Source organism: Dendrobates tinctorius, unplaced genomic scaffold (assembly GCF_039654945.1).
Source record: "Dendrobates tinctorius isolate UK_male_01 unplaced genomic scaffold, ASM3965494v1 ptg000035l, whole genome shotgun sequence".
Lineage (NCBI taxonomy): Eukaryota > Metazoa > Chordata > Amphibia > Anura > Dendrobatidae > Dendrobates > Dendrobates tinctorius.
In genome coordinates this window covers 42,602,659-42,891,016 of record NW_027361703.1, presented here as the reverse complement: position 1 = coordinate 42,891,016, position 288,358 = coordinate 42,602,659, and the positions used below count along the sequence as shown (strand labels likewise).

Sequence of the window (288,358 nt, the reverse complement as noted above, 5' to 3'; positions counted from 1 at the left end):
CATATTACATAATTCAGAAATTATAGTGTGACCCCCCCACACACACACACACGGGACCAAACTCAGAAATTATAGTGTGACACCCCACACACACACAGGACCAAATTCAGAAATTATAGTGTGACCCCCCCACACACACACACACACACGGGACCAAACTCAGAAATTATAGTGTGACCCCCCACACACACACACACAGGACTAAACTCAGAAATTATAGTGTGACCCCCCCCACACACGGGACCAAACTCAGAAATTATAGTGTGACCCCCCCACACACACACACGGGACCAAACTCAGAAATTATAGTGTGACACCCCACACACACACAGGACCAAATTCAGAAATTATAGTGTGACCCCCCCACACACACACACACACGGGACCAAACTCAGAAATTATAGTGTGACCCCCCCACACACACACACACAGGACTAAACTCAGAAATTATAGTGTGACCCCCCACACACATGGGACCAAACTCAGAAATTATAGTGTGACCCCCCCACACACACACACGGGACCAAACTCAGAAATTATAGTGTGACCCCCCACACACACACGGGACCAAACTCAGAAGTTATAGTGTGACCCCCCACACACGGGACCGAATTCAGAAATTATACTGTGACCCCCACACACACACATGGGACCAAACTCAGAAATTATAGTGTGACCTCCCCACACACACATATTACATAATTCAGAAATTATAGTGTGACCCCCACACACACACACAGGACCGAATTCAGAAATTATAGTGTGACCCCCCAACACACATATTACATAATTCAGAAATTATAGTGTGACCCCCCACACACACACACACACATGGGACCGAATTCAGAAATTATAGTGTGACCCCCCCACACACGGGACCAAACTCAGAAATTATAGTGTGACCCCCCACACACACACACATGGGACCGAAATCAGAAATTATAGTGTGACCCCCCCACACACACACACATGGGACCGAAATCAGAAAGTATAGTGTGACCCCCCCCACACATATTACATAATTCAGAAATTATAGTGTGACCCCCCCACACACACACACATGGGACCGAATTCAGAAATTATAGTGTGACTCCCCACACACACACACAGTCGGGACCGAATTCAAAAATTATAGTGTGACCCCCCCCCACACACACACATGGGACCAAACTCAGAAATTATAGTGTGACCCCCCCACACACACACATGGGACCAAACTCAGAAATTATAGTGTGACCCCCACACACACACACACATGGGACCGAAATCAGAAATTATAGTGTGACCCCCCACACACACACACATGGGACCGAAATCAGAAATTATAGTGTGACCCCCCCACACACACACATGGGACCGAAATCAGAAATTATAGTGTGACCCCCCCACACATATTACATAATTCAGAAATTATAGTGTGACCCCCCCACACACACACACACACATGGGACCGAATTCAGAAATTATAGTGTGACTCCCCACACACACACACACATGGGACCAAATTCAGAAATTATAGTGTGACTCCCCACACACACACACAGTCGGGACCGAATTTAGAAATTATAGTGTGACCCCCCACACACATATTACATAATTCAGAAATTATAGTGTGACCCCCCCCACACACACACACACGGGACCAAACTCAGAAATTATAGTGTGACACCCCACACACACACAGGACCAAATTCAGAAATTATAGTGTGACCCCCCCACACACACACACACGGGACCACACTCAGAAATTATAGTGTGACCCCCCCCACACACACACACAGGACTAAACTCAGAAATTATAGTGTGACCCCCCACACACACGGGACCAAACTCAGAAATTATAGTGTGACCCCCCCACACACACACACGGGACCAAACTCAGAAATTATAGTGTGACCCCCCACACACACACGGGACCAAACTCAGAAATTATAGTGTGACCCCCCACACACGGGACCGAATTCAGAAATTATACTGTGACCCCCACACACACACATGGGACCAAACTCAGAAATTATTGTGTTATCCCCCCACACACACACACACGGGACCAAACTCAGAAATTATAGTGTGACCCCCCCCACACACATATTACATAATTCAGAAATTATAGTGTGACCCCCCCACACACACACAGGACCGAATTCAGAAATTATAGTGTGACCCCCCAACACACATATTACATAATTCAGAAATTATAGTGTGACCCCCCACACACACACATGGGACCGAATTCAGAAATTATAGTGTGACCCCACCACACACGGGACCAAACTCAGAAATTATAGTGTGACCACCCACACACACACACAGGACCGAATTCAGAAATTATAGTGTGACCCCCCCCACACACACACACACGGGACCAAACTCAGAAATTATAGTGTGACCCCCCCACACACACACATGGGACCAAACTCAGAAATTATAGTGTGACTCCCCACACACACACACAGTCGGGACCGAATTCAAAAATTATAGTGTGACCCCCCCCCACACACACACATGGGACCAAACTCAGAAATTATAGTGTGACCCCCCCACACACACACATGGGACCAAACTCAGAAATTATAGTGTGACCCCCACACACACACACACATGGGACCGAAATCAGAAATTATAGTGTGACCCCCCCCACACACACACATGGGACCAAACTCAGAAATTATAGTGTGACTCCCCACACACACACACAGTCGGGACCGAATTCAAAAATTATAGTGTGACCCCCCCCCACACACACATGGGACCAAACTCAGAAATTATAGTGTGACCCCCCCACACACACACATGGGACCAAACTCAGAAATTATAGTGTGACCCCCACACACACACACACATGGGACCGAAATCAGAAATTATAGTGTGACCCCCCACACGCACACACATGGGACCGAAATCAGAAATTATAGTGTGACCCCCCCCACACACACACATGGGACCGAAATCAGAAATTATAGTGTGACCCCCCCACACATATTACATAATTCAGAAATTATAGTGTGACCCCCCCACACACACACACACACATGGGACCGAATTCAGAAATTATAGTGTAACTCCCCACACACACACACACATGGGACCAAATTCAGAAATTATAGTGTGACTCCCCACACACACACACAGTCGGGACCGAATTTAGAAATTATAGTGTGACCCCCCACACACATATTACATAATTCAGAAATTATAGTGTGACCCCCCACACACACACACACACGGGACCAAACTCAGAAATTATAGTGTGACACCCCACACACACACAGGACCAAATTCAGAAATTATAGTGTGACCCCCCCACACACACACACGGGACCAAACTCAGAAATTATAGTGTGACCCCCCCCACACACACACACAGGACTAAACTCAGAAATTATAGTGTGACCCCCCACACACACGGGACCAAACTCAGAAATTATAGTGTGACCCCCCCACACACACACACGGGACCAAACTCAGAAATTATAGTGTGACCCCCCACACACACCACACACGGGACCAAACTCAGAAATTATAGTGTGACCCCCAACACACGGGACCGAATTCAGAAATTATACTGTGACCCCCACACACACACATGGGACCAAACTCAGAAATTATTGTGTTATCCCCCCACACACACACACACACGGGACCAAACTCAGAAATTATAGTGTGACCCCCCCCCACACACACATATTACATAATTCAGAAATTATAGTGTGACCCCCCCACACACACACAGGACCGAATTCAGATTTTATAGTGTGACCCCCCAACACACATATTACATAATTCAGAAATTATAGTGTGACCCCCCACACACACACATGGGACCAAATTCAGAAATTATAGTGTGACCCCACCACACACGGGACCAAACTCAGAAATTATAGTGTGACCACCCACACACACACACAGGACCGAATTCAGAAATTATAGTGTGACCCCCCACACACACACACACACGGGACCAAACTCAGAAATTATAGTTTGACCCCCCCACACACACACACGGGACCAAACTCAGAAATTATAGTGTGACCCCCCACACACACACACACGGGACCAAATTCAGAAATTATAGTGTGACCCCCCATACACACACACGGGACCGAAATCAGAAATTATAGTGTGACCCCCACACACACACACGGGACCGAAATCAGAAATTATAGTGTGACCCCCACACACACACACAGGACCGAAATCAGAAATTATAGTGTGACCCCCCACACACACACACACACACGGGACCGAAATCAGAAATTATAGTGTGACCCCCCCGCACACACAGGACCAAATTCAGAAATTATAGTGTGACCCCCCCACACACACACACAGGACCAAACTCAGAAATTATATTGTGACCCCCCACACACACGGGACCGAATTCAGAAATTATACTATGACCCCCACACACACACACATGGGACCAAAATCAGAAATTATAGTATGACCCCACACACGGGACCAAACTCAGAAATTATAGTGTGACCCCCCCACACACATGGGACCAAACTCAGAAATTATAGTGTGACCCCCCCACACACACACACGGGACCAAACTCAGAAATTATAGTGTGACCCCCCACACACACCACACACGGGACCAAACTCAGAAATTATAGTGTGACCCCCAACACACGGGACCGAATTCAGAAATTATACTGTGACCCCCACACACACACATGGGACCAAACTCAGAAATTATTGTGTTATCCCCCCACACACACACACACACGGGACCAAACTCAGAAATTATAGTGTGACCCCCCCCCACACACACATATTACATAATTCAGAAATTATAGTGTGACCCCCCCACACACACACAGGACCGAATTCAGATTTTATAGTGTGACCCCCCAACACACATATTACATAATTCAGAAATTATAGTGTGACCCCCCACACACACACATGGGACCAAATTCAGAAATTATAGTGTGACCCCACCACACACGGGACCAAACTCAGAAATTATAGTGTGACCACCCACACACACACACAGGACCGAATTCAGAAATTATAGTGTGACCCCCCACACACACACACACACGGGACCAAACTCAGAAATTATAGTTTGACCCCCCCACACACACACACGGGACCAAACTCAGAAATTATAGTGTGACCCCCCACACACACACACACGGGACCAAATTCAGAAATTATAGTGTGACCCCCCATACACACACACGGGACCGAAATCAGAAATTATAGTGTGACCCCCACACACACACACGGGACCGAAATCAGAAATTATAGTGTGACCCCCACACACACACACAGGACCGAAATCAGAAATTATAGTGTGACCCCCCCACACACACACACGGGACCAAACTCAGAAATTATAGTGTGACCCCCCACACACACACAGGACCAAACTCAGAAGTTATAGTGTGACCCCCCACACACGGGACCGAATTCAGAAATTATACTGTGACCCCCACACACACATGGGACCAAACTCAGAAATTATAGTGTGACCCCCCCCACACACACATATTACATAATTCAGAAATTATAGTGTGACCCCCACACACACACACAGGACCGAATTCAGAAATTATAGTGTGACCCCCCAACACACATATTACATAATTCAGAAATTATAGTGTGACCCCCCACACACACACACACACATGGGACCGAATTCAGAAATTATAGTGTGACCCCCCCACACACGGGACCAAACTCAGAAATTATAGTGTGACCCCCCACACACACACACACACATGGGACCGAATTCAGAAATTATAGTGTGACCCCCCCACACACGGGACCAAACTCAGAAATTATAGTGTGACCCCCCACACACACACACATGGGACCGAAATCAGAAATTATAGTGTGACCCCCCCACACACACACACATGGGACCGAAATCAGAAAGTATAGTGTGACCCCCCCCCACACATATTACATAATTCAGAAATTATAGTGTGACCCCCCCCACACACACACACATGGGACCGAATTCAGAAATTATAGTGTGACTCCCCACACACACACACAGTCGGGACCGAATTCAAAAATTATAGTGTGACCCCCCCCCACACACACACATGGGACCAAACTCAGAAATTATAGTGTGACCCCCCCACACACACACATGGGACCAAACTCAGAAATTATAGTGTGACCCCCACACACACACACACATGGGACCGAAATCAGAAATTATAGTGTGACCCCCCACACACACACACATGGGACCGAAATCAGAAATTATAGTGTGACCCCCCCACACACACACATGGGACCGAAATCAGAAATTATAGTGTGACCCCCCCACACATATTACATAATTCAGAAATTATAGTGTGACCCCCCCACACACACACACACACATGGGACCGAATTCAGAAATTATAGTGTGACTCCCCACACACACACACACATGGGACCAAATTCAGAAATTATAGTGTGACTCCCCACACACACACACAGTCGGGACCGAATTTAGAAATTATAGTGTGACCCCCCACACACATATTACATAATTCAGAAATTATAGTGTGACCCCCCACACACACACACACACGGGACCAAACTCAGAAATTATAGTGTGACACCCCACACACACACAGGACCAAATTCAGAAATTATAGTGTGACCCCCCCACACACACACACAAGGGACCATGCTCAGAAATTATAGTATGACCCCCCCCACACACACACACAGGACTAAACTCAGAAATTATAGTGTGACCCCCCACACACACGGGACCAAACTCAGAAATTATAGTGTGACCCCCCCACACACACACACGGGACCAAACTCAGAAATTATAGTGTGACCCCCCACACACACACGGGACCAAACTCAGAAATTATAGTGTGACCCCCCACACACGGGACCGAATTCAGAAATTATACTGTGACCCCCACACACACACATGGGACCAAACTCAGAAATTATTGTGTTATCCCCCCACACACACACACACGGGACCAAACTCAGAAATTATAGTGTGACCCCCCCCACACACATATTACATAATTCAGAAATTATAGTGTGACCCCCCCACACACACACAGGACCGAATTCAGAAATTATAGTGTGACCCCCCAACACACATATTACATAATTCAGAAATTATAGTGTGACCCCCCACACACACACATGGGACCGAATTCAGAAATTATAGTGTGACCCCACCACACACGGGACCAAACTCAGAAATTATAGTGTGACCACCCACACACACACACAGGACCGAATTCAGAAATTATAGTGTGACCCCCCACACACACACACACACGGGACCAAACTCAGAAATTATAGTGTGACCCCCCCACACACACACATGGGACCAAACTCAGAAATTATAGTGTGACTCCCCACACACACACACAGTCGGGACCGAATTCAAAAATTATAGTGTGACCCCCCCCCACACACACACATGGGACCAAACTCAGAAATTATAGTGTGACCCCCCCACACACACACATGGGACCAAACTCAGAAATTATAGTGTGACCCCCACACACACACACACATGGGACCGAAATCAGAAATTATAGTGTGACCCCCCCCACACACACACATGGGACCAAACTCAGAAATTATAGTGTGACTCCCCACACACACACACAGTCGGGACCGAATTCAAAAATTATAGTGTGACCCCCCCCCCACACACACATGGGACCAAACTCAGAAATTATAGTGTGACCCCCCCACACACACACATGGGACCAAACTCAGAAATTATAGTGTGACCCCCACACACACACATGGGACCGAAATCAGAAATTATAGTGTGACCCCCCACACGCACACACATGGGACCGAAATCAGAAATTATAGTGTGACCCCCCCCCACACACACACATGGGACCGAAATCAGAAATTATAGTGTGACCCCCCCACAAATATTACATAATTCAGAAATTATAGTGTGACCCCCCCACACACACACACACACATGGGACCGAATTCAGAAATTATAGTGTGACTCCCCACACACACACACACATGGGACCAAATTCAGAAATTATAGTGTGACTCCCCACACACACACACAGTCGGGACCGAATTTAGAAATTATAGTGTGACCCCCCACACACATATTACATAATTCAGAAATTATAGTGTGACCCCCCACACACACACACACACGGGACCAAACTCAGAAATTATAGTGTGACACCCCACACACACACAGGACCAAATTCAGAAATTATAGTGTGACCCCCCCACACACACACACGGGACCAAACTCAGAAATTATAGTGTGACCCCCCCCACACACACACACAGGACTAAACTCAGAAATTATAGTGTGACCCCCCACACACACGGGACCAAACTCAGAAATTATAGTGTGACCCCCCCACACACACACACGGGACCAAACTCAGAAATTATAGTGTGACCCCCCACACACACCACACACGGGACCAAACTCAGAAATTATAGTGTGACCCCCAACACACGGGACCGAATTCAGAAATTATACTGTGACCCCCACACACACACATGGGACCAAACTCAGAAATTATTGTGTTATCCCCCCACACACACACACACACGGGACCAAACTCAGAAATTATAGTGTGACCCCCCCCCACACACACATATTACATAATTCAGAAATTATAGTGTGACCCCCCCACACACACACAGGACCGAATTCAGATTTTATAGTGTGACCCCCCAACACACATATTACATAATTCAGAAATTATAGTGTGACCCCCCACACACACACATGGGACCAAATTCAGAAATTATAGTGTGACCCCACCACACACGGGACCAAACTCAGAAATTATAGTGTGACCACACACACACACACACAGGACCGAATTCAGAAATTATAGTGTGACCCCCCACACACACACACACACGGGACCAAACTCAGAAATTATAGTTTGACCCCCCCACACACACACACGGGACCAAACTCAGAAATTATAGTGTGACCCCCCACACACACACACACGGGACCAAATTCAGAAATTATAGTGTGACCCCCCATACACACACACGGGACCGAAATCAGAAATTATAGTGTGACCCCCACACACACACACGGGACCGAAATCAGAAATTATAGTGTGACCCCCACACACACACACAGGACCGAAATCAGAAATTATAGTGTGACCCCCCACACACACACACACACACGGGACCGAAATCAGAAATTATAGTGTGACCCCCCCGCACACACAGGACCAAATTCAGAAATTATAGTGTGACCCCCCCACACACACACACAGGACCAAACTCAGAAATTATATTGTGACCCCCCACACACACGGGACCGAATTCAGAAATTATACTATGACCCCCACACACACACACATGGGACCAAAATCAGAAATTATAGTATGACCCCACACACGGGACCAAACTCAGAAATTATAGTGTGACCCCCCCACACACATGGGACCAAACTCAGAAATTATAGTGTGACCCCCCCACACACACACACGGGACCAAACTCAGAAATTATAGTGTGACCCCCCACACACACCACACACGGGACCAAACTCAGAAATTATAGTGTGACCCCCAACACACGGGACCGAATTCAGAAATTATACTGTGACCCCCACACACACACATGGGACCAAACTCAGAAATTATTGTGTTATCCCCCCACACACACACACACACGGGACCAAACTCAGAAATTATAGTGTGACCCCCCCCCACACACACATATTACATAATTCAGAAATTATAGTGTGACCCCCCCACACACACACAGGACCGAATTCAGATTTTATAGTGTGACCCCCCAACACACATATTACATAATTCAGAAATTATAGTGTGACCCCCCACACACACACATGGGACCAAATTCAGAAATTATAGTGTGACCCCACCACACACGGGACCAAACTCAGAAATTATAGTGTGACCACCCACACACACACACAGGACCGAATTCAGAAATTATAGTGTGACCCCCCACACACACACACACACGGGACCAAACTCAGAAATTATAGTTTGACCCCCCCACACACACACACGGGACCAAACTCAGAAATTATAGTGTGACCCCCCACACACACACACACGGGACCAAATTCAGAAATTATAGTGTGACCCCCCATACACACACACGGGACCGAAATCAGAAATTATAGTGTGACCCCCACACACACACACGGGACCGAAATCAGAAATTATAGTGTGACCCCCACACACACACACAGGACCGAAATCAGAAATTATAGTGTGACCCCCCACACACACACACACACACGGGACCGAAATCAGAAATTATAGTGTGACCCCCCCGCACACACAGGACCAAATTCAGAAATTATAGTGTGACCCCCCCACACACACACACAGGACCAAACTCAGAAATTATATTGTGACCCCCCACACACACGGGACCGAATTCAGAAATTATACTATGACCCCCACACACACACACATGGGACCAAAATCAGAAATTATAGTATGACCCCACACACGGGACCAAACTCAGAAATTATAGTGTGACCCCCCCACACACATGGGACCAAACTCAGAAATTATAGTGTGACCCCCCACACACACACACACAGGACCAAACTCAGAAATTATAGTGTGACCCCCCACACACACACATGGGACCAAACTCAGAAATTATAGTGTGACCCCCCACACACACACGGGACCGAATTCAGGGGAACAAAGAGGGAAAGAAAGGAAAAAAGGGAAAGGGAGATAAGGAGCGAATAAAAAGATCATCTGACACACACGAGTAACCACGGAGGGTCTACACTTGTGTCCTGCACCTTAACTCCTGGTTGGAGACATCCTAACGTAAATGGTGCGAGATGACCAGCTTAGAAAATAATGATCCCACTCTCTGGGCTGCTATATGCACTATATGAAATTCACAAAATTAGAAAAAGTGGACACTGTTTTCTGTGATTAAAAAAGCAACACTTCTCTGAAGATTTACCAACACGTCATTATTTTGGATCAGTATTTCCATGCCAAAACCAGTAGTGTCTCCAAAACACAGAAGTATTGTGACTCTTTCAATCATAGTTTTTCTCTGGTTGTTTTTCACATACAAACACTGATGCAATTTTCTGCTGTGTGAATGAGGTCTAAAGCACCTTTCAGAGTTAGGCTACTTTCACACTAGCGTGTGACGTAGGTTGCAATGCGTCGTTTTGGAGAAAAAACGCATCCTGCAAAGTTGCCTGCAGGATGCGTTTTTTCTCCATAGACTTGCATTAGCGACGCATTGCGACGTATGGCCACACGTCGCATCCGTCGTGTGACGGATGCGTCGTGTTTTGGCGGCCGCGACGCACAAAAAAATGTTACATGTAAAGTTTTTTGGTGCGTCGTGTCTGCCATTTTCGACTGCGCATGCCCGGCCGAAACTCCGCCCCCTCCTCCCCGGACATTACAATGGGGCAGCGGATGCGTTGAAAAACTGCATCCGCCACCCCCGTTGTGCAAATCTTTCACAATGTGTGTCGGTACGTCGGACTGACGCATAGCGACGGGCCCGTACCGATGCTAGTGTGGAAGTAGCCTTAGGCACCCAGGTTACAGGCGACTAGACACTAGCAGTTGCCCACCACACCCTCGCCTTTCATACACACACTCTGAATGTGTTTTCAATAGGTAGAAAACCTTTCCCCTAAGTCCTGCGTCACACTAGCGATGAATACGGATGCGTTCTATGCCATAAAACATTGCATAGCACTCGGACCAGTATTCATCTATGGGGCAGCTCCCATCAGTGTTTTTTTTCTCGGCCGTATTCTACATGCGAGAGAAATGGCAGCATGCTGAGATTGTCACTGACACTCGACCGAGTCTCGGCTCACTTGCACCCATGCGAGTGAGCCAAGCACAGCACTCGACTGTGCGAGATGCTCAGAGCACAGTCGCATGACACTCGGCTCCCGCTCACAGCAGAGCAGGAGCCGAGGGTCATTAGCATATTGCATCGGATGCCATACGCTAGTGTGACCCCGGTCTGGTATCAGCATATCTTCCCTGTAAACAAAAGGATCATATGCTTCCATCCAAACTGCCAGATCCATCTCTCCCCCGACAGCATTTCATGGGGAGACTGAAAGACCCCAATAAGCTGCTGGCATGTCCCATGGACAGTGCTCTAATGTACAGTGTACAAGAAACCATTATGGCCTATCCTTAGAATAAGCCATAAATTACAGATAGATGCAGGTGACTGTCCCATCATTGGGACCAGCACTTCTATCCAAAACCAGGCCCCTTCAATCCTGCTGGCATTTTACCAGCAGCAAGAGTGGAGAGGTGGTTGCAAGGGCATCATCTCTATTCATTGCTATGGGTATTCCGAATACAGCCAAGCATAATTCTTTTGAGACAATCCCTTTAAGCCCATGTTTACAGCTATTGGGATTTTTTTTGCAGTACATTTTTAACAATGATTGAAAAAACAATGACACATTAGCATTAGCCTATATGTTGCATTAAATGCTATTTTCCCATGCGGAGAGAAATTATTGAATGAAAGGGGAACCTGTCACCATGAAAATGTAGTCCAATCTGAAGGCACCTTGTTATAGAGCAGAGGGAGCTGTGCAGATTGGTGTGTGTCTTGTGAGAAGATTCAGTATAACCTGTGCTTTAATCATTTAATCCTCTGCATTTTCTGGGATTATTGGTCCTGTGGGCGGTCCTATAAGTGACTGACAGCTTTCTTTGCATATGAGTGCATACAGAGATGACTGTCAGTCACTGATTTGACCGCCCACAGGACCAATAATCTCAGAAAGAGCAGGGTCTTAAATGAATAAAACACAAATTATACTGAGTTTTTTTTATCCCGAAACTATATATCCATGTACTCATCACCCCCTGCTCTATAACATGGTGCCTGCAGATTGGACTGTATTTTCATGTTGACAGGTTCCCTTTTATTACTCAAAAAGTTGAAGTTGCTTCCTTTACAAGAACTATAATTCGCATGATTAAGCAATAAAGAATCTCATGACTAAGCAAGAAAAAAGTTCCAATAGCTTCCTTGTCATCAACAGTAACTAGTAATCCACAGGTTATATCGCTATTTGACATGACAGCATGTGCATAACTATAATAGGTGCAGGCAGGGCCAGTTTTAGGCAAAGTGGGTCCCTGGGCAAAAGTTTAAAATGGGGCCCCAAATACTCATATATTGCATATCACACAGAAGCATTTCGGTTGTATTTACATGCGCTGAGTTCAGGCCGCTAAACGCGCGTGATCGGCAATATTGCGGTAATTAGACGCTTGTTTCCTGGCATCTTTACTCCGGCTGAGTAATAATGATGGGGACAGAACAATCACTAATAGATCAGTCTGTCCCCACACAGTATCATCATGTTATCAGCAGCATTTCTGCAGTTTTCACTGGGCGATGTGCTGCTGAGAACAATGATTTTTATTCTGGCATAAACAAGCCAGTGACTCGATGAATAAGCAAGCATTTTGCTTGGTTAGTATACTACACTCTATAGTCCTCCATATAGTGTAATGCACCCCACAGTCCTCCATATAGCATAATGCACACGCCATAGTCCTCCATATAATATAATGTGCCCCTTAGTCCTCCATATAATACTCTCCCCATAGTACCCCATATAGTATAATACACTCCTCATAGTCATCCATATATTAAAATACACTCCTCAGTCCTCCATATAGTATAATATATTCCTTATAGTCCTCCATATATTAAATACACTCCTCAGTCCTCCATATAGTTTAATACACTCCTCACGGCCCTCCATATAGTATAATACACTCCTAATAGTTCATCATATAGTATAATGCACCCCCATAGTCCTTCATGTAGTATAGTTCACTTCCCATAGTATAATGCACTCCATAGTTCTTCATATAGTATAATGTATATTCCATAGTTCTCGATACAGTATAATGCAGGTCCCATACAGTACATATAGTATAATGCACTGCCCATAGTCCAATAGTACAATGCAGATCCCCATAGAATATAATGTTGCCCCCTCATAGAGTATAATGCAGACCCCCTAAGAATATTATGTAGCCACCCATAGAATATAATGTAGCCCTCTCATACAGTATAATGCAGCCCCCCATACAATATAATGTAGCCCACTGGGAGTATAAGGCAGCCCGATAATAAAATATAATGTAGGTAACAAGTGTACACTGGCGCTTCCTGGTCTATACGCTATGGATAATATGGGGTTAACTGCTGCTGGTATATACTGGGTCTGTGCTTACCCAGAAATGTAATAAAACGAATAAATGAAAGAAATACCTGCGCAAGTGGGGTTATCCAGAGTATGAATCAGACCACAATCCTGCCTTGCTGGTAGCGAGATAGCGAGCACACCGGGATAAACTGTATGCGGTGGTGGACGTGCCACAGCGGTGTGAATCGGAGATGTGACGCTGAAGAAAAGTCGCCCCAATAGGCGATGTGGTCGGGTGATCTCCAACGCTGACAGCCGCTGAAGATGGAGAAAAGTGGCGGGGCGCTCCAGCCGAGAGGCGCCGCCAGTATACAGCAGCTGTGGCGTGGAGGGGAGGGGGGGAGGCGAGGCTGGGTGACGTCACCGGGGAAGGAAGGGAGCGTGTGCAAGCCAAACTAGAAGCCAACGCGTTTCTAAGGTCTACGGACCTTCTTCGTCAGGGCTGTCAAACTCTGCTGCATCTATCCCTATATATGGCCCAAAAGCCACCCCCCCTCTCCCCACCCACCACCTGAAAGGGAAGAGGATTTCAATGTATGCTACACCTGCTACCAACCAAAATAAGTGGCAAATACATCAAGAGCCCATATATTAAAAGAGTGTAATATTAATTAAAAACAACTTTTATTGAAATAAAAATGAAAACTATTATAAAACCATACATATAAATTAAGGAATTGATAAATGTGTAAAAAAGTGTACTATCTATTAGCACAACCGATTCTAAGGGTATATACAAATCTATAAAAGATTATTAAAAGGCAAAGTATTTGTTGAACTACAAAAACAAATGGATTAAAATAAATTTGTGGCTAGATGGTAATTTAGGACTTATCATGAGAAAGCATGTAGTTCAACCTCATGGTTGAGGCCCCTAGGGGCCAAACAGTCCAGAGTGAAAATCCACTTTGTTTCAACCCGGGACATTTGCCCCAAGTAGTCACCACCTCTAACGTTTCTACGTACCACTTGGATACCACAAAAAAATGCTCCCTTAGTAGATCTATTGTGGCATTCCTTAAAGTGTCTAGAGAGGGGGTGACCAAAGAAACCTTTCTCAATATTGTTAAAGTGTTCTTTAATCCGGTCCATGAGTCTTCGTTTGGTGCGACCAATATAGATTTTATCACACGGGCACCTAATTAGATAAATGACTCCAGTGGTAAAACAATTGATGGTGTCATTAATCCTGAACACTGACTTATTACGAGGATTGGTGAAGGTAGTCTGTATTGTTTTCCTAAAATTGGTACGAATGCAGCAGGAGCACGTACCACAGGGTGTAAAGCCCTTGGTATGCTCCCCTGATGATTTATATACGGATGATTTGATGGTGGGAGCTACTAAATTGCCCACCGTTTGAGCTTTCCTAAACACAAATCTCGGGTGTTTAGGCAAAAAATCACCTATTATTTTATCACCTTGAAGAATAAACCAATATTTACGAATAATTCTCGTGAATTCTTTATGTCCGTGATGATATTGGGTGATAATAGGTAGCTGGTTTATTTGATCGGTTATATTGAGTGGATTAACACCGGTAAGGTCTGTTTTATGGATTAGAGCATGCCTAGATAATACTTCGACCTCTTTTCTCGCTGCATGAAGTTTATCTGCAGGATAACCTTTAGCAAGAAATTGTTCAGTTAAATTCATGGCTTCAGTAGTGTATTCTTGCACCTTGGAGCAGTTACGTCTTAATCGCATAAATTGCCCCTTTGGAATATTTAGGAGCCATGTTGATAAGTGACAACTGTTGATGTCAATAAAACTATTCGCATCAACTTCTTTGTGGTAGCACTTGGTGTGTAAACTGTGCCCCTCCACATAAATTTCGAGATCTAGAAAGTGAATGTTGGATGTACTGGTGGTAGCGGTAAACTCCAATCCAAACACATTACGGTTTAAATTTAAAATAAAGGCCTCTAGGTCCCCAGGAGGCCCCCTCCAAATAAATAAAACGTCATCAATAAAACGACGCCACATGAGTAAGTCAGATCGAAGTTGTCCCGATTGGAAAATAAAAGTCTCCTCCCACTTGGCTACATACAAATTTGCGTAGCTGGGCGCAAAACGTGTGCCCATAGCGGTACCCCACGTTTGTAGGTAAAATTGATCCTCATACAAAAAATAATTATGAGTGAGAATGAAAAATATACTCTCTACAAGAAAGTTGACCTGAATATCCGTATATTGGGCTGATTTCTTTAAGAAGTGTCTAGCTGCTCCGCAACCTTTTTGATGGTCAATCACTGTATATAAGGATTTAATGTCAAGAGTCCCAAGAATGTATCCATTTTGCCACTGAATGTTTTCCAAAGTTTGAATTGTGTGGCTGGTATCTTTGAGATAGGCTGGCACCAAGGGCATGCATTTCTGTAGATGCGTATCCACATAATGAGATAAATTGGAAGTTAGACAATTGATCCCGGAAATTATGGGTCTTCCTGGGGGATGTGATTTATCTTTGTGGAGTTTTGGAATATGGTAAAATAAGGATATACTGGGGGATCTGTTAGTAATATATTGAAATTCCTTTTTATTTAGTAGACCCTGGGCTTTGCCCCGTTCAGTTAGTATGCTTAAATTCTTGACATACCGGGCCATAGGATCACCATTCAATTTCCTATAGGTGACCGTTTCCCCCAGTAATCTTAAAGATTCTTGGTGATATGTGCTATAGTCGAATATTACAATGCCCCCCCCCTTGTCGGCAGGTCGTATTATGATATTATTGTTTCTTTGGAGATCCGTTATGGATTTACGTTCCTGTGCGTTCAAATTATGGGGTAAGAATTTGTCGTTCTTTTTCTTAATATGTCTAATGTCCGTGGTAACCATAGTTTCAAAGGTGCAAAATGCACTGGAATATTCCTGGATAGGATTAAATTTTGTGGGGTTGGCTAAATTGGTGTGAACAAACTGGGATACATCGGATTGATTTGCATAAGTGGCAGTTGGCCCTTTCTTCAAGAAATACTTTTTAATGGCCAAATTATGCAAAAATTTTTTAAGGCTAATGTAGAGATTAAAGGGGTTGGCCGTAGCCGTAGGGGCAAATTTTAAGCCTTTTCTCAGTAGGGATTCTTCATGAGAAGTTAGGATGTGGGAACTCAAATTAAATATTGTTTGAGAGTCTGAAATTGTAGGTTTTATTTTCTTTTTGGCGAGTTTCCCACCCCTCTTACCCCTTTTGGTCCTGTGGTTTTTGCCCGGAAAAAATCCCGGTTTAATAAATGGGTAGGTCCTTTACTCTTTTTAGATATTTGGATTGAGGGTCCCTTTCTGAGAATATGGCTAGTAGTCTGATTCTTATCGGGACGTGCATACTTGGGTATAGTAGCTTGTATCGATCGCTTGGATAAGTTGTTGTTTGAATTCGTTTTTAATTGTCTGGTTTCTGTTCTGGGATTGGAGATAAGGGTTTCTTCCGTAGCCATACATGTGTCAGTATAAGTGCTGGGGGATATCCCATCGGCCCATATATTAGGAGTTTCCCCATCACCTTCCGTATCTGTTAGAGGGTGAAATCTATTAGGGATTGAAAGAGGGGTTTCCTCGTGAACAGACCTAGAATGTAACGGACCTGGTTCGATATAGGGAGTTGTGTAGGTCTCAACTGGCACTGCAGATGGAATGCTGTTCAATGGTGAGGTTACACTTTGATTCATTGAACAATCCCGTTTCCTATGATGTATTGAAACCGGAGTATATTGTGTAGAACTGGTATTAGTGTATACTGAAAAAACGAGTGAATTATCTGGGGTGGTGCATGATGGGGTAATATTATATTCATCAAGCACCAAAAATTGCCCCGATTGGCGTTGAGTACCTATATGATGTAGTGGGGTAGTGGTGGGGCGAAAAAAAGAATCAGAATAGCTTTCGCTAGGTACGTTATCTCTTCGAAAATTTTTTATTTTTTTAGAGATAATTTCTCTTTCCCTGTTCTTTAATCTAGAAACAATGTTTGTAACTAGGGTTTCAAGATCCGAGAGGTGGTTATATTTATCAAGTTGTTCTAATAATTTCTCCACCTGGCGGCTTGTTTTCTCTAGATTTGTGGTCCGTTTATTGATCACAAATTCAAGGGTTTTAAGGGAGAAATTAGACAACATGGTATCCCATTCCTGTTGGATATGTGGATCCCCAAAATCACCCGCTAAAGACTTGTAGATAATTAACCCCTTAGGGACGATTTTAGCTTGTGCATATTTTTCCAATGTAACCACCTCCCAAAGGTCTCTCATTTCCACAAACAAAAGTTTCTCTAAAGATTTGAGTAAGGTACGTGCTTGGTGATCCATAGTAGTGATATCCGGATCCTCCAATAATTGTTCTTTGACACGAGAAAAGCGATGATTTCTATCTAGTTTTAAAGCGTTAATGGCCATGGGAGCTGCCTAAGTGTATGAGCACAGAACTGAAATTAAAATGAGGTAACAAGTGTACACTGGCGCTTCCTGGTCTATACGCTATGGATAATATGGGGTTAACTGCTGCTGGTATATACTGGGTCTGTGCTTACCCAGAAATGTAATAAAACGAATAAATGAAAGAAATACCTGCGCAAGCGGGGTTATCCAGAGTATGAATCAGACCACAATCCTGCCTTGCTGGTAGCGAGATAGCGAGCACACCGGGATAAACTGTATGCGGTGGTGGACGTGCCACAGCGGTGTGAATCGGAGATGTGACGCTGAAGAAAAGTCGCCCCAATAGGCGATGTGGTCGGGTGATCTCCAACGCTGACAGCCGCTGAAGATGGAGAAAAGTGGTGGCGTTGCGGCCGAGAGGCGCCGCCAGTATACAGCAGCTGTGGCGTGGAGGGGAGGGGGGAGGCGAGGCTGGGTGACGTCACCGGGGAAGGAAGGGAGCGTGTGCAGGCCAAACTAGAAGCCAACGCGTTTCTAAGGTCTACGGACCTTCTTCGTCAGGGCTGTCAAACTCTGCTGCATCTATCCCTATATATGGCCCAAAAGCCACCCCCCCCTCTCCCCACCCACCACCTGAAAGGGAAGAGGATTTCAATGTATGCTACACCTGCTACCAACCAAAACAAGTTGCAAATACATCAAGAGCCCATATATTAAAAGAGTGTAATATTAATTAAAAACAACTTTTATTGAAATAAAAATGAAAACTATTATAAAACCATACATATAAATTAAGGAATTGATAAATGTGTAAAAAAGTGTACTATCTATTAGCACAACCGATTCTAAGGGTATATACAAATCTATAAAAGATTATTAAAAGGCAAAGTATTTGTTGAACTACAAAAACAAATGGATTAAAATAAATTTGTGGCTAGATGGTAATTTAGGACTTATCATGAGAAAGCATGTATTTCAACCTCATGGTTGAGGCCCCTAGGGGCCAAACAGTCCAGAGTGAAAATCCACTTTGTTTCAACCCGGGACATTTGCCCCAAGTAGTCACCACCTCTAACGTTTCTACGTGTGATAAAATCTATATTGGTCGCACCAAACGAAGACTCATGGACCGGATTAAAGAACACTTTAACAATATTGAGAAAGGTTTCTTTGGTCACCCCCTCTCTAGACACTTTAAGGAATACCACAATAGATCTACCAAGGGAGCATTTTTTTGTGGTATCCAAGTGGTACGTAGAAACGTTAGAGGTGGTGACTACTTGGGGCAAATGTCCCGGGTTGAAACAAAGTGGATTTTCACTCTGGACTGTTTGGCCCCTAGGGGCCTCAACCATGAGGTTGAACTACATGCTTTCTCATGATAAGTCCTAAATTACCATCTAGCCACAAATTTATTTTAATCCATTTGTTTTTGTAGTTCAACAAATACTTTGCCTTTTAATAATCTTTTATAGATTTGTATATACCCTTAGAATCGGTTGTGCTAATAGATAGTACACTTTTTTACACATTTATCAATTCCTTAATTTATATGTATGGTTTTATAATAGTTTTCATTTTTATTTCAATAAAAGTTGTTTTTAATTCATATTACACTCTTTTAATATATGGGCTCTTGATGTATTTGCCACTTATTTTGGTTGGTAGCAGGTGTAGCATACATTGAAATCCTCTTCCCTTTCAGGTGGTGGGTGGGGAGAGGGGGGGTGGCTTTTGGGCCATATATAGGGATAGATGCAGCAGAGTTTGACAGCCCTGACGAAGAAGGTCCGTAGACCTTAGAAACGCGTTGGCTTCTAGTTTGGCCTGCACACGCTCCCTTCCTTCCCTGGTGACGTCACCCAGCCTCGCCTCCCCCCCTCCCCTCCACGCCACAGCTGCTGTATACTGGCGGCGCCTCTCGGCCGGAGCGCGCCGCCACTTTTCTCCATCTTCAGCGGCTGTCAGCGTTGGAGATCACCCGACCACATCGCCTATTGGGGCGACTTTTCTTCAGCGTCACATCTCCGATTCACACCGCTGTGGCACGTCCACCACCGCATACAGTTTATCCCGGTGTGCTCGCTATCTCGCTACCAGCAAGGCAGGATTGTGGTCTGATTCATACTCTGGATAACCCCACTTGCGCAGGTATTTCTTTCATTTATTCAAAATATAATGTAGCCCCCTCATAAGGTATAATGCAGCTCTCCCATAGAATGTAATGCAGCACCCCTCATATAGTATAATGCAGATCTCCCCATAGAATATAATGCAGCACCCGAATATAGTATAATGCAGCCCCTCTTAGAATATAATGTAGCCCCCTCATATAGTATAATGCAGCCCTCCATAGAATATAATGTAGCCCCCTCATATAGTATAATGCAGCCCCCTTAGAATCTAATTTAGCCCCTTCATATAGTATAATGCAGCCCCTCCATAAAATATAATGTAGACCCCTCATATAGTATAATGCAGATCCCGAGAGAATATAATGCAGCCCCCTATTAGGGCTGGCGGAATGCACCAAATTATAAAATAGTAGTAGGTGCGTTCGCAGCCCGGGGTCCACCATGCAGAGGTGGTACACTGCTGCTAGATAATGGCGGAACAATTAAGCGGTGTGAAAACAGTCACACGTGGGTTACGTCACCCAATGTGAACAAGAGCGAACTCTGTTAATTCACAGAGCCGCACGACCGCTGAATGTAGATACCGGAGCCTGTTTAGCTCACAGAGCCTGGCCAAAAGAGCGCACAGTGTACGGCCACAGAACTCTACCCCAAGGACACGGGGTTAGAGTCTCTCTAGGCCCACTGAGTGCACGGCGTTGCTGCTGCGAACGCCGCTATAGACGCTGGCTAAGGAGTGTGGAGCACGTGCACTGAGGCGTGCCGAGTCACTGGTGAGGACTAATGCCTGACTCAAACACTGACCTACCTACGCCTAAGCCTGGGAGCTAGCAGGTTGCACAACACATGCGTACCAAGGGTAGGGGTTTCTTAATGAGTCATTCACCAGAGACATTCATACGTGCATACATCACTCACTCCTCATAGTCTGAAAATACAGTCTATCCTAGCGCATGGCCGAGCGGCCATGCGAGCCTTTTATAGCCGCGAGCGTCCGGGACCTTCCTGGCTTCTCGGATGGGCCAATCCGAACATGAGCAGGACCTGAGCACGTGACCTTCGATCTCCAATGGGAGATCACTCCACGGGCATGCTCAGTGGCCCGACAGGAGTCCCTGGAGAATCTCGCTGCTGAGCAGCATGCATTGCCATAGCTGTGCCAGAGGTGGCAGCAGCAAGCAAACCCACGGAGCTGGTCTGTGCAGAGCGCCGGGACCGACGAATTTGCTGAGCAACCTCCTCTGTGGCTGGAGAGGAATGGGAGACCGCCAGAAGCAAGGCTCGGGATTCCCGCTGTGCAGCGACAGGAACCCGATGCCTAACACCCCCTCATATAGTATAATGCAGTCCCCATAGAATATAATGCAGCCCCCATAGAATATATTGTAGCCCCCTCATATAGTATAATGCAGCCCCCCATAGAATATAATGTAGCCCTCTCATATAGTATAATGCAGATCCCCCATAGAATATAATGCCGCACCCTCACAGTGTAATGCAGTCTCCCCCCATAGAATATAATGTAGCCCCCTCACAGAGTATAATGCAGCCTCCATAGAATATAATGGAGCCCCCTAATATAGTATGATGCAGCCCCCCTAATAGAATATAATACAGCCCCAGAGTCTAGTACTCACTCACTGATATATTAAAAAAAAAACACAATCCTCACCTCCTACTTGTTCCCTGCCCTGCTCCAGCCTCAGCAGTTGCACTGCTTGGTACACAGCGGGTACGAGATGAAGTGACGTGCAGGGGTTGCAATCGCACCTGGACCCTGGAGACGAGGGGTGTTGTGAATTCTCTCTCTGGCTTCCCTCTGGTGATAACTGAAGATAATGGAGCTGGTCAGATTGAGAGTTCTCTTTCTGGGCTCCCTCTGGTGGTTACTGGAGGTAGTGGAGCTGATCTGATTGACAGAGGCTTGCCACCTGATAATGAGGAAGACGATTGGAGATCTGGGGTTTCTGATTGGGATTTAAGACAGCTGACTCCCTCTATTCCTGCTGGAGATTTTCTTCCTGTGCCTCCTGAGGTCTGAGGTCTCCTGCTCTTTCCCTGCATGTTCAGCTAAGTGGTTCATTTGATATTCTGTTTGCATTTGATCTGGTTTTGTTTATCTTTGCTTTGTGTGGGTCAGCTAGCTCCGGCTGGGGCTGTGTTGAATCACCGCCCATATGTTACTGCATATGCCAGTTTGTTTTGTCCCCTTTTATATTGGTTTCTTTTTGCTTTGCTTTCAGAATATACCAGAGTGATGATATAGTGGGGGCGAAGTCGTGTGACTTCAGTGTTTTTGTGCATCAGACGTGTTGGACTTTTTGCAGGGTTTTTTGCGTGATTGCAGACAGTGTCTTTCCTTTCTTGTCCTGTGTAGTCATTGTGGGCCCCATCGTTTGCTCAGTCTATTCTTCTGACTGCGTTTGTGTTTTCATCTTGTCTCACCGACAATATATGTTTGGGGGCTATCTATTCCTTTGGGGTCTGCTCTGGGGCAGTTTAGATTTCCCCTTTCTTGCTTTAGGCTTAGTTAGCTCTCCGGCTGTGCCGAGGCGTCTAGGATCATCGTAGGTACGCTCCACGGCTACTGCTGGTTGTGTGGACAGGATCAGGGGTCTGCATCCGCTTAGTTACCAACATCTCTGGTTTTCTGTGGCTTAGCCTGGGCCTCCTATCCTCCTCGGTGACCCATTCATAACATGGGCTCAAAAGGTCACTTTGTACCATGTGAAAACAATATTACCCTTACAGACTATATATTTGTCAGACTAAGTGCAACACATAGGGATGAGGGGGAAGGAAGTCTAGACGCTAGGGACAGGGTGAGTGGAGACCCCTAGGCAGTTCTAAAAACACCCTACCTGCCCTACCGTCCCTAAATTGGTTCCTCACCAATCGCCGAGCAGGAAACCTAAGCCTTGTAACTCCCTTGAACTAGGCCCTGATAGGGAGGGGGAGGGGATGAGCACTGGTCAATCCCCACTTTAAACTAAAGACAAAAAGTTAGGCAGACAAAGGGAATGAACTTAGCTTGAGCAGACTCAGAGAGGTAACACTAAATGTCCTCAAACAGCTCCAGAGAGGAAGTTAGCCGACTGCTGTAGCTCCAAACCTTCACAAGGCAAAATGTGAATATCACCAGCCTCTCTCTACAGCAGACTGGGGATTTATAAACACCCAGGTGCAAGTGTGTCAACTAGAGCCGGAGGGAGGTTGCCGCTGGGTCCAAGAGTCAGAAGGATTAAGACCTTCTGCAGCCAGATGCAGAGCTACTGTCTGTTGCATCTGACACAATGGTAAAATATTACTCTTAAAGATTCTTAGTTCATGGCCCTGTGCACTGGATCCCATAAGCTTCAAGTTACAAGACTGCATGACAGTGAAACAAAAAACTGACTATCACTACCTAGGGCAACACGGTGGCTCAGTGGTTAGCAATGTTACTTTGCAGCACTGGGGTCCTGGTTCAAATCCCACCACGGACAACATATCCAAGGAGTTTGTATGTTCTCCCCCCATGTTTGCGTGGGTTTCCTCCCACACTCCAAAGACACACTGATAGGGAATTTAGATTGTAGCCCAGTGGGGTCAACGATGATAATGAATGTAAAGCGCTGTGGAATATGATGGTGCTATATAAGCAGGGTCGGACTGGCCTGGAGGGGTACAGGTGAAATGTCTAAGTGGGCCTGAGAGAGGTGAAGAAGGAAATAAATTGTTTTTAGGGACACAGTCCATTTGAAACTTCAGGCAGGGGCGGCCGTATGCACGCAGACCTGACCCGCCGTGATGACCAGGGACAATGTCACCACCCAGCATTCTGGGGCTCCGGATGAATTTGGGAGGAGCCCACTCGCCGTCCGGGACACCAGCACACTACACTATGGTGCCCATAAGTCAGGGAGCCCAGTTCCAGCGCTGTCACTGCCCCATCCCCCTTCTGATATACTCACCTCTCCTCATTCCCAGCAGCTGCAATGTCTTCTGACTGACATCTCAGGGCAGAGCACGATGACGTCACTACAGTGCATCCTCTGTGCTGAGCACTGCAGAGAGTCAGAAGTCGCTGAAGAGACTGGACCTGCAGGGAATGGGAGAAGTGAATATTTTTTTTTATGTATGGAGAATTATATGGGGCTCATTATACTCTATGGAACCTTATATGAGGCCTATTATGGAACAACATATGGGGCAAATTATACTGTATAGAGCACTATATGGGGTCATTATATACTGTGTGGAGCAATATATGGGGACATTACACTGTATGGAGCATTATATGGGGCCATTATACTGTATGAAGCATTATATGGACCCATTATACTTTATGGAGCATTATATAGGGCCCATTTTACTATATGGAGCATTATATAGGGCCCATTATACTGTATTGAGCATTATATGGGAGCCATTATACTGTATACTGTATGGAGCACTATGTGTAGCCCATTATACTGTATGGAGCATTATATGGATCCATTATACTCTATGGCAAAATATATGGGGCCCATTATACTGTATGGATGACTAAATTGTGGCCATTATATTGCATGGAGCATAATATGAGTCCCATAATGCTTTCTGAAACATTATATGGGTGCCATTATATACTTTATGGGGCACTATGTGGGGACCATCATACAGTATGAAGCATTATATAGGCTCATTATACTATATGGAGTAATATATGTTGCCCATTATACTGTATGGAGCAAAATGGGAGCCATTATTCTGTATAGAGCAATATGTTGGGCCCATATTTCTGTATTGAGCAATATATGCGGCCCATTATACTGTATGACTGTATAGAGCAATATATGGGGCCCAATATAATGTATGGGGCACATTATACTGTATGGAGCATTTTATGGGCCCATTATACTGTATGGAGGACTGTGTGGTGCCTATAATACTGTATGGAGAACTATGTGGTGCCCATAATTCTGTATGGAGGACTATGTGGTGCCCATAATTATGTATGTATAACTACAGTCATATGTAAAAGTTTGGGCACCCCTATTAATGTTAACCTTTTTTCTTTATAACAATTTTGGTTTTTGCAACAGCTATTTCAGTTTCATATATCTAATAACTGATGGACTCAGTTATGTTTCTGGATTCAAATGAGGTTTATTGTACTAACAGAAAATGTGCAATCTGCATTAAAACAAAATTTGACCGGTGCAAAAGTATGGGCACCCTTATCATTTTCTTGATTTGAACACTCTTAACTATTTTTTACTGACTTTCTGAAGCACTAAATTGGTTTTGTAACCTCATTGAGCTTTGAACTTCATAGCCAAGTGTATCAAATCATGAGAAAAGGTATTTAAGGTGGCCACTTGCAAGTAGTTCTCCTATTTGATTCTCCTATGAAGAGTGGCATCATGGGCTCCTCGAAACAACTCTCAAATGATCTGAAAACAAAGATTAGTCAACATAGCTTTTCAGGGGAAGGATACAAAAAGTTGTCTCAGAGATTTAACCTGTCAGTTTCCACTGTGAGGAACATAGTAAGGAAATGGAAGAAAACAGGTACAGTTCTTGTTAAGCCCAGAAGTGGCAGGCCAAGAAAAATATCAGAAAGGCAGAGAAGAAGAATGGTGGGAACAGTTAAGGACAATCCACAGACCACCTCCAAAGACCTGCAGCATCATCTTGCTGCAGATGGGTCACTGTGCATCGGTCAACAATACAGCGCACTTTGCACAAGGAGAAGCTGTATGGGAGAGTGATGTGAAAGAAGCCGTTTCTGCAAGCACGCCACAAACAGAGTCGCCTGAGGTATGCAAAAGCACATTTGGACAAGCCAGTTACATTTTGGAAGAAGGTCCTGTGGACTGATGAAACAAAGATTGAGTTGTTTGGTCATACAAAAAGGCGCTATGCATGGAGGCTAAAAAACACAGCATTCCAAGAAAAACACTTGCTACCCACAGTAAAATTTGGTGGAGGTTCCATCATGCTTTGGGGCTGTGTGGCCAATGCCGGCACCGGGAATCTTGCTAAAGTTGAGGGTCGCATGGATTCAACTCAGTATCAGCAGATTCTTGACAATAATGTGCAAGAATCAGTGACGAAGTTGAAGTTACGCAGGGGATGGATATTTCAGCAAGACAATGATCCAAAACGCCGCTCTAAATCTTCTCAGGCATTAATGCAGAGGAACAATTACAATGTTCTGGAATGGCCATCCCAGTCCCCAGACCTGAATATCATTGAACATCTGTGGGATGATTTTAAGCGGGCTGTCCATGCTCGGCGACCATCAAACTTAACAGAACAGGAACTGTTTTGTAAACAGGAATGGTCACAAATACCTTCATCCAGGATCAAGGAACTCATTAATAGCTACAGGAAGCGACTAGAGGCTGTTATTTTTGCAAAAGGAGGATCTACGAAATATTAATGTCACTTTTATGTTGAGGTGCCCATACTTTTGCACCGGTCAAATTTTGTTTAAATGCAGATTGCACCTTTTCTGTTAGTACAATAAACCTCATTTGAATCCAGAAATATAACTGAGTCCATCAGTTATTAGATATATGAAACTGAAATAGCAGTTGAAAAAACCAAAATTGTTATAAAGAAAAAAGGTTAACATTAATAGGGGTGCCCAAACTTTAACATATAACTGTATGTGTTTCCCATAATACTGTATGGAGGACTATGTAGTGCCCATAAAACTGTACGGAGAACTATATGATGTCCATAATTCTATATGGAGGACTATGTGGTGCCCATAATACTGTATGAAAGACTATAGTATCCAGTTTAAAATGAGAAACTTTAATATATATCACTCATGTAATATAAGAGGTAAGTTAAATCTTTGGCATTGTACTATACCTATATTTCTTATCTGTGCATCATGAATCATGATATGTGTTAAAGGGGCTCACTGAAACTCGATAGGCCCTTGGCATTTCAGTGTTATTACTATGTGATGTCAGGGTGCAGCCCATCACAGAGCAGAGTACCAGGTCACAGCTGCTGTTGGCGGCAATTTTAACGACCACGCCGAATATGAAACCGCAAGAGGATGCCGGTGAGCGAAGTTAAGTGAGAAGAATCCCCCCCCTCTGTGATTGAGCAGTGCAGTGTAGTGGCCATAGAGGCTGACATACAGTTGTGGCCAAAAGTATTGACACCCCTGCAATTCTGTCAGATAATACTCAGTTTCTTCCTGAAAATGATTGCAAACACAAATTCTTTGGTATTATTATCTTCATTTAATTTGTCTTGAATGAAAAAACACAAAAAGAATTGTCCTAAAGCCAAATTGGATATAATTCCACACCAAACATAAAAAAGAGGGTGGACAAAAGTATTGGCAATGTTCGAAAAATCATGTGATGCTTCTCTAATTTGTGTAATTAACAGCACCTGTAACTTACCTGTGGCACCTAACAGGTGTTGGCAATAACTAAATCACACTTGCAGCCAGTTGACATGGATTAAAGTTGACTCAACCTCTGTCCTCTGTCCTTCTGTGTGCACCACATTGAGCATGGAGAAAAGAAAGAAGACCAAAGAACTGTCTGAGGACTTGAGAAACCAAATTGTGAGGAAGCATGAGCAATCTCAAGGCTACAAGTCCATCTCCAAAGACCTGAATGTTCCTGTGTCTCCCGTGCGCAGTGTCATCAAGAAGTTTAAAGCCCATGGCACTGTGGCTAACCTCCCTAGATGTGGACGGAAAAGAAAAATTGACAAGAGATTTCAATGCAAGATTGTGCGGATGTTGGATAAAGAACCTCGACTAACATCCAAACAAGTTCAAGCTGCCCTGCAGTCCGAGGGTACAACAGTGTCAACCGGTACTATCGTCGGCGTCTGAATGAAAAGGGACTGTATGGTAGGAGACCCAGGAAGACCCCCACTTCTTACCCCGAGACATAAAAAAGCCAGGCTGGAGTTTGCCAAAACTTATCTGAAAAAGCCTAAAACGTTTTGGAAAATGTTCTCTGGTCAGGTGAGACAAAAGTAGAGCTTTTTGGGCAAAGGCATCATCATAGAGTTTACAAGAGAAAAAAAGAGGCATTCAAAGAAAAGAACACGTTCCCTACAGTCAAACATGGTGGAGGTTGTAAAATAATGCATATCCTGTAAAATACTCAGGACTAGTTACCAGATAAAAATATAGTGGTTTATTTGGATTCTTCCATCAAAGAAAGGTTATTACAGAAAAACAGGTGAATAAAAATAAGTGAAAGAGATATTGTCCATTAGATCATGCTCTGAGATCTCACATGGCAAATGGCGTCTGTCTCTCAGTTCGGCTTCTTCGTAATAAAGTAACATACCAGCTGTTGAGTTATGTCATCTTGCGTCTGTGTCTCATGATGGTGAGGGAAGAAGAGCGACCTCTACAGTTAGCCATGAATTATATACGTCTCCTAAAGCACGTGGTCTCTACATATATGGAGCTGTCTTTCTACCATGAGCCAAGCTTAAAAATAGCCTATGTCATGTAAGCTAAAGCATTCTACAGAACTGAGTCTTATAAGAAATTAACGGATTATTAATATTTAACAATTCCCCCTTTTGAGGGAGACAGACATTAATTGGAACCCTCAAATATAACGATCTTTTTTCTTCTTTTCTTCTTCTTTGACAAAATAATTTAATATTAATAATAATAATAATAATAATAATAATAATAATAATATTAGATTACCGTTATAAGTACTCAATGACATAATTGATGTGAATTCATGTTATGGTAAGCCGTGAACAATATTCATATAAAATATGTATAATTATACTTCCCTAAGTCTAAATTGAAGCATCTCAGGTCCAGTCATCATCATCTGGTGTCATCTGGTCTTCATTTTGATGTCTTCTGTCTTCTTCTTGGTTCTTTTAAAAATACAGTTTTCTTATAGCATATAGATGTTGTAGGAATTGTGTGGTGTATCAAATCAAAGTCCATAAATTCAAATGTTGATAAGAAACAAAGTCTATAGATGAAATGCAGCTTTAATATCTGTGCAGTGTCATCTTTAAAAACCTGGGCTTACATTGGCTCGCCTTGGATATTCTGGAATCCTCCATCGGCACTGGTCTTTGAACAGGTGTGACGTCTTTGGTCAGCAAAGCAAGGGTTAAAATGACTCTTCCTTGCTAAACATAGCACCATAACCAGTCCTTGTCCTAATGCACAGGACATATGTCAGGGTTGTAGCTTCCTGATAATTACCTTCATTGTTCACCAGCTTTCATCGAAGCTTTTCAGGTGATTGAAAACCTCTGGAATTTGATAAGAACGTGATAACACCGTTCATCTCAGCATCATAGGATCATCGTCCTCTGGTTGTCAGGTTAGACACTTTAATTGTGACTGTCGGTGGTGGATACTGCACTTGTGACTGTCAGTGGTGGATACTGCACTTGTGACTGTCAGTGGTGGATACTGCATTTGTAATTAACACAGTCTATTACTCAGTAATCATAGCTTTGTTACCTTCTGGGACTTCTGGATCGCGGCATTCTTCTTCTTGCAACTGATAAGAATCAATGAAGTTTAGAAATGTGAAAAGTCTTTATTAACATAATTTCAGTATCTTGCTTGAAGTCTTCATTCCCTAGTCTATACCAAATCTGGTAATTTCCCTATCCCATAATATCACAGCGTACCATAGCAATCAGTAATATCCATATAATTATTATCAGAATTTGTACCATATATGGATTTCAATGTTTGAAATAATAAACCAATAATAAGTGATAATACATTATTATCCATTTTTTTCATGTGATAGAACATTTTTGTCATAGGTGTAATTACCTTTTTCAACCCATAGGTGTCACTGTGTTTTATGTAACCAGTGTTATCATCTTTATTAATAAGGAATATATTTATTATACTAATAATATGTAGGAATGTATAGCCATGAACCAAAATAAGAATATATGAGTGAGCGAATGAATGAATAAAAGAATTGTTGCATATAACTCAGAAGTGAAACATTTTCCTTAGTAATAGAACCATATAATTGCTATATTTAATGAAGCAATATTCTCAGTAGATATTACTTTACTAAATATTGGTGAAAGAATTAAAAATAATGAAAAATAAGAATAAAAATAAAAATAAGAATAAGGCCTTTATGTTGATGCAGAATAGTTATGTCTTCAGTAACATATACCGTTAATATTTCCATGATCTGGATTATTTCATAATTGTCATAAACTTGTGTTATCAAAATATTCAAATTATGCAACTTTGCATGTAATTCCTCTTAGTGTAAAGAAATGACTCTTTATAATACTTGTTATTATACCCAATACTTATACCATTGTATCTTATTAATATTTTTTTCCTATTAAAATGTGTGAAGAAGAAGTATTAATCAAATGTGATGATGTAGTCAGGATCAAAAACATATTTTCCCCCTTAATACCAAAAAATATTGTTCTATGAAATAATTCATTTATCAAAACCAAAATTAAAAATAATTAATGTATAAATTATGTGAATTTATACTTGCTTATACCATTATTTGTCTGAAGATGTGTAACCATCAAAATTAATTTGAATATCATAAAATTATCCTTTGGAAAAATTAATTTGCATAAACCATTTTGATGTGCGATTGCACTTTGCACTTATCCACTATTAACTAAATCAAGAAATAATAATTACTATAGAAATATAGGAATATATGTTGTATAGATAATATTTCATTATGTATCCTAATATTCTAATAATTTATCTGATCTGCATATTTCTCCTAAAGATAAAAGCTTTGGAGTTTTTTTTTTTTTTTCTCTCTTATAGAATCCTGAGGCCTCATACAAACGTATCACATTACTCGCTCAGCAGCTGCTCATACACTCAGTCACTGTCACTCAGACTGTGTCACATATTAACTTTAAACCAAATACCTCACATATGAAGGTGTGATGAATACACGTATTTGAACCCAAATTATCCTAATTATCAATGCATTGTAAACTATTTCAATTTAGTCTCTTAATATTTCTTTGAATATTCCCCAAATACACATGACATAAATATATGTATAGCTATACTTGACATTTACGCCTGGAAAAAAAAATTCCATTGCTTTGCAAAAGTTGAGACCCCCTTTAAAATTCTTTTCCTAAGGAACAGGGACATAGTATACTGGTATACTTGTATTATTAGAACAAGGTTCAAATTCCCCTGCTGTGGTTGTCATTCAAACCATGCAGTAAAGCACACACCCAGAACATTTTAAAAAGCAATTAGTTATTTCCTTTTAAGGGTTAGATATATAAAATCATGCAATATTGCAACTTCCTGTGTAAATAAAGGCATAAATCCTTGGAAGAGAATTTTTCTCGATTAAGTCCTGCTTTGAAATGAAAATTCTAAGGAAACATAAAAAATAAGGTTAATATCATATTCATATTCTAAATATTATTACTGATGTAGATTTTAATTTTCATTAAAAAATACAGTTCTACTATTTCTACTTCTACAAACACTCTATATATACTGTATGACTATGTATATATCCACAAACCATAAAACTACAGGATTATACTCTATAACTCACTAATTGTATAACACTGTTACACAATATATATTACTTTTTTCCTAGCCAATTCCTACACCCATACTTATTTCTCTGCAAAAAATATCCTGAAAGGTTCTTGCCATTTTAAAGCTGATAGATTCTTGGAGCAGAGTATTCAGTTTACAGGCCATGATGTCACTCACCACCTGTTTCTGTCTGTTAAATTCGGCCATCTTTGTTACAGAAAGAAAATCAGAACTCATCATTTTTCTTAATTCCATTTGTGTCTTTTCGGTGTTCTTTTGCATCATTCCATATGGCTTATAACAAACATGTGATTTTCTTTTTCTTTCTTCGTAGATTTGATTTTGGGGAAAACTCATTTTAGAAGGTTTTGCTAATACCGGCTTCTGATAAGATTTTACTCTGCCTGTCTTCACAAAATTAGCACAATTTACTTTCCTTTCACGATTCTCGTGTTTTCTGGCAAAATCAAGGGATTGCGCACATTCAAACAATGAATCTTTTTGTGACGCAATAACACGAGATGCAGGATTTAAAAACCAAAATTTGCTTACAAAACTCCTTATGAGGGACGGTGTTTTGACATTCTCACTCAGCATTTTGTACAAACGTTCATATATGGACATGAACGTAAAAATACATTCCTTCCGACCAATTCTTAATTTTTGAAGAATATCAATATCTGGATGATTTTCATTTGATGAACAAAAAATGAGAATTTTTAATCTGTCTTTATCAGTTAAATTCTCATGTGTTTCACCAGATAACTTTAAAGACAATCTCCTTGCAAAATTTACAGGGATCCACATTTTGAACAACTGATTCTTCTCCTCGTTAGATAAATCAAATTTTTCAGAACAACTTTCAAAGATCTCAGAGTTTCTACAAACATCTATTTTGTTGTCATAAGCAGGAATTATTTGGCATATCTTTATCAAATCCTTCCTCACGCTACTTCGGATTTGGGCCTGTGAGTCTTCTATTTTTAGTGGTACGTCTTTCCCTTGTACGTCCTCTACGTCAGTTCTGAAGTCTCCTCCTACTTCTCCATCTTGTTCCACGTCTGCAAGGTCACCTTCAATGGCTGCTACAGACACTTGATTACAGTCAATCTCCCTAACTTTACAGCCAATCTCGAGAACATCACAACAATCATTTTTGGATTTCTCTGACACAGATCTATGAAATATATCTACCATCTGTAGAATATTTTTTAATCTCTCTCTTTCTCTATTGAAAAACTTAGAATCTAACCTCTGATTCTCGAGTTCACACTCGGCATATAAACTTAACCATAAAACTTCTGAATTAGAATTGTCTACAGACTTAAATTTCAATTTACTCTGCTTAGCAAGACAATTAATGACATCCATTTTATCTTACCTTGAAATGTCTCAGCTTGTTCCTTTGATGGACAACGCTGGGTTCCTGTCTTCACACGTCTGGCTCTTTGGCACTTGTAGTACTTCTCAATCTATCTGGCAATTCTTACTTCTAGGTTCTATGTGATTCTTGTAAGTAGTGGAATTCCCGATAACTTGCACATATGATTTGACGTTAGCAAAGTCCAATCCCCCGTGTGGGCAAGTTGAGGGAAATCCGCAAAAAAGTACAAAAATTCAGATCTGGCTGGCTCTCCAATGTAAAATAATGCATATCCTGTAAAATACTCAGGACTAGTTACCAGATAAAAATATAGTGGTTTATTTGGATTCTTCCATCAAAGAAAGGTTATTACAGAAAAACAGGTGAATAAAAATAAGTGAAAGAGATATTGTCCATTAGATCATGCTCTGAGATCTCACATGGGAAATGGCGTCTGTCTCTCAGTTCGGCTTCTTCGTAATAAAGTAACATACCAGCTGTTGAGTTATGTCATCTTGCGTCTGTGTCTCATGATGGTGAGGGAAGAAGAGCGACCTCTACAGTTAGCCATGAATTATATACGTCTCCTAAAGCACGTGGTCTCTACATATATGGAGCTGTCTTTCTACCATGAGCCAAGCTTAAAAATAGCCTATGTCATGTAAGCTAAAGCATTCTACAGAACTGAGTCTTATAAGAAATTAACGGATTATTAATATTTAACAGAGGTTCCCTGATGTTTTGGGGTTGCATTGCTGCCTCTGACACTGGACTGCTTGACCGTGTGCATGGCATTATGAAGTCAGAAGACTACCAACAAATTTTGCAGCATAATGTAGGGCCCAGTGTGAGAAAGCTGGGTCTCCCTCAGAGGTCATGGGTCTTCCAGCAGGACAATGACCCAAAACACACTTCAGAAAGCACTAGAAAATGGTTTGAGAGAAAGCACTGGAGACTTCTAAGGTGGCCAGCAATGAGTCCAGACCTGAATCCCATAGAACACCTGTGGAGAGATCTAAAAATGGCAGTTTGGAGAAGGCGCCCTTCAAATATCAGGGACCTGGAGCAGTTTGCCAAAGAAGAATGGTCTAAAATTCCAGCAGAGCATTGTAAGAATCTCATTGATGGTTACCGGAAGCGGTTGGTCGCAGTTATTTTGGCTAAAGGTTGTGCAACCAAGTATTAGGCTGAGGGTGCCAATACTTTTGTCTGGTCCATTTTTGGAGTTTTGTGTGAAATGATCAATGTTTTTCTTTTTTCTTCATTCTCTTTTGTGTTTTATTCATTTAAGACAAATTAAATGAAGATAATAATACCAAAGAGTTTGTGTTTGCAATCATTTTCAGGAAGAAACTGAGTATTCTCTGACAGAATTGCAGGGGTGTCAATACTTTTGGCCACAACTGTAGGGGCCCATGATGGGGACATTATTAAAGTGGACATAAGTGCCCAGGATGTGGGCAACACAGGGGCTCAGGACGGAGCAACATAGGGCCCAGGATGGGGAGATTATTAAATGGAACCTGTCACCTAGTTTTTCAATTATAAGCTGTGACCACTCCCTTTCAGGGCTTATCTACAGCATTCTAGAATGCTGTAGATAAGACGCCAAGCTAACCTGAAAGATAAGAAAAACAAGTTTTATTATACTCACCCGGGGACGGTCTGGTCCGATGGGCGTAGCAGGTCCAGGTCCGGCGCCTCCCATCTTCATGCTATGTTGTCATCTTCCTTGCTTAGTGTCGTGGCTCCTGAGCAGATGTACTGATCTGCCCTTTTGAGGGCAGAGCCAAGTACTACTGTGCGCAGGCGCCGGGAAAGGTCAGAGGCCAAGCACCTGCGCACTGCAGTACTAGGTTCTGCCCTCAACAGGGCAGATGAAGATGGGAGGCGCCGGACCCGGACCTGCGACGCCCATCGGACCGGACCACCCCCGGGTGAGTATAATAAAACTTGTTTTTCTTATCTTTCAGGTTAGATTGGGGGCTTATCTACAGCATTCTAGAATGCTGTAGATAAGCCCCGAAAGGCAGTGGCCGCAGCTTATAGCTGAAAAACGAGGTGACAGCTTCCCTTTACAGTGGACATAGGGGCCCAGGACGGGTGATATAGGGGCCTAGGATGGTGACATTAAATAAAGTTGTCTAAGATGGGGACATTATTAAATAAAGGGACCCATAATGGGGGCATTATTACTGGAAGGGGCTGAGGATGGGGACATTATTACAGGAAGGCTCCCAGGACATTATTAAATAAAAGGGACCAGGATGAGGACCTTATTAAAGTGGACATAGTGGTCCAGGATATGGGCAACATAAAGGGGCCAGGGATGGGGACATTAAATAAAGAGGTCCAGGATCTGGGACCTTATTAAATAAAGGAGTGACATAATTACTGTATGAGGGTCAGGATGAGGAACATACATTACTGGTTTATGTTGGAAAGTGGGAACATAATTACTGTAGGGGCCTATCAGGGAACATTATTACTGCTGTAACTTAATTTACTTTTGAGGATACTGTCTTCCATGGGGGGGGACAAAAGGGAGGTCCTGTTACTATGCAGGGCGGCACTATGTCACTTTTTTCTTCATCTGATGTAGTGTGTACAGTGGCGGATTATAATGAGGTCAATTTGGGCAGTTGCCCCGGGCCCAGTGGGGTTAAGGGGCCCACAGCCCAGGCCAGTAAATTGCCCCATTATAATCCGCCACCGCGCAGGGCCGGATTAAAGGCAGGGCAGGTGGGGCTTCAGCCCCGGGGCCCCCACCACAAGAGCTTCTAAGGGGGCCCCCACCACATTCCTGCTGGCTGCTGCAATGGCACTCCATCTTCTCCCCACCTAAAAGTGAGTGACCGTGGGGGCGGCATTATGTGCTCTGCTACCAGCAGCATCTACAAGTAGCATGAACGCTGATGCTGCTGGTAGCGTGCAAAGGCTTGTGATGAGATCACAGGAGGTAAGGTGTCAGGGCCTGCGATCATGTGACCCCTGTCTCCTCCCCTCCTGTGACCTCATCACAGGTCCTGTGCGCAGAGCACAGAGCACTGAGAGCAGCCATGTATGTGGAGTGCGGCTCTGCTGGTGGAGGTCGGTGCTGGAGGCCCCATTATTCTCTATGTGGAGTGCGGCTCTGCGGGTGGAGGTCGGTGCTGGAGGCCCCATTATTCTCTATGTGGAGTGCGGCTCTGCGGGTGGAGGTCGGTGCTGGAGGCCCCATTATCCTCTATGTGGAGTGGGGCTCTTCGGGTGGAGGTCGGTGCTGGAGGCTCCATTATTCTCTATGTGGAGTGTGGCTCTGCGGGTGGAGGTCAGTGCTGGAGGCCCCATTATTCTCTATGTGGAGTGCGGCTCTGCGGGTGGAGGTCGGTGCTGGAGGCTCCATTATTCTCTATGTGGAGTGCGGCTCTGCGGGTGGAGGTCGGTGCTGGAGGCTCCATTATTCTCTATGTGGAGTGCGGCTCTGCGGGTGGAGGTAGGTGCTGGAGGCTCCATTATTCTCTATGTGGAGTGCGGCTCTGCGGGTGGAGGTCGGTGCCGGAGGCTCCATTATTCTCTATGTGCAGTGCGGGTGGAGGTAGGTGCTGGAGGCCCCATTATTCTCTATGTGGAGTGCGGCTCTGCGGATGGAGGTCGGTGTCGGAGGCCCCATTATTCTCTATGTGGAGTGCGGCTCTGCGGGTGGAGGTAGGTGCTGGAGGCCCCATTATTCTCTATGTGGAGTGCGGCTCTGCGGATGGAGGTAGGTGCTGGAGGCCCCATTATTCTCTATGTGGAGTGTGGCTCTGCGGGTGGAGGTAGGTGCTGGAGGCCCCATTATTCTCTATGTGGAGTGCGGCTCTGCGGGTGGAGGTAGGTGCTGGAGGCCCCATTATTCTCTATGTGGAGTGCGGCTCTGCGGGTGGAGGTCGGTGCCGGAGGCTCCATTATTCTCTATGTGGAGTGCGGGTGGAGGTAGGTGCCGGAGGCTCCATTATTCTCTATGTGGAGTGCGGCTCTGCGGGTGGAGGTCGGTGCCGGAGGCTCCATTATTCTCTATGTGGAGTGCGGGTGGAGGTAGGTGCTGGAGGCCCCATTATTCTCTATGTGGAGTGCGGCTCTGCGGATGGAGGTCGGTGTCGGAGGCCCCATTATTCTCTATGTGGAGTGCGGCTCTGCGGGTGGAGGTAGGTGCTGGAGGCCCCATTATTCTCTATGTGGAGTGTGGCTCTGCGGGTGGAGGTCGGTGCTGGAGGCCCCATTATTCTCTATGTGGAGTGCGGCTCTGCGGATGGAGGTAGGTGCTGGAGGCCCCATTATTCTCTATGTGGAGTGCGGCTCTGCGGGTGGAGGTAGGTGCTGGAGGCCCCATTATTCTCTATGTGGAGTGCGGCTCTGCGGATGGAGGTAGGTGCTGGAGGCCCCATTATTCTCTATGTGGAGTGTGGCTCTGCGGGTGGAGGTAGGTGCTGGAGGCCCCATTATTCTCTATGTGGAGTGCGGCTCTGCGGGTGGAGGTAGGTGCTGGAGGCCCCATTATTCTCTATGTGGAGTGCGGCTCTGCGGGTGGAGGTCGGTGCCGGAGGCTCCATTATTCTCTATGTGGAGTGCGGGTGGAGGTAGGTGCCGGAGGCTCCATTATTCTCTATGTGGAGTGCGGCTCTGCGGGTGGAGGTCGGTGCCGGAGGCTCCATTATTCTCTATGTGGAGTGCGGGTGGAGGTAGGTGCTGGAGGCCCCATTATTCTCTATGTGGAGTGCGGCTCTGCGGGTGGAGGTCGGTGTCGGAGGCCCCATTATTCTCTATGTGGAGTGCGGCTCTGCGGGTGGAGGTCGGTGCTGGAGGCCCCATTATTCTCTATGTGGAGTGCGGCTCTGCGGGTGGAGGTCGGTGCTGGAGGCCCCATTATTCTCTATGTGGAGTGCGGCTCTGCGGGTGGAGGTCGGTGCCGGAGGCTCCATTATTCTCTATGTGGAGTGTGGCTCTGCGGGTGGAGGTAGGTGCCGGAGGCCCCATTATTCTCTATGTGGAGTGTGGCTCTGCGGGTGGAGGTAGGTGCTGGAGGCCCCATTATTCTCTATGTGGAGTGCGGCTCTGCGGGTGGAGGTAGGTGCTGGAGGCCCCATTATTCTCTATGTGGAGTGCGGCTCTGCGGGTGGAGGTCGGTGTCGGAAGCCCCATTATTCTCTATGTGGAGTGCGGCTCTGCGGGTGGAGGTCGGTGTCGGAGGCCCCATTATTCTCTATGTGGAGTGCGGCTCTGCGGGTGGAGGTCGGTGTCGGAGGCCCCATTATTCTCTATGTAGAGTGTGGCTCTACGATTCGTGACCCCCGTCACGTGACGAGGGGGGCCCACAGAGTCTGAACTGCCCCGGGCCCTGGCTACCCTTAATCCACCCCTGAGTGTGTAGCCCATTCACTATCTCTATCTATCCCCACTCACTCAAGATTGCCGGACCATCATTGAAAATAAACACCTGTACTTTGTATCACCCCCACCTCATTATAGATTGTAAGCTCTCACGAGCAGGGTCGGCTTATTTTGCTTTAATTATTGTATTGTTACTTATGAATGTTGTGTTTGAAACTGCTAAACTGTAAAGTTCTGTGGAATATGTTGGCGCTATATAAATAAAGACTATTATTATTATTATTATTATTACATGCCTGTAATTGTTTCCTCATCCTTTCCTCTTCTGTGCCCACTGGTATTTTATTAATATTTGATAGTCAATAAAATTTATATATTTTACTTAGACTAGGTGATCGTCTTGATTTTCTCCTCTTGTGAATTTGAAATTGACGACTGTTCTGTTACACATCCATTATTTGTCAGAACTATAATAGTTTATAGTAAGTTTACAATATATTGGTAAACTATGCCTAATGTTTCCATCAGGTGCTGCTATTTTTAACTTTTTGCTGTGTTATGCACTTGGAACTATGAACTATAAAGCCAAAGAAAAATCTTGGCTTGGCCAAGTGGACCAGGTCTTTGGGGAAGATGAGATTGGTCCGCAGCAGGTCAACGATCACAGATGGGAGGATATGTTCTCAGAGATCCAAAGCATGCTTATCAAACGTACTAAACTTTGGTGGAACCGGGCATTCCTTGAGAAATTTGTTACACGTAAGCTCATACCCAGGAGCTTGCATGTTCGTGTCATACCTACATTTCCTGTGGAGGATTAATTATTTAAATCCAAATGGGAGGAGTCTTGCAACAGCTGCTCTAATACCCTGATGCTGCTCATGATTGATTTAAACACCAGCTACATTGATGAGTTGTCATGATCCAGGACGGGGTTTCACTTTGGCCCATCCTGGTCAGACTGGAGATTAATTGTTCTGCCTCTCTCTGGCAGAGGGCGGCTATTTAATGCTCCCCGGACCTAGGTCCAGTGTCAGTTACACTCCTGCCCTCGGCTGAGTTAGTTGACCTCTTGTATACGTGTGCCTTGTGCCTGATTATTTGTTGCTTGTTTGGTTGTGATCCGGTTCTGTCCCTGTTACGAGTTCTGCCTGCCCCTCTTGTACCACACCGCTCTCTTGTGTATGACCTTTGGCTTTGTCTGACCTCCCGTCTGTTTATCCCTCCTATAGCTTGTTGCATGTACTGTGTATGACCTCCGTTTTACCCGACTCTGAGTTTTCAACTTTCTCTGAAAGCAGGACGCTAAGCCCCGCCCCCTTGCAGTCACATGACCGTAGGTCCCGTGCCGGCTTGCTAAACTTCAGCGTTCAGGTCCTGTGCATCTGTATTTTCTGGCTGTTCTTGTCCCCAGGGGTCCCTAAAGTACTGGTGAGTCACTGATTAGCGGAGGCTGTACGCCTGCGCTGTCAGGACCCTGATATGAGTTAGACAAACTCCTAGATGTTGCACAAGCCGAACTACGTTAAAAAAAAATCAATCCTTAGATTTTTAATTGGAAAAGACTTTAGACATAACAGTGAAAAAAATCATGAATTTCTAGCCTCAAAGCTCAGCAGAGACCTGAGAGATTTTCAGTCTAAAGCTGTCTATCAGTGGAGGAAGCCTACTATACAATCATCTCGGCTGCCACGCACTACATCCAATATTTTTCCAATGAAGGAGGTAAGGTTCCTCCATCTATTCGTCCACGCTCCAGTAAGTTCCCCCATTATCCTCATGTGCGAACATTGAATTGTTCGTCCAAGTGGTAACGGAGGAATTATATAAGATTCCAAAATTTGTGGTTAATGATAACTTGTCACAGGAGGAGAGGAATAGGTTAAGATACCTTCGGGAACGACCGGATATACTTTTCAAACCAGCAGATAAAGGGGGTAATGTCGTCCTGTGGCCCGTTAACATGTATGAGAGAGAAGCTTTCCGCCAATTAAATAATACGACATGCTATAGGAAGCTTATGTATAATCCTCTCTCTACATATTCTCTTCAATTGGATAATATTCTGAAGCGAGCCTTGCAGGACGGCATTATCTCCAAAGATCTAGCAACAGCTCTGGTAGTTCCTGAACCTACTATCTCAACTTTATACCTCCTCCCTAACATCCACAAGAATGCCTCCGTGCCACCTGGGATACTAATAATCTCGGGGAATGGGAACTTCCTGGAGCATATTAATAAGTGGATAGATTTTACCTTCAACCTCTGGTCTCGGGCCTCCCTTCCTTCCTTCAGGATATGGGTGATTTGTTGCACAGGGTCGATGGGCTGTGTCTTGAGGGTCATTCTCTGCTAGTTTCAGCAGATGTCGAGTAACTATATACGAACATCAAGCATAAGGATGGTTTATTGGCTGTACAGTACTTTCTTAGTACTTCCTCCTTATCTGCTGGCATGAGGTACTTCATGTTGGAACAACTAGAATTTGCCCTCACTCACAATTTTTTTGTGGTTCAAAGGGTCCTTTTATCTACAGCTCCAGGGGACCGCCATGGGGGCTGCCTTTTGCGCCGGCCTATGCCGGGCTCTTCCTGGGGCTGTGGGAGAGGGACCTTTTCTTGTCAGACGAATAGTGGTCGATGGACTGTGTCCCCTTTTGGACACGTTATATCGACGATATCTTCAGAAAGGAAACTGAACTGCTATTAATACCCTTTTACATGCATCCTCCGGACATCCATGCCACATGATTAAATCTGTTCCGATTGGTCAGTTCCTCCGTCTCCGACGTATTTGTTCGTCTAACAGCGTTTTTGAACACAGAGCGGAGTAGCTTAAGCAAAGGTTCTTGTCGCGTGGATTCAGCCGGAGGATGATTAAGAGGGCTTATAATAAATCCAGACATGCCTCCCGACATGAGTTGCTATATAACGCTGGGTCTAAAAACAAATCTAAGGATGACCAAGTAGTAAGATATGTTACTACATTCTGCTCATACTCTGATAGGGTTCAAGTAGTATTACAAAAGGCATGGACAATTCTCTGGGTTGACCCTATTATTGGTAAATTTATTCCAATGAATCCATCCATGTCATTTCTACGTGCTAGAAATTTGCGGGACCATCTCGTCTCCAGCCACTATATTGGACAGAGAACACCCACCTTTTTGGATGGTTGTTCTATTAGGGGTTATTGTGTGCCATGTGGTAAGTGTGTCGCCTGTCCCAACATTGATCGATGTGATACATTCTCTGGTTCGGACGGCACAAAACTATGTAAGATAAAACAACATATTACTTGCACAACTAGATATGTTGTGCATTATGCTAAGTGCCCATGCAATCTAATTTATGTTGGACTAACAACGCGCCAACTCAAGGTCCGAACCAGAGAACATGTCTTGGGGATTCAGGCGGCAGCTATCCACATGGACACCTCCACCCTTAAAACAATACCACGACATTTTAAGAGATTTCACAATTGTGATAGTACCCTTTTGAGCGTACGTGGTATTGAATCACTAAGATCAATATCAGAGGTGGTGGTCTGTCCAAAAGTTTGGTTAAATTGGAGACGAGATGGATCTGGCGACTCAATTCGGTCCAACCCTCTGGCCTGAATGAAGGTATCTCCTTTGCTCCTTTCCTCTGATCGGCCATCTGCTGGACATCAGAAAGTACAGTCCTTTCCGCATATTCATAATTTTAAATTGTTTTTAACCATTAAATCTTTCATTTTTATTCTAGTATTTGCTGCAGTCTGCTATACTTACCATGTTGCTGTATTTGTGATGAAGTTCCATGTCCGTACGAAGATCCTGGATCCGTGTTTGTTGTTATATTATTACAGTGTATATACTGTGTGTATATATATATATATATATATATATATACTCTATATGATTACATGTGTATTGAGACATTGTAAATTGTGTATGATACTGTGATATGTTTCTTATATATACATATGTAGTTAATAATTAAATCACTATTTGTGCCCTTATCTGTTTGAGGGTCACTTATTTCTTTTCATATATGTATACTCTTAAGGACTCAGGACCATTATATATGGTATAAAATTGAACTATATTCTCTATGCTGTACTTGCCCGGGTTTCTCCCTTATTATAATATATTATATATGTATGACTATTATCCTCGCCATTCCTTGATTACTTATTTCTTGAGCGCTTATTTGATGTGGGCCTTAGAGAAAATTTATATATATATATATATATATATATATATATAAAATTGCTCTTTGCTTCTCTTTAGCTGAGCGGTGCCATATATTCATGCCCTTCTGTGGGATGTAGTGTCTTTGACACGCTCCCTTTAAATCTGGAAACATATTACGGCCAGCTTCATCTTAACAGATATTTATAAGCAAGATTGATGTTCATTTGAACTTATTTTAGCATTCATTTCATATATATTCCTGTTTTCTTTATTTTATTCTGTTCCACGATTGCATTGCGTCCTTTGAGGGCTGAAATCGAGTATATGCCCATAAGTAAGATGGCCACCACAACTTCCAAGCGCATGCGCCGTCGGTAGCGTTCCCAGTCTCCTTCATCCCTGTCCACTGTCTGACATGCGGTCACATGGGGCCCCTGTGTACTGACGTCAGCTTATGTGACTGCTTTGTATGGAGGCATGGTGAATCGCACCTGTGAGCGCTCATTAGGGTTTATGGCGACTGTAAATTGTCATTCTTTTTGCAACATGGCACGCCCCCTGAGGAAGGAAAGTGCCGAAACGCACGTCGGGGTTGGCAGGAGACTGCAGGGTGTCCCCCATACTCACATCAGGTATGTTTACCAACTATTTTTTCCCACTATGGCTGTAACATTAACATCTAGTCTCATGGATGTCCGTGTAGTGCATATGTAATGGTAATATTTGATCTATTGGGCTTACTTGTGCTGATTATGCATATATGTACCCTATTGGATGTCCTGCAGCATTGTGCTATAAAGTCTTATGGGTTCACATACTTATTTATTGGGATGCTCCTGATGTCTTCTCCTGCTTAGTATATGCGGTTTTGTACCTGTTACTTTTTTAGCCTATCCTCCTTAGTGTCTTTGTCACTTATTGTATTTTTTTCATTAATAAAAATTTTCTAGAATTTATATGGACAATCTCACTGCGTTTTTTCTAAGGTTTTCTATCCAATATTCTGTTTCATCAACGAGTGACCAGTCTGATGTCTCTTCCATTGTTATGGTTACTCGATCTGGGGCTATCAGTAAAAGATCACGTGATAACAATTATCATCCATGCAGACGATATGAGAATAAGTCGCCTGAAAGGAAAAGGAAAGATAATAAGGTAATCAATGTAAGTCAACATGTTTTGTCCTCTGCTGCTCTCTCCCTACTTAGCCGTGGTTTTTCACCAGCATTGGCTTTTGATGCCTTGACGGCTATTAAAGATCTTCACCTATTTGCGAGGTCACTGTTATTCAAAGTCATTTTCACGATGGTAAGGGTATGTGCACACGGTGCGGATTCTACTGCGGTTCCGCAGCGTTTCTGCACCTGCAGGTCCGCAGCAGATTTTGCTGCGTTGTACAGTACCTTTATTTCCTATGGAAATAAAAAAACGCAGTGCACATGCTGCAGATTTTTCCGCGCTGTTTTGCTGCGGTTTACAATCTGCAGCATGTCAATTGTTTGGTGCAGAAACGCTGCAGTTTTACACCTCATCCATTATGAGGTGTAAAACCGCAGGGCAAAACCGCAGATAAACCGCAGGACTTTTATCTTGTGGATTTATCTGCGGTTTTCAATACAAAATCCGCAGAGGCAAAAAACTACGTGTGCACATAGCCTAATATATCTAAATTGTTTCATACAGAGGAACAGCAATTTGCGCTAAAGACTTTGGAAGAATTGGCAGCTGAACCCAATGTTGGGGAAGGGGGTAAGATACCTTCCTCCATTGCTCCACGCTCCAAAAAATTCCCCCCTCTCTCTATTTGTGCTAATATAGATCATATTGTGCAGGTTGTTACAGGTGATTTCTTACAGATTCCCTGTTATCTCCGTAATGACAACCTCTCCAAATCTGAAAGTGAATGATTGCATTATTTGATAAATTTGTCTGATGTGTTGAAGCCTGCAAAAAAGGGGGGTAATATTGTCATTTGGCCGAAAAATATGTATGAAAAACCAATTGAACAACAATACTTTTTATAAAAAGATGAGTTGCAACCCCTTGTCTGCTTTTTTTACACAGCTCAGATCAATCCTCAGTAGAGCTACCAGTGCTGGTAAAATTACTAAGGAATTATGTTCAGCATTAGTGGTGAATTATTATTATTATTATTATTTATTGTTATAGCGCCATTTATTCCATGGCGCTTTACATGTGAGGAGGGGTATACATAAAAACAAGTACAATAATCTTAAACAATACAAGTCATAACTGGTACAGGAGGAGAGAGGACCCTGCCCGCGAGGGCTCACAATCTTCAAGATAAACCAACTATTCCTACAATGTATCTCCTTCTGAAAATCCATAAAGATATTCATACACCACCTGGTCGCCGTATTATTTCGGGAGGGGAGAATTACTTGGAGCATGTGAATAGGTGGATTGACTCCAAATTACAACCTTTGGTGGTAAATCTTTCTTCATATATTAAAGACACGGGTGAGCTTCTACATAAGGTGGATGGTCTCTATCTTGACACTGACACAATACTAGTGACAGTGGACGTTGAGTCCCTTTACACGAATATTCAACATAGTGAATGTCTCAGAGCAACTAAAGGAATTTTGGACATGTCTAATACTACCACAACGTTGGGTCAGCTAATATTAAAACTGCTAGAATTTACCTTGACTCATAACTTTTTTGTCTTTAAGGGCTCCTTTTACCTACAGCTCCAGGGTACTGCTATGGGGGCTGCTTTCGCACCCTCGTACGCAAAATTGTTAATGGGGATGTGGGAGAGGGATCTCTTCCTGTCGGATAAACAATCATCGATGGACAACGTCCTCTTCTGGACGAGGTACATCGATGATATCCTATTGATCTGGCAGTGTGACACCTCCTCCCTTCGTGAATTTATGGCCAAGTTGAACAGCAGTGACCTTAATATATACCTTACCTATACATGTGACACAGAGCAAAATGATTACGGTAATTAATTAATTGATAAGATCAGGCCCATAGGTCAGTTCCTCCGGTTACGGAGGATTTGCTTCACGGACCAGGATTTCGAAAAACAAGCAGAAGAATTAAAAAACAGATTTTAAGAATGTGGTTATACTAATAGGGTGATCAAGAAGGCTTATAATAGAACTAAATATTCGGATTATAACAACTTACTCTATGCTAACAAAAAGGCTGACAATAATATACAAACTATGAGATTTGTAACAAATTACCACTCACAATTTGATTCAATGCGTGCTGCTTTGGAAAGATCCTGGCCCATTTTAAAAATTTACCCCATTTTATCTAAATTGCTACCAGATAAATCAACCATTATGGTTCTACGCTCAAGATATTTGCGCGATCAACTGGTACAGTCATTACATTGGCGAATCGAGAACCACATTTCTCGATGGTGTTGCAGTTAGGTATGGATGTGCACCATGTGGGCGATGTGTCGCCTGTGCTAATATTGATGCATGCGATTCATTTACAAATTTTGACTTTTCAAAAGCATATAAAATCAAGGGACACATAACATGTACAACAACAAATGTCATCTATTACGCTACATGCCCTTGTGGCCGGATTTATGTGGGTATACAGGCAGCCATCAACCACACGGATGCCTCCACCCTAAAAATAATACCACACCATTTTTGGCTCCATCATCAATGTAATAGCAATTTATTGAGGGTCAGAGGTATTGATACACTTATAACTAATATCTGGGGTGGGGGGATAATGCAACGGTTAGCCTGCCTTGAACCCAAATGGATCTGGAGATTACAGGCTGTCCAATCCCATGGCCTCAATGAGATCTTGAGCTTTGCCCCATTTTTGTGATCACTCTCCTGCTGCGTTCTGACTGATTCACCATCTCAAATAGGCATTTTGTTTATTCTTTGCTTTTAACAGCTCTTTATTCCTTTTATCTAGGTTTTATTCCCTCTGTTGATGCTCTGAATATTTTTCTGCAGACATAGACTCTCCACATTATCATTATCAACAATATACGTCTATACCCTGTATTATGCAGTGTTTTTGATTATTGTTTTCCCACTGTATTTGTACGCTGCCATGTAGGATGGTCTTAACTATATATTTACAACAAAGTGTTAATCCGCACAGCTGGGAAGCCCATTCATTGCACAAGTAATTGTGTGAGCTGGTACTGCAAACATGTGTACCACGGGAAGTGCTCTATGAACCGAGGTGCCACTCCAAAGGAATTAGCCACAATTGATACAAAAAGAAAAAACGGATGGCACTCACCGGTTAAAAACTTCTTTATTCCAATACTTTAAAACATCGGCATAGGGAGGATGGAAGCAGGAGTGTAAATTACGACAGCCGTTTCGCGCTGCAGTTGCGCTTCTACTGGTCACTGGTACTGGTTGATTATTGTTTTCCCTTTGTATTTGTACGCTGCCATGTAGGATGGTCTTAACTATATATTTAGTAATATCTATTATACATTTATGCATGATATTTGTGGGATATATGCGCATTTGTTGTGAGTTCATTTTCCCCTTCATTACTGAGGCCCGAGGAACTCCCTCTTCTGGTAAAGAAAGGTAGTGAGCCTGATTATCAAACACCTGAGGCTGATGATGATGACTGGCTGAGTGGAGTTACTGACTGGATATAAGGCTGCCGACGCCCTTCTGCCCTGCGGGTGATTTTTCTGTGGGATCCTTGGAGACCAGTCTGAATTCCTGCTCCTCTAAAGCTAAGTTTGCTGCTCGGCCTTTTGCTTTGGTGCTTTGACTTTGTTTTGCTTTGTTTTTCTGGATTTCTGCCATTCCCTGCTGGGGTGTGCTGAATTCCTTTAGCTCTGTCTTCTGAAAATACCTGAGTGCTGATTTAGTTTTTGAAGCCTAGCTGCTTCAGGGCCTTTTTCATATCAGCTTGTTGGCTTATGTCTTTGATAGGGTTTTGGCAGATTGCAGACAGCAGCCTTCCTGTCCTTTCCTATCTAGGTAGTTTTGGGCCCCGTCTTTGCTCAGTCTATCTTTCTGTCTGTGTTAGTATTTTCATCTTGCTTCACCGTCATTATATGTTGGGGGCTGCCTATTGCTTTGGGGTCTGCTCTGGGGCAGTTTAGATTTCCCCTTTCTTCCTTTAGGGCTATGTAATTCTCCGGCTGTGATCGAGGGGTCTAGGGCATCGTAGGAACCCCCCACGGCTACTGCTAGTTGTGTTGATAGGTTCAGGGGTCTGCAATCTGATAGTTGCCAACTTCTCTGGTTTTCTGGACTTAGCTTGTATTTCTGCTTTTGCCTCCTACGGTGACTCATTCATAACAGAATCACCCGCCATACCGCAGATCCTAGGGTACTCAATAGCAGGAAAGAATTGTAAAAAAAAAAAAAAAAAAGTGTATATTTTTTCCTCTATTTCTCTGAGGCCGTAGGGGGCATTTTTTTTCTCTCAATGGAGATAAAGCAATTGTCTGATCGTGTGGAGCAGCTCGCTGCGGAAGTGCGGGGAATTTCCGCCTACCTTGCTCATTCACATGCTGCTGAACCAAAGATTCCTACACCTGATGTATTTTTTGGGGATCGGTCTAAGTTTTTGAATTTCAAAAATAATTGTAAATTATTTTTTGCCTTGAAGCCTAACTCGTCAGGGAGCTCCGCGCAGCAGGTTAAAATTGTCATCTCTTTGCTGCGTGGCGATCCCCAGGATTGGGCGTTTTCTTTGAAACTAGATGATCCTATTCTGACTAATGTGAACGCATTCTTTCAAGCTTTGGGGTTGTTGTATGACGAACCTAATGCCATTGATCAGGCTGAAAGGACCCTGCTGGCATTGAGCCAGGGTCGTGATTCTGCAGAATTGTACTGTCAAAAATTCCGAAAGTGGGCAGTACTTACTACCTGGAATGATAATGCCTTGGCTGCTCTCTTTCGGAAGGGGTTGTCAGAAGCCGTAAAAGATACTATGGTGGGATTTCCTGTTCCCTCTGGTCTTGACGATTCTATGTCATTAGCCATTCAGGTTGATCGGCGTTTGCGCGAACGCAAAGCTGCACGAGAGGTGTTGCCACCTGTTGAACAAATGTCTGAACCTATGCAATGTGATAGAGTTTTTTCCAGAGAGCAGCGTCAGGAGTTCAGAAGGCGTAATAAGTTGTGTTTTTTCTGTGGAGATGCCTCGCATATTATTTCTGTCTGTCCTAAACGAGAGAAACGCTTTGCACACACGTTTTCTGTTGGGGGTGTTCAACCTAAGTTTCTTCTGGCTATTACTCTGATCTGCTCCCTGTCCACATTTTCCGCCAAGGCTTTTGTGGATTCGGGAGCAGCCCTAAACCTAATGGACTTGGATTTTGCTAAACGTTGTGGATTTCCGATGACACCTCTGCAGACGCCTATCCCTTTGAGGGGGATTGATGCTACTCCTTTGGCTAAAAATAAACCCCAGTTTTGGACCCAGGTGGTAATGCGGGTCGCCCCAGACCATCAAGAAAATTGCAGATTTTTGGTGTTGCATAATCTGCATGATACTATTGTTCTGGGGTTTCCCTGGTTACAGATTCATAATCCAGTTTTGGATTGGAAATCTGTGTCTGTGGTGAGTTGGGGTTGTCGGTGTGCCTTTAGTGAGGCTCCGGTGTTTTCCACCTCTCCTCAGTCGCATGATGTTCCTGATTATTTGGCGGACTTTTATGATGTATTTAGTGAGAATGAGTCTGCGTCTCTGCCTCCTCATAGGAGTTATGACTGTGCAATTGAACTGAGCCCGGGGTGTAAATTTCCCAAGGGTCGGCTCTTCAATTTATCTGTACCCGAGCACGAGGCTAAGCGATCCTATATTAAGGAGGCGTTGGAGAAGGGTCATATTAGACCATCCTCGTCACCCTTAGGTGCCGTTTTTTTTTTTGTAGCCAAAAAGGATGGATCATTAAGACCTTGTATTGATTATCGTGCCCTCAAAAAAATTACTGTTAAATATCAGTATCCGTTACCCCTGATTTCTGATCTATTCTCCAGAGTTAAAGGTGCTTGCTGGTTTACCAAGCTTGACCTCAGGGGGGCGTATAATCTTATTCGCATTAAGCATGGGGATGAATGGAAGACGGCGTTTAATACTCCGGAGGGACATTTTGAGTACCTGGTGATGCCTTTTGGGCTCACTAATGCCCCTTCTGTCTTCCAGTGCTTCATGAACGATATTTTCCGAGATTTTGTCGATAAATTTTTGATTATCTATCTGGATGATATTTTGATCTTCTCCAAGGATTGGGATTCTCATGTGGAACATATTCGGACTGTGTTCCGGATCTTGAGGGAGAATTCCCTGTATGTCAAAGGATCTAAATGCCTTTTTGGAGTACAGAGGATTTCTTTTTTGGGATTTATTTTGTCCACGTCAACTATTGAAATGGACCCGGCCAAGGTACAGGCCATTCACGATTGGGTTCAGCCCACTTCTTTGAAGGCCCTCCAGAAGTTTTTGGGTTTTGCTAATTTTTATCGGAAATTTATAGCAAAATTTTCTAGTATTGCCAAGCCATTGACTGATTTGACTAAGAAGGGTGCTGATGTGTTAAATTGGTCTCCGGAGGCTGTTTCTTCCTTTCAGGAGCTGAAGCGAAGATTCACCTCCGCCCCGGTTTTGCGGCAACCTGATGTCTCACTTCCATTCCAGGTAGAGGTGGATGCTTCTGAGATTGGTGCAGGAGCTGTTTTGTCCCAAAAGGATCCTGTAACATCTAAAATGAATCCCTGTGCTTTCTTTTCCCGAAAGTTCTCTCCATCTGAACGTAACTATGATGTGGGGAATAGGGAACTGTTGGCCATGAAATGGGCATTTGAGGAGTGGAGACATTGGTTGGAGGGAGCTAAGCATCAAGTCGTGGTCCTCACTGACCACAAGAATTTGATTTACCTAGAGTCGGCTAAGCGCTTGAACCCTAGACAGGCTAGGTGGGCCTTGATTTTTACACGTTTTGATTTTGTGGTTTCTTTTGTTCCTGGAACAAAGAATGTCAAGGCAGACGCTCTCTCTAGGAGCTTCTTTGCTGATTCTCCTGTGGTGACCAAGCTTGCTACCATCTTAGGCGAAGGGGTAGTTCTTTCTGCCATCTTGCCCGATTTGAGACGTGCTCTGGAAGAGTTCCAGGAGGACAAACCTGAGCGTTGTCCCAGTGGAAAGTTGTATGTTCCTGACCAGTGGAAGAAGAGAGTGATGTCTGAAGTTCATTGCTCTGCTTTGGCTGGTCATCCAGGTATTTTTGGTACTAGAGATCTGGTGAGTCGGGTTTTTTGGTGGCCCTCCTTGTCTCGTGATGTCAGGAATTTTGTGCAGTCCTGTGGGACGTGCTCCCTGTCTAAATCGTGTTCTCGCTCTAGTGGGTTGTTGATGCCTTTGCCTGTCCCCAAGAGGCCATGGACCCATATTTCAATGGATTTCATCTCTGATATGCCTGTCTCTCAGAGGATGACTGTTATTTGGGTGATTTGTGATAGGTTCTCTAAGATGGTTCATCTTGTACCACTCCCTAAGTTGCCGTCTTCCTCTGAGTTGGTGCCCCTGTTTTTACAACAGGTGGTTCGTTTGCACGGGATTCCTGAGAACATTGTATCTGACAGAGGAGTCCAGTTTGTGTCTAGATTTTGGAGAACTTTCTGTTCCAGGCTGGAAATTCAGTTGTCCTTCTCCTCTGCTTTTCACCCTCAGACCAATGGGCAGACAAAGAGAACAAACCAGACCTTGGAGTCATATTTAGGGCTATGTAATTCTCCGGCTGTGATCGAGGGGTCTAGGGCATCGTAGGAACCCCCCACGGCTACTGCTAGTTGTGTTGATAGGTTCAGGGGTCTGCAATCTGATAGTTGCCAACTTCTCTGGTTTTCTGGACTCAGCTTGTATTTCTGCTTTTGCCTCCTACGGTGACTCATTCATAACACGCATTGTTATTTGGGTACCCAGGGGTGGGATTCAAATTTTTAACAACAGGTTCTGTGTCTGTGTGTAGGAAAACCACACCCATTTTAAACCACACCCATTTAAGCCACACCCATTATTAAACCACACCCATTTTAAGCCACACCCTTTATTACACCACACCCATTTACATGCACCTTTTCCTCAAACATATACAAGTAGGGGCGCAGTCAAACAGTTGAAAAAAAAAATTGGAATGAGATCAGAGCAGGTCCACAATAGACAGCACAGGTCCCCAATAGGCAGGCACAGGTCCCCAATAGGCAGGCACAGGTCCCCCAATAGGCAGACACAGGTCCCCCAATAGGCAGCATTGTTCCCTATAGGCAGTACAGGTCCCAAATAAGCAGAACAGGTCCCCAATAGGCAGCATAGGTCCCCAATAGGCAGGCACAGGTCCCCAATAGGCAGGCACAGGTCCCCAATAGGCAGGCACAGGTCCCCAATAGGCAGGCACAGGTCTCCAATAGGCAGCACAGGTCCCCAATAGGCAGCACAGGTCCCCAATAGGCAGGCACAGGTCCCCAATAGGCAGGCACAGGTCCCCAATAGGCAGGCACGGGTCCCCAATAGAAATATGTAGCACTCACCGATATAGCTGAAAAACTGTGCGTCTTTATTTCACATAAATTCCATCAATAGATGTGTGGACATGCAGGACGTTTGAGGAATGCTGGGGGAGGGAGGTGCCGGACAACGTCCGTTTCGCGATTACTCGCTTCTACGGGTCCTCGTGACCCTTAGATGCGAGTAATCGCGAAACGGCCATTGTCCGGCACCTCCCTCCCCTAGCATTCCTCCAACGTCCAACGTCCTGCATGTCCACACATCTATTGATGGAATTTATGTGAAATAAAGACGCACAGTTTTTCAGCTATATCGGTGAGTGCTGCATATTTCTTCTTTTTTCGCTCCACATTGAAATATTCATGTTTTTTCATGCTAGCACCTCCATTTTTTGACTGAATTATATGCCGCAATACTTCAGATAAATAGCGCTCCGTCTGTTAATGTGGTGATTTGTGTGCCCTAGCATGCTGTTCATCTGTTTGATCTTTGCTGGGACAGGTCCCCAATAGGCAGCACAGGTTCCCCATAGGCAGCTTTGGTCCCCAATAGGCAGCACAGACATACTGACCTGATGTTGGAGTACAGTACACAGTGACAGGCTGTGACGCGTCTGCAGTAAGTGAGTCCCGCAGTTGACCAGGCCCCGCACCGCCCGTCCTGCTCCACCGAGGTGCTGCACACACACTGGCAGCACACCAATACCACACCGGCAGGCCGCACAGCACAGCTCACACTGGCTAGGTAGCGGCGCGCGGTGACTCCTCCAGATACCCAATCGCGGCACAGCTCTGTCGCAGGTATCAGTGCACGGGGGCCACTGGGGTCCGGCAGGGTGTGTGCTCAGTCAGAGTGCACAGACGTATCAATGCGCCGCGCGCGGTATCCGGCAGGCGGGGCTAGCATCTAGGAAGTCGAAGCAGAGAGTCCTCGTACTCCTCTCCCCTTGTGCGCCAGCGCCGCTGCACAAAGTACCGGATCGCGACTCTGGATCTCCCCAGTTCGGGGAACCGGCTGCTTTTTTAACAACCGGTTCCACCGAACCGGGGAGAACCGGCTGAATCCCACCCCTGTGGGTACCCATGTCTCTATTGGTTGTTCAATTTTCCATATGACTATCATTCCCATTCACTGCTTCCTTGCCGCGATCCTGCACGCATTCGGGCCTTGACACCACTGCCCCGGCCAGCTCTCTGCATCTCTATGCAGTGGTGATGACTGGTCATGTGTTTTCTCATGTGGCTGTGATGTCATGGCTCCATGATGCGGACACCGGCCGGCGTCGTACTTCAGCAATGGCATGTGTCACTTTCGGGTCGCGGCTGGAATCAGTCCTGGTGTTCGGCATTATAAAACATAACCTCCATTGTTCATGTCACACTCCCTGATGATGGCTTCCGAAACACGCTTAGGGGTGGGCGCGTGGACACCATGGATCCAGGTCCTTCTGTGCAGTCTCAGGTATACATGCCCATAAATGATTATATGAGTCGATGTGAATTGGGACTCTATTACCCATATTATGGGTTCTTTGTATATACGCATTACTTTTTTCTGCTGCACCGTCAGTAGTTTTGTCTACCTGAGTTTTTGCACATTTTTGACTATATGTATTTGATACTATGACCCAGGTTGACATCATGTAATACCTATGATGGCAGCGTACTCCTTGTACATGTTCATTGACCTTGCCATGACATCTTACCACTGCTACTGATCAGGGCTGGACTGGGACAAAAAAGCAGCCCTACCGCAAAAACCCCACTAGCCCACAAACTATAACACTCCTCACCCCGATCAATAAATTTTGCTTTACTTTTTCATGCCCCTCACTCTCCTAAAAGGATATATTTGAAGAGCCACATGTGAATGGTTCCACAGAGCGTATGATTGACCACAGCTGCATTTACATGGTGCTCTACAGAGCTCCGATTTTCAGGATCATGGGGGTCGCAGCAGACCGATCTCCAGGAATTGGAAAGTTATCCCCTGTCCAGAGGAGAGGGGATTACTTGCGATAATCCATTTAAACCACTTTTTCAATATTTTATTTTTATTTGACCATAGTAATATTGAAAATACTAAACCAATAATGACCTTTCCAAAGTCCAATGTCGCCTCTTCGACAACAGGACAGGAGAAGTGGTACTATGTAGTGCATACAGGGCCGGCTCCAGGTTTTTGTGGGCCCCGGCTGAAAATCTCAGTGTCCCCTTTAACACGTACCACAATTCATAATGCACAGATACAGCAGAGAAATATAGGTATACAATGCCAAAGATTTCACTTCTTACATTACATGAGTGATAACTATTGTACATTCTACAATAGGTCAGAAACCAGACAGTATAGTCCTCCATACAATATTATGGGCACCACATAGGGCTTTATGCAGAAATAACATGCCCCATATATTGCTCCATACAGTATAATAAGCCCCATATATTGCTCCAAACAGTATAATGAGCCTCAAATATTGCTCCATACAGTATAATGAGCTCCACATATTGCTCCAGTTACGGTTCTGCAGCACAGGACTAGGTTAGGAGGGGGGAAAACTGACCCTGCACTGCGACTAGGCTGATACCCTACGATGGGGTGGGCGATCCATTCCTTGTGAATAGACCCACCGACGATCCTAGGTTAATCTCAAGCGAAGACCTATAGATAGAGGGAAGGGGGTCCCTGAAAGATCTAAGGACTGGGTACAAAAACTGGTCACCTCCTAATAGAAAGGCTGCAGAAACAAACTGAAAACAGAAACTAAGACTAGCAGAACCATAGGTCCCAGAACTGTACTAATTAAACACACAGAAGGCAAAGCAAGGCTCCAAGCCAGACTTCAAGCGGATTAACACTGTTGTCCAGCAAGGAATGGGAGACAGGTGCAGGTTAATAAAGGGTGATGCAATCACCTGACCCAAGACAAATCCAGCACCAGGGGAGAAAGACCAGCAGCCAGAACACTACAAGAAAATGGCAGATAGTCACAAACTGAACAGATTCTAACAGTACCTCCCCTTCAACGAGGATCCCCCGGATCCTCTAGGCCGAGCCTTATTCGGAAATCTCCTGTGAAAAGCCTTAATTAATCTTGAGGATGAGACATCCACAGCCTTTAGCCAGGAATTGTCCTTGGGACCGAAACCCTTCCAGGACATGAGATACTGTAAGCCTCCTCTGTGCCACCTGGAATCAAGAATGCATGAAATCTCAAATTCACAGTCCTCATCAATTGGAGGAGCAGACGGCATAGCCATCTTATCCGGCGTGTCAACTTTCTTCAGCAAAGTTACATGAAAAACTGAATTAATTTTCCAGGACGAAGGAATGTCCAATCTGACCGCTGCCGAATTGACAATCTGAACCACTTTGAAGGGTACTACAAACTTAGGCCCCAACTTTTTAGAAGGGATCTTTAAACGCAGATTCCTAGAGGACAACCAAACCATGTCCCCAACAACCAACCTCGCCTCCTTTCTTTTCTTGTCAAAATATTTCTTAGACCTCCTATTAGCCTGATTCAGATTATGGCGCACACTGGTCCAAACCCTTTCCAAATTTCCAGAAAAACTCTCCTCCTCAGGCACCGCTGCCCCAATCCTCGAGATAGGACTGAAAGATGGATGCATCCCAGTACATAATAAAAAGGAGAACACCCAGCCAAAGCTAAACGGTAGATATTCCGACCACATCTCCTGATTGTCTGCTACAAAACATCTCAAAAACTGCACAACGTCCTGGTTCTTCCTCTTCCTGGTTCTTCCTCTCGGTCTGTCCATTGGACTCCGGATGATAACCCGATGAAAATGACAAATGAACCTTAAGTCTGTCACAAAAGGCATGCCAAAATCGAGCCACAAACTGTGGTCCCCTATCGGAGAAAGTGTCCGTGGGGACACCATGGAGTCTGACAATCTCTTTTACCCCCCAACTGCTACACTCAGTAACCCCTCTAATCTTATTAATATTCCCTGCATGCCATCTGTCTCTCTTAATTGTGCACTTTGGAATTCTCGCTCAGTGTGTAACAAACTCTCCTTCACTCATGACTTTTTCCTTTCTAATTCTCTTAACCTCCTGGCTCTTACTGAAACCTGGATCCAGCAGTCAGACACTACCACTGCTGCTGCTCTTTCATACTGGGGACTACACTTCTCTCATACCCCAAGATCAGACAATAGAGTAGGTGGAGGCGTTGGTCTGCTCCTATCATCAAAATGTATCTTTCAGGTTATCCCTCAAGTACCCTCACTTGTCTTTCCTTCTTTTGAGGTCCATGCCGTCAGACTCTACACCCCCTTCTACATGCGAGTGGCGGTGGTATATCGTCCTCCCGTCCCCTCCCATCAGTTCCTGGATCATTTTGCCACTTGGCTTCCACATTTTCTCTCCTGTGACATCCCTACCCTCATCATGGGCGATTTCAACATCCCCATTGCTCTTCCCCTCTCCCCATCTGCTACTCACCTTTTATCTCTAACCTCCTTGTTTGGCCTTTTGCAGCTTACTAATTCTCCAACGCATGAAGACGGGAACTCCCTCGACTTGGTCTTCTCTCGGCTTTGTGCAGTGGATGATTTTGCAAACTCCCCTCTCCCGCTCTCTGACCACAACCTTCTTTCATTCTCTATCAAGAACTGCCAGGCTGCTCAGGTCACCCCCACTGTCCATATTTATAGAAACATACAGGCCATTAACACCCAGAAACTTATGAAGAACTTGCAGTCTTCATTGGCCCCTATCTCCTCCCTTTCATGTCCTGATTCTGCATTGAAGCATTACAATGTAACACTTCAAAGTGCCCTGGATGAATTTGCTCCTCCTATTCATAGAATACCACAACACAGACAGCGACAACCCTGGCACACCCTGCAAACACGTTTCCTGCAGCGGTGCTCCAGGTGCGCCGAACGTCTGTGGAGAAAATCCAACCTACTCGAAGATTTCATCCATTATAAGTTTATGCTTCGAACATACAACACTGCCCTTCACCTCTCAAAACAAACCTATTTCAACACCCTCATCACTTCACTGTCCAATAACCCTAAACGTCTCTTTGACACTTTTCATTCTCTACTCAACCCAAGAGTACAGGCCCCTACCACGGAGCTTCGAGCTGACGATCTGGCCAATTACTTCAAAGAAAAAATTGACCAGATCCGACAGGAAATTATCTCCCAGTCACCTCATACCATGCACTGTCCTCCTTCCCCCACTGCATCTAGCTCACTCTCTGATTTTGAACCAGTCACAGAAGAAGAAGTAAGCAGGCTCCTTGCGTCTTCCCGCCGGTGACCCATTTCCGTCACATCTACTCCAGACCCTTTCCTCTGCTGTCACCCCTCACCTAACTAAAATATTTAACCTCTCTCTCTCTTCTGGTATCTTTCCCTCCTCATTTAAGCATGCAATCATCCATCCACTACTTAAAAAACCATCCCTCGACCAAAACTGTGCCGCTAACTATAGACCTGTTTCTAATCTTCCCTTCATCTCTAAACTCCTGGAACGCCTGGTCCACTCCCATCTTATCCGCTATCTCTCAGAAAACTCTCTTCTCGACCCTCTCCAATCCGATTTCCGCTCTTTACATTCTACTGAAACTGCCCTCACTAAAGTCTCTAATGATCTACTAACAGCTAAATCAAATGGTCATTACTCCATGCTAATTCTCTTGGATCTCTCTGCAGCATTCGACACTGTGGATCATCAGCTCCTCCTCACTATGCTCCGTTCCATTGGCCTCAAGGACACCGTTCTCTCCTGGTTCTCCTCCTATCTCTCTGACCGCTCCTTTACTGTATCTTTTGCTGGCTCCTCCTCCTCTCATCTTCCCCTTACTGTTGGGGTTCCTCAAGGATCAGTCCTAGGCCCCCTCCTCTTCTCTTTGTATACTGTCCCTATTGGTCAAACAATCAGTAGATTTGGTTTTCAGTACCATCTCTATGCTGACGACACCCAATTATACGCTTCTTCTCCTGACATAACGCCAGCCTTTCTAGAAAACACCGGCAATTGTCTAAACGCTGTGTCTAACATCATGTCCTCACTATATCTGAAACTGAACCTGTTATAGACTGAACTCCTTGTGTTTCCTCCCGCTACTAATGTACCTATACCCGACATTGCCATTTCCGTGTGTGGTTCTACTATTACTCCCCAGCAACATGCCCGCTGTCTTGGGGTCATACTTGACTCTGAGCTTTCCTTTGTCCCCCACATCCGATCACTGGCTCGCTCCTGTTATCTGCACCTCAAAAACATTTCTAGAATTCGACCTTTTCTTACTTTTGACTCTGCAAAAACTCTGACTGTTTCTCTTATTCATTCTTGTCTCGACTATTGTAACTCCCTTATAATCGGTCTCCCTCTTACCAAACTCTCCCCCCCTCCAATCTGTCTTGAATGCAGCTGCCAGGATCATATTCCTCACCAATCGTTACACCGATGCCTCTACCTTGTGCCAGTCATTATACTAGCTACCCATCCACTCCAGAATCCAGTACAAACTTATTACCCTCACCCACAAAGCTCTTCATGGATCAGCACCACCCTACATCCCCTCCCTAGTTTCAGTATACCATCCTACCCGCGCCCTCCGTTCTGCTGATGACCTGAGGTTAGCATCCTCAATAATCAGAACCTCCCACTCCCGTCTTCAAGACTATACACGTGCTGCGCCAATTCTTTGGAATGCACTTCCCAGGTCAATACGATTAGTCCCCAATCCCCACAATTTTAAGCGTGCCTTGAAAATGCATTTATTCAGACTGGCTTACCGCCTCAACACATTAACCTAATCTATCCCTATGTGGCACAGCCAAAAGTTTTTTACCATAACCAGGTTCCCCGCATCATGTTCCCACATGCTTTATGCATCCATTAGCCCTCTGCATCCGTACTGTTACACACTTAACATTATGGCTGGTCCATACAATCAGGGCAACTGTTACCACCCACCTTTCGTGTCTCCCCTTTTTTCCTCATAGATTGTAAGCTTGCAAGCAGGGCCCTCATTCCTCTTGGTATCTGTTATGATCTATGTGATTATTGTTATGCTGTAATGTATATTGTCTGTACAAGTCCCCTCTGAAATGTAAAGCGCTGCGGAATATGTCAGCGTTATAGAAATAAAATTTATTATTATTGTTATTATTTACAAATGCCCTGGCAAGTGTCTTAGTGCAGGGTAATTTATTGAACGGGAACAGATGACACATCTTACTAAACCTGTCCACAACAACCCAGATGACAGAAAAACCTTTAGAGACCGGCAGGTGGGTGATAAAATCCATTGCAAGATGCGTCCATGGGGAACTAGAAACCTCTAATGGGCACAGCAACCCTGCCGCTGGAGCATGAGAAGCCTTAGACCTAGCGCACACGGTACACTGACGCACCCACTTGACGATTTCTCTTAGCCACCCCAGCCACCAGAAATTCCAACCGATCGACTTTCTAGTTTCGGCAATCACTGGATGACCCGCCAAAGTATGAAAATGGGGATGAGTGACCTCATGGAGATCAACATCCAACACTGCGGAGACACCATCACATGTTTCTCAACGCAGTGATTCTAGAGCAATGCCCCCATCCCTTATGGGAAATATGCAAAAACATGTAAATCAATCAGCCGCGGAGACACCATCACATGTTTCTCAACGCAAGCAATGACTAGCCAGGTCTTTCACCGGGAAGGAACAACCACGGGAAGGGCAGTCTCCAATGAAGGAAACCACCTATGCCAAAACATGGTATCCATCCACAGACAGCTGTTTCGGGGTATTGCCCCTCATCAGTGTGGAGTAGGAAACTGGCTAGTAGGAGCAATGCCTAGTAAAAGACTATGAAAATGAGGATGAGTGACCTCATGGAGATCAACATTCAACACTGCAGAGACACCATCACATGTTTCTCAACGCAGTGATTCTAGAGCAATGCCCCCATCCCTTATGGGAAATATGCAAAAACATGTAAATCAATCAGCCGCGGAGACACCATCACATGTTTCTCAACGCAAGCAATGACTAGCCAGGTCTTTCGCCGGGAAGGAACAACCACAGGAAGGGCAGTCTCCAATGAAGAAAACCACCTATGCCAAAACATGGTATCCATCCACAGACAGCTGTTTCGGGGTATTGCCCCTCATCAGTGTGTGGAGTAGGAAACTGGCTAGTAGGAGCAATGCCTAGTAAAAGACTATGAGGATGAGTGACCTCATGGAGATCAAAATCCAACACTGCGGAGACACCATCACATGTTTCTCAACGCAGTGATTCTAGAGCAACGCCCCCATCCCTTATGGGAAATATGCAAAAACATGTAAATCAGTCAGCCGCAGAGACACCATCACATGTTTCTCAACGCAAGCAATGACTAGCCAGGTCTTTCACCGGGAAGGAACAACCACGGGAAGGGCAGTCTCTAATGAAGGAAACCACCTATGCCAAAACATGGTATCCATCCACAGACAGCTGTTTCGGGGTATTGCCCCTCATCAGTGTGGAGTAGGAAACTGGCTAGTAGGAGCAATGCCTAGTAAAAGACTATGAAAATGAGGATGAGTGACCTCATGGAGATCAACATCCAACACTGCGGAGACACCATCACATGTTTCTCAACGCAGTGATTCTAGAGCAATGCCCCCATCCCTTATGGGAAATATGCAAAAACATGTAAATCAATCAGCCGCGGAGACACCATCACATGTTTCTCAACGCAAGCAATGACTAGCCAGGTCTTCCACCGGGAAGGAACAACCACGGGAAGGGCAGTCTTCAATGAAGGAAACCACCTATGCCAAAACATGGTATCCATCCACAGACAGCTGTTTCGGGGTATTGCCCCTCATCAGTGTGGAGTAGGAAACCGGCTAGTAGGAGCAATACCTAGTAAAAGACTATGAAAATGAGGATGAGTGACCTCATGGAGATCAACATCCAACACTGTGGAGACACCATCACTTGTTTCTCAACGCAGTGATTCTAGAGCAATGCCCCCATCCCTTATGGGAAATATGCAAAAACATGTAAATCAATCAGCCGCGGAGACACCATCACATGTTTCTCAACGCAAGCAATGACTAGCCAGGTCTTTCACCGGGAAGGAACAACCACGGGAAGGGCAGTCTCCAATGAAGGAAACCACCTATGCCAAAACATGGTATCCATCCACAGACAGCTGTTTCGGGGTATTGCCCCTCATCAGTGTGGAGTAGGAAACTGGCTAGTAGGAGCAATGCCTAGTAAAAGACTATGAAAATGAGGATGAGTGACCTCATGGAGATCAACATCCAACACTGCGGAGACACCATCACATGTTTCTCAACGCAGTGATTCTAGAGCAATGCCCCCATCCCTTATGGGAAATATGCAAAAACATGTAAATCAATCAGCCGCGGAGACACCATCACATGTTTCTCAACGCAAGCAATGACTAGCCAGGTCTTTCACCGGGAAGGAACAACCACGGGAAGGGCAGTCTCCAATGAAGGAAACCACCTATGCCAAAACATGGTATCCATCCACAGACAGCTGTTTCGGGGTATTGCCCCTCATCAGTGTGGAGTAGGAAACTGGCTAGTAGGAGCAATGCCTAGTAAAAGACTATGAAAATGAGGATGAGTGACCTCATGGCGATCAACATCCAACACTGCGGAGACACCATCACATGTTTCTCAACGCAGTGATTCTAGAGCAATGCCCCCATCCCTTATGGGAAATATGCAAAAACATGTAAATCAATCAGCCGCGGAGACACCATCACATGTTTCTCAACGCAAGCAATGACTAGCCAGGTCTTTCACCGGGAAGGAACAACCACGGGAAGGGCAGTCTCCAATGAAGGAAACCACCTATGCCAAAACATGGTATCCATCCACAGACAGCTGTTTCGGGGTATTGCCCCTCATCAGTGTGGAGTAGGAAACTGGCTAGTAGGAGCAATGCTTAGTAAAAGACTATGAAAATGAGGATGAGTGACCTCATGGAGATCAACATCCAACACTGCGGAGACACCATCACATGTTTCTCAACGCAGTGACTCTAGAGCAATGCCCCCATCCCTTATGGTAAATATGCAAAAACATGTAAATCAATCAGCCGCGGAGACACCATCACATGTTTCTCAACGCAAGCAATGACTAGCCAGGTCTTCCACCGGGAAGGAACAACCACGGGAAGGGCAGTCTTCAATGAAGGAAACCACCTATGCCAAAACATGGTATCCATCCACAGACAGCTGTTTCGGGGTATTGCCCCTCATCAGTGTGGAGTAGGAAACTGGCTAGTAGGAACAATGCCTAGTAAAAGACTATGAAAATGAGGATGAGTGACCTCATGGAGATCAACATCCAACACTGTGGAGACACCATCACTTGTTTCTCAACGCAGTGATTCTAGAGCAATGCCCCCATCCCTTATGGGAAATATGCAAAAACATGTAAATCAATCAGCCGCGGAGACACCATCACATGTTTCTCAACGCAAGCAATGACTAGCCAGGTCTTTCACCGGGAAGGAACAACCACAGGAAGGGCAGTCTCCAATGAAGGAAACCACCTACGCCAAAACATGGTATCCATCCACAGACAGCTGTTTCGGGGTATTGCCCCTCATCAGTGTGGAGTAGGAAACTGGCTAGTAGGAGCAATGCCTAGTAAAAGACTATGAAAATGAGGATGAGTGACCTCATGGAGATCAACATCCAACACTGCGGAGACACCATCACTTGTTTCTCAACGCAGTGATTCTAGAGCAATGCCCCCATCCCTTATGGGAAATATGCAAAAACATGTAAATCAATCAGCCGCGGAGACATCATCACATGTTTCTCAACGCAAGCAATGACTAGCCAGATCTTTCACTGGGAAGGAACAACCACGGGAAGGGCAGTCTCCAATGAAGGAAACCACCTATGCCAAAACATGGTATCCATCCACAGACAGCTGTTTCAGGGTATTGCCCCTCATTAGTGTGGAGTAGGAAACTGGCTAGTAGGAGCAATGCCTAGTAAAAGACTATGAAAATGAGGATGAGTGACCTCATGGCGATCAACATCCAACACTGCGGAGACACCATCACATGTTTCTCAACGCGGTGATTCTAGAGCAATGCCCCCATACCTTATGGGAAATATGCAAAAACATGTAAATCAATCAACCGCGGAGACACCATCACATGTTTCTCAACGCAAGCAATGACTAGCCAGGTCTTTCACCGGGAAAGAACAACCACGGGAAGGGCAGTCTCCAATAAAGGAAACCACCTATGCCAAAACATGGTATCCATCCACAGACAGCTGTTTCGGGGTATTGCCCCTCATCAGTGTGGAGTAGGAAACTGGCTAGTAGGAGCAATGCCTAGTTAAAGACTATGAAAATGAGGATGAGTGACCTCATGGAGATCAACATCCAACACTGCGGAGACACCATCACATGTTTCTCAACGCAGTGATTCTAGAGCAATGCCCCCATCCCTTATGGTAAATATGCAAAAACATGTAAATCAATCAGCCGCGGAGACACCATCACATGTTTCTCAACGCAAGCAATGACTAGCCAGGTCTTTCACAGGGAAGGAACAACCACGGGAAGGGCAGTCTCCAATGAAGGAAACCACCTATGCCAAAACATGGTATCCTTCCACAGACAGCTGTTTCGGGGTATTGCCCCTCATCAGTGTGGAGTAGGAAACTGGCTAGTAGGAGCAATGCCTAGTAAAAGACTATGAAAATGAGGATGAGTGACCTCATGGAGATCAACATCCAACACTGCGGAGACACCATCACATGTTTCTCAACGCAGTGATTCTAGAGCAATGCCCCCATCCCTTATGGTAAATATGCAAAAACATGTAAATCAATCAGCCGCGGAGACACCATCACATGTTTCTCAACGCAAGCAATGACTAGCCAGGTCTTTCACCGGGAAGGAACAACCACGGGAAGGGCATTCTCCAATGAAGGAAACCACCTATGCCAAAACATGGTATCCATCCACAGACAGCTGTTTCGGGGTATTGCCCCTCATCAGTGTGGAGTAGGAAACTGGCTAGTAGGAGCAATGCCTAGTAAAAGACTCTGAAAATGAGGATGAGTGACCTCATGGGGATCAACATCCAACACTGCGGAGACACCATCACATGTTTCTCAACGCAGTGATTCTAGAGCAATGCCCCCATCCCTTATGGGAAATATGCAAAAACATGTAAATCAATCAGCCACGGAAACACCATCACATGTTTCTCAACGCAAGCAATGACTAGCCAGGTCTTTCACCGGGAAGGAATAACCACGGGAAGGTCAGTCTCCAATGATGGAAACCACCTATGCCAAAACATGGTATCCATCCACAGACAGCTGTTTCGGGGTATTGCCCCTCATCAGTGTGGAGTAGGAAACTGGCTAGTAGGAGCAATGCCTAGTAAAAGACTATGAAAATGAGGATGAGTGACCGCATGGAGATCAACATCCAACACTGCGGAGACACCATCACATGTTTCTCAGCGCAGTGATTCTAGAGCAATGCCCCCATCCCTTATGGTAAATATGCAAAAACATGTAAATCAATCAGCCGCGGAGACGCCATCTCATGTTTCTCAACGCAAGCAATGACTAGCCAGGTCTTTCACCGGGAAGGAACAAGCACGGGAAGGGCAGTCTCCAATGAAGGAAACCACCTATGCCAAAACATGGTATCCATCCGCAGACAGCTGTTTCGGGGTATTGCCCCTCATCAGTGTGGAGTAGGAAACTGGCTATTAGGCGCAATGCCTAGTAAAAGACTATGAAAATGAGGATGAGTGACCTCATGGAGATCAACATCCAACACTGCGGAGACACCATCACATGTTTCTCAACGCAGTGATTCTAGAGCAATGCCCCCATCCCTTATGGGAAATATGCAAAAACATATAAATCAATCAGCCGCGGAGACACCATCACATGTTTCTCAACGCAAGCAATGACTAGCCAGGTCTTTCACCGGGAAGGAACAACCACGGGAAGGGCAGTCTCCAATGAAGGAAACCACCTATGCCAAAACATGGTATCCATCCACAGACAGCTGTTTCGGGGTATTGCCCCTCATCAGTGCGGAGTAGGAAACTGGCTAGTAGGAGCAATGCCTAGTAAAAGACTATGAAAATGAGGATGAGTGACCTCATGGAGATCAAAATCCAACACTGCGGAGACACCATCACATGTTTCTCAACGCAGTGATTCTAGAGCAATGCCCCCATCCCTTATGGGAAATATGCAAAAACATGTAAATCAGTCAGCCGCAGAGACACCATCACATGTTTCTCAACGCAAGCAATGACTAGCCAGGTCTTTCACCGGGAAGGAACAACCACGGGAAGGGCAGTCTCCAATGAAGGAAACCACCTATGCCAAAACATGGTATCCATCCACTGACAGCTGTTTCAGGGTATTGCCCCTCATCAGTGTGGAGTAGGAAACTGGCTAGTAGGAGCAATGCCTAGTAAAAGACTATGAAAATGAGGATGAGTGACCTCATGGAGATCAACATCCAACACTGCGGAGACACCATCACATGTTTCTCAACGCAGTGATTCTAGAGCAATGCCCCCATCCCTTATGGGAAATATGCAAAAACATGTAAATCAATCAGCCGCGGAGACACCATCACATGTTTCTCAACGCAAGCAATGACTAGCCAGGTCTTTCACCGGGAAGGAACAACCACGGGAAGGGCAGTCTCCAATAAAGGAAACCACCTATGCCAAAACATGGTATCCATCCACAGACAGCTGTTTCGGGGTATTGCCCCTCATCAGTGTGGAGTAGGAAACCGGCTAGTAGGAGCAATGCCTAGTAAAAGACTATGAAAATGAGGATGAGTGACCTCATGGAGATCAACATCCAACACTGCAGAGACACCATCACATGTTTCTCAACGCAGTGATTCTAGAGCAATGCCCCCATCCCTTATGGTAAATATGCAAAAACATGTAAATCAATCAGCCGCGGAGACACCATCACATGTTTCTCAACGCAAGCAATGACTAGCCAGGTCTTTCACCGGGAAGGAACAACCACGGGAAGGGCAGTCTCCAATGAAGGAAACCACCTATGCCAAAACATGGTATCCATCCACAGACAGCTGTTTCGGGGTATTGCCCCTCATCAGTGTAGAGTAGGAAACTGGCTAGTAGGAGCAATGCCTAGTAAAAGACTATGAAAATGAGGATGAGTGACCTCATGGAGATCAACATCCAACACTGCGGAGACACCATCACATGTTTCTCAACGCAGTGATTCTAGAGCAATGCCCCCATCCCTTATGGTAAATATGCAAAAACATGTAAATCAATCAGCCGCGGAGACACCATCACATGTTTCTCAACGCAAGCAATGACTAGCCAGGTCTTTCACCGGGAAGGAACAACCACGGGAAGGGCAGTCTCCAATGAAGGAAACCACCTATGTCAAAACATGGTATCCATCCACAGACAGCTGTTTCGGGGTATTGCCCCTCATCAGTGTGGAGTAGGAAACTGGCTAGTAGGAGCAATGCCTAGTAAAAGGCTATGAAAATGAGGATGAGTGACCTCATGGAGATCAACATCCAACACTGCGGAGACACCATCTCATGTTTCTCAACGCAGTGATTCTAGAGCAATGCCCCCATCCCTTATGGGAAATATGCAAAAACATGTAAATCAATCAGCCGCGGAGACACCATCACATGTTTCTCAACGCAAGCAATGACTAGCCAGGTCTTTCACCGGGAAGGAACAACCACGGGAAGGGCAGTCTCCAATGAAGGAAACCACCTATGCCAAAACATGGTATCCATCCACAGACAGCTGTTTCGGGGTATTGCCCCTCATCAGTGTGGAGTAGGAAACTGGCTAGTAGGCGCAATGCCTAGTAAAAGACTATGAAAATGAGGATGAGTGACCTCATGGAGCTCAACATCCAACACTGCGGAGACACCATCACATGTTTCTCAACGCAGTGATTCTAGAGCAATGCCCCCATCCCTTATGGGAAATATGCAAAAACATGTAAATCAATCAACCGCGGAGACACCATCACATGTTTCTCAACGCAAGCAATGACTAGCCAGGTCTTTCACCGGGAAAGAACAACCACGGGAAGGGCAGTCTCCAATAAAGGAAACCACCTATGCCAAAACATGGTATCCATCCACAGACAGCTGTTTCGGGGTATTGCCCCTCATCAGTGTGGAGTAGGAAACTGGCTAGTAGGAGCAATGCCTAGTTAAAGACTATGAAAATGAGGATGAGTGACCTCATGGAGATCAACATCCAACACTGCGGAGACACCATCACATGTTTCTCAACGCAGTGATTCTAGAGCAATGCCCCCATCCCTTATGGTAAATATGCAAAAACATGTAAATCAATCAGCCGCAGAGACACCATCACATGTTTCTCAACGCAAGCAATGACTAGCCAGGTCTTTCACAGGGAAGGAACAACCACGGGAAGGGCAGTCTCCAATGAAGGAAACCACCTATGCCAAAACATGGTATCCATCCACAGACAGCTGTTTCGGGGTATTGCCCCTCATCAGTGTGGAGTAGGAAACTGGCTAGTAGGAGCAATGCCTAGTAAAAGACTATGAAAATGAGGATGAGTGACCTCATGGAGATCAACATCCAACACTGCGGAGACACCATCACATGTTTCTCAACGCGGTGATTCTAGAGCAATGCCCCCATCCCTTATGGGAAATATGCAAAAACATGTAAATTAATCAGCTGCGGAGACACCATCACATGTTTCTCAACGCAAGCAATGACTAGCCAGGTCTTTCACCGGGAAGGAACAACCACGGGAAGGGCAGTCTCCAATGAAGGAAACCACCTATGCCAAAACATGGTATCCACAGACAGCTGTTTCAGGGTATTGCCCCTCATCAGTGTGGAGTAGGAAACCGGCTAGTAGGAGCAATGCCAAGTAAAAGACTATGAAAATGAGGATGAGTGACCTCATGGAGATCAACATCCAACACTGCGGAGACACCATCACATGTTTCTCAACGCGGTGATTCTAGAGCAATGCCCCCATCCCTTATGGGAAATATGCAAAAACATGTAAATCAATCAGCCGCGGAGACACCATCACATGTTTCTCAACGCAAGCAATGACTAGCCAGGTCTTTCACCGGGAAGGGCAGTCTCCAATGAAGGAAACCACCTATGCCAAAACATGGTATCCATCCACAGACAGCTGTTTCGGGGTATTGCCCCTCATCAGTGTGGAGTAGGAAACTGGCTAGTAGGAGCAATGCCTAGTAAAAGACTGTGAAAATGAGGATGAGTGACCTCATGGAGATCAACATCCAACACTGCGGAGACACCATCACATGTTTCTCAACGCAGTGATTCTAGAGCAATGCCCCCATCCCTTATGGGAAATATGCAAAAACATGTAAATCAATCAGCCGCAGAGACACCATCACATGTTTCTCAACGCAAGCAATGACTAGCCAGGTCTTTCACCGGCAAGGAACAACCACGGGAAGGGCAGTCTCCAATGAAGGAAACCACCTATGCCAAAACATGGTATCCATCCACAGACAGCTGTTTCGGGGTATTGCCCCTCATCAGTGTGGAGTAGGAAACTGGCTAGTAGGAGCAATGCCTAGTAAAAGACTATGAAAATGAGGATGAGTGACCTCATGGAGATCAACATCCAACACTGCGGAGACACCATCACATGTTTCTCAACGCAGTGATTCTAGAGCAATGCCCCCATCCCTTATGGGAAATATGCAAAAACATGTAAATCAATCAGCCGCGAAGACACCATCACATATTTCTCAACGCAAGCAATGACTAGCCAGGTCTTTCACCGGGAAGGAACAACCACGGGAAGGGTAGTCTCCAATGAAGGAAACCACCTATGCCAAAACATGGTATCCATCCATCCGCCAAAGTAGACTCATGACATTCCGTAAACAAAGCTCTCCTCAGGGCTTTAGGCTCAAATAATTTGCCATACGGAGTGTTGGTTGGTGCTTCATCCTGGGCTTTAAGAATGCTATTTTCCAACTCAGAACCTAAAACTGCCACCACCACCCCTTTCTGTAGAATAGATTCCTCCTTTTCAGTATTTACCACTGGGGAGAAACTTCAAGACATAGCATCAGCTTTAACATTCTTTGTCTCAGGGATATATGTCACAGAGAAATGGAACCGGGCAAAAAACAATGCCCACCTAGCTTGATGAGCATTCATGCATTTAGCAGCATCCAGATAGATCAGATTCTTATGATCAATAAAAACTTGTATAGGATGTCTAGCGCCCTCCAAAAAATGTCGCCAATGCTGAAACGCAAGCTTAATAGCCAGCATTTCTCGGTTCTCAACATCGTAGTTGAGCTCCGCCACCGAAAATTTCTTAGAAAAGAACGCACAGGGATGTACCCCATCCTCTCCCTCCTGTGACAGAACAGCTCCTACTCCTACTGATGAGGCATCCACCTCTACCAGAAAGGGCTTAGTCTCGTCTGTCTGGATCAACACAGGAAGAGAGCTAAACTTCTCCTTGAGATGCTCAAAGGCCTTAACCGCCTCTGGGGACCATTGAACAGTATTGGCACCCTTCTTAGTAAAATCAGTAAGGGGTCTGGCGATAACAGAAAAATTATTTATGAATTTTCTATAATAATTAGCAAACCCCAAGAATCTCTGAATTGACTTCAAGCATTCAGGTCTTGGCCACTCCAATACCGCCTGAACCTTCACTGGGTCCATCTCAAACCTATCACTGGAAACAATGTACCTCAAAAAGCTAATTTTCTGTACTGCAAACTCGCATTTCTCAAGTTTAGCAAAGAGTGTGTTTTCTCTCAGAATCTGCAGAACCTCGCGGACTATCTGCCAATGCAACTTCAGATCGGGCGAGTAGATCAAATTATCGTCCAAATAAACGATAACACTCCTACCGATCAACGGCCTCAGAATGTCGTTGATAAAATTTTGAAAGAACACCGGAGCATTTGTAAGGCCGAAAGGCATTACTAGACACTCAAAATGACCTTCTGGGGTATTAAAGGCTGCCTTCCATTCATTGCCTTCTTTAATTCGCAGCAAATTATATGCCCCACGGAGATCAATCTTAGAGAACCACTTGGCTCCAACTAATTGGTTAAACAAATCCAGAATTAGCAGCAAGGGGTAAGGATTGCGCACAGTGATCTTGTTAATCTCCCTGAAATCCAAACACGGCCTAAGACCCCCATCTTTCTTTTTGACAAAAAAGAATCCCACAGCCACAGGGACTTGGAAGGTCTTATATTACCTGCAGCAAGACTAGTTTGCAGGTATTCCTTTAAGGCCTCCCTTTCAGGGCTCGTCAGATTAAATAAACGACTCTTAAGGAGAGTAGCACCTGGGATGAACTCAATAGCGCAATCGTAATCTCTATGCGGTGGTAGCGCTTGTGACTCAACTTCAGAAAATACTTTCCAGAATTCCTGAATGGCTTCAGGTAGCTCATTTTTCACCACAGCAGCGATAACTAGTGACGTTATAGCGATATTGCTAGCGATATCGCTGTGTCTGATACTTACCTGCGACTGGCTCCCCCGCTGGTTATTGCTGATCGCGCGAGAACATTCAGGACTGTTTCTCATCGTCAGCTTCCTGCTGTGAGGACGAGCGACGCGTGGAGCCGGGCGGGAGGACGCAGGATCGCCTGGTGTGACAGGTAAGTAGCGATCTCCGTCCCCAGCGATGTCGCTAGTGAGATCTGCCTATGTGGCAGCTCACTAGCGACCACTTAGCGATGTACCAGCGATCCTGACCGCGTCATATCGCTGGTCGGGATCACTGGTACATCGCTAAGTGTGACAGTACCTTTAAGGAGAATAGCACCTGGGACGAACTCAATAGCGCAATCGTAATCTCTATGTGGTGGTAGCGCTTGTGACTCAACTTCAGAAAATACTTTCCAGAATTCCTGAATGGCTTCAGGTAGCTCATTTTTCACCACAGCAGCGATGTGTACATCACAACATTTCCCATAACACCCCTGACCCCAGGATCTTATAGTATTTGATGACCAGTCCAGTACAGGATTGTGCACTTTTAACCAGGGTAACCACAGAACGACTGGAAAAGGCAATTTGTCAAGTACAAACAAATCTAAAGATTCCTGGTGCTCCATATTCACAGTGAGTGGAAACCCGGTGACCTTTCGGAAAACTCAGCCATGCTCTAGCGGAGTGTTATCAATCGCCACTACAGGAAAAGGGGATGATAAAAGGTACAGACTCAATCTTATACTTGCCTAGAAATTGTTGATCGATCAAATTCAGTGCAGACCCACAGTCCACCATCACTTGAAAATCCATAGTATGACCATGGAAGATAGAACTACCAGAAAAAGAAACTCCTGCGGACTGTAAAAATGCAATACGAACGGGAGGGTTACTCTGACCCCTTTTTTTTTTTTATTTTCCCGATTTATCCGACCTTCACATTGCTTGATAAAATGGCCAATCTTGCCACAATAAAGGCATAGCCCCTCAGAGAACCTGCTCTCCCTTTCCTGGGAACGAGAGGACATCACCCCAAGTTGCATTGGTTCCCCATAGTCCACGGGGGTCTCTTGAGAGGATCCAGCAGAATTGAAGCCTTCTCCTCATTCTGCCTGTCTCTCAATTTTCTATCCACCCTGATGGCTAACTGCATTGCAGCCTCAAGTGTAGCAGGTGCAGGGTATGTAATGAGTAAATCTTTAACCTTGTCATTCAAACCTGCTAAAAACTGACTTTTGAGTGCTGGATTATTCCAGCTGATTTCTGCAGACCGTCGTGTGAACTGGGTACAATATCCCTCAGTGTCACCAGAACCCTGTTTCAGCCGTCTGAGTTTTGCCTCGGCTGTAGCGACCCGATCTGGATCATCATATATTAACCTCATACCCCATAGCAGAAAAAAATGCTTCTACTGACATCAAACAAGGGTCATCTGAACGCAATGAAAATGCCCAAACTTGCGGCTCCCCTCACAATAAGGACATAATAATCCCAACACGCTGTAAATCAGCTCCTGAAGACCTGGGTCTAAGTCGAAAATAAAGTAAACACGCATTTTTGAACGAAAAAAATTCCTGCCGTTTACCAGAAAAACATTCAGGCAAACTCACCTTAGGCTTTTCAGGGTGGACCCCTGGGCAGTTACTCACGTGCTGATGATAGCTGGCAACTTCCAACGTTAATCGTTGCATGCGTTGATCAAGATCCTGAACGCTGTTCATATTGCAAAAATCCGGGAGGGATTTTTTTTTTTTAACTTTCTCGGGCTGGACAAACTGTTACGGTTCTGCAGCACAGGACCAGGATAGGAGGGGGGAAAACTGACCCTGCACTGCGACTTGGCTGATACCCTACAAAGGGGTGGGCGACCCATTCCTTGTGAGTAGACCCACTGACGATCCTAGGTTAATCTCAAGCGAAGACCTATAGATAGGGAGAAGGAGGTCCCTGAAAGATCTAAGGACTGGGTACAAAAATGGGTCACCTCCTAATAGAAAACAAAGCGAAGGCTGCAGACACAAACTGAAAACAGAAACTAAGACTAGTAGGACCAGAGATCCCAGAACTGCACTAATTAAACACACAGAATGCAAAGCAAGGCTCCAAGCCAGACTTCAAGCGGATTAACACTGTTGTCCAGCAAGGAATGGGAGACAGGTGCAGGTTAATAAAGGGTGATACAATCACCTGACCTAAGACAAACCCAACACCAGGGGAGAAAGACCAGCAGCCAGAACACTACAAGAAAATGGCAGATAGTCACAAACTGAACAGATTCAAACAACTCCATACAGAATAATGAGCCCCATATATTGCTCCATACAGTATAATGAGCCTCGTATATTGCGCCATTCAGTATAATGAGCTCCACATATTGCTGCATACAGAAAAATTAGCCCCATATATTGTTCCATACAGAATGAGCTCCACATATTGCTCCATACAGAATAATCAGCCCTATATATTGCTCCATACAGTATAATAAGGCCCATTTATTGCTCCATACAGTATGAGCCCCATATATTGCTCCGTACAGTATATTGAGCCCCATATATTGCTCCATGGGGTGCATTATACTCTTTTTAGCATTATATGGGGCTTATTATTCTGTATGGCACAATATATGGGGCTCATTATATTGTATGGAGCAATACATGGGGCTCATTATACTGTATGGAGCATTATGTGGTACCCACAATACTGTGTGGAGCATTATATGGGGCTTATTATTCAGAATGAGCCCCATATAATGCTTCACACAGTATTATGGGTACCACATAATGCTCCATACAGCATAATGAGCCCCATATATTGCTCCATACAGAATGAGCCCCATATATTGCTCCAGACAGAATAATGAGCCCCATATACTGCTTCATACAGTATAATGAGCCCCATATATTGCTCGGTACAGAATAACATGCCCCATATATTGCTCCATAGAGTATAATGAGCCCCATATATTGCTCCATGCAGTATTATGGGTACCACATAGTGCTCCTTGCAGTATAATGAGCCCCATATATTGCTTCTTACAGAATAATAAGCCCCATATAATGCTCCACACAGTATTATGGGTACCACAAAGTGCTCCATACAGTATAATGAGCCCCATATATTGCTCCAAACAGTATAATGAGCCCAATGTATTGCTCCATACAGTATAATGAGCCCCTTGTATTGCTCCATACAGTATAATGAGCCCCATATAATGCTCCATACAGAATAAGCCCCATATAATGCTCCACACAGTATTATGGGTACCACATAGTGCTCCATACAGTATAATGAGCCCCATATATTGCACCATACAGAATAATAAGCCCCATATAATGCTCCACACAGTATTATGAATACCACATAGTGCTCCATACAGTATAATGAGCCCCATATAATGCTCCAAACAGTATAATGAGCCCCATATAATGCAAAAAACAGTATAATGAGCCTCATATAATGCAAAAAACAGTATAATGCACCCCATATAATACTCCATACAGTATAATGAGCCCCACACCTTGCTCTATACAGAATGGGCCCCATATAATGCTCCATACAGAATATGATGGGCCCCATATAATGCTCCAAACAGTACATGATGGGCCCTATATATTGATCTAAATTACAAACAGAATGGGCCCCATATAATGCTCCATATATAATGGGCCCCATATGAGGCTCCAAATATAATGAGCCCCATATGATGCTCCAGTATATAATGGGCCCCATATGATGCTCCAGTATATAATGGGCTCCATGTTATGCTTCAGTATAATGGGCCCCCTATGATGCTCCGTATATAATGGGCCCCATATGATACTCCAGTATATAATGGGCCCCATATTATGCTTCAGTTTAATGGGCCCCATATTATGCTCCATATGATGCTCCAGTATATAATGAGCTCCATATGATGCTCCAGTATATGATGGACCCCATATATTGCTCAAAACATTAAAACCAATAAAATCCTCCTCTCTTCTCGCTGGCTGCTGCTCTTCTTTGGACTCCTCAATGTCGGCGTCTTCCTGCTCTCTGCACTGTGACTGTTCAGGCAGAGGGAGCACAGAAGTGACATCACTGCGGAGGAGCGGGAAGAAGTAAGTATCGCAAGTGCCGGGGCCCTGAGCAAGCGGGGAGGGGTGGACTCTTTATTAGTCCATGTGGCAACATTTCAGTTCCACAGCAGAGAACGGTTATGTTATGGATGTGAAACGTTGCCACATGGGCTAATAAAGAGTCTGCCACTTTTTTCACAACTTATCTGAGTGATACATTATACACTATATTAAGACAGCATTATACTATATTATGTTGCATACATCATATAGGTGAGTGCTGTATATAGATTATATAGGTGATACTGTGACTGGGGTGTATAGTCGCAGTATCACCTATGTAACATATATACATCAGTATCACCCATATATTGTATTTATAAGGCTGGTTTCACACTTGTGTGTGTGATGTGAGAAACTCGCACTAGTCTCTTGCATCAACACCCGGCCCTGCCGCTGGCACTCGGGACTGGAGCTGCGGCTGCATAGAAATACATGCAGCCTCATGCTCTGGTCCGTGTGCTTGCGTCTGCGCCGGGTGTTGATGCGAGAGACTCGTACGAGTTCCTCACATCACACACGCTAGTGTGACCCCTGCCTAAGTCACAGTATCCCCTATATAATGTATATAGAATGCTGTATATACATTATATAGGTGATACTGTGATTACACAGATTTAGCAGCCAGTATCACCTATATATTGTATACACAGCAGTCCATATACAGTTTACAGGTGATAGTGCAAATGCTGTACATACACAAAAATTCCATATTTGGACTCACCCAGGTATGGAGTTGGGGGGAGGATGAACAGCTGAGGTGCATCCATTGTCGGGCGTGTAGAGGAGCGAGTCCCTGGCTCGGATGGTGAGTAGAGCAGGAAACAAAAAAATGGGGATATACAGCACTGAGGGGGGACAGGCATAGCCGGGGAGGCACATAGATCATGGGGTGGGGCTCATAGATCACCAGGGGGACACAGAGATCACCGTGGGGTGGCACGACAATCACAGGAGGGGAGGTACTGAGATTACAGGGGGGCACATAGCTGGGGGGCACAGAGATCACCGGGGGGTGGCACGAAGATCACAGGAGGGTACATAGCTGGAGGGCACAGATCACAGGGGGCACAGAGATCACATGGTAGCACAAATATCACAGAGGGATACATAGCAGGAGGGCACAAATTGCAGGGGGGCATATAGTTGGGGGGCACAGATCACAGAGGTGCATATAACTGGGGGGTACAGATCACATGGGGGCATATAGCTGGGGCACACAGATCACAGGGAGCATATAGCTGGGGCACAGATCACAAGGGGGCATATAGCTGGAGGGCACAGATCACAAGGGGGCATATAGCTGGAGGGCACAGATCACGGAGACATATACAGTGGGGCAAAAAAGTATTTAGTCAGTCAGCAATAGTGCAAGTTCCACCATTTAAAAAGATGAGAGGCGTCTGTAATTTACATCATAGGTAGACCTCAACTATGGGAGACAAACTGAGAAAAAAAAATCCAGAAAATCACATTGTCTGTTTTTTTTTCATTTTATTTGCATATTATGGTGGAAAATAAGTATTTGGTCAGAAACAAAATTTCATCTCAATACTTTGTGATATATCCTTTGTTGGCAATGACAGAGGTCAAACGTTTTCTGTAAGTCTTCACAAGGTTGCCACACACTGTTGTTGGTATGTTGGCCCATTCCTCCATGCAGATCTCCTCTAGAGCAGTGATGTTTTTGGCTTTTCGCTTGGCAACACGGACTTTCAACTCCCTCCAAAGGTTTTCTATAGGGTTGAGATCTGGAGACTGGCTAGGCCACTCCAGGACCTTGAAATGCTTCTTACGAAGCCACTCCTTCGTTGCCCTGGCGGTGTGCTTTGGATCATTGTCATGTTGAAAGACCCAGCCACGTTTCATCTTCAATGCCCTTGCTGATGGAAGGAGGTTTGCACTCAAAATCTCACGATACATGGCCCCATTCATTCTTTCATGTACCCGGATCAGTCGTCCTGGCCCCTTTGCAGAGAAACAGCCCCAAAGCATGATGTTTCCACCACCATGCTTTACAGTAGGTATGGTGTTTGATGGATGCAACTCAGTATTCTTTTTCCTCCAAACATGACAAGTTGTGTTTCTACCAAACAGTTCCAGTTTGGTTTCATCAGACCATAGGACATTCTCCCAAAACTCCTCTGGATCATCCAAATGCTCTCTAGCAAACTTCAGACGGGCCTGGACATGTACAGGCTTAAGCAGTGGGACACGTTTGGCACTGCAGGATTTGAGTCCATGGTGGCGTAGTGTGTTACTTATGGTAGGCCTTGTTACATTGGTCCCAGCTCTCTGCAGTTCATTCACTAGGTCCCCCCGCGTGGTTCTGGGATTTTTGCTCACCGTTCTTGTGATCATTCTGACCCCACGGGGTGGGATTTTGCGTGGAGCACCAGATCGAGGGAGATTATCAGTGGTCTTGTATGTCTTCCATTTTCTAATTATTGCTCCCACAGTTGATTTCTTCACTCCAAGCTGGTTGGCTATTGCAGATTCAGTATTCCCAGCCTGGTGCAGGGCTACAATTTTGTTTCTGGTGTCCTTTGACAGCTCTTTGGTCTTCACCATAGTGGAGTTTGGAGTCAGACTGTTTGAGGGTGTGCACAGGTGTCTTTTTATACTGATAACAAGTTTAAACAGGTGTCATTACTACAGGTAATGAGTGGAGGAAAGAGGAGACTCTTAAAGAAGAAGTTACAGGTCTGTGAGAGCCAGAAATCTTGATTGCTTGTTTCTGACCAAATACTTATTTTCCACCATAATATGCAAATAAAATGAAAAAAAAACAGACAATGTGATTTTCTGGATTTTTTTTTCTCAGTTTGTCTCCCATAGTTGAGGTCTACCTATGATGTAAATTACAGACGCCTCTCATCTTTTTAAGTGGTGGAACTTGCACTATTGCTGACTGACTAAATACTTTTTTGCCCCACTGTAGCTTGGGGGCACAGATCACAGGGGTGCATATAGCTGGGGCACAGATCAGAGGGGTGCATATATCTGTGGGGCACAGATAACAGGAGTGCATATGGCTTGGGGGCACAGATCACAGGGGTGCATAAAGCTGGGGGGCACAGATCACAGGGGGGCATATAGCTGGGGGCACAGATCACGGGTGCATATAGCTGTGGGGTACAGATCACAGGGGGGCATATATCTGTGGGGCACAGATCACAGGAGTGCATATTGCTGGGGGGCACAGATCACAGGGGTGCATATAGCTGGGAGGCACTGATCACAGGGGGCATATAGCTGGGGGGCACAGATCACAGGGGGGCATATAGTTGGGGGGCTCAGATCACAGGTGTGCATATAGTTGGGGGCCACAGATCACAGGAGGAGCATATAGCTGGGGGGCACAGATCACAGGGTGCATATAGCTGGGGGCACAGATCACAGGGGGGCATATAGCTGGGGGGCACAGATCACAGGGGGCATATAGCTGGGGGCACAGATCACAGGGGGCATATAGCTGTGGGGCACAGATCACAGGGGGACATATAGCTGGGGCAGAGATCACAGGGGGACATATAGTTGGGGGGCACAGATCACAGGGAGGCATATAGTTGGGGGCACAGAGATTATATTGGGCCACATAGCTGGGGTGCACATGGCTGGGGGCACAGAAATTACCTGCAGACAGGCACTGAGCTCCTATTCCGGGACAGGAGACCGGCAGGGCATTGGGCGCTAACCCTGCCCACCTCGGCGCTAATCACACCCACCCCGATGATATCATCATTCCTGTGCAGGCAGCGTTCTGTAATGAACACTGTGTGCACTTGGAAGTTAAATGGCCGGCAGCTGGCAGGGCTGCTGCCGGAGAATTGCTGACTGCGGGGACCTGCCTGCGGGCCACATGTGGCCAGTGGCCGGAGGTTTCCTACCCGTTTTAAAGGGCCGGTGTTGGCCCACTTAGCCGCCAGCCCACCGGGCATCTGCCCGGCTGGCCAGATTAGCAATCCAGTCCTGCTACTGATCCACTGTTTCTTGTGCTCCTTGTGTGTTACATGCCTGTAATTGTGTCCCTCTCCTATCCTCTTTTGTGCCTACTCGTATTTTATTAACTTTTGATACTCAATAAAATTTATATATTTTACTTAGACTAGGTGATCATCTTGGTTTTCTCCTCTTGTGAATTTGAAATTGTTATACGTCCATTATTTGGCAGAACTATAGCAGTTTATAGTAAGTTTACAATATATTGGTAAATTATGCCTAATGTTTCCATCAAGTGCTGCTATTATGACACTATACATTGTATAATATATACAGAGCTCCTGTGGATAATGTCACTAGGGGTCACTGTATTACCTGTACACGGACACTATATACAGCGCTCCTATGTATAATGTCACCAGTGGTCACTGTATTACATGCACACTAAGTACAGAGCTACTGAGTATGATGGCACTGGTGATCACTGTATTACCTGTATACTATAAACACAGGAGCTCTGTATATACTGTAATTTCACTAGTGATCACTGTATTACCTGTACACTGAACTATATACAGAGCTCCTGTGCATAATGTCATGAGTGATCACTGCAATAGCTGGACACTGACACTATACATTGTAAACTATATACAGAGCTTCTGTGTGTAATGTCACTTGTGATGCAGTGACCCCTGTGACAGCTAGGGGGCGCTGTATTGGCTTCCCAGGACATGCATGCAGGCATTTCCTTTATCGTGATGGGGAAATGATGAGCGGCAGGATTGTAAATGGCCGATATGTATCACAGGGTGGGTGGCTCTGTGATGGAAGCTGGAGCATATATTGATCAGCAGAGTTACTGCTGATGGTTTATGTTTTACAATAGGGAAGCTTCCAGTTGACTTGATGAGATGGGTGGGACCAGTCACCTACAAACCCACCCAGTGGCGTCTGTTTGAGCACCCAAGATAATGCCTGTATGTGTGTGGCTGCAATAGGACCTGTAGTGAGGTCATGACCATGTGATCTATACCTCAACTGTGGGCGTGGTTATGTACCATATAATGTGCCTGAGGTGGGTCACATGAGAGAGTGTGTGTATGTGAATGGTTCAGGGTGCAAGGTCCCGTGAGGCCTCTGTGTTGGGAGATCCTGAGAGTAGGATCGGATCCCTGGAGCACATGCTGAGGCCCTGAACCTGGTGAGGCCGGTGGTAGTGTCAAATCCCTGAATAAGGAGCTCCTAAGAGGTAACCCCGGACAGGGAGAAATAACTGTGAGGCTATAGAGCCTGTTTACTAGACATAGCACAGCCTGTGTGACCACAGGGCTAAGAGAGCAGAGCTCTATTATGAACATTCATCTGTCTGATATAAGACTGCTACTTTTCTTCCTGCTTCCATGGTTTATGCTGTATAAAAATAAACCGTATGGACTATTTATGTGAAAAATCCATGCCTGACCATATTAATCTGCTGCCATGTGAGTGTCCCCCAACACAAATAATAAGCCCTACCTTACACACTGTTGAGTCACTGTATTATCTGTACAATGACACTATATACTGTATACTAGCTACTTGTGATCACTGCATTACCTGTACACTAAAACTATATTCAGAGCTCCTGTGTATAATGTCACCAGTGGGAATATTCTTAATTAATTAGTATTGTAGTATTTGGTCACTACATGGTGGTAATATGTGATTTGGTCAAGGTGTGGTGGTATTTCTCTCTTGTATGTGGTATTTTTCGGTCACTATGAGGTGGTAGTATGTGGTCTGGTCATGGTGTGACTGTATTTATGGCCTGTATGTGGTATTATTCTGTTACTATGAGGTGGTAATATGTGATCTGGCCATGGTGTGGTGGCATTTATCCCCTGTATGTGGTATTATTTGGTCACTATGTGGTAGAAATATGTGATCTGATCATGGTGTGACAGTATTTGTTCCTTGTATGTGGTCTTGGTATAGCGGTATAGAGGATTGTATTGTATATGGAGGTCACTTGTTCTCTCTGATATCAATAAGGGGAAGATTCTTGATTTCCAAAAGAGATTAAATATTTGTATGCTTAACCCCTTCCTGTCCTGTGACTTTTACACAGTAGCAAATATGCACTTACAGGGGTTCTACGACGGTGAAAACAAGTAATCACCTATCCTAGGGCCATGTTCACACATTCAGTATTTGGTTAGTATTTTGCCTCAGTATTTGTAAGCCAAAACCTGGAATAGGTGAGAAATGCAGAATTGGTGTTGTGTTTCTATTATACTTTTCCTCTGATTGTTGCACTCCTGGTTTGGACTTATAAATACTGATATAAAATACTGAACGTGTGAACGTGGCCAAAGACTAAGTGATAAGCTATTGATTGGTAGGGGCCCAACTGTTGGGACCTCCATCGGTCAGCAGAATGCACAACTTTTATGCCCTTTAGAATGCAGGGTCATGTATGACTCCACCACAGACCCATTCATTCCCTAAGTGGCTGCACTTGGCTTTTTCTGGAAGCCCCCAAAGAGGATGAATGGCGCTTCGGTCAAACATCCCACCTGCTGCATTTTAAAATGGGGATAAAATGGGAATAAAACTTCCCTGCAGGGATAAAAGGTTCCTCATTCTTCCGATTGGTGCAATTTCTAATGGTTGGATTCCATTGGTCAATAAGCTATCACTTACGGTATCTAAACTGTGGATCGGTGATGACTTGTCTTCATCAAAGCACCCTTTAATGAAAAATACCGTAATTGTACATCCCAGTTATGGTGGAAAGCAGTAGATGTGCAGGAGCCGCCTGTGTTTTACAGTTGATGCTCCACTATAATGGGGATAACGGCTAACAGATATTTGAATATATCAGTAGGGTAGGCCCCTAGAGTCCAGTCCCAATGTGGACCCTAGACACTCCAGTCCGACCCTGTGTATAATCATAATAACAGTACCACTAAAGTATGTGCCATATAGGCATCACATGCAGCCATAAAGAGGTGACCCATCCCAGGAAAGCCTCTTTTTTAATTTTAATAACTTGAAAAAACCTGTTTGAGACGGCCTTCTCAACAAGCCCTGTCATGTGAGTGAAAGGGCACTCTATGGTTCACCGAACTAAATGCAGATACGCTTGTCTATAGTAGGCCCTATGAAGCAATTCATCCAGTGGCTTTTCTTCTGAATCTTATTATGGAATTCAGTTTTAAATAAAGCAAATAACTATGTAAATCTGCATTCAGTGTCTAGTATATAGTAGGGATGAAAACATATGATCCTTTAAAGCTAAATGAGTAAATGGTCCATTATGAGCAACTTTATTAATATTAATTAATCATATTCTAGTGTATGCCTCACTAAACATTATTTGCTGCTTCTCATTCCTCAAGTCCCATTAATATGAACCAATTAAAACATTAAACGACCAGTGAAAGCCTTCATATTAAAGCTAATCTGTCATCAATTTTTTTGACTATCAGCTGCGGCCACCGCCATCAGGGGCTTATCTACAGCATTCTGTAATGCTGTAGATAAGCCCCTGATGTACCCTGAAAGATACGAAAAAAGAGTTATATTATAATCACCGGGGGGCGTTCTTGTAACTCACAGCTTCCCTTTCCTTGCCCATGAAACAACTAATGTGCTATTGTATTTCCTGTGTCCTAAATATCTTTTCAGCTGCATTGTATATTATTATTGTATATTATTTTTGTATTAAGCCAGTTCTGTTCTGAGTGGTTTCTTTTCCAAATTATATTCCGTATGTTGTACAAAAGCTATACATTTTTCTAACTTGTGTATAATCCAGTCTGCTCTGTATTGTTATTATAAGCATATTATTAGGCAGGGTGATATTGATTGAGGTGACTCATGATATGTTCACATTTAATTTTTCTGCATGTTAATGGTACACCTAAAACATGCCATTGGCCTGTATTAGAGATGGGCAAATTCTAGTTGAATTTGACATACTGTAAATATTCATTCTGGGAAATACAGATTTTTTGTAATTCACTCCCCTCAAATTCAACAAAGTGGTGTCCGCCAACTTGCTGAATAGTTCAGGGCCTGCAAAACTTAAAAAAACCCACAAAATAAATAAAAAATATACCTTACCACCTACCTCTCTATTTGCCTTTTGACACCATCCATACATTAAAGAAGTTCTCTAATTGGACATTTTTTCCCATACAGTTTTAGGACACACTAAATGATTGGCTTTCACAGTTTAACATGTTATGATTTCTATGATTGGTTAATTCCACACATGTATTCCTTTAGTCAATTGGCTGCTGTTTACTTCCTTTTCCTATAAATACTCACACCTTGCTCCTTGTTCGACACGTCCCTTGATGAAGCTTGGGTGAAACGTGCGTTGGAGCTTTCTGACTACCCATCAAATAACCCTGCTTGTCACATCATCTGATGGAAGTACAGTCTGCTATTAAGTAGACATAGTCCTAGAGACATGCCTTCTACATATTTGGGATTTTTTTGTGCATTATGCACTCATCTCTTTTGTTTTTTACATGTGTGTATATATAGGTGTATGTAGTGGTCTATTAGGGTACTCCCTATTTGTTCATTAATTAAACATTTTTATCTATTATATATTTAAATAAAATTATACATTTTATGAGACCTTATAGCACTCTGTTTTTTACATATGCGTATGTTTTTTTTTTGTTTTAACAGGGCCTGCTCATGGCCAGAAGTATAAGAAGGAGTTTAAAGAAAAACAACTATAAAAGTTGCAAATTTTTCAAGACAGGGCTAACAATATAAAAACACTTTCAAGGGGTCGTCCAGGACTTTCATGCAGGTGCTTCTCATAAAATTAGAATATCATCAAAAAGTTAATTTATTTCAGTTCTTCAATACAAAAATTTAAACTCATACATTTTATAGAGTAATTACAAACAGAGTGATCTATTTCATGTGTTTATTTCTGTTAATGTTGATGATTATGTCTCACAGTCAATGAAAACCCAAAAGTCATTATCTCAGTAAATTAGAATAATTAACAAAAACACCTGCAAAGGCTTCCTAAGTGTTTAAAAAGGTCACTTACCGTATATACTCGTGTATAAGCCGAGATTTTCAGCCCATTTTTTGGGGCTGAAAGTCCCCCTCTTGGCTTATACAAGAGTCATATACAGGGGTCGGCGGGGGAGGGGGAGTGGGGGGTGTCAGAGACCATACTCCCCCCTCCTGGCACGGTCTCAGCAGCCCCCCTGCTTCCCCCCATGATCTCAGTGTCCCAGCTGTTCTTGCATTCAGGGGTCACGTGGTACCGCTCATTAAACTCATGAATATGCGCATATTTAATGAGCGGTACCACGTGACCGCTGAATGCAGGAACAGCCTGAGACACCGACATCATGCTGGAAACAGCAGGGGCTGAAGACTAGAGACCCGGCGCCAGGAGGGGGCTGGTGAATATGATGGGGGAGCAGAGCAATACTTACCACTCCCCTTTCCATCGCTGTCTCCCCAGTCCTCTGGCTGTGACATTTAGCGGAGGGCGCAGTGATGTAGTCAGTGTGCGCCCTCTGCTAACGTCACTGCACAGGACCCGGGAAACAGGGATGGAACCGGGAACGGTAAATATAGCCAGTGCCCGGGGTCTGAGCCAGCGGCTACACCGGCACCTGGCCCCCAGCGACGGAGAGGTGAGTATGTCTTTTTTTTTTTGTAGCAGCAGCATATGGGGGGTATTGTATGGATGGAGTATCTACTTGGGCCACCATTAACCCTTGTGCAGCATATGGGGGGTATTTATGTATGGAGCATCTACTTGGGCCACCATTAACCCCTGTGCATCATATGGGGGGGTATTTATGTATTGAGCATCTTGGGCCACCATTAACCCTTGTGCAGCATATGGGGGTATTTTATGTATGGAGCATCTACTTGAGACATCATTAACCCTTGGGCAGCATTATATGAGGATATTTATCCTTGGAGCATCTTGTTGGGCCACCATTAACCCTTTTGCAGCATTTTATGGGGGTATTTATCTATGGAGCATCTTTTTGGACCACCATTAACCCTTGTGCAGCACCACCCTCGTCAATAAGTTTTCCCAGCTTTTTATGGCAAAACTAGGGGGTCGGCTTATACACAGATCGGCTTATACACGAGTATATACGGTAGTCTGTTTCAGTAGGTTCCACAATCATGGGGAAGACTGCTGACTTGACACATTTCCAGAAGCCAATCATTGACACACTCCACAAGTAATAGGCAATAAATATCAAATCAGTTAGAATCTAATAACCAGCACCCAACCTGATCATAAATTAGCAGATCCCATGGCGGTATGCATGCAGTGTACACAGCAGGAACACTGCAGCTCTGTACACTGTGTAGTAGACATTTTGAGGTGCTGCTGCTAAGCTCTCATTCATTTCAATGGGTGCAGAGTTGCGGCACATGGAATGCACACTACAGTGTATGATGCTTGTGGAGACACGGGAGGTCAGCAGGTGCTCTAGTCTGCTAGTCAAAACCATATGGATCAGGGCTCATCCCAATGAATGCCTGCACTCTTTTTACTGTGGGCCTAATACTACCCAGACAGCACAGGGTGAGGTAAAACAGTGTGGCAATACTTTATTGAACCACAAACAGGCAAATAACACGTAGAACAGTCCCAGCAAAATGCCCCAGATGGTGCAAAATTACAGAGTCTCATCCTTCCTCTGACTCACCAGGATAAGAGTAGCTGTGACTTCAGATCTTCAAAGGCAGACTAGCTCCACCTGTGGCACGCAAAGAGAGGCGGTAACGAAAAGCTTAGGAAGCTGAAATTCCATTGAGGTATGACGCCAGGTGACCAGAGGGTCACAATCTGGCTTCTCCGAATAGCTATATGGAGGCAGGTAACTGGTGGGTCCCAATCCTGGCTTTCCCAAACGTATACATGGGGCTAAGGTGACCGGTGGGTCCAATCCTGACTACCCCAAACGTATCCATGGGTTAAGTGATGGTCAATAGAGCAGATCTGTATTCTTTCAGCAGGGCCCATGGTCCCCTAAGCTGTCATCTTAGAGAATGTCAAATCAGTGTCCCTCGTGATGGAGCCATTTTCAGGCTGCTGCAGTGCGGTTACGCGCAACCTAATACAGGGGTACTGGTGAGGGGAAAAGGATGTACTCACAGCGTAGCACTGAGGCACAGCAGTGCAACAGCCAAAAGGTGGCAGAAGAGTAGTCAGACAAGCAGGGTCAGAAACAGACAAGGAACGCAGTACCGGAGGAAGCAGCAATGCACGTGGTTAGAAACAAGCCAGAGACAGTCGGGAACAGGAGCACCAGAGATGGAGAACAGTCAGACAAGTCAGAGAACAAGCGGGGTCAAATACCAAAGGGTCATAGCATGGGGAGCAGACACTAAGACTAACGGAGTAAAGGGAGGGGACAGGGACGGGAGCACAGCGAAAGGGCAGAGGACAAACAAGGTCAGACGCTCAAGCCGGAGGTAGGAACTATAACTGACATTGCCTGCAGTCTGCGGTGGACAGAAATAACCAAACAGATCCCATAGAGAGGCATTGAAAATTAACCCCACATGATCAGGTCGGGAAGAGGATAACAAAAAGTAATCTCCGACCTGGATCATGACAGCCATGATCCGGTAGCTACACTGTAAAGTGTTCCAGGCTGTGGTTTTGTAAATAGTCTCTGGTTCTTTGGATCTCTAGATCTCTTGGATGTATTGTTACAGAAGTACCATATTTTTCGGATTATAAGACGCACTTTTGTTCCCCCAAATTTTGGGGAAAAGTGGGGGGTGCATCTTATAATCTGAATCTGTGTGCTGCTTTGCTATAGAGTGGGGGGGTGGCTCTGGCATGGTGTCAGGGGGCTGGGGTGGGCTGGCTGTGGGCTGCAGAGACAGCGGGTGGTCACGTGCTCCCACTCACTGGGTTCATGTAATATTCATCTCGGTGCTGAAGCCGCTCCGAGTTTGTAGACAGGAGAGTGGTGCATATTGCATGTGCCTTCACTCCCTCCCCCCGCCCCGTCACTATATTCACCTTCCGATGATGGCTCCTGATCCCAGCTCCCCCGTGGCTCTTCCTGTGTCTGTGCCCACATCCTCCTCCTGCGAGGGCGTGCGGCAGGAGCTGCTCATTCAGGCAGATCGTCGTAGCTTCAGGACCTTCCGTCACGTGATCAATAGGACCTGCGGTCACGTGACTCCCAGTGTGCACTGCGAGTCACGTGACCGCGGGTCCTATTGGTCACGTGACAGAAGGTCCTGAAGCTACAATGAAGTGCCTGACTGAGCAGCTGCTGCCGCTCGCCCTCGCAGGAGGAGGATGTCGGCACAGACCTGGAAGCACGGAGCCATCATCGGAAGGTGAGTTAAGTGCTTGTTATTTTATCATGTGCTTGCCAACAGGGAGGAATATAGGGACGGGGGGCCCGTGTGCATGCCAACAGGGGGAATATAGGGACGGGGGCCCGTGTGCATGCCAGCAGGGGGGAATATAGGGACGGGGGGCCGTGTGAATGCCAGCAAGGGGGAATATAGGGACGGGGGGCCATGTGCATGCCAGAAGGAGGGTATATACAGAGAGTGGGGCCATGTGCGTGCCAGCAGGGGGGCATATAGTGACCGGGGGGGCCATATCCAGGATGGGATGGGGGGCTATGTGCCAGCACAATGGGGCAATGTGCCAGGATTGGGGATATATAGATACCAGGGAGGGATATATGTATATGATTTGAAAGATGGACACTGGCATTATAAGACACACCTCCATTTAACATAAAAAAATTTTCTTCTCTTTTTCTTCATCAAATTTGGGGGTGCGTCTTATAATCAGGTGCGTCTTATAAAGTGAAAACTATCCCCTTTTTATAGTTCACAACTATTGTTCTTCAAATTACAATTCACAGGTCAAGGAGGAGGGGTGATCAGGTTAACCTGCATTGCTTGATTATTTATAGTTTATCCTTTAATGTTTTCAAGTCAACAAACTGCATGACCTAGTCTAATGTGTAATCAACAGATCATCAAACATCATTGTTAAGTGACACTGCATCCCTGTTTTGCAAAGATAACAGTACAATAAACTGTAGGAGCTGATAAAATAGGTAAATAACCATTCATCAATTTACAAATATCACTTCAACCTACAAAAAATGTCAACTGAAAAATAACAGTCTATGCCTCCTGGCTTACTGAAAATAGACATGTGGATAATTAAGATTACATGCTGTGTCGTCACATTGCTTCCCCATCTTAATTAGCCAGACGTGATAGGATTCCGATCATCCTTCTCCAGTTACCGGGGAAAGTAAATCAGCATGTCATTAAGCACAGACACAAATGTAAGCGGTCTCACCTTCATGAGAACAAAACTTTGTATCATTAAGTTTCCTCAGAGCATATTCCATATCTTCCTTGCTAATAAACTCCACACATAATTGACAAGAACCAACTCGTATACATTGCGTTCACATATGGAATCCTCCACACGCCGTGGTTCCTGGATTAAATCCAACAGAGTATTGGTGGCCTGGTATTCAATCCATCGAAGCTTGCAAAGCTCATGTAGTTGCCATTTCTTGTTGCAGTTATACTTCACTCTGGTCTTCATATTAAGGTAGAGCTGATGGGGTTGGACATAGTGGCATCCAAAACATGCTATGTTTGCCTCATCTATGGTCTGCTGGGTCTGTCTGTATGCCTTCCTGGTTGTGGAGCCCTTGGACAGTGTCTTCGAACACCAGGCCCCTGCAGATTCCCTGATTCTGCTGGGCTGAGAAGTATCCTATCACTGCCACCCAATTGTGGAGACACAGAGGGTCAATGGGTGCTCTATTCTGAAAGCCGAAACTGCACGGACCAGGGCACATTCCACCGAACGCCCACTCTCCTTTTACCATGGGCGTAATACTACTCAGACAACACAGGATGAGAGTAAAATGGTTTGGAAATACTTTATTGAACAACAAAACAGGCAAATAACACATAGAACTGTCCCAGCAAAATACCCAAGATGGTGAAAAATTACAGAGTCTCACCCTTTCACTGACTCGCCGGGATAACAGCAGCTATGACTTCAGAGCTACCAGGGCTGACTATCCCCTCCTGTTGCACACAGAGAGGAGGTAACGACAAGCTTAGGAAGCTGAGAGCCCATTTAGGGACAAAGCCAGGTGACCGGAGGGTCACAACCTGGCTTCTCCGAAAATCTCCCTGAAACCAGGAGACTGGTGGGTTCCATCCTTGGATTTTCCAAACATATCCATGGAGCTCAGGTGACCAGTGGGTCCAATCCTGACTTCCCCAAATGTATCCATGGTTCAATGGTGATCAATGAAGTATATCTGAATTCTTTCAGCCGGGGCCATGATCACCTAAGCTGGCATCATGTAGAATGTCAAATCTGTTTCTCTTGTGATGGAGCCATGATCAAGCAGCTATTCTGTACAGTGTTTCTGGCTGTGGTTTTGTGTTGACTCTGGTTCTGGATCTTCTGGATGTCTTGTTACAGAGGCATATCCACGTTTTATAGTTCGCAACTGTTGTGATTCAAGCCATAATCCACAGGTCAAGGGGAAGGGGTGATGAGGTTATCCCACATTGTTTGATTATTTATAGTTTATCCTTCAATGTTTGCAAGTTAACAAACTTCATGTCCTGGTATAATATGTAATCAACAAATCAGCAAACATCATAGTTCAGTGACCCTGCATCCCTGTTTTGCAAAGATAGCAAAATAATAAACTGTAGGAGCCAATATAAGAGGTAAATGACAACCAATCAATTTACAAATATCAATTCAATCTACAAGAAGAGTCAACATAAAGAGTCTATGCCTCTGTCACGTTTCCACCCCTCAGTGTGTCTGGGATGCAGTTACTGACAACACGGTCATCCAGTATGGTATAGGAAGCTGTCAGTAATTTGACAGCTTGGCCATCCAATCTGGTACAGGGGCGTGCTGAGCTATCAGTGTTTTGATTGACAGCTCAACTATCCAATACTGTGAGGTGTCGGCTGTCTCCATGTGTTCATTATTCCAGTTAATTACCATGCTTCTTAACTGAGCTGTGTCTCCCAGACTCTGCCAGTCGTACATTCATCTTGTGAGGTATGTGCTCCCTGTGCCTTGAGTTCTGTATGCTTGACCTGTTGCCTGACCTTGGACTTTGTTCTGACCATCCACCTGTTTAACCCCTTCAGCTCTGATCCGGTTCTCTGACCTTGGAACGTTACCTGACTACGCTTTTGTCTTTCCCTCTGTTTATAATGTACCTTCCTGGCTTCTGACCTTGGACTTCTTGACCACTCTGACTCACAGCTTGGCTGTGAGAAGTGGCTAGTGTCACAGCCTCCCGACTTACTGAAAATAGAGGTCTGGATAAATAAGATTAAATGATGTGTTGTGCCAGTGCTGTGCTGTTCCGATTCTATACAATGCTTATCCCTTTCTACTGCTGAACCTACAAACATCTCATTAGTGGGCTAATAGGAAACAAATGCCCACTGATCTGATGATCACAGATGACCTAAATCATGCACAACCCTGAATCTGTCAGTGGGTTTTTGTTTTATAATCTGAGGACAGCATAAGGTAGTAGTTAAAACACAGAATTCAACAATGTGTCACTTATCAAGCTGTGTGCTGTGCTTTACAGTGAAAGATTTATCACTAGGACATTATTACTGCCTGTTCTGATGTGCACTCGACTTCTAGTCCCACTCCACCCCTTGCTGTGATGAGCAGCTCACTATCTATAGACATTGTATATACAGAGCCTGATGTGTGCGGGGTCCGTTTTCTCTGCTGCATTGCTAAATCTAAAAACTCTGATTGTGTCAGAACAGCTGCACCCACTAAACTAGCTGAAATATGCAGCAGGGGACACCAAACCATAAACCTATAGCAAGATCCAGGAAAGAGAATTATTTATAAGTAAAAAACTTATGTATGTTTAGTAACCAGAAAAAAGGTCCATATAATTTGTATAAACAAATGGTATACAGATTTAATCAGAAGGCAAACTAGCTGTATCAACAAATCTATTGGCAATCCATACCCTATTATTTCCAACAGGAATCAAAAAAGGAATAAAAAAGAGCTCAAATGTTAGATACAGCCAGCGTTGCTACCTATAATAGTAATGCCACATGTTAAGACCCATAAGAATAATTTACCGCGATACAATCTGGTGCAACAAAAGGTGGTCCGCTAAGGTCCCCCCTCGCTTATAGTTTGGTGCCCCCTGCTGGGTATTTCTAGTAAATATCGTTCTGTACTTGCATATTTTGAATATTTATTAATAAAAGGTTATTTTTTAATCTAAATCTTCATGGTTCTCTTCATGTTGTCTGCTGCTTAATGGTGGTAGGACTTCTTGTGGTTATTAAGCTTTTTGAAGTGCCATCCTTCTTAATTTTTATTACTAACTTTTTTGAATATTACGAATTTCCTTTGCATGCAAATCTACATTCTGTTGTTTTGCTTAGTAAATTAATGCTGCTATTTCATGTGTTTTATGCACTTGCACTTTTTTAGCACTTTTTTTATACTAAATTAAGTGATACATTGGTGGATTCAGGGTCTCTTTGCCTACACCATGCTGCTGTCAGATGAATTAGCAAAAACCTGCTGACAGATTTCCTTTAAAGGGAATGTCTAGTCACTTGAATTTCTTTTTAAAAGCCTAGAATGGTGTAATATAACAAACTAGAAATACTCAACAATCTCCTGCCCCTCCTGTGTTATCACTTTCCCAGAGGGTCTCTGTATCTTGGACATCAGCGATGGGGTTCTGATACCGGCTGCAGCGCTGACATGTCCGTTCTGAAATGTGAACACTTGAGGTCAGGAGGATACTGAGACCAGCAAGGGCAACTGGGAAGCGCCAGGAAAGGAGCAGTAGGGGGATAGGTGAGTTTGTGTCATTCATCCTAAGCATTAATAAAAACTTTTCAAGGAGTTGGATAACTCCTTTATTCTGTATGCAGTAATCAAAAGACACACTGATAAAAAAACAACAACTTTTGGACATGCTCAATAACACACCAATCCAATATACACCTACTTGTAGAAAACACTAAGATCAATAAAATTATAGACCACATTAGAAAGTTATTTTTGTTTTAATTATCATAGTCACTTATGGAAAATGCAAAAACATAATAAAAAATATACCATATAGTGGTTTTAAACTAGCATTAATATTATGTATGGTTCATGCGCAGCATTCTTGCAGATACCAAGTATAGCCTTTCAGGACATATTCCACTTGTCATTATCCTCATGGCGTTGAATAAATATAGAAAATGAAGCATTCATAATGTAAGCAAGTAGGAAGAAGCCTTAAATGTGAAAGAACAAAATAAAATATGTATTCTTCAGTAAATAGAAATATTGTTATCATGATTGCACAGAGTAAGATGAGTCATGTTCCTGTCATTTCATCTGAAGCCTGCTCATTTTCTAGAAGAAAGAAATATAATATTAGACCCAAAGTGTATAAAATGGTGATACAAAATGACATGGAATATTTAGAGACATATTCATTTATATTATTACTTATAAAACATATTCAGTCCTTCAATGGATTGTGTTATAGTATTTTTATCTATATATAAAATTGAATGTATGTGTGCAGGGCTGCCACTAGGAATTTCGGGGCCCCATACTGGCAAAATTTTCGGGGCCCCCTTGAGACTCCGCCCAGGCTCTTCCCCAGCCCCGCCTCCACCCCTCAAACTGTCCACAGTCCCACTGCTCTCTCTTGGAAAAGCTCCTCTTCTCACCTATCACACATTAACAGTTCCCATCACCAGATCACACATATAGCAGGCATCTTTTGCTTTGGCCAAAAGATTTTTTAAGCCGCCACCATAACAGGGTAGACACTTTTGGCCAGACTCTACTCTACTGTAACCTATTAAATATTTGTTAAAATATGCAATACAATTTAGGTATATTTATTTATCTTTCAATTTTTAAAATGACCAATAATATCACATACAAGGGACAAATACCACCCCACCATGTCCAGACCACATATTACCACCACATAGTGACCTATAATATACATACAAGGAACAAATACCACCACACCATGACCAGACCACATTTTACTACCACAGTGACCGAATAATATCACATACAAGGGACAAATACCACCCCACCATGTCCAGACCACATATTACCACCACATAGTGACCTATAATATACATACAAGGAACAAATACCACCACACCATGACCAGACCACATATTACTACCACAGTGACCGAATAATATCACATACAAGGAACAAATACCACCACACCATGACCAGACCACATATTACTACCACAGTGACCGAATAATATCACATACAAGGAACAAATACCACCGTACCATGACCAGACCACATATTACCACCACAAAGTGACCAAATAATAGCACATTGTTGTGAGTTCATTTTCCCCTTCACTACTGAGGCCCGATGAACTCCCTCTTCTGGTAAAGAAAGGTAGTGAGCCTGATTATCAAACACCTGAGCCTAATGATGATGACTGGCTGAGTGGAGTTACTGACTGGATATAAGGCCGCCGACGCCCTTCTGCCCTGCGGGTGATTTCTCTGTGGGATCCTTGGAGACCAGTCTGAATTCCTGCTCTTCTAAAGCTAAGTTTTCTGCTCGGCTTTTTGCATTTGTGCTTTGACTTCGTTTTGCTTTGTTTTTCTGGATTTCTGCCATTCCCTGCTGGGGTGAGCTGAATTCCTTTAGCTCTGTCTTCTGAAAATACCTGAGTGCTGATTTAGTTTTTGAAGCCTAGCTGCTTCAGGGTCTTTTTCCATATCAGCTTGTTGGCTTATGTTTTTGATAGGGTTTTGGCAGATTGCAGACAGCAACCTTCCTTTCCTGTTCTGTTTAGTTTGGGCCCCATCGTTTGCTCAGCCTATCTTTCTATCTGTGTGAGTGTTTTTTCGTCTTGCTTCACCGTCATTATATGTTGGGGGCTGTCTTTTACTTTGGGGTCTGCTCTGGGGCAGTTTAGATTTCCTTTTCTGTCTTTAGGCTATTTAGCTCTCCGGCTGTGATCGAGGGGTCTAGGGCACCGTAGGAACCCCCCACGGCTACTGCTAGTTGTGTTGATAGGTTCAGGGGTCTGCAATCTGATAGTTGCCAACTTCTCTGGTTTTCTGGACGTAGCTTCTATTTTTGTGTCTGCCTCCTACGGTGACTCAATCATAACAGCACATACAAGGGAAAAATACAGCAACACCATGTCCAGACCACATATTACCACCACATAGTGACTGAATACTACAATATTGATCAGTAATAAAAAAAACATAATATTATCACCATAAGTGCAATTATACACAGGAGATCTGTACTTAGTATGCAGTGTCTGTGTACAGGTAATACAGTGATCAATGACATTATACACAGGACCTTTGTATATAGTATACAGTGTATAGTGTCAGTGTATAGGTAACACACTAACTCACCAGTGATGTCTCTAGGTGAAGTCATTCATCCTTGCTTTTCATCTTTCATCCAGCACAGACCACCATCACTTCTTCCAGCCAGGGTTCGTCTCTGCAGGAAATAACAGTTATCTAGAGCTCCACTTGCCGAACACATTACTTATTTTTTTCCCAACTTCTACATTACATCACATGAAGAAAAAAAGGCAACATAGTATCATTCTACACAATAACAGGACCTTCCTCCATTTAAAACAGTATACTCAAAAAATGAAATAAATACATCACTGCAGTAATAATATCCCTTAATTAGCCCCTATGGTAATAATATTCCCCATCCTGGCCCCCGTGTGTCTTATTCCTGGCTGCACCCATATGTTCTCCCGTCCCGCCCTCAATGAGTATTCATTGTGCCCCAAATGATCTCCCCATCTGTCTCCATCGTATCTATCCTGCCCCATGATTCTGCTCCATGTGTCTCCAATCCTGCCCCCTCCTGTGTCTCACATTCTGCCCCTTCCTGTGTCTCACTGTCACATTCTGCCCCCTCCTGTGTCTTACTGTCACATTCTGACCCCATGCCTCACATTCTTCCCCCTCCTGTGTCTCACTGTCACATTCTGCCCCCGTGTCTCGTATTCTGCCCCATGTCTTGCAATCTGCCCCCATCATGTCTTGCAATCTGCCCCATGTCTGCAATCTGCCCCATCATGTCTTGCATTCTTCCCCCATGTCCAGCATTTTGCCCCCATGTCCAGCAATCTCCCCCATCATGTCTTGCAATCTGCCCCCATGTCTACAATCTGCCCCATCATGTCCAGCATTTTGCCCCCATGTCCAGCATTTTGCCCCCATGTCCAGCATTTTGCCCCCATGTCCAGCATTTTGCCCCCATGTCCAGCATTTTGCCCCCATGTCCAGCAATCTGCCCCATGTCCAGCAATCTGCCCCCATCATGTCTTGCAATCTGCCCCCATGTCTGCAATCTGCCCCATCATGTCTTGCATTCTGCCCCCATGTCCTGCATTCTGCCCCCTTCATGTCCTGCATTCTGCCCCCTTCATGTCCAGCATTCTGCCCCCATCATGTCGAGCAATCTGCCCCCATCATGTCCTGCATTCTGCCCCATCATGTCCTGGGCCTCCGATTGGCTGGCGGCTGTTAACTATTGACGTGCAGGCCAGCGGGCCCGCATGTCAATAGCGGTCAACTGCTGCACCGCAGCGCCGCTAAGGGCCCGGTTTAGCCTGCCGGTAAGGGCCCGGTGAGCAGATTAGATGGGGCCCAATGCGGGCCCCCTCTGCCCACCAGGCCTCATACGCCAGTCAGGGCAGTAATGCCCTGATGGCAGCCTTGCAGAGGGATTCTGAAAAGTATTCACCCCCACATAAATTATACACTGTTGCCTACCCTGGGATATTGGAAGCTACAGTGTAAGTGTGACATCACACTGGCCCAGATGTCACCTCTCTGCTCTCCAGAATCCCAGAGTGTCTATCAGCCATATCCTCCTCCTTCTCCTCTCACTTCCTCAAACTCAGTGTGGACAAATCTGAACTAATGATCTTTCCTCCATCTCGCATACCTTCCCTACCTGATCTATCTATCACAATAAATGAATTCGCACTTTCCCCTGTCCTGGTAATCCGCTGCTTAGGAGTAAAGGCCCCTTTACATTTAGCGATGCACCAGCGATCCCGACAACGATATGACCCGGTCAGGATCGCTGGTGCATCGCTAAATGGTCGCTAGTGAGCTGCCACACAGGCAGATCTCACAGCGATGCAGCAGCGATACAGCGGTCGTTACGTACCTTTCAGACGAGGCGATCCTGACGTCCTCCCGTCCGCGTCCACGCGTCGCTCGTCGGCCCCAGCAGGAAGTGCCCGACAAGAAATGGAGCTGCGCGATCAGCGACAGACAGCGGGGAAGCCGGTCGGAAGTATCACACATAGCGATAATCGCTAGCGATATCGCTGCTGCGTCACCAAATTGGTGATGCTTTAGCGATATTGCTAGCGATATCACTATGTGTAAAACCCCCTTAACCCTTGACTCTGCCCTGTTCTTCAAACCTCACAACCAAGCTCTTGCAATTGTTTTAGTTAATTAAGCAATTGTGACACCATAAGTGGGTTTTACTCAGATAAGCTACCGAGACATGCGCGTAATATAATGCTTTCGAGTTGGCATTATTGCTATTATAGCCAGATTATCCAACATAAATATGTCACCGACCCCTAAATTGGCGCTATTCAACTTAGAATAGGACACAGTCCCAGCTGGTACTGGGTAGGGGGTCTGTAAAATCTTATGTGCAGCTCACAGAGAATTCACCACTGCATGGAAATCTACACAATCACCTTCTGTAGAAGCAGTGATTAATAAAGTGAATACATGTCTGCGATATGAATTCTGTTTGGGGATGGAGGAAGTTAGCAGAGAAGGTGGGAGGTATGGATGAAAAGCAGTGGATTGTTTAAAAGCTTCACTATTAAAATTTAGCCGTTGGTGGTGTTAAATATCCTTTTCATAGAACACCTTGTGGATAAGTTGCTTTTTCACTTCCTTTTTTTTTTCAACTACATACTTAATCTTTCTGATGTGAGATTATAGATGTTTAATATTGTAAGATTCATAAATCCGGGGGGCGTCGCTATGTAGCGACGGAGTGAGGACGCGCCTGGCAAGAGCTCCTGCCATCCTGATGACATTTAGCCAGCAGATCCTTACCTCTGCTGCACATTTGCTAGCCCTGGGACCCCTCTGGATTCTGTGGCGCTCCAGGACCCCTGCGGGAGAGCGGGGTTGGATTCCTGGGTGCCTGTGGCTGTGAAGACTGGGGCTGCCGGGGCCAGCACGGGGTGGCGGCCATCTTGGAGGCGCGCGCTCTGCCTGTGACAGACGTGGCGCCGGGTTCCCCCGCTGCAGTGCTGACAGACGGTGAGCAGACACTCTGAATTCTTGTGAGGGACAAGCGGTGTGTGCCCTGAAAGATTGGACCCCGTGTCACCCTCTTTGCTACTCTTTGCTACCTCACCTGGCCTGCCAGCGCCATTACTGTAGGGACTTGGATCCCTCTCTGACTGCTGTCCCTGTGGGTTGCTGGGGGTCTCTCCCTGGGCTATAAGGGCCCTTGTCTGCCGCTCGGAGCTGGACATTGCCTCCCTGTGTGACTCTGCAGGTCTGTGCTGCTCCTGGGACCCTGCAGCCACCATCTGATAATTTTACTCCATCTATAACCTCGATTCAGGGGACTCCAGAGTGCACTGTCTCTGATATCCGGCTGTGCCCTATTGCTATTAAAATGAGTCGTTCCAAGGGGTCTGGGGTGGCTGAAAGGCTGAAGGAATATGCCAGAATAGACCATGCTGAGGGCTCAAGATCTCTTAAAAATAATCCCTCACAGGCTCAGCATAAGAACCGCCCCTCTGAGGGTGGGGAGGAGAGTGAGCAAGAGGAATTAACCCTTAAGTAGGCGTCTCAACAACTTATGCAGGCCATCTCCTTAACCAGGACGTCTCTGTCTGGGAAGATAGAGGACGTGCACACCGAGGTGGGACGCCTCCGACAAGACATGCAAACCATGAAGGGCCGCATTACGGAGGTGGAGACGCGGGTATCTCGGGTAGAAGATACCATCAAACCCATGGAAGCCAAACTAACGAAAGTGACAAGCTCTATGAACGCGTGGAGCATAGAATGCGTCAGAATAATATTCGAATTATTGGTCTACCAGAGCACTCGGAAGGACAAACACCCGGAGCAATTCCTAGAAGATTGGCTTAAAACCACTTTGGGAGACAAATTCTCCCCAATCTTTGCAGTGGAAAGGGCTCACAGGGTCCTTACTAGGCCTCTACCACCTGAAGCCCCACTCAGAACTTTTCTGGCGCGTCTCCTCAACTGCAGGGATAGAGACGTGGCTCTGCGTCTGGTGCGGCAAAAGAGTTCTATCAAGATCAACAATGCCACGAACTCGATTTTCCCAGACTTCTCTGTTGTGAGTTCATTCTCTGGTCCACCAGTAGTGAGTTCTCCTTCCAGACTCCCTCTGATGGTGACAGGAGGTGGTGAGGCTGATTTGGTCAGTGGAGATCTACCACCTGATAATGATGATGACGATTGGACCTCAGGAATCTTAGACTGGATTTAAGACAGCCGACGCCCTAAGTCAGTGCTGGTGATTGCTTCTGACTACTCAGGTCTTGGTTTTCAGCTCTGTTCCAGCCTTCTCAAAGCTAAGTGTTTTTGCTAATGTTCACACTTGATTTTGCTGGTCTATTCAGTTTTTTGTGTGTTCAGCCCCAGCCGGGGCGGCTGTGCTAAATTTCCACTCTTATTTATCTGTATTTGCCAATTTGCTTTTTAGTCCCTTATTAGATTGGCCTCTTTTTGCTCTGTCTCAGAATATTTCAGAGTGCTGATATAGTGGGAGAAGTCTAGTGACTTCAGGGTTAATTTTGTTATCAGAAGTGTTGGACATTATTTTGTAGGGTTTTTGGCAGATTGCAGACAGTGTCTTTCCTTTCCTGTTCTTTATAGTTAGTTGGGCCCAATCATTTTCTCAGCCTGTTTTCCTGCCGGTGTGTGTTTTCATCTTGTTTCACCATCAATACATGTGTGGGGGCTGTCTATTCCTTTGGGGTCTGCTCTGGGGCAGTTAGTTTTCCCTTTTCTGGCTTTAGGCTTATGTAGTCCTCCGGCGGTGACGAGGCGTCTAGATCATCGTAGGAATGCTCCACTGCTACCGCTAGTTGTGTGGTTAAGATCAGGGATCTGCAATCTGCATAGTTACCAACCTCTCTGGTTTTCTGGGACTTAGCTTTTTGTTGTCCTCCTCAGTGACCCATTCACAACACTTCTCTATGCAACTCCAGAAACAACGGGCACAGTTTACGGAGGTCAAAAGACATCTACGGGAGAGGAATGTTATGTACTCGATGATTTACCCGGCCCGGCTCCGGGTGATCCACGAGGGTTCTACTTTATTTTTTTACAGATCCAGCGGAGGCGGCGGAGTGGCTACGGTCTCACAAAGGGTCTGCTGCAAAGGAATCCTAACGTATCTATGGCTAGTTGGTATTTTTCTATTAATCGGCTGATTGGAGCTCTACTCGAAAGTGTTCAAGTTACCAACAATACCGGACACTGGGCTCAGTGATGGTATCCCCTTGTTTGCTTCGTGATGGAAGTACAGGACTCTGCTCCCGCCTTGTTTGTTGTTTATTCACTTTGTTTTTTTCCATGGTGGTTTTTTGTGTTTTTTTAGGTAGTAATCGCAGTCGACAACAATTTCAGTCTCTAGGTGATGTCTCTAAATTTTGCCCGGGTAATATTATGCACCATATTCAGCGGAGTAAAACATGGGGTCTGAGTTGATATGTATGACATGGAATGTGAGGGGTATAAAAACTCCTCGAAAAAAAATCAAGGTTTTCTCACAGGTCAAACATTATCGCCCTCACATTGTGGCCTTGGTGGAGACGCACCTGACTAGGGATACAGCGCGGTGCGTACAGAAGCCTTGGGTACAATGGTCTGTCAATATATTCCACACCAGCTACTCGAGAGAGGTCTCACTGTTGGTACATAAAGATGTTAGATGGGAAGCTAGGGAGACTCGGAGGGACCCTGAGGGTCGTTTTATTTTTGTCCATGCATTGATAAACACCAGGAAATATGTGGTCTTATGTATTTATAATCCCCCCTCCTTGTATATCCATTCTGCAGAAGGCAATGAGTTTTGCCCTTAATTACCCAGACGCTGATGTTATTTGTATGGGAGACTTTAATATGGTCATGAACAACTGCCTTGATAAATTGAGGTTGGATGATGGAGTGACTGGGGGGTCCTCTCCACCGACTACAACCCTGTTGTCATTATTCATGGGGGGTGGTGGGTGGTTGGATTTGTGGAGGGTGCGTCATCCTGAGTTAAGGGAATATACTTGCCACTCATCCACTAAACGCTCTCTATCACGCATAGACTACATATTTGGATCTAGCGGTCTGGCAATGTGGATGAATGATATAGAACATGGAAGTAGGGGGATCTCAGACCATAGCCCGGTCATCCTTAAACTCAAATATGGGCAAGTAAACAATGGGATAGCTTGGAAGTTGAATCCTTTCTGGTTAAAATTGATGGGACCTCCAGGCAGAACGATTGATCAGTTGCATTGCTTCATCGCGTCCCACCCGGAACCTCAAGATATTAATTTATTTTGGGATGCCTTTAAGGCATATCTGAGGGGCTGTTTGTCTTCCACGATCTCTTATATTAAGCGGGTAACCTCGGAAAAGGATGATGAGGTGGAGCAACGACAAAGATTCAGAGGCTACATATATATCTAACCAAACCAGTGGGAACAGGATTGAGTGGTTGGCTGCCCAGAGGTTATATACTCAGCATGTGGACACTAAATCTAATTGTAAACTATTCTTTACCCGTCAATCCTATTTCGAATTGGGGAACCAGACGGGTATACATCCTGATCAAACGGGCTTTATGCCCGGTAAAAGTACTTCCATTAACATCAGAAGAGTCCAGTCAATAGTCCAATATAGCTCCCTAATGCCAGACAACAAATGGGCATTGGCATCGTTAGATGCTGCCAAGGCTTTTAACTCTCTTGAATGGCCTTTCCTCTCCGCATGTATGCAAAGGTATGGCTTTGGCAACAAATTTATAACATGGATCAAAATATTATATGTGAAACCCAAGGCCCATATTAGAGTAAATAACTCTGAGTCTTTCTCATTACATAGGGGAACCCGTCAGGGTTGCACTCTTTCCCCGGCCCTCCTCGCCCCTGCGATTGAGGCGCTAGCAATACGTATAAGGTCCTACCCTAACATCCAAGGGATAGATATAGCAGGTCGAGTGGATACCATAGGCCTATATGCCGATGACATGGTGATATTCTTGACTGATGTGGAAGAAACTTTGCCACAGGTGATATCCCTTATAGATAGATTCAGTAAATATTCAGGTTTACATATAAATTGGGAAAAGTCTGCCCGGTTACCCCTTTCCCATGCCCCGATGCCCCAGCTGGAGGCTCTCTCCTCGCTGTCTACTGTGTTAAGGCCTTAATATCAACCAATACCTTACATATATTGATATGTTTTTTGTGCACTTTTTATATTTCTTTCAGGGTGCAGTTGGGCCCAAATGGTTCTGCACACTTGTGGCCTCTGTTTACACGGGATGCATTCTAGTTGGCACTGGGCAGCCCCCCTATATGGTGTTACTAAGAGGTTGTGAACCAGAAGCCCTGCATTCCCTGTGTGAACACTGCCACATGCGGATTATTTCTTCTGCACGGCCAATCCCTGATTGAAGGCTGGCTGTTTCATTTGGTATTTATGCACCTGTGCAGCTGCCATTTTACTCAGGTCCGCTGCACCTTGTATTAGTGCAGATGCATTTAGACCTGTCTGGTTTGTATCTGAATTTTTTGGAGGATTTTTTCCTCTTTTTGAGGTTTTCATGTATCTAGTTTTAAATATTTGGGCATCCACATATCTCACAATAGTACGCTTGATCTACAACTTAATGTCCACCCATTGCTGGAACTAGTTAAAGTTAAATTTGCATCCTGGAGTAGGCTGCCATTATCTGTGGCTGGACGCATTAACCTGATTAAAATGATACTACTCCCTAAATTTAGCTACTCCCTTTAGCACAGAGCGGTAGCGGTGCCCAGGTCCTTTTTTGGAAATCTCAATTCCCTGGTCACGTCCTTTATATGGGGGAAAACTAGGCCCAAACTTAAATTGTCCACTTTACAAAGACCAAAGAAGGGAGGTGGGGCGGCGTTGCCAGATTTTTTCCTATACTACTTAGCTGGGCAGGCTAAAGCTTTAAGCAAATGGATGCCGGGTAATAGCCTCCCCAATTCTGAAAGTCACTTGCTTCACGCTGCACAAGCGGATTGCCCATTAGGGTTCCTTGAGTTGGAGAAAACTAAGGTCCCACGACTGCTACCCCTGTTCTGGCTGGCACGATTAATATGGAGGCAAATCAAGAACGTAATTAGGTTTAAAGATTTTATAGCTGAAATGCCCCTGTGGAATAATAACTATTTTCCGGGGTTGTTGAATCACCCATCCACCATTTTTTGGATTCAGTGTGGCGTCTCGTCAATGGGAGACTTGTGTGACCAAGGGATCTTAAAGTCTTCTGAACAATTACAGGTCACACATGATATTCCGAGATCTCAATTTTTTCGTTATCTGCAGCTGAGATCGGCTCTTCAATCACATATGAGGGATAGGGGTGGGGGCCGTACTATTTGATCTTTACCTCTGATAAGAATCCTTAATTCGCAGGGTCCCCAGGGTCTCATATCCTCTTTGTATACATACATGCTGTCAGTAGGGGCAGAATCGTCCATAAGCTCTATTAAGAGGAGGTGGGAACGACTCATCCCTAATGCGCAAAGAGAGGAGTGGGAGGAGATTCTGGAATCTCCGATTGGAGTATCACCATCTATTAATAATAGAATGATACAATTATATATAAATCAATCATATTTGACTCCGATGCAACTTTTTAGGATGGGTCGGCTTCAATCATCAGATTGTTTGCGATGTCACTTGCCAGATGCAGATTTTATTCCCATGGTGTGGCAATGTCCCACTATCCTACATTACTGGAAGAGGTGACTACACTACTGACATCCCTGGTACAAACCTCTGTCCCGCTAGAGCCATTGGTCTGCTTGTTTGGGGTATGGGAGGAGGAGACCTGGGATCGCTATACTGGGATCTTCCTGCGTGAAACACTGTTTATAGCACGGAAGGTGCTGGCATTGCGGTGGATGGGGGAGTTCATGTCCTTCTCTTAGATTTTGGTAAATTCGATTGTTCCATATGAGCGCACGTTATACCAAAATAGGGGATGCCCAGGTAAATTTGAAAAGATTTGGGAGAGGTGGAATTCCTCTCATCTTACTCTGCAAGGCTGAGACATCACATGCGACATAATACGATATAGGAGACCAGGCTGCGGAAATAGTAGCTGGAAAATGTATAGCTAATTATCCTTGTATCCATGTATGTTTGGAAGGATATGTACATATTACCTTGTTTATCTATAAGAATGTGCATCTCTTTGCATTGTATTTTACAATGAACGGAAACATGTGTGCTATGTATAATGCTTGTTATCATAAGCCAATATGTATGTTGTACATTCTTTGTGTCCTGAGGTTCAATAAACGAATTTAAAAAAAAAAGATTCATAAATCCGACTCAAGTTATTAAAAAATAAAAGAAAAGCTACTGTGACATCAGAACTATGTTTCAGTGGGGTATCCTGTTGTGGAGTTGTAATAATATGCTCGGGGGGGTGGACACGTCAGCACATTCTATACTCACTGTGCTGGCAGCTGCTTCTTCCCTGGTGCATCCCATATTCTTCCTGGAGTTCAAAGGATTGGAGGCAGAACCCAGGATAACCTCAAATAGTAAAGATTTATTTTCTTCAAGACACAGCACATCCAATACACCATTAGCACACTTGACAAGGTCCCAGCAATACATCTTCTCAGCTTTCCCTAGCTTCTTCAGCTACACCAGTATGGACCACAAAGTAACAGCGGGACGAGGAGTCCGGTTAAAACGGCACTTTGACCTCTTTCCCTGGAACCGACTTCAGTCCAGACACTTGCTGGTGGTCCACTCGACTACTTCGTCAGCACACAGACTTAGGCTGATCTTTCCTAAGTGACTTTTTCACTGACTTCTTCACTGCTGCAGATACCGTACACTTCACTTCTTCTCTGCTCTGCACAATTCTCCCACATCTACTATGGATGGCTAGGGATTCCATTTTATGCTTTGGTGTGGCAGCTACACAGCTCAGGAACAGAGACGTCTGAGCAACACACGGGGTCCACCCCCGACTGACTATAATCAGGAAATCTCTTTCACTAGTTCCCAGCTACCACTCCTCTAGTTATCCCTGAAGTGACCTAGAACTATGCTCTATTATTAGGTGTACTCAGTGCCCCCATCTAGTGTAATTTCTAATAAATGCACTGTCCCTAACTTACATATAATAATATGGCAATGAAACACATATACTGTACAGCTTACACATAATGCACAAATACGTAAATACGTGACATTCAAATATGGCAATTATGTACAAGCAAACAGTAGCAACAACATCTACAGGGCTAGACCCTGACCCTCTTACAGTGTCATAAGATGCTTTCATTGAGGTGACCTGCTGTTCTCTTCTGTGACATCACAAGTGTGCTAAAGGGGCTACTACATCCCCCGATGCCTTCAATCCAAGAAAAATGTGTATGCGGAAGGCGTGGCCCAATGTTTCCCAAGTGTAAAAGGACTCCATGTACTGCATGTATGTTAGCTTTATCTGCCATTTTGCTCATGCTTGAAAAAGGCTACTTGCTTGCAGAAACTTTGCTTTTGTGATGCATTTTGGTTAAATAATGTAATTCTTTTATCTATCTGATGACTTGGAAACAGTTTCTGGATTTGCTGGAAGCTCGGTGGGAAGTTGCCCTAAAGAAGCATGGATAGGGATATCACTCGAGTATCTGGGTGCGAGTATTGGGCAGTGCTCGAATTTGAAACTCTAATCCCCACCCCTCATGTTTGGCGCCTGTTGCACAGCCATTAAGCATGCAGGGATTGCCTGCAAGTCACTCTAATGTCGAAGCCAACTTGGTAGTGGTATTACTGTGATTTTCTGGCCGCATTACCTCATCAGGGGTTATAAAAGTACCAGCGCTGCCGCGCTCGGCTCAGTGACACCATTGCACAGCTCAGGGACAGTTCTTGTCTAGGCCTGTGTTTGCACAGTTTAATGAATCAGAGTAATCTAGTGTTGATATTGATGCTGATGCCGAACAATCATACTAAGCTCAGCAGAGCTTAGAGCTTTGCAGTCCTTTGCAAAATATATAGCTGCAGCAGTTGAACACATTCTTTTTTTTGAGGGGTAAAAATATTGACTATGTTGTCATTCATAGAAAATTACGTGCTTTGGAGTACACTTTGGTGTTATATAACACTTCCAAAAAGCGGTGAAACATGTTTCTGGATTCAGTTACTCATTCATAGAGTATTAGGGGCTTTCTGTTACATTTCGGTGGTATATAACACTACAAAAAAGGGTTGAAAAGTATTTCTGGATTCAATTAGTCATCCATTGAGTATTACGTGCTTAGTGGGTGACAAAGATGGCAGAATCCCACAAGACTCCTGAAGGAAAAGAAGGAGGAATATTGGAGCCAGACCAAGCTGATGCACTAGCGGAGCTGGTAGGAGCCTATGGTCCGGGAAACGGACGCTTTCCCAGAACCATCAAGGCCTGAACCCAGGCTGTAGACTGCAGACGGAAATGCCAGAGATCAAGCAACTAGTGAATGGACTGTGGGGCATAGGCTGGTTGGAAGGGAGGAGGTGGTGAGGAGCCAGGAGCATGGCTGGAGACATGATAGCGGGTCCGCAAGCCACAAGGTACCTACAGTTGGTGTTCAAAGGGGTAGTCGTTATGAACAATCGGCAGCGAACATGAGGATCCATCGAAAATTTTGGAACTCCTCATCACATCTCGTTCAGCCAGCGGACAATAGAGACAGGGCACTTGCCTCAAAGGCTGTAAAAACTGACGGCTGGAATCAGTGTCCCGTTCCTCAAAATGGAGGGGCAACATCACTGGTATGCAGTGGGTGTGATCCGAGAGAGACGGGAGCAGGGTGAACTCTTCTTGTTAATTAAACTGGCCTGTGAAAGGCTCCTCGAGACGGGGCTACCACCCCTGAGAGATCAGACTGTCCTTGGGGTTCCCTATATCCTATGCAGGAGCAGGCAATGGTGCAGGTGACACAGGATTGACGCCCATTTCTACACTCGTAGAAGCTGGGTCACTTACATCCAAAGCACCTAGGAATTGGGCTTCAGGAAGCAGGTGGAGGCAGTCCCCCAGCCTCCCGAGGAAGAAGAAGAAGCAGACAACTGAGGAGGATTACTGTATTACCCTCCTTATAATCTTTTCCTGGCTTTGAACTTTTCGCAAACCCTTTATGTTGTGAGTTCATTTTCCCCATCACTACTGAGGCCCGATGAACTCCCTCTTCTGGTAAAGAAAGGTAGTGAGCCTGATTATCAAACACCTGAGCCTAATGATGATGACTGGCTGAGTGGAGTTACTGACTGGATATAAGGCCGCCGACTCCCTTCTGCCCTGCGGGTGATTTCTCTGTGGGATCCTTGGAGACCAGTCTGAATTCCTGCTCTTCTAAAGCTAAGTTTTATGCTCGGCTTTTTGCATTTGTGCTTTGACTTTGTTTTGCTTTGTTTTTCTGGATTTCTGCCATTCCCTGCTGGGGTGAGCTGAATTCCTTTAGCTCTGTCTTCTGAAAATACCTGAGTGCTGATTTAGTCTTTGAAGCCTAGCTGCTTCAGGGTCTTTTTCCATATCAGCTTGTTGGCTTATGTTTTTGATAGGGTTTTGGCAGATTGCAGACAGCAATCTTCCTTTCCTGTTCTGTTTAGTTAGGCTGAGCAAACGATGGGGCCCAAACTATCTTTTTATCTGTGTGAGTGTTTTTTCATCTTGCTTCACCGTCATTATGTGTTGGGGGCTGTCTTTTACTTTGGGGTCTGCTCTGGGGCAGTTTAGATTTCCTTTTCTGTCTTTAGGCTATTTAGCTCTCCGGCTGTGATCGAGGGGTCTAGGGCACCGTAGGAACCCCCCACGGCTACTGCTAGTTGTGTTGATAGGTTCAGGGGTCTGCAATCTGATAGTTGCCAACTTCTCTGGTTTTCTGGACGTAGCTTCTATTTTTTTGTCTGCCTCCTACGGTGACTCAATCCTAACATCTTTATGAGTGTAGGAGTACATCAACTACACTTTCAAAATATTTGAATGAGGCCCGCCAGTTGTTGAATTTCAGAGTACTATAGATCAGGGATCCCCAACTCCAGTCCTCAAGGCACACCAACAGATCATGTTTTCATGATGTCCTTTGTATTGCACAGGTGAAGCAATTATCACCTGAGCAATACTAAGGAAATCCTGAAAACATGATCTGTTGGTGGGCCTTGAGGACTGGAGTTGGGGATCCCTGCTATAGATGACTGGATCACCATCCATACTTTTTCCTGGCTTTGCACTTTCTGCAAAGCCTTCATGAGTGTGGAAGTGCCACAAATACACTTTCTTCATTTTTTTATGAGGCATTCCAGTTGGTACCTTGAAGGGTGTATAAATGACACTGCATGTAATTTTTTGCAGGCTTTGCACTGTGTGTAGAGCGTTTATGAGTGTAGAAGTACCACAAATGCACTTTTTTCACAATATTTGAACTAGATACTACAGTTGGTGCCTTCAAGGGTCTATGGATGAGCCTCCTTATAATTGTTTCCTGGCTTTGCAGCTTGTGCAAAGCATTTATGAGTGTAGGAGTACATCAGCTACACTTTAAAAATATTTATGTTCAAAATTTTTTCTGGCTTCAATTACTCATTCATAGAGTATTACGTGCTTTATGGTACATTTTGGTGTTACATAACACTCCAAAAAAGCCTTTTTTTAATTGAATTAGTCATCCATATAGTATTACGTGCTTTTATTTTACATTTTGGTGGTATATCCATTTCCGTTTCACATTTTTTTTTCTCCATTCAATGAGTCATCCATACTGTTTAGCTTGGTTATTATTACATTACGGTTGTATATAAAACTCCAAGAAAATGCTAAACTTTTTTTTTCTGCATTCAGTTAGTCATCCATACAGTTTAATGCGGTTATTGTTAAATTATGATTGTTTATAAAACTCCAAAGAAAGCTACTGTTTTTTTTCCTGGATTCAATTTGTCATCCATACAGTTTAACGTACTTTGTGTAAAGTTACGGTGGTTTAAAATTTTTAAAAACAGCTTGGCCTAGTACAGTTCCAAAAATTGACTATTGGTTTACGTGAAACTTCACTGGTTTGAAATAAAATCCAAAATTGGGCTGCTACAGGTTTACAAATTTTGTTGTGCAAAATTTCAGCTATTGTCATATATACTTTAGAGCCTGATTTATGTGAAATTTTGTTGGTTTGAAATAAAATCCAAAATTGGAAAGCTACAGGTGTACAAATTTTGTTGTGCAAAATTTAACTATTGTCCTATATACTGTAGAACTTGGTTTATGTGAAATTTTGTTGGTTTGAAATAAAAACAAAAATTGGCTTGCTACAGGTGTACAAATTTGGTCCCTCATTACTCGGTCCCCAGTCGCCGCTATTTCTCCCGGTATGTCATCCCCGCTGTCACGATTCGACTGGCGAGTGACCTGGGACCAGGGACACCTATCCTGGCCCTAACACTAGGGGGTTCCCTAGCTCACCCTGTTCCCCGAGACACTTCAGATGGCGAAGATGCCGGGACCTTCTCCCTTGCCTCATCTCCTAGAGCAGCCCTTCGTCTGTCCCTTTCCCCGACCCAGGGAAAAGAGCAGCTACTGTGCATGGCAGTACACCAACCCTACTGTACAGACAGGGTAATAAAGACAAGGGTAAACTGAAAATTCCACACACAAATTATACACTCACATATAACAGAGGTATTCACCAGTGTGTGTAGGGAGGAGGAAGAAAGCAAAACAGGGAAGGATAAGGAATTTCCAAGCGTACAAACCAGACAACAGTCGCTAATAAACTCCTCCAGCTCTCCTTCTTAAAACAAACTTCTCCCACTCCAATGCCATGCAGCAAGTGCTAGCTCTGACAAGGACTTGGTAATCGAGCCCAAATTTTATAGGGAAAATTAGTGACTTACCGAGCACAGCTGAATGTAGGAGTTTCCAATATGGACGATTAACCCCTCTTCTGCTGGAAGAAATAAACACGTTTAATACACTGGAGAAGTGCTTCTCAGTGTAGTAGAAGCAACCAGATGCTGCGGTCTTCTGGCTCCGCTCCGTTGCGGTAACCCCATGACACCCGCCTTGTACCATCACATGTCCATGAACATCACCCATGTTGTTACCAACACAGTTACTGGGATTGTCCACTTAATGACCAACACGTAGACAAGCTCTTGTGGCCAGGGACGCTACATTTCCCAGATGGTACACTGGTTAAACACTGTAGAGGCCAGGTTTGAGTCCTACCCTGGCACGGCACATTTGCTACCGATGCCGAGGATTGCTTGTCCTACTTCTATCAGGGTTTCCTCCACCTACTACACCAGTTCCTGCACCCCCTCCTGCTCCTCCTCATCCTCCATCTCTGATGTGCTATCTTAGAGCATCTAGTCCACACCAGCCAAAAGCTGGAATCTTTGCAGCACTACCTCAACGAAGCGGCAACAGGCTCTGCTGAAGCTAATTTGCTTAGGAGACAAGCCAAACACTGCGGCAGAGTTACTGTAAGGAATGACAAACCAGATAAATCTGTGGCTCTTGCCGCTGAACCTCCAATGAAACATGTTTGTGTCTGATAATGGCCGCAACCTGGTGGTTGCTGTGAAGCTTGGCAAGCTCACATACATATCATGCATGGCCAACGTGCTCAACTTGGTAGTTCAGCAGTTTCTGAAAATCTACCCAGATTTGCCAGAGCTTCTGGTCAAGGTACGACCACGGGTGTGTCAGATGCAACAGACTGTCACGCCCCCTCCGCATACTCACCTGGCCTCCGCTCCCACTCCGCAGCCCCCGCTGCTCGACAGCCACGGCGGTCCCTTCTGACAGGCTCACGGCCGACAGGGTCTCTGCATGCAATGCTCATGCACCATAGGACGCGGCCGCGCCTCCCTTCTGTTACTTGTCCTCCGGCGATGCCCTGACCCGGAACCACCTACGGACCAATGGCAGACCTGACAGGGCCATATCAGGCTGCTCCCCCCTGAGGGAGGCGCCTGATCATTGTGTTTGCTAGCACACTGGGCCCTGTTTCCTCGTGTGCTCTCTGCAGTCTCGCAGTCCTGCCTTCCGTGGTCCCTGCAGTAGCCCCGCCATTCTGTGCTCCGTGGGTCCAGCTATCTACACTCCAGTCCTGCCTCCGGTGTTCCTGCTCCATCCTGCTATCCACACTTCAGTCCTTCAGTCCTACTCCAGTCCTGCCTCCGGTGTTCCTGCTCCATTCAGCAATCCACACGCCAGTCCTTCAGTCCTACTCCAGTCCTGCCTCCGGTGTTCCTGCTCCATCCTGCTATCCACACTCCAGTCCTACAGTCCTACTCCAGTCCTGCCTCCCGTGTTCCTGCTCCATCCTGTTGTCTATGCTCCAGTCCTGCAGTCCTACTCCGGTCTTGTCTCCAGTGATCCCGCTCTGTTGTCTACGCTTCAGTCCCGCACTCCTACTCCAGTCCGTCCTGAGCTGCCCCTCTCGGTACCGGCTATCATGGTACCCAAACCCCTGGGTCTGCTCCTAACGATCTCTGTATAGAGGTCAGCTCCACCTGGCAGCTCGCCCAGGGCCCCTCGGTGCCACGGTCCAGAGGGTCCACTCCTGGAGATTTGTCTCCTGACCAGCCATGGTAACACTGTCATTCTGCATCTGGCTGCAGAAGGTCTCTGCGTTTGGCATTACAGACGCCTCCTTAATCCTTCTGACTCTTGGACCCAGCAGCAGCCAACCCTCGGGCCCTAGTTGACACACCTGGACTTGGGTGTTTATAAATCCCCAGCCTGCTGCAGAGAGTTGCCGATGATATTCACATTTTTCCCTTGTGACGGCTTGAAGCTTTAGCAGTCAGCCAACTTACTCTCTCGAGCTGTTTGAGGACGTTTGGTGTTACCTCTTTGAGTCTGCTCAAGTTAAGTTCATTCCCCTTGTCTGTTTACCTTTTTGCCTTTAGTTTACAGTGGGGATTGACCAGTGCTTATCCTCTCCGCCTCCCTAGCCTAGCTTTAGGCAGATACAGGGCTTAGTTTCCTGCTCAGCGACTGGTGAGGAACCAATTTAGGGATGATAGGGATGGTACAGTGTTATCAGATTTGACTAAGGTATTGCACAAAATGTTTTGATGCCACTAGGGGGAAACGTCTTTCAAAAGTTCGTTCTAATTGTACTCCATTCTTTCTAATCTTCTAATTTGTAAGCCAAATTGAAATATTCTTGTCTCATTTCTGATTGTAAAATTTTATAAAATTTAATAAAAATTACAATTAAAAAAAAATATGACTAGGGGTCTCCACTCACCCTTCCTTAGTGTGTGGTCTTCCTTCCCCTCATCCATTCATGTTGCACTTAGTCTTCCCACACAGTGCGTGACATTATCACCGGCCATGCATATTTAAAAAAAAAAAAAAACTGACACGTGATTTTATTTATGTGTTTATTTTCTCCTGGGCGTGTGTTTTTTTCTTTTTTTTCCTTTGGTTATGGATCCAGAAGCTTAGAAAAAGATCTTATGACAGATCGAAATGTGTCGCTTTAACCTTTTGTTTTCACACTGGCAATGGAGTTTTTATGGCTATTTTCCTGATATGGAGCAATAAAGTTTGGACATTTTTTAAGGAGCTGGAACGTTTTCCCTTTCTTCAGAGACTGGGAATTCTGTGGAAACTGTTTGGGTAAGAATACAAGGACAGAAAAATGGAAAGGACACCATTGTAGGCATTTACTACAGGCCACCTGTGCAAGATGAAGATATGGATGAACTCTTTATGCATTAAATGGCCAAATTCTCCAAAAAATATGACATATTGTCATGGGAGATTTCAACTATCCAGACATTTGTTGGAAATCTCTCCTCTCAGGCAAAATTAACAGGTTAAGGAAATTCTTATCCTCTCTTGCTGACAACTTTATCTTCCAAAAGGTAGGGGAGAAAACAATGGAAACTGCTACCTTGGATCTAATCCTTATAAACAGGGTAGAAATGGTTAAGGAGGTAAAAGTGGCTGGGACCCTAGGAGGTAGCGACCATGCTATTTTAGAATTTTGGATAATTAGAGGAGGAAGACCTGTGAAGACTCAGACGTCAAGGTTAGATTTCAGAAAAGCAGATTTTAAGGGATTCAGAAAGAGAATTGGAGGGATCCAATGGCTTGATATCCTTAAAGACAAAAATGTCCAGGAAGGATGGGAAATCTTGAAAAATGAAATTCTCAAAGCACAATTGTTAACAATTCCAAAAAGAGGGAAGAATAGGAAGCATTTAAGGAAACCAGGATGGATGAACACAGAACTTAAGCACATGCTAAAAAGGAAGAAAGAAATGTTTATAAAATGGAAAGAGAGGAGGCATATCTAAAGAAGAATATAATGCTGTCTGCAGAACTTGCAGGGCACAAATGAGATTACTAAAGCTGACAATGAATTAAGGCTTGCGAGAGACATCAAAAGCAATAATAAAGGATTTTGGGGATATGTCAAAAGTAAAAGAAAAGTCAAAGATGCTATAGGATTTTTACAGGATGAAAATGATGAAATGGTAAGACAGGATGTTAAGAAGGCCGAAATTATTAAACAACATGTATGTCAGTACCTGGATAAGAATGAAGTGATTAAACAGCGTCAGCATGGGTTTGTAACTAATAAGTCATGTCAGACTAACTTAATTTCATTCTATGACAGAATCACTGATTGGGTGGATCAGGGAAATGCTGTACATATAGTATATCTCGACTTCAGCAAAGCATTTGACAAAGTGTCTCACACAATCCTTATTGAAAAAATGGCTAAGTATGGAATGGACAAGGCAACTGTTAGGTGGATTCATAACTGGCTTAGTGATCGGACCCAAAGAGTGGTCGTAAATGGCTGCACATCCAGTTGGAAGAATGTCTCAAGTGGGGTACCACAGGGCTCTGTCCTGGGCCCTGTATTGTTCAACATCTTTATCAATGATTTAGATGAAGGAATTGAGGGTAAACTGATTAAATTTGCTGATGACACAAAGCTAGGAGGGATAGCTAATAGCTAATACTAGAGAAGAGAGAGGATTAAATAAGATATAAATAAACTGGCCCAGTGGGCAGCAACTAACAGAATGGTTTTTAACAGGGAAAAATGCAAAGTACTACATCTGGGCAATAAAAATGAAAAAAGCATATACAGAATGGGAGGAATAGGGCTAAGTAACAGCACATGTGAAAAAGACTTGGGTATTCTAATAGATCACAGACTGAATATGAGTCAACAGTGTGATGCAGCAGCAAAAAAGGCAAATGCAATTCTAGGATGTATTAACAGAAGCATACAGTCTAGATCACGTGAAGTCATTATTGCCCTCTACTCCTCTTTGGTCAGACCTCATCTGGAATGCTGTGTCCAGTTTTGGGCTCCACATTTTGAAAAAGACATCAACAAACTGGAGCAAGTTCAGAAAAGAGCGACCAGAATGGTGACCGGTCTGCAAACCCTGTCTTATGAGGAAAGGTTGCAGGATTTGGGAATGTTTAGCTTGCAGAAGAGAAGACTGAGAGGAGACTTAATAGCTGTCTACAAATATCTCAAGGGCTGTCACATTGTAGAAGGATCATCTTTATTCTCATTTGCACAAGGAAAGAATAGAAGCAATGGGATGAAACTGAATGGTAGGAGACACATTAGATATTAGAAAAAACTTATTGACAGTTAGAGTGATCAATGAGTGGAACAGGCTGCCACGAGAGGTGGCGAGTTGTCTTTCAATAGAAGTCTTCAAACAGAGGCTGGACAGACATCTGTCTGGGATGATTTAGCGAATCCTGCTTTGAGCAGGGGGTTGGACCAGATGGCCCAGGAGGTCCCTTCCAACTCCACGATTCTATGATTCATTATGGATCCAGTTGCAGGGCTGGCAGAGTAGCTACGCTGCTGTCACTGGAGGTGACTGACCTCTGCCATGAGGTTCTGCAGCAGCAACAGCAGCTCCAGGTCGGTTAATGTTGTGGTATCTGCAGGTAGGCCGGTCCAGCTTGTACCAAAAGTTGCCCTCCCAGACAGGTAGAGACAAGTTTTTTTGCAAGGAAGCTTGCAAACTGTATTTTAAAATTCGTCCTCACTCCTCTGGAAATGAGGAGCAACGAGTTGGTATTGTGATCTCTTTGTTACTAGGAGATCCTCAATCCTTGTCTTTCCCTTTGACGCAGGATTCGGTTTGTCTCCAGTCTGTGAAGGCATTTTTTTTGGCTCTAGCTCTTATCTATGATGACCCTGACCGAATCGCCTTGGCTGAGTCCAGGTTGCATCGCCTTCAGCAAGGGAATTGGTCAGTAGAGACATATTGCTCCAAATTCCACAGATGGGCAACTGATACAAAGTGTAATGACCTGGCTTTCAGAAGCCAATTTCTTCAGAGCCATACTAAAAGTTTAAAGGATGCTTTGGCAGTGTATGAAACCCCTGACTCCTTGGAGGTTGCTATGTTGTTGGCTATTTGCGTTGATAGACACCTTCGGAATCAGTGGTTAAGACCACCCTCTGCGGAGCCTCTTTTTTGGGGTATTGCCCCTTTGCCAGGGGAGCAATCTAGTAGTGAACCAGTTCTGGAGGAGGTGGAGGAGCCCATGCAGTTAGGGGGTGCCTCTGCATCGCACATTTCCCCGGAGATTCACCAAAAAAAAAAAAAAAGGAGTGTGTTTCTTTTAAAGGAAAAAAGGGAAATTTTATTGGGACCTGTCCTTTGATGCATAAGCAAAAGGAGACTCGTTTAACCCTTGGTAGTCTGGAATTAAATAAGCAATGGGTGCATTTGTCAACCTGCAGTTCCCGGTTTGTCCTGACAGCAGAGGTAATGCTAGAGAGCAAAACCAAGGAGATTTCTGCATTTGTTGACAGTTGAGCTGGAGTCACCATGATTGATGCAGAGTTTGATAGAACTCATGGGCTTGCTTGTTGTACTTTAGTTAAGCCTATTCCCTTCTTCGCCATCGATTCAGCGCCATCGATTCAGCGCCACTTGCACAGAAAGCTCTGATTCAGGTTCTACATAATGTAAGACTGAGGGTGGGGTAGATTCATTGTGAGTTAATTCCTTGCTACGTCCTGGACAGTCTTCCAACCTCAATTGTATTTGGTCTTCCCTGGTTGTTGAAACATAATCCGCTGGTGGACTGGCAAGCCAGGGAGATCGTCAAGTGGGGGGATTACTGCCATGAGAACTGTTTAAATATTTCTCTTTCTACAGTCTCTACAGCAACCATACCTACATTTTTGTCAGGTTTTGAGGATGTTTTTTTTGAGAGGGGGTGTCAGGATTTGCCTCCCCACCATACATATGACTGTCCTATTAACCTGACTCCCATAGCTAAACTTCCAAAGTCCAGACTGTATAATCTTCCCGGCCCTGAGAGACAAGCCATGAAGGATTTCATTGCGGAAAGTCTGAAAAAGGGACATACCCGACCCTCATCTTCGCCCGTGGCGGCAGGGTTCTTCTTTATGAAGAAAAAAGATGGTGGTCCACTTCCCTGTTTAGATTTCCAGGAACTAAATAAGATTACCATCCGAGATCCATACCCTCTTCCTCTGATTCCGGATCTGTTCAACCAGGTTGTGGGAGCTAAGGTGTTCTCCAAGTTGGATTTAAGGGGAGCCTACAGCCTGGTTAGAATCAGAGAAGGGGATGAATGGAAAGCAACAACGTTCAATACCACTGAGGGTCATTTCGAGTCTGGTCATGCCTTTCGATCTGACCAATGCACCTGAGGTATTCCAATATTTCATTAATGATATTTTAAATTATTTGGTGGGCAGGTTTGTGGGGGGGTCTATCTGGAAGATATTTTGGTTTACTCAACTGATTTTGAGACACATCAGGGGCATGTTAAACAGGTGCTGCAAATATTATGGGATTACAAACTATATGCGAAACTAGAAAAATGTGTTTCTGTCATCCAGGAGGTGCAGTTTTTGGGGTATCTGTTGTCATCTTCGGGTTTTCGGATGATCCCGAGAAGGTCCGTGCTGTCCTTGATTGGGACTGTCCTGAGAACTTGAAAGTTTTCTGGGCCTTACTAATTTTTACCAGAAATTTATCCAAAATTATTCAGTAATTGTGAAACCCTTTACTGACATGCCAAGGAAGGGGTCTGTTTTTTTCCAAATGGTCAGATGCTGCCCTGCAGGCTTTTTCGTCCCTAATGAGATGTTTTGCCATGGCCCCTATATTCAGTCAACCCGATGTTTCTCAACCCTTTGTTGTGAAGGTTGATGCGTTGGAGGTGGGGTTTGAGGCTGTGTTGTCTCAGGATCCGTCCCCTGGTAAATGGTGTCCATGCGCTTTCTTTTCTAAAAAAAAATAGTCTTCAGCTGAGAGAAATTCTAATTACTGTTATCACTGACCATAAGAACCTGTCATATCTTCAATAGGCTAAGTGTCCCAACCCTAGGCAAGCTAGATGGTCCCTGTTTTTTTACTAAGTTCAATTTTGTTGTCACTTTCTGTCCAGGGGTCAAAAATGTCAAGGCTGATGCTTTGTCCCGGAGCTTCCCTGGTGGTGGTGACCATGAGAACCCTGCCCAAATTTGCAGAAGGGGGTAGTCATTTCAGCATTGTACGCTGAGCTGGAGGGTGAGGTGGTGGAGACCCAGGGGTGCGCCACTGTCTCCTGCCCTTCAGGAAGGCTATTTGTACCATCTAATCTACACTGCAAAAGTAGTTAAGGACCATCACAACTCTGTGCTTGCTGGTGATCCAGGTGATAAGACCTCATCGGACCTCATTTCTCGTCGTTTTTGGTTGCATTCATGTGTTTAGAAACCTCTGTTCTCCTTAATGGTTAATTTGATCAGAACCGCTGCTTCTTCCTTCCCGGGTCAACAACATGTAACCATTTCTGCCAGATCTCTGAGGAGCTTACATGTGCTCAGCTCCCCGCAAAATCACTGCGGATTCCGGTAAGGTTTAATGCAATTATGTGCTATGCATCTGTGTCATCTGCCATAATGCAGCCCCCCTATGATATATTGCAATACATTCTCAGTTCCTTGTAATGCTCTTGATCTCCATCTAGTTATATGCTTTTCCTGTTCAGTTAGCACAATGGTAGCAGCCTAAGTTTGTTTCACTGCATTGTATTGCTCTGTATAATGCATGCTACTGACAAAATAGCACTCTATCACTGCTTTACTGTGATGATAGCTGCACCTTGTATAATGTTGTGAAATTATCTGCTAGCACTGACACACTGTATTGTCTGTTTCTTATAGCTTTTACCCGAAATCATCCACAACTTTGTACAACAATCTCTGATTCATCCACAATTGTGTTCAACAACCTCTGATTTCATCTACTGCTGTGTTCACCAATCTCATCTACTATACCATCTGTTATCTCCCATTGTTGTCCATATCATCCCAATAAACATAGACTTAAGCACCCATACAGTCTTGTTACTGGGAGTGGATGAAGGGTTTAGCCGTATGCTAGAATCGACACAGTGTTACTACGTGGAAGAAGGCAGAACAGTGTTAGGCTAAGTGCACACGTACCGGAACTCTCGCGGAAATTACCGCGAATTCCGGAATTCCATTCCGCGGGAAAATCGCATTTTAAATTCCCGCGATTTTCCAGCGGAAAATTTAGCATTTTGCAAGCGTATTTAGCTTGCAAAATGCTAGCGTTTTCCAAGCGATCTGTAGCATCGCTTGGAGAACTGATTGACAGGTTGGTCACACTCGTCAAACATAGTGTTTAACGAGTGTGACCAACTTTTTACTACTGAGGCTGCCTATGTGGCATCAGTAGTAAAAGATAGAATGTAAAAAAAAATAAAAAATGGTGTTATTCTTACCTTCCGATGTCCCGCGCATCCATTCCCAGTAATCCTTTGCGAAAATGCCCGCGATTACGTCCGTTCTCGCGGTCATTCGCGATGACGTCACGCGAATGACCGCGAGACTTCGCGATCCCGCGAGAACGGACGCCATCGTGGGCATTTTCGCAAAGGATTACTGGAAACGGGAGCGTGGAGAGAGGCGGGAATGCTGCGCGGGACACCGGAAGGTAAGAATAACAATATTTTTTATTTTAAATTCTATTTTTTACAGGGATATGGTACCCAAAGCCCGGAGGACAGTCTCCTCTCCTCCGGACCGTGGGTACCATCCGCAAATGTTCTGCTTACTTTCCGCATGGTGTGCACAGCCACATGCGGGAAGTAAGCGGAACAATGCATTCCTATGGGTGCGGGATCGCCGCAATTCCGCAAATTAATGAGCATGCTGCGTTTTTTACCGCAAAGCGATTCCGCCGCGGTAAAAACCGCAGCATTAGCACAGCATTGCGGAATCCCATAGGAATGCATGGGATGCTTATTTTTCGCGTTTTCGCGGCAAAATCGCGCGGTTAAAACCGCCACGGAAACGCGAAAAAAACGCCACGTGTGAACTCAGCCTTACAGTATACCAAGCTTATAATCTACGTTCAAACCAAATGGTTTTAATGTGTTAAGCTTTTTAATCCATTTTAACTCTTTTATTTTAAGTAGTTTCTCCCTATCGCCACCCCTGCTGAGTGGTGGGACCTGATCAATAATAATAAACTTAAGGTCCATCTCCCCATGTTTATTTTCAATAAAATGCTTAGGGATCGGTAAATCCAACCTGCCTTTCCTGATAATATATCTATGTTGGTTAATTCGTGTCCTCAAATCATAAGTGGTTTCCCCCACATATAAAAGTTTACAAGGATATTGCAAGACATGTATTATGAAATTGGAAGAACATGTCAAAAAATATTTAAGAGGAAAAATTTCATTTGTAATCGGATGTTTAAAAATTGGGCCCTTCATCATATAGGAGCAGTTAACACAATTGAGGCCGGGAAAGCAGCCTGTTCCTATCTTGCCCGTCAGAGAAATCTGCTTATTGGTCTTTAAAGGGTCTATGTCAGAATGTGTCAATTTATCCCCCAAATTTTCAGTATGCTTATAAGATATAAGGGGAGGGCATTTAAATTCATCTACACCAGGACAACATTTACCCAAAATTGACTAATGGTGTTTGACAATAGCCACAATGTCCTTACTTTCTTGACAAAAGGAGGTGATAAATGGAATCCTCTTAGGGGTAGGATTGCTAGTATTGGATTTAGCTAATAGATCAGTACAAGACAATCCAGATACTCTGTCGGACAGTTTCCTGATTAGTTTTCTGGGATAACTCCTTTGCTCAAACTTCTAGATAACAATCTAGAGTGGGTGTTAGTTGAACATACTCACTGATAATGTGCCTTAAGGCCCCGTCACACTAAGCGACTCACCAGCGATCCCGACACCGATATGAAGGTGTCAGGATCGCTGGTAAGTCGCTATGTGATCGCTGGTGAACTGTCACACAGACAGCTTCACCAGCGATCAGCACAGCGATGCCGAGCGCCCGGCATCGCTGGCTATCGCTGTAGAAAATAGTATCAAAATATAGTTATTCTCACCTTCCGGCGTCCCGTTTAGCCATCCCGCCTCTCTCCACGCTCCGGTCCCAGTGATCCTTTGCACGAATGACCGCGAGATGTCACGGTCTCGCGGGATAACAAAGTCTCGCGGTCATTCATGCAAGGATCACTGGGACCGGAGCGTGGAGAGAGGCAGGATGGCTGAACGGGACATCGGAAGGTGAGAATAACTATATTTTTTATTTCTTTTTATTATTTTTTTACACCTGATCGCTGGTCTCCCGCTGTCACACACAGCGATGCGTGCTGGCCAGCGGGAGACCAGCGACCAAAGAAATGTCCAGAGGTTTCTTGCAGCGATCAGCGATGCCGGCAGGGGGGCCGTTCGCTGATCGCTGTCACACACAGCAATCTCGCTGGTGAGATCGCTGTTATGTCACAAAAGTTGTGACTCAGCAGCGATCTCGCTACCGAGATTGCTTAGTGAGACGGGGCCTTTACACATAATAGCTGACTAAATGGTAGAGATTCTACCATTCATCGTGGATGGAAGCTATCATAGCATAAAATATTATTAAGGTCAGTAGGCTTCACAAACAATTCTGTAACTAATTTATTGTCAACATTCCTAACCAGAACATCCAAAAATTGGATCTCTCTTTCAGAATATGTAAGAATAAATTTGATGTCATTGTCTATAGTATTGAGGAAACTGTGAAAATCCGTTAACTCACTCAGAGAGTCTGTCCAAAGGAGGAGGACATCATCTATGTATCGCCACCACCTCAAAACATGTGTGAAGTGGTGGGACACATCTATCTGAATAGCAGTAGTGCTTACCGAACAGCTACATCAGGAACTCGGATACCTGGAGCGCTCCCGATGATCAGCTGTTCGGCGCTGCAGCTGCATGTGTTGCGGCTGTGTAAGAGTCACAACACATGCATGGGGAGCCTGTTTGTTGGCCGTGACATGCTGCTGCGGCGCCGAACAGCTGATCGTTGGGAGCGCTCCAGGCATCTGGGTTCTCGATGCTGCCACTCGGTAAGGCTGGTTTCACATTAGCGTTGAAACAACGCTGCGCACTGCATCGGTAAGCCCCGCCCTGATCTGGCTCCCTGCCCGCCCCATCCGGGATCACCGCCTACTATCACATTTGCACGCATGCGATCGGCGCACCCTATCTTTAGCATAGGGTGCGCAGATCATGCGCTGCCAGTGTGAAAGTAGCGTGCTGCGCAGTTTTGACGGTGCGCCGTGCGTGTAAATGCGATAGTAGGCGGTGATCCCGGATGGGGCGGGCAGGGAGACGGATCGGGGCGGGGCTTACCGACGCAGTGCGCAGCGTTGTTTCAACGCTAATGTGAAACCAGCCTAAGCACTATAGTTATTCAGATAAGGAGTTATCTGAAGCTATTCGCTCATCCCTACTTCTAATGTTTTTAAGGAATATATCCAGTAGGCTCCTCTATATTTAAGAGTCTTAATACAATCGCCCCCCTCTAGAGGAGGTAGGACATGTCGAAGAACCTGGAATTTCAATGGCAAAATTACATTCCCTACTTTTATGAAAATAGTGCAGGAAAACTAAGTAGTTCTTTTTACTCGGAATGTCCAATTTATTATGGGAAATGCAATCCCTAATCTGTTGAGTTGTCTCTCCTAGATACAGGAGGCCGCATTGGCATTCATCAGCTGCCGCCTGTTTAGACTGCGGCAGCAGGTGTGGGATGATGAGAATAATAAATAGTTCTGTTAGCTACTTCCTGCTGTCACTGTCATCAGTTGAATATAATGCTCATCATTCTCCCCTGCTCGCTCTGATCACCGACAGAGCAGGGGAAAATGAAGAGAGCCATCTTCAGCACCCAGCGCCGGGAAACTGCGCTTACTGTACCGCTGCTTCTCAGGCGCCGATGCGTGTCATCTGTATGCATGTGTGTGGGACGTTTTGCAGCTGTTAAAAAACAGACACGTCAGTGTGTTTTGCCCACGGACACACAGTCTGTGGAAACACATTGATATGTGAACAGATCCATTCACTGGAATAGGTCTACGTGTGAAAGTGTCTGGCACACTGATGTGTGAAAGAGGCCTTAAAGTGAAGGCAAAAACAGCTTTAGTTGCTTTATAGATAGCTTAATGCACCACTCCAGGTTTTTTTTTTATTGCAACGCTGGAGTGGTGTAAGGGTACCGTTACACATAGCGATGCACCAGCGATCCCGACAACGATATGGATCGCTGGTGCATCGCTAAGTGGTCGCTAGTGAGCTGCCACACAAGCAGATCTCACCAGCGTCATCGCAGGGGTCGGGGTCGCTACTTACCTGTCAGACACGGCGATCCTGACGTCCTCCCGCCCGCGTCCACGCGTCGCTCGTCGTCACAGCAGGAAGCGCCGCAGGAAGCTGACGACAAGAAATGATCCAGGACCTTCTCGCGCGATCAGCGATAACCAGCGGGGGAGCCGGTCGGAGGTAAGTATCAGACATAGCGATATCGCTAGCAATATCGCTGCTACATCACAAAATCGGTGACTTTACAGCGATATTGCTAGCGATATCGCAGTGTGTAACGGGGGCTTAACTAATGTAAGTTCACTGCCCCAGTCTTATACGTACCAGACACAGTCATGTTTTATGAGAAACACTCCAGCGTGGAAATAAAAAAATGCTGCCGTTTGAATATATATGTATATACACTCACATACAATATATGTAATTAAACTTAAAGAAGAACACAAATACTTTTTCAAATTAATTCCGTGCATATAATGTAATGTGAGTGCATTATCCACTTCATGACCTTGTGATTTTCCATTTTTGCACTTTTGTTTTTTCCTCCCCTTCTTCCAACAGCCATAGCATTTTTTATTTTTCTGTCAATATAGTTGTATGAGGGCTTATTTTTTGTGGGACGAGTTGTATTTTTCAATGGCACCATTGATTTTACCACATAGTGTATTGGAAAACAGTAAATAAAATTTAAGTGTGGTGAAATTGCAAAAAAAAAAGTTCAATTCCACAATTTGTGTTTTTTTTATATTAATACACTCATATATTACATTACATGCATATAGTGTATACACAGCATTAATGAAAAAATATTCACAGGAGTGCTTCTTTGAGATTAAAGTTTTTAATTTAACACTTCATTATAAAATCCTTCTAAATTTGCAAACTCTTATTACAGAAACCTTGCAAAAAATTGCATCATTGGAGGAGTATAGCAGCACTGAAGATGTCCAGGAACAGGAGCGAACAGTGCACTTCAGAGCAGAGCTTTCAAGCTCAACAGAAAAGGGCTTGTAAGCAAAGAGCACGTTCAGCCACCAAGGTAGGACAGCAACGGAAATTGGAAAGTTACTTGTTTTTACACGTGGTCTGCCAGTATACACACGCCTTTTCTGAAAGGCCACAGTGGCTACAATACCATTAAGCAAGAGGCACCACTAACCACACACCACCATGAAGACCAAGGAGTTCTCCAAACAAGTCAGGGACAAAGTTGTTCAGAAGTATAATCATAGAATCATAGAATGGTAGAGTTGGAAGGGACCTCCTGGGCCATCTGGTCCAACCCCCTGCTCAAAGCAGGATTCGCTAAATCATCCCAGTCAGATGTCTGTCCAGCCTCTGTTTGAAGACTTCCATTGAAGGAGAACTCACCACTTCTCGTGGCAGCTTGTTCCACACATTGATTACTCTAACTGTCAAAAAGTTTTTTCTAATATCTAATCTGTGTCTCCTCCCATTCAGTTTCATCCCATTTCTTCTAGTCTTTCCTTGTGCAAATGAGAATAAAGTTGATCCTTCTACAATGTGACAGCCCTTTAGATATTTGTAGACAGCTATTAAGTCTCCTCTCAGTCTTCTCTTCTGCAAGCTAAACATTCCCAAATCCTGCAACCTTTCCTCATAAGACAGGGTTTGCAGACCGGTCACCATTCTGGTCGCTCTTTTCTGAACTTGCTCCAGTTTGTTGATGTCTTTTTTAAAATGTGGTGCCCAAAACTGGACACAATATTCCAGATGAGGTCTGACCAAAGAGGAGTAGAGGGAAATAATGACTTCACGTGATCTAGACTGTATGCTTCTGTTAATACATCCTAGAATTGCATTTGCCTTTTTTGCTGCTGCATCACACTGTTGACTCATATTCAGTCTGTGATCTATTAGTATACCCAAGTCTTTTTCACATGTGCTGTCACTTAGCCCTATTCCTCCCATTCTATATATGCTTTTTTCATTTTTATTGCTCAGATGTAGTACTTTGCATTTCTCCCTGTTAAAAACCATTCTGTTAGTTGCTGCCCACTTCTCCAGTTTATTTATATCTTTTTGAATCCTCTCTCTCTCTTCTCTAGTATTAGCTATCCCTCCTAGCTTTGTGTCATCAGCAAATTTAATCAGTTTACCCTCAATTCCTTCATCTAAATCGTTGATAAAGATGTTGAACAATACAGGGCCCAGGACAGAGCCCTGTGGTACCCCACTTGAGACATTCTTCCAACTGGATGTGCAGCCATTTACGACTACTCTTTGGGTCCGATCACTAAGCCAGTTATGAATCCACCTAACAGTTGCCTTGTCCATCCCATACTTAGTCATTTTTTCAATAAGGATTGTATGAGAGACTTTGTCAAATGCTTTGCTGAAGTCAAGATATACTATATCTACAGCATAAGTTAGCATAGGGTTAAAAAACAATATCCCAATATCCCCAAGAGTTCTATCAAATAAATTCTCAGCAAATGGAAAGAACATGGTACCACAACAAACCTGCAAAGAGAGGGCCACCCACCAACACGCTCTGCCCCGGCAAGGAGGGCATTAATCAGGGAGGCAGCACAGAGACCAAAGGTAACCCTGAAGGAGCAAGCAGAGACAGGAATATGTGTCCATATGACTACAATAAGCTGTACACTCCATAGAGGTGGCCTCTATGGAAGAGTGGGCAGAAAAAAAGCCTTTATCTACACAAATTGTAAGGCTCAGTTTGACAAGACATGTGGGAGACTCCCCAAATGTATCAAGGAAGGTGCTGTGGTCAGATGAGACCAAAATTGGCCACCAAGGTAAACGCTATGGAAACCATATATCATGAAGGAGTTGGAGCACTTTTGCCTTGAGGAAGGGGCAAAAATCACAGTGGCCAGGTAGTAAAACAGGAAAAATCCTAGGGGGTGCATACTTTCGCAAGCCACAGTACATCGCAACATATGGCCGTTATATATGGTAGCAATGCGACCACTAGAATATTGCAACCACAAGCAAGTTGCAAAAAGTCTGATCTAGTTAGGGTACATGCCCAAATAGCAGCGTTTTGAACACAGTGTATGTTTGCTGCGTCCAAAACGCTGCGTTGGAATCATGCAGGTAAATCCGCATTTGTTCAGTGGACAATTTGGATTTACCGCATCCAAATACACTCTATTGTGGAATTTTCTTTCGCAGAGACAAGCGTCTCCGCAGTGGAAATTAACATACTGCGGCTCGTAAACCCACGCCGCGGGTGAGTTTACGCAGTGTCAAATAGAAGCACAGTGGCGTGGGATTTCTATAAATCCCATCCACTGGGCTAGTAACTTAGATCGCAGCATTTTGAACATGGCGTAAGTGTGCTGCATCCAAAACGCTGCTATTCCTGATCGTGGGCACATTCCCTTAATTTTTTGCAACTTGCTGCCGCTACCCCCATTCCCCTGCAATATGTCTGTTATACAGTAGTAGCCATGTAGCCCCAGGCCAATTCCATTATATATTTTTGTTACATTTCTATAAGTTTAGTTCTTTAGCTCACGCAACTTCCGCTAGTATTTTATGTCAAAGTATACATTTCATAACCCCCAAAGTGGTTTACTTTCTTATGTAATTTCCAGTTTGCACTTTCATAGTCGTCTTTCTCTCCTCTGCTAAGAATATAGTTCTGATGACTTCTTGATGAGCTCTGCTTGGTCTGTGCAGTCGGCTGTCATTCCAGTCTCTTATTTGTTAGCAATGACAGGTGTTTCGGGCGCTTCTCCACACTCAGTATATGGCTGTCATTGGAATTATTGTTTCATGCTGGGTTTCAAATTGATTTTGGTGATGATGCAACTAAGTTCTGATTTGTCTAGCTCAGTAACTTTTTGTTTATCTTTTTATTTCCTCATGGTTATTGTTAAAGATTTCTGAGGCATAATACATTTCTTCAAACTCCGTACTTTAACCCCTTCACCTCGAAGCCTATTTTCACCTTCCTGACCAGGACAATTTTTTCAATTCTGACCAGTGACACTTTATGTGGTAATAACTCTGGAAAGCTTCAACGTTCAATATGACTTGTGCTTATTTATAAAAAAAAAAATTGGAAATTTGGTGGAAATTTTGCAAATTTTCAAAAATTTAATTTTGATGCCCTTAAATAAGAGTTATGTCACACAAAATAGTTAATAAATAACATTTCCCACATGTCCACTTTACATCAGCACAATTTTTACCACAAAATTTACAAAACAATTTTTTTTTAGGGTCCACACCACATTTAAAGTGAGTGTTATAGTCCTCATAGCTAAAAGTAAGTGTAGCTCCTTTGGGGGCCACTAGATGGGTGCATATTAGTGTGCATGGTTAGAAGAAGTTTATAGCTAGATTGTAGGGGGTTAAAATAGGAGGGGCTGCCGGGTGGTAAGTCAGGAATTTTAGGAAGTTGCAGATGGGGTAAGGGTACCTGAAGTGTCCACATGGGCTATAGGCCCCGGACGGCTCTCAGCAACGTTAGGTAGCTGCAGCCCACGTTATCCACAGCCACTAGGCACCATCACAGTGGGCCAGTACAGGAGAAGAAAGATGTGGCGACTCAAAGCCTGGCTGGACACCTTTAGGGCGGGAGTCTGTTGGAGTGAGGAGTTGAAGGAAGTTGGAGCTTTGAAGGGAACGGTTCAGACGGGCCGCATGCTTTTCCAGTGGCAACCAAACCAGATGGGGCAGCTCAGATCTGTGATTATTTTTTTCATTCCAATTCGATACCAAGACTCGGCTCACTCGCACCCATACAAGTCTATGGGTGCATGTGAAACATCGGACTGCACTCGGATCACAAGTGCAGTGTGATACATGCCCACCCCAGCAGCAGAGATGAAGAAAGAGCACAGTAGCATGACACGGCTCCTGCTTGCAGCAGAGCTGGAGTAGAGGATCATTAGCATATCGCATCGGATGCTATAATCAAGTGCGACTACGGTCTAACTCTGGACTCAGTCTGGTCTCTGTTCAGCGTTGACCTTCTTTTCACAAAACTGTGATGGACTGCGCTTTTATGCACGCCTAAAAAGGACACAACCGATCATAGGTCAGACGTCGTCCACAGTGCCTCCATCTGCCTCACTAAAGGGAATCTTCCATCATGGGTTCCATGTGAATCACATATTTCAGAGATTTACATGGAAACCCTGGAGTAAATGCTCAGCACAGAGCACTGGATAAACATGCACAGAGCCTTACTGAGATTTTTAGGAGGCAGAATAAACAAATCAACAGCAGGTAAAGAATTGGTTTAATTTATTCTTTACGCTATTCTTTGTGTGGTATATGTGATTAGATGACTTTATAAATCTGGTATCAATATAATCGCACCAATGTGAAGAATAGTTTTTTTATGCTTGGTTGCTGTCCCACACTAAAAGACGCTTTTTGTTTGCATCCCCATATTTAGACAGCCATAATTTTTCCATAGGTCTGCCAACAGTGTCATGTGAGGGCTTGTATTTTGTGGGACGTGATGATGTTTTTATTGTTACCATTTTTGGGCACATGACTTTTTTGATGTGACCATCCAAGCTGAGAACCAATCAGAATTGAACTGAGCAGTGGGTGATGTCATTGAGGTTACCGCCGGTCACCGATTCTGCGTTCTTAGCAGGACCCCTGAACTGCAATGACCTCAGTGAGATCCCCACTAGCACCGTGAGAAAGTCTCACGGTGCAGCGCTGAGCTCAGACAATTCACTGAAGTTCACGTTGAAAAATTTCTCGCAGTGACCTCACCGCTGCACCAAGGTTTTTTTATCACTCCCCCTTCTCCACACAGCCCCTCATTATCGCCCCTTCTCCACACAGCCCCTCATCACCCATCCCTTCTCTACACAGCCCCTCTTCACCCCTCCTTTTTGCAAAAAGCCCATCACCCACCTTTTCCACAAAGCCTCTCATCATCCCCCTTCTCCACACAGTCCATCATCAGCCTCCTCCTCCACACAGCCCCTCATCATCATACTTTTCCACAGTCCATCATCAACCTCCTTCTCCACACAGCCCCTCATCACCTTCCCTATGCAGCCCCACTCAAGTTACATCAACCCTTTCCAAAATAAATCCTCAGAGCCTCCTGTGTCCTCATTCCCATCTGTATATGAGTCCATTGTGCAGCCCCTCAGTCCTCTCCTTACAGGGCTCCACACTGCAGCCTCTCATTTCCTTCCTCTCCAGCAACCTGAGCACAGCGCTGCTTCCTGCTCACGGGTCTTCACTGGACTGAGTGAGGTCCCGCCCCTTTCTGTGACATAATTCCCCCAAAAAATTAACTTTGTTCTAGATGCTCCCGTGCTGTGTGCAGTCAGCCTGTGATTGTGCTGTGCGAGTGTGCGTGAGTTATTCCATTCCCGATGATGGCCAACGTCTGCACTGCTCAGCAACAAGTGACGTGAAGTGAGCGCTTTCTCATCACCTGCTGCTGCCGGCATCTACTGATCTCATTGAGCACTGGACAGCGGAGAGAGCGGTGAGTGCATTGATATCCATAGAAGCGACAGCAGCAGGTGATGAGAAAGCGCTCACTGCACGTCACTTGTTACTGAGCAGTGCAGACTGCGGAATCGGGAATGGAATAACACACTCACTGCTCTGTGCAGGCAATAGGAATACAGGGCAGAGCAGGCACTAACGTAAAGGAGGCAGGCGTTGTGGAGCTGGTCAGGGGGCGAGGCACACTGGAGGATTCTCCGATTTCCCGGTGGGCCAGTCCGACCCTGGACCCTACGTCTTTTTTTTGAGGGGGCCCCCATTTTAATAGCCAGTAAAGTCTAAATATACAGCTGTGAGCTGATAATAATAGCCTGAGAAGCTCCATGGGAATTACCACCTTACCTACTATAAACATCGGTCCTCAGCCATCTGCTTTCCCTTTGCTGGTTAAGAAAATTATGCAGAAGCCTAAGTCCTTTTTTCAGAAAAATAATCTTTTAATAATTAAATACATGTACAGTAAGCTGCACACACACTGTAATATTTGTATAGGTCACTGCCATCTATATATCTATTCTATGTGTATTTACTGTATGTAATCCATCTCTTCTATTCTGACAGCTCCTGTCGGGATTTTACAGTACGTGGATGCTGAACTGCCGAGTTTTCTTCTATGTAATATATATACATATATACACTCACTGGCCACTTTATTAGGTACACCATGCTAGTAAGGGGTTGGACCCCCTTTTGCCTTCAGAACTGCCTCAATTCTTCGTGGCAGAGATTCAACAAGGTGCTGGAAGCATTCCTCAGAGATTTTGGACCATATTGACATGATGGCATCACACAGTTGGCGCAGATTTGTCGGCTGCACATCCCTGATGCGAATCTCCCGTTCCACCACATCCCAAAGATGCTCTATTGGATTGAGATCTGGTGACTGAGGAGGCCATTTGAGTACAGTAAACTCATTGTCATGTTCAAGAAACCAATCTGAGATGATTCGAGCTTTATGACATGGCGCATTATCCTGCTGAAAGTAGCCATCAGATGTTGGGTACATTGTGGTCATAAAGGGATGGACATGGTCAGCAACAATACTCAGGTAGGCTGTGGCGTTGCAACGATGCTCAATTGGTACCAAGGGGCCCAAAGAGTGCCCAGAAAAAATTCCCCACACCATGACACCACCACCACCAGCCTGAACCGTTGATACAAGGCAGGATGGATCCATGCTTTCATGTTGTTTACGCCAAATTCTGACCCTACCATCCGAATGTCGCAGCAGAAATCGAGACTCATCAGACCAGGCAACGTTTTTCCAATCTTCTACTGTCCAATTTCGATGAGCTTGTGCAAATTGTAGCCTCAGTTTCCTGTTCTTAGCTGAGAGGAGTGGTACCCAGTGTGGTCTTCTGCTGCTGTAGCCCATCTGCCTCAAAGTTCGACGCACTGTGCGTTCAGAGATGCTCTTCTGCCTACCTTGGTTGTAACGGGTGGCAATTTGAGTCACTGTTGCCTTTCTATCAGCTCGAACCAGTCTGCCCATTCTCCTCTGACCTCTGGCATCAACATGGCATTTCCGGCCACAGAACTGCCGCTCACTGGATTTTTTTTCTTTTTCGGACCATTCTCTGTAAACCCTAGAGATGGTTGTGCGTGAAAATCCCAGTAGATCAGCAGTTTCTGAAATTCTCAGACCAGCCCTTCTGGCACCAACAATCATGCCACGTTCAAAGGCACTCAAATCACCTTTCTTCCCCATACTGATGCTCGGTTTGAACTGCAGGAGATTGTCTTGACCATGTCTACATGCCTAAATGCACTGAGTTGCCGCCATGTGATTGGCTGATTAGAAATTAAGTCATAACACACAGTTGGACAGGTGTACCTAATAAAGTGGCCAGTGAGTGTAGATGTCAGTAACACACGTATATATTTATGTATTCTATTTGTATATATCTATTCTAACTTGTCACTCTGATTTTACTGTACACGGCATATTAATTGCCGGCTTTTCATCTATATCGATCTAAAAATATATATAAGAATACTTCCTTTGAAAATAATGTGTAAATGACTTAAAGAATTTCAAAATGCAATGTAAAAGCTCATGTTTAAATCGCATTGCAGTCTGATAGCAATCACACTGCATTCGGATGTAAATCGGATGCTATGTGTGAAAACTCGGATGGATTGTACTCTCATGACACTTGCATTACACTAGTCTTTGCAGGACCAAAATCGGACCGATTTTAAAATCGCTAGTGTGACTCCAGCCTTAGATCCACGATCAATCAATAAAGTTGATGTCCCATCCTGGGACAATGTCGGAAAAAAAAAAAAAAAAAAAAAGTGTTAATAAATGATCCGATCTATAAAACTGTCCCAATAGTTGGCCCCTTCAGTGAACACCGTTAAAGCATAGTTTATTGCCTCGTTTTTTGTTTTTTTTTATATCATACTGTGGAATAAACCGTGAGCAAAAGACAAATGTAAATAAAAATTGTATCTCTGAAACCATCAACTTGTCCCGCAAAAAAAAAGTCATCATACAGATCTGTCAGCGGAAAAATAAGTTATCGCTGTCAGAGTAAAGCGGTGCAAAAAAAATTCTTTATTCTATAGAAGTTATTAATGTGTAAAAGCGGCAAAACATTAAAAAATATATACAAATGAGGTATCACTATAATCATACTGACTCAAAGAATAAAGCTACCTTATCAATTTTACCACATGCGGAACAGCATAAAAAAAAACCCTCCAATTCTGTTTTTTGTTCATTCTGCCTCACAAAAATCAGACCAGAAAGCGATCAAAAAGAATTAAAAAAAACAAATATTCCTCATCTTTCTGCAGAGAAGATAATCCATTTGTCCCACTGCGCTCGCGCTGTCATCAGGTGAAGTGAGTTCATTGGCTGTGAACTCCCAGGACCTGTCTGATAGCACCTCGAGCAGAACTTTCTCACTCTCGCGGTACCGTCAGACAGGTAACAAGAGGTCACAGGGAGACACTGAGCACACGCTGCTCAGTGTCTTTGATGGATGACAGGCTGTATGGTCGCATCATGCAAGCATGCAGCCTGCCATCTAGAAGTAGGAGAGCTAGACCCGTCGTGGGACAAATGGATTACCTTCTTCTCCGCGGAAAGGTGAGGAATATTGTTTTTTTTTTAAAACTTTTTTTTGCAGAAGACAATGGCGTCGGTGGAATGGGCAAGGTCGTAAGTATGGTTTAATTACGATTTATTAAAGGAGTCTGTGTCATTCTTTCAATTGAAGGACTTCTTTCTGGATGTGTTTTTATACAATATGACTATGGGGTTAGTAATAGGGCCTGTGAGGGATCTCACAGGGGAAGGCGGGTGTCGACTTCTCTCAGCTTGGGGGAGGGAAGAGAAGGACCCACAGGGATCGTCTCTCTTGCGTCACCATTTGCTCCAGGTCAGTCAGGGAACTACACCGAGGGCAAATAGACACCAAAAAGACTTCCTTAAAGGTACGAGTTAGTGAGGCGCTCCCAGTGAGGGGGGATATATATCACCAACCCAGGCTGGGGATATATATTTAAAACTCCCGGCCGTCACTGCCAGAGTTCCTCAATAACACAATACAGTATTCTACCACCAGTTCCTTGTTCGACATAACCCCTGTCCGACAACAGGCTTATATCAGGGTTAGAAACCAACCCGGGTAGCGTACAATTGACCAACTGACTGTGCGAATGTGAGGATTCGTGAATCGAGATAAAAGAGCAGCCCAAGATTAATTATATAATTAATCACCGAAAAGGCGCACTAGAAATATACAGGTATATATTTACAAGAACAATATACAGGTATACAGTCACAAGGATAGGGTATGGATAGGTTGCAATTACCGTGTTATGTAGCATGTGACCACAGGGAGGCGCTGATGGATCACAGTTCCAAATCTTAGTTACAGGCTTTCCTGGCTGCGTCAGCTATCCTCCGGCAACTAGAAAAACAAAGTCCAAAAATGAGGACTGCCTTATATCTCCTAGGCTGTTCCCTCCCACACTCTGCTGCCTCCCCTGGGCTGGGCTGCCACCCTCCTCCCACGTCTGAGAATATGATTTTCTGCCCAGAACCGTAGATGGCCCGAAGCTCTGAATGGGTCAGTGGCGCCGCCAATGGGTTCTGTTGGATTTTGTCTGCGCATAGAGACTAAATATGCCTACTGTATGTACTTCCTGTTAGTTATGCTTTATAACTCCATAATGCAGGGTTCTGGAGTTGGCTTAATAATATGGACGTGTTGGCGAAGGGATGCCAATTCCGATAATGTGCTTGGCTAGGCTCAGAGATATTGCATTCTGTTATTATAGGGCTTTTTCCAGATTCAATATCTCAGAGCCTACTGTGACTTGTTGCACGACGGTGTTTCCACATGCTTCAGTCACACACACAAAGCGAGCCAGCTGGCTTCAGCTGCAGATGAGTTTGAAATCCTCGTGCTAATTGGTGGGGACCCGAGCTTCTGAGAGTTTCTTCCTAGCTCTTTTAATTAAAGCAAAAAAATTGCATGGCTTTTTATGGCCTTGGGGAATGCCAAGGGAAGGGACTGAGTGGAAAGAAACAAGTATTTTTGGTCAAACTTAACTTGATGGGGAATTCCATCAGAAATCAAAATAACATTTTCCCATATCTCACATGGGTGCTTATAGACGCCTATTACTAACCACTGGGCTTGATGTCACCTGACAATAAAAGGTGACATCAACCCCCATCCATTACCCCAATTGCCACCGCTACAGAGCAAGTGTGAAGAGTGAGGCTAAGTGCCTGAATTGGCACATCTTATAGCTGATGTTTGTAGCCTGAGGGGGGCAGTATCCATGGCCCCTTCCAAGGCTATTAATAGCATCCCACAGCTGTCTGCATTCCCTTTGCTGGCTATTAATTAAAGGGGGACCCCATGTCATTTTTTGGTGGGTCCCCCATATTAATAGCTAGTAAAGGCTAAGTATACAGCTGTGAGCTGATAGTAATAGCCTGTGAAGCTTCATGGATATTACCGCCTTTCTAGGCTATAAACACCTGCCCCCAGCTGGTTAAGAAAATTATGCAGGAGCCCACAATATTTTTTTCAGAAAAATAATCTTAATAATTAAATACATGTACAGTAAACTGCACACACTGTAATAATTGTATATGTCACTGACATCTATATACAGTGGGTACTGAAAGTATTCAGACCCGTTTAAGTGTTTCCTCTTTGTTTCATTGCAGCCAACTGGTAAATTCATAAAAAGTTCATTTTTTTCTCAATGTACACTCTGCACACCATTAATTTTTGCAAATTAATCAAAAAAGAAAAACTGAAATATCACATGGCCTTAAGTATTCAGACCCTTTGCTCAGTATTGAGTAGAAGCACCCTTTTGCGCTAGTACAGCCATGAGTCTTCTTGGGAATGATGCAACAAGTTTTTCACACTTAGATTTAGGGATCCTCTGCCATTCTTCCTTGCAGATCTTCTCCAGTTCCTTCAAGTTGGATGGTAAACGTTGGCGGACAGCCATTTTCAGGTCTCTCCAGAGATGCTCAATTGGGTTTAGGTCAGGGATCTGGCTGGGCCAGTCAAGAATGGTCAGTGTTGTTCTGAAGCCACTCCTTTGTTATTTTAGCTATGTGCTTAGGGGTCATTGTCTTGCTGGAAGGTGAACTTTCAGCCAAGTCTGAGGTCCAGAGCACTCTGGAAGAGGTTTTCATCCAGGATATCTCTGCACTTGGCAGCATTCATGTTTCCTTCAATTGCAACCAGTCGTCCTGTACCTGCAGTGCAGCTGAAATACAACCCCATAGCATAATGCCGCCACCACCATTTTTCACTGTTAGGATTGTATTGGGCAGGTGATGAGCAGTGCCTGGTTTTCTCCACACATACCGCTTAGAATTATCACCAAAAAGTTCTCTTCGCCTCATCAGACAAGAGAATCTTATTTCTCATAGTCTGGGAGACTTTCATGTGTTTTTTAACAAACTCTATGCGGGCTTTCATGTGTCTTCCACTGAGGAGAGGCCTCCGTCGGCCCACTTTGCCATAAAGGTCCGACTGGTGGAGGGCTGCAGTGATAGTTGACTTTGTGGAACTTTCTTCCATCTAACCTACTGTATCTGTGGAGCTCAGCCACTGTGATCTTGGGGTTCTTCTTTACCTCTCTCACCAAGGCTCTTCTCCCACGATTGCTCAGTTTGGCTGGATGGCCAGGTCGAGGAAGACTTCTGGTGGTCCCAAACTTCTTCCATTTAAGGATTATTGGAGGCCACTGTGCTCTTAGGAACCTTGAGTACTGCAGAAATTATTTTGTAACCTTGGCCAGATGTGCGCCTTGCCACAAATCTGTCTCTGAGCTCCTTAGCCAGTTCCTTTGACCTCATAATTCTCATTTGGTCTGACATGCACTGTGAGCTCTTATATAGACAGGAGTGTGCCTTTACAAATCAAGTCCTATCAGTTTAATTAAACACAGCTGGACTCCAATGAAGTAGAACCATCTCAAGGAGGATCACAAGGAAATGGACAGCATATGACTTATTATATGAGTGTCTAAGCAAAGAGTCTGAATACTTATGACCATGTGATATTTCAGTTTTCCTTTTTTAATAAAATTTATATTTTATTTAATTTTGGTTTTACCAATTTTGCACAATGAATACTTTAAAAAACAAAACAAAAAAAAACACAAAAGTGTGTGTGTGTATTTATCCAACTATACATACACACACACATATACATTGTAAGGTTCCACCATGTGAGTGGACAGGGCTTACTCACTTTGCAGGTCTTTGAGGTAAACACTGGCACGCTCAGGGTTAAAACAAAGCCATTCAGTTTATTAATAAGTCAGTTCCAGCAGCGATTTCACTGTCTATTAAACATTCAGCTTTATCACGTGAATACAGATACAGTCTCTCATTGATCCCGGTCAGAATAACACGGACACCTGTCCGTTACCTGCTGGTGTCGGTCACACAGGTTCCTGGATCCCTCTTGTCCTCAGAGGTATCCGTAAACATAGTACAAAATAGTCTTTTCCTGAACAATACTTCTCACTGACCCCGGTCACACAGGTTCTCAGATTCCTCTTATCCTCAGAGGCATCCGATAAATGTCCATTCACAGTCTCTTTCTGACCCTGGTCACTATCACACGGTTTTCAAGACCATTACCTGTTAGCCAGGCAGGTTCCCGGATCCATCTTACCACAGAGGTATCCTGTACACATTTCTCTCTCTGACCCCGGTCAGTATCAAGCGGTTTCCAAGACCGTTGGCTCCTTTTGGCTCGGAGTTGCCGGCACGACTTCCCCAGGCTATGCGACGTCCGAGCCTGGAACATGGAAGCTCTGCCTGGGCTGACAGACTCCAACACACTCACACATATGCAACACACCTTCCTTAGATAGCCTGTAACCACTCCCAGTTACCTACCACATGGCTAGTCATATGTTCATGACATCATCACAGGTCCTGCAGATTCACAACCACACACTTATCTTCAAACAAAACGGGGTACTGTGAGCCCCCTCACCACGGAGTGAGGCACATGGGTAGTCCAGACCCAAATATGAACACCTACTTACAAATCTACATACACTTAAGAAAAACACTCTGGGCTACATCACAGGGAGCTGCCATCCCTGTGACACACCTTCCATTAACCACGCGACCACCAGTCACACCACATACATTATATATACACTCACTGGCCACTTTATTAGGTACACCTGTCCAACTGTGTGTTAAGACTTAATTTCTAATCAGCCAATCACATGGTGGCAACTCAGTGCATTTAGGCATGTAGACATGGTCAAGACAATCTCCTGCAGTTCAAACCGAGCATCAGTATGGGGAAGAAAGGTGATTTGAGTGCCTTTGAACGTGGCATGATTGTTGGTGCCAGAAGGGCTGGTCTGAGTATTTCAGAAACTGCTGATCTACTGGGATTTTCACGCACAACCATCTCTAGGGTTTACAGAGAATGGTCCGAAAAAGAAAAAAAATCCAGTGAGCGGCAGTTCTGTGGCCGGAAATGCCTTGTTGATGCCAGAGGTCAGAGGAGAATGGGCATACTGGTTCGAGCTGATAGAAAGGCAACAGTGACTCAAATTGCCACCCGTTACAACCAAGGTAGGCAGAAGAGCATCTCTGAACGCACAGTGCGTTGAACTTTGAGGCAGATGGGCTACAGCAGCAGAAGACCACACTGGGTACCACTCCTCTCAGCTAAGAACAGGAAACTGAGGCTACAATTTGCACAAGCTCATCGAAATTGGACAGTAGAAGATTGGAAAAACGTTGCCTGGTCTGATGAGTCTCGATTTCTGCTGCGACATTCGGATGGTAGGGTCAGAATTTGGCGTAAACAACATGAAAGCATGGATCCATCCAGCCTTGTATCAACGGTTCAGGCTGGTGGTGTCATGGTGTGGGGAATTTTTTCTTGGCACTCTTTGGGCCCCTTGGTACCAATTGAGCATCGTTGCAACGCCACAGCCTACCTGAGTATTGTTGCTGACCATGTCCATCCCTTTATGACCACAATGTACCCAACATCTGATGGCTACTTTCAGCAGGATAATGCGCCATGTCATAAAGCTCGAATCATCTCAGATTGGTTTCTTGAACATGACAATGAGTTCACTGTACTCAAATGGCCTCCTCAGTCACCAGATCTCAATCCAATAGAGCATCTTTGGGATGTGGTGGAACGGGAGATTCGCATCAGGGATGTGCAGCCGACAAATCTGCGCCAACTGTGTGATGCCATCATGTCAATATGGTCCAAAATCTCTGAGGAATGCTTCCAGCACCTTGTTGAATCTCTGCCACGAAGAATTGAGGCAGTTCTGAAGGCAAAAGGGGGTCCAACCGTTACTAGCATGGTGTACCTAATAAAGTGGCCAGTGAGTGTATATATATAATGTATTTTGTGGTGCAGTGACCGCTAGGGGGCGCTGTATGGGTCATGCACTCAGGCATATCCATTATTGTAATGGAGAAAGGATGGTAAATGACAGTCATGTATCACAAGGTGGGTGACCTTGTGATGGAAGCTGGAACCGCTATTAATCAGCAGATATTCTACTGAGGGTTTGTTACTCTGTATTAGGGAGAGCTTCCAGGTGGCTGGTGAGATGGGTGGGACCAGTCACCTACAAACCCACCCAGGGGCGTGTCTGAAGTAAAGCCTATGTGTGCAGTTGTGAAGGACCTGCAATGAGATCATAGCCATGTGATGCTGTGGGCGTGGCTATGGACCATATAAGCTGACCTGGGTAGGTCACGAGTGAATGCCTGGATCTGATTGGTCCGTGTGGAAGGACCCGGAAGGCCGACGTGCTAGGTGTGCTACCTTCCTGATGCGCGCATGTGGACACTGCCGACCGTGTGTGGTCTGTGTATAATAGCCTGTGAGTGCTGGCCAGGCCCCAGGAGGAAAGGGACGTCAGGACTGAGAAGCAGCTAAGAGGTAACCCCAGACAGAGGAGGGGGGGGGATTATCTGAGAGACTGTACAGCCTGTTTGCTATGTGAACACAGGGCTAAGGGAGCAGAGCTTCACTATGAACCTTCGTTTTTTGTCTGCTGTAAGACTGTTATCGTTTTCCTCATGCTGCTATGGTTTATGCTGCACAATAAACCACATGGACTGTTTTATATGAAAAGCCTGTGCCGAACCTGGTCTATCTGCAGCCAAGTGCGTGTTCCCCAATACCCTCAGTGAGCGCTACCTTACTATATATACACACACATATATATATATATATATATATACTGTATATGTTGCTGCACATTAATGCTGTTCCTTTGGTAGCAAAAATGAACTAATAAGTGATGAATTTTACCAAAGTAGGTTATCGATTATTGCTTTCAGTAAGAACCAGTGAGGCCGGGGTCACACTGGCGAGGAATACGGACGAGTAAGAGGCGTTAAAACCACGCATTACACACGGACAAATGATTCTCTATGGGGCAGCTCACATCAGCCGTATATTTCTCGTCCGTATCCTACGGTCCATGCCAATCGCAGCATGCTGCGATTGTCAGTGTGCTACGCCCGTAGTACGCCAATGCAAGTCTATGGGTGCGCTAAAAATACGCATTACACACGGACCAGATGTGTGATGCGAGAAATACGCACCCGGTGTCTTTTAGAAAAGCCGGCAATTCAGTGCGCGATACAGTAAAATAACATTGACAGGTTTAATAAAGAAACAAAAGTATATATACACATAGAATATATATATATCTCTCACATACACACGTCATTGAGACACATATATATATTTCATAGAGTTCTTCATAGCAGAATAGCCGCTAATCAATTGCCAGCTTCTGTCAAATTATTCCCCAACCCGACATGAAATGACACATGGTTTACATACAGTAAACCATTTCATGGTTTTTTTTTTTTTTTTTTATATGCTGTCATTAGTAATTAGATGAGGGTTTGTGTGTAAAATTTGGGAGGTGTAGGTGTTACTTTAAGGGGTTAATTCGATGTAAAAAATGCGTGGGCTCCTGCGGTAATTTGTCAACCAGAGAGGTAAAGCAGGTGAGTGAGGGCAGATTTTAATAGCCATGAGAAGGACCATTGTTTTTGGTCCCCCCAGCTACAAAAATCTGTCCCCAGACACCCCAGAAATGGCTCATCTATAAGATGTGCCAATTCTGGCACTTATCCTCTATTCCCATTGCCCTGTAGCGGTGGCCAATGGGTTAATGTCACCATTCGATTGAAAGGGGACATTAAGCAGATTAATAATGGAGAGGTGTCAATAAGACACCGATCCATTATTAACCCTATACTAAGAAAGGGTTAAAAACCACACAGACATTAATTAAAAAGTCTTTTAATGAAATAAATACACCAAGTTTGTGACAATTTTTTATTACGCTGGTAATTCCAAAAAAACATGACATGCAAAAAAAAAAAAAAAAAAACCAACAGAAAAACACCAATATCCTTACCTCTTCGCCGTTCAATCATGTTCCACGCTGCAATCCATCAGAAGGGGTTAAATAGTTTATAATGAGGACCGGTACTAATGCTACCAGCTTCACTGTAAACTGCTTCAGAGTGAATTCAGCTCTGCGCAGCCTCAATGGCTGCCTGGAGATGAACTAATTACCGTGGGAAAGTTTATGACTTTTTTCCCCACGGTCATTAGTTCACTCCAGGTCAGCCAGGGGACTCCCCGCAGCCTCAGTGACGTCAGCGGGAGTCCCCGGCTGATCTGAGAAATATATATGCATTCTATGTGTCTATATCTATTCTTTCGTTTGTGTTAGAAAACCTGTCATAGGGCTCCATTATATGTCCATTTTGCAAGTCTGCGAGAAAATCTCGGCATACGGATGCCATACGGATTACATACGGATGCTTAATGCACAAAATACGCGACCACACCTTGATTACGGATGACATACGGAGCACTATTTAGGGGACATTTCTACGTATTACGCATGTAAAATACGGACCGTATTTTGCGTCGGTTGGTGTGACCCCGGCCTAAGAGTGATACACACAAGACAAAAAATAATTAAAAGATTGATTTTATTTGCAGCAGGACAAATACACGGCTCACCAGCAATTTTTTCACATTACCCTCCAGACAGTCAACAGATGACTAGCAGGCATAATTGCGCCCAGCCACCATATGAAGGCACCCGCTTTTAAAGCTGGCAGAAATCTTTTCGGTCCGAGGAGTAAACCTTTACCTGATCAGTGAATCCATTTGATGTGGAGCTCCCCTTCTATCATTATTAGAAACATTAGTAACATGCAGAAATCACACTAAAAAGCAGCCTTTTCACATTCATGGGAAACATTTATGCCGCTGTTAATGTACATGCCGTGCTGCACCATGATATAGCAATGCATATAAATAACGATCACCCACGCTGTTTACGCAACATGTCAAAGCCACCTCTGAACGCCCACACATCGCCGTGCTCATGGAAGGCTATCATTACTATAGATGGGAAGGAACTGCGGATGAACAAGACTGTCGACAACAGATTTTGTCCCACAGTGAATTTGACAAATGTATTTTTTTAAAAATTAAAAAAAAAAAAAAAGTGGTTGTCACAAAACATTTCAGAGTTGGACTGAACAGACCATCATTGGGGACAGTTGTGCGCAATATTCAGATTACAGTGATAAAAGAAAGATTTACTATAACCGGAGTGGTACAAGCTAGTAATAATATATATTTATTATCTCTATCATCTCACACATTAGTCTAGAGATCAGTTTACCTACAAGTCTTAGCAGGACATAAAATGTAGGCCGGTCTCGTATGTCTGCAGTAGTCATTGGCTTCACGACAATAACCAAAGGATGGAAGGGGTGGCAATTATTCATGATGGAGTATGCTCACAATTAGCCCAAAAGTGACCCCAATATATTGCATTAACCATACTGTATGTCATCAGTTCAATAGCAGTAATGCTGTCAAGTGTGGTTTTATGATAACCACAAATGTACTTTAAGGGTCTGCACAGTCAACGTCCATCTGTACTAAAAGCCCTCTATGTGAAATTATCCAGCTGCTCAACGTTCACATTTGTGGCCCGACCATGTTTATGTAGCTAGATGAATTTGGCTTTGATCAAAGCTCGGACCAAGGAGAACATTACTGGCCTGTGGATGACAATAAATAAGGCTACACTCCAATTATTGTTACACAGACATCTGATACGTCACAGACATTCATATAGCAGATGTCGAGAGAGCGTGAGATTTAGAAAATTTCATGCGATTGTGCTTGTGTGTAGCATTAGAAAAATGGCAGGTTTTCATTGAAAATGATATTTCCAGAAAATGGGTTTATGGCAGCAGTTATGAGCTTATAGTGATGGTATCTTCAGAACGCTCTTGTCTTTGGTCAACAGAAGCCTTTCACGGTGCAAAAGCCAAAGCCAATACTGTAATTGTCCGTTGTGAGGAGGAGAAAGGGCAATCTTTACTGTTCAATTTCAAGATTATCCATTTTAATATCAGGTGGCTTAAAGCTGACCACTTCCTCATATGTAATCTCTGGTGGAAAAAACAAAGCAAAATAAAATTATAAGTTTCAACACATAAAATAGCGGCTTCAATATTATTATTTCACATAAAAATATTTTAAAATCAGTGTGAATAAAAACACGTAGTTATTAGCCTCCAGCGACAATAAAGAAAATGGTGCAAGGCTGTGCTCGGGGAACTTAACCACATGAAGACCAGGCCCATTTGGGCAGCCGACATCAAACTTGTTTATTTTATTTTCTTCTTTAAATAAATGGATGCCAGAAGTCATATATATTTTTCCTAATGGAAATTGTTAGTTGCACCATTTTCTGGCACATATAATTTAGTAACTTATTAACAGACTGGATATGAGTCAACAGTGTGATGCAGCAGCAAAAAAGGCAAACAAAATCGTGATAGGAAACGTGACAATGATATTTCCCACCTGGGACCTCAAGGGGAGAAGATATGCTAAGAGTCAGGGATTTCAAAGTTTTAAAAGACCTAACACATCCCACGACCAGCCCCCATATGAGCTCACAAAGGGGAGGTATGTGGGCATAACCTTGATCTTATAAAAATCAAAGATTGAGTTTTGGTTATTTGTCCGTCCTAGAAGATACAGCTTACTGTAGTTCTGTCCAATTACCTAAGAGGTACCTTCCCTCTGCTAAGCTCTGAGCCATTTGCATTACACAGGTTCAGTACTTTTTCTTTTGTTATCCCTTTTATTCCATGCAATTGCAAAAACTGTATTTTGTTCCCATTTTGCAATATATATATATATATATATATATATATATATATATATATATATATATATATATATATATATATATATATATATATATATATTTTTAAAAACAGTGCCGGATTAAATATACGTTTTAATACCGCTGTTCCTTTTGCTCTGTAAACCGCACCCCTGAAGAGGTTTGTACTCATTCAGCTGCAGCTGACTAGACACAGGAAACATTTTCTTTAAAATGTCCAGGCACATTTATTAACCCCTTAACGACCAGAGGTATTTTTTGTTTTGCATTTTTATTTTTTGCTCCCCTTCTTCCCAGAGCCATAACTTTTTTATTTTTTGGTCAATATGGCCATGTGAGAACTTTGATTTTGTGGGACGGGTTGTACTTTTGAACTACACCATTGGTTTTATCAGGTCATGTTCTCGAAAACGGGAAAAAATTTACAAGTGCGGTGAAATTGCAAAAAAGAAGTGCAACCCCACACCTGTTTTTTGTTTTGCTTTATTACTTGGTTCACAATGCTCAAAGTGACCTGCCATTATGATTCTCCAGGTCAGGACCACCGGGTGGCGCTCATAGCTATCCAGCAGTGACAACTATAGAGGTCTCCAGGAGCCCTCTGGTTGTCATGCCAACCCATCGGTGACCCGCAATCACATGACGGGGGTCACCGATGGGCGGATTTTCGGCACGATTGCCAGAAGCGCATGTTAAATGCTGCTGTCAGAGTCTGACAGCGGCATTTAACGGGTTAATAGCCGCAGGTGGATCGCCATTCCACCCGCAGCTGTTCTGGGCACATGTCAGCTGTTCAAAACAGCTTACATGTGCCAGAAAATGTGGACTTAGCGCTGGTGCCCACATCAAAGGGAGGGGGTCCGACATTGGCGTAAATTTACGCCTGATGTCGGAAAGAGGTTAAAACTTCATAAACCTGCTTAAGCATAAGCAAACCTAAGAGCTAGCCTTTTCCGGCACAAAGTGAAAAAGTAAAGTCCATACAATATTTTGGATCCGTCTACTCATGATAGTGTCCATTCCTTAAGGCCATGGCACAGACCAACACACAGAAAATCTACACATCTCCAGATCCAGACAATGAATGAGACATTTTGTTTCCATTTTATCTGCTGAATCGCGCCCCTGGGATGTGGATATATGTGCAGTTATTTCCACCCATCTATATTAACTGCTCGTAAAACCTGGTCCTGGAATGCCCTAATGACTCTCTCAGCACTATATGTGCTGGAGCATGCTTTCCTGAGCTCACATTACCGAAGCTACCAATCTCGATGATACATTTCTCTCCTCAAGGACCTGTCCGGTGGCCATCTTACAATATATTGACTGAGAATGACAGCGGCATTTAACAATTCAACATCCACAGGTGGATTGCAATTCCACCCATGGCTGTTCGAGGCACATGTCAGCTGTTTTGCTTGGGTTGTGTCGAAAAGCATTCCCAGAGAAGCAATACATTGGACCAGGATCAGAGATGACTTTGCTGTGTTGATAATCCAGCCCAGAAGAAAAAGTGTCCAGAGTAATCTGTACACTCTCCTGGCATGCGGCCTTGATGAGAATGTCGCCTAGATAGGGAATGACGAGGATGCTCCTGCTGAGTAGAATGGCCATATCTGTCCCCATTATTTTCGTAAAAACTCTGGGGACGGTGGCTACGCCAAACAGCAGCGCTGTGAATTGGAAATGAAATCCCTGTGTTAACCTCCTAGTGGAAGCAGTATACACCCATGTTTTCCTGTGTCCCCAATGAAGCGATAGAGAAAAAGAGATTGAAAAACTGGAGCAAGTTTAGAGAAGAGCTACCAGGAAGGTAAGCGGACTGCAAAGCATGTCTTACAAGGAACAGTTGAAAGATATGGGAATGTTTGGATTGCTAAAAAAAAGAAGGCTAAGAGGAGACTTAATGGCGGTCTACAAATATCTGAAGGGATGTCACAGTGTAGAGGGATCATCCTTATTCTCATTTTCACATGGAAACACATGAAGCAATGGAATGAAACTGAAAGGGAGAAGATACAGATTAGATATTAGAAAAAAAAAAAAACTTTGACAGTGAGGGTGATCAATGAGTGGAACAGGCTGCCACGAGAGGTGGTGAGTTCTCCGGCCATTGAGGTCTTCAAACAGGCTGGATAGACATCTGTTCAAGATGGTTTAGTGAATCCTGCTTTGAGCAGGGGTGTGGACACAATGACCCTTGAGGTCCCTTCCAACTCGAACATCCTATGAAATCTTAACCTAGTAAATGGAAAGACATTGTCTTCCGGCGTTAACCTCCAAGTGGGCAACAGGTGTATACACTGTATATCAATCACCATACAATTCAGGAAATCCAATTGTTCTAATCAAAGGCATCTTTTTTATTTTCAACCTTCTTTTGTATGAGTGTGGTATATGTTAAATAGCTACCTTCACAAAACATTCCCACACTCGTGCATCCTGTGTACACACATACATCCCTGTACCTTTCCATTCCTCAATTGTGCGTTCTTTATTCTCAGTAGATTCATCATATGGCTCAGCCTCCGGCTCATCTTCGGGATCATGATACTGCTCAAAGTAAGGATGTGCGAGGGCGTCCGTGGCTGTGATCCGATTATCACTGTCTAAAATCAGCATCCGCTTCAGCAGATCAATTGCTAAAAAGAGAAGGCATCGCTTGTCAAAATCTCACGGCTTTTAAAGGGATGAGATAACAGTTAGAAGACTTTCCATGTTCACTAAAAACAAAGATGCATGAATGATGAATCTGGATATTTCCAGTGATCCAGAGAGTTACAGACACGGCCACTGGTCTGGTGTATTCTGTAGACGTCGGCTGAAATTATATTTCAACTCGTATTTCTGTGTCTTGCACATTTATTTGCTTTTTTGATAATACTGATTATATGCCAATAATGGCAATGTCTACTCTAACTATTATATACTGTGTGATAAAACATTCTGATCGAGCTCTCTGCTCCAGGTATGAGAGTCACAGCATATTGCAGAAGAGGAGGTACATACCTAGAGGGTTGGCACCACGAAACACCTCGTTCAGATCCTGCTGCGGCATGTGTGGCAAGGACTCAATATACCGCCGAGCCTATTTATACAAGCACAATTGGAATAATAAGTAAAATTGTACTTATCAGTGATGAGCAAACATGCTTGGATAAAGTGTTATCCCAGCATGCTCTGGTGCTAACCGAGTGACTTTGGCGTGCTCGAATAATATGTTTGAGTCCCCACAGAGGTTCAACAGCCGCAGCACATGCAGGGATTGCCTAGCAAACATGTGTTGGGGTTGTCGAGCAGCCATGAGACATACAGCCGCGGGGACTCAAACATATTTCTCAAGCACATCAAAGTCACTCGGTTAGCACCCGAGCATGCCCGGATAACACCTTATCCAAGCACGTTTGCTCATCATTAGTACTTACTAGTCTTGACCTGAGCAGAATTTTTTTTTTTTTTTTTTAATTCCATACAGCAATTTCCCAGGCCACTGACCTGGTCAGTAGTACAGGCAATAATAATAGACATCAAATGTCTATTTGTACTATCTTTTGTACTATTGTATCAAATGAGTGCGTGAAAGGCTGCGTTCACACGTTGCTTTTTACGCTTGAAATCGCTGCGAAAACGCAAAAAAAACGCATCCCATGTTGGATCAGCAGAATGCTCATAATAAGTCATTGTTTTGTAACACTGGTTAGAGTGTTTGACAAATAAAATATTGGACATACAACACAAGAATATTTGCATTACATAATATTGCTAATCTTTTAATTGTTTTTACCTTTTTGTTTTACTTTAGGGATTGACAATTATTAATATGATTGCGCAATAACAACGGATCAAAATTATTGGTACATGAGAACATAGCTTTCAGCATAACGAACTCACATGTTCGGATGAGATCTTCATAAGAAATTCAGAATTAGGTGTGCCGACAACTTCCATTATCCTTTTCAACTGATCGATATCTGAACTTATTTAGGAAAATGGTATGTACCAGTATATTGCAATATCACAAAACACTTTACTACTCCTTCAGGAATAACATTCAATAATATGGGTTTCTATTTATGCAACTCAAGGTCACCATAAACGCTAGATTAAAAGGGAAGTAATCATCAAAAAAAAAAAAAAAAAAAAGTCACAATTTGTATTAAAAATAAAAAAATAAAATCTTGCAATTTTCACACTGGCCACTAGAGCTTTTTGTAGACGGTTGTTTCAGGAAATAACACATGTACGTAGCCACAATCAGCAAAGTCCAAATACAATCTTTTGTACTATCGTATCAGATGAGTGCGTGAAAGGCTGCGTTCACATGTTGCTTTTTTTAGCGTTTTCGCTGCGTTTTTTTACGCTTGAAATCGCTGCGAAAACGCAAAAAAACCCGCATCCCATGCAATCCTATGGGATTCCGCAATGCTGTGCTAATGCTGTGGATTTTTCAGCTGCAGAATCGCATAGCGGAAAAATCTGCAGCATGCTCATTCTTTTTGCAGAATCGCGGGGATTCCGCACCCATAGGATTGCATTGAAACGCTCACTTTACACATGTGGTTATGCCCACCATGCGTGAAGTGAGCGCTTCATGTGCGGATGGTGCCCAGGGTCTGGAGGAGAAGGAGACTGTCATCCAGCCCCTGGGTACCATAATCCTGTAAAAAATGGATAAAAAAAATAAAATAAATAAAATCGGGATATACTCACCCTCCGGTGGCCCCCGGAGTCCTTCCCGCCTCTCACCACACTCCCAGCATCTTCCGGTCCCAGTAATGCTTTGCGCGAACGATCGCGATGACGTCGCACTCTCGCGAGCGTAATGTCATCGCAGGTCCTTCGCGCAAAGCATTACTGGGACTGGAAGATGCCGGAAGTGCTGCAGAGCAGATTGGGGGCCCGTCGGAAGGCGAGAATAATTTTTTTAAATTATTTTTTACATCCTATCTTTTACTACTGATGCTGCAGAGGCAGCCTCAATAGTAAAAAGTTGGTCACACTTGTCGAACACTATGTTTGACGAGTGTGACCAACCTGTCAATCAGTTTTCTAAGTGATGCTACAGATCGCTTGGAAAACGCTAGCATTCTGCAAGATAATTACGCTTTCAAAACGCTATTTTTTGTGGGAATTCCGTATGCGAATTTCCCACGGCAGGGAGTTGCAGAATTTCGGCGGAAATTTCCTTAGCAATTCTGCACGTGTGCACATAGCCAAAAGGTCATTGTGAAGGAAGGGAGAGGAGGGTCAGTTATCAAATCTCCCATTGTGAATGGTGGAACCTTTGTTATGAGCAATGTACAGAGGTGTGATCAGTTATTTAATTGTGCTTCCTTCCTAGAAGGACAGGAAGTAGGTGTTTAAAAAAGCACCATTGGCTGGTGAGAAAATTGCACGATTACACTTTTTTTTTTTTTTAAATAAAAATTGTGATACTAAAAAACTTTATTTAGACAATTGGTGATTTTCAGAGGATAGTTTTGCTTGAAGACAGCTAAACCCAATAATTATCTCTGTGCACTGGAGCCTCCTGAGAAGCTCTGGAGAGGGACAGGTGAAAGCGATGGTAGGGCTCACCTGAAGATGTTGGGTGCAGGCACATCACCTATAAAAGCGTGGAAAGCGGCTACCTGCTCCTGCCCTGTGACTGGAGGAAAAGGGTCTAAGGCAATGAGAAAAAACTTTGTCCAGCTCCACGATGTAGTGAAAAATATTCTTTATTCACTCAATAGAAATGAGGTTTAAAAGCCAGCATGAGTTACAAGGCATGCGATCGATCTACGCGTTTAGAGTGCCTAGCCACTCGAAACGCGTAGATCGATCGCATGCCTTGTAACTCATGCTGGCTTTTAAACCTCATTTCTATTGAGTGAATAAAGAATATTTTTCACTACATCGTGGAGCTGGACAAAGTTTTTTCTCATTGCCTTGGATTGTGCGCTTTGACACAGCGGTCTCGTGTTCCGATGTTGGAATGCCGTATCTGGTGAGCTGGATTTGTATCCTGAGGAAAAGGGTCTTCAAGATTTATAATAGCAAAAACAGAAACTGGAATGTTTAGGTGGGGTGCGCTGCGGGAATGAAAATCCTTGGGATTCCAAACTGTTTTTTATTAATACCAACTCATTTCTACGCCGTACTAGCTCCTTTCTCCAGGTACAAAAATGAAGTGTGTGATAGTTTTCATTTCTGCTATTGGCCCCTCCTGACTCTTCCATCATCATTGTTTTTCTGAGAGATAATTTGCTGCCTACATGTTGGAGGTTACTGTCCCCTTCCCACCCAGTGATAACAAATGGACTCCCAGCTGTGGATGAGAGAAGAGAAATAGCCGTCAGACAAAGCATTGGCCTTATTAGAAAAACAAAACGCAAAACATATACTGTAAATCAGAATGCAACTATATTTCTAAAGTTGGATTCTGTTGCTAACGATTTCTAATGTTTAAAATAAGTCTGAGTATGGATACTGTTTACCGTCCCATCAAAAACCAGTAGCCAAGCCTCTACATATTTTTTGTTTTACATCACATTAACTTCGGTATGATATTAAGAACATTTATTTATTAATGACACAATTACCACTAAACTATAATAATGGACATTTTGCCATAGCACTTGTAAGGTATATTTTTCAGGCTATCAATATCAGTAATCCATAAGGGCATGGTATTCAATATAATCTCCATTTCAGAATTTGTCATCTAAAATATTAAGGTAACCGGTGATAAGAGGATACAGTCATTGCCTGGAAAAAGGGCTTTGCCTTTCAAAAGCTCCGCCATAATGCATCCCACTGACCAAATGTCAACTGCAAAGATAAAATAATTGTAAAGGCACATAAAATACTACAAGTGAAAAATTCAAAGCAAACAATTGTATTAGAAAATATATAGTGAATAATCTGTGTCTAATTAAACAGATGCAAATAAGTGAACACCGATGAAATTCTGTAGCACTAGCGGAAAATAAATTAGAGACAATAGAAAATCTAATTTAACTTGTGTACAAGGTTGTATGACGCCGTATCAGGAAAAGTATTTCATATTATTTGTTGTTCTAGTTCCCAACAAATGTTTGTTCATCAGACGAACTATTTGTAAAGGGATTCTCCGGACCCCAGGCAGCATAAAGACGCAATCCTGCCGCCGCAGCGTTTCAGAGAAAAACATGGATAAAAGTGCAGCCGGGGACGAAGTGACTAGTCCAAGCAGATTGTATCTGGCAGCTCAGCTGGATTGATAGTTCTCGTCAAATACACGCATAGCGATAGATCCGTCACTCTTGGTGAGCACGTGAGAACGCCTATTCACCAAGTCTCTGGCTGCCCTTACTACCACGCTTTCTCCTCAAATGCTACGGCAGGAGTACATGCTGCCTGTGGTTCAGTCAGCATGAAACGTGAAATTCCCTATAACTTTGATTTTAGGCATGGGTCTGACGACTACCTCCCCAATGAAGGAGCGGTCACTCACTCATACGTGTTTGTACGAGTAGCTGTGGTACTGCAGCAATTTGAAGGAAGTCTGAATAATTGTAAGAGCAGCATTTCCACCTACGTTCTGCATAAGTGCTATGCTACCCTCCACATTCACATGGACGATTAAATGCTAGGACTAACTTTAGCATTAAGAGGTTAAATTACGGTGCATGTTTGTCAAGATAAATGCACAAGTCTGTTGTAACATGTGCCAAAAACCAGTCTCATGATTTTGGCCATATTTATGTGTTTTAGACACTTTCTCCACCATGTCAGATGAGGGGTGTGCAGCTTCGCCTAAATAGTGTGGCTTAAGGTACTGTCACACTTAGCGATGTACCAGCGATCCCGACCAGCGATATGACGTGGTCAGGATCGCTGGTACATCGCCAAGTGGTCGCTAGTGAGCTGCCACACAGGCAGATCTCACTAGCGACATCGCTGGGGACGGGGGTCGCTACTTACCTGTCACACCAGGCGATCCTGCGTCCTCCCGCCCGGCTCCACGCTTGTCGCTCGTCTCTCCCCAGGAAGCGCCGCAGGAAGCAGACGACGAGAAACAGTCCTGAACGTTCTCGCGCAATCAGCGATAACCAGCGGGGGAGCCGGTCGTAGGCAAGTATCACACATAGCGATATCGCTATAACGTCACTAGTTATAGCGATATTGCTAGCGATATCTCTTAGTGTGACATGCCCTTAAGTGACTCCGTGCGCTAACATTTTGGCACAAGTTTCTGGCACAAAATAAGCCAAACTTATAGTTGGTGTAAGCTTAGACTAGACAGTCTTAAAATTAGACAGATTTATCAAACATCATGAATCACTTTAATAAATCTGGTGAATTTTAAGACTGCCTAGTCTAAGTGTGCACTTCCTAAAAATTAGAAAGTATTGATAAATATGCCCCAGTAACTTAATTTTTGATACAGGAAAAATATATTTGTACCGTGTTAGCCAGTAGATAGAAAAATATTAACATTTGAGAGTCCTCAGTGGTTGATACTTTTTCATGGCTAACTGAAAAGATGATAAATTGCCCACTTCCAAGACTACTCTGGTCTCCTCATCAGGCTTTGATCACTAATGCTACAAAAGCTTGAGTTTGATTTTGTGCATCTTCCCCCCCCCCCAATTACCTGTTTGATTGTAGTGCATCCAATTCAACATGATCTCTGGAGCTCGATACCATCTGGTTGCTACATAGCCAGTCATTTCATCATCTGTCTGTCGTGCCAGCCCAAAATCTAAAATCTGCAAGAAGGAGAAAAATAAGCATAAATACCATGCGTTAGCCATGACTCCTGTCATTAATAAGATGAGGTCTTAAAAGTGAATGTCATCAGAAAATGACCGATATCTAAAATTCAATTTTGTGTGAAGCACTTTTCCAGTGTTTTTTTTTTTTCATTATTTCAGTGCTGGAGTGCTGATACTAATATAAGGTCCCTGCCCTTAGTCTCATATTTGCCAGCCCCGTCTTTATCTTCTATCGGTGCTGCTCCGGTCAGTCTCCAGCAGTTTCTGACTTGCCGGATCGCTCCAGTGTTTGCTGGAGCGGGCCAGAGGTCATTCCTCAATGCAAGTCTATGAGAGCCACGTTCTGGCCTTCAGACTTGCATTAAGAGCTTGTGACCATTACCTCTGACTTCCATTCAGTCAGAAGATGGCACCTCGGGACCAGAGCAGCACTGGGGAGAGCTGAATACGGGGAGGGAGGTATAACATTAGGGGCAGGGGTCTTAGGTTAGTAGCACCAACAGAGGGCTGAAATAATAAACAAAAAAATGCTGGAGTGGTGATTTAATTTTTTTTCATACTTATTCTTTACATTTTCCATATCATTATCAAAAAATCCTAAATTCCTGCAGTTTTCACTGTGGTCACCAAACCCAATAGATTGACAGCTCCAGTTCTCTAGAGATTATGTTACGGACAACGGTCAGGTGCAGCTAGTCACAGCTCACCTACTCCCTCTCCCTGCTCAGTGTCAACTTAAAACGTGACAAAGCATGTCTGGAAGACTCTTCTGCAGAAGTCAAAAGAACACATAGTGTACAGTTTCCCAAGCACACTTGGCTGCAGTTCAGCAAAACTCTCAATAATGAAATCAGACTGCCACATAATCATGTACAGCAAAAAAAAAAATATAAATCCACTATCAGACTATAAAAATAAAGAAAAATATATTAACCCCTTTACTCCCAAGGGTGGTTTGCATGTTAATTCCCGGGCCAATTTTTACAATTCTGACCACTGTCCCTTTATGAGGTAATAACTCTGGAACGCTTCCATGGATCCCGGTGATTCTGACATTGTTTTCTCGTGACATATTGTACTTCATGTTAGTAGTAAAATTTTCATGTAACTTGCGTTTATTTGTGAAAAAAATGGAAATTTGGCGAAAATTTTGAAAATCTTGCAATTTTCCAACTTTGAATGTTTATGTCCTGAAATCAGAGATACGGCGCACAAAAAACTTAATAAGTAACATTTCCCACCTGTTTACTTTACATCAGCACAATTTGGGAAGCAAAATTTTCTTTTTTTTTGTTAGGAAGTTATAAGGGTTAAAAGTTGACCAGCGATTTCTCATTTTTACACCACCATTTTCTTTTAGGGACCACATCACATGTGAAGTCACTTTGAGGGGTCTATATGACAGAAAATACCCAAAAGTGACACCATTCTAAAAACTGCACCCCTTAAGGTGCTCAAAACCACATTCAAGAAGTTTATTAACCCTTTAGATGCTTCACAGGAATTTTTTGAATGTTTAAAAAAAAAAAAAAAAAAAAAATTACTTCAGGTTCAATTTTTTTTTTTTTAAATTTTACCAAGGGTAACGGGAGAAATTGGACTGGAAAAGTTATTGCGCAATTTGTCCTAAGTACGCCGATACCTGATATATGGGGCGAACCACTGTTTGGGCGCATGGCAGAGCTCAGAATGGAAGGAGCGCCGTTTGACTTTTTCAATGCAAAATTGGCTGGAATTCAGATCGGACGCCATGTCACGTTTGGAGAGCCCCTGATGTGCCTAAACAGTGGAAACCCCCCCACAAGTGACCTCATTTTGGAAACTAGACCCCTCCCCCCTCCAAGGAACTTGTCTAGATATGTGGTGAGCACTTTGAACCCCCAAGGGCTTCATAGAAGTTTATAACGTACAGCCGTTCAATTAAAAAATGATATTTTTTCCACAAAAATGATATTTTCACCCCCAATTTTTAATTTCCCAAGAGTAACAGGACCCCAAAAGTTATTGTGCAATTTGTTCTGAGTATGCTGATACCTGATATATGGGGGTAAACCACTATTTGGGCACATGGCAGAGCTCTGAAGGGAAGCAGCGCCATTTGACTTTTTTGGCTGGAATGGAGATTGGACACCATGACGCGTTTGGAAAGCCCCTGATGTGCCAAAACAGTGGAAACCCCCCAATTCTAACTCCAACCCAAACACTAATGGGAAAATGGAAATAATTTTTTTTTCATTTTATTATTTTTCCCTAACTAAGGGGGTGATAACGGGGGGTTTGATTTACTATTTATGGCGGTTTTTATGTTTGGCAGCTGTCGCACGCTAAAAGACGCCTTTTATTGCAAAAATAGTTTATGCATCACCACATATTGAGAGCTATAATTTTTCCATATTTTGACCCACCGAGTCATGTGAGGTCTTATTTTTTGCGGGACGAGTTGACGTTTTTATTGGTACCATTTTCGGGCACGTGACTATTTTGATCGCTTTTTATTCTGATTTTTGGGACGCAAAATGAACAAAAACCAGTGTTGCATGAATTTCTTTTGGGGGGGTGCGTTTACACCGTTCCGCATGCGGTAAAATTGATAAGGCGGTTTTATTCTTCGGGTCAGTACGGTTACAGCGATACCTCATTTATGTCTTATGTTTTGGCGCTTTTATGCAATGAAAACAATTTTATATAAAAAATAATTATTTTTGCATCGCTTTATTCTGCGAGCTATAACTATTTTATTTTTTCACTGATGACGCTGTATGGCAGCTTGTTTTTTGTGGGACAAGATGACGTTTTCAGCGGTACCATGGATATTTACAGTGTTGGCCAAAAGTATTAACACCCCTGCAATTCTGTCAGATAATACTCAGTTTCTTCCTGAAAATGATTGCAAACACAAATTCTTTGGTATTATTATCTTCATTTAATTTGTTTTAAATGAAAAAACACAAAAGAGAATGAAGCAAAAAGCAAACATTGATCATTTCACCCAAAAATGGGCCAGACAAAAGTATTAGCACCCTCAGCCTAATACTTGGTTGCACAACCTTTAGCCAAAATAACTGCTACCAACCGCTTCCGGTAACCATCAATGAGTTTCTTACAATGCTCTGCTGGAATTTTAGACCATTCTTCTTTGGCAAACTGCTCCAGGTCCCTGATATTTGAAGGGTGCCTTCTCCAAACTGCCATTTTTAGATCTCTCCACATGTGTTCTATGGGATTCAGGTCTGGACTCATTGTTGGCCACCTTAGAAGTCTCCAGTGCTTTCTCTCAAACCATTTTCTAGTGCTTTTTGAAGTGTGTTTTGGGTCATTGACCTGCTGAAAGACCCATGACCTCTGAGGGAGACCCAGCTTTCTCACACTGGGCCCTACATTATGCTGCAAAATTTGTTGGTAGTGTTCTGACTTCTTAATGCCATGCACACGGTCAAGCAGTCCAGTGGCAGAGGCAGCAAAGCAACCCCAAAACATCAGGGAACCTCCGCCATGTTTGACTGTAGGGACCGTGTTCTTTTCTTTGAATGCCTCTTTTTTTCTCCTGTAAACTCTATGTTGATGCATTTGCCCAAAAAGCTCTACTTTTGTCTCATCTGATCAGAGAGCATTCTTCCAAAATGTTTTAGGCTTTTTCAGGTAAGTTTTGGCAAACTCCAGCCTGGCTTTTTTATGTCTCGGGGTAAGAAGTGGGGTCTTCCTGGGTCTCCTACATACAGTCCCTTTTCATTCAGACGCCGACGGATAGTACGGGTTGACACTGTTGTACCCTCGGACTGAGGGCAGCTTGAACTTGTTTGGATGTTAGTCGAGGTTCTTTATCCAACATCCGCACAATCTTGGGTTGAAATCTCTTGTCAATTTTTCTTTTCCGTCCACATCTAGGGAGGTTAGCCACAGTGCCATGGGCTTTAAACTTCTTGATGACACTGCGCACGGTAGACACAGGAGCATTCTGGTCTTTGGAGATGAACTTGTAGCCTTGATATTGCTCATGCTTCCTCACAATTTGGTTTCTCAAGTCCTCAGACAGTTCTTTGGTCTTCTTTCTTTTCTCCATGCTCAATGTGGTACACACAAGGACACAGAACAGAGGTTGATTCAACTTTAATCCATGTCAACTGGCTGCAAGTGTGATTTAGTTATTGCCAACACCTGTTAGGTGCCACAGGTAAGTTACAGGTGATGTTAATTACACAAATTAGAGAAGCATCACATGATTTTTCGAACAGTGCCAATACTTTTGTCCACCCTCTTTTTTTATGTTTGGTGTGGAATTATATCCAATTTGGCTTTAGGACAATTCTTTTTGTGTTTTTTCATTTAAGACAAATTAAATGAAGATAATAATACCAAAGAATTTGTGTTTGCAATCATTTTCAGGAAGAAACTGAGTATTATCTGACAGAATTGCAGGGGTGTCAATACTTATGGCCAACACTGTATATGCGTCTTTTTGATCGCGCGTTATTGGACTTTTTGTTCAGCGGTATGATAAATCATTTTTTGCTTCGTTTTTTTTTAATTTTTTTAAGGGGTTCGCTAAAGGGGTTAACTAATGGGAGTTTTATAGGGTGGGTAGTTACGGACGCGGCGATACCAAATATGTGTACTATTTTTTTTTTTTTTTTTTACTTTATTACACTGTCCCAGGGGGGGATATCACTCATGTGACAGATCGCTGATCAGCGATCTGTCACAGGCACTGCTGCAGGCTTCCTCATGCCGGTGCTCTGCAGGCAGTGAGGAAGCCGGCTCCCTGCAGGCCCCCGAAGGTCCCCTCCGCCATATTGGATCCGGGGACCTGCAGGGAAGGCGACCCCCGCAGCGGCGCTGCACTTCGCAGGGAAGCACGGAGGGAGCCCCCTCCCTGCCGATGCTTTTTTTAAGCCCCGGTACACCGCGATCATGTTTGATCGCGGTGTGCCAGGGGTTATCATGTCGGGGGCGGTCTGTAACCGCCCCTGACACATTGTGCCGGGTGTCAGCTGTGATAATCAGCTGACACCCGGCCGCGATCAGCTGCGCCCCCCCCCCCCGCCCGTGAGCGCATTAGACGTACTATTCTGTTCTTGGGACTTACAGTAGGTCCCAGGTCACATGGACGGAATAGTACATCTAATGTAGGAAAGGGGTTAATACTATACAGTGCGGAAAATATTTCATACACTACCAATTTTGCAGATTTTTCCACCTACAAAGAATGGAGAGGTCTAATTTATATTGTAGGTACACTTCAACTGTGAGAGATAGGATATCAATATTTTTACATAATTTGCATTTTATTGCATGAAATAAGTATTTGATCAACTACCAACCAGAAAGAATTCTGGCTCTCACAGACCTATTAGTTTTTCTTTCAGAAGCCCTCCTACTCTGCACTCATTACCTGTATTAAGTGCACCTGTTTGAGCGCATTCCGATATACCGGACACCTGTCCATACACTCAATCAATAACATGCCAACCTCTTCACCATGGCCAACACCAAAAAGAGCTGTCTAAGCACACCAGGGACAAAATTGTATACCTGCACAAGGTTGGGATGGGCTACAATTGAATAGGCAAGCAACTTGGTAAGAAGGCAACAACTGTTGGCACAATTATTAGAAAATGGAAGACACAAGATGACTGTCAATCATCCTCGGTCTAGGGCTCCATGTGGGATCTCGCCTTGAGGGGTAAGGAGGATTGAGAAAGGTCAGGAATCAGTCCTGAACTACACGGGAGGACCAGGTCACTGACCTGAAGAGAGCTGGGACCGCAGTCTCTACACCATCATGGATCAAAATCCAGCAAGGCACGCAAGGTTCCCCTGCTCACGCCGACACATGTTCAGACCTGCTTGACGTTGGCCAATGACCATCTGGATGAACCAGAGGAGACATAGGAGGAGGTCTGAGTAGGTCTCCAAAGGGGACATGATGACTGTACCGTATTGAAGGGAGGATGGATGGGGTCATGTATTGTAAGATTTTGGCCAACAAATGTGATTATTTTTTATTTTTTTATTTTTTAAGATTCAGTCTCTCACAGGTGACGTGCACATACAATAGAGATTATAGACCTCTCCATTCTTTGTGGGTGGGAAAACATGCAAAATCGACAGTGTACCAAAAACTGATGTTTCCCACTGTAGGTGAATTCTTACCTTTAAGGATTTCTGCAAGCAGCAAATCAGAGAAACAGAAAGTAGCGTGCTTACCCTTAACTCACAATCTTCATTTACAGCTAAATTGCTTGGCTTCAAGTCCTAAAATATAGCAAAAATAAATATGTCATTACATGATGGGGAAACATTATATAGAGTAACATATGAAAGGATTAGTGTCCAATAAAGGAAAAAAAAATACCAAACCCCGACTAAACAAATATCCAAACGGCATTCACTGGAGAACAAAGAAGCTATAGAAAATTACACATATTTTCACAAAGGATGCCCAGGTGACTTAAAAGTGCAGCGTAGGTGAGAAAAATGAGGGATAAGTACTATTGGTGCACTGTGTGGCTATCTCTGGGATTCCCAAATGTCAGTATTAAGGGGGTCCCTGGCCCCTGTCTTGCACTGCAGGAGTGGTACATGAGGTGGAGGAGAGGCAGCCATGCATGTGTGTCGTTATCTTTAATGCAACTTTAATACCACAAAAGGCCAATTACCGCAAGTTATGGGAGAAGGGGACCATTCTCCTGATAGGTTCGAGTCCAAGAAGTGGAACTGGCAGCCATCATACATTTATGGCAGATACTTTCAATAAGGGTTCCAACGTTAATATGCCTTTACTTTTTACTCAAGTCCTTGAGATTGGTTTAAGGCGACATTGAGGCCCTCAAACCCTTAAAGGTTATGGAAGAATGTTATATACCAACATAGCTAGACCTTTCCTAGGACCGGATATAAATGAATGAACATGGTGAACCATACAAAGACTAACAGACTAGCAGGGACACATGCTGACCTGACTTGTCTCTATTCACATGAGCCTGCAAAGAAAACTAAGCCGAAAAAGGAATGTCTTAGGATAGGGCTACTTCATTTGACATAAGAAGTATACAGTATAAGACTGATTCTTAGCATTTTCTCAGATAAGCGTCTCCCTGTTAGGTAAAATTTGTCCAGGTTGGAGCCAATCCTGTGGCCACCCCAGACTTCTAGGTACCTGGCCCAGGCTATTTACAACCATTGCATTTTTGGGCACAGAGTACTTGCTGTGGATTCCTTATCTGCTTGATTTCAATTGTGTGTCGTTGTGATGTAGACAGATGTACATTACTTACTCTGTGGATGATTCCTGCCGAATGAATGTACTGTGGAAACAAAGCATAATTATTTGTAGAATTTGCCCATTGATACATCAGTTTTGATATATTGCTTTTTTGGCTCCCATACAGCACTGAGTAGAGTAACAGCACAGTAGTCTCCAAATGTTTGCCCAATGCCTGACAATACTGGACTTTTCCTCTAGTTAGGAAACAGAAAATAACTGATTAAATATCATTGCCTTAAAGGGAATCTGTCACCAGGTTTTTTTCTACTTAATCTTAATGTAGAGCCAGAAGCCCTGACTCCAGTTTCACTTAGGCTAAGTGCACACGTACCGGAATTCTCGCGGAAATTACCGCGAGAATTCCGGAATTCCAGTCCGCGGGAAAAATCGCATTTTAAATTCCCGCGATTTTCCAGCGGAAAAACTAGCATTTTGCAAGCGTAATTAGCTTGCAGAATTGCTAGCGTTCTCCAAGCGATCTGTAGCATCGCTTGGAGAACTGATTGACAGAATGGTCACACTCGTCAAACACAGTGTTTGACAAGTGTGACCAACTTTTTACTACTGAGGCCGCCTATGCGGCATCAATAGTAAAAGATAAAATGTAAAAAAAAAAAATAAAAAAATAAAAAACGGTGTTATTCTCACCCTCCGACGTCCCGCGCATCCGTTCCCAGTAATCCTTTGCGAAAATGCTCGCGATGACGTCCGTTCTCGCGGTAATTCGCGATGACGTCGCGTGAATGACCTCGAGACTTCGCGATCCCGCGAGAACGGACGTCATCGCGAGCATTTTCGCAAAGGACTACTGGGACCGGAGCGTGGAGAGAGGCGGGAATGCTGCGTGGGACGTCGGAAGGTGAGAATAACAATAATTTTTTATTTTAAATTCTATTTTTTACAGGGATATGGTACCCAAAGCCCGGAGGACAGTCTCCTCTCCTCCGGACCGTGGGTACCATCCGCAAATGTTCTGCTTACTTTCCGCATGGTGTGCACAGCCACATGCGGGAAATAAGCGGAACAATGCATTCCTATGGGTGCGGGATCGCCGCGATTCCGCAAATTAATGAGCATGCTGCGGTTTTTACCGCAAAGCGATTCCGCCGCGGTAAAAACCGCAGCATTAGCACAGCATTGCGGAATCCCATAGGAATGCATGGGATGCTTATTTTTCGCGGCAAAATCGCGCGGTTAAAACCGCCGCGGAAACACGAAAAAAATGCAACGTGTGAACTCAGCCTTACTGTAGTTTAAATAAAATCATTGTTTTATCAGCAAGAGGATTAGTAAACCTGCTGCCATGTTGTCCTCCACGTTCACAATCTCTGTATAACCCTGACTGGTAGATTTCTGCCTTTGCACAGCAAACAGAAGGCTGTAAATCACTGGTGTGGGCGGGGTTATACGGTGTAAAGGCTTTTTTCGCCATCATAGCTATAGCGCATGATTGTTGAACCCAGCTATCGAGCGCAGCGGTAACATAGTGTAAATGTAACACTTTGTTCATTCATCGAAAAATCTAAAGAAGTAGTGAAAAGGTGGAGCTACTTGTGCAGGAGGTGTTAATATTCATCTGGTTATTTATTTTTTTTTAGATAAAGCCTTTGGCTATTTACAGTGATTTGCAAAAGTATTCACCCCCTTGGCAAATTTTTTGTGTGTGTTTTGCTACCTCACAACCTGGAATTTCAATTTATTTTTTTCCTTTTTTGAGTGTTTGCATCAATTCATGCACAGAACATGTCTGCAACTGTGACCATTTGATTTTCTTTAAATCTGACGCAACAAAAAAAAAATAAAATAGGACAAAAATAACTGAAAACTCCAGTGTGCATAACTATTCCCTCCCTAAAGTCAGTACTTTGTAGAGCCTCTTTTTGCAGCAATTACAGCTGCAAGTTGCTTTGGATAAGTCTCTGAGCTTTCCATTGGGATTTTTGCACATTACTTAAGACAAAACTGCTCAATCTCCTTCAAGTTAGATTGCTGTTCACTAGAGGAAACCATCTTTCAGTCTGACCACAGAATCTCAATTGGACTAAGGTCTGGGGCTTTGACTAGGTCACACCAAAGCAATTACACGTCTCCCCTTAAAGCACTCGAGTGATGCTTTAGCAGTATACTTTGGGTCATTGATTTGTTGGAGGCAAACCTCTGTCCCAGTCTCAAATAACTGACACAATGAAACAGGTTTTGCTCAAAAATATCCCTGTATTTTGCACCATCCATCTTCCTCTCGGACAATTTTCCCTGTCCTTACTGCCGAAAAAGATCCCCACAGCATGATGCTGCCATCACCATGTTTCACTGTGGGGATGGTGTTTTTGGGGTGATGATCTGTGTTGGTTTTGCGCTAGGCATAGTGTTTACCTTGAGAGCCAAAAAGTAAACCAGAGTTAAAAAAAAGTTAAATTTTGGTCTCATCTAACCACAGCACCTTCCTCCATAAATTTGGGGAGTGTCCCACGTCTTTTGGCAAACTAAAAAAAAAAAAAAAAAAAGACTAAGGCTATATGCCCACGTAGCGATTTAATCCGGACAATAAAACTGGACTCCTTCCCAGAAATCACGCGTTTTTTTCCGCGCGATTTCACCGCGATTATGTTAGCGATTTTGCCACGATTTTCAAGCACTTTCCAAGCGATTTGAAGCATCGCTTGGAAAGTGATTGACAGGTTGGTCACACTCGTCAAACATAGTGTTTGACAAGTGGGACCAGATTTTTACTATTGAGGCCGCCTATGCGGCTTCAATAGTAAAAGAATGTTAAAAATGATTAAAAAAAAAAAAAAAAAAAAAAAAAATAATATCAGGGTATATTTACCTTCCGACGTCCTGCGCTGTCTCAGCGACGCTCCCGTTCCCAGCGATGCCTTGCGAGACCTGTGATGACGTTGGTCTTGCATTGCTATAGCGATCTCGCGAGACTACGTCATCACAGGACCTTGCCGCAAGGCATTACTGGGAACGCTGAGGCCGGGAATGCAGCGCGGGATGTCGGAAGGTAAATATACCCCGATTTTTTATTTTTTATTCTTTTTTTACAGGGGTATGGTACCCAGGGCCTGGAGGACAGTCTCCTCTCCTCCACACCGTGGGTACCAACCGCACATGAGACGCTTAACTTCCCGCATGGTGGGCACAGCCACATGCGGAAAGTAAGCGATTCTCATGCATTCCTATGGGTGCGGAATCGCGGCAATTCTTTGCGATTCTGCACAAAAGAATGAGCATGCTGCGATTTTTTCCGCGATGCGATTCCGCCGCGGAAAAAAGCGCAGCATTAGCACAGCATGTGCGGAATGCCATAGGAATGCATGGGGTGAGTTCTGTACACAATTTTTAAACGTTTTCGCGCCGAAAATCGCAGCAAAAACGCTAAAAAAAAAAAAAAAAAAAAGAATCGCATCGTGGGCACACAGCCTAACAATTTTTGGAAGTAAAAGGCTTTTTTCTGCCCACTCTTCCATAAAGACCACCTCTATGGAGTATATGGCTTATTGTGGTGTATGAACAAATACTCCAGTGTCTGCTTGGGAACTCTTCAGTTCCTTCAGGGTTACCTTTGGTCTCTTTCCTACCTCCTGGGCTGAGAGTTTTGGTGGGCGGACCTCTCTTGGCAGGTTTGTTGTGGTACCATGTTTTTTCCATTTGATAAGGGATTTGATGGTGCTCTGGGGAGGATCATCACAGACTGGGATGTTTTTTAATTTATATGCCTACATTTTTCTCACTTCACCAACTTAGACTATTTAGAGCTGATGCATCACACAAATTGGATTACAAAAATATTTAATCACAGGTTGTCATGTAGCAAAATAGGTAAAAAGCCAAGGGTGTGAATACTTTCACAAGCCACTGTATATTAGAAACTAGATAACCCCTTTAAAAGGATATCAGTCTCTGATTTTATGCAGCCAGAAGCATGATTTGGTTGACTCCTATTTCCCCATCTGCACACAGAGACTAATCAAGCAGAGCAGGGCAGGGAGAAGTCACAGGAGAGCCATCTGTGGAGATTTCTCCTCGTGGTCAGAGCTTAAAGAGGTTGTCCGGTCTTACAAGCCTGCAGTCACACTCTTTGACTAAAGACTAGTGAATCCTCACATTCGCACACCACATCGTTCAAGGAGGATTCTCTGAAGCTGGTGCCGAGAGAGGAGGGGATGTGACTGCAAGTATGAGATTTGTATACTTTCGGTCTCGCTCGATGCAAGTGTATTGAGAGAGGCCGGTTACGGTCTAGTCGGAATGTGGCCATAAGTACAGAAATCTCAGATTAAAGATCACATGCTCAATCATTGCTGTGCCACAGAATCCGCACAGCACGCAGCATGGGCGCAGTGAGCATTCACCAGTCTGCAGCAACAGAGTGACTGTGGAGGTGTAGCTTAAGACTGGACAACCCCTTTAATACTGCTCTGCAGCAATTTACATTTTAGACAAACACATAGTTCTTTGTAATAAGGAAGCCCGATGTTATTTTATGCTGCCCGTTGTATCAAGTGTGCATAAAACTGATGACAGCTTCCCTTTAATATTTTGATCAATTCTTTTATTATGGTAAGCGTTTATTAGCATCTAAAATAATTTTTGATAAAACTTCCCACTTGAAGTGCTAAGGTGAGCACAACAGAACAATATCACCACATACAAGTGTTATTACCGTATATTGTTCTAAATCTGACATTTATGCAATTCCTTACTATGGTCTGAAAAGTGCACATAAGAGAATACACATTCTGACTAGCATTGTTTGTGTGTAAGGGTAAACACTAATGGATAACTCCGTGAATGTCATCTGTACAGAGAAGAGAAATAAAGGAACATAAAAGAGGTATTCACATATGATAAAGAAATAGGAGGGGCCCTGAAAACACATGTATATTCATGCGAGATCTAACTGTGCATTCAATAGCTTGCAAGAGCACAGTTCTGCTTTTCGCTGCCTACAAGTAGAGTACAATTAATAGGACTTAAGATACACTTGAAATAACAGCACCATCACTCTGTCGGCCTTAAAGGGAATGTGTCATCAGAAAATGAACTGTTGCTTAAATTAGGATATACACACACACACACACACTGACGAGCAAAGGGTAACAATGTTTTGACCTTTTGAATTTAATGCTTCATATCTCACCATCCACTACTGCGTCCAACGTGAGACTACCATCATTTTATATACAATCATCTTGTCCATCTCATACATAAATTTGACTTCTATTTTGCATATGATTAGTTATGCAGATTCTTGTCATGTCACTGAATTGTTCCTGTTTTGCTCCTAAAAAAAAATAAATCTAAATTTGTATTATTTGTTAGTATTTTGTAAATCCACTTTTGGCTTTTAACAGTGCCTGTATCCCTCTGGGCAGCTCTCATTTAGAATCAAGCCCGTTTTGACCAAAATCTGATCCCAAGTCTCTTCTACACGTTCCCAAAGTTGGTGCATACTGGTCGACTCACTTGGGTATGTATACAGCCTTTTCTACAACTCTACCCGCAAGTGTTCAATTGGGTTGAGGTCTGGGGACTGTGGAGGCCAATCCGGCACCTTTACTTCATTGTCATTGAGCAATTTCTTCTCCAATCTTGACATATGCTTCTGGTTGTTGTCCTGCAGGAACACTATGCCGTCCTTTTTATACCCATAGTACTCGAGTACACAAAGTGTCTCATCTTGTACTCGCATATAGCTCAGCACTGAGAACACCATTGCTCCTGGTCAAGTATCCGATGCCTGTGGCTGTGAAACAACCCCATATTATCAGGCTTCCTCCACCGAACTTCACAGTTCCTTCAATTACTCACTTAGCCCCTTTTTCCTTTGTTTCCTAAGGGCCTGTCACACTAAGCGATATCGCTAGCAATATCACTATAATGTCACTGGTTTTTGTGACGTTATAGCGATATTGCTAGCGATATCGCTGTCTGATACTTACCTCCGACCGCTCCCCCGCTGGATATCGCTGATCGCGCGAGAACGTCCTGGACCATTTCTCGTCGTCAGCTTCCTGCTGTGATGACGAGCGACGTGTGGACGTCAGGATGGCCGCGTCTGACAGGTAAGTAGCGACCCCCGACCCCTGCGATGTCGCTGGTGAGATCTGCCTGTGTGGCAGCTCACTAGCGACCACTTAGCGATGTACCAGCGATCCTGACCGCGTCATATCGCTGGTACATCGCTATGTTTGACAGTACCTTTACAGAGCCATTTGCATCCATCAGAGCCTAGTCTATTGACTTTCGTCTTTTCGCTCCATATCACCCATTTCCAATCTTCCACTGCCCACTTTTCGTACCGTTTTGCAAACTTGAGCCAACGTTTCTTGCGACGATGTCGAGATTTTTTTCACCTTTATTCAAGCCACCATCCCAAACTTATGTAACGTGCATCATACGGTGCTTGCATGCACGTCTGTGACCTCACCATTGCGAATCATACAAGCCACCTCCACTGTCATGTTTTTTGCGCCAGAATGGATAGACCTTGTGTGTGATGAGCTGACTTGCTGACTCCAATATTTTGCCTGGATGTGCACCTCTTGACTTTTGAATGGATGGAAGGACTTCATTTCGTATTCTTCCAACTGTCATGGCACTCACATGATGCAGTTTGGAAGTCTTCTTGGCTGAGAGACCGCTATCAATGAGCTGGATGATGCAGTTTCTCTTTTCTTGGGAAATCGTCTTCATGACTGCACCTCGATTCGAACCGGTGACCTTTCACTTGGGAATCAACCTAATAATACACTGAGTTATTAGGGAATGAGAGAACAGGTTGCATTTTGTAGTATACAGGAAGGAAAAGATTTTTCCACCACCAGGAGCAAAAGAGTAACAATGCAGGGATATAACAAGACTCTGCATAACCAATCATGTGTCAAATAGTTGCAAGTCAAGTTTATGTATGAGATAACTAAGGTAGTCTCACGTTGGAAGCAGTATTGGATGTTCAGATAAGGAGCCTGAAAGGCAAAAGATCAAAACATTGTTACCCGTTTGCTCGTCACTGTTTAGACACCAACACAGTGAGTATAAAAAGGCTACACACCCAAAGTGAAGGATATTCCTGAAATATTAATTTTTAAATCTGCAGCATGTCAATTCTTAAAGCATTTTTGCAGCATTTATCCACTCTAATAACTGTGAAACAAGCTTCCAAAAAGGCATAAACACACGCAAACAATGTTTTATGCAGCTGCATTCCTGCAGAAATGTCTGCAACAAATACTTAACATGTGCACATACCCTAAATGTCGCCCATAACGGGTAAAAACCCATTGAGAAACAAACTAAAATCATTTGAGGTAGAAAAGAAAAGCAACATAAATTAAATAATGTGGTTGTAGAAGTGTGAACACACTCTTATAATTGGGGACGTGGTAGTGTTTAAACACATGTACACAAATACAGGGGGGAAAATAAGCTGACAGGCTCCCTTCAAAATGGGGAAAAAATAATTAGATGCCTTTACTAGCGAGTATCCGAATACCAATGTTTCCGTTCCTCCTGGAACCGTTCTCAAACATTCATAGAAGGTGCAATAAGGTGAATTCAACTAGCATAGTATGAACATGATCATATCATTCAGGATTATTTTATTTTTATTTATTTTACTCACTTATAGAGAGCCATTAATTCCACAGCGCTTTGCAGACATTATTGGCACTTATTCTGAGTCTAAAGGGGGTTTTACACATAGTGATATCGCTAGCAATATCGCTAAAGCATCACCAATTTGGTGACGCAGCAGCGATATAGCTATGTGTGATACTTACCTCCAACTAGCTCCCCCACTGTCTGTCGCTGATCGCACAGCTCCATTTCTCGTCGGGCGCTTCCTGCTGGCGCCGACGAGCGACACGTGGACGCGGACGGGAGGACGTCAGGATCGCCTGGTCTGAAAGGTAAGTAACGACCGCTGTATCGCTGCTGCATCGCTGTGAGATCTGCCTGTGTGGCAGCTCACTAGCGACCATTTAGCGATGCACCAGCGATCCTGACCGGGTCATATCGTGGTCGGGAATCGCTGGGGCATCACTAAATGTAAAGGGGCCTTAAGAGCGTATACCGCTCGAAACGTGTACAGAACCTCCTGGGCACTTTCTGTGCGGCTATCCCATGTCAGGGTAAAAACCGCAATGATGACTATAGCAGCCATGCTTGTATTTTAATGAAATAAAGATAGAAAATTCATCCTTGTGCTGGACTTTCCTTTTTCTATGAATTATTGGCACTGTCCCTGATGGGACTCACAATCTAAATTCCCTATCAGTATGTCTTTGGAATGTGGGAGGAAACCGGAGTACCCGGAGGAAACCCACGCAAACACGGGGAGAACATACAAACTCCTTGCAGATGTTGTCCTTGGTGGGATTCGAATCCAGGACCCCAGCACTGTAATGCTAACCACTGAGCCACCCGGATGACCCAATAATATCAAATATAATACATGCATTGCATACTGAACATTCCATGATAAGTCGTAACAATGAAATATTACATTTATATACATATAAAATGAATAGAGTAAGGCATGAAGTGCATAATTGTATTAAGTGGACAATAAACACCAAGTATGTGCATACATAAAAATCATTGTAGGACTCGCCCCATATAAAATCCATACACTTATACTATAGTCAGTAGTTAAAAGACCTATTCGGCATAGCATCCCCAGAAATCAAATACAGCATCAGCGCTATGCAATCTCTCTAAGCAATGTCGCCATATTGTTTGAGGGTAAAGCTGGAGTCACATATAGCAACTTACCAGCGATCCAGACAACGATATCAACGTGTCAGGATCGCTCGTAAGTCGCTATGTGATCGCTAGTGAGCTGTCAAACAGACAGCTTCACCAGCGATTAGCACAGCGATGCCGAGCGCCCGGCATCGCTGTGTTCGTTGGCGCTGATGCCATGGATCCATGTAAAAAAATAGAATAAAAAATAGTTGTTCTCACCTTCCGACGTCCCGCGCAGCGTTCCCGCCTCTCTCCACGCTCCGGTCCCAGTAATCCTTTGTGAGAATGACCACGATGACGTCAGTTCTCGCGGTCATTCTTGCAAAGGATTACTGGGTCCGGGAGCGTGGAGAGAGGTGGGAAAACTGCGCGGGACGCCGGAAGGTGAGAACAACAATATTTATTTTTTTATTACTTTACAGCTGATCGCTGGTCTCCCGCCTGTCACACACAACGATGCGTGCTGGCCAGCGGGAGATCAGTGACGAAAAAAAATGTCCAGAGGTTTCTTGCAGCGATCAGCGATACCGGCAGGGGGGCTGATCGCTTTCACACACAGCGATCTCGCTGGTGAGATCGCTGTTGTGTCACAAAAGTTGTGACTCAGCAGCGATCTCGCTAGCGAGACTACTATGTGTGACGGGGCCTTTAGAAGCCATAACTGACATAGAACAAATGCACATGCTCCATTAACTGTTGCTGATAAATGGCATCATGTTTCATAGGGCAAAGAATAGTGAGCATCCTTTCATGTATTTAAATGGAATCTGTCAGCGGGATCAACCCTCCTAAGCTGTCTGTATGTAGGTCATAGGAAGCTGAATAAAATGATATATTGATATCTATAATCCGATGTTTTATTCAAGAGAAATCCACGGTTTCCTTAATATGTAAATGAGCTGTTAAGATCTATGGGGGAACACAGATCTCCCTGTGAATCTGCCTCCAGAGCTTATTTTAAATGAAAGGGGGTGTTACCAGTGAGATAGGTACATCAGGAGAGCAGACCGTCAATCATTACATTTCTCACCAACAGTGGGATTTATTATGTGCCAGCCAGAAGCACGTTATTAATCTTGCCCATCAGCGGCCCTTTAACATGATCGCGGGGTGCCAATGGGTTGTCATGACAGCTGGGGTTCTGCTGATGATCCTCCCTGCCTGTCATTGGGAATCTGCTGTGAACGCTGGCCCGTGGAGATTGTGATTTCTACTACACATGGCACAAGCGATTGGATGATCGTAGCTTTAAATCAGAAAAAAAAGGAGATTTTTGTGTACTCACCGTAAAATCTCTCTCTCTTAGCCTTTAATTGGGGGACACAGAACCGTGGGTGTTATGCTGCTGTCCACTAGGAGGCGACACTATGCATAATCTGAAAAAGATTAATTTTGGCTCCTCCTCTGCAGTATACACCCCTGGACGGCGTCAGCCTTCTCCAGTTTTGTGCAAAAGCATTAGGAGGAATATACCAGAAACATAACCATGCCTGTAAGAAGGCTACTATAAACGAGCTCAAACAATATGAGAACCCAGCTCAAACAATGAGAACCCAACCGTAACAACGGCCCGCAAGGGCAACAGGGTGGGAGCTGTGTCCCCCAATTAAAAGGCTAAGAGAGATTTTACGGTGAGTACACAAAAATCTCCTTTACTCTGTCGCCTTATTGGGGGACACAGAACCGTGGGACGTCCCAAAGCAGTCCCTGGGTGGGAAGCAGTGGACGAATATTGTACTGACAGTTCCCTAAATTTGGGGTACTGCCGCCTGCAGGACCCATCTACCCAGGCTTGCAAACGCTGAGGACTGGGTATGCACTCTGTAGTGTTTTGTAAATGTGTGCAGGCTAGTCCAAGTGGCTGCCTTACACACTTGATGTGACGAGGCTTGATGCTGAATGGCCCAAGAGGCCCCTACCACCCGCGTAGAGTGAGCCGTGATACCGGCCGGAAGAGCAGAATTGTTAAGGCGGTAAGCTTCTTGAATGGTGGACTTGATCCACCTAGCAAGGGTGACTTTGGAAGCCGGTAGGCCCTTGCGAACACCTTCTGGAAGAAGGAAAAGTGAATCAGACTTCCGGAAGGGAGCAGTCCTAGACACGTAAATACGCAATGCCCTGACAAGGTCAAGCGTATGCAGAGCCTTCTCCACTCTATGAACGGGAACCGGGCAAAGAGATGGTAGTGAGATTTTCTCATTGAGGTGGAAGGTGGACACAACCTTCGGAAGGAAGGATGGCACTGTACGGAGAACCACCTTGTCCTGATGAAAAACCAGGAAGGGTTGTCTGCAGGAAAGAGCTGAAAGTTCAGACACCCTGCGTAGCGAGGTGATTGCCACCAGGAAAAACCACTTTCTGTGATAGAAAGCGGAGTGAGACCTCCTTTAGGGGTTCAAAAGGAGGTGTCTGTAGTGCTGTCAAGACCAGGTTGAGGTCCCACGTCTCCGACGGATGTTTGTAGGGGGGAACCAAATCGAGAAACCCTTTGGAGAAAAGTCTTCACTTGCGGCTTGTTAGCAATATGCCTCTGAAAGAGCACTGAAAGCGCTGACACTTGGCTCTTAAGCGAGCCCAGGGATAGCCCGGCGTCCAGGCCTGACTGAAGGAAACCGAGGACCTTTGGAAGAGAATAGGGGAATGGGATGTGCCCACGAGATTCGCACCATGTGAAGAAAGCCTTCCAGGTACGATAGTAAATCTTGGCTGAAGTTGGCTTTCGAGCCCTGATCTGATGCTATTTCCGCTACCCCTCTTGCAGAATCCAACGCTGCATGGACCATGTAATCTGCCACTACTGCAATTTGCACCGCCTGGTCCAACAGCTGAGGATTTGAAGCTTGGAGGCCGTTGTAATAGATCAGCCCAGGCCATAATGGCCTTGGCTGCCCAAACTGAAGCAAATGCAGGAGCCAAAGAGGCACCTGCCGCCTCTAAGATTGAACGACCCATGCGTTCTGTCTGTCTGCTGCGTCCTTGAGGGTTGAGCTGTCCGGCAGCGAGAGAAGCATTTGTGCTGCCAGCCTAGAGACTGGAGGATCCACTTTAGGCAGATCTGTCCAATCCTTAGTGTCCTTCTGTGGGAAGGGGTACTTTGCTTTCAAGTATTTGCGATTGGCATTTTCTCAGAAAATGCTTAGAAAGTATTTTTTTTTTTTTGAAATTCCGGGTGATCAGGAAAAACCTCAGATGGTTTCTGAACACTTTCAAAGGAAATCTTGTGTTCTGGTACGTCAGGGGTTGGATCAGAAAAGTCTAGCACCTGAAGGATGGAAGAGATTATATCCTCAACTAGCGCAGTATTGCTAGGGGGACAAGGGAGCAGAGCGCTCCTTGTTTCGTTATCTGAGTTGGAGTCACATATGCCCTCTGAGTCTTCTGTGGTCTGGGATCGTTGTGGAGATCCACATTGTCTATCTCTATCAGGGGACGGTCTCCGTGACCTGTAGCCACTGTGCCTCTCCCTGGAGGGGGACGACCGAGTGCTATGTGAGGACGCAGATGAACGCGACCTGTGGGTCCGCTTACGTCTCGAACTGTCGTAAGCGGCCTGTTCCTGATACCAGACGTCCATTTGCTGGGTAACGTTCATAGTCGAGACATGACCCTGCAGTATTGTGGAGGTCAGGTTATCTATAGACTTTGTCATAGACTGCGACATCTGAGTCGCCCATTCCGGCGCAGTAGCGGCCGCAGAAGCGTTGCTGTTCTTTGGGTACAGTCCCGGCAGTGCGGGTACGTGCTGCCGCTGGGGAGAGTGGCCTTGCAGGCTGTGCAGACTGCGTAAAAGCAGTCTTGCCTGGTCCTTTTTTGAGCCCGACATAGTACCTATTCGCAGAGGCCCTACAGGGGTATCTACGCAGAGGAAAGGAGGAGTAGGGGCGCGTTATAGGTTACAGGAACTCACAGCTGAGTACAAAGAACCCAGCTGTGATCTTACCCCACCGGTGCTCCCCCTAGGTCCAGCGCTGATAAATCCCACGTCTTGTACCCCCCAGAGACTGCTGTGCTGCCTTCAGTTTCTTCAGGTGCAGCAAGAAGGCCACCGGATTCTGAGGTGGAGGGGGAAGGGGGCGGAGAGCTGAAAAGGGCGCACGGAGCTATGTAAAAGCGCGCCCCTTCCTGTCTCGATCCGCCCCTTCTATGACACTGTAATGTCATTTTTCTTCATCCGGGGGGCAGGCCGGGGGCGGGAATAAGGCGGCGACTTCGGCTAGGCCGAAGCCGCGGCCTAAATTTGATAGCTCATGCCCAGAAGGGCTCCAGGACGGCACGGTTGTCCGGGGGAGGGTCGAATTCCCCCTGGGAGCGCAGGTGGTCTTCTCTTCCATCCTCCCAGTGGATGGCCATGGAACAAGGAGGTGGAATAAGATTCTGCAGTGAACAACTGGCTACGTCGATGGTGCCGTCAGCAACGATTTGGATTTCTGGATCACGGAGTGAACTACTTATACGATGGACTACTTGCTAGAGATGGGGTGCACCTTACGAAGACTGGAAAGCATGTATTTGGAAGTCGCCTTGCTACACTTGTAAGGAGAGCTTTAAACTAGAACAACATGGGAAGGGAAGCAAAAGACCAGAAAAAGCCATACACCTGACAAATGCTATTGAGAACTCTGCTATTAGAAGTGGAAAGGAAGAACAAAGACGAAAGAATCTAATTAATAAAAATATTGGAGAAAGAGAAACCAATCACAAACTAAAATGTTTCTATACTAATGCACAAAGCATGGGCAACAAACATGGAGAATTGGAACTACTAACACAGGAACAGAAATATGATGTAATTGGAATCACTGAAACTTGGTGGGACAATACACATGATTGGAATACAAGACTAGAAGGATACAACTTATTTGCAAGAAACAGACTTGATAAACGAGGAGGGGGTGTCGCATTGTATGTTCGAAACGCGTATATCTGCACAGAGATTGAAGCTTCAGAGACTGGGAGTTCTGTGGAAACTGTTTGGGTAAGAATACAAGGACAGAACAATGGAAAGGACACCATTGTAGGCATTTACTACAGGCCGCCTGTGCAAGCCAAAGATATAGATGAACTCTTTATGCATCAGATGGCCAAGTTCTCCAAAAAATATGACATAGTTGTCATGGGAGATTTCAACTATCCAGACATTTGTTGGGAATCTCTCTCAGGCAAAACTAACAGGTCAAGGAAATTCTTATCCTCTCTTGCTGACAACTTTATCTTCCAAAAGGTAAGGGAGAAAACAAGGGGAACTGCTACCTTGGATCTAATCCTTATAAACAGGGAGGAAATGGTTGAGGAGGTAAAAGTGGCTGGGACCCTAGGAGGTAGCGACCATGCTATTTTAGAATTTTGGATTACTAGAGGTGGAAGACCTGTGAAGACTCAGACGTCAAGGTTAGATTTCAGAAAGGCAGATTTTAAGGGATTCAGAAAGAGAATTGGAGGGATCCAATGGCTGGATATCCTTAAAGACAAAAATGTCCAGGAAGGATGGGAAATCTTGAAAAATGAAATTCTCAAAGCACAGTTGTTAACAATTCCGAAAAGAGGGAAGAATAGGAAGCATTTAAGGAAACCAGGATGGATGAACACAGAACTTAAGCACATGCTAAAAAGGAAGAAAAAAATGTTTATAAAATGGAAAGAGGGAGGCATATCTAAAGAAGAATATAATGCTGTCTGCAGAACCTGCAGGGCACAAATCAGATTAGCTAAAGCTGAAAATGAACTGAGGCTTGCAAGAGATGTCAAAAGCAATAATAAAGGATTTTGGGGATATGTCAAAAGTAAAAGAAAAGTCAAAGATGCTATAGGATTTTTACAGGATGAAAATGATGAAATGGTAAGACAGGATGTTGAGAAGGCTGAACTTTTAAATTCCTATTTTGCATCTGTTTTCTCTCAGAAAGGAAATGCAACATCAACTGTTATTCACTGTCCTATTAAGGGAATAGAAGAATCCAGGATATCTATAAACAGAAAGATAGTGAGGAAACACTTAGCTAACCTAAATGAATTCAAGTCTCCAGGTCCAGATGAATTACACCCCAGAGTACTGAAGGAGATAGCAGAAGAAATTTTTGAACCCCTCTCCATAATCTTTGAAAATTCTTGGAGAACAGGAGAAGTGCCAGAAGACTGGAGAAGAGCAAATGTTGTTCCTATCTTCAAAAAGGGGAAGAAGGTGGACCCAGGCAACTATAGGCCGGTGAGTCTGACTTCTATACCAGGAAAGATCTTTGAACAAATTATTAAACAACATGTATGTCAATACCTGGATAAGAATGAAGTGATTAAACAGAGTCAGCATGGGTTTCTAACTAATAAGTCATGTCAGACTAACTTAATTTCCTTCTATGACGGTATCACTGATTGGGTGGATCAAGGAAATGCTGTAGATATAGTATATCTTGACTTCAGCAAAGCATTTGACAAAGTCTCTCATACAATCCTTATTGAAAAAATGACTAAGTATGGAATGGACAAGGCAACTGTTAGGTGGATTCATAACTGGCTTAGTGATCGGACCCAAAGAGTGGTCGTAAATGGCTGCACATCCAGTTGGAAGAATGTCTCAAGTGGGGTACCACAGGGCTCTGTCCTGGGCCCTGTATTGTTCAACATCTTTATCAACGATTTAGATGAAGGAATTGAGGGTAAACTGATTAAATTTGCTGATGACACAAAGCTAGGAGGGATAGCTAATAGCTAATACTAGAGAAGAGAGAGAGAGGATTCAAAAAGATTTAAATAAACTGGAGAAGTGGGCAGCAACTAACAGAATGGTTTTTAACAGGGAGAAATGCAAAGTACTACATCTGGGCAATAAAAATGAAAAAAGCATATATAGAATGGGAGGAATAGGGCTAAGTGACAGCACATGTGAAAAAGACTTGGGTATACTAATAGATCACAGACTGAATATGAGTCAACAGTGTGATGCAGCAGCAAAAAAGGCAAATGCAATTCTAGGATGTATTAACAGAAGCATACAGTCTAGATCACGTGAAGTCATTATTTCCCTCTACTCCTCTTTGGTCAGACCTCATCTGGAATATTGTGTCCAGTTTTGGGCACCACAACTTCAAACCAGTACCCGAGGGACTGGGGAAGGAGCGACATGGGGAAGAGCCATCTCGACCTCAACCGGGTACCCCTTAATAGGGGACAGAGGAGGGAGCCATGCCGGGAGTCTCACTGGAGACCCGCTTTTCTTGATCTGTAATCCGTTGAAAAAAAATTAGGGAAAAAAACGGAAGAGAGAAAAAAAAATCTTAGGTGTGCCTCCTTGCGACACTAAGCAAAAACTGGAGGAGGCTGACGCCGTCCAGGGGTGTATACTGCAGAGGAGGAGCCAAAGTTAATCTTTTTCAGATTATGCATAGTGTCGCCTCCTAGTGGACAGCAGCATAACACCCACAGTTCTGTGTCCCCCAATAAGGCGACAGAGTAAGTGTGAAAGTTTTAAAAAAAATAAAAAAAAAAAAAAAAAAAAATTATACACTTTGGTATCGATGTTCAATCTATCAAAATATCATCGACTGTTAAAGGCACTTGATGGCTGATTAAATCAAGCAACAAGCGCGGGAAAAGATGTGAGATTGGCGTGTGAGCTCACATCTAAGGTAGGGACGCGACCTTTGTCGTAAATATACATTAAAGGTCTTGAAGGGGTTAAAATAACGTCTGGAGGTTGATTGCCACGCAGATCTGTGTCTGACCCATATAGCTTTAGGCTATGTGCCCACGTAGCGTTTTAAAACGCACACTGAAAACCGGACTCCTTCCCAGAAATCGCGATTCTGTTCGCGGTTTTGCCGCGATTTTCTCAAGCACTTTCCAAGAGATTTGAAGCATCGCTTGGAAAGTGATTGACAGGTTGGTCACACTCGTCAAACATAGTGTTTGACAAGTGTGACCAGGTTTTTACTATTGAGGCCGCCTATGCGGCATCAATAGTAAAAGATAGAATGTTAAAAATGATAAAAAAAAAAAAATAAAAAATAAAAAATCGGGGTATATTTACCTTCCGGCGCCCGGCGCTGCCATCCCGGGCCTCAGCGTTCCCAGCGATGCCTTGCGAGACCTGTGATAACGTTGGTCTCGCGTTACTATAGCGATCTCGCAAGACCGCTAGAGTCACGCGAGACTACGTCATCACAGGGCCTTGCCGCAAGGCATTACTGGGAACGCCGAGGCCTGGGATGGCAGCGCGGGACGTCGGAAGGTAAATATACCCCGATTTTTTTTTTTTTTTTTTTTTTTTACAGGGGTATGGTACCCAGGGCCTGGAGGACAGTCTCCTCTCCTCCACACCGTGGGTACCAACCGCACATGAAACGCTTAACTTCGCACATGGTGGGCATAGCCACATGCGGGAAGTAAGCGGTTCTCATGCATTCCTATGGGTGCGGAATCGCAGCAATTCTTTGCGATTCCGTACAAAAGAATGCTCATGCTGCGATTTCGCCGCGGAAAAAAGCGCAGCATTAGCACAGCATGTACGGAATGCCATAGGAATGCATGGGGGGCGTTCTGTACAAGATTTTTAAAAGTTTTCGCACCGAAAATCGCGGCAAAAACGCTTAAAAATCGCATCGTGGGCACATAGCCTAACAGTTCATTTACATATTAAGAAAAAGATGGATTTCTCTGGAATGAGGCATCAGATCACAGATATGAAGGTGTCTTTTTATTCTGCTTCCTATGACCTACATGCCCATCTAGACGGATTAGTACGATTGATCCTGCTGACCAATTCCTTTTATGTAAACTATGTTAAGGATAGCATCAATACAAAAGTCCTAGAGAAACCAGTTATTGTATTTTTATAGCGATCAGAGCTGGTTACTGATACTATGCTCAAAATCCTCTGCTGACTCAGAGATTTAACCCCTTAATGTCCAATGACGGACACAGTCCGTCATCAGACATTTCCCCTGCTTTGATGAGGGCTCCGGCGCTGAGCCCGCATCAAAGCCGGGACATGTCAGCTGTTATGAACAGCTGTTATGAACAGCTGACATGTGCCCGCAATAGGCGCGAGCGGAATCGCAGTCTGCCCGCGCCTATTAACTAGTTAAATGCCGCTGTCAAAGCTGACAGCGGACATTTAAATAGCATTTCCGGCCGCCGGGCCGGAAATATAGTCATCGCCGACCCCCGTCACGTGATCGGGGGTCGGCGTCATGTTGCCTGGACAGCCAGAGGTCTCTATGAGACCTCTATGGTTGTTCCAGACATATGGCTTTCAGCGCCACTCGGTGGTCGGCACTGAAGGCACAGCAGTAAATCTGCTACATATGGCCTATCTGCTCATCGCCCATATGTAGCAGAGCCAATTGGGTTGCGCAAGCTTCTAGCCTCCTATGGAGGCTATCGAAGCATGCCAAAAGTAAAAAAAAAAAAAAAAAAAAAGGTTTAATAAAAAAAAAAAAAATTAAAAAAACCTAAAAGTTCAAATCACCCCCCTTTCGCCCCAATCAAAATAAAACAGTAAAAAAAAAAAAAATCCCACATACACATATTAGGTATCGCCGTGTTCAGAATCGCCCGATCAATAAAAAAAAGCATTAACCCGATCGCTAAACGGCGTAGCGAGAAAAAAATTCAAAACGCCAGAATTACGTTTTATTGGTCACCAAGACATTGCATTAAAATGCAATATCGGGCGATCAAAAGAACGTATCTGCACAAAATTGGTATCACTAAAAACGTCAGTCCGGCACGGAAAAAAATAAGCCCTCACCCGACCCCAGATCATGAAAAATGGAGACGCTACGGGTCTCGGAAAATTGAGCAAATTTTTTTTTTTTTGTAGCAAACTTTGGAATTTTTTTTCACCACTTAGATAAAAGAGAACATAGACATGTTTGGTGTCTATGAACTCGTAATGACCTGGAGAATCATAATGGCAGGTCAGATTTAGCATCTAGTGAACCTAACAAAAAAGCCAAGCAAAAAACAAGTGTGGGATTGCACTTGTTTTGCAATTTCACCGCACTTGGAATTTTTTTCCCGTTTTAGAGTACACGATATGGTAAAACCAATGATGTCATTTAAAAGTACAACTCGTCCCGCAAAAAATAAGCCCTCAAATTGCCATATAAACGGAAAAATAAAAAAATTTATGGCTCTGGAAAGAAGGGGAGGGAAAAATGAAAATGTAAAACCAAAAATACCCCTGGTCGTTAAGGGGTTAATAGACTCCATGCTAGTCACCTGCAGATGGATTACTGAGTTCAAGGTCTACCAGTATATACCAGGCTACAATGCGCCCTCTACTGGTGGGCTATGCCAATGCAGGGGGTTTAGAGATCTGAATGAAAAAACAGATCTGATAACTATAAAAATATATCAGGAAATTAAAGAACACTCAATTCTGAACCTATTGAAATTAAGCTGTCATACCAGATACATCACATGGACAAGTGGTATTAATTTAGAAGGAAAAAAAAAAATTTTTTTTTTTACATTTGGTAAAACCCTGTTAGACCCATTTTATATGGCTCCTCCTGGCATGTTCAGTATAAAGAGATTATATTGTTTTGTTGGTTGTTTGGGGGTTGATCATAACAGGTCCACTTTATAGGGCTAAGTGAAAATGTGCAGGGGTGGCATGATGGCTCAGTGGTTGGCACTGCTGCTTTGTGCTGGGGTCCTGGGTTCAAATCCTACCAAGGACAACATCTGCAAAGAGTTTGTATGTTCTCCCCGTGTTTGTGTTTCCTCCTGGTACTTCACACTCCAAAGACATGGGGATAGGGAATCTAGATTGTGAGCCCCATAATGCCGATAATGTATATAAAATGTATATAAAGAATATGATGGCACTATACAAGTAAGCATGATAAATAGGGAGTCCTTCAATTACCGGGTGCCAAAATATGGAAAGCCAATATTAAGAGTGGCCATTTCCTTCATGTAGACCATAAGAACGCAGCTACTAGCAGATGTGTAGGGGAAAGATGTATCACCTTTAGTCCTCGAAGTAACTGATATATAAGGAACTGGATATGATCATCTGTCAGCTTCTGGCACTTCACAATGTTATTTAGATCAGCTCCCATTAGATTGGTTACTAGATACCTGTAGAAAAGAAACACGTAAGAAGATTATAGCACGAGACAACAGCACCGCCATACTCGGCACTTTACCTCCTAGATCATTATCCTGAGAAGCTTCCTCTACAGCAGTTAATATCGCATCGTCAGTTATCTCTTTGTATAAAACCATGTATCACATATTTATGGCAGAGGAAGGCTTTACTGACTTCGTACATCTAAGGCTAGTTTCACATTAGCGTTTACGGCCGAAGTGTCGGGCTGCGCACGGCCGCCGCTAAGCCCCGCCCCCTGCCGTGCCTCCACTGGTATCTCCGCCTACGGACGCATGACGCTGCATGCGTCCCCTATCTTTAGCACTGGGGACGCAGGCCGAGCGCAGTATGCGTTTGGCGCGCATGCGTCTTTGACGCTGCGCCGACCAGCGCCAAACGCAACAGGTTGCAATTTGGTACGCTCGGTGCAGCGTCAAAAGGACGCATGCGCCGCCAAATGAATACTGCACACGGCCTGCGTCCCCAGTGCTAAAGATAGGGGACGCATGCAGCGTCTTGCGTCTGTAGGCGGAGCTACCGGCGGTGGCGCGGCAGGGGGCGGGGCTTAGCGGCGGCTGTTGCAGCCCGACGCTGCGGCCGTAAACGCTAATGTGAAACTAGCCTAATACAGTCGCACAGATTTGTGGGGATACAAAACACAGACTGGTTTGATGTGCTTATAAATAGTCTTTACAAGTCCCATAATCAGCCCAGAAGAGGAGCTGGTCTAGTGACCGGTAGCGTCTCAGGCCTTTGGAGTGAAGCTGCCATCACCTCCACCCTGCTGACTATGACGAAGCGGTTAGTCTGCTCGAATGTGTGAGTAATAAGCAAACATACATAATGCAAGTTGTAGCATTTGTCCCAGTCTTACAGGTACAGGCAGCCATTTATAAAACCAGCACAATGTTATTCTCAATGTATCCCGCTGGTGGTACCTCCCACTTTCACACATAAGTTTACTTTGGAGCAGAAGACAAATTTAGAAGGCAGTTAGTTCAGGTCTACAGACCCGCTTATCAGACCATGGACAGTGGGCACTGGGCTACGAATTAGGACCGCTCTAGTAAGTCAGCCCCACTGAGTGTCTGCCTATCAGACCATGGACAGTGGGCACTGGGCTATGAATTAGGACCACTTCAGTAAATAAGCCCCACCGAGTGTCTGCCTATCAGAACATGGACAGTGGGCACTGGGCTACGAAGTAGGACCGCTCTAGTAAGTCAGCCCCACCGAGTGTCTGCCTATCAGACCATGGACAGTGGGCACTGGGCTACGAAGTAGGACCGCTCTAGTAAGTCAGCCCCACCGAGTGTCTGCCTATCAGAACATGGACAGTGGGCACTGGGCTACGAAGTAGGACCGCTCTAGTAAGTCAGCCCCATTGAGTGTAAACCAACACTTAGTGGGGCTGACGTGTTAATCAGGAGACATTGATTATTTTATTTCAATATTCGAGCAGATTTATGGAATTTGTGAAACAAAATAATGATCCTGATGTTATAGCTGGCCAATTTTGGTTTTCTATTTGAATTTTTTTGTAATCCATTGGCTTCCTGTGCATACAAATAAAGACCACTCTATTAAAACACTGCTCAATCAGCCACTGTTCCAGTCTTTGCTACTGTAGATGCAGCAGTGATGTTAATGTAGGGAAGGTGACCTGACGGATGGACGGACTAGTCAGAGTAAAGGAAAGGTCTGCACAGTGTAGGTAGGTGTCAGTTATTACAGTGGGGAAACAGCTAGGAAAGTGTTGAGGACGTGCAGTACCAGGGTTGACCATTAGAGGGCAGGGAGGAGTGTGAGCAAAGGACTTGACATTAGCTTAGGAAACCATTGGGTCATGGGGGGCGGAGTTACAGGGAACCAGGAAAGGTATATATACACTGAGGGAGGGTTCCAGAAAGTTCCAGTCCCCATGGGGAGCTCGAGTGACAGGAGGACTCCGACAGTTTGTGCACTCTGAGGAGAACCGAACCAGGGGGACTGAGGAGAGAGAACGTCAGGGGGGTGGTCCTGACAGGAAGAACCGCAGAAGAGAAATGACACTGGGTGTGGGACACCGTATTTGACACGACGCCTGACCAGTAAAATTGCTGTTGGTTTACGGGCCTAAGGCGGCCACAGTGACGGACCTGTCAGGAGCGTCGAACAGTGAAGGGACGGTACGTGCATGTACGTCCCTAGTGTGAAGGTACGTTGTGTATAACGGGCCCTAGAAACGGAGGGCCGTGAGGTGAAGAGAAGTGCGGTGTACTGCAGAGGCCGTCAGGCGGACGGCGAGTGGAATAAACTTGGACCTGTTGCACCCAGAACCTGCCTCCATCTGGTCTCTGTTTTGGCCCACGACCCTACATTAACATCAAGTGACAATCGTATCCAATCAATGGACTTAGCAGTGATGCCGATGTAGACGGCATGGGACTACTGAGCCCTGTGATTGCTAGCAATGGTCAAGTCATGTTCACGTGACAGTGTCAGTGGAGTATATGGATAATGCCTAATATCATGTACAGTTCCTGATGGCAGGGGCGTAACTTGGAGGTGGGGACCTATGCATTGCATATGCACAGGGCGCAGTGTATGGGGGATTAGTATCTCACTTCATTCCACAATATGAGGTGTCTCCCAGTGGGTGGCATTTTGACACCTCCCAACCCCTCCAGGGCTAGTGAGGTCATTCCTGGAGAGGATGTATGGAAGATAAGCACACAAATAGAACAGGAGATACAGGGGAGTTTTATTGAGAGGAAAATAGTCTGAGGAGACAGAATGGGCGGGGGGGGACACAGTATAGAGACTGGGCAGTATGGGGTGAGGCACAATGTGAAGAGGAGCCATGTATGGAAAGAGTGCAGGGTGGGAGGACACTGAGGATAGGTATAGTGTGTCTCAGTTACAGCTAATAGGGACAGACAGTGTGGCAGTTACAGCTAATCAGATTGGATAATGTGGCAGTTAGGTTGTGTTTTCACTGCGATTTTAAACGCACGATTTTGCTGTGAAAACGCAAAAAAAAAAAAAAAAAAAAAAAAAAAAAAGCATCCCATGCATTCCTATGGCATTCCGCACATGCTGTGCTAATGCTACGGTTTTTTCCACGGCGGATTTGTAATCGCAGAAAATTACGCATCACGCTCATTCTTTGTGCAGACTGGTGGGAAAATCCGCACCAATAGGAATGCATTATTCTGCTTACTTTCTGCATGTGGCTGTGCACACCATGCGAAAAGTAAGCAGAACATTTGGGGATGGTACCCACGGTCTGGAGGAGAGGAGATTCTCCTCCTGGCCCTCGGTACCATATCCCTGTAAAAAATAGAATTAAAATTAAAAAAAATGGTCATATTCTCACCTTCCGATGTCCCTCGCAGCGTCAGCAGGTCCCGTTCCCAGTGATGCATTGCGCCAATGACCTCTGATGATGTCGCAGTCTCGCGACACTGTAGCGGCGACGTCAAAGGTCATTGGCGCAATGCATCACTGGGAACGGGACCTGCCGGGAGCATCGCGATGATCGGGAACGCTGGAAGGTGAGAAAAAACAGGATTTTTTATTTTTTTTATTATTTTTAACATTAGATCTTTTTACTACTGATTCTGCATAGGCCGCCTCAATAGTAAAAATTGGTCACACTCGTCAAATACTATGTTTTACGAGTGTGACCAACCCGTCAATCAGTTTTCCAAGCAATGCTACAGATCGCTTGGAAAACGCTAGCATTCTGCAAGCTAATTACGCTTGCAAATCGCTAGTTTTTCCAAGGGAAATAGGCGGGAAATAAAATGCGGTTTTCTCGCATATTTCCCGCAGAATGGAATTAAGGAATTCCTGCGGAAAATTGACGCGGCAATTCTGCAACGTGTGAACATTGCCTTACAGCCAATAAGAGCGGACAGTGTGGCGGTTAGAGCCAATAAGAGCGGACAGTGTGGCGGTTAGAGCCAATAAGAGCGGACAGTGTGGCGGTTAGAGCCAATAAGAGCGGACAGTGTGGCGGTTAGAGCCAATAAGAGCGGACAGTGTGGCGGTTATGGCTAACAACAGGGGATAGTGTAGCAGTGTGGTGGTTGTAGATCAGAAAGGGCAGGATGGTGTGAAGGGAATACTTTATAGGAGAGGACAGGGAGCAGAGTGAAGTGCAATTATTTATTCAGGGGCACAGGGAAGGGCCGATATTTTTTTTCAGGGATGTAATAACGACCCTGTTACTTTTAAGGGCAGTGTGTCAGGATGGCTTGATGGCTCCCAGTATCTACTTATCAATGTTAATGACATACTGGTAGGTGTAGGTTATTTAAATGAATATGGGGCAGGTCTGACATTGCAACTGATTGCTGTACTAAGCTTGGGAATTCACGTATTGATGATAGTTCTGGATCTGTAATCATTTACTGATGATAGTTCTGGCGATGTATTGCTGCACTGTTATTGAATCTGATTCTATGCACATGTAGCAATTCACAACTAGCCAGATAACCTGATACATGGCTATGTTAAAGGGAATATGTCACCATATTTCTACTATGTAATCTGAGAGCAGCATGATGTAGGTACTGAGACACAAATTCCAGTGCGGTGTAACTTACTAATCGGCTTGCTGTAATTTTAATAAAAAAAAAAAAAAAAAAAAAAAAAAAAAAAATGTATCTGCTGCTGATCTAGCAGATCTCTGAATGCGGAGCTCTGTATAACCCCGCTTTCATTACTGATGGGCAGTTTTCTGTGTAAACTGTCTATGGGCAGAAACCTGTCAATCAGTGGTCGGGACAGTGTTACACAGAACTCATGAATATGCTTGACTACCTGGCAGCAGGTTTACTAGTCCTCTAGTGATAATATCCTGGTGACAGAACTGTGATTTTATCAAAACTACAGCAAGTAGCCCAGTAAGTGACATCATTGGAATCAGAGTCTCTGCCTCTACATAATAGTACTCTCAGATTAGATGGAAAAAAAAAATCTAGAGACAGATTCCCTTTATTGCGCAGTTTGACAAGTTAAAGGAGTATTCCCATCTCCAAGATCCTAATCCCACTATGTAGTAGGTGTAATATTATTATTAATAGCAAATGCCTCCAATTACAAATGTAGTATAGTTTTCATGATTAGCCATATCTCTTTCCTCATGTCTAGGCATTGCTGGACCTTAGATATCCATGGTTATGACCACTATCAACTAGCTGTCACTATATCAGTGGTCGTACCCATGGATACCTAAGGTCCTGCAATGCCGGCACATGAGGAAAGAGACCTGGTGAATCAGAAAAACTCTACTACGTTTCTAATTGGAGGTATTTGCTAATATTATTACACCTACTACATATTTGGATTGGATCTTGGAGATGGGAATACCCCTTTCAGGATTACTACATCTGTATTTATGCTACAAGAACTAATTATAAAATTAAGCACTGTAGCATGTCAACTCCTAAAATTGTGTAATATGCTCACGGTCAGGAATTGGCTCTGTTGCTGGTTCCATGAGTCAAATGATCACTCATATGCAATTTTCATACAGTCACATGCCAACTAGCTTCTCTTACTGTGTCTTTCATTGATGCAGGGGTTGCAGTTCTTTACTGCACACAGAGAAGCTAATTGACATGTGACTGTAAATATGAAAATTGCATGAGTGGTCACATGTTGATTACTCAAAACTGCCTAAGTTGTGTAAAGGAGGGGACACCAAGCTAAATGACCCCGTTACAGAGTTGCATTTACATTTTTGGAATAGGCCATTTAGCACACGTGTATGGAGACAGGCCCGAGACCCATGTTGTCTTGTGAGATAATCCCTCCACTGCAAAAGTGACAAAAAAAAAAAAAAAAAAAGATGACCTGTAAAAAGCAGGAGGTATGACTTTAGCTCAGCAGCTATCAGTTATAGAAACAGGAGAGGTAGACAAAAAACAGAAAAGTTATTTTGTATATTCAATTTAGGTGCAAGCTACAATGGTTTATAGAAAAAAAAAAAAAAACACAGGAATTGGGATCTTAAAACTGAAATGAGAATATATGTATGTTACATACATTGTCCCCCAAGAAATCATAAAAATCTCTGAAAGACATTGCATTTTTAGGATTATTATTCAGTTTTTCACCGATATGCCTGGTAGACCCTAAAGGATCATCTGATCGCACGATCTGATACAAGCTTTGGCATTGCGGCTTGTACAGGGTAATTCATGGAGAGAAAAAAGCAGCTGGGCAAGACTTTAAAAAGCCACCCAAAAGATGTGACAGTGTACATACACCTATATATTATAGCAATGGCAAGCCTGGTTCACCAGAATTCTTAATAAACCATCTAGTGCTCTCTCAAGGTAATGCAAAATTGCATTAAAATTCCACCCCCAAAAATAGTCGCCGGTACTCATAACTCGTCTGGACTTTTTGCATTAACAATCACTCAGGCGTGTACACCATGGCATGAAAATACTTACACTTCATTAAAAGTGTCAACTGAAGTAGAAGGTGTAAAGACATCGAGTAGTCCGATGACCTGAAAAACAAATGACATCTGAATTCAAGAACACTTCGAATTTAAAAGTAATCGACTTCAAATAGGAGAAAAACAATTATTTTATCCTAGGTTCGTCAGAGAAGGAAGGTATCAAGCAGTTCTGCAAAATATATCTACAGAGATTTAATGACCTATAAGGTGCAATGAAGATAAGAGTTATGCCAGGTAAATGAAGAATCCTGAAATGTATCAGCCGAGCAGCGATGGCGTGTTACATGATGAATAACCATCAGGTAGAGCCAACGGAGTCTATCAGAGGTGACCAGTATCCTGGTCCAAGGGGCGCACTCTTCCAAGCTTTTTGCTATACAGCTTGCGAGTGCAGTTTTCAAGACTGTCGGATCACTGGATCCGGTCAGCTTCCTCGCCCCTATGCACCATTTCTGCTGCAGAGGCAAAACTTGCAGGCTGGGAGAGCACATGGTTCAGACACGCACCCATTTCGCCAGCCATAACTGGAAATCTTCATGAGAGCGCACAGCTCACTGTGGATAACAGAAAGCTAAGAGGCAGGAGAGCGGTGCCGCTCCTGAAGATAGACAACCCTATTTAAGTGTTCCCATATTAGTCAGTGACCTGTCAGATATGATATGTGGCCCCCAGGTTTACAGTTGGATCCAGTTCTACTATATATAATGCATATAGAAGGTATTGCCGTTCTAAGAAATAGAATGAGAGGAACACTGAAGATTTACAATTATGGCTGGCGAAATGGGTGCGTGTCTGAACCATGCGCTCTCCCAGCCTGCAAGTTTTGCCTCTGCAGCAGAAATGGTGCATAGGGGCGAGGAAGCCGGCCGGATCCAGAGATCTGACAGTCTTCAGAACTGCACTCGCAAGCTGTATAGCAAAATGCTCAGAAGAGCGTGCCCCTTGGACCAGGATACTGGTCACCCCTGATAGACTCCAGGACTGGCTAGGCAACAAGAAGAATAGAACTAAAAGTCCCTCTCTCTCTTAGAACAGAGATTTTTTAATATGAGGTCAATTGCAAAGTTGCTTGTTTTGAATAGCAATTTGTAATTTTACTAATGATGAGAATAAGTGCTCATTACTTGAGTTTGCCAACTGTGCTCGGGTATGCAGAATATTGCGGGTGAGGGAGATGCTTGCATCCTCACGGCCGCACGCTCCACATCTGTTAGCCACAAAACATAAGGGGCTTGCCCATGTTTCGTCAGGCAGTCCCTGCATGTTTTGTGGTTAACAGATGTGGAACATGCAGCTGCGGGGACGAGAACATCTTATTCGAGCACCGGCGATATTCAGTTACTACCCTAGCATCCCAGGAAAACTCCAGTAATGAGCACTTACGCTCATAACTACATTTTCCCCCATTAGGGCCGGGTTCACAAGAATGCCCTTTTTACTCCATCGGATCGCAATGCGCAAACTGACTGACCAGAGGTTACAGCCCCATAGAGACGAGACAGCAAATTCAGAAGACCAACTGCCAGACCAAGCATTCCAGACAGTGATAAACCATGGTGTGAACCCAGCCTGATGAAGGTGTGTTCTGTTAGAAGGTGACTAATGAGATGTGACATACAGACAGTGGTTAGGTGACAGACTCAGGATTTACATCCTGAGAAAGCCTTTTATATATTCACCAATAGGGTTAATTCAATTATAACATCTCCACGTAGGAGTACTTGGTAGAGACAGTCATAAATCACATTCTGATGGATTAGATCAGCAGTTATAATAAGATTGGAGCATAAAAATCAATGATAAAAAGCCTAAAAAGGAACTAAGGCTGATATTTCATAATATATTCTTTAGAACAGGAAAGTATTTGTTTCACCATTCCTCCTCAATGCATTATCCTTCCATTTATCTGCAGCCAATACATGACATTATGGCCTTCTTATTGCTGCCTGGCTCTCCACAGTAAAATGACAGCAGAAATTAAAGTACGTGTAAGTAGGGTGCACAATGTGGAGATGACAGTGACTCATGCCGGCGATGCACTCATGAAACTACACAAAGACATCTGATGTCTAAAAACAAGGAACAGTGATATTATCGAGGTGTGCCTGGGCCAAAAATCGACAAATGTCTTTCTATGTCTTCAAAGAAAAAAGTACGTAACTGAATCAGATTTTTCAGTCTGACTTGTTTTTACCATCTGTAACCTATGGCAGAATTTATTTTATGCATCTTGAAATTGTGTTGGCTTTTTATTACATTGCTCATTCTGACTTGAGGAAGAACAACCTCAGTAGGTGAATCGAAGAAAAAAAAAAATGTGATCCCGCTCGAGACGGGGGCGGCTGCAAGTTTACAAAGCTTTATTGGACAACCTAAAAATAATAGTTCTTTAAAAATGTCTCCATAGCAAACACCGAGCACACCAGTGAGGAGGATCAACGCGTTTCAACTAAAGAGTCTTAGTCATGAACTGATCATGACTAAAGGTACTGTCACACTTAGCGATGCACCAGCGATCCCGACCAGCAATATGACGCGGTCAGGATTGCTGGTGCATCGCTAAGTGGTCGCTAGTGAGCTGCCACACAGGCAGATCTCACCAGCGACATCGCAGGGGGTCGGGGGTCGTTACATACTTGTCAGACGAGGCAATGAAGACGTCCTCCTGCCTGCATCCACGCATCGCTTGTCGGCGCCACAGGAAGCTGACGACGAGAAACGGCCCAGGACGTTCTCGCGCGATCAGCGATAGCCAGCAGGGGAGCGGGTCGGAGGTAAGTATCAGACACGGCGATATCGCTAGCAATATCGCTATAACGTCACAAAACCAGTGACGTTATAGTGATATTGCTAGCGATATCGCTTAGTGTGACGGGCCCTTAAGACTCTTTAGTTGAAACGCGTTGATCCTCCTCACTGGTGTGCTCAGTGTTTGCTATGGAGACATTTTTTAAAGAACTATTATATTTTTAAGTTGTCCAATAAAGCTTTGTAAAGTTGCAGCTGCCTCCGTCTCAAGCTGGATCACTTTTTTTTTCCTCCTGTTCCTAATTGATGTGGATGCTCACCACAATCCGTGCTGGGCGTTGGCAGGCTTGGGGATTTCATTGCAGACCAGTAAGCTAACTACACTTTTTTTTTTTTTTTTTTTTACAGTAGGTGAGTCGCGCAGTTATATACTAATGTGGCTTACAGACAGGGGGTAAAGAATCCAAGCAGTGGACATTTTACTATATGTTGAACTTTACTTTCTAAAATTACTAAATAATTCCAACAAGTAGCAATAAAAAAGAAGTTCTTGACAAACATTGTGTCCACAGATTTTAAAGATACTTCAAAAAGCTAGTCCGTTAGCCTAAACTGACTGAGCAGCTAAGCTCAGTGATTAGCTGCAGTGGTGATGTCACCGCTTCACCCTGACGTCACTGCTTCAAGCAAAACAGAGACCAGATGATCTGCATAGAGCCGGCCACTAATGCGGAGTAGGGCATGTACTATCTTTTTTATTACAGTAATCATATCGCTAAGGGCCCAAACTCACTTGCGAGAGACTCGCACGAGAATTGCATGAAAACCCGGCACTGCCGCCGGTACTGGGACCGGAGCGTGCGGCTGCATAGAAATACATGTAGCCGCATGCTCCGGTCGGAGTGCCGGCGGCAGTGCCAGGTTTTCATGCGAGTCTCTTGCGAGTGAGTATGAGCCCTAAAAGCGGAAAACCCCTTTCAGAAACGATTCATGTTCTATCTTGTATTTCATACCGATTTACGGCTACGGATGACCATTATTCTACAACATTCTCCAGCCACCTCAATGCCTGTCCTACTTGTGATAAAATCTGGTGAGAAAATTTCCACTTATTTCACACTACTACAAATGTAGATAACCTCTAGAAATACTGCATGTCCCCTGGTCAATAAAGGCGGATTGAAAATCTTTAGCCATCTTTTGACGTTAGTTGCAGAAGTGTCACATTTTTGGAGTATATTTACACTAGCCAATTTTAAGAAATGAGCATTCCCAGAAACGTTAATTTCCCAATAATTTGCCTGTCTAAAACGCAAAGTGCTCGTTTGTCTGTTGAAATGATTTTTCATATTCGTTAACAATCAACGTTCTCAGCAGCGCATGTCATGTGTAAACCGGATAGGAGCTGTCGAGAACAAAGACCTTATATGCACACAGAAAAATCGTCGTAATGATCGTTCTATGAGCACAATCGGACTATATAAAACAGCTGTTAAACAACCGCTGTTTGTCTTACAAGTAGCCTATCAGCTGGCGTCTAAACTGTAAATGTCATTTTATATTTCATAAATCACTAGTGCACATGAAAATAAGCAACTTTGTAATAAATCTTATCAGAGATATCTGCTTCTTTCTCCTCCAGGACTGATCATTCATTCATTTTCACAATTCTCAGTTTACTGGTAAAATCTGTATTCAGTGAAGACAGAATGTAAAGGTACTGTCACATTTAGCGATGCACCAGCAATATGACGCGGTCAGGATCGCTGGTGCATCGCTAAGTGGTCGCTAGTGAGCTGCCACACAGGCAGATCTCACCAGCGACATCGCAGGGGTCGGGGGTTGCCACTTAACTGTCAGACGAGGCAATCCTGACGTCTTCCCGCCCGCGTCCACGTGTCGCTCGTCTCCACAGCAGGAAGCCGACGACGAGAAACTGTCCAGGACGTTCTCGCGCGATCAGCGATAACCAGCGGGGGAGCGGTCGGAGGTAAGTATCAGACACAGAGATATCGCTAGCAATGTCGCTATAACGTCACAAAAACCAGTGACGTTATAGCGATATTGCTAGCGATATCGCTTAGTGTGACAGACCCTTTACATTGGCAGCCGCTACTGATAAGATTCTATGTAGAGGGGATGGAGGGAGGAAAAGGACAGAGCTAAGGTACTGTCACACTTAGCGATGTACCAGCGATATGACGCGGTCAGGATCGCTGGTACATCGCTAAGTGGTCGCTAGTGAGCTGCCGCACAGGCAGATCTCACCAGCGACATCGCTGGGGACGGGGGTCGCTACTTACCTGTCACACCAGGCGATCCTGCGTCCTCCTGCCCGGCTCCACGCTCGTCTCTCCACAGGAAGCGCCGCAGGAAGCTGACGACGAGAAACAGTCCAGCCTGTTCTCGCGCGATCAGCGATAACCAGCGGGGGAGCGGGTCGTTGGCAAGTATCACACACCGCGATATCGCTAGCAATATCGCTATAACGTCACTAGTTATAGCGATATCTCTTAGTGTGACAGGCCCTCTAGAATCACATTTTCTCCCACTTTCTCTCCCCTCCTATTTGTATAGAATCTTATCAGTAGCACCTACCATCTTCTATCTCAGAAACGTAACAGTCTATCTTCACTGAATACAGATTTTACCTGGAAATTGAGAATTTTGAAAATTAAAGATCTGTCCTGGAGGAGAAAGACGCAGATGTCTCTGATCAGATATATTACAAAGTTTCCTAATTTCACGCGTGTTATAGGTTTATGAAATAATTAAAATGACGGTTACACTTTAAACAGAGCCTTACCTTTTTTTTTTTTTTTTTTTTTTTATGTTTTTTTCGTCTTTGCAATGGAATCTCTCCTGAGAGGGGACATATTTGTGCAATTCTCACATGGCAGGTTACACATTATGAAATACACCACTGTGGCTCTGCACCTTCCCGGAATAACATAAGCTTAGGAAATACTTTCTTGCAGCACTTTCTCGAAATACGCTGATAATAAAGGAAACCTACCACTGTATATTAAGGCGTGCGCCTTTTTCATGTCACTTTTTTCGTATAATGTGAAACGACAAACAGCCGAGGATTACATTTCAGGTAAACCCTTTTGTGCACTCACCAAAGAGCTAATTGAATTTGAAAATGGCAGTAAAATAAATCATTCTGACCAAACAAGCAGTGCCGTAATCGACCACAGGGCTCATGCACTCGTATTACGTCTCCGCACTGCCGTACATCCGTGCAGCCTTGACATATCGCCACACCCATAACGGCGGTGTACAGCCTCGGTGCACTTACCAGAACATTAACGTTTATTAGATTAGCCATGGTAAAACAGATTTCATTTTGTAGATTTAACCATTTCATGACTAGGTACCGTAATTTTTTTTAAGTTTAACTAATAATTTAATTAACTTAATATTTTGATAGACCAGACTTTTATGGTTGCGCTAATGCAAAATATGAAAATGCGTTTATTCTTTTTAAGCTTCTTTATTTTTCATCTGGGGAAAGGAGGGCGCTTTAAACTTTTGTTTGCTTATTTTACATAGTTTAAGGCTATGTGCCCACGTAGCGTTTTTCATGCAAGATGTTCCCGAGCGGAAACTCACACCCTCTTCCCGGGAAAACGCATGCGTTTTATGAAGCGCTTTTGTAAGCGTTTTTGACGCTTTTGTTAAGCGTTTTAGCATGCATTTTCCTATGCGTTTCCGCAAAATTAATGAACATGCTGCATTGTTTTCCACTCAGCGTTTCTGCAGCAGAAAAAAACGCACCATTAGCACAACATGTGCAGATTCCATTATGTTTCCATGGGACGCTTTTCTTAAGCGATTCCGTAGCAGAAATGCGAGTCTAAAAGCGCTTCGGAAACACTTAAAAAAACCAACGTGGGCACACAGCCTAACACTTTTTTTTCTTCTTTTTTTTAATTACTTTTACTTTAGATTTCAGTTCTCTTAGTGTACCTGAACCTGTCAATTGATCACTAAGGGTATGTGCACACGCTGCGGATTCTGCTGCGTTTCCGCAGCGTTTTTGGCTCTGCAGAAACGCAGCAGATTTTGCTGCGTTGTACAGTACCTTTATTTCCTATGGAAATAAAAAAAAGCTGTGCACATGCTGCGTTTTTTTCCGCGCGGTTTTGCTGCGGTTTACAATCCGCAGCATGTCAATTGTTTGGTGCAGAAACGCTGCGGTTTTACACCTCATCCATTATGAGGTGTAAAACCGCAGGGCAAAACCGCAGAAAAAACGCAGATAATCCGCAGATAAACCGCAGAAAAACCGCAGCACTTTGTCCTGCGGATTTCCTGCGGTTTTCTCTACAAAATCCGCAGAGACTAAAAACTACGTGTGCACATACTGCGGACTAAGCTTCTTAGGAAGACTAACATGGCAATAATGGGGCCTTCTGAAGGCCTCTGGCTGCCATACTAACCCACAGGCACCCTGCGATGGTTATAGATGCCATGACGCCCAATGTAAAGTGTGTACCGAGCAGCACCATACATACTATATTGGCCGCTTAGCTCCTAGAGACTGAATCTTTTATATGTATCCTTTAGGCATCATTAACACATCTGTGAGTCACACATGCGTTTTCTATTTTTCACAGATAAAACACATCCATTCAGGGCCGGACTGGCCATCTGCCAAATGCCAGAAGGGCCTGCCTGGTCATGGGCCGTCTTTTCTGCTATGCTGTTAACAGAATCGGTGTTCTAGACACACACACACACGTGTGTATATATATATATATACACACACACACACACACACACTCACTGGCCACTTTATTAGGTACACCTGTCCAACTGTGTGTTAAGACTTAATTTCTAATCAGCCAATCACATGGCGGCAACTCAGTGCATTTAGGCATGTAGACATGGTCAAGACAATCTCCTGCAGTTCAAACCGAGCATCAGTATGGGGAAGAAAGGTGATTTGATTGCCTTTGAACGTGGCATGATTGTTGGTGCCAGAAGGGCTGGTCTGAGTATTTCAGAAACTGCTGATCTACTGGGATTTTCACGCACAACCATCTCTAGGGTTTACAGAGAATGGTCCGAAAAAGAAAAAAAAATCCAGTGAGCGGCAGTTCTGTGGGCGGAAATGCCTTGTTGATGCCAGAGGAGAATGGGCATACTGGTTCGAGCTGATAGAAAGGCAACAGTGACTCAAATTGCCACCCGTTACAACCAAGGTAGGCAGAAGAGCATCTCTGAACGCACAGTGCGTCGAACTTTGAGGCAGATGGGCTACAGCAGCAGAAGACCACACTGGGTACCACTCCTCTCAGCTAAGAACAGGAAACTGAGGCTACAATTTGCACAAGCTCATCGAAATTGGACAGTAGAAGATTGGAAAAACGTTGCCTGGTCTGATGAGTCTCGATTTCTGCTGCGACATTCGGATGGTAGGGTCAGAATTTGTCGTAAACAACATGAAAGCATGGATCCATCCAGCCTTGTATCAACGGTTCAGGCTGGTGGTGGTGGTGTCATGGTGTGGGGAATTTTTTCTTGGCACTCTTTGGGCCCCTTGGTACCAATTGAGCATCGTTGCAACGCCACAGCCTACCTGAGTATTGTTGCTGACCATGTCCATCCCTTTATGACCACAATGTACCCAACATTTGATGGCTACTTTCAGCAGGATAATGCGCCATGTCATAAAGCTCGAATCATCTCAGATTGGTTTCTTGACCATGACAATGAGTTCACTGTACTCAAATGGCCTCCTCAGTCACCAGATCTCAATCCAATAGAGCATCTTTGGGATGTGGTGGAATGGGAGATTCGCATCAGGGATGTGCAGCCGACAAATCTGCGCCAACTGTGTGATGCCATCATGTCAATATGGTCCAAAATCTCTGAGGAATGCTTCCAGCACCTTGTTGAATCTCTGCCACGAAGAATTGAGGCAGTTCTGAAGGCAAAAGGGGGTCCAACCCGTTACTAGCATGGTGTACCTAATAAAGTGGCCAGTGAGTGTATATATATATATATATATATATATATATATATATATATATATATATATATATATATATATATATATATATATATATATATATATATATATATATATATTTTTTTTTTTGTCTTCTGTGTCACTGAAATCCCGCAGCCTGGGGGCCGCATCCGGTCATTGGCAGGCGCAGTGCTCAATTGGGCGCAGCGCATCTGTAAAAAAATAGAATTAAAATAAAAAAAAGGTTATATTCACCTTCCGACGGCCCGCGATCTCCACTCCACGCGCCCGGCCTCGCGGTCCCAGTAATGCCTTGCGCCTTAGACCGGAGATGACGTCACTCTCGCGAGAGTGCGACGTCATGTTTCGCGCAAAGCATTACTGGGACCCCGAGGCCGGGCGCATGGAGTGGAGATTGCGGGTCGTCGGAAGGCGATTCTATAACTATTTTATATTTTAACAGAGACCATGCATACCAGGAAAGGGGGGTGAGGGGGACCACGCATACCAGGAAAGGGGGGGGTCAGAGGACCATGCTTACCAGGATTGGAGGGTCAGAGGACCATGCTTACCAGGATTGGAGGGTCAGAGGACCATGCTTACCAGGATTGGAGGGTCAGAGGACCATGCTTACCAGGATTGGAGGGTCAGAGGACCATGCTTACCAGGATTGGAGGGTCAGAGGACCATGCTTACCAGGATTGGAGGGTCAGAGGACCATGCTTACCAGGATTGGAGGGTCAGAGGACCATGCTTACCAGGATTGGAGGGTGAGGGGACCATGCATACCAGGATGGGGGGGGGGGGGGGAAGGAAGGGTACCATGCTTACCAGGAAAGGGGGGTGAGGGGGGATCATGCATACCAGGATTGGGGGGTGAGAGGACCATGCATACCAGGAAAGGGGGGGTTAGAGGACCATGCTTACCAGGATTGGAGGGTCAGAGGACCATGCTTACCAGGATTGGAGGGTCAGAGGACCATGCTTACCAGGATTGGAGGGTCAGAGGACCATGCTTACCAGGATTGGAGGGTCAGAGGACCATGCTTACCAGGATTGGAGGGTCAGAGGACCATGCTTACCAGGATTGGAGGGTCAGAGGACCATGCTTACCAGGATTGGAGGGTCAGAGGACCATGCTTACCAGGATTGGAGGGTCAGAGGACCATGCTTACCAGGATTGGAGGGTCAGAGGACCATGCTTACCAGGATTGGAGGGTCAGAGGACCATGCTTACCAGGATTGGAGGGTCAGAGGACCATGCTTACCAGGATTGGAGGGTCAGAGGACCATGCTTACCAGGATTGGAGGGTGAGGGGACCATGCATACCAGGATGGGGAGGGGGGGGGGGGGGGGAGGAAGGGTACCATGCTTACCAGGAAAGGGGGGTGAGGGGGATCATGCATACCAGGATTGGGGGGTGAGAGGACCATGCATATCAAGATTGGGTGGGTGCATTATTGCATTTTTATTAAAACTTCATAAATAAACTACATACATATTCTAGAATACCCGATGTGTTAGAATCGGGCCACCACCTAGTACTATTATAAGAGTTGTGACGGAGCACAAATTCGCCGACTCCGTCACTTACCCCAGCAGACCACGTGTACCATTAGAAATATTGGTCTTGTAGTATTTCTTGCTTTCCTCCAGAGTAATATATCCCATCTGGTGCTTGGGGATGGGGACATTATGGGCCTTAGTGACTTCAAATGCTAGGACTGAATTTCTGCTCCAGTCCATACCTGCATCCATTATAGTCTACGGGGCTATTTAGTGAACCTGGTAGTCAGCAAAAAACACCAAAAACATCATTGCTTACTGAGCAGCTTAGCGGGTCAATGTTGTTTAGTATTAGTTTGTGACTCTACCATCATCTAAAAGGGCTTGAGGAGAATCATGTCCTTGATGCAGAAACAACCTTGTTCACATGTATGATGGAACGGATTCTCCGTTGCAGAAATGTTGGCAATAAAATATATACTAAGGGTATGTGCACACGCTGCGGATTCTGCTTCGGTTCCGCAGCGGATTTGGCCGCTGCAGGTCCGCAGGAGTTTTTGCTGCGGTGTACAGTACCATTATTCCCTATGGAAATAAAAAACCGCAGTGCAGACGGTGCGGATTTTTCCGCGCGGTTTTGAAACCGCAGAAAGAATTGACATGTCATTTCTGCGGATTCCGCTGCGGTTTGCCATCTCCTCCATTGTGGAGATGAAAAACCGCAGGGCAAAACCGCAGAGCAATCCGCAGGTCTTTTGACCTGCAGATTTACCTGCCGATTTTACAAAATCCGCGCGGCCAAATCCGCAGCGTGTGCACGTAGCCTAATAGTTTTATACAGTAGAACACCTGCACAGTGACTGATACCGCAGTGACACTTTTCCTAGTAGGAAATCATTGCTTACATTTTCATGTTTCATGTGTTTCAGCAAACGCAGCTCCCTGTAGGTCCGCCGGGCATGGACAAGGGACTGAAAAGGTCGGGAGAGCTTTTTTACTGCCACCTTCTGTCTCGTCTTTGTGTCATAGGCCGAACTGGAAAACAAAATAAAATAAGTATGAGGGCAAGTAAAAAACTGAGATCATTGCATGAAAACCGTGAACACCTGTGTGTGCTTAGGGGTACAGATATGGCGGTCTCGCTTCTCCCGTGCAGCCCACTCTTATTCACACACTAATAAAACTGAAAAAATTATGGCGATGAGCTCAAATTGTGTGTGGTTCTTCTAACCATCATTATTTTTTCAGGGCTGGGAATGAATCCAGGCACAAAGGAAACGTTTCCAAAACCCATCGTTTCTCCTCGCTGTCGGGATGCATTGAAAGCTTTGATGAGTAATGTCAGGAGGGAGCATGGTCCTGGAAACACAATTGGAAATGCAGCCTCACCAGATTATTAGAAACACCAAGTGTAAAGCCAAATGCTAATAAAAGCGCAGCGCACAGAAAGGTGTGAATATAATCAATTACTCTCCGTACATGCACAGAGACTTCTGAGAACTAGAAATATCAAAGTAGACAAAACAAGTTCTCCTGCCATTGTGATTAAGGCACCGCTTACATAGATTGTCCGGTGGCACAATACAGCCAATGAGCAGTAAACCGCTACTAACCAGCGGTCGTTCAGTAGGCTGGCAGACCAAAGTAAGAGATGTGCAGACATGGAAAAAGACTTAGGCATCTTAGTCAATAAGAAGCTAAATTGGAGTGCCCAGTGTTAGGCAGCTGCCACCAAAGCAAATAGGGTCATGGGATGCAGTAGAAGAGGTCTGGGGACACGAGATGAAAACATAATTCTCCCTCTGTACAAATCACTCGTCAGACCACACTTGGAGTATTGTGTGCAATTTTAGACGCCGGTGCTCAAGAAAGACATTACTGAACTTGAAAGGGTTCAAAGGTGGGCTACTAAAATGATAAATGGAGTTGGTTCACTACAATACCCAGAAAGGTTATCAAAATTAGGTCTATTTACTCTAGAAAAGAGAAGACTTAGAGGAGACTTAATATATATGTACAAGTATATCAGAGGGCAATACAGAGATCTCTCCAATGAACTGTTTGTACCAAGGACTGTGACAAGAACAAGGGGGCATTCTCTTCATTTGGAGGAAAGACAATTTCTGCACCAGCATACAAGAGGGTTCTTCACGGTAAGAGCAGTGAGGCTCTGGAATTCTCTTCCTGAGGAAGTGGTGATGGCCAACTCACTGAATGAATGTAAGAAAGGAATGGATGCTTTTCTTGTGAGTAACAGTATAGAAGGTTATGAATAACAGAATATTAAAGGTAGATGGTTGACCCAGCTAAGGGGAAGGAATTTTTTTCCCTATGGAGAAAATTGGCTTCTACTCTGTGGGTTTTTTGCCTTCCCCAGGATCAGCAATGCAGAACAGCTGCATTAAAAATAGGCTGAACTAGATGGACATAAGGTCTTCCTTCAGCCTTCAAAACTATGTTACTATGTGCACTGAGCCATCTGTTACACATCGCCCAATACACATAGGCTGCTACAGTTCTGCAGAAAAGATCAGTTCACCCAATGAACGGGTTTATGATTACCTTTCAGGGTGAATGCAGCTTAAAGGGGTTTTCCCATGAACAAAGTTCATTTTAATCAATAGAGCTTGGAATAATAATAAGTTCCACAATTGGATGTGGGTAAATAAAATGTTTCTGTGCTGAGATAATCTTATAAATGTGCCCCTGCTGTGTACTGTGTAATGGCTGTGTCTGTGCAGCAGGAACATGGTCTGATCATACCACAACTACTGGGCTGGGGGGGGGTCAAAAGCAGACACGACAGCATGGGATTGAAGCGGATTATTACTTTGGGGTAAAACATTTCCCTGCCTGCTTCTAAATATGTTTTACCTTAAAAGAAAGCAGAAGCCAGACCATGGTCCTATATGGTCAGACACAGCAAGGGGACATTTATAATCACCCTTTCCAATCTCTCACAGTTAACATCATGCTTTCCTCCTTACCTGAAGCCCGCTGCCTCAGAGTAACCCTTGACTCTGCCCTGTGCTTCAATCCGCACATCCAAGCTCTTTCCACCTCCTGTTGTATGCAGCTCAAAAATATTTCCAGAATCTGTCCTTTCCTCAACCCTCAATCTACTAAAATCCTTGTGCATGCCCTCTTTATCTACCGCCTCGACTACTGCAACATCCTTTTCTGTGGCTTCACTGCTAACACCCTCGCACCTCTCCAGTCCATCCTTAACTCTGCTGCCCGACTAATTCATCTCTTCTCCCCTCTGCAAATCTCTTCACTGGCTCCCATTCCCTCAGTGTATCCAGTTCAAATTACTAATACTGACCTACAAGGCCATCTATACCGTCTCCTCCGTATATCTCCCGATACCTTCCCTCACGTTATCTCTGGTCCTCCCAAGACCCCCTTCTTTCCTCCACGTTTATTCGCTCCTCACGTAACCACCCCTTATTTTAGTTTGTGCTTGCACTTGATTTCAACATAGTACGACCGTATGATCATACTTTTGTTGCGTCAATTTATGTCGCGATGCGACTCGATGTTATTGTCTGGTTTTGTTTTGACTAACGTTTTGTATTTCTTTCAACTTTGCTTTCCCTTCCCCACCAAAATGGTTTTGAAAAAGAATAAAACTTTGGAAAACTCACGTAACCACCTCCAAGACTTCTCCCGAATAGACCCCAACCTCTGGAATTTTGTGTCCCAACACGTCCGACTATCAACCACATTCGGATCCTTCAGACGGAACCTGAAAATCCACTTCTTCAGGAAAGCTTGCAGCCTGCAATGACCCCGCTGCCTCCTCACCACTCCTGGAGGTACCGCAACGCCCCGACCTACTGACCCTTCCCCACCATCCTGCAGAATATAAGCCCGCAAGGGCAGGGTCCTCTCTCCCCTCTGTATCAGTCTGTGATTGTTAGTTTGTGTACTGTAAGTGATATCTAATTTGTATGTAACCCCTTCTCATGTACAGCACCATGGAATCAATGGTAATATATAAAACAACAACAACAACAACAACTAGATGGGCATTTCCTGAAGGAAATACATGGTGCTTGAACAGCGCTGCCAGCTTTACAGCAGTGTATCAGGTGTCGACTGTAAGAAAGTAAAGTTAGAATATGAATGTTTTGTATAGCCACTTTGGCCACTAGGTAGCCATTTTGGCACATTTGACACCTCTGTAGCCACTTTGGCCACTTGGTAGCCACTGTGGCACCTCGGTAGCCACTGTGGCACATTCGGCACCTCGGTAGCCACTGTGGCCACTTGGTAGCCACTGTGGCACATTCGGCACCTCGGTAGCCACTGTGGCCACTTGGTAGCCACTGTGGCACATTCGGCACCTCGGTGGCTACCAAGTGGCTACTGTGGCACATTCGGCACCTCTGTAGCCACTTTGGCCACTTGGTAGCCACTGTGGCACATTCGGCACCTCGGTAGCCACGGTAGCCACTTGGTAGCCACTGTGGCACATTCGGCACCTCGGTAGCCACGGTAGCCACTTGGTAGCCACTGTGGCACATTCGGCACCTCGGTAGCCACGGTAGCCACTTGGTAGCCACTGTGGCACATTCGGCACCTCGGTAGCCACGGTAGCCACTGTGGCACATTCGGCACCTCGGTAGCCACTGTGGCCCCTCGGTAGCCACTGTGGCCCATTCGGCAGCCACTGTGGCCCATTCGGCACCTCGGTAGCCACTGTGGCCCATTCGGCACCTCGGTAGCCACTGTGGCCCATTCGGCACCTCGGTAGCCACTGTGGCCCATTCGGCACCTCGGTAGCCACTGTGGCCCATTCGGCACCTCGGTAGCCACTGTGGCCCATTCGGCACCTCGGTAGCCACTGTGGCCCATTCGGCACCTCGGTAGCCACTGTGGCCCATTCGGCACCTCGGTAGCCACTGTGGCCCATTCGGCACCTCGGTAGCCACTGTGGCACATTCGGCACCTCGGTAGCCACTGTGGCACATTCGGCACCTCGGTAGCCACTGTGGCACATTCGGCACCTCGGTAGCCACTGTGGCACATTCGGCACCTCGGTAGCCACTGTGGCACATTCGGCACCTCGGTAGCCACTGTGGCCACTTGGTAGCCTCTTTGGCACATTCGGCACCTCGGTAGCCACTGTGGCACATTCGGCACCCACTTTGGCCACTTGGTAGCCCCTTTGGCACCTCGGTGGCCACTTGGTAGCCACTGTGGCACATTCGGCACCTCGGTAGCCACTTGGCAGCCCCTTTAGCACCGCTGTAGCCACTTGGCCACTTGGTAGCCTCTTTGGCACATTCGGCACCTCGGTAGCCACTTGGTAGCCACTGTGGCACATTCGGCACCCACTTTAGCCACTTGGTAGCCCCTTTGGCACCTCGGTGGCCACTTGGTAGCCACTGTGGCACATTCGGCACCTCGGTAGCCACTTAGTAGCCACTGTGGCACATTCGGCACCTCGGTAGCCACTTGGCAGCCCCTTTAGCACCTCTGTAGCCACTTGGCCACTTGGTAGCCTCTTTGGCACATTCGGCACCTCGGTAGCCACTTGGTAGCCACTGTGGCACATTCGGCACCCACTTTGGCCACTTGGTAGCCCCTTTGGCACCTCGGTGGCCACTTGGTAGCCACTGTGGCACATTCGGCACCTCGGTAGCCACTTGGCAGCCCCTTTAGCACCTCTGTAGCCACTTGGCCACTTGGTAGCCCCTTTGGCATCTCTGTAGCCACTTGGCCACTTGGTAGCCACTGTGGCACATTCGGCACCTCTGTAGCCACTTTGGCCACTTTGCCTGCACATATCAATGAGCTTAACTGCCATTTCAATCGCCTCAGGGCATGTTTTACCTTCCCATGGAAAAGCATTGAGACAGTGCATTCCAATGACGGGAAAAAATTTTTTCAAATGCAAATTGCGCAAAAACTACAAATCCGATTGACACGAAAAATACTTAGCACACCTCTCGTGGACGCTGGCTTTGAAACGACACCTCAACGGAGTCTGTGCGTGTAGCGGTTCTGGCCACATTAATTGCAGAAATCAACTGAATAATAATAAGAATAAGTTAGCAGCGTTCGGATTACAATATAGTGGTTTTTTCAAACCACTATAACTAGATAAGTTCCTTAGGGGGTCTAGTTTCCAAAATGGGGTCACTTGTGGGGGGTTTCCACAGTTTAGGAACATCAGGGGCTCTCCAAAAGCAACATGACACCCGCAGACCATTCCATCGAAGTCTGCATTCCAAAACATCACTACTTCCCTTCCGAGCCCCGACGTGTGCCCATACAGTAGTTTTCTCCCACATATGGGGTATCAGCGTACTCAGGACAAATTGGACAAGAACTTTTGGGGTCCAATTTCTCCTTGTACCCTTGGGAAAATAAAAACATTGGTGACTAAAAGATCATGTTTGTGGAAAAAATACGATTTTTTTTATTATCACGCCCGGTCGTTATAAACTTCTGTGAAGCACTGGGGGGGTTCAAAGTGCTCACCACACATCTAGATAAGTTCCTTGGGGGGTCTAGTTTCCAAAATGGTGTCATTTGTGGGGGGGTTTCTACTGTTTTGGTACATCAGGGGCTTTCCAAATGCGACATGGTGTCCGATCTCAATTCCAGCCAAAAACGTCAAATGGCGCTGCTTCCCTTCCGAACTCTGCCATGCGCCCAAATAGTCATTTACACCCACATATGGGGTATCAGCGTACTCAGGACAAATTGCACAATAACTTTTAGGGTCCTGTTACCCTTGGAAAAATAAAAATTGGGGGTGAAAAGATCATTTTTGTGGAAAAAAAATATGATTTTTTAATTGTACAGCTGTACGTTATATACTTCTGTGAAGCCCTTGTGGGATCAAAGTTCTCACCACATATCTAGACAAGTTCCTTGGGGGGGGGGGGGGGTCTAGTTTCCAAAATGGGTTCACTTGTGGGGGGTTTCCACTGTTTAGGTACATCAGGGGCTCTCCAAACGCGACATGGCGTCCGATCTGAATTCCAGCCTATTTTGCATTGAAAAAGTCAAACGGCGCTCCTTCCCTTCTGAGGTCTGCCATGCGCCGAAACAGTGGTTCCCCCCACATATCAGGTATCAGCGTACTCAGGACAAATTGCACAATAACTTTTGCAGTCCAATTTCTCCTGTTACCCTTGGTAAAATAAAAAAAAATTGAACCTGAAGTATTTTTTTTTGTGAAAAAAAAAGTTAAATGTTCATTTTTTTTTTAAATATTCAAAAAATTCCTGTGACGCACCTAAAGGGTTAATAAACTTCTTGAATGTGGTTTTGAGCACCTTAAGGGGTGCAGTTTTTAGAATGGTGTCACTTTTGGCTATTTTCTATCATATAGACCCCCTCAAAGTGGCTTCAAATGTGATGTGGTCCGTAAAAATAAAATGGTTTTGCAAAAATGAGAAATCGCTGGCCAATTTTTAACCCTTATAACTTCCTGACAAAAAAAAATTTTGGTTCCAAAATTGTGCTGATGTAAAGTAAACATGTGGGAAATGTTAGTTAAGTTTTTTGTGTGCTGTAGCTCTGATTTAAGGGCATAAAAATTCAAATTTGGAAAATTGCGAAATTGTCAATTTTCGCCAAATTTCCGTTTTTCTCACTAATAAACGCAAGTTATATGAATGAAATTTTATCACTAACATGAAGTACAATATGTCACGAGAAAACACTGTCAGAATCACCGGGATCAACGGAAGCATTTCAGAGTTATAACCTCATAAAGGGACAGTGGTCAGAATTGTAAAAATTGGCCCGGTCATGAACGTGCAAACCACCCTTGGGGCTTAAATAAGTTCTGTCCAGGCCCATCTTTCTCCATACATTAGACTCAGCAGAATGTGTCTGACTATCCCTACCAAGAGAACACCCAGCAGGAAGATGCGGACTACAAGAACTAGTTGGGAGTGGGTGGCTGCAAGCACCGTAGCTTTACGGGAGGTGAATATATGCAGACAAGCAACTGTGGCAGAGGACAGAAGACTACTGCTGGGAGAGACACAAACCAACACGGAAAAAAAAAAATAAAGGGCAATAATGTAAAGAGCATTCCCATTCAAAGGACCAAAGGAGTCCCATCTACTGGAGTGCCGCTAAGTAAATTGCACGTACCCCATCAGCTTTAACCACCCACTTCTAACGACCTCTGTAGGAACTGCAATGACTGCCGTATTGGGTGTGCTCCAGAAACAAATAGAACTAGCTAACGTCTATACACACACTTTACCCCTTGCAAATTTGCAATGTTTTTTTGCTTAGTGGTTTTCTACAATCAAAAGAAAACTCTTGGATAACTTCAGTGTTAATTACAGTTCACAAATCTTTTATTTTTAATAAGATTTACATCCACTACTATAGATTGGAGACCTTAATTGACATGTTTGTGATGTGCTGGAGTGCTCCAGTGTATGGTGGGCAAGCTGGAAGTCACTACCTAATATATGTCTATGAGACAGAACAAGATGGCCACAGACTTACATTGAGGGCTTATGATCGTTAATTCCAACTTCCAGTCAGTCAGAAGTTGCGGTCACAAGATGGTGCGGGACCGAAGCGGTGCTGGGAACAGCTGAAGCCAGCAGATGGTAAGTATAATTCTAGCGTCAGGGAACTTACATTAGTGGCACCATTCCAGAGCAGAAATTGAAAAAAAAAAAAAAAAAAAAAAGGGGAATTAGACGTACCGGTAATTCTGTTTCCAGAAGTCCCTCAGGACAGCACTATGGAGGTAGTCTTTCCTTGACCTATAGCGGGACAGGATCACAGAGAGGTTAAAAGGCCCCTCCCACCTCCAGTGTTTTTTCTAAGTACCACCGAGGATGGATGTAAATGGTCTAAACACACCCTTACAAACGCATATGTAAGACCCTTTACGGCTCCATCCCAATCTCGAGCCATGATGACCTGATGGATGAACAATCTGCCGTACGATCGATCCCATGCAAGCCTAAAGACAAACATAAGGGAGGGAACTAAGGCTAGTTTCATACTAGAGTTTATTCCATGCAGCGCTCGGCGCCACTAAGCCCCACCCCCCTGCCCGCCCCATCCGGTCATCGCCGCCTACTATCGCACATGGACGCATGCGATCTGCGCACCCTATCTTTAGCATAGGGTGCGCAGATCGTGCGCTAGTAGGATTTTGGTGTGCGCTGCGCACTTTTGAAGGTGCGCCGAACGCAGCATGTTGCATTTCAGCGCACCTTCAAAAGTGCGCAGCGCACGCCAAAATCCTACTAGCGCACGATCTATGCACCCTAAGCTAAAGATAAGGTGCGCAGATCATATGCATCCATGTGCGATAGTAGGTGGCGATGACCAGATGGGGCGGGCAGGAAGCCGTCAGGGGGTGGGGCTTAGCGGCGCCGTGTGGAATAAACGCTAGTGTGAAACTAGCCTAAGGGTGCTGTCCTGAGGGACTTCTGGAAACAATTACCGGTAGGTCTAATTCCCTTTTTCCATTACGTCCCTCCGGACAGCACCATGGAGGATACCAAAGCAAAGGTCCCAGGGTGGGTACAGAAGCCCAAGGCTCAAAGTCCTAGGTAAGAACCAGGCTAGATATAGAAATTATCTGAAAGATGAGAATATAGATATCGAAAGGGATCTACAAAAGGTGATCCCCAAAGTGTCTGATATATGTTTATAATGGTCAATTTCAGTATGAATGTGGTAAACAAGATCTGCAATGGAAACAAACCGTTGTACCCCAATACCAAGAATGAACAGCAGAAAATTAGTTATTGTGGTAGATACTTATAAACCCCGCACAGCTACAGAATAGGTCTAAAACCTTATTGCCCAGCGAAAGTATGGTGATAACCACAGCCATAATACAATGAGGACTGTGCCGACCGGTAATCCGATGCATGTGCTTATAATACAAGGCTGTTCCTTAGTCGGTCCTCCTGGGCTCGGATTAAACCCTGGTTAGAGACCGGTTTACCATACTACGAGGAAACCTGCAGGACAGAGAACCTGGACTGCTGGAAGATCAACGCAATAACAGTTAGTACATGGAAAAGGGCAGAGCATTGGGACGCGTGTACCCTACTCATCCAGGAGATCATGTCCATTCTGAATCCTTTAGATATCCAACCCCTTCTTGGGGTTTAGACATTATTTGAAGCTAAGGAAATACTCCATCTGGCAGGTAACATCTCCTGCTCCTACCAACATTGGGCTTCTCATTAGAAGCAAAGCACTGAAAGGGAAATGTGGATCTTCCCTCCTGTTTTACTGATGTTAGACACGGAGTCTGGACTCTGGAATGGAGGAGTGTAAGTGTGGTTGGTGGGTGCGTGTGTGGTGGTGGTGGTGGTGGTGGGGTTGTTGGTAAGAACCCTTTGACACAAGATATTATTTGAAACTGCCTCTATACAAGTCATTAGCCCAGACGTTGTAAATGTGTCAACTTATTTATCTATTATATCCTAAAAGGCAATCTTCTTAGAGATATTTACACCCCTGACTGCCATGGAGGGAGGAACCACACTATAACTAGAGGGAAGTAGATTTCCTCCCATCACAGAGGGTACTGTCTACTACAAGGCAGAAGGACTATGGGTTCTTGACTGTAAGAGACCTGGATACAGCTTCTTTACCTTAGCAGCCCTGACTGCTGTAAGAGCAATGAGTATGGGATCCTCTGCCACATGACGCAGAGCTGCTGATTCGCCACATGGTACAAAGAGCAGTGATGTCCCTAGTAAACATAATACAACGGATTTATGGGACAAGAATCTGTCTACCGGGTGTTGATCAAGGAAACTAGTCCGACTGCTCTATGTGGAGTTGGGAAGAATTTTTTTCTTCCACCTCGTGGGATTTCCTGAACCCAGAGTAGTATGCCCACTAAGAGGATGAACCCCAAGACATATATCTCCCTTCAAAAGCTAACTATGAAAGAGACTTGTCTTTAGTACTCAAGGCAGTAACTCACTTGAGAGTTCTGCTCCAAACAGAAGAAAGGCTAATTTAATAGGCTGATTCACGCATAACTGTTCATCTGGCTAAGCACTGTTGCATAGAATGAAGCAACGGAAGATGGATCTGGGTTCCGAAACACGAGGACCGGAGTTGGGGCCTGAGACAAAATGTGAAGTGGTAGGCCGACCATACAAGGTGCGGGCTGCAACAAGGCACAAGTCAGAAGGTCTAAGCAAGAGGCACAAAGCCACAACACCCAAGGTATTATGAAGCACAGAGGAACTATGACACAAATGACACCTTGAGGCCCAGAGGTAGCAAAGCCACATGACGCCATATGATGCACAGAAGCACTACGCTGTACAGAAGCTCTATGATGCAATATGATGCGCAAAGACACTATGGGGCATTATGAAGCAATATGATGCCTAGAGGCACTATGAAGCCTTATGATACAATATGATGCGCAAAGGCACTATGAAGCCATATGATGCAATACGATGCACAAAGGCACTATGAAGCCATAAGATGCAATACGATGCACAAAGGCACAATGAAGCCATATGATGCAGTATGATGTACAAAGGTACAATGAAGCCATATGATGCAATCTGGCGCACAATGATGCGATCTGGCGCCCGGCGGCGATATGACACACAGAAGCACCAAGATGAAATGATGCATAGAGGCACTATGATGTAATATGATGCATAGACTACGGCCATGCTTGAAGGTGCCAAACGAGAGACAAGGCCCACAGTTACATCCAAGAGAGCAATCAGAGATCCGGATAAACCTCTGCTCTGAATAGTACATCTCAATTGTCAGACCGGCTCCACCTGAAGGAGCCAATTAATGAGCCGCAGCTGGAGGGCAGTCTTCCTGGAGACCATGTGCTGCATTCCACCATGTGTCCAGCCATAAGGCTATGTGCACACGCTGCGGTTTTGGCCGCAATCGATCTTCAGCAGTTCTGCAGACAGTGTACAGTAGCATGTAAATCTATGTGATTTACAATCTGCTGTGCACATGCTGCGGATTTTTAACTGGGGAAAAGCTGCGGTTTTGAATCCGCAGAAAGAAATGACATGTCACTTTTCTGCGGATTACCATCTCCTCCATTGTAGAGGTGATAAACCGCAGGCCAATCCGCAGGTAATTTTACCTGCGGTTCCGCAGACCAATCCGCGTGTGCACATAGCGTAAGGCTCTGTGCAGACGGCCTGCAACTAACAGAGGTCACATTATGAGATGTAGCTTGGACACAAGGCCTTACTATAGCCTAGAGGTCCAAGGCCTAGCTGCTTATCTGTGAAAACACATCTCAGCACATGATGCTCTAGGCCTGGCTTTTGGCACAAAGGCATGAGCTAGTATCAGCCCAGAGGCCTAGGCCACCAACACAACATTCCAATGTGCACGCACCTGTGATGGCTCCACACCTGCTAGAAAGACAGGGGGAGCTGGTAACGCCCAGAGCCTATCATGGAGGGAAGCCGTGTCTGGTCAGGAATGATTGTATTACTGCCAGTGATTTCCTCTCCTGTGCCCCACGAGATCCAGAAAACAAGCCTGCTGCCTGTCTCGTTCTACACTTCCGCATTCTGCCGTGGAACGCACGCCAACCTTATGCTGACGTTACCGGAGGCGCGACGGCCTTCTCCACCCCATGTTTTCCAGAAGTAGCAGTGTTTCGCTGGCCGGCGAACAAGCAGAGAGCCTTCCACCGGGAGGCCGGCGAACAAGCAGAGAGCCTTCCACCGGGAGGAGCGGCTCCACCCAGGAGCACGTCCGCTCGACTGCTCTTTGGGGCAGAGACAGGGGGAAGGATTGGATGCACCACACGATCCCCCTGAGCCCATCATGCAGGCTGGCTGAGGAACTTCTCCAAGAGGTGTCAGCCACTGTCCGCTTGGCCGGGGGGGTGGGGGAAGAGGGCTGAGACCCCCAATCCCTGAGACCACCTGGTACAGCGATTGATGGCTGAGGGACCTCTACCCAGAGAGGAATCAGCCACGGACTGCCTAGCCATAAATGTCCACAGGCTATCTTCACTCTAGGCGTAACCTCTCATACAACCGTCCCTTGCTGGGACAGGAAAAACACTGGAGGGTGGAGGTGGGAGGGGCCTTTTAACCTCTCTGTGATCCTGTCCCGCTATCGGTCAAGGAAGGACTACCTCCGTGGTGCTGACCGGGGGGACATAATGGAGAAACAAAATGCTGGAGTGGTGCCTTAAAACGGTTGTAACATAGTTACTGTAGCAAGGCCGAAAAAAGACATTTGTCCATCCAGTTCAGCCTATATTCCGTCAGAATAAATCCCCAGATCTAAGTCCTTCTAAAGAACCTAATAACTGTAAGATACAATATTGTTACGCTCCAGGAAGACATCCAGGCCTCTCTTGAACCCCTCGACTTAGTTCACCATCACCACCTCCTCAGGCAAGGAATTCCAGATTCTCACTGCCCTAACAGTAAAGAATCCTCTTCTATGCTGGTGGAAAAACCTTCTCTCCTCCAGACGCAGAGTATGCCCCCTTGTGACCGTCATCTTTCTTGGTATGAACAGATCCTCGGAAAGATTTGTATTGTCTCCTTATATACTTATACATGGTTATTAGATCGCCCCTAAGTCATCTTTTTTCTAGACTAAATAATCCTAATTTTTCTAATCTCTCTGAGTATTGTAGTTTCCCCATCCCTTTTATTAATTTTGTTGCCGTCCTTTGTACTCGCTTTAGTTCCATTATATCCTTCCTGAGCACCGGTGCCCAAAACTGTACACAGTACTCCATGTGCGGTGTAACCAGGGATTTGTGCAGAGGAAGTATAATACTCTCATCAGGTGTATCCAGACCTCTTAATGCACCCCATGATCCTGTTTGCCTTGGCAGCCGCTGCCTGGCACTGGCTGCTCCCGGTAAGTTTATCAGTAACAAGGATCCCAAAGTCCTTCTCCATGTCAGATTTACCCAGTGGTTTCCTGTTCAGTGTGTAATGGTGATATGGATTCCTTCTTCCCATGTCTATAATCTTACATTTATCATTGTTAAACCGCATCTGCCACCTTTCGGCCCAAGTTTCCAACTTATCCAGATCCATCTGTAGCAGAAATACTATCTTCTTTTGTATTGACTGCTTAGCATAGTTTTGTATCATCTGCAAATATAGATATTTTACTGTGTAATCCTTCTACCAGATTGTTAATAAATACGTTGAAGGGAATAGGTCCCAACACCGACCCCAGGGCTACCCCACTGGTCACAGCGACCAAAATACAACTCTGGTGGGACTCGAACCCACAACCTTTGAATCACATCAGCTCCATAGAAGTCCAATGCGCTATCCATTGAGCCACAGAGCCACACAAGGAAGCCATGCGGTGGCAGGGAATCGAACCCAGGTCAGATGCTTGGAAGGCAGCTATGCTCCCCACTATACCACCGTATTGGCTTTGAGGGAACAAGTACGGAGCTCTCTAGGGGAAAAAAAAAAAAAAAAAAAGAACTGAATTCTAGTTTCAAAAACACTACATAGGATCCACCAATAAGAAGTAGCATCAGCTTTGCGTGCCTTATGAAAACGAGGTCAGACTAACCTGCTCCTACATATAATTTACCTGATTTAGTCATGTCTCGGTCCTGGTGCACTCTTATTAGAAACAGATGGGCAGATTCATGAAAATTTCTCATCTCGAGTGCCCCACAGACCAGTGATAAATGTATTCCATGGGAAACCCCTTTGTATGTCTCTTATTGTACGGACTCCGGGTTTTTGCAGCGATTTTTTTTCTAGCTATGAAGCCTATTTCTTCCTATAACAGATACACAAAGATCTGTGCCTAGAAAAGCCGTGCTCCTCTGATCAGTTCATTTATAATTTAGCAGGGCGTCTCGGCCTCGAGAAAGAGCAGTGTGCTAAGTGTGAATGCTCACCACAGGATACAGATGTGGCTTTGCCATAGGAGACAACATTTCTAAGAAGCTGCCCTGCCATTAGAAACCTGCTGCCCTGACACGAGCGCTCGGTGACTAGCAATGTACCAATGCGCATCATTGCTATATTAATATTCTAAAAATGCAGGGAGGAGTGTATCCATACAACTGGAACGACTGGTTCCCAGACCTGAAATACTTATATAGGATTAAGCTATTAACCCAATCCCACAGCTCAACGGGTTTTTATAGGACAAGAAGCTTAACAATAAATAAAGCCAGAGATGATAAATGGTATAGAGGTGTTATTCTAAGACATGGCGAGGACACGTCACTATATAGAAGTATGGATGGAACACTGTGTAGGCGAGGGAGCAGCACTACATGGCAAGGTTTACACAAGTCTTACAGGTTTATCATTTTAGTCATAGAGAAAAAAGTTGAGCAAAAAGATTGCGGGGCCCGATGCTGCGGCTACGTTTGTAGTCCGTGACAGTCACCTGGCATCATCCATGGCACTTCTGATTAGTAGGGCCGTCGTCATCGGAGTCACGCACTCCTGATGATTAGCATCCTGGCGAATCAGAAGGCACCAGGAGTGCCAGCAGATAGAAGGCAGGTCTCAGGGCACAGGTCAGGCAGCCATGGACTACAAACGTGGCTACTAGACTAGGATTGTGCAGATCTTTTACGCTCAACTCCAAAACAGACCTTACAGAGTTTCCTTCAGAACCTTTGATGAAATAACAGCTGCCCCCTAATCTGTTCTTTTATGGCATAAAAAAAATAAGATAACGCACCCAATGATATCGCGCTCACAATGGCGTCATGACCAAGTCCTGCCAATTCCGTCTCATCCAGGGCAAAATACCCTTTGATGGCAGCAAGAGAAGCAAAGCTGGAATGGTTAGAAATCCCTATATGACAAGGACCTTTCATGGACATTTACTTTAACCATTTTATGAGTAAGGTACAGAAAACTTAAAGAGAAACCATCGCTTCATATTTTATTTCAGAGATCAGTAGCACAAAAAGTGAAAATAGATTTACCTTTAACCCCTTTTCGACCGGGGTTATTTTCGTTTTTGCTTTTCGCTCCCTTTCTTCCCAGAGCCATAACTTTTTTACTTTTCAGTCAATATGGCCATGTGAGGGCTTATTTTTTTGCGGGAAGAGTTGTACTTTTGAACAACACCATTGATTTTACCATGTCGTGTACTACAAAACAGGAACAAAATTCCAAGTGCGGTGAAATTGCAAAAAAAAGTGCAATCCCACACTTGTTTTTTGCTTGGCTTTTTTGCTAGGCTCACTAAATGCTAAAACTGACCCACCATTATGATTCGCCAGGTCATTACGAGTTCATAGACACCAAACATGTCTAGGTTCTTTTTTATCTAAGTGGTGAAAAAAAAAAAAAAAAAAAATCCAAAGGTTGCTAAAAAAAAACAAACACTATTTTCCGAGACCTGTAGAGTCTCCATTTTTCGTGATCTGGGGTCGGGTGAGGGCTTATTTTTTGCGTGCCGAGCTCTCGTTTTTAATGATACCACTTTTATGTAGACACGTTCTTTTGATCGCCCGTTATTGCATTTTAATGCATTGTCACAGAGATCAAAAAAACGTAATTCTGGGGTTTTGACTTTTTTTCTCGTTATGCCGTTTAGTGATCAGGTTAATGCTTTTTTTTTTTATTGATAGATTGGGTGATTCTGAACGCGGCGATACCCAATATGTGTATGTGGGATTTTTATTTACTGTTTTATTTTGATTGGGGGGAAAGGGGGGTGATTTGAACTTTTAGTGGTTTTTTTTTTATTTCTAAACATTTTTTGTTTTTTTGGCATGCTTCAATAGCGTGCACAACTTGATCGGCTCTGCTACATATGGGCGATGAGCAGATCGCCCATATGTAGCAGATTTACTCCTGTGCTTTCAGCGCTAACCACCGGCAGCGCTGAAAGCCATCAGCCTGGAACAACCATAGGAGGTCTCTACGAGTCCTCTGGTTGTCCAGGCAACATGACGCCGACCCCCATCACGTGACGGGGGTCAGCGATGAGCTCACTTCCGGCCCGGTGGCCGGAAGTGCTATTTAAATGCCCGCTGTAAGCTTTGACAGCGAGATTTAACAAGTTAATAGGCACGGCCGGACGGCGATTCCGCTTGCGCCTATTGCGTGCACATGTCAGCTGTTCAAAACAGCTGACAAGTCCCAGATTTAATGCAGGCTCAGCGCCGGAGCCCTCATCAAAGCAGGGGAGATGTCTAATGATGGACTGTGTCCGTCATTGGACATTAAGGGGTTAAAGGGAACCTGGCAGGAGATGCATGCTTCCCGACACGGCGGCCTTTACAGTGCCATTCAAACATACATGGCTGTAATCATACAGCTAACGCCCGATATACTGCTCCTCAGGCAGCATGTATAACTGTAAGGTTCCTTTTAAGGGGGTGGTTCAGGCTTAGGCTACAAGTCTGCAGTCACTCTGTGTCCCCAGACTAGTGAATCCACTCGTGAAGGAAGAGAGTAGTCATGTAACCGCAAGTACATGATTTGCATACTTCCGGCCACCTTCCGACTAGACGAGTCCGGCCTCACTCAATACACTTGCATTGAGCGGGGCTGCGAACGTCTAGCTGGCATGCTGCAGCATGTATGCAAGATCGAACACTTGTGTTCACATGGCCGGCAGCGGCGAATCCTCACAGCGCATACAGTCATGGTCAAAAGTTTAGAGAATGACACAAATATTAATTTTTACAAAGTCTACTGCTTCATTTTTTCTAATGGCAATTTGCATATACTCCAGAATGTTATAAAGAGTGATCAGCTTAACAGCAATTACTTGCAAAGTCAATATTTGCCTAGAAAATTAACTTTATCCCCCAAAACACATTTCAACATCATTGCAGCCCTGCCTTAAAAGGACCAGCTAACATAGTTTCAGTGATTGCTCCATTAACACAGGTGTGGGTGTTGATGAGGACAGGGCTGGAGATCAATCTGTCATGATTAAGTAAGAATGACACCACTGGACACTTTAAAAGGCGGCTGCTGCTTGGCATCATTGTTTCTCTTCTGTTAACCATGGTTATCTCTAAAGAAACACATGCAGTCATCATTGCACTGCACAAAAATGGCCTAACAGGGAAGAGTATCGCAGCTACAAAGATTGCACCTCAGTCAACAATCTATCGCATCATCCAGAACTTCAAGAAGAGAGGTTCCCTTGTTGCCAAAAAGGCTCCAGGGCGCCCAAGAAAGACCAGCAAGCGCCAGGACCGTCTCTTAAAAGTGTTTCAGCTGCGGGATTGGGCTACCAGCAGTGCAGAGCTTGCTCAGGAATGGCAGCAGGCAGGTGTGAGTGCATCTGCACGCACTGTGAGGCGGAGATTCTTGGAGCAAGGCCTGGTCTCAAGGAGGGCAGCAAAGAAGCCACTTCTCTCCAGAAAAAACATCATGGACAGACTGATATTCTGCAAGAGGTACAGGGAGTGGACTGCTGAGGACTGGGGTAAAGTCATTTTCTCTGATGAATCCCCTTTTCGATTGTTTGGGACATCTGGAAAACGGCTTATTCGGAGAAGACCAGGTGAGCGCTACCACCAGTCTTGTCTCATGCCAACTGTCAAGCATCCTGAAACCATTCATGTGTGGGGTGGCTTCTCAGCCAAGGGAATGGGCTCTCTCTCAGTCTTGCCTAAAAACACAGCCATGAATAAAGAATGGTACCAGAATGTCCTCCAAGAGCAACTTCTCCCAACCGTCCAAGAGCAGTTTGGCGATCAACAATGCCTTTTTCAACATGATGGAGCACCTTGCCATAAAGCAAAGGTGATAACTAAATGGCCCAGGGAACAAAACTTAGATTTTGGGACCATGGCCTGGAAACTCCCCAGATCTTAATCCCATTGAGAACTTGTGGTCAATCATCAAGAGATGGGTGGACAAACAAAAACCTTCAAATTCAGACAAAATAAAAGCATTGATTTTGCAACAATGGACTGCTATCAGTCAGGATTTGATCCAGAAGTTGATTGAGAGCATGCCAGGGAGAATTGCTGAGGTCCTGAAGAAGGGTCAACACTGCAAATATTGACTTGCTGCATTAACTCATTCTAACTGTCAATATAACCTTTTGTTACTCATAATATGATTGCAATTATATTTCTGTATGTGATAAAAACATCTGACAAACACACATAAAAACCAGAGGGCCACAGATAATGTGAAAATATAATATTTGTGTCATTCTCTAAACTTTTGGCCATGACTGTACACAGTAGGCTGTGAAGATTCCCAAGTCTGCAGTCAGAGAGAATGAAGACTTGTAGTCTAAGGCTAGGCAACTCTCTCAACTCTCAATTCATTGGTAAAACCTGTCTTCAGTCGATACACATTTTACTATTACTGAAACAGGAGATGACAGTTGGTACTTTTAAAGTGCTATGGAGGAAGCTAGCGGCAAATACAGACATTCTGCAGGAAGTTCTCCTGATTTCCTCTCTCTGTAATGGAAAAATCTGTATGAAATGAGAATTTTGAGAGAGAAGTAGATTTCACTAATAAAGATATATCATAATGTTTCTTATTTTCATGTATGCTAATGATTTAGGCAAAAACAGATCTTAACTAATTTACATATTATGAAGACCTTGGATGTGTCTCTAAGATAAGACATCGGCTTGCAGGTGTCATTTTATGCAGCTTCCTATGACCTACATGCCCATATAGACAGCTTGTCAGGGTTGATTCTATTGACAGATTCCTTTTAATATGCCAGAAATGCAAAAAATAGTGAAACCTCTTCCAGCTGCCCCATGCATTGTCCCTGCCATGGAGGCTGATTCTTGGTCTCTTCGCTGGACAGTACAGCGATATGGCGGCGTCTGTAAAGCATCTTTCTTTCTAACATGACAGCCAAACATTTTACAGTAATCTGTAGGAGGGTTTCTGCCGCCTAAGGCTAGTTTCACATTAGCGCTTTTAAGCGCAGCGACGGCCTGCGCACGGCCGCAGCTAAGCCCCGCCTCCGCCGGTAGCTACGCCTACGGCGCATGACGCTGCATGCGTCCCCTATCTTTATCACTGGGGGCGCAGGCCGTGCGCAGTATGCGTTTGGCGGCGCATGCGTCCTTTTGATGGTGCGCCGACCTGCACCAAACGCAACCTGCTGCAGTTTGGTTGCGCTCGGCGCACAGTCAAAAAGGCGCATGCGCCGCCAAACGCATACTGCGCACGGCCTGCGCCCCCAGTGACAAAGATAGGGGACGCAGAACGCATGCAGCGTCATGCGCTGGTAGGCGGAGCTACCAGCAGAGGCACGGCAGGGGGCGGGGCTTAGCTGCAGCCGTGCGCAGGCCGTCGCTGCGCTTAAAAGCGCTAATGTGAAACTAGCCTTACCCAAGTGACAGACAACGTGAAAGCGATCAATAACCCTATGGGCACACTGGATGACACGTCGGGGTGTTTTCCCCATTTCGGCCATGGTATTTGCACTATAGTGAATGGAGCTGCTCCTTCTGCAGACACCTCTTAGCTACTTCCCAGCCAGACCACAGCAGATTTATTTTATTTGCCTCAGTTCAGTCTCAACTAAACTTGGGACTTATTTTTACAGCAAAAGGGAGGAAATATCGGGCAAAGGTAACATTCTGTTCTCCCATGCCCTGGAGATAATATCGGCCCCGCTTATCAGGGTTCTCAGAAATCACATTACATTTTCTAATGTCTTCCTGATACTACACCATAGTCTTATCACAGGGAACTGACATATCCATTAGGAAATAGCAGATAAAGGAGAAAATATTTGATTTGTTTTCTTACTATTTACAAAACATCATCCAGTAATGCAGAAAAATCGCAGTGAATCCTGGAGAGGACCATGGACCAGAAGATGACAAACGTATGTGACCCATCTGTATAAATGGTCTCCTCTGTGACTGGCTTACCCCCACTTTAGATGAGGCACTTAATGTAAAAAGGAACTGTACTGTCAACAAACCATGTCTAAATCAATGGCGCAGGCGAATATAATAATAGATCTTATCAGAGAATGCAGCTTTCTTCCCCAATTAAAACACACTGCTTCCCCTACCCCCCTCTCTGAACATAGCCACTCGGAAATGCCCGCTCACCGAAGTGGCCCGCCAACACAGGGAGGTGTCAGGTTACACCTCCTGTTATACTCATGGAGAGAGGGAGAACACAGGTAGAAAATACACAAAGATTGTGTTGAGCAGTGTAAGAAGTCTTTTACCTCACCCCAGTGCTGGATTCACAGGTACACTGCTTAACACAGTGAAATAGTTCCGGGACATAGTGTACCGGCGCATGCGCAGTAATGATTTTCGGCTTTGCCTGCAGTTGGGCAAAGCATACTGCGTGTACGTGGAGAAAAATTACTTTCCGCACGCGCAAATGATTGAGAAGAATACTGGAGAAGAGCGCGGACGGGGGCCACGGATGGGGTGGAGAAAAAAGAAGAAACACCGCCCATCGGACCGGTCCCAGGGCATTTACATAGGCCTGCAACTTCCGGTGACAGATTCCCTTTAATGTCTTCCATTCTGCTGCTCATCTGAGTGATAAGGAATGAAGAGCAGGAATCCATCTCTATGTGTTCTGTTGAATATGGGAGAGATCATAGCCGCTAGTCTCTTCCCACCAGCTCAAAAGTCAATTGCAAAAAAGTTGTTATCGCTTATCTACAGTTGTGGCCAAAAGTATTGACACCCCTGCAATTCTGTCAGATAATACTCAGTTTCTTCCTGAAAATGATTGCAAACACAAATTCTTTGGTATTATTATCTTCATTTAATTTGTCTTAAATGAAAAAACACAAAAAGAATTGTCCTAAAGCCAAATTGGATATAATTCCACACCAAACATAAAAAAGAGGGTGGACAAAAGTATTGGCACTGTTCGAAAAATCATGTGATGCTTCTCTAATTTGTGTAATTAACAGCACCTGTAACTTACCTGTGGCACCTAACAGGTGTTGGCAATAACTAATTCACACTTGCAGCCAGTTGACATGGATTAAAGTTGACTCAACCTCTGTCCTGTGTCCTTGTGTGTACCACATTGAGCATGGAGAAAAGAAAGAAGACCAAAGAACTGTCTGAGGACTTGAGAAACCAAATTGTGAGGAAGCATGAGCAATCTCAAGGCTACAAGTCCATCTCCAAAGACCTGAATTTCGTTCCTGTGTCTACCGTGCGCAGTGTCATCAAGAAGTTTAAAGCCCATGGCACTGTGGCTAACCTCCCTAGATGTGGACGGAAAAGAAAAATTGACAAGAGATTTCAACCCAAGATTGTGCGGATGTTGGATAAAGAACCTCGACTAGCATTCAAACAAGTTCAAGCTGCCCTGCAGTCCGAGGGTATTACAGTGTCAACCCGTACTATCCGTCGGCGTCTGAATAAAGGGGACTGTATGGTAGGAGACCCAGGAAGACCCCACTTCTTACCCCGAGACATAAAAAAGCCAGGCTGGAGTTTGCCAAAACTTACCTGAAAAAGCCTAAAACGTTTTGAAAGAATGTTCTATGGTCAGATGAGACAAAAGTAGAGCTTTTTGGGCAAAGGCATCACCATAGAGTTTACCGGAGGAAAAAAAAAGAGGCAAAGAAAAGAACACGGTCCCTACAGTCAAACATGGCAGAGGTTCCCTGATGTTTTGGGGGTGCTTAGCTGCCTCTGGCACTGGACTGCTTGACCGTGTGCATGGCATTATGAAGTCTGAAGACTACCAACAAATTTTGCAGCATAATGTAGGGCCCAGTGTGAGAAAGCTGGGTCTCCCTCACAGGTCATGGGTCTTCCAGCAGGACAATGACCCAAAACACACTTCAAAAAGCACTAGAAAATGGTTTGAGAGAAAGCACTGGAGACTTCTAAGGTGGCCAGCAATGAGTCCAGACCTGAATCCCATAGAACACCTGTGGAGAGATCTAAAAATGGCAGTTTGGAGAAGGCACCCTTCTAATATCAGGGACCTGGAGCAGTTTGCCAAAGAAGAATGGTCTAAAATTCCAGCAGAGCATTGTAAGAAACTCATTGATGGTTACTGGAAGCGGTTGGTCGCAGTTATTTTGGCTAAAGGTTGTGCAACCTAGTATTAGGCTGAGGGTGCCAATACTTTTGTCTGGCCCATTTTTGGAGTTTTGTGTGAAATGATCAATGTTTTGCTTCATTCTCTTTTGTGTTTTTTCATTTAAGACAAATTAAATGAAGATAATAATACCAAAGAATTTGTGATTGCAATCATTTTCAGGAAGAAACTGAGTATTATCTGACAGAATTGCAGGGGTGTCAATACTTTTGGTCACAACTGTATAACTTAGGGGATAACTTGCTGATCACTGGGTGTCTAACCGCGGTGACCCACAGCAATCTCAAGATCGGAGATCTGCAACTCTGGAGCGGAGACTTGCATTCTCGGCATCTGCTCCATTCATTGTCAATGGGTTTGCCAGAGGAAACAGAGCACAGCATTCGACTTTCTCCGACAGACCCATCAATAATGGATAGGGGTAACGTGTCATTTTGGGTATAGCGCTTTGAGAAAGAGCCTGGAAAAGCAAAAACTGGTTAAAAAAAAAAGCAGGGTACAAGTCACATAAAGGCCAAAAATCGTGCTATTCCTCTTACACAAAGCAAAACTAACCTGAAAAAGTTACTTTAAAATACAGTTACTCTTTAATTTGGCTTCGCATGGTGGGGCTCCACCACGGGATGAGCTACATTGGAATTGTGGCCACTGTATGTCCATGACCCTCGAGTGGACCTGCTCCACAACAGAACACAACCCACACACACGAGCTGGTGGCGGCTGTAGGAGCGGAGTCACACTGCGGACTACTGATGGATCACTTATTGATTACACTGCACCGAATCCAGCTGAAGTTCCTTCAAGCTGAAACCCATATTGTCCGGCCGCGCCACTTTCCTGACATGAAGAGGAAGTAAATGGCCGGTGAGCCGCTTGCTAAGCAAACAATGGGCTAGCGCTACCTTGCTTGCAGGATATCATACATGCGATATGTCTGTAACTCGCCGTCGTGCAGTCATTTTTAGTGTTACAAAAACCCAACTGCAGACCAGCCCCGAGAGCCACAGTCACAAAAAGTGACACTTTAGTCTGTGAGGCAGAGTAACCGCATCTTACAAACATTTAGCAGCTTTGGATTTCTTGTGACTGTTGTGTCATACTGCGTGCCACAAAGCACCCACACCGACAGTCTCACATACAGTGGGGACACAGCACCGTTCACCTTGTGCCCCAGTCGTGTATACTATACACTATATAGGGCAGCAGCGCCTACACACTGTGTACATACATTGTATAGGGCAGCAGCGCCTACACACTGTGTACATACATTGTATAGGGCAGCAGCGCCTACACACTGTGTACATACATTGTATAGGGCAGCAGCGCCTACACACTGTGTACATACATTGTATAGGGCAGCAGCGCCTACACACTGTGTACATACATTGTATAGGGCAGCAGCGCCTACACACTGTGTACATACATTGTATAGGGCAGCAGCGCCTACACACTGTGTACATACATTGTATAGGGCAGCAGCGCCTACACACTGTGTACATACATTGTATAGGGCAGCAGCGCCTACACACTGTGTACATACATTGTATAGGGCAGCAGCGCCTACACACTGTGTACATACATTGTATAGGGCAGCAGCGCCTACACACTGTGTACATACATTGTATAGGGCAGCAGCGCCTACACACTGTGTACATACATTGTATAGGGCAGCAGCGCCTACACACTGTGTACATACATTGTATAGGGCAGCAGCGCCTACACACTGTGTACATACATTGTATAGGGCAGCAGCGCCTACACACTGTGTACATACATTGTATAGGGCAGCAGCGCCTACACACTGTGTACATACATTGTATAGGGCAGCAGCGCCTACACACTGTGTACATACATTGTATAGGGCAGCAGCACCTACACACTGTGTACATACATTGTATAGGGCAGCAGCACCTACACACTGTGTACATACATTGTATAGGGCAGCAGCACCTACACACTGTGTACATACATTGTATAGGGCAGCAGCACCTACACACTGTGTACATACATTGTATAGGGCAGCAGCACCTACACACTGTGTACATACATTGTATAGGGCAGCAGCACCTACACACTGTGTACATACATTGTATAGGGCAGCAGCACCTACACACTGTGTACATACATTGTATAGGGCAGCAGCACCTACACACTGTGTACATACATTGTATAGGGCAGCAGCACCTACACACTGTGTACATACATTGTATAGGGCAGCAGCACCTACACACTGTGTACATACATTGTATAGGGCAGCAGCACCTACACACTGTGTACATACATTGTATAGGGCAGCAGCAGATACACACTGTGTACATACATTGTATAGGGCAGCAGCAGATACACACTGTGTACATACATTGTATAGGGCAGCAGCAGATACACACTGTGTACATACATTGTATAGGGCAGCAGCAGATACACACTGTGTACATACATTGTATAGGGCAGCAGCAGATACACACTGTGTACATACATTGTATAGGGCAGCAGCACCTACACACTGTGTACATACATTCTATAGGGCAGCAGCACCTACACACTGTGTACATACATTCTATAGGGCAGCAGCACCTACACACTGTGTACATACATTGTATAGGGCAGCAGCACCTACACACTGTGTACATACATTGTATAGGGCAGCAGCACCTACACACTGTGTACATACATTGTATAGGGCAGCAGCACCTACACACTGTGTACATACATTGTATAGGGCAGCAGCACCTACACACTGTGTACATACATTGTATAGGGCAGCAGCACCTACACACTGTGTACATACATTGTATAGGGCAGCAGCACCTACACACTGTGTACATACATTGTATAGGGCAGCAGCACCTACACACTGTGTACATACATTGTATAGGGCAGCAGCACCTACACACTGTGTACATACATTGTATAGGGCAGCAGCACCTACACACTGTGTACATACATTGTATAGGGCAGCAGCACCTACACACTGTGTACATACATTGTATAGGGCAGCAGCACCTACACACTGTGTACATACATTGTATAGGGCAGCAGCGCCTACACACTGTGTACATACATTGTATAGGGCAGCAGCGCCTACACACTGTGTACATACATTGTATAGGGCAGCAGCAGATACACACTGTGTACATACATTGTATAGGGCAGCAGCAGATACACACTGTGTACATACATTGTATAGGGCAGCAGCAGATACACACTGTGTACATACATTGTATAGGGCAGCAGCAGATACACACTGTGTACATACATTGTATAGGGCAGCAGCAGATACACACTGTGTACATACATTGTATAGGGCAGCAGCACCTACACACTGTGTACATACATTGTATAGGGCAGCAGCACATACACACTGTGTACATACATTGTATAGGGCAGCAGCACATACACACTGTGTACATACATTGTATAGGGCAGCAGCACCTACTCCCCGCACCTGGCACCTACAGGCACAGCCCCACCATATATTGCGGTGATCCCAGCGTCAGACACCGGGGCCCGGGAAGGAGGGAAGCACTTGTTCCTGGCCCATTCACCTACCAGACCGAGCCGTAGGCCCCGGAGCCTACAGGGGTGAGATGCTGATACCGCTCCGGCACCTCCCACACCGTCTTGTTTAGCTCTTGCCGGTAAAATCCACCGCGGCTGCTCATTTTGTGGAACCGGCAGACACCGCTCTGGCTGCCCGGGAGGAAGGAGGCGGAAGGAGGAGCGGTCTGGGCGGGTGGAGGAGGAGAGAGGACAGAGAGAAGCACCTCCATGCCACCCACCGTGTGTGCCAGCTGTACAGGAACTCGGTGCCTGCCGCCATCACTACCACAGACCGCAGGCGCGGGGCATGTTCTGCAGCAGCTGCCACCATTGTACAGAGATGGCGGGAGAATCCATGATAAAGGGCAGAGTGGTGGCAGGTGCCACACAGCACGGAAGCTGTAGCATAAGGTCTGATGGTTGGACGAGGCTGAAGTTGGTTTCTTATTTGGCAGTTTCTTCGGCAATATTTTCTTTTCTGTCTTTTATAGGTTAAACAACAAAAATAAGCATCACAATAAGGCTATGTGCACACGGAGGTTTTTGACTCTGCGGATTTTGTAGTAAAACCCGCAGATATCTGTGGTTTTACACCTCATAATGGATGATGTGAAACTGCAGCGTTTCTGCACTAAAGAATTGACATGCTGCTGATTGTAAACCGCGGAAAAATCCGCAGCATGTGCACTGCGTTTTCTATTGAAAACAATGGTACTGTGCAATGCACCTAAATCTGCTGCGGATGAGCAGCAGAATCCGCACCGTGTGCACATAGCCTCATAGCATGCAATGCAGCGAGGTGCCCAGCTGTGAATACACTTAACAGCTACAAAAATAGGCACTGAAAGGTGTTAATGAAAGGGTTAAATGACATTGGGCCACTGATAACACCCTGCAGACATCTATAGAACGGAGCCCCACATCACTCCCAGGTCCCTCCAGCCTGGCCCAAATGGGTTCTGGACATCAGAATTGGCATCAAAGTGGGCAAAGAGCCCATTTTCACAGATTTGAATAAGTAACTGATGTTTTTAATGGGTTAAGTGACTTTGGGCCACTGATCTCACACTAAAAATACGATGATGTGTATTCTTAATGTGAGGTCAGTGGCCCAAAGTCATTTAACCCCTTAAAAACAGTTACTTTTTCAAATTTGTGAAAATCAACTGTTTGCCCACTTTTATAGCAGTTCTGATGCCCAGAACCCATTTGGGCCAGGCTGGAGGGACCTGGGAGTGATGCAGGGCATCACTATTGTGACGTAGCGATCACTAGCGGGTTGGGGTGTACTCGCTTGGCAGCGATATAACATGCACGCAGGAATGTTCTTTCACTTAAAACCGCTCTCTCAGACCTGTGGGCACGCAGGCTCTGTAGCCTAATTGCAGTCTCTTTCTGACCCTGGTCAGCACTACATGGATTCCTGTCCGTTACCTGTTGGTGTCGGCCACACAGGTTCCCAGATACCTCTTATCGTCAGAGGTATCCCACAAATATTTTTCACTGACCCCGGTCAGTTTCACTCACAGTTCTCAGTCCGTCCACTTCGGAGGTATCTCATATACCACTCTGTAGTGTCCAGCCGGACACAGGGAAGTCTGTCCACTCTCACAGACTCCACACACTCACTGCCAAGTACTAAACACACCTCCATTACATAACTTGTAACCTCACCCACAGGTGAGGTATGGATCACCTGGGCTGGTCACATGGTCATGACCTCACTGCAGGTCCTGAAACTCACAACCACACACACAGGGAAAACAGAGTACGGTTAGCACCCTCACCCAGAGGTGAGGTAATATGTGTAAAGTCTGTTTCACATTTCAGTTTTTTGGCGTCCGCCAAAGTGTGAAAAAACGGATCCGTTTCCGTTTTGCCACAAACGGATGCTACCGGATCTGTTTTTTGGACGGATCCGCTTTAGCCACTAATGCAAGTCTATGGGGAAAAAAAAGGATCCGCCCCCAAAAAATGGCAGATCCGGTTTTTTTTTGCAATACGGCGGATTTTGACGGGCGTCAAAAACGGAAGGGTGATCCACCTCTTAAGGGCTAGCGGAACACACCAAATAATAAAGATGGTATAGGGTGCATTCGCAGCCCAGGGTCCACAGTGCAGAGGTGTAAACTGCTGCTAGACAATGACGAATGGGATATAAGAGATAGCCGAACACCGGCGGGTAACCACTCACCCTGTGCATGCAAGGACACTCTGTTACTTCACAGAGTCCGTACTAGCTGGCGTATAAGCATGACCTGTTAAGCGTCACAGGTCACGACTCAGTGTAAATTACCGCTCAGAGCGGGTACTATGTCTACCCTGGCGGTCACCACTAACCAGCATAAGCACAGTGCTGGAAAGTGCACCTAGCTGCACACGGCGCCGCTCTGGCAGACGCTGCGGTATCCGCGGTATGTGATGCTTGTACTGACTGACGCCCACAGGCGCTACAGGAAGGAGAGCTGAGTACACTGCGGCGCTAAGCAGAAGACCCTAACTCATGCGTATCAAAGGGAGGGAGTCTTAATGAGTCAGTCACCAGTCTCATACATCCATCATCACACACATCACTAAACAACATAGAATCAATGTCTATCATAGCACATGGCGAGGCAGCCATGCAAACCTTTTATAGCAGCGTCCTTCCGGGACCTTCCTGCTGGTCCAATCCGAGCTGGAGAAGGACCTGCGCATGTGACCTCCGATCTCCAATAGGAGATCGTCCCACGGGCATGCTCAGTGGTTCGAAAGGAGGACTTAGTCCCTGGAGTTGTTCGCTGCAGGCCAGCATGCGTTACTATAGCTGGACCAGAGGTGGCAGCAGCAACCAAACCCACAAAGCTGGTCTGAGCAGAGCGCTGGGATTTATGTGCCCGCTGAGTGGGCACCTCTGTGGCTGGAGAGGAATGCGAGACTGCTGAAGGCAAGGCTTGGGATTCCTGCTGTGCAGTGACAGAAACCTGATGCCTAACAATATGGGTAGCCAGACCCTCCCATCTCTCGTAGCTACTCGGACCCAGATGCACAAAATGACATATTAGTGCTCGTGTGTACTAAAGACAAAATAATACAGGTTGCATCACAGGGAACATCCATCCCTGTGACGTTGACCACCAGTTACACCACACTATGTGTTCTTAATGTGAGATCAGAGGCCCAAAGTCATTTAACCATTTCATTAATGCCCTTCAGTGCCAGTTTATAGTTTTTGTAGCTGGTTTTCAGTGTATTCACATCAGGGCACCTCGCTGTATTGTATATTATTATTGTGATGATTATTTTTTGTTGTTAAACCTATAAAAAACAGAAAAGAAAAATTTGCCGAATAAGAAACCAACTTCAGCCTCGTAATGGTTGTCAAGGGGTCAAGAGTGACATATATGAGTGTGCCCACGGGACCTTTCCATGGTGACCTCCCACTGCAGAAAAGCCTGTGTGAAATTCAGTGGTACGTTTCGTGGCGGAAATGATGCAACTACGTTGTCGCTCTGTACATTACAAATCCGCGGGTATGTAACCATGCGGATGCACTCTGCATCTGCAATCTGCGGATATATGCTCTGCAGCCCTGTGGATATATGCTTTGCAACCCTGCAGATATATGCTCTGCAGCCCTGTGGATACACACTCTGCAACCCTGCTGATATATGCTTTGCAACCCTGCGGATATATGATCTGCAACCCTACGGATACGTGCTCTGCAACCCTGCCGATATATGCTCTGCAGCCCTGCGGATATATGCTTTGCAACCCTGCAGATATGCTCTGCATCTGCAACCCTGCAGATAGACTGTATGCTCGGCAGCCCTGCGGATATATACTCTGCAGCCCTGCGGATATACGCTTTGCAACCCTGCGGATATATACTCTGCAACCCTGCGGATATACGCTTTGCAACCCAGTAGATATCCTCCTCAACTCTGCCGATATCTGCTCTACAACCCTGTGGATATATGCTTTGCAGCCCTGCAGATATACGCTCTTTAACCCTGTGGATATATGCTCTGCATCTGCAGCCCTGCGACTATACGCTCTGCAACCCTGCGGATATACACTCTGCATCTGCAGCCCTGCGGATACTCTCTGTAATTCTGCGGATATATGCTCCGCAACCCTCCAGATACGCTTTGCATCTGCCAGCCTACGGATATACGCTCTGCATCTGCAACCCTGCGGATCTATGTTCTGTAGCCCTGCAGATACACTGCAACCCAGCGCATTCGCTCTGCAATCCTGCGGATATATGCTCCACAACCCTGCAGATACGCTCTGCATCTGCAACCCTGCGGCATTCTGCAGCCCTGCAGATACACTGTGCAACCCTGCGGATCTGCTCTGCAGCCCTGTGAATATGCTCTTCATCTGCAACCCTGCGGACATGCGTTCTGCAGCCCTGAAGATACACTGCAACCCAGCGCATCCGCTCTGCAATCCAGGGCCGGCTCCAGGTTTTTGTGGGCCCCGGGCGAAAGTGTCTCAGTGGGCCCCTTTAACACATACCACAATTCATGATGCACAGATACGGCAAAGAAATATAGGTATAGAACAATGCCAAAGATTTCACTTCTAACATTACATCTTACTTCTTACATTACATGAGTGATCTATATTGTACAATTCTACAATAGCTCAGAAACCAGCAAATCCTCACAGAGCACAGTGTGTGCCCTAGTGGGGATTCAAAAGTTTTCATTTAAGACCGGACAGTATAGAACTCCGTACAGTATTCTGGGCATCACTTAGTCTTCCATACAGTTTATTGAGCCCCATATATTGCTTCATACTGAATAATGAGCCTCATATAATGCTCTATACAGAATAATGAGCCCCAAATATTGCTTTATACAGAATAATGAGCTCCATATATTGCTCCATACAATATAATGAGCCCCATATATTGCTCTATACAGTATAATGGGCCCCATATATTGCTTCATACAGAATAATGGGCCCCATATATTGCTTCATACAGAAAAAAGGGTCCTCATATAATGCCCCTTACATAATAATGGGCATAATATAAAGCTCTATACGGGATAATGGGCCCCATATAATGCTCCATACAGGATAAAGGGCCTCATAATTCTTCATACTGGATAATGGGCCCCATATAATGCTCCATACAGGATAATGGGCCACATATAATGCTCCATACTGGATAATGGGCCCCATATAATGCTCCATACTGGATAATGGGCCCCATATAATGCTCCATACTGGATAATGGGCCCCATGTAATGCTCCATACAGGATAATGGGACCCATTTAATGCTCCATACAGGATAATGGGCGCCATATATTGCTCCATACTGGATAATGGGCCCCATATATTGCTCCATATTGGATAATGGGCCTCATATAATGCTCCATTCTGGATAATGGGTCCCATATAATGCTCCATACAGAATAATGGGCCCCATATATTGCTCCATACTGGATAATGGGCCTCATATAATGCTCCATACTGGATAATGAGCCCCATATAATGCTCCATACTGGATAATGGGCCTCATATAATGCTCCATACTGGATAATGGGCCCCATATAATGCTCCATACAGGATATTGGGCCCCATATAATGCTCCATCCTGGATAATGTTCCCCATATAATGCTCCATACTGGATAATGGGCCCCATATAATGCTCCATACAGGATAATGGGCCTCATATAATGCTCCAAACAGGATAATGGGCCCCGTTTAATGCTCCATACATATAGAATGGGCCCCATATAATGCCCCATAGAGAATAATGGGCTCATCTTCCCCGCTCACTCTCATCTCCCGCGCTGGGCTCATTTCCCCCCACCCGCTCAGTCTCATCTCACCCCGGGGGCTGGGCTCATTCTCCCCCCCGACCCCGCGCCACTCATTCTCAACGCCGCTCACCTGAGTCCAGGTGCCAGTAACTTTTTCCTGTGAGAGCGCGTGGTCACGTGGTACCGCTCATTAAGGTCATGAATATGGGTGCCACGCCTATGGGAGTGGATTCGTATCCATATTCATGACCTTCATGAGTGGTAACATGTGGACCGCACGCTCTCACAGGAAAAACATAGTAGTGAGTATGATGTTGGGGGAGGGCGGGGGACCTACCCCAGACATAAATAAAAAAACACTTGTTCAGGTGCCGAGTGGGCCCCCCCATCTCGCCAGGGCCCCGGCATTTGCCCTGGTACGCCGGGTGCTGACGCCGGCCCTGCCTGTGGATATATGCTCCGCAACCCTGCAGATACGCTCTGCATCTGCAACCCTGCGGTGTTCTGCAGCCATGCAGATACACTGTGCAACCCTGCGGATATACGCTCTGCAGCCCTGTGGAGATACACTCTCCAACATTTGCCAGAGATTTCTCTCTGCTTCATGATCCTGCTACTGTGATATGTAAAGATCTGCCACTGATGGGTCCTGTGTTTATGTTTGTTGTGAAAAACCTGGAGGAATCCACATCAGAAATCCATGACCATTTACAACAAGGTTCTTTGTTCCATGATAAATCGCACAAATAATGTCACTTTTGGTTTTTTTTTGGCATAATTTTTAAAACCTCACTGTGTAAACAGCAGCGTGGTTTCAAATCAATAGGAAGTTTTTTTTTTTTATAAACTCTTTATTTAAGAATGTTGTAACAGAATTATTATCAAAATACAAGTCAGTATAATCAACATTCAAATTTTCTTAATGAAGGGATTCAGGAAGGGAATGGGAAAAGAGGTGGAAAGGGGAAACATGGATTCAGGTAAAGTTGGGAAAGAATGGAAGGGGTGGGGATGGTAGTCCCATTGGATGAAAGCCTCTATCTTTAGACTCACAGTTGTAAAAAACAAAGTATATATATTCATATAAAACATAAATAGTACACTGCATTAACATTCCTTCCGTTAGAGCTTAATATTGTTTTGATATACAGTTTGGTCCATATATATTTGGACAGAGACAACATTTTTCTAATTTTGGTTCTAGACATTACCACAATGAATTTTAAACAAAACAATTCAGATGCGGTTGAAGTTCAGACTTTCAGCTTTCATTTGAGGGTATCCACATTAAAATTGGATGAAGGGTTTAGGAGTTTCAGCTCCTTAACATGTGCCACCCTGTTTTTAAAGGGACCAAAAGTAATTGGACAGATTAAATAATTGTAAATAAAATGTTCATTTCTAGTACTTGGTTGAAAACCCTTTGTTGGCAATGACTGCCTGAAGTCTTGAACTCACGGACATCACCAGATGCTGTGTTTCCTCCTTTTTGATGCTCTGCCAGGCCTTCACTGCTGTGGTTTTCAGTTGCTGTTTGTTTGTGGGCCTTTCTGTCTGATGGCTAGTCTTTAACAAGTAAAATGCATGCTCAATTGGGTTATGATCAGGTGACTGACTTGACCATTCAAGAACATTCCACTTCTTTGTTTTAATAAACTCCTGGGTTGCTTTGGGTCATTGTCCATCTGTAGTATGAAACAACAACCAATCAGTTTGGCTGGATCTGAGCACACAGTATGGCTCTGAATACCTCAGAATTCATTTGGCTGCTTCTGTCCTGTGTCACTGTTAGGTGTCAGATTTCTGTCGCTGCACAACGAGAATCCCGAGCCTTACTTCCAGCGGTCTTCCATTCCTCTCCAGCCGCAGATGAGGTTGCTGAGCAAACTCATTGGTCCAGGCGCTCTGCCCAGACCAGCTCTGTGGGTTTGCTTGCTACTGCCACCTCTGGCACATCTATGGCAATACATGCTGCTCAGCAGCGAGATTCTCCAGGGACTAAGTCCCCATGTCAGGCCACTGAGCATGCCCATGGAGTGATCTCCCATTGGAGATCGAAGGTCACGTGCTCAGGTCCTGCTCGTGTTCGGATTGGCCCATACGAGAAGCCAGGAAGGTCCCTGACGCTCGCGGCTATAAAAGGTTCGCATGACCGCTCGGCCATGCACTAGGATAGACTGTATTTACAGACTATGTGGAGTGAGTGATGTATGCACGTATGAATGTCTCTGGTGAATGACTTATTAAGAAACCCCTACCCTTGGTATGCATGTGTTGTGCAGCCTAGCCTGCTAGCGCCCAGGCTTAGGTGTAGGTAGGATAGAGGTTGAGTCAGGCATCAGTCCTCACCAGGGACTTGGCACGCCTCAGTGCACGTGCTCCACTTCATAGCCAGCATCTATAGCGGCGCTCACGGCAGCGACGCCACGCGCTCAGTGGGCCTAGAAGGACTCTAACCCCGTGTCCTTGGGGTAGAGTTCTGTGGCCGTACACTGTGCGCTCTTTTGGCCGGGCTCTGAGCTAAACAGGCTCCGGCATCTACGTTCAGCGGTTGTGCGACTCTGTGCATTAACAGAGTTCGCACCTGTTCACATTGGGTGACGTAACCCACGTGTGACTGTTTTTACGCCGCTCTATTCTTCCGCCATTACCTAGCAGCAGTGTACCACCTCTGCACGGTGGACCTCGGGCTGCGAACGCACCTACTATTATTTTATAATTTGGTGCGTTCCGCCAGCCCTAACAGTCACATCATCAATAAACACTAGTGACCCAGTGCCACTGGCAGCCATGCATGCCCAAGCCATCACACTGCCTCCTCCGTGTTTTACAGATGATGTGGTATGCTTTGGATCATGAGCTATACCACGCCTTCGTCATACTTTTCTCTTTCCATCATTCTGGTAGAGGTTGACCTTGGTTTCATCTGTCCAAAGAATGATCTTCCAGAACTGTGCTGGCTTTTTTAGATTTTTTTTTAGCAAAGTCCAGTCTAGCCTTTTGATCCTTGATGCTTATGAGTGGCTTGCATAGTGCAGTGAACCCTCTGTAATTACTTTCATGCAGTCTTCTCTTTATGGTAGATTTGGATATTGATACGCCTAACTCCTGGAGAGTGTTGTTCACTTGGTTGGCTGTTGTGAAGGGGTTTCCCTTCACCATGGAGATTATTCTGCGATCATCCACCACTGTTGTCTTCTGTGGGCGCCCAGGTCTTTTTGCATTGATGAGTTCACCAGTGCTTTCTTTCTTTCTCAGGATGTACCAAACTGTAGATTTTGCCACTCCTAATGTTGTAGTAATTTCTCAGATGGGTTTTTTCTGTTTTTGCAGCTTAAGGATGGCTTGCTTCACCTGCATGGAGAGCTCCTTTGACCGCATGTTTCCTTCACAGCCAAACCTTCCTAATGCAAGCACCACACCTCAAATCAACTCCAGGCCTTTTATCTGCTTAATTGAGAATGACATAACAAAGGGATTGCCCACACCTGTCCATGAAATAGCCTTGGAGTCAATTGTCCAATTACTTTTTGTCCCTTTAAAAACAGGGTGCCACATGTTAAGGAGCTGAAACTCCTAAACCCTTCATCCAATTTTAATACGGATACCCACAAATGAAAGCTGAAAGTCTGAACTTCAACTGCATCTGAATTGTTTTGTTTAAAATTCATTGTGGTAATGTCTAGAACCAAAATTAGAAAAATGTTGTCTCTGTCCAAATATATATGGACCTAACTGTATAAACCATTGGTGCCATCTTCCACTTAAATTGTCTTGTTTGCGGTGAGCCAGTCGAATTTTTTCAAAGGAATATATATTGTTAGCCTTGTTTACCCATTCTGATAAGGAAGATGGATCAGTATCCTTCCAATGTCTATCGATGAGGATTTTAGCTGCGTTAAGTAAGTGAGAGCTCACAATATAGTCACACATTTGAGCCCAGGACGGATATTCAAGAGGACCTGTTTAGATGTCAGAGGGGGTATTGTTCGAAAGACCTTCTTTATGTGACTATATATCATTTTCCAGAAGGGTATAATTTTGGTACATTCATACCATATATGGGCAGGCGTACCTGGCATTAGATTGCATCTCCAACAATAAGAAGAGTGAGATTTGTCACTCCTAGAGAGGGTATCTGGGGTTTTACACCAACGAGAAATAATCTTATAATTTAGCTCCTTGTATCTTGTTGAGGGAGAAATGGAGTGAATCTCTTTCCAAAGTCTGGAAATTTCCTCTGGTGATAATGATATATTTAATTCTTTCTCCCATTTGCTAATGAAGTTAGGAGGTTCTTTCGTATCACAGAGTAATTTGTAAATTTTAGATATAATTTTTTTATTTGTTTTAAAGTCAAAAAAGATATCTTGAGTATATTTATCGGTGAAGTTATTGGAGATGTTAGGTATCTGAGTTCTAATTGTTTCTTTTATAATTTCAAACTCTGTCTCTGACATTACAACACCTCTAAATATTGTGAGGTAGCACTGTTATTCAGGTAGGGAATACTCACTCAGCAGTCACAAAATCAGATCCGACACAGATTTTCCATAAAGCAAGCATAGTCCATGCGGTTTATTCAACATCATAAACCCACAGCAGCAACAAAACTTCATATAAACAGCAGAGCGTCCAGGGCAGAGTTTCACTCTGTAAACCCTGTGTTCACACAGGTTGTACAATGTCCAGCATACAGGCTCTCTTAGCCTCACTTATCTCACCCATGTCCGGGTTTCCTCATGGCTGCTTCAGCTTACTGCAGACGTTCATTCTCTCCCCTGGGAACTCTCAGACACGTGCAGCCATTCACCACAGCCCCTCCACAGACTGTTAGCCAGGAAGTTCTATCTCAGCAGGACTTTCCACACTGGACCAACCAGGTCCCTGCATTCACCCCATGTGACCTACCCTGGCCACATTATATGGTTCATAGCCACACCCATCGGGTCACATGACTCTGACCTCATCACAGGTCCTTCAAGCACTTGCACACTCTTTACAACAGTGTTCTTTAAACACACCCCCTCGGTGGGTTTGTAGGTAACTGGCCCGCCCATCTCCCTAGTTACCTGGAGACTTCTCCCTGTCACATTAAAGCAGCACCTCAGCAGTATCACTGCTGATCAACACATAAATCTCCATCTCAAAGCCACCCACTTTGAGATACATAATGGCCGTTCAGTATTCTGCCATTCATCCTTTCTCCTGGGACATCCACACAGCGCCCCCTAGCGGACACAGTGGTTACTACACCAAAATATGGTCCTGAGCTCACTTGTAGAAACGATACTATTTTTTTGAATAAAGTGGCCAACATGTATATAAGGGAGAGTCCCTAGATTTTGATTTTATTTTTAATGGATCTGTATCTATTCGGGATCAAGTGTAATAATGGCGTATATGTACAAATACTAGGAACAAAATTGTATTATTAGTTCTGTTCCAAATAGATATTGAGAGTTTAGTTAAAGGGTTCTCGATCTCACAATATTTAAATTTATTATATGGTGTTGACCAAAGATAATGGTCAATATTCTTATTTAAAAGATTAAGTTCGATGTCGACCCATAATTTCCTAGGGGGAGAAATTCTTGTTTCCCTTATTCTGACCTTATGTGAGGCGTGTCTATATTTCTCAAAGTCAGGTAAACCCAGCCCTCCTTTGCATTTCCTTTTTATTAACGTTGAGTGTTTGATCCTACTACTTTTGTTTTGCCAAATAAATTTGGAGACTAGGGTTTTAATTTTTTGGAAAAAGGATTGTGGAATATCAATAGGTAACACTTGAAGGAAATAAAGTATTTTGGGTAATCATTTTCACGATAATAATTCTGCCAAACCAGGAAATAGGCAACTCCCTCCATGTGGAAACGTCTCGCTCCAGGTGACGAATTAGAGGTATAAAATTAAGATTATATAAGGAGGAAATGGAGTTGTTTATCTTGGTCCCTAAATATGTAATATGAGAGCAATAATTTCTGAATGGAGATTTATTAGATAAGAGGGTCCCATCTTCCTGGTTGACATTAATGTTTAACATTTCTGACTTAGAAAAATGTATCTTGAAGTTTGATACTAGTCCAAATTCCCGTATTTCATCAGTTAGTGGTTTGATAGAATGCCAGGGGTCTTTTAAGTAAAAAAGAACATTGTCCGCAAATGCGGCTATTACCGTATATACTCGTGTATAAGTCAAGATTTTCAGCCCTTTTTTTGGGCTGAAAGTCCCCCTCTCGACTTATACACGAGTCATATACCGGGGGGGATGGGCGGGGGAGGGGGAGCTGGGGTGTCAGATCATACTCACCTTTCTCTGCAGCTCCACTGCTTGTTCCATGTTGTCGGCGCTGCTCTCTTCCTGCTTCAGCTGTCAAATGTAACCCGCTCATTAAATATGCGCATATTTAATGAGCGGGTACCACGTGACCGCTGAACCAGGAAGAGAGCAGCGCCGACAACATGGAACAAGCAGAGGAGCTGCAGAGACAAGCGCCAGGACCCGGTGAGTATGAAGGGGGGGTTGGGAGGCATATTCACCTGTCCCTGCGCTCTGCTGTCTTGCGTCCTCTGCAGTGACATTCAGGTCAGAGAGCGCTATCGCGCCCTCTGCCTGCACAGTCACTGCAGAGCGCAACGCCGATGAGCAGGGGGCAGCGACTAAGGGGAGTATACAGGTTTTTGGGTTTTTCTGTAAGAGAGGCAGCGGCAGCAGCAACATGATGGGGCCACACACTGTGCATCATAACTGGGGTCACACACTGTGCATCATAACTGGGGCCACACACTGTGCATGATAACTGGGGCCACTCACTGTGCATCATAACTGGGGCCACACACTGTGCATGATAACTGGGGCCACTCACTGTGCATCATAACTGGGGCCACACACTGTGCATGATAACTGGGGCCACTCACTGTGCAGATAACTGGGGCCACTCACTGTGCATGATAACTGGGGCCACTCACTGTGCAGATAACTGGGGCCACACACTGTGCATGATAACTGGGGCCACTCACTGTGCATCATAACTGGGGCCACTCACTGTGCATCATAACTGGGGCCACTCACTGTGCATCATAACTGGGGCCACTCACTGTGCATCATAACTGGGGCCACACACTGTGCATGATAACTGGGGCCACTCACTGTGCATCATAACTGGGGCCACACACTGTGCATGATAACTGGGGCCACTCACTGTGCATCATAACTGGGGCCACACACTGTGCATGATAACTGGGGCCACTCACTGTGCATCATAACTGGGGCCACACACTGTGCATGATAACTGGGGCCACTCACTGTGCAGATAACTGGGGCCACTCACTGTGCATCATAACTGGAGCCACATACTATGCAGATAACTGAGGCCACTCACTGTGCACCCTCGACTTTCCCTCAGGAAAGCCAAACTTCATTAATGTTTTTTCCATATACTCCCAATCAATTCGATCAAAAGCCTTTTCGGCAACAGTTGAAAGATGAGCGGTTTGAATATTTTTACATTTTGTAAAGTGAATTATGTTCAGGGTTTTAATAATATTATCTTTGGCCTCTCTACCCCCTACAAAGCCCACCTGGTCGAGGTTGATCAAATCCGACAAGAGGTTCTGTACCCTTTTGGCCAAAATCCTTGCATAAACTTGATATCGTTGTTAATCAACGAGATTGGCCTATAGCTGCCACAAAGGGTTGGGTCCTTAACCTCTTTCGGGATAAGAGCAATATGGGCTGAGAGTGCTTCTGTTTTAAATGTATTGGTTCTAGTTATATTATTAAAATATTTCAATAAATATGGGGAGAGTTCCTCTCTGAAAATTATATAATACCTCGTAGAATATCCATCTGGGCCTGGACTTTTCCCTTTGGGGCTTGTTTTGATGACAGATTCAAGTTCATCCATTGTGATTGGGTTATCTAGAGAGTGTATTTGCTGGGGTGTTAGTTTAGGTAGGTCTATTGTTTGTAGGTATTTATTCATGAGTTCAGATTTCCTTTTCGGATCTGCGGAATATTTTGTTTTTAAAGATTGTAAAGGTTTGAATAAAATAAGCTAAAAATATCTGCTATTTCCTCCGTTTTGTGATGTATTTGATCTCGTGAATCTTTAATCTTTTGTATATAAGCTGAATTAATTTTCTTTTTAACCAAGTTCGCCAGGTTCTTACCGCACTTATTCGCTTGGATGTATATTTTAAATCTTGAGTATTGCAAGTGTTTTTCAGATTCTTGTCTCAACAGTTCTCTGAGTTCTGCTCTGAGTCTAAAAAGATCCTTTTCTAAGGAGGCTTCTTGAGAGATTTTATGGTTCTCCTCTAATACTTTTATTTGGGATAGTAGTGAGGTTGTGAGTTACTCTTTTTATTTTTTTTTCCTAGGGCCCAGTTCTAAAAGATAACCCCTGAGCACCGCTTTATGTGCTTCCCAAACATCACAGTCAGAGATGTCGTTACTACTGTTCTCCAAAAAAAATTGTTTAATATTCTTTCTTATGGATTCTTGAGACTCAGTATCGTATATTAAATTATTATTAAGTTTCCAATTAAAGGCGTTTTTTTTGTGTTACTTAGGATGATGTTGGTGAACAATTGGGCATGGTCCGAGTATATTATTGTAAGAGGTCTTTTTAACCGAGCTTATTAGGTCATGTGGTATGAATAGTCGATTCTCGAGTATTTTTTTATGTACTGACGAGAAGAACGAATAATCCCTCGTTGAGGGGTGTATTATTCTCCATATATCCAGCAGAATATCCATCAGTGCTTTTTTTATGTATCTAGTTGTTTTATGTGGAATGGATGATTGCCCATTAGAGGTAATTGGTACGCCTTCAACAAAATTATTCAAAAGCTGAAATATTTTTTTGAAAAAGGGAAGGTGATTCACATTCGGGGCATATATATTAATTAAAGTGTAAGTCTTGTTGTAGATCATGCATTTCAGAAAAAGATATCTCCGGTCTCCATCAAGTAAAGCATCTTTAAATACAAAAGGGAGATTCTAGCTAATAACAATGGAAACCCCTTTATTTCTTTTATTTGGAGAGGTGGAGTTGTACCAGTGTATGTTTTATTTTTGGTTATGGGAGTGTATGTTCTCTTGAAGTGGGTTTCTTGGAAAAAAGAGTACATCCACTTTATTCTTCTCTAAATGTCTCAGTATTTGTGATCTTTTCTGTGGAACATTTATGCCTTTAACATTGAAGGTTGCTATGTTTAGATTGGCCATATGTATGGTTTGTAGTTGGAGACATTGTGTAAGAGGCTACCAATAGGACCTAAGGGGAAAAACAACTGGGGGTAACAGTTATTAACGTATTTGAAGAAAACATGTTAACCAAAAAAAATCATGACGGATTGCGGATCCGTCTTGAGTTCACAGTTTGCTACTGGTTGGATAAGTATCCGTTGGTATCCAGCCAGAAAAGATAGCAAATAAAGATCACCAGATCTGTGGGGGCATGGACCTGTCGATCAAAAGTCTAAGGCCTGTTTCACACTTCCGTTTTTGTGTCCGCCAAACGGATCCGTTTCCGTTTTTTTGACGGAAACTGATGCAAACGGATCCGTTTTTTTAAAAACGGATCCGTTTTTTTGACGGATCTGCGGTAACCGTAATGGAAGTCTATGGGACAAAAAAAACGGATCCTGCAAAAAATGGCGGATCCGTTTTTTTACGGAAAACAACGGATTTTGACGGATTTGAAAAAACGGAAGTGTGAAACAGGCCTAAGGGAGAAGCAGCCCTGAAGGGTAGAGGGAAAAAGAGAAGGAAAAAACAGGGCAAAAGACAACAGAAGAACGTAATAGAGAAAAAGAAAGAAGAAAGAAGATGCGAGTGCCAATCCTGACTGAGTCTTGCATTATAAAAGGACTAAAACCAGAATATATCAAGTATTAAACTTTTTCTGTTAACTAGCTTATGTTATTAAACACAATGAATTGTAAATAATCAAAAAGGCAGTTAAACATAGAAACACATTTAGAGCTTGTGAAGAGTTCGTGACTCCAAGAGCTAGGCCAATCCTTCTGGATTTGGAGTGTTTCAACCTTCACCATCCTTGTTGCTTCCATTAGAAATTTTGTTGGTGTCTACATTCAACCTTCTGATTTTCTTAGGCTTATTTGGTGTAGTATTAGACCATTTTTCATGTACTGGTAATGGCGGGAATTTGAGAAATTCTTCTGCAGTTGTCCAATCTGGTAGTTGAAGTTGAGAGAGGTCCAGCTTGTTCAGGACATAAGGTAGATCCTCCGGTGTTCTTATAATCAGGGTTTTATTGTCCAGGGAGATAGCAAGTCCAAAAGGAAACATCCATCTATAGGCTATGTTTCTGTCTCTGAGGGTCCTAGTCAGAGGTTGAAGTTGTCTTCTGAGATCTAAAGTGAGTTTTGAAAGATCTTGAAAATTTGGATCTCATTGTCCTCATATTCAATTTTAGCTGCTTGCCTTGATCTGTGATAGATTTCGTCTTTAATTTTAAAGCTTTGTATACAACAGAGTACATCCCTAGGTTTGTCTGGGCTATTTTTGGGCCTATAGACTCTATGGGCCCTTTCAATGCATATAGTATTGGAGTCATCATTGCCCAACAAATCCTTGAATATGTTGATAAGAGTAAATGAAATGTCCTTATCCAAAATTTTTTCAGGAAGCCCCCTGATTCTCAAATTGTTCCTTCTTGACCTGTTCTCTAGGTCTTCTATATGGATTGTTTGTAGGAAGCTCTCCTTTTGATTATCAATTAAAATTTCGGTAACGCGTTCGGAGTGTGTGGATATCTGATCACAAGTTTCTTCCAAGTTCTGCACTCTTGTGTAAACCTGCCTGACATCTTTTTTAAGATCCGCTATTACTTCTTTAATGGTTTGGGTAAAGTCTTTAAAGAGATTCCTTATGCATTCTGTAGTAGGTAGGGTTTTAATATAATCTTTAAGGCTTGTCACTTCAAATGTAGAATCCTCTTCCTCGTCGCTATCAGACCATTGCGAGAGAAGAAGAGCTTTGTTTATTTGCAGAGTTTGATTTACTGGATTGGACACCCACAGAGAGTTGTTTTCTAGATCTCTCTTTCTCTTGACCCTTTTTGGGGGTTTTAGTGGTTTTGGCTGCCTCTTCAGTTTGCATTTTAGTAGATTTACCCATTTTATAAATCTGGTTTAAATGTAACTCAATTAGGAAGAATGGCAAAATCAAGTCATTTATAAATTATTCATAGTTTCATAGGCAACTGTTCATAGAGAGGTAATTTATATTGAAAGTGGATTCCTCAAGTTATGTCTAAAGGAACCAGTAGGTGGCAGCAAAGTCATTCATTCCAATCCTCTGCAATCCATTCTTCCATACTAGTCAATGCAAATAATAGATAATCTCTTTTCAGATCAGTTATGACGAGATACCGTGTGTTAGGTAATGTCACTGCTAAGAACTAGCCAATACAGGTAGTTGATAATGTCAGTGGCAAATATTCAGTTACACAACAGACAGCATACAATACCCACAAATGCTCACATAAGATGCTATATGTTAGAACAAACCAGCAATGTGGATATTATTGGGCGAGACCTGTCTCCACAGCAACCTGTAGCTGTAAGGAATGCTTCCTCCAAACACCACCAGTTTCCCAGTCGTCTGCTCTGCTGTGCTCCTCTCCTCCAGCTCTCCTCAGCTCCACACGCTCCCCACTGCTGTCGGATCCTGCAGCACTTTCTTCTTAGCAATAATTTCTCACCACCAGTCTCCAACAGCGGAGCAGGACCGAGCAACTTCCCCAGATCGGTGGCTACAGTTCCTGCGCCTCCCGGGGCTTCAGCAATGGTGGGTCTCCCACTCTCAAGGCAGGAGATTTTGCTGAGTCACTGCCTGCATTACTCCTCACCGCTGGCTTCCAGGAGCTGTATAGTCATTAATATCGGTCAGAAATCTTCAAAAAGGGTCTCAAAATGATCCTGGTGGTGGCAGCAATCCAGTTCAAAGGGTCTTCTGACAAAAGGCACTCTTTAAAGCTTTATCTGTCGCTTTTTCCAAACAGCTTCATGGGAGCTCAGAGCTCATACGTCCTTCTGCATTGAGCTCCAGGCCACGCCCCTCATCAATAGGAAGTTTATTCAAAATTTTTGAAACTTTTTTAATGCAAATTTTGGAACTGAATTCGCTCTGTAGTCCACATAAAACCCTAACTCCATGTACCTATCCTTACCGTTACTAGTACTAAAGCTAGTTTCACATTTGCATCTATGTGCGCAGCGTATCATCCGCAACCGCAAACGCATGCAAAAACTCATGCTAAAGCAGAGTTTTTTTATCATCAGCTTACGCATGATGGCAAAAAAACACAGCGTTTGCATGCGTTTGCACTTTTTATGTGCATGCGTTCAATAGGAAAATGCTTTTCCAGGAAAATTTCCTTGACACCAGTTACGCCCAATGGGCGTGTCTCATGGAAATTCTGTATGTAGACCCTTGTACAGATGAAATACTCAGATTTTGCTCCTGTATCCTGCGTCAAGATGGATCTTCGTATGGATAATTTCTGTCGGAATCTGGATTTGGATGTCAACTTGTTTCTTGCCTTTGTATTTGCTTGCGAGCAAGAAAGGAAAAGAGAAAGATGGATAAGACGTCATCGGCGCTTTTGGCAACACCCCATTGTTGAACTCCGAGAGAGCCGTGGGGCCTATCACTCCTTATTCAGTGAGCTCTGTTCAAACCCGGATAAATATTTTGAGTACACGAGGATGTCTCAAGAGAGCTTCAGTGATTTGCTGCTACGTGTACAAGGAGCCATCAGCAGGCAGGACACACAGCTACATAGAGCAATTCCTGCTGAGGAACGTCTGCTGGTGACACTAAAGTACGTAATATTTCAAAAGAAACGCCTGTCATAAATATTATTGTTCTGCCATGTACTTAATTTTTTTTTCCTTTTTCTGTTCGGCAAAACACCTGTCATAAATATTATTGTTCTAAAAGCCATGTACTTAATGTTTTTTTTTCATTTCTCTGTTCGGCAGATTCCTGGCTATCGGAGAGAACTTATCATCGCTCCATTTCCAATTCCGGATTGGAATTTCAACACTTTCTGGGATTGTTGCAGACGCCTGCTGGGCTTTGTGGGACGTTCTGTATGATGAATTTATCCCCCTACCCACCGCTGAAATATGGCAGAAAAATGCAGAAAAATTCTGGGAAATTTGTAATTTGGAATCGGGAAATCATATGAAAAAAACCCTAACAACGATACTTTATTATTAAAAGACCAAAGGTCACACCACAGAGTGAACAGAACAAAAAACAAAAAAACGTGTCCAATCAGTACCCAAATAAAAACATGTAATGGGGGTTACCTAGGAGTCCCTATTATCGTCTAAGGCTCAATCCTTCCTTGCCGCGGGGGTTGGCACCCTAGGGGGAGCGTTGTGGCGCCCCCGCTCACCGATGGCTGTCCCTGTGGGCCCTGATGTACCCTACAGCCCCTGGGGATCCCTTCCCCGATGCTAAGGGGGCCCCTATCAATAGACAGAGATCAACTATGTTAAAGAGGACCCTAATCCCCAAAATGCAATTAAAAATCAAAAGGAACACATTTATGTACTGGCATTAAGGTGATGGCATATCAGTGACACAAGTCAAGTAGATACAACAGATACAATAGATAAAGTCCACAGCATATAGAATATCATTAACCTGAGGTTAGATCAAAATGGCAAAAAAATTGCAAACTCCACAGATGATCAATCACTCAGTAGCCAAAGATTAGATGTACAGTGACCAATACATGCCACCTGACTGGAGAAACAGTGCCAATGAATAAATAGTTCAAACACTCAGTAATCAAATGCTGCAGATACTCATCGTGTCAAACGCCTTCTGCCATGTACGTGAAGCGCCTCGACGCGTTTCGCCCCATCTGGGCTCATCAGGAGGGCCGGTCTCAGTGAAAATAGTGTCCTGATGTGGTATAGTCGATGTGCTGGCCTGATATCCCTTATTTTATAGTTACCGCCACAGCGTTCGCCAGCTCCGGACGCTATGAAGGGACACACCCCCTTAACACCACTGCGCATGTCACGACTCAAGGAGACTCACCCATTGGTTGTAAAGTGTCTCATTCACTTCCTCACATCGAGTACGCCTGTCATGATTTCGGTAACGCCCCTTTCACGGATATAAACAAAATCCTCGTATTATACTGCGTTTACTGATAGACGTGCAAGATACCGGGGGGTGGGCATGTGTCAAAAAGAGAATGCACTGACACTTAACATAACCCAGTCTCCAACACGCATATCGCCCATCAATACACCTCAGCACGGGACCTGCGTATATACAGCCCGGAACTGCCTACAATATCTCCGGATAGATCAAAAGTGGAACTCATCGTGCAGAGACACAGTCTCTCAATAGCGCACCCACTGCATCTATAGCCCACAAGGGTCTGAAGGCACCATCATGAATCATTTTTTCTGCGCATGTCCCCCATCGGCCATTCAAAGCCCGCATGTGCAGTGGGTACATAGCGCTCAATGGAAGGCAGCACAAATCGACCCGAACAGAGGCACAATAAGGATAGAAGAAACCGATCCTCCAATACAGGAGAGTAGAGGCAATATTTAACGCTGGCACCATAACCAACAGCCCATGTTCGTATCTTTGATTAAACTGCGATATGAAACGCGATCAATGTTGATCTATGGTGGAAATCATCATATTAGTAGATGTATTCTATCCTCAATTCGTATACATATATATATATTTGGCCAATGTGTATAATTAGACACAATAATTGTTCATGGCAAAGTAGAGGCAATACACACTAATATCCTCATAGGAAAGCATGCATTTTAATGCCCGTGTTCATCTCTTATGAATGGTGCCAAATACGGCACCCTGTGATAGGTGCATTACATGCTCTAATAGTGTCTGTTACGCCAATACATACATCTGTGATTGGCCAGTAAAATGCCTCAAAGTACCTTAATCATATGGGTGGTCTCAAGGCGGGGTGTCAATTCCCCAGTAGTGTAAGAGGGAATTTTTGGTCATCAAAATAATTTGTCATGGTAAATCCATGTAGGTCTCAAAACTAGACCTAAACAAGAATATGGAAAACAGTCCAGTCTTACAGTTGGTCCTCATTAAAATTATAAATTTAATATGTATCAAACCCATGAAGAAGGATGAAGAATCACAGAAAAATTCACAAAAAAATTCACAAAAAACAGGCAAAAGATAATTGTTCATTTAATCCCCTTGGTTCACGACTCTCCATCCTGAATATCCATTCACACTCTCTTTTTAGGATGGTTTTATCTGTGTTGCCTCCTCTAGGGTTAGTGTTCACTACCTCAATAATCATGAACCTGACCTCCGCAAGGGAATTATTGTGGACTAATAGCATGTGTTTAGCCAAAGGGGTGTCTCTCCCATTCCTGATATCTCCCATGTGCTCACCTACTCTGCGTCTGAATTCCCTCTTGGTTTTCCCTATGTAATCCTTAGGGCAAGAGCAAGTGGCTAGATAGATCACTCCAGTGGTCTTACAGTTTGAGAAATTACGTTGATAGAAGGTTTTTCCCGTGGCCGCACTACAAAAGGATTTGTTGGGTTTCATCCACCTACATAGGCTACAGTCCCCACACTTAAAAAAACCGATAGGTTTCCTCTCAAGCCAAGTACCCTTCGGTTCAGGCCTCTTATATTGACTATGTATTAACATGTCTCTGATGGACTTCCCTTTCCTGAATGTGATATTAGGGCGTTCGCCTATCAGACTTCCAATGTCTGGATCTAATTTAAGAATATCCCAGTGTCTTGTAATAATTCTCCTAACTTCTTGATGTTTATCATCAAATGTACCAATGATTCTGACTATTTCAGATGTATCCCTTTCCGTACGTTTCTGTAGGAGTTTCTGCCTATCCGCTCTTTCAGCAAAATTTAATGCTGCATCCAAGACATGTGTCGGATATCCCTTTTCCCTGAATCTATTAAACATGTCACCAGCCTGACTATAAAAAAGATCTTTTCTCGAACAATTTCTCCTCAGTCTAAGGAACTGGCTTTTAGGGATTCCTCTCTTGAGAGGGACAGGATGATGACTCTGCCAGTGAAGCAAACTGTTGGTACTAGTGGGTTTACGATGGATACTTGTTGAAATATTCCCAAAAGATTCTCTCCTGATTTTAATATCCAGGAAGGCCAGTTCTTGCTTCTCAATTTCAAAGGTGAATCTGAGATTAATATCATTATGGTTAAGCTCGTTAACAAACATCTCAAATTGTTGTTTCGATCCCGACCATACAACAAAAACATCATCTATATAGCGATACCACATAGAGATGTATTGCTGCCACCATTTTGTGTCACCTCCGAACACAATAGTCTCCTCCCACCAGCCCAGGAACAAATTTGCATACGACGGGGCACAGGGGCTCCCCATCGCAGTGCCCCTGAGCTGGTGGAAAAACCTACCGTCGAAGGTGAAAACATTACGTGTGAGGGTGAAATGGAGAAGAGATGTTAAAAAGCTATTGTGCTTTCTGCAGGCAATTGACCTTTGTTGTAAATAGTATTCGACACTGCTAATCCCTTCCTGGTGTGGGATACTACTGTATAATGCTTCTACATCAATAGAACCCAGCCAAGTACCTTCCTCAAGATGGATACCTTCAAGTTTTAATAATAGGTCTGATGTATCCCTCAAATATGAGGGAAGTGAGGTCACAAATGGACGCAGAATTTGATCTACATATATCCCACAGTTTTGTATCAGGGAGTCCACCCCTGAGACAATTGGGCGTCCTTTCAAAGGATCTATACCCTTATGCACTTTGGGAAGTGCATAAAAAGTCGCTATCATTGGAAACTTGGGTACAAGGAAGTCAGATTCAGTTTTGGAAATTAGTTTATTCAAGAGAGCCTCATTAACTAAGGATCTAAGTTCTGCCTTATAGTCCAATAAGGGACTTACCTTCAGGACCTCATATGTAGAAGCGTCCTGCAGAATATTTAGACACATCTTGCGATATTCTAGATGATTCATAATCACAAGATTACCACCTTTATCGGATGATTTAATAATCAGATGGTCATTTCTCTTTAAACCCATGAGGGCATTCCGTTCCCCTATTGTCAGATTCTCCTCGTCATCCCAGTTAGTTCTTTTCATAATCCTTTTAAGATCCCTCTCAACTAATGATGCAAAAATATCAATGTTCTTAGTATCACCTTGAGGTGGCATCTTTTCACTCTTGTTTTTGAGTTTAGTAAAGGGACCTTTTCCATCCACTGGGAGATTTTCATTCTCTCTGAGGAGACCCAAGAGTGCTTGATAACTCTCAATGTCCTCATCACTGAGGCCTTGTCTATAGCACTCCTCCCGGTCATTATGTCTAAAAAAATTTTTCCATTTTAGTTTTCTGCAGAACAGGTTGAGGTCCTTCACCCACTCAAAACAATTATAGCTATTCGTGGGGACAAAATTCAGTCCTCTTGACAGTACAATAGATTCTTCTATACTCAGGGTGTGCGAGGATAGATTTATAATTTGACCCTTAGTTAGTTGAACCGGGTTCTTAGATGATAGCCTGCCCTCGCACCTCGCTCCAAAAAAGAGGACGAAGAGGATAAGGGTGTAATAGGGGAGGGGGTATTTAAGGAAGACGGTCCCGCAGGTACCGATGACATATTTACTTTTGAGTAAGATACTTCTTGTCTCATACTGCCCCTGTATGACCCTCTTCCCCTTCTTCTCCCCCTTCCACCCTGCCATCTTTGTTTCGAAAAAGAACCTCTGAATAATGGTACACTATCTGCTCTTTCTGTATCTGAGGCTTCTAAGTCAGACGACGATGCCTCTGACTGTCTTTCTGTTTGGAAATTAAAAACTTGGTTCTCACTGAAGTCCCTCAGATCCCTTTGAAACTGAAGGTGTTTTCTTTCCTTCAGGAGAGCCTGATATCTTTCTACAGAGGTTTGTAACAGACCTTCCCTTCTGGCAAAATCAGAGTCCGTTTTATGCTTGAGAGTTTGCTCAATTAGTATATTGAGTTGGCTATTAGACCTCTCAAATATTTTCTTCTCTTCTGCTAATAGAATTTGCATGAACCTTAATGATGCCTCAATAGATTCCTTTGTCCAGATATTCAAGAACTCAGGTGAGGTAACTCTTAGGGAAGGATTAATGTTAATTCTAAGCCCTCTTGGTACAATACGATTTTTCAAATAATTTTCCAATGTCCTGATCTCCCACCAGGATTTAAGATAGTTTTTGTAACCAACGTATGTTTCATTAAACAGATTCTTTAGAGCCTGCGGACCAGTATTATTATCTATAGTACCACCAATATTGAACGCCTGATTTGCATCCTCCATCCATATATCTGAATTAACCGGACCTGTCAAAAAACTGGCCATGCCAATTCCGAATTGCTAGCAAAAATAACTGTCAAATGTAAAGGGTCTCAAAACAGGAAATCATATGAAAAAAACCCTAACAACGATACTTTATTATTAAAAGACCAAAGGTCACACCACAGAGTGAACAGAACAAAAAACAAAAAAACGTGTCCAATCAGTACCCAAATAAAAACATGTAATGGGGGTTACCTAGGAGTCCCTATTATCGTCTAAGGCTCAATCCTTCCTTGCCGCGGAGGTTGGCACCCTAGGGGGAGCGTTGTGGCGCCCCCGCTCACCGATGGCTGTCCCTGTGGGCCCTGATGTACCCTACAGCCCCTGGGGATCCCTTCCCCGATGCTAAGGGGGCCCCTATCAATAGACAGAGATCAACTATGTTAAAGAGGACCCTAATCCCCAAAATGCAATTAAAAATCAAAAGGAACACATTTATGTACTGGCATTAAGGTGATGGCATATCAGTGACACAAGTCAAGTAGATACAACAGATACAATAGATAAAGTCCACAGCATATAGAATATCATTAACCTGAGGTTAGATCAAAATGGCAAAAAAATTGCAAACTCCACAGATGATCAATCACTCAGTAGCCAAAGATTAGATGTACAGTGACCAATACATGCCACCTGACTGGAGAAACAGTGCCAATGAATAAATAGTTCAAACACTCAGTAATCAAATGCTGCAGATACTCATCGTGTCAAACGCCTTCTGCCATGTACGTGAAGCGCCTCGACGCGTTTCGCCCCATCTGGGCTCATCAGGAGGGCCGGTCTCAGTGAAAATAGTGTCCTGATGTGGTATAGTCGATGTGCTGGCCTGATATCCCTTATTTTATAGTTACCGCCACAGCGTTCGCCAGCTCCGGACGCTATGAAGGGACACACCCCCTTAACACCACTGCGCATGTCACGACTCAAGGAGACTCACCCATTGGTTGTAAAGTGTCTCATTCACTTCCTCACATCGAGTACGCCTGTCATGATTTCGGTAACGCCCCTTTCACGGATATAAACAAAATCCTCGTATTATACTGCGTTTACTGATAGACGTGCAAGATACCGGGGGGTGGGCATGTGTCAAAAAGAGAATGCACTGACACTTAACATAACCCAGTCTCCAACACGCATATCGCCCATCAATACACCTCAGCACGGGACCTGCGTATATACAGCCCGGAACTGCCTACAATATCTCCGGATAGATCAAAAGTGGAACTCATCGTGCAGAGACACAGTCTCTCAATAGCGCACCCACTGCATCTATAGCCCACAAGGGTCTGAAAGCACCATCATGAATCATTTTTTCTGCGCATGTCCCCCATCGGCCATTCAAAGCCCGCATGCGCAGTGGGTACATAGCGCTCAATGGAAGGCAGCACAAATCGACCTGAACAGAGGCACAATAAGGATAGAAGAAACCGATCCTCCAATACAGGAGAGTAGAGGCAATATTTAACGCTGGCACCATAACCAACAGCCCATGTTCGTATCTTTGATTAAACTGCGATATGAAACGCGATCAATGTTGATCTATGGTGGAAATCATCATATTAGTAGATGTATTCTATCCTCAATTCGTATACATATATATATATTTGGCCAATGTGTATAATTAGACACAATAATTGTTCATGGCAAAGTAGAGGCAATACACACTAATATCCTCATAGGAAAGCATGCATTTTAATGCCCGTGTTCATCTCTTATGAATGGTGCCAAATACGGCACCCTGTGATAGGTGCATTACATGCTCTAATAGTGTCTGTTACGCCAATACATACATCTGTGATTGGCCAGTAAAATGCCTCAAAGTACCTTAATCATATGGGTGGTCTCAAGGCGGGGTGTCAATTCCCCAGTAGTGTAAGAGGGAATTTTTGGTCATCAAAATAATTTGTCATGGTAAATCCATGTAGGTCTCAAAACTAGACCTAAACAAGAATATGGAAAACAGTCCAGTCTTACAGTTGGTCCTCATTAAAATTATAAATTTAATATGTATCAAACCCATGAAGAAGGATGAAGAATCACAGAAAAATTCACAAAAAACAGGCAAAAGATAATTGTTCATTTAATCCCCTTGGTTCACGACTCTCCATCCTGAATATCCATTCACACTCTCTTTTTAGGATGGTTTTATCTGCGTTGCCTCCTCTAGGGTTAGTGTTCACTACCTCAATAATCATGAACCTGACCTCCGCAAGGGAATTATTGTGGACTAATAGCATGTGTTTAGCCAAAGGGGTGTCTCTCCCATTCCTGATATCTCCCATGTGCTCACCTACTCTGCGTCTGAATTCCCTCTTGGTTTTCCCTATGTAATCCTTAGGGCAAGAGCAAGTGGCTAGATAGATCACTCCAGTGGTCTTACAGTTTGAGAAATTACGTTGATAGAAGGTTTTTCCCGTGGCCGCACTACAAAAGGATTTGTTGGGTTTCATCCACCTACATAGGCTACAGTCCCCACACTTAAAAAAACCCGATAGGTTTCCTCTCAAGCCAAGTACCCTTCGGTTCAGGCCTCTTATATTGACTATGTATTAACATGTCTCTGATGGACTTCCCTTTCCTGAATGTGATATTAGGGCGTTCGCCTATCAGACTTCCAATGTCTGGATCTAATTTAAGAATATCCCAGTGTCTTGTAATAATTCTCCTAACTTCTTGATGTTTATCATCAAATGTACCAATGATTCTGACTATTTCAGATGTATCCCTTTCCGTACGTTTCTGTAGGAGTTTCTGCCTATCCGCTCTTTCAGCAAAATTTAATGCTGCATCCAAGACATGTGTCGGATATCCCTTTTCCCTGAATCTATTAAACATGTCACCAGCCTGACTATAAAAAAGATCTTTTCTCGAACAATTTCTCCTCAGTCTAAGGAACTGGCTTTTAGGGATTCCTCTCTTGAGAGGGACAGGATGATGACTCTGCCAGTGAAGCAAACTGTTGGTACTAGTGGGTTTACGATGGATACTTGTTGAAATATTCCCAAAAGATTCTCTCCTGATTTTAATATCCAGGAAGGCCAGTTCTTGCTTCTCAATTTCAAAGGTGAATCTGAGATTAATATCATTATGGTTAAGCTCGTTAACAAACATCTCAAATTGTTGTTTCGATCCCGACCATACAACAAAAACATCATCTATATAGCGATACCACATAGAGATGTATTGCTGCCACCATTTTGTGTCACCTCCGAACACAATAGTCTCCTCCCACCAGCCCAGGAACAAATTTGCATACGACGGGGCACAGGGGCTCCCCATCGCAGTGCCCCTGAGCTGGTGGAAAAACCTACCGTCGAAGGTGAAAACATTACGTGTGAGGGTGAAATGGAGAAGAGATGTTAAAAAGCTATTGTGCTTTCTGCAGGCAATTGACCTTTGTTGTAAATAGTATTCGACACTGCTAATCCCTTCCTGGTGTGGGATACTACTGTATAATGCTTCTACATCAATAGAACCCAGCCAAGTACCTTCCTCAAGATGGATACCTTCAAGTTTTAATAATAGGTCTGATGTATCCCTCAAATATGAGGGAAGTGAGGTCACAAATGGACGCAGAATTTGATCTACATATATCCCACAGTTTTGTATCAGGGAGTCCACCCCTGAGACAATTGGGCGTCCTTTCAAAGGATCTATACCCTTATGCACTTTGGGAAGTGCATAAAAAGTCGCTATCATTGGAAACTTGGGTACAAGGAAGTCAGATTCAGTTTTGGAAATTAGTTTATTCAAGAGAGCCTCATTAACTAAGGATCTAAGTTCTGCCTTATAGTCCAATAAGGGACTTACCTTCAGGACCTCATATGTAGAAGCGTCCTGCAGAATATTTAGACACATCTTGCGATATTCTAGATGATTCATAATCACAAGATTACCACCTTTATCGGATGATTTAATAATCAGATGGTCATTTCTCTTTAAACCCATGAGGGCATTCCGTTCCCCTATTGTCAGATTCTCCTCGTCATCCCAGTTAGTTCTTTTCATAATCCTTTTAAGATCCCTCTCAACTAATGATGCAAAAATATCAATGTTCTTAGTATCACCTTGAGGTGGCATCTTTTCACTCTTGTTTTTGAGTTTAGTAAAGGGACCTTTTCCATCCACTGGGAGATTTTCATTCTCTCTGAGGAGACCCAAGAGTGCTTGATAACTCTCAATGTCCTCATCACTGAGGCCTTGTCTATAGCACTCCTCCCGGTCATTATGTCTAAAAAAATTTTTCCATTTTAGTTTTCTGCAGAACAGGTTGAGGTCCTTCACCCACTCAAAACAATTATAGCTATTCGTGGGGACAAAATTCAGTCCTCTTGACAGTACAATAGATTCTTCTATACTCAGGGTGTGCGAGGATAGATTTATAATTTGACCCTTAGTTAGTTGAACCGGGTTCTTAGATGATAGCCTGCCCTCGCACCTCGCTCCAAAAAAGAGGACGAAGAGGATAAGGGTGTAATAGGGGAGGGGGTATTTAAGGAAGACGGTCCCGCAGGTACCGATGACATATTTACTTTTGAGTAAGATACTTCTTGTCTCATACTGCCCCTGTATGACCCTCTTCCCCTTCTTCTCCCCCTTCCACCCTGCCATCTTTGTTTCGAAAAAGAACCTCTGAATAATGGTACACTATCTGCTCTTTCTGTATCTGAGGCTTCTAAGTCAGACGACGATGCCTCTGACTGTCTTTCTGTTTGGAAATTAAAAACTTGGTTCTCACTGAAGTCCCTCAGATCCCTTTGAAACTGAAGGTGTTTTCTTTCCTTCAGGAGAGCCTGATATCTTTCTACAGAGGTTTGTAACAGACCTTCCCTTCTGGCAAAATCAGAGTCCGTTTTATGCTTGAGAGTTTGCTCAATTAGTATATTGAGTTGGCTATTAGACCTCTCAAATATTTTCTTCTCTTCTGCTAATAGAATTTGCATGAACCTTAATGATGCCTCAATAGATTCCTTTGTCCAGATATTCAAGAACTCAGGTGAGGTAACTCTTAGGGAAGGATTAATGTTAATTCTAAGCCCTCTTGGTACAATACGATTTTTCAAATAATTTTCCAATGTCCTGATCTCCCACCAGGATTTAAGATAGTTTTTGTAACCAACGTATGTTTCATTAAACAGATTCTTTAGAGCCTGCGGACCAGTATTATTATCTATAGTACCACCAATATTGAACGCCTGATTTGCATCCTCCATCCATATATCTGAATTAACCGGACCTGTCAAAAAACTGGCCATTCCAATTCCGAATTGCTAGCAAAAATAACTGTCAAATGTAAAGGGTCTCAAAACAGGAAATCATATGAAAAAAACCCTAACAACGATACTTTATTATTAAAAGACCAAAGGTCACACCCCAGAGTGAACAGAACAAAAAACAAAAAAACGTGTCCAATCAGTACCCAAATAAAAACATGTAATGGGGGTTACCTAGGAGTCCCTATTATCGTCTAAGGCTCAATCCTTCCTTGCCGCGGAGGTTGGCACCCTAGGGGGAGCGTTGTGGCGCCCCCGCTCACCGATGGCTGTCCCTGTGGGCCCTGATGTACCCTACAGCCCCTGGGGATCCCTTCCCCGATGCTAAGGGGGCCCCTATCAATAGACAGAGATCAACTATGTTAAAGAGGACCCTAATCCCCAAAATGCAATTAAAAATCAAAAGGAACACATTTATGTACTGGCATTAAGGTGATGGCATATCAGTGACACAAGTCAAGTAGATACAACAGATACAATAGATAAAGTCCACAGCATATAGAATATCATTAACCTGAGGTTAGATCAAAATGGCAAAAAAATTGCAAACTCCACAGATGATCAATCACTCAGTAGCCAAAGATTAGATGTACAGTGACCAATACATGCCACCTGACTGGAGAAACAGTGCCAATGAATAAATAGTTCAAACACTCAGTAATCAAATGCTGCAGATACTCATCGTGTCAAACGCCTTCTGCCATGTACGTGAAGCGCCTCGACGCGTTTCGCCCCATCTGGGCTCATCAGGAGGGCCGGTCTCAGTGAAAATAGTGTCCTGATGTGGTATAGTCGATGTGCTGGCCTGATATCCCTTATTTTATAGTTACCGCCACAGCGTTCGCCAGCTCCGGACGCTATGAAGGGACACACCCCCTTAACACCACTGCGCATGTCACGACTCAAGGAGACTCACCCATTGGTTGTAAAGTGTCTCATTCACTTCCTCACATCGAGTACGCCTGTCATGATTTCGGTAACGCCCCTTTCACGGATATAAACAAAATCCTCGTATTATACTGCGTTTACTGATAGACGTGCAAGATACCGGGGGGTGGGCATGTGTCAAAAAGAGAATGCACTGACACTTAACATAACCCAGTCTCCAACACGCATATCGCCCATCAATACACCTCAGCACGGGACCTGCGTATATACAGCCCGGAACTGCCTACAATATCTCCGGATAGATCAAAAGTGGAACTCATCGTGCAGAGACACAGTCTCTCAATAGCGCACCCACTGCATCTATAGCCCACAAGGGTCTGAAAGCACCATCATGAATCATTTTTTCTGCGCATGTCCCCCATCGGCCATTCAAAGCCCGCATGCGCAGTGGGTACATAGCGCTCAATGGAAGGCAGCACAAATCGACCCGAACAGAGGCACAATAAGGATAGAAGAAACCGATCCTCCAATACAGGAGAGTAGAGGCAATATTTAACGCTGGCACCATAACCAACAGCCCATGTTCGTATCTTTGATTAAACTGCGATATGAAACGCGATCAATGTTGATCTATGGTGGAAATCATCATATTAGTAGATGTATTCTATCCTCAATTCGTATACATATATATATATTTGGCCAATGTGTATAATTAGACACAATAATTGTTCATGGCAAAGTAGAGGCAATACACACTAATATCCTCATAGGAAAGCATGCATTTTAATGCCCGTGTTCATCTCTTATGAATGGTGCCAAATACGGCACCCTGTGATAGGTGCATTACATGCTCTAATAGTGTCTGTTACGCCAATACATACATCTGTGATTGGCCAGTAAAATGCCTCAAAGTACCTTAATCATATGGGTGGTCTCAAGGCGGGGTGTCAATTCCCCAGTAGTGTAAGAGGGAATTTTTGGTCATCAAAATAATTTGTCATGGTAAATCCATGTAGGTCTCAAAACTAGACCTAAACAAGAATATGGAAAACAGTCCAGTCTTACAGTTGGTCCTCATTAAAATTATAAATTTAATATGTATCAAACCCATGAAGAAGGATGAAGAATCACAGAAAAATTCACAAAAAACAGGCAAAAGATAATTGTTCATTTAATCCCCTTGGTTCACGACTCTCCATCCTGAATATCCATTCACACTCTCTTTTTAGGATGGTTTTATCTGCGTTGCCTCCTCTAGGGTTAGTGTTCACTACCTCAATAATCATGAACCTGACCTCCGCAAGGGAATTATTGTGGACTAATAGCATGTGTTTAGCCAAAGGGGTGTCTCTCCCATTCCTGATATCTCCCATGTGCTCACCTACTCTGCGTCTGAATTCCCTCTTGGTTTTCCCTATGTAATCCTTAGGGCAAGAGCAAGTGGCTAGATAGATCACTCCAGTGGTCTTACAGTTTGAGAAATTACGTTGATAGAAGGTTTTTCCCGTGGCCGCACTACAAAAGGATTTGTTGGGTTTCATCCACCTACATAGGCTACAGTCCCCACACTTAAAAAAACCCGATAGGTTTCCTCTCAAGCCAAGTACCCTTCGGTTCAGGCCTCTTATATTGACTATGTATTAACATGTCTCTGATGGACTTCCCTTTCCTGAATGTGATATTAGGGCGTTCGCCTATCAGACTTCCAATGTCTGGATCTAATTTAAGAATATCCCAGTGTCTTGTAATAATTCTCCTAACTTCTTGATGTTTATCATCAAATGTACCAATGATTCTGACTATTTCAGATGTATCCCTTTCCGTACGTTTCTGTAGGAGTTTCTGCCTATCCGCTCTTTCAGCAAAATTTAATGCTGCATCCAAGACATGTGTCGGATATCCCTTTTCCCTGAATCTATTAAACATGTCACCAGCCTGACTATAAAAAAGATCTTTTCTCGAACAATTTCTCCTCAGTCTAAGGAACTGGCTTTTAGGGATTCCTCTCTTGAGAGGGACAGGATGATGACTCTGCCAGTGAAGCAAACTGTTGGTACTAGTGGGTTTACGATGGATACTTGTTGAAATATTCCCAAAAGATTCTCTCCTGATTTTAATATCCAGGAAGGCCAGTTCTTGCTTCTCAATTTCAAAGGTGAATCTGAGATTAATATCATTATGGTTAAGCTCGTTAACAAACATCTCAAATTGTTGTTTCGATCCCGACCATACAACAAAAACATCATCTATATAGCGATACCACATAGAGATGTATTGCTGCCACCATTTTGTGTCACCTCCGAACACAATAGTCTCCTCCCACCAGCCCAGGAACAAATTTGCATACGACGGGGCACAGGGGCTCCCCATCGCAGTGCCCCTGAGCTGGTGGAAAAACCTACCGTCGAAGGTGAAAACATTACGTGTGAGGGTGAAATGGAGAAGAGATGTTAAAAAGCTATTGTGCTTTCTGCAGGCAATTGACCTTTGTTGTAAATAGTATTCGACACTGCTAATCCCTTCCTGGTGTGGGATACTACTGTATAATGCTTCTACATCAATAGAACCCAGCCAAGTACCTTCCTCAAGATGGATACCTTCAAGTTTTAATAATAGGTCTGATGTATCCCTCAAATATGAGGGAAGTGAGGTCACAAATGGACGCAGAATTTGATCTACATATATCCCACAGTTTTGTATCAGGGAGTCCACCCCTGAGACAATTGGGCGTCCTTTCAAAGGATCTATACCCTTATGCACTTTGGGAAGTGCATAAAAAGTCGCTATCATTGGAAACTTGGGTACAAGGAAGTCAGATTCAGTTTTGGAAATTAGTTTATTCAAGAGAGCCTCATTAACTAAGGATCTAAGTTCTGCCTTATAGTCCAATAAGGGACTTACCTTCAGGACCTCATATGTAGAAGCGTCCTGCAGAATATTTAGACACATCTTGCGATATTCTAGATGATTCATAATCACAAGATTACCACCTTTATCGGATGATTTAATAATCAGATGGTCATTTCTCTTTAAACCCATGAGGGCATTCCGTTCCCCTATTGTCAGATTCTCCTCGTCATCCCAGTTAGTTCTTTTCATAATCCTTTTAAGATCCCTCTCAACTAATGATGCAAAAATATCAATGTTCTTAGTATCACCTTGAGGTGGCATCTTTTCACTCTTGTTTTTGAGTTTAGTAAAGGGACCTTTTCCATCCACTGGGAGATTTTCATTCTCTCTGAGGAGACCCAAGAGTGCTTGATAACTCTCAATGTCCTCATCACTGAGGCCTTGTCTATAGCACTCCTCCCGGTCATTATGTCTAAAAAAATGTTTCCATTTTAGTTTTCTGCAGAACAGGTTGAGGTCCTTCACCCACTCAAAACAATTATAGCTATTCGTGGGGACAAAATTCAGTCCTCTTGACAGTACAATAGATTCTTCTATACTCAGGGTGTGCGAGGATAGATTTATAATTTGACCCTTAGTTAGTTGAACCGGGTTCTTAGATGATAGCCTGCCCTCGCACCTCGCTCCAAAAAAGAGGACGAAGAGGATAAGGGTGTAATAGGGGAGGGGGTATTTAAGGAAGACGGTCCCGCAGGTACCGATGACATATTTACTTTTGAGTAAGATACTTCTTGTCTCATACTGCCCCTGTATGACCCTCTTCCCCTTCTTCTCCCCCTTCCACCCTGCCATCTTTGTTTCGAAAAAGAACCTCTGAATAATGGTACACTATCTGCTCTTTCTGTATCTGAGGCTTCTAAGTCAGACGACGATGCCTCTGACTGTCTTTCTGTTTGGAAATTAAAAACTTGGTTCTCACTGAAGTCCCTCAGATCCCTTTGAAACTGAAGGTGTTTTCTTTCCTTCAGGAGAGCCTGATATCTTTCTACAGAGGTTTGTAACAGACCTTCCCTTCTGGCAAAATCAGAGTCCGTTTTATGCTTGAGAGTTTGCTCAATTAGTATATTGAGTTGGCTATTAGACCTCTCAAATATTTTCTTCTCTTCTGCTAATAGAATTTGCATGAACCTTAATGATGCCTCAATAGATTCCTTTGTCCAGATATTCAAGAACTCAGGTGAGGTAACTCTTAGGGAAGGATTAATGTTAATTCTAAGCCCTCTTGGTACAATACGATTTTTCAAATAATTTTCCAATGTCCTGATCTCCCACCAGGATTTAAGATAGTTTTTGTAACCAACGTATGTTTCATTAAACAGATTCTTTAGAGCCTGCGGACCAGTATTATTATCTATAGTACCACCAATATTGAACGCCTGATTTGCATCCTCCATCCATATATCTGAATTAACCGGACCTGTCAAAAAACTGGCCATTCCAATTCCGAATTGCTAGCAAAAATAACTGTCAAATGTAAAGGGTCTCAAAACAGGAAATCATATGAAAAAAACCCTAACAACGATACTTTATTATTAAAAGACCAAAGGTCACACCCCAGAGTGAACAGAACAAAAAACAAAAAAACGTGTCCAATCAGTACCCAAATAAAAACATGTAATGGGGGTTACCTAGGAGTCCCTATTATCGTCTAAGGCTCAATCCTTCCTTGCCGCGGAGGTTGGCACCCTAGGGGGAGCGTTGTGGCGCCCCCGCTCACCGATGGCTGTCCCTGTGGGCCCTGATGTACCCTACAGCCCCTGGGGATCCCTTCCCCGATGCTAAGGGGGCCCCTATCAATAGACAGAGATCAACTATGTTAAAGAGGACCCTAATCCCCAAAATGCAATTAAAAATCAAAAGGAACACATTTATGTACTGGCATTAAGGTGATGGCATATCAGTGACACAAGTCAAGTAGATACAACAGATACAATAGATAAAGTCCACAGCATATAGAATATCATTAACCTGAGGTTAGATCAAAATGGCAAAAAAATTGCAAACTCCACAGATGATCAATCACTCAGTAGCCAAAGATTAGATGTACAGTGACCAATACATGCCACCTGACTGGAGAAACAGTGCCAATGAATAAATAGTTCAAACACTCAGTAATCAAATGCTGCAGATACTCATCGTGTCAAACGCCTTCTGCCATGTACGTGAAGCGCCTCGACGCGTTTCGCCCCATCTGGGCTCATCAGGAGGGCCGGTCTCAGTGAAAATAGTGTCCTGATGTGGTATAGTCGATGTGCTGGCCTGATATCCCTTATTTTATAGTTACCGCCACAGCGTTCGCCAGCTCCGGACGCTATGAAGGGACACACCCCCTTAACACCACTGCGCATGTCACGACTCAAGGAGACTCACCCATTTTTCTGTGATTCTTCATCCTTCTTCATGGGTTTGATACATATTAAATTTATAATTTTAATGAGGACCAACTGTAAGACTGGACTGTTTTCCATATTCTTGTTTAGGTCTAGTTTTGAGACCTACATGGATTTACCATGACAAATTATTTTGATGACCAAAAATTCCCTCTTACACTACTGGGGAATTGACACCCCGCCTTGAGACCACCCATATGATTAAGGTACTTTGAGGCATTTTACTGGCCAATCACAGATGTATGTATTGGCGTAACAGACACTATTAGAGCATGTAATGCACCTATCACAGGGTGCCGTATTTGGCACCATTCATAAGAGATGAACACGGGCATTAAAATGCATGCTTTCCTATGAGGATATTAGTGTGTATTGCCTCTACTTTGCCATGAACAATTATTGTGTCTAATTATACACATTGGCCAAATATATATATATGTATACGAATTGAGGATAGAATACATCTACTAATATGATGATTTCCACCATAGATCAACATTGATCGCGTTTCATATCGCAGTTTAATCAAAGATACGAACATGGGCTGTTGGTTATGGTGCCAGCGTTAAATATTGCCTCTACTCTCCTGTATTGGAGGATCGGTTTCTTCTATCCTTATTGTGCCTCTGTTCGGGTCGATTTGTGCTGCCTTCCATTGAGCGCTATGTACCCACTGCGCATGCGGGCTTTGAATGGCCGATGGGGGACATGCGCAGAAAAAATGATTCATGATGGTGCCTTCAGACCCTTGTGGGCTATAGATGCAGTGGGTGCGCTATTGAGAGACTGTGTCTCTGCACGATGAGTTCCACTTTTGATCTATCCGGAGATATTGTAGGCAGTTCCGGGCTGTATATACGCAGGTCCCGTGCTGAGGTGTATTGATGGGCGATATGCGTGTTGGAGACTGGGTTATGTTAAGTGTCAGTGCATTCTCTTTTTGACACATGCCCACCCCCCGGTATCTTGCACGTCTATCAGTAAACGCAGTATAATACGAGGATTTTGTTTATATCCGTGAAAGGGGCGTTACCGAAATCATGACAGGCGTACTCGATGTGAGGAAGTGAATGAGACACTTTACAACCAATGGGTGAGTCTCCTTGAGTCGTGACATGCGCAGTGGTGTTAAGGGGGTGTGTCCCTTCATAGCGTCCGGAGCTGGCGAACGCTGTGGTGGTAACTATAAAATAAGGGATATCAGGCCAGCACATCGACTATACCACATCAGGACACTATTTTCACTGAGACCGGCCCTCCTGATGAGCCCAGATGGGGCGAAACGCGTCGAGGCGCTTCACGTACATGGCAGAAGGCGTTTGACACGATGAGTATCTGCAGCATTTGATTACTGAGTGTTTGAACTATTTATTCATTGGCACTGTTTCTCCAGTCAGGTGGCATGTATTGGTCACTGTACATCTAATCTTTGGCTACTGAGTGATTGATCATCTGTGGAGTTTGCAATTTTTTTGCCATTTTGATCTAACCTCAGGTTAATGATATTCTATATGCTGTGGACTTTATCTATTGTATCTGTTGTATCTACTTGACTTGTGTCACTGATATGCCATCACCTTAATGCCAGTACATAAATGTGTTCCTTTTGATTTTTAATTGCATTTTGGGGATTAGGGTCCTCTTTAACATAGTTGATCTCTGTCTATTGATAGGGGCCCCCTTAGCATCGGGGAAGGGATCCCCAGGGGCTGTAGGGTACATCAGGGCCCACAGGGACAGCCATCGGTGAGCGGGGGCGCCACAACGCTCCCCCTAGGGTGCCAACCTCCGCGGCAAGGAAGGATTGAGCCTTAGACGATAATAGGGACTCCTAGGTAACCCCCATTACATGTTTTTATTTGGGTACTGATTGGACACGTTTTTTTGTTTTTTGTTCTGTTTACTCTGTGGTGTGACCTTTGGTCTTTTAATAATAAAGTATCGTTGTTAGGGTTTTTTTCATATGATTTCCTGTTTTGAGACCCTTTACATTTGACAGTTATTTTTGCTAGCAATTCGGAATTGGAATGGCCAGTTTTTTGACAGGTCCGGTTAATTCAGATATATGGATGGAGGATGCAAATCAGGCGTTCAATATTGGTGGTACTATAGATAATAATACTGGTCCGCAGGCTCTAAAGAATCTGTTTAATGAAACATACGTTGGTTACAAAAACTATCTTAAATCCTGGTGGGAGATCAGGACATTGGAAAATTATTTGAAAAATCGTATTGTACCAAGAGGGCTTAGAATTAACATTAATCCTTCCCTAAGAGTTACCTCACCTGAGTTCTTGAATATCTGGACAAAGGAATCTATTGAGGCATCATTAAGGTTCATGCAAATTCTATTAGCAGAAGAGAAGAAAATATTTGAGAGGTCTAATAGCCAACTCAATATACTAATTGAGCAAACTCTCAAGCATAAAACGGACTCTGATTTTGCCAGAAGGGAAGGTCTGTTACAAACCTCTGTAGAAAGATATCAGGCTCTCCTGAAGGAAAGAAAACACCTTCAGTTTCAAAGGGATCTGAGGGACTTCAGTGAGAACCAAGTTTTTAATTTCCAAACAGAAAGACAGTCAGAGGCATCGTCGTCTGACTTAGAAGCCTCAGATACAGAAAGAGCAGATAGTGTACCATTATTCAGAGGTTCTTTTTCGAAACAAAGATGGCAGGGTGGAAGGGGGAGAAGAAGGGGAAGAGGGTCATACAGGGGCAGTATGAGACAAGAAGTATCTTACTCAAAAGTAAATATGTCATCGGTACCTGCGGGACCGTCTTCCTTAAATACCCCCTCCCCTATTACACCCTTATCCTCTTCGTCCTCTTTTTTGGAGCGAGGTGCGAGGGCAGGCTATCATCTAAGAACCCGGTTCAACTAACTAAGGGTCAAATTATAAATCTATCCTCGCACACCCTGAGTATAGAAGAATCTATTGTACTGTCAAGAGGACTGAATTTTGTCCCCACGAATAGCTATAATTGTTTTGAGTGGGTGAAGGACCTCAACCTGTTCTGCAGAAAACTAAAATGGAAAAAATTTTTTAGACATAATGACCGGGAGGAGTGCTATAGACAAGGCCTCAGTGATGAGGACATTGAGAGTTATCAAGCACTCTTGGGTCTCCTCAGAGAGAATGAAAATCTCCCAGTGGATGGAAAAGGTCCCTTTACTAAACTCAAAAACAAGAGTGAAAAGATGCCACCTCAAGGTGATACTAAGAACATTGATATTTTTGCATCATTAGTTGAGAGGGATCTTAAAAGGATTATGAAAAGAACTAACTGGGATGACGAGGAGAATCTGACAATAGGGGAACGGAATGCCCTCATGGGTTTAAAGAGAAATGACCATCTGATTATTAAATCATCCGATAAAGGTGGTAATCTTGTGATTATGAATCATCTAGAATATCGCAAGATGTGTCTAAATATTCTGCAGGACGCTTCTACATATGAGGTCCTGAAGGTAAGTCCCTTATTGGACTATAAGGCAGAACTTAGATCCTTAGTTAATGAGGCTCTCTTGAATAAACTAATTTCCAAAACTGAATCTGACTTCCTTGTACCCAAGTTTCCAATGATAGCGACTTTTTATGCACTTCCCAAAGTGCATAAGGGTATAGATCCTTTGAAAGGACGCCCAATTGTCTCAGGGGTGGACTCCCTGATACAAAACTGTGGGATATATGTAGATCAAATTCTGCGTCCATTTGTGACCTCACTTCCCTCATATTTGAGGGATACATCAGACCTATTATTAAAACTTGAAGGTATCCATCTTGAGGAAGGTACTTGGCTGGGTTCTATTGATGTAGAAGCATTATACAGTAGTATCCCACACCAGGAAGGGATTAGCAGTGTCGAATACTATTTACAACAAAGGTCAATTGCCTGCAGAAAGCACAATAGCTTTTTAACATCTCTTCTCCATTTCACCCTCACACGTAATGTTTTCACCTTCGACGGTAGGTTTTTCCACCAGCTCAGGGGCACTGCGATGGGGAGCCCCTGTGCCCCGTCGTATGCAAATTTGTTCCTGGGCTGGTGGGAGGAGACTATTGTGTTCGGAGGTGACACAAAATGGTGGCAGCAATACATCTCTATGTGGTATCGCTATATAGATGATGTTTTTGTTGTATGGTCGGGATCGAAACAACAATTTGAGATGTTTGTTAACGAGCTTAACCATAATGATATTAATCTCAGATTCACCTTTGAAATTGAGAAGCAAGAACTGGCCTTCCTGGATATTAAAATCAGGAGAGAATCTTTTGGGAATATTTCAACAAGTATCCATCGTAAACCCACTAGTACCAACAGTTTGCTTCACTGGCAGAGTCATCATCCTGTCCCTCTCAAGAGAGGAATCCCTAAAAGCCAGTTCCTTAGACTGAGGAGAAATTGTTCGAGAAAAGATCTTTTTTATAGTCAGGCTGGTGACATGTTTAATAGATTCAGGGAAAAGGGATATCCGACACATGTCTTGGATGCAGCATTAAATTTTGCTGAAAGAGCGGATAGGCAGAAACTCCTACAGAAACGTACGGAAAGGGATACATCTGAAATAGTCAGAATCATTGGTACATTTGATGATAAACATCAAGAAGTTAGGAGAATTATTACAAGACACTGGGATATTCTTAAATTAGATCCAGACATTGGAAGTCTGATAGGCGAACGCCCTAATATCACATTCAGGAAAGGGAAGTCCATCAGAGACATGTTAATACATAGTCAATATAAGAGGCCTGAACCGAAGGGTACTTGGCTTGAGAGGAAACCTATCGGTTTTTTTAAGTGTGGGGACTGTAGCCTATGTAGGTGGATGAAACCCAACAAATCCTTTTGTAGTGCGGCCACGGGAAAAACCTTCTATCAACGTAATTTCTCAAACTGTAAGACCACTGGAGTGATCTATCTAGCCACTTGCTCTTGCCCTAAGGATTACATAGGGAAAACCAAGAGGGAATTCAGACGCAGAGTAGGTGAGCACATGGGAGATATCAGGAATGGGAGAGACACCCCTTTGGCTAAACACATGCTATTAGTCCACAATAATTCCCTTGCGGAGGTCAGGTTCATGATTATTGAGGTAGTGAACACTAACCCTAGAGGAGGCAACACAGATAAAACCATCCTAAAAAGAGAGTGTGAATGGATATTCAGGATGGAGAGTCGTGAACCAAGGGGATTAAATGAACAATTATCTTTTGCCTGTTTTTTGTGAATTTTTTTGTGAATTTTTCTGTGATTCTTCATCCTTCTTCATGGGTTTGATACATATTAAATTTATAATTTTAATGAGGACCAACTGTAAGACTGGACTGTTTTCCATATTCTTGTTTAGGTCTAGTTTTGAGACCTACATGGATTTACCATGACAAATTATTTTGATGACCAAAAATTCCCTCTTACACTACTGGGGAATTGACACCCTGCCTTGAGACCACCCATATGATTAAGGTACTTTGAGGCATTTTACTGGCCAATCACAGATGTATGTATTGGCGTAACAGACACTATTAGAGCATGTAATGCACCTATCACAGGGTGCCGTATTTGGCACCATTCATAAGAGATGAACACGGGCATTAAAATGCATGCTTTCCTATGAGGATATTAGTGTGTATTGCCTCTACTTTGCCATGAACAATTATTGTGTCTAATTATACACATTGGCCAAATATATATATATGTATACGAATTGAGGATAGAATACATCTACTAATATGATGATTTCCACCATAGATCAACATTGATCGCGTTTCATATCGCAGTTTAATCAAAGATACGAACATGGGCTGTTGGTTATGGTGCCAGCGTTAAATATTGCCTCTACTCTCCTGTATTGGAGGATCGGTTTCTTCTATCCTTATTGTGCCTCTGTTCGGGTCGATTTGTGCTGCCTTCCATTGAGCGCTATGTACCCACTGCGCATGCGGGCTTTGAATGGCCGATGGGGGACATGCGCAGAAAAAATGATTCATGATGGTGCCTTCAGACCCTTGTGGGCTATAGATGCAGTGGGTGCGCTATTGAGAGACTGTGTCTCTGCACGATGAGTTCCACTTTTGATCTATCCGGAGATATTGTAGGCAGTTCCGGGCTGTATATACGCAGGTCCCGTGCTGAGGTGTATTGATGGGCGATATGCGTGTTGGAGACTGGGTTATGTTAAGTGTCAGTGCATTCTCTTTTTGACACATGCCCACCCCCCGGTATCTTGCACGTCTATCAGTAAACGCAGTATAATACGAGGATTTTGTTTATATCCGTGAAAGGGGCGTTACCGAAATCATGACAGGCGTACTCGATGTGAGGAAGTGAATGAGACACTTTACAACCAATGGGTGAGTCTCCTTGAGTCGTGACATGCGCAGTGGTGTTAAGGGGGTGTGTCCCTTCATAGCGTCCGGAGCTGGCGAACGCTGTGGCGGTAACTATAAAATAAGGGATATCAGGCCAGCACATCGACTATACCACATCAGGACACTATTTTCACTGAGACCGGCCCTCCTGATGAGCCCAGATGGGGCGAAACGCGTCGAGGCGCTTCACGTACATGGCAGAAGGCGTTTGACACGATGAGTATCTGCAGCATTTGATTACTGAGTGTTTGAACTATTTATTCATTGGCACTGTTTCTCCAGTCAGGTGGCATGTATTGGTCACTGTACATCTAATCTTTGGCTACTGAGTGATTGATCATCTGTGGAGTTTGCAATTTTTTTGCCATTTTGATCTAACCTCAGGTTAATGATATTCTATATGCTGTGGACTTTATCTATTGTATCTGTTGTATCTACTTGACTTGTGTCACTGATATGCCATCACCTTAATGCCAGTACATAAATGTGTTCCTTTTGATTTTTAATTGCATTTTGGGGATTAGGGTCCTCTTTAACATAGTTGATCTCTGTCTATTGATAGGGGCCCCCTTAGCATCGGGGAAGGGATCCCCAGGGGCTGTAGGGTACATCAGGGCCCACAGGGACAGCCATCGGTGAGCGGGGGCGCCACAACGCTCCCCCTAGGGTGCCAACCTCCGCGGCAAGGAAGGATTGAGCCTTAGACGATAATAGGGACTCCTAGGTAACCCCCATTACATGTTTTTATTTGGGTACTGATTGGACACGTTTTTTTGTTTTTTGTTCTGTTTACTCTGTGGTGTGACCTTTGGTCTTTTAATAATAAAGTATCGTTGTTAGGGTTTTTTTCATATGATTTCCTGTTTTGAGACCCTTTACATTTGACAGTTATTTTTGCTAGAAATTTGTAATTTCCCAAACTTTTTGGGAGCTGTGGACGGAAAACATATATTAGAATTACCAAACCGGCTGGAACTGGATCCGAGTACTTAAATTATAAAAAATATTTTTCTATAGTGCTCATGGCGATTGCAGCAGCGGACTGTAGATTTGTCGTCATGGACATTGGGTCTTTTGGACGAGGTAATGGCTCGCAGATAATTAAAAACTCGGACATGGGCCAACGCTTGTTTAGGAACAATTTCAATTTCCCATTGCCACGACCTCTTACCAACAGTGAAGCAATAGATTAATGCAGACTGAAGAGACGATGGAGCTAATCTCCCTCATATCATTACTCACCTGCCCGTGTGTCAGAACTAGTGCACTCAGGATGCAGAAAACCCATGTAGTAAAGATGGCGGCAACACAGGTGCAAAAGACTGATGACATGACCACTCATAGTCTGCCAATTCATGGAGGTGTGATTGCTCAGTGTCGGTCTGAGCAGGTCTCATTAGTGTTTTTCAACCATGTTTACTTCATGGGTTTGCTGCATCCTGAGTGCACTAGTGCTGACACCTGGGCAGGTGAGTATTGCTGACCCCTGACCATTTGTGCTGTATTAATTATGTTTTTTTGGGAGGATTTTCAGTCCTCTTTGTGTTTTTGCCACCTCATAGCTCCATGACAGAGACAAGAAGCATTGCTACAGTGTAAAGCAAAGAAAGAAAAGGAGGAGCAGATTGTCACTGCAGCTTTGCTTCTTGAGTGAATACTTCTATAGTGGCGACGGTGCAGTGTGTGTTGACTGGGGACTTGTGTGTTCACGGCCAACGGTGTGTGTTGACGGCGCACGGTGTGTGTTGACGGCAACGGCGCAGTGTGTGTTGACGGCGACGAAAGAGACAAAGAACAAGCAGTGATAGGGGAAAAAACCCACAAAAACCAACAAATTTATTTTATAACACAATAAACTTATGAAAGAATGAGGGCAAAATGTTATGGACCTGGGGGTGTGGAGCTTGAATGTTTGGCTAGGTGTGGATGATGAAGGGGTTCCAGGGGAAGGGCCTACTAAATGTGTTGGGTCTGGGAAGTCAGGGATAGAAGAAGACACATTAGGAGTGGAAGCATAGGATGGGAGAGACACATTGGAAGGGAGAGACAAACTGGACAACAGACACATTGGGAGGTGAGGGTGGAGGTAGTTGGACAGTTCTGGTGCCACGACTCTTTTTGGATTTCTGTCCCGTCTTAGGCGGCTGCTTTCTTTTTTTGTGTCTCCTTGGGAAGGTGGGAGTGGTGGGTTCAGCGTGGCGTGCAGTCCCATAATTCTGCTTCTTGGATGTAGACGGGCATGCAGGATCTGGACCCGGCATGATCTTAGCGGTGGATGGCTGTGCAGCAGCAGGACTCAGCATGGTGGGGGCGGTGGACTGGCGTTCAGCTGGACCTGGAATAGTGGTGGCGGTATAGTGGTGTGCAGCAGGAATGGGCATGGTGGTGGCCGTACAGTGGTATGCAGCAGAAATCGGTAAAGAACTGAAGCGGCTTAGTGGTGGCACAGGTGGAAATGCCACTTGTGGCTGCTGGAAGAACCGAGTCTGCTGCATAGCCTGAACGTCAGCAGCATTGCAGGCCTGCATCACATTAAGCTGGAGTTCAGGCGTAAGGTGTTCCGACATGCCCCACTCTATTGCTGTAAAACAATGTTGTGCTGGTGTCTGAAGGTCGGCTTCCAAGTGGTCAAGTCATTGGTTGATGTGACACCCCAGAGTACGGTTGTCACAGTGACATTGCCTCCCTCTAAGAGGTGAAGTCATGCTTGGAGGCTGAAAAGGGACCCCAATGCCAGGTAGAATAGATTAAATCACAATTCCTGCTGCAGGTCAGAAAAGGGAGATGCCTTATAAATTCTGGCCAGCAGAGGAGGTTGGTGAGTCAGCTAGAAGTCAGCTGAGGGGGTTGTCATGGAAATGGGAGCAGCTGTGAGCTGTGAGGAGAAATGACAAGGCAGTTAAAAAAACGTGAGGTGAAAAGATCTTTCTGGAAGGTCCAGTCAGTTCAGGAGGGAGCTGATCTGAGAGTTGAAGACGGGCAGCTCTGTGAAGAGGGAAAAGACACGAGCAGAGACGGAGAGGCTCTGGGGAAGCCAAAACTGCATATAGCGAACCCCAGAGCGAAGTGCTAATTGGGAGAAAAGGGACGTCAGAGTCCTTAGTGGTCAGGAGCTGTATGTTCTGATCGCCGAATCTGAAAGTATAGGGAATTGTAAATTCCTGTGCGACATTGAATACCTGAGGGCATGACAGCAGATAAGGAGCCTGGGGCTGACAGTGAAAAGGACGGTACTCGTGGAATAGGCTCATGCTGACAGCCGTACAGGTTAGTGAAATCATCACGCAATTGAGGGTCGCAGCATAGTTATAAACAGCAGAGACCCACACACAAAGCGCAGAAGGAAGGTCCTAAATCCCCACCTGGCAAGGTGGATCCCCTGAATGCCTCCAGGCGAGCCAGACTCATTCCATCACCTGCATGTGGTACTCTGGATTACAACCACTTTCAAGTAAAAGGTAAAGAAACTGCACCTCTCTGTGTCTTTCTCTCATTTTTCTGCACCCCAACATTCACAGCCATTTTGACTATTAATTTAACATCTTTGCCCTGAGACTATTGCTCTACCTGTGGAGAGCTATTTTCACCTCAGCTGCGACACACCAACAGTCTCAGGGGAACAAGACGGCAGCGCTGGTTACCTCTGACCAGAATACCACAGGAGGCGTCACGTATTTAACCATCTATAAACTTTATTTTCATTTTTACCACATAAATACCACACAACTTTCCCCTATTTTATTACTGGACGCCTCTGGGCCACGGACCGGGTCGCCGCTGCCGTGACACCGTCCCCATTGAAGTCGACGGGTCCGGTACCGAGTACCCCCAGGCCCCGCGGGGAGCTCCATTGACATCCTGGAAAAGTGTGTTTATATGGGCGAAACCACTTTCCAGTCTATCTCCGAGCGCCTTCAGGTCATTCTGGAAGACTGAGCTCAAGTGAACAATCCCAGGCATGAGACCGGTCCAAGGCCTTCTGCCACTGGCAGGAAGACCCCCAAAAAACAGTGGCAGAGGCCTGGGACAGGGAAACACCTGAAGGACCAGCTGCCTGTTCTCCTGCCTGTGGAGCCTGCCCACTTGCCACATCACTGGTGGGTGGCTGGCTGTTCGATGAGGGGCCGCGCCACAGGACGATCCAGGTTCGAGGGTGCTGCTCCAGGTTCTGTGTGGAAAAGAAATGAAAACCATTACTAAAAAAAAGTAACAATTGTTAAAGCGCCAACATATCCTGTGGAATAGAAAAAATCAGATTAGGGAATACAACACAAAAATACTTACATTCACTGAGCAAGGACAGGCCTCAGGAAAGACAGCATCCTGTGGTACTTGTTTTTCCTGATCCTTGCAGCAGCACCACTTCGAACTTGGATCTCCTGTCTCAGGTCCTTATTTAAGCGATCCTTCATCAAACGCCAACGGTTTCTGACTTTGTTCACTGTGAAGGGGAAAAAAAAAGAAATTGTTAAAGTTTAGGCCTTGGTAACACAACCGTGTGTGATGCGAGAAACTCGCAGGAATTTGTCGCATCACACATGGTTGTGTGATCCCGGCCTTACAGGTTCACTGCTGCGTGAGACGACATTGCAATACATGCGATAATCCTTTCGGACTTGTGGCGTGGCATTGTCCCAGTCATCCATCAGCGACTGGGCCACTTCATTCCACTGCTGCCGAATCACCACAACATCCGAGTGCTGCTGCTCCCGGGTGTCCCACAACGGAACGCTCTCTTTCACCAACGTTATGAGGAGGTCATTGTTGTGGAATTCTTCATCCTGTTGTGGAACCTAGAAATGAAAGAAAGACATTAATGTTGTAAAGATAAAACACTTAAAACAAAAACAGTCAACAAGAACAAAAAACAGTCGAGAGTACCAAAAACAGTCAAGAATAACTAAAAAAAGTCAAGAATACTTACATGCCGTCTTGCCACCGGAACTTGGGCCTGAGTCTGCTGCTCCTACTCGTCTGCACTTGAAGTGTTCTGTAAAGAAAAAACATGATTTTCATACATTTGTAAATAGTGACAGTGAATACTTACCAATCATTAGCAAATGTACTCACTTCAGTCTCCTGTCCACTGTGTGAGGTCTGCTCTGCACTGGAGGACATGGCTATAGCTGCAAGAGAGACAGAAATTATTACAGACTGCAGGGAGAAAAACAGACATATAGCTTGTATACTCACATTTTGTAAATTTCTGAGTCTTCACACAATCCGATTGCTTGCAATCTCTTCCAGAGGCTTGAGAGTACTGGACTTCCAGTGCCCACACCCTCTTTTTATATATCTTTGTTTGGGGGGTGACTTAAACCAGTTCCTGGACACGCTTACTCAGAAAAACGCATGCGTATGCAAAGGCAAGCGCACGCAAGTCCTTGCTTACCTATGCATTCCCATAGACTGTAATGCGTTGTTTTGATGCACTCCATCTGCAGGCGTCCGCATTCGTATGGCCGTGGAAATTTGATGCTTCAAAAAAATGCAACATGGTGCGTTAGCTGCACCTCGCCGCACCCCGCGAAGCGACGCATGTCCTTGCGTACACCATGTTAAAGATATATACACTGGACACATGCGGATGTGTGCGGATGAAACGTTGCATTCACAGATGCAAATGTGAAAGCAGCCTAAGAATTGGTATCTTAATTGCCTTAGTTCCTATTTTGTAAAAATCATTTTTTTTTAAATTAAAATGTAGCTCGCTCAGTCAGTATTCAGCAGCGCTGATTTATTAGCCTCAGTACAGAAGTATTTAATGCATGACACCCTTTGGAGCACTTATATCCTCTTGAAAAGGGGTCTCAAACTCGACTGGGTATATGGACCGCCTATATTCTTTGAAGGACAAAGTGACATTTTTACGCCGGCAGCACTTTATTTCAGCAGAATGTGTGCCATTGCCCTTGGACGCACATTCAGTTGAAATGTATTGCTGCACAAAAATTCTCTGCATAGTAATATCAATGCAAGCAGCCGGCCAATCAGAAGCCAGCAGCTGACATCTGCATGCTGGTGCATGACAGCAGAGGTGTATTTAGGTTTTCTGGCACCAGGGGCAAGAACTCAGTTCGGCGCCCCCCATCCCCATATGGGATGTGTACACTTAGTCACGTGCTGACGAGCTGCTCTTCCTAATTCAATGTTCAGTGAAAAGCAAGAGGCAAAAGAGAAGCTTGTTGTCACGTGACTGTAAGACCGAGGTCACACTTGCGAGAAACTCGAACGAGTCTTGCGTCTCAATACCCGGCACTCAGACCGGAGCGCTCAGCTGCATAGAAATACATTCAACCGCACACTCCGGTCCCTAATGCTGGTGGTAGTACTGGGTATTGAGACACGAGACTCGTGCGAACTTCTCGCAAGTGTGACCCCAGCCTAGTATGAAAATCACATGAGTTACGCGGCCATGTGATGACTGTTGGAATCTGCAGAGCTGAATTCTGACAGTGAGGATATTACATGCTGTTAAGATTGGCATGCTACATAGCTTCATTTTATAATTAAAGGGCTCGTCCAGGTTGGAGATGAAGGTCTTCAGTCTCTATAGGCAATTGCAGATTCTGAATTGTCACAGCGCATGCACTGCTGACTATTTAGGATTCTCCCTTGCACAAGTATATGAATTGGATACTTCTAGCCACATTCCATCTAGACGTGTCTGACCTCGCTCAATTCATTTTCACTGAGTGAGGCCACACATGACTGTATGCATGCAAGTGGTCGGCACGAGAGAATCCTAACAGTGTGCAGTGCGCACTGTGAGAATTCAGAAGTATGCAGTCATTCTATGTGACTCATCACAAACTTGGACAACCCCTTTAATGCTTCTAACAAATACAAATATGAGAATTAGTCAGTATCGCAAAAAAAAAATGACATCCAGGTACCTTATACAGTGGGGAAAAAAAGTATTTAGTCAGTCAGCAATAGTGCAAGTTCCACCACTTAAAAAGATGAGAGGCGTCTGTAATTTACATCATAGGTAGACCTCAACTATGGGAGACAAACTGAGAAAAAAAAATCCAGAAAATCACATTGTCTGTTTTTTTTTCATTTTATTTGCATATTATGGTGGAAAATAAGTATTTGGTCAGAAACAAGCAATCAAGATTTCTGGCTCTCACAGACCTGTAACTTCTTCTTTAAGAGTCTCCTCTTTCCTCCACTCATTACCTGTAGTAATGGCACCTGTTTAAACTTGTTATCAGTATAAAAAGACACCTGTGCACACCCTCAAACAGTCTGACTCCAAACTCCACTATGGTGAAGACCAAAGAGCTGTCAAAGGACACCAGAAACAAAATTGTAGCCCTGCACCAGACTGGGAAGACTGAATCTGCAATAGCCAACCAGCTTGGAGTGAAGAAATCAACTGTGGGAGCAATAATTAGAAAATGGAAGACATACAAGACCACTGATAATCTCCCTCGATCTGGTGCTCCACGCAAAATCCCACCCCGTGGGGTCAGAATGATCACAAGAACGGTGAGCAAAAATCCCAGAACCACGCAGGGGGACCTAGTGAATGAACTGCAGAGAGCTGGGACCAATGTAACAAGGCCTACCATAAGTAACACACTACGCCACCATGGACTCAGATCCTGCAGTGCCAGACGTGTCCCACTGCTTAAGCCTGTACATGTCCGGGCCCGTCTGAAGTTTGCTAGAGAGCATTTGGATGATCCAGAGGAGTTTTGGGAGAATGTCCTATGGTCTGATGAAACCAAACTGGAACTGTTTGGTAGAAACACAACTTGTCGTGTTTGGAGGAAAAAGAATACTGAGTTGCATCCATCAAACACCATACCTACTGTAAAGCATGGTGGTGGAAACATCATGCTTTGGGGCTGTTTCTCTGCAAAGGGGCCAGGACGACTGATCCGGGTACATGAAAGAATGAATGGGGCCATGTATCGTGAGATTTTGAGTGCAAACCTCCTTCCATCAGCAAGGGCATTGAAGATGAAACGTGGCTGGGTCTTTCAACATGACAATGATCCAAAGCACACCGCCAGGGCAACGAAGGAGTGGCTTCGTAAGAAGCATTTCAAGGTCCTGGAGTGGCCTAGCCAGTCTCCAGATCTCAACCCTATAGAAAACCTTTGGAGGGAGTTGAAAGTCCGTGTTGCCAAGCGAAAAGCCAAAAACATCACTGCTCTAGAGGAGATCTGCATGGAGGAATGGGCCAACATACCAACAACAGTGTGTGGCAACCTTGTGAAGACTTACAGAAAACGTTTGACCTCTGTCATTGCCAACAAAGGATATATCACAAAGTATTGAGATGAAATTTTGTTTCTGACCAAATACTTATTTTCCACCATAATATGCAAATAAAATGAAAAAAAAACAGACAATGTGATTTTCTGGATTTTTTTTTCTCAGTTTGTCTCCCATAGTTGAGGTCTACCTATGATGTAAATTACAGACGCCTCTCATCTTTTTAAGTGGTGGAACTTGCACTATTGCTGACTGACTAAATACTTTTTTTCCCCACTGTAGATGACGTTGTCTCTGGAGTCATTCTCATTTTTTTTTCTTCATCTTGTCCAGACGCCAGGGTGAGTTTTCTCATCCACAGCTTGTCTCTGCAGACTTCCATCTTCTCTGGTATCCTATAGCACATCACCATATTACGCCCTTAAAGATAGCAGTGTCATTATAATGCTCCCAAATAAAAATATCTGCTCTACACTTAGCCCCTGAATAAACAATTGGCCCGTTACACTAAATACCCCCATCACAGTAAATCTCCCCCAGGCCCGTTTCACTAAATACCCCCATCACAATAAATCTCCCCCAAGCCCGTTACAGTAAGTCTCCCGCACACACAGTAAATACCCCCCTGGGCCCCAGAGAATAAATACCCCACACACAGTAAATACCTCTCCTACACTGTAAATACCTCCCCCCATAGTAATTACCTCACCTACACAATAAAACCCCCCACAGTAATATCTCCTCCTACGGCAGTAAATTGCTTCATAGAATGAAGAAAAAAAAAGGTACTCCAGCTTAGAAAAATATAAAACTTAGTCGCATTTCAACACTCCGGTCTTAATCATAGTTAGTGACTCTCTAACCATGACTAAGACCGGAGTGTCCAAACACGTCAGTTGGTAGCTCTCTGGGATCTATATGGTGTCCGCATTGTGCCTGTTTTTATGAATTTTCTTTCCATTAAAGACGAAGTTTTATATTTTTCTATGCTGGAGTACCTTTCTTTCTTCATTCTTTAGAACTTGCACGCCTTAGCCCAGGCGCCTCCGTGCATGGAACTCATTCTTCGAAAGAGACTGCAAATAGTGAGCTGACTTCTCCCGTTCCCCATTCCTTTTTTTATATAAATACCTTCATGCACACAGTAAATACCCTCTGTGAGACAGTGACCGGCGTTGTGGTGAATGGCCGGTATGTGTCACAAGAAGGAAGAGGTCATCTGCGCAGTGAGCCTGAAATGTTGCTCTGGGGCCTGTAGTTCCACGAGATTTATTTAGCTTATGCGTCTGGGCTTACAAGGTTAGCTGGAAAGCTGGGTGGGTCTGGGCTAGCCACACACCTCCCATCAAGGGGTGGGTCTCATACCTTATAATGATACTGTGGTTTGGTCACATGGTCTCTGTGTTGGAAGGTCTTGCAAGAGAATTGGATTCCTGAATAGCACATGGTTAGGACATGTACCTGCAAAGTCTGTGAGGACTAACTGCATTGGGGAAGCTACCGACCTTCTGACTGTCTGGAACTGTCGGGTTTGACCTGTTGAGCAAGTCATCGTCCGGGACAGTGATCCCAGTTAGGCAGCTTCCCTGGAAGCCAGGACTGACATAAAGTCAGCGTGTGGAGCGGAGCTCCTGGAAGGTAACCTCGGAGAAGGAGGTTGTAAGAAAGGCAGAAAGGTGTATGCTACATGAACAGACTGGTGTCTTGCTATGTTCGTGGATGTAACTAAATGAACTGTTCTCTATGCGGTTTATGCTGTGTCTAAATAAACCGGATGGTCTGTTTAAGTGAGAAACCATTCCTGTGTGCCTTAATTTTGTTACCAAGTGAGTGTCCCCCAACACATACAGTGAGTGCTATCTTACACATGGTGCTAGACTGCGGGCAACGGTCCACGAACTTTGAGCAGCCAAAAAAGGGGCCAAAAAAGGGGTGGCGGCAAATGCGCCATTAGACTGTAGACGGGAACAGCGAAGTTCATGCTATGCCGGTTCATGCTATAGTTTAGATTGCTCGGCCAATGAGGTCTCACAACAGTTTCCCTTCAGGCTGGGTGGAGAACTTGTGATGGGACTGATAGATTGGGGAGTGGAGTGTCTTTACTGAGGACCCCTCCTGAACGCTCTATGTCGTCTGGGACAAAGTCGAAAGTAAGTGGCACATGTGAGGACGTTAAAAAACTTTTGACAGCCTTCCTCTACATTGACGCGGCAGAGGTTTCCACATACCACGAAGTGGGTGTAGTCCAAGACTTGCTGTATCCTATGGTAATAGATCGGGACTTGGAAGCACTGTGGGACTGGTGGATAAAAAGAAAAGTGTCTGTAGAATTAATATGCATGGAAGGTAATAATGTGGAGAATGCGCCCCCAAGAGTTGACAGTCGGAAGTTAGGCATGACCAAGGAAAATGGTGGACGGGCCAGGGCCGGATTTAAGAGGTGGGTGGCCCGGGGCCCATTTTGGAGGGAGGCCCATTTTTCAAGGTGTTCCAATATGTAATTCAAAAACACAAAATGAAACGAACGCAAGTTTATTTACAAAAATCATTTACGCAGAGTACTGTAATTCAGGTAAAATCATTCATTTTTTACAATCCAGGCACTTTCCTTGATTTTCGTGCTGCAAAATCACTAAAGTCCAATTCACGCAGTATATCTGACTCGATGCTCATGATAGCCAAATTTACAAGTCATTCCTGCTTCGTGGATGTCCTTAATCAGTTTTCAACTAATTTGAGTTTTGAGAAGGAATGCTAACAACTGTAGTTTGTTACCATCAAAATTAGATATATCCTTAGAGCTATCTCAATATTTGGGAAAGTGTCCTGCACACCCTTTTCCATGATAAGCTTGTATATGAAAAGTTCAGTGCTGATATCTTTTGGCTCCTCGTCTGTGAATAAATTGGCAAATGTTACAAGCTGACACAGTTCATCGATAAATGTAATGTCCAAGTCATCTGAATAAAACCTGACGAGTTGCTCTGCTGCGGCCTTAAGCTCGTCTGAAGACAGTTCTTTCAGATGGCTAAAAAAGCTAAATTTGCTTTACATATCTTTATATGCTTGAAGACGCTGGTCAAGAGAAACAATAAACTGATCAATGATAGGCAAGAAAGTTTCTATTCTGTATTTTTCAGAAGGGCTGAGTTGTACTTCTTACGTGTGGCCATAATCCAATGGATTGAGACACACGTTTCGGCGCCTGTGTCGAGTTATCAACTGAACATACTCAGATGAACCAGACAGCTCTTCACCTTGTTTCTCATAAATTTTGAAGGAGTCACGCTTTGATGCAACATAGTTTTTTAAGCTGGTCAGTGTTAGGGCTGGCGGAACGCACCAAATTATAAAATAATAGTAGGCGTGTTCGCCGCCCGGGGTCCACCGTGCAGAGTTGGTATGCTGCTGCTAATTATTGGCGGACGCTCAATATGGCGGTATAACACATGCGCTTGGGGAGAAGACCGCTCGGTATATGGTCACAGGACTCTGGCCCCAGGACATAGGACCAGCGTCCCTCTAGACCTACTGAGCGTGTGGCATCGCAGCTGCGAACGCCGCTAACAGAAACCAACTGCCGTGAAGCGACAGTGCCTACCGTGGTACGAGGGTGCCCTATGGCAGGCGACACCATCGGACGCTAGTGCTGGGAAGTGACGAGCACTTGTGGCCTATGGCTAGCTACTGGCTAATGCTGACTCTGCAACTAATTCCCTAACTAATATCAAAGGGAGGGGAATTTTAATGAGTCATTCACCAGGTGCATGCATCCGTCATCATCCACACATATAGCAACTAGAGTCTATACTAGCGCAAGGCCGAGCGGCCATGCGGAGCTTTTATAGCCGTACGCTTCCGGGACCTGAGTCTGACCAGTGGAATCAGCCACTGCATTATTCAGGGCAAATTCTTCCCACTGTAGTAAGGATGCCCAGTCATCCTGCCTGGCCGAGACAAAATGTCGCAGGTATGTGACCAGAGTTTGGTTAGCTTTCTCAACCAACCCGTTCGTCTCGGGATGATAAGCGGAGGACAAATTTAGCTCAATACTGAATAGACTGCAGAGCTCCCTCCAAAACCAAGACGCAAATTGGGGACCTCGGACACTAACTATCTTGTCCGGCATACCGTGCAAACGAAATACGTGCTTTATGAACAGCGCAGTGAGACCACGGGCAGAAGGCAGCCGCACGAGTGGCACCAGATGCACCATTTTAGAAAAATGATCTGTGACCACCCAGATGACCATGCTGCCACTGGATTTTTGGAGGCCGACCACAAAATCCATGCCAACCATCTCTCAGGGTCTGTCTGCCACCGGCAAAGGGTAACAATAACCCAGCCAGCCTCTGCCTAGAGGACCTGTTCCGAGCACAAAAGACACACGCCTGAATGTATTCTCTCGTGCCCCGAGCCATATGCGGCCACCAATAAGTCCTTGCCAGAAGTTCCGTGGTCCGCTTATCACCAAAGTGACCACCCACCCTGGACGCGTTTGCCCACGCGAGAATCTCTGGCTGCAGGCGGGGAGGAACAAAGGTCTTGCCCGGCGGCACTGACTCGAGGGCGACCCAAGCCACAGTCCTCAGGCTCTCAGAGGGGACGATTAGCCAAAGCTCAGCCTCCTCCACTGACACTACCGAGCGAGAGAGAGAGCATCAGCCCGGACGTTCTTCTCACCGGACAGATAGTGCAAGGTGAAACGGAAGCGGGAGAAGAAGAGCGACCACCTAGCTTGGCGAGAGTTCAAACGCTGGGCTGTTTGTAAATAGACCAGGTTCTTATGGTCAGTGTACACCTGAAAGGGGAATCGGGCTCCCTCCAGGAGATGTCTCCACTCGGAAAAGGCCAACTTCATTGCCAGCAGCTCCCTGTCCCCAATGGAGTAGTTTCTCTCTGCCGGTGAGAAGGTCTTTGAGAAGAAGAAGCAGGGATGCTTCCGACCTTGAAAAGGACTGCTCCTGCACCGACAGACGAGGCATCCACCTCTAGGATAAAGGGTTTATCCACATCGGGACGGTGGAGGATAGGAGCGCTAGCAAAATGGGTCTTAAGAGACGAGAAGGCCGTGGAGACCTGTTCTGACCAAACCTTGGGATTGGCTCCCTTTTTGGTGAGGGTGACCAAAGGAGCTACCAGTGTGGAGAAGTGGGGAATGAACTGACGGTAGTAATTAACGAACCTCAAAAAGCGCTGCACCGCTTTAAGGGAATGGGGTTCCTGCCAGTCCATTACCGCCTGCAATTTGGCAGGATCCATAGCCAACCCCTGGGCCGAGATGATATAGCCCAGGAAAGGTAAAGACTCCTGCTCAAACTGACACTTCTCCAACTTGGCGAAGAGAGAATTCGCCCGCAAGCGGTCGAAGACCTTTCAGACGTCTCTCCGGTGAGAGGCCAAATCTGGAGAGAAGATGAGGATGTCATCCAGATAGAGCACCACCGAGGTGGAGAGCATATCGCAAAAGACATCATTTACGAAGTCCTGGAAGACAGCTGGGGCATTACAGAGGCCGAAGGGCATGACCAGATACTCATAATGGCCATCCCTGGTATTAAAGGCTGTCTTCTGCTCGTCCCCTTCACGTATGCAGATCAGGTTGTAAGCCCCTCGTAGGTCTAGCTTAGTGAAGACCCGGGCCCCACGCAACCTGTCGAACAACTCAGAGATCAGGGGAAGAGGATATTTGCTTTTGACGGTTATGGCATTGAGACCTCTGTAATCAATGCACGGGCGCAGCTCTCCACTCTTCTTCTGTACGAAGAAGAATCCCACCCCCGCTGGTGACACCGACTTCCTAATAAACCCCCTTGCCAGATTCTCACTGATGTACTGGGACATGGCCTCCATCTCCAGAAGGGACAGAGGATATACGCGACCTAGAGGGGTTCCGTGCCTGGCAAGAGGTCAATAGGACAGTCGTAGGGGCGATGGGGCGGAAGGGTCTCAGCGGACTTTTTCGAGAACATGTCCGCGTATTGCTGGTAGTGACTTGGGAGTGCGGAGAGATCCATGAGGACATCGGTGGAGGCTATCTGAACGCGGTCCTTCACACACCTATCCTCACAGGACTTGCTCCAACCCAGTATTCTCCCCAAGAACCACTCTATATGGGGAGAGTGGCAACGCAACCAGGGAACTCCTAGGAGGACCTGGTTAATGCCCTCGGGAATAATAAGGAGCGACACTGTCTCGTGATGGGACAGAGGCAGTGAGAGTTTTAATGGAGTAATTGATGGGTAATTTGCGAGGGTAATGTCGAAACGTTCACCACCCTGATGGTGACTGGCTGAGGTAGCATAACCAAGGGGACTGCGTGCTGGAGCGCAAAGGCTGAGGACATAAAATTACCCTCTGCTCCAGAATCTACGCCAACCTCCACCGCCAGAGGAGAGGAGCCGAACTCCAACACCCCCTTAAAGGTTAGCTTGGAGGAAAACGGTGTGGTGTCTCGTAACCCTCTTGCTGTTGCCACTAGACGCGGACGTCTCTCTGAACGCTGTGGGCATCTATTGGCAAGGTGACCAGACTGTCGGCAGTGAGCGTGGGCTATGGAGGTTCGATCTGGGCGGAACTTAGAGGAGCCCGTGTGAGGTACCTCCCTAACTGCCGACAACTCGAATGCTCGATCGGGAGACTCCAGAGGTTTGGAGAAAGTTGGAGCCAACCTAAACCTCTGTCTGGACTGGGAGCGCTCCAACCCTCGCTCTAAGAAACGGAGGTTAATACGGTTGGAGATGGTAATGAGCTCCTCCAGAGTGCCGAGAACCTCCCGAGTGGCCAGAGCATCCTTAACGTGGTCAGCCAAACCCCTCCAAAAAATTGGTATTAGAGTATTGTCTGACCATTCCAGCTCGGAAGCCAGTGTCCGAAACCGAATGGCATACTTATTGACCAGGAACGAACCCTGTGTCAAGGCCAACAGTTGGAGCACGGTATCGTGTGTGTTAGGAGTCGGATTTCTGCATTTACTCAGCAGGGATCCAGATCCTCACATTCTGCACTCTCCTATTTTTCCACTGCAGAAGAGATTGCAGAGGAGATTGCCTTGCAGCAAATCTCTCCTGAGGCTGTCCTTCTGTCCTCTTACTGGGCATTCTCATGGGACGATCTCCCATTGGAGATCGGGAGTCATGTACTCAGGTCCCGCTCCAGTTCTCATTGGTCCATCTCAGAGATCTAGAAGCGTGCAGAAGGTCCCGGCTGCTATAAAAGGCGCGCATGTGTGGCGCCCCCAGGAGTATGGTCGCCACAGTGGCATTACCTTCCTCCTAGGGAGTGTGATGTCATGCTTGGAAGCAATAAAGGATCTCTCTGGCAGTTAATCACAACACACAGCACAGTTCTCATTCCAGGCCAGCAGAGGGAGCTCTGAACCCAAAACTGGGGGAAGAGCTGCTCTCTGAGGGCCAGGAAAGGGAAATTAGGAGTTCGTATCAGGAGGGCAACGTGTGTGGACGTGAGGAGAAGAGCTGGGGGATTGAGCAGAGAGTTCAGGCTCATTCCCAGCTTTAGTGCATGATCTGGAGCCCGGTATCCAAGGCTGTACAGACACTGATGGTCCTGCAACAGAAATCGGAGGAATAGGAAGCTGTAAATGCTCCATTCCCACATAAGACTCAGAGGAACAACAGCGACGTGTGAGCCAGAAGAGAAAGGCTACAGCTGTCTGCCATACGAGGGAGTTCTAAAGAGAATAAGCAAGTAGAACTTCAGTGTAACACAGTACTGCAAGTACCTAAAACTAAGCGCTAGGAAGGAGACTACACAACCCATCTGCCTAGAGAGATTCCTAAGTTGCTTCCAGGCTAGCCAGCTCCTGTGCCATCTGTAATCTGCACCCTGGACTGCATTTGCCAAGCAAAGTAAAGGTAAAGAAACTGCACCCAGTTGTGTCCTTGCCTTCTTCCTTCAAACTCTCCATCACTGCTACATCTCTGTGCCAAACACTACACCCTCCTCCTCAACACCTACCCTCTTCATCTTCTCTGCCCTGGGACTACAGCCCTGCCTGTGGAGGGCAACCCCATCATTGCTGCACCCCACCATCTGTCACAGAGGATCTGTCTGCAGCGTCGGCTTAACACTTTCATTGCCGAACACCACAGGTGGCGTCACAAATCATTCACTCATAAACTTTATTCCATCACTTCATCCCTTTTACATGGGTGCCCAGGGCCACAGACCAGGTCACCACTGCTGTGACATTCCCCTCTGAGAGACCGGCCCGGTACCGAGTACCCCACAGCCCTGGGAGGGCGACCCATTTTGGCATCACGAACAGGATTTACGGAGCCCGGTGTCCCCGGGTCCTGTGTGCCAGAGACTGTGTTTTGTGCCATAGACTATTTGTGCAATTGCCACCATTACCCCGCTGCTTGGCGTGCGCAGGAAGCAAAAGGGGCGGGCCATCATGGGCGGAGCCAGTCGAAAAGCGCAAAAAAGTGAAGTGCCGCGCAGGAAGAGGCCAGCGCGCGAGAAGTTAGAAGCCGAGGCCTTTAGTCCCGGCGTCCCCCGATCATCCAGCCTGCAGAATGGCAGCCGGTAAGCCAGCGCAACCCAGGGCCTGGCAAACATTAACTAGGGGGGAAGGGAATGTCTGAAGCGAGAGCAGACGCAGCGGCGGATGCCACTGCAAACCCCACAGTGCCACAAGCTACAGGGCCCAGCGCAGCTGCGACTCCCATAGCGCCGCTGCATCCAGCAGCCAGCGCTGCCTCCACAGCGCCACAAGAATCAGTGCCCACCGCAGCGGTCCCCATAATGCCGCTGTCCATGCCCTATATACCGGGAGCAGCCTGGCTACCGCAGTACTCAGGGGAGTCACATGCCCTGAGTGAATTTAAAGAGAGACTGTGCAGTTTGTATGAGGTGTATCCTCTGTCTGAAAGCCAGAAAGTGAACATCTTTATTGGGCAGCTAACTGGTGCAGCGCAAAGGGAAGTAAAAGCCTGGCAGGACACTGATAAAGAGACTGTTAAAAAGATCCTGGCTAAGCTAAGAAGCACCTTTGACACCCGCACTGCAGCTGAAATAAAGATGAGATTCTTTGGGTGTAAGCAGAGAGCGCAGGACAATATACGGGACTATGCCCTTAACCTGCAGGAGGCACTGCAAGCCATCAAGCAGATTGATCCAGACAGTGTGAAAGATGGAGACAGACAGCTAAAGGAGCAATTTATTGAGGGCCTCCTATCCAGTACCCACAGAGCACAGCTGCGCATTATAGCCCTACAAAACCCTGACCTAGACTTTGCTAGACTCCCTCGCCGAGGGAGAGACAATGATCGCTATGACCTGGACGGACATCCCATCTGTCGTCGCTGCTGCAAGGCAGGCCACATCGCAAGATTCTGCTACCCTGGGGCAGAGGGCCAACCCCCAGGAGTAGGACCACAAGGCCCAAAGAACTGGCGAGCCAAGTATGTTGGAGGGCGACCGGTCCTTCCAGTGGTGATTGAGGGCAGCCCCATGAACGCTTTGCTGGACACTGGCTCTCAGGTGACAACTATGCCATATATCCTTTACAAGCGGTATTGGGCTGACTCTGAACTTGCTCGCGGCCCAAGTGATGAACTGACAGTAGTTGCCAGCAATGGTCAGTCTTTGCCGCAAGTAGGATGTAAAGAGATTACCATTAAAGTGGGGCGACTAGAGTTAAAATCTCAAGGTCTGATAGTTGTAGACATTGATCGACGAGAATGTAACCTAATGATGACCTTAGGTACTAATGTGATTGAAAATTGTCTTGCCGAGGTTATTGTTTTGTTGCAACAGGTGGCTGAGACTGCTGGTTCCAGTGAACAACGAGTCCTGCAGAAGGAGATCAAGGCCCTGATGCAAAGACAGCAGGTAGAACTCTCTGGCGGAGAAATTGGCAGCGTCAGAGTGAGTGATTCTTTCCCCATTGCGATACCCCCCAGATGTGAAATGTTAATTTGGTGTCGGGCAGCCATAGGCCTCAGAGGAAAAGATTACCAAGCATTGGTAGAGCCAGTGTACTCTGATAGCCAGCCCACTGTCCTGACAGCCAGAGGTGTAGTTGATGTCCGCAAAGGGAGAGTACCTGTACGCCTCTTGAATTGTGGGGAGGAGGAGGCCACAATACCTCGGTATGCCAGTTGCTAAGCTGCTTACTGTCAGTAACAACGCAATACTGGCAGCAGAGCCCTTGGTCTCATCCGACCAGGTGGAGGACAATGGTTCTGTAAAGCAGCTAGAGGAGTGGTGTCAGCAGCTACATGTGGGAACTGACTCCATCCCTTCATACCAAAAGAGTGGGGTTTACCGAGTGACTCAGGAGTATGAGCGGGTATTCAGTAAACACCCTCTAGACTTTGGGAAGGCAAAAGGGGTTCAACACCATATCCCCACTGGAGATCATCCAAAGATCATCATTAAAGAAAGGTACCGGCCTATACCCCCAACACAATATCAATGTGCCAAAAGTATGTTGCGGGAAATAAAGGAGGCTGGGGTGATCAGAGACTGTTGTAGCCCCTGGGCAGCCCCATTAGTCTTTGTGAAAAAGAAAGATGGTACCATGAGAATCTGTGTTGATTACTGAAAAATTAACAGCATTACACATAAGGATGCCTACCCATTACCCAGAATTGAGGAGTCATTAGCTGCACTTAAAACTGCTAACTATTTTTCCACCATAGATCTCACTAGTGGGTATTGGCAGGCTCCCGTGGCAGAGGCAGACAAGGAGAAAACAGCGTTTACTACACCAATGGGTCTCTGCGAGTTCTGTCACGTCAGCGGCGGTAGCCACCGCCGTCCCAGCAGCAGCGGGGCCTGCCGCTGCCTATACTCACCGGCGCTCGCCTCCCCGCTCTGTGCCCGCCTCCTCCTTTTCCTCTGTCCGGCGCGTGCCTGCTTCCTGCAGGCGCCTTAGGCCGCAGGCGCACGCTTTTCAGGTCTCTTAACCCTGGAGCGCCCGCCCAGAAGCCTAGGCGCCCAATCAGCCAGCAGCACCAGGTATATCAGGCGTCTCCAACATGGTGGAGACGCCTGATTATCGTGTGCCTTTCCTACGGTATCCTGGCCCAGTGTTTAGGGGTTTCCCCTTCTCACTCTCTGTCTCTGTCCTGTACTCCGTGTCTCTGCTCTGCACTCCAGTGCCCAATCCTGTACTCCGTGTCTCCGTCCTGTACTCCAGTGCCCAGTCCTATACTCCATGTCTCCGTCCTGTACTCCAGTGCCCAGTCCTGTACTCCGTGTCTCCGTCCTGTACTCCAGTGCCCAGTCCTTTACTCCGTGTCTCCGTACTGTAATCCAGTGCCCAGTCCTGTACTCCATGTCTCCGCTCTGTACTCCAGTGCCCAGTCCTGTACTCCGTGTCTCCGTCCTGCACTCCAGTGCCCAGTCCTGTACTCTGTGTTTCCGTCCTGCTCCCACTCTGTACCTCCTACCCCCTTCTTTATTCCGTGCTCAGTCCTGCACCCCACACTCAGTCTTTTGAGCCGCCCCTCTTGGATGTAGCAGTCTCGGCATCTGTCTTCCGAGGGCCTGCCCCTAATGGCCCCTGTATAGGGGTCGGCACCACCTGGCGCGCTCGCCCCTGGGAGCTCCAGTGCTGCGATCCAGAGGGTCCACTCTCGGACGTAACCTACCCGTGGTCAGTATACGTCACAGTATAATCAGGCCATGGACCCTGCTAGCGCCTCGGCGGCCACCCAGAAAGAATTGCTCTTGCGTGAAAATCAAACTAGGATAATGTCCTTTATGAAGTCCATGGACACCCGCCTTTCTGCCCTGCAAACTACCGATCCAGGGGAACGCCCCGTTACTAGCGGGAGCGCAGTTCTATGGAGGCGAATGTGGACTCAGGTGCGGCTGGTAACTTCATCCGGCTCAAAGAAGTGGATCAGCTCCGAATTCCGGTTGTTACATTAGAGAACCCACGCTCTATCGCCTCCGTGGATGGCAAACCACTACCTGAACTCATCACCATGGTCACTGTCGAGGTGGAGATACAAGTTGGAGCTCTTCACCGAGAAAAGATTGCCTTTTATGTTTTGCCCAGTTTGTCCCACGCTGTGCTCCTCGGCTTACCCTGGCTTCGTCAACATGAGCCCGTTCTAGATTGGCGTTCCGGGGAGATCCTCCGCTGGGGACACTTTTGCCATGAACACTGCCTGTTGCCTGTATCTCGCCCCAGTCCCCAGCAAGCTCTTATCGATCTTCCTGGGCTTCCTATGGCTTACCACTTGTACGCCGACGTCTTCAGTAAGAAGGAGGCTGAAACTCTACTGCCGCATCGTACCTACGACTGCCCAATTGAGCTTCTTCCAGGAGCGACTCCTCCCAGGGGAAGAATTTATCCTTTGTCTCCGGCAGAAACTGCGGCCATGTCCGGATTCTTTTTTGTTCGGAAGAAAGACGGGTCCCTTCGGCCATGTATTGACTACCGAGGCCTGAACAGCATCACGGTCAAAAATAGACATCCCTTTTGCTGATCCCAGAACTCTTTGACCGCTTGAGAGGGGCCCGGATCTTTACCAAATTGGATCTGCGGCGTGCTTATAACTTGATCCGGATCCGCGCCGGGAATGAGTGGAAGACTGCCTTCAATACTCGGGATGGCCATTACGAGTATTTGGTTATGCCTTTTGGGCTCTGTAATGCTACGGCGGTTTTTCAGGAGTTCGTTAACGAGATCTTTCGAGACCTACTCTACTCATGTGTTGTCGTATACCTAGATGACATCCTCATCTTTTCCCCTGACTTATCCACTCACAGAAGGAGTGTTCGGCTGGTTCTGCAACGTCTACGAGAGAACCAACTTTACGCTAAACTAGAAAAATGTCTGTTCAAGCAAACCTCATTGCCCTTCCTAGGGTATATCATCATGGACTCCAGAGTAAAGATGGATCCTGAAAAGTTGTCTGCGGTGCTCAAATGGCCACGTCCGGTTGGAGTAGAAGCCATCCAACGGTTCCTGGGTTTCGCGAATTGCTACCAACAGTTCGTGCCCTTCTTCTCTTCGGTGACTAAGCCCATCTCTGCGTTGACCCAAAAAGGGACCAAATCAAATGCCTGGACTCCAGAGGCTGAAGAGGCCTTTCTCGCCTTGAAACAGTCCTTTGCTTCCGCACTGATTTTACATCGGCCGTTAGTCAACAGGCCCTTTATCCTAGAGGTGGATGCCTCTTCTACTGGTGCAGGAGCGGTCCTTTCTCAGCGGACAACTTCGGGTCAAGTGGTACCTTGTGGGTACTTCTCGAAATCATTCTCTCCAGCAGAATGCAATTATGCAATTGGAGACCGGGAACTACTGGCCATTAAGATGGCTCTGGAGGAGTGGCGGTATCTTTTAGAAGGGGCAGTTCATCCCTTCGTAATCTTCACGGACCACAAGAATTTGGCGTATCTTCAGTCCGCGCAAAGGCTCAACTCCAGGCAAGCCAGGTGGTCGCTATATTTCTCCCGGTTTGACTTCAAACTTCATTTTCGGCCTGAGGACAGAAACATCAAGGCAGACGCTCTGTCCAGATCCCTACAGTCACCTGAAGTTGAGGAGGGTTCATCTCATATCATTGAGCCTGCCAAAGTTATCACCGTGGTGCCCGTGACGCTCTCTCCCATTCCGCCAGGCAAAACCTTCGTCCCACAGAATAAGAGGTCGGAGATCCTGGATTGGGGGCATTCCTCCAAGGTTGCTGGTCACATTGGGGTCAAGAAAACCCTCAGCCTCCTTTCGCGCTACTACTGGTGGCCTTCCCTTCGCCAAGATGTGACCGATTATATAGCCTCCTGCACGACTTGTGCTCTGAACAAGGTACCAAGAAGTCTGCCGTCCGGTCTGCTTCACCCTCTGCCTCCTCCGGAAGCCCCTTGGCGACAGATTGGTATGGATTTTATCACCGATCTACCATGCTCCTCCGGGTGCACTACCATCTTAGTAGTGGTCGATCGCTTCTCCAAGATGGCCCATTTCATCCCGCTGCCCGGGTTGCCTGTGGCCTCTGAGCTAGCCAAGGTCTTCATACACCAGATCTTTAGGCTTCACGGGCTTCCTCAACGAATTGTCTCCGATCGAGGGGTCTAATTTACCTCCTGTTTCTGGAGGGCACTCAGCAAGCTCATGGGTATATCTCTGGACTTCTCCTCCACTTATCACCCTCAGTCCAATGGGCAAGTGGAACGGATCAATCAGGTATTAACAGACTACCTGCGTCACTTCTCTAATGCCCATCATGACAACTGGGTGTCTCTTCTGCCGTGGGCAGAGTTCGCCCACAACATTCATCCTAATGAGTCCACCACTAAAACGCCGTTCTTTGTGGTTTCCGGCCAGAACCCTGGTGTTCCACTACCTCTCTCTACGCCCTCTGGTGTTCCCGCAGCAGATGCCCTCGCTACCGAATTTTCTCAAGTCTGGAAGGAGACCAGAGAGGCACTTGAAAGATCCAGTATCCGGATTAAGAGACATGCAGACAAGAGGCGCAGGGATCTTCCGCCATACCATCATGGCGACAAAGTTTGGCTGTCAACTAAGTATATCCATTTGAAGATACCTTCTTACAAACTGGGTCCTCGGTACACCGGTCTGTTCAAGGTTTTGGGACGCATTAACAACGTGGTTTATAAATTGAAGTTGCCAGCATCGCTTTGGGTTCCTAACGCCTTCCATGTCTCGCTCCATAAGCCTGTTGTTTTGAATCGGTTTCACCCAGTCCCACCTCCTTCTCCTCAGCCAGTAGGGGCCGATGACGTCTTTGAGGTGAAATAAATTCTTGCCGTGAAAAGAGTTCGGGGGCGTACTCTCTACCTCATTGATTGGAAGGGTTTTGGTCCCGAAGAGAGGTCATGGGAACCCAAGGAGAATGTTAATGCTCCTCTTCTATTAAGGAGATTTTTATCTAGCCTCAGGAGAGGGAGACGTAAAGGGGGGGTACTGTCACGTCAGCGGCGGTAGCCAACGCCGTCCCAGCAGCAGCGGGGCCTGCCGCCGCCTATACTCACCGGCGATCGCCCCCCCGCTCTGTGCCCGCCTCCTCCTTTTCCTTTGTCCGGCGCGTGCCTGCTTCCTGCGGGCGCCTTAGGCCGCGGGCGCACGCTTTCCAGGTCTCTTAACCCTGGAGCGCCCGCCCAGAAGCCTAGGCGCCCAATCAGCCGGCAGCACCAGGTATATCAGGCGTCTCCAACATGGTGGAGACGCCTGATTATCGTGTGCCTTTCCTACGGTATCCTGGCCCGGTGTTTAGGGGTTTCCCCTTCTCACTCTCCGTCTCTGTCCTGTACTCCGTGTCTCTGCTCTGCACTCCAGTGCCCAGTCCTGTACTCCGGGTCTCCGTCCTGTACTCCAATGCCCATTCCTGTACTCCATGTCTCCGTCCTGTACTCCAGTGCCCAGTCTAGTACTCCGTGTCTCCGTCCTGTACTCCAGTACCCAATCCTGTACTCCGTGTCTCCGTCCTGTACTCCAGTGCCCAGTCCTGTACTCCGTATCTCCGCTCTGTACTCCAGTGCCCTGTCCTGTACTCCGTGTCTCCGTCCTGCACTCTAGTGCCCAGTCCTGTACTCCGTGTTTCCATCCTGCTCCCACTCTGTACCTTCTACCCCCTTCTTTATTCCGTGCTCAGTCCTGCACCCTGCACTCAGTCTTTTTAGCCGTCCCTCTTGGGTCTAGCAGTCGCGGCATCTCTCTTCCGAGGGCCTGCCCCTAACGGCCCCTGTATAGGGGTCGGCACCACCTGGCGCGCTCGCCCCTGGGAGCTCCAGTGCCGCGATCCAGAGTGTCCACTCTCGGACGTAACCTACCCGTGGTCAGTATACGTCACAAGTTCAAGTACATGCCGTTCGGGCTCTGCACCGCCCCAGGGACATTTCAACGGCTAATGGAATGCTGTCTTGGACACAAGAACTTAGAGACAGTTCTGTTATACCTTGATGATGTCATTGTTTTCTCCAAGACTTATGAAGACCATCTGAAGCACCTGGCTGAGGTGTTTGAAGCCTTGTCCAACTTTGGTCTGAAAGTGAAGCCTTCCAAATGCCACCTCCTGAAGCGCAAGGTACAGCACCTCGGTCATGTAGTGAGTGCAGAAGGTGTGGCACCAGATCCTGACAAAGTCACAGTCATCCGGGACTGGCAGAAGCCCAGCAACCTCCATGAAGTATGTCAATTCCTCCGGTTGGTAGGCTACTACCGAAGGTTCATCAAAGGCTTCACTGAGATGGCCACCCCTATGCAAAATCTTCTGGTGGGCCAGCCCAAGAAGGCCAGGAAGAAGAGTCCTACATTTGAATGGAATGAGGAACTGGAGAGGTCTTTCACTCGACTGAGGATGGCTCTCACAGGAGATGAAGTTCTGGCCTACCCAGATTATGACCAACCATTTGTTCTGTATACTGATGCCAGCAACGTGGGACTGGGAGCAGTACTGTCACAGGTACGGAATGGCAAAGAAAGAGTGATCTCCTACGCCAGCAGGAAGCTTCATCCCACTGAAAGGAACCCTGACAAC

General features: G+C 44.7%; 1 protein-coding gene, 1 long non-coding RNA gene and 1 other non-coding gene across 6 annotated transcripts; all 3 read right to left on the bottom strand.

Moving 5' to 3' along the window:
• Positions 1-92,338: 92,338 nt before the first annotated feature.
• Positions 92,339-136,418, bottom strand: LOC141087833 (uncharacterized). Its single transcript, XR_012231738.1, has 4 exons — positions 135,929-136,418; positions 132,613-132,710; positions 94,716-94,806; positions 92,339-92,697 (listed from the first exon to the last, which is right to left on the bottom strand). It is a non-coding gene; the product is annotated as an uncharacterized lncRNA (long non-coding RNA).
• A 3,882-nt stretch (positions 136,419-140,300) lies between these two features.
• LOC141087706 (mitogen-activated protein kinase 11-like) lies at positions 140,301-223,317 on the bottom strand. Of its 4 annotated transcripts, none has more exons than XM_073573432.1 (12): positions 223,162-223,317; positions 196,000-196,129; positions 184,849-184,907; positions 178,278-178,389; positions 158,564-158,593; positions 157,494-157,541; positions 151,169-151,283; positions 149,290-149,361; positions 146,443-146,522; positions 145,561-145,639; positions 145,020-145,193; positions 140,301-141,802 (listed from the first exon to the last, which is right to left on the bottom strand). In XM_073573432.1, exons 2-12 carry the CDS (start codon positions 196,012-196,014, stop codon positions 141,729-141,731), a joined length of 858 nt encoding a protein of 285 aa, XP_073429533.1. In that variant the 5' UTR covers positions 196,015-196,129; positions 223,162-223,317; the 3' UTR covers positions 140,301-141,728. The 4 variants fall into 4 exon arrangements, with proteins under 4 accessions (XP_073429533.1, XP_073429534.1, XP_073429532.1 ...); XM_073573433.1 differs by having other exon boundaries at positions 223,069-223,215; XM_073573431.1 differs by lacking the exon at positions 223,162-223,317 and adding an exon at positions 221,874-222,017.
• Positions 209,316-209,401, bottom strand: TRNAR-UCU (transfer RNA arginine (anticodon UCU)). The gene is given in 2 exon segments: positions 209,316-209,351; positions 209,365-209,401. It is a non-coding gene; the product is annotated as a tRNA-Arg (tRNA).
• Positions 223,318-288,358: the final 65,041 nt, after the last annotated feature.

What these genes read in the sequence shown, in the direction of transcription:
- LOC141087706 (XM_073573429.1), bottom strand. Translation starts at nt 221,756, where the DNA reads ATGAGCAGCCGCGGTGGATTTTACCGGCAAGAGCTAAACAAGACGGTG. An exon ending in GGGGCCTACGGCTCGGTCTG is followed by an intron (nt 196,130 to 221,643) that starts GTAGGTGAATGG and finishes TTTGTTTTCCAG; the next exon opens with TTCGGCCTATGACACAAAGA. An exon ending in GATGCACTACAATCAAACAG is followed by an intron (nt 149,362 to 151,168) that starts GTAATTGGGGGG and finishes TTATCTTTGCAG; the next exon opens with TTGACATTTGGTCAGTGGGA.